Below are 288,358 nucleotides of genomic sequence, written 5' to 3' on the forward strand. Positions count from 1 at the left end.
CCTGTCCCTGGATCAAAACTTATCACATCTGCTTCAAGTAAAAAATGGTCACTCTGATAAAAAAAAAATGGACAGATTACCCCTATAAAACTGCTAGCCTTCGTGAAGCATAATTCAACCTATCCTGTTTTCATGACCTTACTTTCTGCTATCACATCCAGTTGCTAATGTATTTTCATTTCTATATACTATGCCAATGACCACTGATGAAAACACAGTGACAATGTATCAGGGATAGTTTAATGTAATTCTGAAGTGAATCAAACTTTTTTTTGAGCAACTTAAATACACACACACACACACATTCACACACACACACACACACACACACACACACACACACACACACACACACACACACCAGAATGGGAAAATTACCAAGTCCAAGTCATATGGCTCCTAATCTAGTATCTATTTCTGCACATGGAGAAATTTAAGTTGCTTCAGAGATAAGCAACATGAAAACAACAGAAGAAAAGCACAGAAAGCAACAAGTTCTGCTTTCTTTGGGGGATCTGCTTTATTGCCTATTTATAAATTGTAAAACAAACTTTAAAAAATCCAAGTCACTACACTTTGTCTATGTTTAAACACAGCGCCACCACAGGCTCTCTGTCACTGGTGTGCATGACAAGTTTGTAGATATCACCGCTGAATTGTAGAGCTTCATAGACATCATATAAAAATAGGAACTTTTTAATAATTGGAATCACTTTCTTGGTCTTAAAAATGCTGAAGATGTGCTTATTTAATTGTAGAGACTTGAAAATTAGCATGTTTCTCACTTCAGCTTCATTTTTCATATAACTTGACTTGCATTAAAGGGTATTTTTTGCACAGTTCTTATGCTTCCTCTTCAGAAACAAGGAATGAATCTATTTGGTTTTTCAATTTACATTAACCATTTCAAGTTGCTTCTAATATATGTTCCCCTCATACAATTTCCTTAATTGGCTTATTTATGGCATGAATTATCATGATAGCTTTTGTCTTAGTTTCAGCTCTAAAATGTGCATATTAGTTCATTTCAAGATAAGTTGAAGATAAGATTCTATTATCTATGTGTAGCAAAATTCAATCACAGGGTATTTTTAAATATTTATTTAATTATCTAAGTGTGTGTGTGTGTGTAAAATATGTGCATATGAGTGTACATGTCAATGGAGGACAGAAAAGGCTGTCAGAGGACCAAGAACTGGAGTTCAAGGTCATTGTGTGATTGTGAGCCACCAGACATGGATGCTCTGAAGCAAACTCAAGTGTTCTGCAAAAACAGCAAGTGCTCTTCACTGCTGAGCCATATCTCCAGTCCCTAAACATAGGCAATTTTAAACAAGGACTGTTTCATTCTTAGGTTTGTGAAAATTGAGGGGAACTGTTTGCTTTTTTTAAATACAGATGTCCTGAAAAACAACAACAACAACAACATTTTAAATGCCATATTCTGTATGTTTCTGACGTTTTTGAGGAACTTACCTTTATTTTACATTCTTAGGTTTGGAGATTGTGCTTGGAAAGAAAGAAGGGGGAATATAGAAATACACAGGAAAGATAGAACAAAAAGTAGATTAGTGAATCTACTCCTCAACTTTATGCCTCAATTGTTACTCACAAGGCTATTTTTAATTCACTGGTATACAATTTAGTATTTAGATACAAAATAATATTAATTTTAGGTACAGTGGTATATAATTCAAATGTAAGATTACTCTTTACAAACAGTATATATTTCTACTCTAATATGAGTTGTTGCTCCCATGTAACACAATACTTTGAAAGTGCAATGGCAGGCTGGTTTGGATAAATAAGCAATATAAGTTAATTGTTAGTTTATCAAATCATGGTCATATCAATTATGAGTCTATTTTTTATCCCAAGAATATACATCTTAGCTACAATAGACCGATATGATTCTATAGAAATTAAGTTAAAATAGATAGGTAAAGTCCTCAAATGATAAACTTTTTATATTAAAAATAATTAGTGTTAATGATGAGAATTTGGATGTTTTCAATGTGATGTTAGATTTCCTTCAACTGGTTTGAAGGAAGTGAAAATAACAGACAGTATTTTGACATAACAGACAGTGAATATTAATGTTAATGAGAGAACTATGTTTGAATCACAGTTTCTACATCACTCCTGGTACAACAGCTGGGCAATTTTTAAACTACCTGAGTGTTGATCAGAAAGACAGTTTCCATGCTCTGGCTTATGAGTTGATGAGATCAAAGTAAAATAAATGTAAATACTTAAAAAGAAGTATATATATTCAATAATCAAATGCTATTTTTTCTGCTCTAATCATTATCAACATTCTTATAATTTTTACTGAGTAAAAAACAAAAAGCTAACATTTTTGAAATTTAGAGATTTCACATAGCCTTAAAAGAAAACTATTTTAGTATTTTATATTTTTATAATTAATTTATTACTTCTATAACAGTAAACTTAATAGTTTTTCTTGTTTATGTAATCTTTTTGGGCCTTCACACATTTTAATACTGTCAACCAATAAATGTTTTTATAATATTGTCTAGTGTTCATAGCTCTTTCGTCAAGGCATCAAAATTTTAACATGTGAGGTAAGTATTTTAAGTTTAGGTAACTTTTTATCTAAGAAGTAAAATAAGCATAGGAAGTTTCAACCAATGTATAGTTACATGTAACACAGAAAATCATATGCTTAAGCTTTCACCCAGGAGTGGTGGTGCATGCCTGTAATCCCAGAACTCACAGAGGCAGAGGCAGATGAGTCTCTGTAAATTAAAGTTCAGCCTGGTCTACAATGCAAGCCCAGGACAGCCAAGGCCACACAGAAAGACCCTATCTCAAAAAAAAACAAACAAAAAACAAACAAACAAACAAATAAACACAAAATAAAACAAAAGTAAGAAATATGTCTTCAGAAATAGAAACAAACCAAAGTTTTGCTATTTCTCTTAAATTCTTTTATACAGAGTGCATTCTGAGAGCTTATATGAAATACAAGCGATATATGATGTGTTTGATGAACATTCGTCAACATTACAAGATCAAACCTTTTTTTTTTTTTTCGGTTTTTTCAAGACTGGGTTTCTCTGTGTAACTTGGTTGTTCTGGACCAGGCTGGCCTCGAACTCATGGAGATCTGCCTGCCTCTGCCTCCCAAGTGACCAGCTACATTTTAAAATCTATAGTAATACCTACAGTTTTCTGCATCAGAGTGCCTATTTTTGGCATCCTGGACCTCTCAGAAATCCATATACAAGCATGTCAGTTGGCTTCGGCACAAGAACACATGAAATTGCTAAAGTCACCTATACTAGGGACAGAATCCTGCCCTTCAAGGCAAAGTTTCACATCCCCAAGTCAAGTTCTTTTTACTTGGAATCAATACAATAAAAAACACAAGACTACATCTGGCTCATCAAACAGAACTGTTCTTTGCCTAATAACCAGATTGAGTGCCAGATGTTTAAAATGAATTTCTAAATGTCAAATGAAAATTTTCCAATTGAATTAAGTCCTCGAACAGCTTCTGTTAGTTCCATTGTTTTTGTTTTGATTTGACAAGATTTCAGTAACAATAGATGAGTAAGATTTACTAGGCAACCTCTTACCTATCCTGCAAGTGTTGATGATTATTAGTTCCAAATTCATAATTACTTAGATAGCCCTGATTAACTCCATTGGACACTAAACAAAACCAAAACCAGAAATAATGGAAAGATATTTTCTAGGGAATAAAGAAGGACTAAGGGAAATGAGAGCATGGGGAAGACAGGGTAAAAATACATAATATACGTATATGAAAATGTAGGAATAGCAGCAGTTCTTACTCTACCATTAATATTAATACAAATGTTTGACTTCAGGAAGATGAGCATTATAAAATTAGAATACAAATACAATATTTAAGATCAATGGGAAGAGTGGGAATACATGTTTAAAAACACACAAAATTTTGTCATCTATTACCACACATTCTAAGGATCATTATACGAATTTAACTTTTTATGTTTAATTTTAAGTGAGTTTCATTACCAGTATTATTGATATAATACCATGTTATAAGTTGTGTTAAAACAACAAAAATTTAAAACTTTGACAGATATAAAGTAAATTCAATATTCCAAGGAATATATGAAAATTCTTACATAAATGTATGTGTCTGAAAACATGTTCATAGAGTGAAAGTTTATCAGAGAAAGTCTTTGTTCGCTGGTATTTGGATTTTTAAAACTATCATATAGTTAATTTGTGAATATCCATTTTCTTAACTTATACAATTTTAAATATAAACTCAGTGAAATAAAAAAAAAATAGGGAGAGCTGGGTGTGGTAGTGCTTGCCTTTAATCCCAGCACTTGGGAAGCAGAGGCAGGCAGGATCTTTTGTGTGTTCAAGGCCAGTCTGGTCTACAAAAAGAGTCCAGGACAGCCAGGACTACAAGAGAAACCTTGTCTCAAAAACAAAACAAAACAAAAACAAACATAAGTAGAATTTTGTTATTTATGAATATATATAAACATACATACTTATGTGTTCCATATCCCATTGCAGTTTGGACTAGTACTTGAAATCTTGCCTGGTTGCATCGCTTGGCTGTTCATTGCTCCACTTTGAAATGCTCCTAGGGAGAAATGCTCTGGAGAAGACTTTGAAGAGGCTCTATGTTTGCTATTGCTCCTGCTGCTGCTTATTCACATTGCTGTGTTTGTTTTGGGGGTCCTGACTAGGAAGGGTGGAGTTTCGCCCCAGACAAAGGAGTCTGAAAGATCTACTTCCACTGTCACTATTCTGTTTTTTTTCCTTTGTCTCCTATCTAGGGTAAGTGGGTAGGCAGAGGCATTAGAGGACCCCAAATAAAGCAAGTTTGAAAATATCCAAGCCTACAGCAAGTGTTTAGATGAGAAAATGGTACTCAGTCATGTCATAAGATTTTCTATAGGCACCTAAAGAATGTAGTAAGCATGATAAATATTCTTCCAGAGTGAAGAGCACACTACATGGTCATGCCTAAAAGCAACATACAAATAACATTGTATTCACAGAGCATGCTGTCTCGATGTACTTAGGTATATGAAATATATGTATATATGTACCTATATATTAACAATTAATAAAAAGCCAATTTTACTAAAAATATTGTATTTGCATACAATATCTATTACAGTACAGTTTTTAATCCTGCTACTCCTCCTAGTTCCTCCATATCTCCCCTCCCTTCTAGATCCATTCCTTTTCTGTTTCTCAGTAAAAGTAAAATGGACTTCTTTTTAATTTTTTTTTACTTATACTTTATTTAATATACTACATCTCCATTTCAGTTCCCACTTCATCCTTCTTTCTCAGTCCTTGTCCCCAGCCCCAACTCCATCCATTTTCACCTCTCTTTCTCTTTATAGGAAGACAGGCCTCCCTGACAATATCAACCAAACATGGCATATCAAGTTTAAATAAAAGTAGGCATCTCCCCTCATATTAAGGCAACCCTGTAGAATGTAAATGTTTCTAAAATCAGACAAAAGAGTCAGCTACATAAACATAACATACACAGAAGGCCTAGGTCAGGCTCCCTGATTGTCAAGTGTTTGTGCTCCCTGTGAGCCCAGATTAGTGATTCCATGGGATTTACATGGTGGAGTTTTGGATTATATGTAAAGAGGTTTTGTTTTTGTCCCAGGTATGGGATATGTGGCTGCTCCAATAGTCTATAGCTGGTAGTTGCCTCTTGAAAGGGCACTTGATCTTTTTCAGCTGTGAGCTACCTTGTGAGGGGGCATAGTCTTTGTCAGTGTGGATAAAAGCCAATTAGAGAGAGAGAGGCAGAGAGGGAGAGGGAGAGAGAGAGAGAGAGAAGAGACTGGAAGCTCTGAGAAAGAAGAAGACTATTGGGCTTGCTGGTGATGCAGTTTGACAAAAAGAAGTTGGAGATCCAGAAATGAAGCTTGGACTTGCCCCCAAGGACCTGACAACCCTAAACAACAGGAAGAAAGACCACCCTTTTCTTCCCACCAACCTTTCTCTCCTACTTATTTTGTGGTGTTGGAAGGAATTGGGGTGGAATAGGAAGAAAGAGATATAAGGAACCCAAAATGAAAAGTTTTAAAAGTATGCATTCAGTTTTCCTGTTGTGTCCTTGGTCCTGAGCTACACCTAGTCTTTGATTCTGAGTCTATGCATCTGTTTCAAACAGTTGCTAGATGGAGCTACTCTGATGGTAATTACGTTAGACCCTTGTCTGTGAGTATGTAGAATATCATTAGGAACAATTTCATTGAATTTGTTTGTTTGTTTGTTTGTTTGTTTGTTTATTAGGCTAGTCATGTTTGGTTCTACCTTATATCTCTGAGCTATCCAAACTCTGGTTCTTTGCCTTCTAGGAAGTGTTAGGTGTGGTCCTTTCTCTTCATATGGGTCTCACACTAGACCAGTCACTCTTGTGATTTTTATGTCACCTTTACCCAGCACATGTTGCAGTTAGGACAAATTGTAGATAAAAAGTATTGTGGCTGTGTAGGTGTCCCAGTCCTTCAACTGGAAGACTTGTCTGGTTACAGGATGTGGCCACTTCAGGCTCCATACCCTGCATTACTAGAAGTCTTAATTAGTTTCACCCTCATAGATTCCCGGCAGTTTCCATTGCCCTAGGTTTCTAGCTTGTATCTGAGATGCTCCCCAGTTCCACTTGTCTCTCCCAGGACTTTCTCCCTCCATCGCTGTCCTACCTCAGTCCTCCCGTTCCCATCTCCACCCACCTCCAGTCCACTCAAGACATCTGTACTATTTCCCCTTCCAAGGGAAATCCATACCTTTCTTCTTCTTTTTTTTTTTTTTTAACTGAGTGGATCAAGATTACCTTTTATTGCACACTTGCTTACACGTCTGCTGCTTGTAGGTGGAACTGACCTGAAACACTGAGTTAGCTTCAGCCAATTTCCCATCAACTGCACTCGAGCAGCAAACGGCTTTCATATACCCCGGGACTCTTCGCCAGAAGCTCAGCATTACCTTTCTCATTTTGTCTACATATCGAAGCATGCATTTTAACATTGTTTTTCTTTTAAACACAGAAAACCAAACCAAACATCGTACTATAAAGAAAATAATCAAAATGTACAGGCACACCTATAATCCAGGCTCACAGAACTTCTGGTTACGCAGTACTAAACAGTAACTATGAGCAACCATTCCGGCCAACTACTCAGTAATCCTATGCTTGTTTTAGAAAATTTTAACACCTTAAGAAACTGATTCTTATACCATTTAGCTCTTTTTGCTTCTGTGTGAACTCACTCATTATGACAATTTCTAGTTCAATCCATTTGTCCACAAATTTTGGAAATTCCTTGTTTTTAATAGCTGAGTAGTATTCCATAGTGTAAATGTACCACAGTTTCTTTATCCATTCTTCTATAGAGGGACACGTAGGTTGTTTCCAAGTTCTGGCTATTATGAATAAGGCAGCTATGAACATGGTTGAGCATATGTCCCTGTTGTGTAGTAGTACATCCTCTGGGTATATTCCAAGGAGTGGAATAGCTGGGTCTTGAGGAAGCCCTATTCCCATTTTTCTGAGAAAGCACCAGATAGCTTTCCAAAGTGGTTGTACTAGTTTGCATTCCCACCAGCAATGCAGGAGTGTTCCACTTTCTCCACACCCTCGCCAGCATGAGGTGTCAGTTGAGTTATTGATCTTAGCCATTCTGATGGGTGTAAGATGGAATCTCAGTGTCGTTTTGATTTGCATTTCTCTGATGACTAAGGAGGTCGAGACACTAGTCCAAGGTGTACGTCCCCATGAAAAACTGTACCTACCAGAATAGTGGGTAAGAGGGGAGGACATCCTATTGAAACTTTAGGTGTGAGAAGCCTGGGAGAAGGAGGAAATGGAAGGACCCAGTGGGTCCTGGAAAACTACAGGCGAGTCTGGGCCCTGGGGCCCTCCGCAAACTGTGGCAACAGCCAAGGAAAAAATAGGCAGTAAAAACCTTGAACCCCTACCCGGACTAGCCGATGGACATTCTCCACTGTTGAGTGGAGAAGGAGATCTAACTTTCACACAAACTCTGGTGCCCCATATTTGAACATGTCCCTTGAACGGAGATGCCTGGTGGCACTCAGAGGAAAGATAATAGGTCACCAAGGAGAGACTTGATACTGTATGAGCATATTCAGGGGGAGGAGGTCCCCCTCAGACACAGACTTAGGGGAGGGGAGGGGAGTAGGGGGGAAGTGGGAGGAAGGGAGGAGTGGGAGGATACATGGGATGGGCTAACAACTGAGATGTAATATGTATAAATTAATAAAAATGTATATAAAAAAAGAAATAAAATTATGGATTTAATTAAAAAAAAAAAAAAAGAAACTGATTCTTTCACAATACCTTTCTTCTTACACCCTCCTTGATATTTAGTCTCTGAGTCTGTGGATTGTAGCATGATTATTCCTTGTTTACAGCTAATATCAACTTATAAGTGGATGCATACCATGTTTCTTTTTCTGGATCTGGGTCACTTTATTCAGGAAGAATTTTTTTCTAGATTCATCCATTTGCCTGAAAATTTCACAATGTCCATTGTATAAATGTACCACATTTTCTTTATCCATTCTTTGGTGAGACATATCTCAGTTACCAGTTTCTGGCTACTATGAATAAAGCTGCTATGAACATAGATGAGCAAGCTCTACTACAGAGCTATAGTGATAGAAACCACAGGGTATTGGCATAAAAAAGAGACGTTGATCAATGGAGTCCAATCAAAGACCCAGACATAAATACATATGGCTATAAACACCTAATTTTTCATAAAGGTGCCAGAAATATACAGTGAAAAAAGAAAGCATCTTCAGAAATATTAGCAGTCTAACTGGATGTCTGCATGAAGAAGAATATAAGTAAATCCTTATCTGTCACCCTGCATAAAAACTCAGGTCCAACCTGAACAAAGACCTCAACATAAAACCAGTTACACTGAACCTGATAGAACAGAAAATTGGGGAGCACATTGAGCACATTGGCTCTGGATACCACTTCCTGAGCAGAACACCAATAGGGCAGGCACTAAGAATTGAAAATTTGTACATGCTACCCCATGAAACTGAAAATTTTCTGTAAGACACAGAACACCATTAATAGGACAAAACAGCAGCCTACTGAATGGGAAATGATTTTCTCCAACTTCAAGTCTGACAAAATGCTAATATCCAAAATTTATGTAGTGTTCAGGAAATGAGACATCAAAATTCAAAAAATCTAATTAAAAATGAGGTACAGATTGAAACAGAGAATCCTCAATCAGGGAATCTCAAATGCCTGAGAAACTCTTAAATATTCAATATCCTCAGCCATCAGAGAATGCAAAACAAAACATACCTGTCAGAACAGCTGAGATCAAAACAAAAAGTGAAAGCTCACATTGGCAAGGATGTGGAGCAAGGAAGAACATTCCTTCATGCTGGTAGGCATTCAAACTTTACAGTTATTTTGGAAATAAATATTTCAATTTATCAGAAAATTTCAAAGTGATCTACCTCAGGACTCAGTTATACCACTCTTGGCTATATACCCAAAGGAGGTATACCACAAGAACAAGTTTCTAAGAGATAACAACCAGACATGACAAATTAAATTATAATAAGATGAAGCAAAAACATTGATATCAAAGTTGGACAAGGCAACCCAATAAAAGGAAAGTTGTCCCAAGAATGGGCACAAGAGTCAGAAACCAACCCTTTATCATATCAAAGTCCCATCAAACTACTAAGCTAATACATATAGCACAGGACCTGGTGCTGAACCATTAGGCCCTGTGCTTACTGTGTCACTTACTTAATTGATTCAGAGGGCCATATTCTCCTGGTAGCCTCCATTGCATCATATTTTTCCAGTCTTTCATGTATAAGGATTGAAAGTTTTGCTCAGTACAGTAGTCTGAGTGGGTACCTGTGTTCTTTTAGAATCTACATCACATCTGTGTAGGCCTTTCTGGAGTTTAGAGTCTCCATTGAGAAGTCATGTATAGTTCTAATAGGTCTGCTTTCATATGTTACTTGGTCTTTTTCCATTTCAGCTTTAACACTCTTTGTTTGTTCTGTGTGCTTATTGTATGTATTACTGTGAGTCAGCCTACCTGGTTTTATGGTGGCCAATGTCTGTGGTTGATCAGGAGGTATCTGTTTGGGATGGGGTCTGATATAAAGCAACAAGTTGAGGGAGGTAGGTTAGCAGGTCATGTTCTGTGAGACTGACAGAAGATGTAGGCAAAGGGAGAAGGGAGGCTGCAGCTGTTAATTTATTGTAGTGCTAGGGACAGGACTCAAAGCCATGAATTTATAATACACCAGGGAGGATAATTGGGAAAGTTTCAAGAGAATAAAGGTAATGGATATATTATTTAATTATATTGTAGTTGCAAAAAATAAAATAATTTTAATACTTGAAAGAATTATGATACACACTTTGTTGCAATATGAATATATGCTTAGTTGTATAAATGCTACAATAACATTTTAAAATTGTTTGTAAATATTTTATTAATAGAGACATATCAACTGATTTAATTATAAGCATTATATATACACACTGTGATAGCCCATTTGGTCACAGAAAAAAACTACGTACCAATGCAAATTCTATTCATCAGGTTTAATTTGGGAAAGTGTCAATGTGTAATTATTTTAATTAATATTACTGTATATTTAAACCACTATGGTCAACATCATTTCTGGGGCAGATATTCAGGCTATATTGCCCAGCTGAGCATGAGAGTAAGTGAGCCTCCAGGCAGTGCTCTTCCATGGTTCCTGCTTCTAAATCCTTGCCATGACATCCTTAAATGATAGAGTGTCAGAAGGAAAGTATAAGCCAATTAATCTTCCTCTCCTCTGCATGGCTTTCAGTTATGGTATTTGTCACAGCAACAGAACACAGTTTAAACAACTATAGGCATAAAGAGAGTAGGATGTTGAAATTATGGTCTTAACTATCTTTATTTATGGGATGAATGTAAAATGGTTTGCAATTTTGCACTGGAATAGCCATTCATACTCTGACCTTAAAGGTCTACTCTGGTGGATGGTTGGAAGATAATACTGAGATAAATGTGGAGTTTGGATGCTGTCTCATGAGGTGTCAGTGAGGATAAGAATTTTTAAAATGATGGTTAGGTGTCATTTACATGATACTTTGGATTAAGAATTTGATGTTGCTGCTCAATATGGAGATAAAAGTATGCTATAATTAATAGCAGATCAGTGCCAGTTAAATGAACTCTTCCTTGCTTCAGTGCAGCTATAGGGAATATTCACCTCAGAGTTACTACACAGAAGTTATGACATATTGGAGGGGAGGGTGGGGGAAAGGCTTCCTTCAAAATGGAAGCTTAATTTGATAAAATGTAAGAATTTTCCACATGAAACTTGAAGGCCTGAAATCTACCGAACTCAGTAATTCATGGAGAAGAGCTGTGATTTGGCACCATGCGACCATGTTAGACTCTCTTCAAAGAGTCCATAGAGGTCACTGGTAAATGTGAAAGCTCAGCTGCAGCAGAGGCCCCACCATTCTGTAGATGCCCAGCCTGTGGTATATCACCAAGGAGAGTGGCAGCTATGGAGTGGAGCTAGCCTGAGTCTACAAGACAAGTTGTGTGTGCTAAAGATTCAAGAAAGAGAAACGGGACAGATCAAGTTCTTTGTAGGCAAAGCTAATGGATGAGTCCAAGGTATTGGACAATGGACTGTGGTACATAGGTTTATGTTGACAGAAGCTAATTTTTCCTTGACCTGATTATTCCTATGCCAAGAATTTTTTTAATTAATAAATTATTATTTTTGTGGTTCACAGTTAAAACATTTTGAATTGGAATAAGAGCCTGAACCTTAAAACTGTGGAAATTTTTAATGACTATGAGACTTTTAAAGGTGTTCCATAATATATTAAGGCCAAACAATAAATGATTATGACTTTAAATGATGAGTTAGTCTCTTTGACAAGAGATGAAGTGTCCTTGTTAATATGAACAGTCAACTTGACAGGACCTACAATCACCTGAAAATAATCTCAATTGAATAATCATTTGTATCAGATTGTCTGTGATCACTTCTGTGGTGGGTTGTCTTAATTGATTTAATTGATGTACTTCCTGGGTGGATGGTCCTAGAGAGCAAGTGGAGTATCCAACTGCAGGTTAGTCAACAAGAAATGTTTCATGGTTCCTGCTTCAAATTCTTCCCTGCATTTCTACCCTAACTTCCCTCAATGATGGGTTGAGACTTACAAATGTATGCTAAATAAACTCTTTCCTCCCTCTGTTTACAGTGTGTTGTCACAGCAACAGAGACCAAACTTGATCAACAATTAATTCCACCTATGTTAATAAAGGCATGTAGGCCTCTTTTCTGATCCTAGATTATGATAAATGTGGGTTGATTTCTACGATTTGAGAGATTTCATGAAGACATATTTTATATAGGAGGGATTTATATATGAGAGATTTCATAAAAGCATAGTTTTAGTTTAGTCATTTTTTTTTCATGGCAATTGAATTCCCATAAGATTAGTCTGAGTTAAAAATGAAATCTACTGATTACTATACTAGGTCTATAGTTACCTATTTATGTATCTATCCATCTATCTGTCTGTCTGTTTGTATATGGGCTTTCCTCTTTACCATACAAATGTTTATGACACTTAGATATCTGTGTGCCAAAATATTTAGATATATCAAATTTTTCAGTTTTCCATTCTTAGGTTTAGATGGAAGCAAAGAATTGCCAGACATTTGCTAAGACTTTAAAAGTCAAAATATCACACATGAGGAATATAGAGTCTAGAAATAAATCATGGAGACCATCTGGTTTACTCTAAAAGAGCCACTATGGTGCTCACTTCAGGGCACATGTACTAAAATCGGAATTATACATAAAATTCCACTCTAGAAAGGCTGATTTTAAAAAAATAATGATGTAGTATTTAAATACATGTGTGGAATAAATACATGATCCTCAGCTTTTGTGATAAATTACTACAAAATTCATTTGTAGTCATGCAAATAATATAATACGTAAAACAATGATTCTTCAACTTAAAACAGCATGAAAAGGATATTTATGATATTTGACTACACAAATATTTTTTAATGACACAAAGGAAATCACTGACCAGCAAAGTAAATATTAATAACTGGTTCAAACAAACGAATACAAACGTTCTTTTTTTTTAATAACTTAGAGAATCAGAACAAATGATTTACAAACCACAGAAAGCAATAATAACCTTTAAACACAATGTACTGTGCAAAATTAATAAAGGAGTAAACTACTTCAAGGAATACAAGTAAAAATTTCATGTGATCAAGACTAGAAGTAGTGGTACTGAGGAATAAAAACCATGGACATACACATTTAAATGACCACAAGTTATTGGAACACACACACACATACACACACACACACACACACACACACACACACACACACACACGACACACCGAGAAAAAGGAAGGTTAAAGGTAGAGAGTGAAAATGGTCACCAGTGACAAGGAACCACTGGAATATGAGTAAAGTTATTAGATGAATCCAGGTGGGATAGTTTGCTATAGTCCACCAAAATTGCACTGTGCCCACAAAAAAAAAATGAGTGCATTTGCTCAATTAATTTTATATTCAAGTTTGCACATATAGCTGTATTAGAAGAATAGAACATATCCTTTAAAATTCAGACAATGTGGCATGATGCTGATACTACTGCACTACTTAGTGACTAGCATGAGTCCTCCAAAGATGAGTCTATGTTACCAGGTTGTGATGCTTTAAAATTCAAAACAAGTAAGCTCTTTGTAATGTGAGAATGGAAATTCTGCCTGGGAAGATTTTTTGTTTGTTCGTTTAATAATCAAAGAGGAAGGAAATGAAAATACTGATGTCTTCATCCTGGTTTTGGTCATTTGGGTGATTCATATAAAACCATTGATGTTTACATTTTTATTTTTAGAAGTGTTTTTCTTAGATCAAAAATAAAACTATTTTAGTGAAAACTGCATAATTTAAGAAAAACAAATATGTCATTATAAATGTTCTTATTATATTTGATTATGGTCTTTGCTGTAAATTGTTTCTAACAACAATTTAAGAAACTCAATACCATGTTAAAAAACAGCTCTCTCTTTAAAATACATTTAAAACAACTATAATAAATTGTACTTACTATTTGTTCTAAGTAGTATAGGTGAAAATAACTGGAAAATTAATATATGTATAAATACATATTAATCCATTTAACACGAAAAACAAAAACACTTGTTTCTAACATACTGGTTTTATTTTTACAAAACTACCTACACCTTCCTAAAACCTAATTAATAAAAAAGTGAATTTATTTTTTTTCTTTCAAAAATCTCCTCAATATTCAAGTTGATAAACAGTAGTAACTGGATGCTTGTATTTGTTTTCACATTTTTTCCATCATCAAAATCCTGGATCTGTTAACTGTTAGCCCTGCAAAACAAAACAAAACAAACAAACAAACTGAAGCTTCTGTGATGAGAGCTAATCACTGTGGTCACTATGCCTAGAATAACTGTCTGTATGTACTCATCCCTAAACGAACCATCTGCATCAAGCCCTCTGTCCCCAAAGCTTAAGGAATCCTGTGGGAATGAAGATAAAATACTTCTAAGAGCAAACACTTCAGGGAAAATGCTGTCAAACAGTGTCCTCTGGACATCAAAGCATTGTTGCAGTAAGGAACTCATAGCAACTGTGATTGTCTAGGCATAAATTTCACAGCATCAAGCCAGTCAATCTTCAAGTACTAGTGGGAGGGTCTCAGAAGATACATACTACTGAGGAGTTTTTGTTAGTTGCTGGCTGCTATGGAGAGGTGTGGTTTCTTTCAGGAGCATAGATCTTGACCATTAACCATACTCCAGTTGGTTATTCACACTGAAGTGCATTTGGGGAGCATTAACCTTGTCATTAATGGCTTGTAAAAAGAAAAAAAGAAAGATATGACGTTGATAGAGGGTCATGGGGCATGTAACAGAAATGGAGTAGAAGATATGGAATGGAGCTCAGATAACTTTTAAACACATTATACATGTGTTATGAAGTAAAAGTGCAAATTTGTTTTCATATTTTCTTCACAAAATTAATGACTGCCTTCAGGTGATACTTTGTTCACGAGAAATGCACTTGACAGTCATCTCTGAGTTATTTACCACTACATGCAATAGCAGATAAGTTCTCAACCAGGACTCTCAGAGCAAGTGCACCAAGTGTTCTGGAAATAACAGTTATTTTTAGAACTTTTCAAATTGTCAAAGAAATAGGAATCAATATTTTAAACCCGATTTATAATAATAATTCCATCTCTGGTCATCTGATGAGAAGATAATAGGAGGCGGAGAATTGAGAAAAGGTGGGACACTATGCTCAAGAACCTATAAACCCACTGCTGTATTTCTTTCCATAGGCTTGGAAACCACGTTACGGTCTCTAAGGTTCATCGTGGTATAAGTGGCATTTTACTCCTGACAATGATGGTTCAGAAGGTAAGCAAAATAACATCAACATTTTTAAACATACTTGGCATTTTTCTTGTGAAAATGTAAACTCTAATTTTTAGATCACACCAGACACATGCACAATATTGCACGCATATACAAAAGATGTTTAGCTGAGAAAGGTTTTTTTGAAGGACTTGATGCAAAAATTTAGTTGCCCAAAATAACTGCGCTCCCAGCACAACGAGAAAAGCATGATGTGGCAGTTCAGAAAGAGAAGGACAAGACTAATCCTTATGAAGGGCATTGACTTATATTAAAAACATGCCTTGGGACATTTTCTTGCAATGCATTAAGGAAAGCAATGTTCAAAAATAGAAAGAGACGTTCTGGGAGAGAGGAGACAATAACAATAATAATAACAACAGGAGATGACTGTTCTTTGAATTATTCAACTGTGATATATCCACAAGGACAACAACAAAACAAGACCACGATGGCAAAGCACTGGCTTCAATTTTCAGACTTTCAACGTACAGTCAACTGATCAGCAATGAGTTTTGACTTAAATACGAAGTGTGTTAGCCCTTCCCAACTATATGTAACAAACTCAGTAAATACGGAACAGTTGTTAACCGATGTTTGAAACACACTTTGTAAAACAAGTTTGTGCATTTTCTACTCTGAAAGGAAGGCAATGAAGACAGCTTTTCATCCTTTTCTTTATGTTATGTTGTTGTTCAGGGTACCTAATTCTAACTACTACAACATAGGCTTACTTATAAGCTAACACTACAGAACAATTATGTATTAATATATTAATAAAATGTAAAATTAGAAGTAAACACATAACCATTTACATGCAGTGACAACCATGTTTCCATAATGGAATGGGTTTATGTTTCCATCAGGCTTAGACTTAATTCTTTGGCACTTCTCATGAGTTTGTTTTAAGTCTACATTCTTTCTTTTTAATTTTATACTAGAAACATTTATTTTTAAATGTAAAAGCTTTAATAAAGTCTGCTTCTGAAATGCATATTGCTTTTTTCTATTGTCGAGATATCTCAGTGTTTTAGCAGTTAATGTTTGTATATGGTGATAAATACAGTACATCCATTTCTGATAATTAGTTGATTCAATTGTACAAACATATAGTGATTTATTGCTCCATCATATCAATCTTTCACAGCTGAATATCTTTTCCTTTGCTGTTTCTCTTACAAAAAGCTTCTATTTGAATTATCGTGCTGCACATGCACAGAACATACAATCAGAAACTGATCCATTTACATTTATCATACTTAGCTGATGATGCCTTTCTAGGTTTTTTAAGTGAAGTAATAAAAGTTTGAGGTCCCTATGTCTCTGACTTTGACAATTTATAGCTTCATCAGTTGTAGTATTTTATTTTGCCAAACTCTTTGAGGCATAAAAAAGGACCACATTCTTACTTTAACATTTCACTTTTCCAATTTTTATTAACTTTCATATCGTCTCATTTATGACATCACCATTCAGTTTTTTACCTTTCGGAAGTAATTGTTAACTTCTTGCTTTTGTGTTTTGATCATTTTGAGACTGTCCATGTGGTGATTCAAATTTTCATGTTTGACAAACACTGGCACATATTCTGAGGCTCTAGGAAATAAATAAAAGGCTCCCTAGCTTAAGCAGGCCCCCCAGGGTTGTTTTTAACTAGCCTCATTTACTGAGTTTCCAGAAAACTTCCTTAGTCACTTAAGTGAGGGTTTTATCTAAGTGTTTGTGCTACTGGGAGGAAGTGTAAGCACACACCAAGTTTCCTTCATGCTACCTCTGTCCACATGCTTCAGCAAATGTTTTTAAAATATTTTGTTTTCTCAACTTCTCTCCAATGGCAATTCTCATTTGTGAAGCAAATGTGTGTATGTATGGCCTCGTTTGAGAGCTTCCATCATCTATCTCTATAGAAACATTGGTATGTCCCAATGTGTACAGCTTCGTAACAAGTGCTGACATCTGTACATGTCTTCTGTCCATATTCTTCCTCTTCAGCAGTCTTTTCATAATGGCTGGTATTGTGTTTGATTACTTAGGTGATTTGAATAAGAATGTCCTTCATAGGCTCACATACATGAGTTTGCTTTTGTTTTAAATTATTTTTAAATTTACTACAATATATTCACAGTACATCCCAATTGTTATCTCCAAGCTCTTTTTTAAAAGATTTATTTTATTTTTATTATGTGTACAGTGCTCTGCTTTCATGTACAGCTACACACCAGAAGAGAGCATTAGATCACAATATAGATGGTTGTGAACCACCATGTGGTTGCTGGGAATTGAACTCAGGACCTTTGGAAGAACAAGTGGCGCTCTTAACCACTGAGCTATCTCTCTAGTCCTATCTCCAGGCTCTTATCTTCCTTTTCCTACCCTACTCCCCCAGACCTCCAATGGAAGGGAGGAGCTCTTCATCTTCCTTCTCAACACAGCCCACTAGCTATCAGGATAGCCTGCATCTCCTTCCTCTGTGTGCCCACAAGTCTACCCTGCCAAGGGGCAGTGATCATATCGTGGGCACCAGAGTGTGTGTCAGAAGTTTCGGCAGCAGCAGTACCCCCAACCTCCACAGGGTAAATCAGCTGTCCATCAGCTACAGCTGAACAGAGGGTCTAGTTTCTTTGCATGCATTGTTGTTGGTTGGTGCATCAGTTTGTGCAGTCCTCCCCTTCTCACCACTCGCCCCGACCAATCCAGATCCTCTACCCTTGGTGGTCTTCCCTATGGGACTCCTGGCTCCTCTGGGTCCTTCCATTCCCCTGACTCTTCCATACAACTGTCAGTGCTCTGCCCAGCATCCAGCTTCGAGCCACAGTATCCATTCAGATACCCCAGCTGGGTGAAGTCTCTCAGGGGACATCTGTGCTAAGCTAGTATCCACTTACAAGTGAGTATACACCATGCATGTCTTTCTGAGTCTGGGTTACCTCACTCAGAATGATAGTTTCCAGTTCCATCCTTTTGCCTGCAAATTTCTGGGTTTCCTTGTTTTTAATAGCTGAGTAGCATTCCGTTGTGTCAATGTAACATTGCTTCTTTACCCATTTTTCACTGAGTGATACCCAGGTTGTTTGCAGATTCTGGCTATTACAAACAAAGCTCCTATGAATATAGTTCATCAAATGTCCTGGTGATGTGGTAGAACATCCTTCGGGTATGTGCACAAGAGTGGTGTAGCTGTGTCTCAAGGCTCATATATCTGAACACTTGGTCCCAAGTAGGGGGTGCTTTGTGTTTAACAGTTAAGCCTTGTTGGTGGAGCTTGTCACTGGAGGCAGTCTTTGACAGTTCAAAGACTCTAGGCATCCCCAGCTGCTCTTTCTGCTTCGGGTTAATTGTTCAAGAAGTGAGTTCTCTGCTTCCTGTTCCTGCTGTTTCTACTGGTTGCTGCATGTTCCCCTCCATGATGGACACTTATCCTGGTGGCAGATAAGTCCGAACAATATTTTCTTTCTTAAGTTTCCTTGGTCATGTTGATTTATTCCAGCAACATAAAAGTATTAGCACAACTGCAAATAAAGTTGAGAATCATCTTTCTCCGTGTGTGTTGTGTGTGTGTGTGTGTGTGTGTGTGTGTGTGTGTGTGTGTGTGTGTGTGATAATTGGGTTAGGGTTATGTGAAAAGTATGGGTCAACTTGAAATAATTTATTTATTTTAATATTCTTTCTATCAATAAGTGAAATACCTGTAAATTCTATGATTCAATTCTCTGACAAATACCTTGGAACTTTAGTCATTGACCATAGGTCTTGATCATAATACTTTATTTTATTTTCATGATAAGTTTAGTAGGTAATCTTTATTGTCAACTTCAATAATTTAAAACCACCACCAAACCAAACATTCCAAGTGTTTGAGGAGGAGAAATTTGACTATGGAAAGAAGCCCCACACTGAGTATGGACAGCACTACTTCATAGGATAGTCTAGGACTAAATTAAAAGGAGAATGAGAGCAGAACAACAGAATTGCTAACCCTCTGCTACCTGACTGTAGACGGATGGTGTCCAGCTGCCTCCAGCTCCTTCTGTTGTGTCATATCACAATGATGGACTGCACACCTTCTTAAACCAACAGCACAAATATGTATTTGTCAGGCATTTAGACTCAGCAATAATAATAATAATATTAAATACAAGATCTATATATTTTTATTGTGAACACACCTTTTTTACTTGTATAACCAACATTCGCTACTCATTACAATAAATTTCTGGATCCTGTACATCCTTTTGATATGTAATTTCTTTGGTTTTTAAAAAAATATTTTAGTTGAATTTGCATCACTTTCCCCTCTCACTATTTCCCTCTAGCTCCTGTGAGGAAGGCTCCTTCTAATTCCTCACATTTTGCTTTCCCACTCTCAATTTAATAATTACTTTTTCATTATTGTTACATACATATATATGTAAGAGAAGATATAAAATACAACCTTCTTAGTTCCTCTTGTAGTGTGTATATACATATATCAGAGGATTTTGGCATTATGAAAGTAATGTTTTTTCTACTAATAGTGAGTCCCAGGTCATATACAAGGTGTATAAATAATATTATATTTGTATGTGTGTTCTACTGTGCTTGCTTTTGAGTTGTTTTGAGAGTTTATTTATAAATTTATAGTATTTTAATTACAAGTTTCAAAACTATTTATAAGTAAACCTTACTTTTCACAATTGTTGATTTACAAGGTGTTCTCCATATGCTAACAGCTTATGTCCTTAAGAGACTATGTCGTTTATTAGTACATGAGAACTACATACCTCAGAAATATCCTACAAATCAGAGAGGAAAATTAAAACACATAAGAAAACTTAAGCCAGGAAACAGAAGAAATGTTTCTGAAATGATAACGTTTCCTTTCCACATTGTTGCAAGTCTCAGGTGTTGAATCTCTGAGGCATATTTATGTCATCTGTGTTCATACAATAAAGAGAGGTTCTGTGTACAGATTATGCCTACAGCTACAGTCTAGCACAAGGTGGGCCAATGATTCGCTAAAAAAGTAAGCAAGAATCCCAATTGATAAAATTCATAAAACTATGTTCTTATATGCTTTTTATGTATGTGTGAGTGTGTGTCCATGTGTGTGAGTGGGTGATGTATCCAGTTGAATGGGTTAATAGATAGGTGACTGTGCATACATGCGGAGGCCATAACAATCTAAAGTAGCATGTCTTCCTACTATCATTATCAACCTGCTGTGACACAGGGCCTCTCACTGAACTAGAAATTTTCCATTTACCCTAAGCCTGACAACTGAGCTCACAAGATATCTCTCCCCATCTCTCCAATGCTGGAGTTATGAGCATGAACATTCAGATCTGTTCATTTTCTTATATAAGTTCTGAGGATTTAAACTATTTTTTATTCTTGCAGCACACCTATAGTACAAGAGTCTGAGGGCATCTCGCTTGACGTGGTTCTACTGCTTTCAAATCTATGACTCAGGTAAGTTTTATATATTAAATACTACAAAAGCACACACATTAGGAATGTTTTTAGTCAATCTAGAACACTTAGCACAGATATTGGTACGACTCCTTTGTGTTAAATACCCAACAGTGGAATCAGGTCTCTGATTTGTTGTTCCAAGAAGCATGATTTTCTTTTCTCAGTACCACAATTTATTTATCACAGGGAAATTCAAACTGAACAGGAACCTGAAAATAGTGAGACTATCTACAATGTCAAGATTCCCTTCACACATAAAGATTATGTATTAAATAAATGGAGTTACCATTGGATAAGGAACACTTTGTCTCAGAAGCCTGATACATTCAGCATGCACTGGGAAGAAGCAAAGGCACCAGGGAAGCTATTGCATACACAAAACTAACATCATAATCCCCAGGGGACTCTTATGTGATTCCAAATCCCAAGCAAGTGAGTCTCTCTGTTTCAAATTTGTTTAATCTGAAGTGTTGTGATGAAATATTCCATGATAATTGCTTTTTGGAGCATCATAAACCTCCTTTTAAAAATCACCTACAGCCTTAATTTTCTTGACAAAATGAAAGATGTCCAATCTTTTCCCAGATTGTGTCACAATAACAGCTGTTTTTCAAGGTCTCAGCTGGGATTGTAGTTAAAAGTCCTTGAAAAATAAATGGTGTACATTCAATTAAGCTAAAGATACAGCCAAAACAAGTATTATTTAGTGGGGTTTAATTAGATAGATTCTATTATAGTAGGACTCTAACAGGGATCTCGGGAACTCCCGGGATTGTGCCAGTTACAAATGATGCTGTAAGCATTCCTCTTAATTCTACTTATGAGAGTGTGGCTATACTCAGGTTGGGTATTCTGTGGCAGCAATATCCAGATGCTGGCCTTGCACCATTAAGTCCCCACATGCTATTCCAGAGGTAAAACAAAGTAGATTAGCCACTAGTGATGAATTAAAATACACACTTTATGACTGCGGATCATGAGTTCTGACGTCATTGAAAATATCTAAGAGAAAAATGAGTATAATCCATGATTTCTCTGTAGACTTGACCAGTGCACCAATGAAAGATCTTTGTAAATTTGACTTCTGTCTTTCTGGTCTTAACTCTTCTCAGCACTCCTGCCTAATTCCAAAGTTGTACTGTTCATGCTTCCCAACTGCTTGCTGTTTTACGATTATTTTACATTCATTAATTAATTCATTTTTCTGTCATATGTGTGTGTGTGTGTGTGTGTGTGTGTTCCTAGGATTTAAACCCATAACCATGTGCATATAATAAAGTATGTGATGCATGATTGTCTCATGTGCCCTGCTCTCACCACTACTGTTTCTTGGCAATGATTTCCTGACCCTTGGATTGTCGTTTATGTGAATAAACTCTTTCCATTCTTTTAAATGTTGGTTTGGTATTATTTAGAAAAAAACTGAGTGACCTGAAGTCAGTTCCACTTGTGATCCCAACTGTTGTGTCTGCTCAGTGCTAGAACCCACAGACACTGATGTTTCAAACTCGACAGCTTCGCATTATATATATGTGTGTGTGTGTGTGTGTGTGTGTGCATACATATATATATATATATATATATATATATACATGTATATCAGTTTTGAGCAATACATAATATAATTAATTATATATATAATTAATTAATATATAAATAAATGAACACACTATATATGTATGCATACACATAAATATGTATATTATAGTCTATGCTCTCTTAGCAATCATTGTTTCTAATAACAGACAATGAATGATATCTTATGTAATGTTCTAATATCATCTAAATAATTATCCTATTACATATATTAGATACTCAATTAGTGTTGGTTGAACTGAAATAAATTAGTTTTTTGTTTCCCTCCTTTGTCTTTCCCTTAATAAGTGTTGCTGAAGATTAACTGGATGTAACAGGGTCTTCTCACAAACACGGACACGAAGACACAGACACACATGTAACACATTCATACATACATAAATTCACAGTAAAGTAGAAAAACATGCATTAATGATTTTCTCATAAGTCAATGCTTTGTTCTTTTCAAACAGAAATGAGAAACTAACTTCATTCTCCTTTCTGTAAATTGGGAGACGAGTTGTATTTGCTTTAAAGAATTATCTTAACAAGCAACCAACTGAACAGCATTAAAGGCACGTAAAGATGATATGAAACACATAATCAAATGGCTAAACATTTTTTCTACAGCAAGGGAGAACACATTACAGGTATTGCCTTTTTGGATCTCCAGTACAAACTGATAAGTGTAGGCTTTGATTTTTTTTTTTTATTAATGATTCACTTTACATCCTAGTCATAGCCCTCCCAGGCCCACTCTCCCTCCCTGTTTCCCTCATCCCCCTCCTGTATTCCCCAGAGAAGGAGAACACTCGTTCACCCACCCCAGCATATCAACTTGTTTCAGTACTGAGGGCATCCGCATCCCCTGTTGGGGGAAGGATGGAGGACTCAGACAGGAGAGGAACTCCACCAGAGGATTGACAGAGTCAATTAACTAAGATCCAGGTGGTCCTGTGGAGACCGAGGCTCCAGCCAGGAGCCAAGCTGAACTTGGGCAGCTTGCACAGATGTAGCCAGTGGGCAGCTAGGTCATCATGTGGATGACCTAGTGAGGAAAATGGGGGCTGGCTTGAAATGGACTCTGCTGCCTGCTTTCTAAGTTTTGATTTTTAAAAATCCTACTTTATTTGGAGTCCCTTAATTCCTCTACCTCCCTTCCAACCCACAGAGCCTAGACAGAAGAGAAAAAAAAAAACCTAGAGAGAGGTGCACAAGGCAATTTTCAGCTGACCAAGATCACGTGCTCCTTCAGGAGGCTGTTATCAGCTGTAAACAAACTAAAGACAATTTCACATCCCACACTAGGGATCAAAACAAAAACATGTTTACATAACATATCCAAACTTCAGATACAAATAATACAGTTTAGTACTTTCCTCATAATTTTATAGGCCAAATAATATTTACTCAATGGCTCATAAACTGTCTAAGTTCAAAAATTACATTTTAACCATGATAATGTAGGGAAAGGAAATATTGAGATACATTTGTTTATTTGTTTGATTGTTTTGGGTGTTGTTATTGTTGCTGCCGCTGCTGCTGCTGCTGTTGCTGCTGCTGCTGCTGCTGTTGCTGCTGCTGCTGCTGTTGCTTTTAACTCAAAAAGCAACTAACCTGGACCCAGAGAGGTTTGCAGAGACTGAAGCACCAAGCAAAGACCATGCATGGGCTGGACCTAGGCCCCCTACACATATATAGCTGGTGGGAAGCTCAGTATCCATGTGGGTCTCCTAGTAAGGGCAGCAGGGGTTGTCTCTGACATGGACTCTGTTGCACACTTTTTGATTATTACCTCTGGCGACGCTGCCTTGCCAGGCCACCATGAAAGAAAATGTGCTCAGTCCTGATGAGACTTGATGTGCTGAGGTGGGTTAGTCAGAGGGATGGGGGTACTCCTCTATTCTGGGGTATAAAGGAGGGGTATAGGGGGAAGAAGAAGGGAAGGGACTATAATTGGGATGTTAAGTGAATAACTAAATAAATAAATTAAAAAGAAAATAAATCAAAAGGCTAGCAGACTGCCGGCCTGTGTGACAGAGTGCCTTACATTCAGTAACTCAGAGTAGTAGGAACAAAATGAGCGGCTGTTCCTTCCTTACGAATCTAGCATAAGTAATAAATTTCGTTCTCTTTTCACACATCCAGGAAAGGAAAAAAATCAGTGAAATAATATGATAAATTATTAAGATCTAGAGGGAAATTTAATAGAGCTATGAACTAAAGATCGTCGTTCAATTTTTCAGCTTTCCGAAAAGCAACTTGGCATTTGAAGCAGAGAGCCGACTTTGCTGGTATATTAAACACAAAGCACATGTATCTCCATGGTGCTGGGTGTTCAGATGAGTCAGCGATAATTACCAGGTTACAAAGTCTCCATCCATGTCTTTCTCCGCTGTTGTTCATCTTGCCTTGTTCTTTCTAATATATGTTCTTTCCCCACTGCTCTTCCCTATCCCTGCTCTCTCTCTCTCCCTCTCCCTCTCCCTCCCCCGCCCCCTTCCCCTCCCCCTCCCCCTCTCTCTCTGTATGCATGCTCCTACCGCAAGTGTCTTCATCAGTGACACTCCTATGTATTTGTTTGCTGGAAACTGATCGTTCTTTCATATGATACAACATGATACAATCCTTCCACTCTTCTCTGCTCCCCCTACCTCCCCTTTCCCCAGGATCTACTGCCGCTTTGTTCCCCTTCAGAAAGGAGCATGACTTTAAGAAAGAGTAACCAAACAGGACAAAGCAAGATGCATGAAGCAAGGGGAAAATCCCTCAATCTTAAAGTTGAGCGAGGCAACTCTGTAACAGAGAAAGAGTCCCAAGAACGGGCAAAAGAGTCAGAGATACACCTGCTTCCACTGCTAAGAGTCAATAAGAAACACCATGCTGACAGCCATAACATATACACAGAGGGCCTGGTTCAGACTCTCACAGTCTCTGTGATTGCCTCTTCAGGTACTGTGAACCCACGTGGATCCTTCTTTAGTTGATCCCATGGGCCACGTCTCCTGGTGTCCTCCAACTCTTCTGACTCCTACTGTCTTCTTTCCCCCTCTTCCTTGGGGTTCCACAAACTCAAAGGGGAGGAGCACAATGGAGACTTCCGATGTAGACTGTTTTCCCACCTAATGTCCAACTGTGGGTGTCTGCAACCATTTCCATCTGCTGCCAAAGAAAGCTTTCACAATGATGACTGAATAAGATACTGATATCTCTTTATAGCAGAATAGCATTGGGAATAATTTCATTCATTTATTTATTTTATTCTATCATCCCTCTACCTACCTACCTACTTATCTATCTATTGTGACCAGACATGTTTGGTTCTACCCTCGGTTTCTGGGCTATCCTGTCTCCTGTTTCCTGGCCATCCAGGCAGGGTAAGGCATGGGCTCCCTCTTATGGCCTAGACCTTAGGTTAAATTAGAGATTGGTTGACCACTGCTACAAGTTCGGTGCCAACATTACTCCATCACATCTGGCAGGCAGGACAGATTTTAGGTTGAAGGTTTGGTGTCCAGATTTCTCTTTTGGTAGCATACTGAGTATCTTCCTATACAAAAGAGACTAGAATGCAGGGGTGAATACATCATACAAGCACCAGTTCAAACTCTCTATGTTCATGATGTGTGTGGATGTTATCCTCAGAGGCCACATTTACAGTTTTCTACTGATATTTAAGAACTCACAAGTCAGCAAGTATGCTACCAGTAAGAGTTACCATTTCATGTTTACTTCACATGCCAGGACTATTGTAAACATTAGAAGTCTGTTTTATTTCATTGCCCTTCAATTCTAGAATAGGTTGCCAAAGATGCTGTTTTAAATGTGTACATTAAAGCTAAAATTTTCTAATGTCAGACTAGTCAAAAACTCAGGGCTGATGAAAGAGTTTTAAACTTTCTCACAAGAAAAAGGAATTGTTTCCTTTTTCTGACTCTCTGAATAGCCCACACATATTCAACATGCATCTCTACAAGGCAAAAGCAACATGTTCTAGCAAGGTACAAAGAAAGTGAAACAACACTTTAGGGAAAACTCTTATGACTTAATGTGAGAGAGCAGAGGGACGTCCTGAAGACAATTCTGAAATCTTGAACTAAAATGTATAACTTTATCCACAGAGCATTTCAAAATATCTTCTATTCGAGAAGAGACTGACCTAATAGCTAATATCCCTTTTGGCATTGGTAGTGTCACAATGAGTTAACTCAACAAGACTGTGTTAAACCAAAGAGATTTATAATGATTATTAAGCTCTATCCACTCTAGATTCTAATGAAGCTATTTTCTTTCACAAGAAATTTCAATTCTGACATGTTGGTATAGTTTATCCTGATTGCTACAAACATGTAGAAACACTTATCTCTAAAACTCTCCTCAGGATGCATCTATTTTCACTTTCATAACTTTTTTGGAACAATGTGAGCTTATGGCACTATGAACATTCTATTATCTCTGAAGTAACCACCCCAGTAAAGTTCATTTTAAATTTGTATTGTGAGAGAATCCTCACATATGTGTTGAGATTCACCTTATCTGGATTTTCACATTTCAAAATAGTAATTGAGTATATTTAAATGTAGCACAGTATATACAATTACTTACATGATGACACAATTAGTAATTATGGTTTTATTAGTTCCTGTAGTGATATACACATATTACCTTCAATAGAAATAAATTTTTACAGCATTATTATCTATCTTGTCCAGTAAAGACTTTAGGGTTGAAAATATAATGTAAATATTTTCAGAGTATTTATTGAGAGTCTGTGATTTACTAAAGCCTACGGCAAGAGCCACAAGAACCAAGGAATGTTATTATCTTTTATGGAGTGAGCAGAAATAACAGAAGAGCAAATATTTATTCAAGCAGTTTTAAGAATATTCTATGATGTGTTATAAAACAAAATAAATAGTATCATGAAAAATCCAATGAACTAAACACAATTCCAGAGACTAAGGGTATATAACTGGGAACATAATAACTGAGAAGAAATTCTAAATAGAAAACGTTGAAGAGATAAGCTATGTTAGTATAAAAATGTAAAAGGAGAAGCGTGTTCATTTTAAACTTTAATGTGAAAGCTTTTTCTTGAAAGAAAAGATCTGGGAACAACATTCTAGTGACTAATGGGAAGCCAGCATGGAGTAGAACCGAAGGAAGAAGATGCTTCATGCAGGCTCAAGAGGTTACAGTGGGGATTACTGATTCTATTCTGAAGATAAAGGAAAAGAATTAAAATATTAGGAGACAATAAGACAGGATGATATTTGCATTTTCACAATACTATTGAAGATGCTCCATGGGAAATAATCCAGTGAAAGGATTTGAGACTAGTCTTATCTTCTTCTAAAGCTGAATTCTTCTGACTACACCTGAGTGCTTCCGACATCTATTACTGTATTTGCTTTGCAAAGAAACCCCATAGCATGGGGGAAAAGGAAACAGGAATTATTATTCACATACTATACAAGTTGAAACTGAGATAAAACGGCACTATATGACGCCAAGGTCTTTATACTGCACTGTCAAATGTCATGGATAGTGAGCTGATGAATGATGGCTAAGAATGATGCCAGGTCGGCCCTGTGCCAGACTCTATGACAAATGTCACGTGTCTGCTAGCTCCTGGAATATTCAACAAATATTTTGAAGGCTTATTTTCTAATTACCTGAATAAGAGACTATGAAGATGGAGCGGTAGGGGAAGAAAAGCAGTTTTCCATTGCTACAAGTTTTCTGTGCTTACAAGGAACCTTTTTGATCAATCACCTTTCTTGAGTTAGGCACAATTTATTTGGCCATTTCTCAGCTATATAACCTTCACACCGCCTCTTCCTTTCTACATAAAGAGTCGTTTCAATTGTTAATCATCTTGGTTCAATAATGTACTATGAAAGGCATGGTCAGTTTTTACTCATATGAACATTAGATGAAAAATGCTTTGATGTTTGGATGCTTGCTGGCTATTTTCCCTTAGAGATTCCTGTTGTCATTCAAACAATAGATGCATATTTGTAGGAAAAATAAAGTGACATAATACTATGCCTGAGTATAAGACTCCCTGAAAACATGTGGTAGATAAAATTTAATGTAGTGTCACTAACACCTTTATACTCCTAGAGATAAAATTAAAGACATTGTATAACTTTACTTATCTAATTTGAAGTTTATATAAACTACTATATTTATATCATTTTCTTTTTTCTCCTCTCTCTCCGAGTCCTCCCATGCCTCCACAATTCCATGTCAAATTTATGCCCTCATATTATTATTTGCACATATAAATACAAATATAAAAAGATTTAAGTATAACTTGGTAAGTCCCCTTATTATTGCCAGTTATTTTTTGTCTCTTTGGAACACATATCACCTTATTTTTGTCTTAAGTGTGCACCGTAATTTGACATATCCTAATTTTTAAATTTCAGGTTGCATGTACTGCACAGTTTCACAGAAACATAACATGTTCTTCTGATATAAGAATGCTTTCTTTAATGCTAATCAGATTCTCTAAAATCAAAAATAATAATGTAGACACTTGAAATATTTTTGGTTCTGCATAAAATGTATTGTTATCAAATGTACAGATTGGTATATTTTGATAATTGTAATATATACAGATTTACATAGCACACTTTGATTTAAAGTGGGTTTTTAGGTAGGTAGTAGACATTAAATGCTGAGATAGATATCATGAAAAGAGGTGTCATTCTGATATGTAACAGTGCTGTCCATTGGTAGTCAGAGGATAAAAATTCTAAAAAGAATCAATAGGTGGATTAAAATGGGAGAAAATCATAATTGATGATGTCACTGATTTCATGAACTATTTATAAAACAATCTTCATATGAATTATTACTGTATCTAATTAAAAGTGAATATGTATTTAATGTTATCAGGTTTTCTCTTATTTATTGGTGTTTATTTTTGTTTTTTTAAGATTTTATTTAGAGTATGTCCTGTTACTAGATAATTTTCATTTACTCATAGTATTATTTTATCATTGTAATATGCTTCTGAAATGTTATGTTAATTATAGAGGGGAAATAAGTGACATCCCTTTGATTCCTTTCTATTTTCATTAGTGTATATTACCTGTGTATCTTTTACTTTAACTGTGGTAGACTTAATATAAGAAGACTCTAGCCAATATTTCTGTCTAGAAGTGTATCTGCAAGGCATCTGTGCAGATTCTATGTAGGGATTTTGACATATACATACAAGCAACACTAAATTCATGGAACAGGTTATATTTATATGTTGAAAATATATAAATATATATATATATATCAACAATACCATAAAAACAAACAGTAGAAACAATACATGGCAATAAGAGGGTTTGTCCATAGAAGAGTAGGATATAATAATAGGGTATTAAAGGTTATCTAAGTATATTTATATACATTTTAAAAATATTTTAATATATCTACTATTTTTAATTAATAAATGCTAATAAAAATAAAAAGTCCAAACGTACAGAAGTTAGTCACTGTTTCCCTTTCAGACCTAAATATTATTCCTCCTCTTGAGTTTTGCATTTTTTATGTATGAGTTTTCCATTTTAATAAGGAAAATACTAAAGAAAGAACAGAAAATGTTCCGGAATGTTACTGTCTTCCATCCAGAGCTTCCATAGTTACAGCAATACTGTAACTATGAACATTCCTGAAGTTCATGTAAATGAATCAAACATTAAGAAGAATGACACCTAAAAATGTCTTACCCCAGATTGTTCACTATTCTTCCTCTCCAGATCAGTATGTCATATTTTTAAACTTTATTTTAAATATGACATCTGGAATTCCATACAACGGCGGGAGTGGAGAAGACTCAGATACCAGTGAACAACCTCCATGAGTGATTTCTGCTCTCGGGCACAGGACTCAGCACCGCTTTGCCATCTCTATCATGCGTCTTCTTGTTACCGACTACATTATACATCTTGGCACCAACTACAAAAATTGGCATCATTCCTGGCTTCACAAATAATGCACCAACTGGAGTATGATGTATACTTTCATTAACAAAATTGGAGCACAGTATTCAGTAAATTTGCCCATCCAGTAGTCCATTATCTGTCAATTTTAATTTGGTCAGAGATATTTTTACATAGGAAGAAAATTGTTTTATATTGGCAGCACGCATTGTGTCAGCCATGCCAAAAGTGTTAATTAAGCATCAAATAACATTATTATTTATGTAAGCTTTAAAAAATGTTCCTCAGGCTTCAGGCAAGTATCACTATGAATTTTCTCAAAGATCTTAAAATTTACTGCCAAAAAAAAAAAAAAAAAAAAAACCCAAAAACCAAAAAACCAAAAACCAAAAAACAAAAAACAAAAACAAAGAAGCAAACTAACAGCAACAGCAAAAACACTCGATCTGTCACCTTAAAAAAATACCTTTCTCTGTTTTGTCCTTAATTTGTATTTTATACATGGCAGTATTATGATATATACTTTATTATACTCTATTATTTTACTTTATTACCTTTTATTATTTCATAGAAATATCCAAAGATAAAACCTCAGTTCAGATGTTCTATTGAACATAGAAGAATTGAGCTGGTGCCTACATAGGACCTCTACTCCAGTGACTAGTGTCTTAGGCATAGGAAAGCACTCTAAACCTCCCAAAGGGGAAATGTGAAATTGAACCCATCTACAATGCTGTGCTGCTCACACAGTACGCTAGTGCAATGGTGGACCCAACCTTAACAGACACTGCATGGATGACCTAGAATCCAATAATAAATTGCCGGGGACCTAGAATAAACCAAATACTAGTATACAAAAAAGGCAATAAAAATGACTTCTACTGACATTCTGCTATATTCATAGATCAAAGCCCTGATAAGCAAAGCTTCCTCCTGAAGCCAATTAAAACAAATACAGAGACCCGCAGCTAGAAATTATGCAGAAAATGATAGACCTTGGGACACTCTGCCCTTAAATGGGATGTCTCCACAAAATTCCTCCCCTCAAGGAAGAGGATGATTTTTGAATATATATTATAGCTTCCAGTTTAGTATGTTTATGTAGTTCCCGAGTGTGCGATTGAGTGGGCCTCTCTTGTGCCTTCTCATGGACTCTTCCTTTTGTTTCTTTTGTTGAATTTCTATGTGTTTGTATTTTATCTTATTGTGTTATAAATTTTATTATATTATTATAAAAATAACCATATTATCATACTTTTAAATATGAAGTCAGTATAAGACAAAACTCTAGAGGAAGATTTTTCAATGCCTTTAATTGTTATATCTTTTTTGTCACTGATAAAATGCTTCCCCTGAGATAAATAAATCTCTTCTTTGTCTTCTACCACATAGAAGTAACTTAACCAGACCAGTTAGACTAAAATGAAGGCCAAGTGAAAGAATTACACATTAAGATATTTTCTGCATTCAATAAAATTCTTGTAAGTAAATTTTTCTTTTATATAAACATATAATGTTAAATATTCATCATTAAATATGAAATTACATGAACATAATTGTTTAATTATGATCAAAATACAAAAATGTATTCATTGATCACTTACAATATAAGATTTAAACATTTATATATTTTATTATATTTATTGTTACAAATGTCATTGATTAGACATGGTATTTTTATTTTTATTAGAATATTAAATTGATTCCCTATGTATTATTTTCATTATGCCTTAGAAAACTCATGACCCATTGTTTTAATTAGCTATTCCACTTAAAAGTTTTACCTATTCTATTTTATTGTCCTTTCTTCCATTTCTTTGAAAAAATATATATCCATACTCTTTTACTAACAGAACAACAACAAAAAGGCAGTTAAAATGGAATTATGGGGCTATATGCATGCATATCATTGTATGTACTACTTAACCTTCTTGGCACAAGCTTCATATTTCATTGCCTGTGAAATGCTAATGAGATGAAAGGTGGCTGATTAAAAGGAACTAAATAGTAATAATTTATTAGTTTTAATGTAATTAGTGTTCAAGTGGTTTTCAGGGATTCCAAGAGACTCTCAAAGCAATATGAGATTTTCCTATTATGGTAAATTGCTCCCCAAAATTTGAAGGTTAAGTGATATTGTTGGTGATACCATGTGTTTGAGATATAGGTCTTAGAAGATTTGAGCTGGAACTGACCCAAAAGCCTCTTCCGCAATGGCTACCTTTCATTGTATGGAAAGGTGGCAGTCAAGCTTCCAAGGCAGGAAAACAAGCAATGCTTTTTACCCAACTGGTATGCTAATGAACCAAACCAATAACTAGGGTGGCAAAATATCCCAAAAGGCACACTAGTGGCTCTTACATCAAACAGTAACCAACCGCTGTCTAATATGAATTAAAGCATGCTTAACAGGAAGGGAATCATGTTTGGTACTGTAGTCCTAGCCAACTAGCTAATGACCTCATGTATCTTAGAGGAGAAACTACTTCTACCACTCTCCCTAAACCAGTTTAATTCTCTGCTGAATTATAAGTAAGTGTCTTTACATTCATAGATGATAGTAACTATCATCGCCGTTAAGAATCTTCTTCAGGCAGCAGATGGAGACCACTGCAATAAAGTGAAACTGGTCAAAATGCAGAGAACTGACCATCCAATGTCCGCCCAGGACAAATTGAAAGCTTTACAACACAACTCCTGTGCCTAATGGTCAGGGAACACCTAGAATATGAGACAGAAAGATTGTAAGAGATAAAGAACCAGGAAGCCACAGTGATTGTGTCTTGTAACTATGACAGGAAAGTTACTGTCATGAAATCTCAACAAAAAAGTCATGTAAACAAGACCTGAACAATGAGAACACCAATTAATATGAAAAAGTAAGTTGGGAAAATCTCATGGATTTTATACTTCAAGATGAATGGGTATAAGAAATTAGATACTGCTGAGAGCAAGATGGTTAGCCCCCCAGGGATAAGCCTCCCAAGTGACTTAAATAGCCCTAGAAACATATGGATGTACACATACATATATGTGTCTGTCTGTCTGTCTGTATGTATATGTATACATATATATCACTAAATATACTCCGTGGGTTGTTTTTATATACTTATTTATTAACATGTATAACAATTAATAATAACAACAACAACAACAACAACAATAATAATAATAATAATAATAGCAAAACTGTCATGAATTTGAGAGTGAGCTAAAAAAATGGGATGATTTAGAAGGGGAAATAATGTGCTGTTTTACTTAAAAAATATCAAAACTTAAAAAAAAAAAAAGAAATCATTGCTTAGGGACTTTATTGAGAAGTTGTCAGGACCTTGTTAATATTGTTCTGTTTCTGACTCAAGTGACTCTTGCATGAACAAATACTCTTGAGACTGTGTGAATTCTCTGATACTGAATGCAAAAGTTTAGCTGTAGAATCATATCATTATTTGATACTAATGCTCTTTTCTCTAATAGTAACTACAAATTAATAGGGTAGGCTGCGATCATCTGAGATACCATACATATCTCTGTGATATTAGTGAATGCAATAAAACTTTGTAAATACATTTTAAAAGTTTGAGTTGTGATGAGATATATTCTTAGAAACCTCTACCTTTATGTGCCCACATGAACTTTTTCAGATATTTGCTGTTGCATTTAGTTCTATGAGCTCATAAATGGTAATCATGATCACACTGATGATTTCTGCAATTTCACTATCTTTACATACTAATCATACAGGGCCATTGCTCATGGAAAGCTGTGTATGGAATGAAAGTTTACTTCAGATCAGTCTGTAGGTTAAGAAGATCATGAAAGCATGACTAGCAAAATAACCATATAATCAAGTGATTATTTCACAATATTACCTACAAACCTGGAGAATAGAGAATAAACATTCAGGGGTAACTAGTTTGGAAGGTATAATGTTAGTACTTTTGGGAGAATATGAGGACTCAGATTTTAAAAAGCATCAAGGACAATAATGGAGGAAATTGTGTGGAAATTTTTATAAATAGAACTCAGTACATTCATGCTTCAGGTGAGAAAAGAAAAAATTTGAGATATATATATTTTAATTAATTCTTTCTTCATAAAATATATCCAGAGAGCAGCCATCTTTATATTTTGATATTATTTTCCCTCCACCAACTACTCAAGGATCTCATCCTTATCCACCCATTTCCATGTTTTCTCTCTTCCAAAAGAAGTAAAACAGAAAGAAAGAGAGAGAGAGAAAGAGAGCTAACAATACTAAAAAAAAAAGTACACAAACAGTTAAAGTAAAACAAAAAGTACACACAAAAACAAGAAACGTGGAGTCAGTCCATTTTGTGTTGGCCAACTATTCCTTGGCATAGGATCTGCCCTGGACTATGTTTAATATATTCAATGATACTTTACTGGCAAAAATAAATTTTTCTTTCCCCATCACATACCAATTGTAAATATCTTCTTGGTTACGAGTTGTATTTGATATCCACTTCTCCTTCTGGTTGCTGAGGTTTAGCATCTATACATTAAATTAAGTAATCTAGTGCAGTACATTAAAAAATGAAGCTTGTGAATTCTTACTAAACAAACAGGGAAATTAGGAATGCGTGATTCAGAAGTATAGAGACGGCAGAGGTGGCTATATGCTCCTCTGAGTCTCAGTGCTTGAACAGATAGAATATCATTCCCAGACTTCACTGAGAGTAGCATTCAAAGCAGAAGGTTGAGTGAGTGGTGGAAAGAATGCACAGTATACTCATGAGTGTAAATGCATTTTTATGCAATGTTTGGTTAAATGCTAGACAAAAGAAGCTTAATGCCTTGACAAAAAAGTGAGTCAGTAATTCTAATAACATGTGGCGATAGGTAGTATTTTAACTTTGCAGGAATATACAAATATAATTCTTTACGAAGAGAACTACTGAAACTGTTAAGAAAGGGAATGGTGCATTTCTATTTGAGATGCTATTTAGCCACTGAATGAAAGATTGTCCGGCAAAGAACATATAAGTGGAAATGTAAACCAATAGTCCATCTTCCTAAAAATTGAGCCAATTGAAACAATCTAAAGTAGTAGAATTGTAATGAAAAGAATAGTGTAATAGGCTGGGTAGCTGCCCTAATTTCATTTCTGTTACTATGGAGAAAGAAGGTTTATTTTGCTAACCATTCTCCGTATTGCATATCAACGAAGGGAAGTCAACCCAGTAACTAAGCAGGTAGTCACTTCACATCCACTGTCGCATGGTTTTCTTGTTTCCTTACTTGCTAGCTTTCTTTACTCCTCTACAATTCGAAATCCAGCTTAAAGAATAATGCCATCCAAATTGGTCTGGGTCTTTCTACTTCAGTTGACAATAACAGCTCCTTACATCAACATGCCCTACATAATTCCCCATTAAGATTCACCTCTCAGAAGATTATAGTTGTATCATGTTTATAATAGAAGCTACACATCATACCAATTACAGCATCACAAAGAAACTGGTTTTCAGGGTGGGGGGGGGTCTGCTCAAACAACTGTACCAACCAAGGACAATGCAGGCTGTAAACCTTGGACCCCTATCCAGATCTAACCAATAGACAGCACACTGTCTGCAGCTGTGTAGAGAGCAGGGACTGACTCTGACATGAACTCTGGTGGCCCCCTATTTGACCACTTCCCCTTGGTGGGAAGATATGGTGGCACTCAGAGGAAGAGTAAGCAGGCTACTTTGATAAGACCTGATAGGCTGTGATCATATGGTGGGGAAAGAGGTCCCCTTCTGTCACAGACCTAGGGGAGGGGAATAGGAAGAAAGAGGGAGGGAGGGAGGAAACAGGAAGATGGGAAGATACAAGTGAGGGGATAATGACTGAACTGTAATCTGAATAAAATACTTAAATTTAAAATGTTAAAATGGAATTTGTATCATAAATATCTATGTTAAGTTTATGATCTTTTATGATCACAATTTCTATGACTTCTATAGTATATTTTTCCTCATTCTGAGCTAAACAAAGACATATCCATGGGAGAAAAGAACAGGAAAATGGTGTCACCATGTAAAAGAATAAAATAATGGCATGTTTTCTAGTCTACATAATGAAGACTAAGGGAAGAAGACAACTCAAAGACTTAATATAGAATAGAAAGGAATGAGTAGGTAATTCCACATTTTGACATTTGGTTATCGGATTATAGGGTAGAGTCTGAAAATGAAGGTTACATTGAGGCTGGGTTGCACTCTGTGGTTATGTATATGCTTGGCATGCATAAGGGAAAGGAAAAGTCCCAGTGATTAGAAACACAAGAAGTCTGAAGAATGAAATTTTAATTACACCAACTAATGATCCTGAAGGCTTGAAACAGAAAAAAAAAATGAACCTCCAGAAGAAAATAACCTGGAGCCTGGAACCAAATGCTCAAAGAAAGAGAGATCAGAAACTGATACTATCAAAGACACATGATGCTACCTGAATTTTCCAAAGATGAAGGTGCTACAGTTAGGGCAGAAGTGAAAATACCTTAGGGAGAAAATTAGAAACTGAGGAAATTATGTCAGATGACGGGCTGAGAGTACGAATGAAGCCTGCTTCGGCCCTCATTGGTTTGTTTGTCATTTTCAGGAGAGGAAAACATTGGGCTCCTCCCAAGGAGAGGGAAAAGGGCAGCAATACAGCTTTCACAGAAAAAAATAACAGAAAATGGGGTATCAGTGGAGTTAGAAAACGTTGGGTTATCAGGGTTTTAGCTACAAGGTTCATTTTCTAGCTGTACAAAAGAGAGCAAATGAGAGAGATGAGAAGGAAAGATTTCCACAAGAAGCCTAATATTATTGAAGTTTTATGTAACTATCTTTTCAATAGTTCCCCAAAAGCATCAGGAATCTTGTAATGTTCACATTAGTCAAGAGAAAGAACTTTGCTTTCAATGACATTTGGAAATGTTGTTAGATTAATTGTAGCCAAGGAAGTGAGAAATCGGTTCAGAGTAATATTGGTTGGTGCTACAAACACACTGACTTTTGCATTCCTTTTATTTGCTTTGTATACTCTCAAAAGTACTATTTATGTGTTCTGTAATCTGTTTTTATCTAGAATTTTAACATCTAATAATGTAGCCGAAGCACATTTGTCTTGCTCAAGTGTGCTAAGAGTTCCCTTACTTCATAAGTGCATGGTACAACACATTGCTGGTTGGAATAATCTTGAGACCTATATATAATGTACAGCATTTCAGCAAAATTCTTTATTTACTGAAATGGTTCTTGCAAACCAAACCACAGCAGTATAGTACAAGTTAAGAGATGTCAGATCTAATGAGAGACATTATTATTTCTATGTTTGTATCCATTGACATAAGAGCTGTCCATCATTTGTTTACTAATTCATTGTAATTGTGTGCTATGTTATAAAAACATAGAATGTAACAAGAAAATTCATATGCCACAAGAGGTAATTACAAATACCTTCCACCTACAATATTACTACCAATGGCATGTAAGTATAATCCCTTCTGAGTTCTGAGTTACTGTAGAGCAATACAAATTACTCATTAGACTGTCTTGCTACACTTTCTCCCTTTATTAACCAGTGAGACTTGGGGAAGAATCTTATGCTTTTTGTAGTGTTAGTTTTGTTTGCAATAATAAAAGAAAAGGGAGCCCTGGTTCCTTAAATTTCCTTATGACACATCTCTGATTTTTAATTGTAAATAAAACTTAAGGGTAGTAATACAAGCATTTAATAATCACTATGCATAATCAAAACACAATACTGTACTTCACAGATTTATAACCAATGAAGTTACTCACAATCAAGGTTAATTAAAAACTAAGAGAGCAAGTAAGATAAAAGGAGCTTTGTTTTTAAGAATTAGAGATAAAGAGGGGAATGATGAATTTTGATGACCCTGAAGATCCTGCAGCTACACTCTCTGACAGTTTATTTTGCACGTCTTTCAGTTCCTTCAAATCTTTTTGCATTTCAGCTCTTAGATGTGATCTCACGGCTAGCTGATGATACCAGTCTTGCCATTTACCACTCAGAAAAGTGGATAGGATCAATGGGATGATATTTATCAAGTGATTTGAGGTCCTGGAACAGTGAGACTATATAAATATCATATGGACGATACTCAAATATATAGAAGAGAATCACCTGGACTTCAAATTTTAAGGAAATAGAATCTGCCCCAGAAAATTGAAATTAATGAAAAATAAGTTCTGTAGGAAGTTTTAAGATGCCATTTTGGCACCCTATCTGCTCCAATAATATAAAATGTACAAACCCAATCTGTCCTTACGTTAAATGGAAAAGAAAGGGAGGGTTTGACAGACACAAAATCTTCAAATGGGGCACTTCCTTCACAATCTGGTATTAGGTGGTTACGAGTCAATTCAAGTGAGGCACCTCCTTATAGACAAGCAAATAAAATTTGATCACTATGCTCCAATCTCACAGACCCTAAGTAATACAGGCATTGATTAATTAAGTCATCATTAATTGGGGAAAGGTACTTGATATTTGGTACGTTTACAAAGCTGCACAAGAAATAGATGGTCTCATCTCACATTGAATTCCTCCATGATGCATGTAGTTGAGTTGGGAAGGAAAATGGTTTTTGTTTCCCTGTATTCTGATCACCACAGGGACATATGTACGAAGCAGCAAAGAGGTTTTCAAGACCTTGGATGGAAGAAGTAAAACTCTCAACCCTCGAAGGCCCAGGAAATAATAAAAGAAACAATAAATATGCAAAGTCTTACATTATAATCAGAATAGATTGTAAGGGATTTGGTCAAACTTGCAAAATTTCTCCTGTTAGAGTTTATACAGAAGAAGTCTGTCTTGAATGTTTCTGGAACACTGGTTCATTGACTATACACTAAAATCATGGCTGACTAGACGAGTAAGATTTTTCCATGACTGTGAGTACCAATAAAAGAGGGTTACTTTGTAATTTCACTACAAGTATCGAATGAGCTGCCCTTGGTCAATCCCAGTTTCCTAAATTAATGTGATTCCTTCACTAATCCATGTGTGTAGATTCTTTATTGTTTCCCAGAGATTCAGAGTAGAAACGTGGTAAGGAATTGCAGAAGAAAGACACATTTCTCATGAGGTAAAAATATCCTGAGGAATAAACCATACACCAGGGCAAGCTACGAATTGATGGTGTCATTCTTTAGAAATAACACTACTCTTTATTGAGAAGGGTGCTTGATGGAAATATAGACTATCCCTGCTGGAAGAAAAGAAAATCAAGCCCACAATAAGTCTTGCCAGTCATTTGCTATCCAGACACAAGACCAGTCAATCACTTCCTCATCAAATTTATACCTGGAATTTACAAGCAAGAACAAGCTGCAAACTTTAGAGGTAAAAACTGTTAAAAAATAGAATACAGAGTAGATCTAGACTCACGTATGTCTTTCTAATGACTTAAAAAGACACTAAACTAGAAAGCTAATCACCAGGGCTACCTCAGCTGCTTTTTGTGCTCTTTGAAGGAAATAAAGCGTATTATAATATTTAAATCTGTCTTATTTGGATTTTCAAGAAAAGCCCCTCCACAAGCTGACTGTAGCCAGAAGGAGGCATCCAAAAGAATGATTTGAGGAAAGAATCATTGGCCAAAAAGGAAAAAAATCATCCAATAAGTGAAAAGTAGAGACAACTCCGTTCTATCAAATTCCGTTAAAGCTTAATATGGCCAGACCCTTGTGGCCGTACTAGGGAAAGTGGGGAAAGTCATTCTGAAAGTCAAACTCAAAGTCCAGGGGCCAAGAAGTAGGAAGATATAGGTTTGAAATTACATGTACATTTGCTCATGTTTGCCATTGGTAAGAATTCCACAGGACACCATGTTCCTGGGTTCTGATCCATTCAACCAGTGGAAGGTATTGCTTTCTGTTCTCCCTGAGATTTAAGGTTGGTAATCTGTTGACCTTAAAATGGGAATGAGTTCATCATAAGAGGAAAGACCCTCAAACACAGAAGCAGAAGGGAAATGACGCAGTGTCACACTGAAGTAGCCTGGAAAAGGCTTGATGCCCAACTAACTCGATCATCAGGTTTGAAGATTAAAAATATTCAAGAGCCAAGGACAGCATCCATCTCATATAGGCCGGGAAGGGAGAATGTTTTCTGCCTTGCTACTCCAGGGAAAGTGGAACTCAGCTCACTCACAGGTTTTAGCTCAGTGAGATTCATTTTGGAATTGAAAAAAAAAAAGAAGAAGCCAAACGTATTAACCAACTACAATGTTGGAGGAATAGGAAGTAGTCCAATAAGTGTCCTAAACTCTGCTTAGGTTTCCACTGCCACATCATAACTCAGCTTTGGCATGGGGAGGAGCTATTAATCTGCTGAGAATGCACGCCCCATTGACACTATTGCACCTGGTATCAAAAGGGATTTTAGGTCAGATAGAGAGGAAGGCAATAAATGGCTATTAAGAGAACTAAAGACAGCCCAAGACAATTTTCACTCATGATTTGCAGTATTTCAACTCTGCATAGTAACAGGAATTTCTGAAAATGTCAGTTCCCACAATGATGAAAAAGAAGTCCCTCTTGTAGACAGATGATGCTCATGTTGGTCTATTTAAACTTTGTACTGATTATTTGAGGCCCACCTGCTTTTGGAAAAGAAGTCTGTTGTTTGTTCTTTCAATCTACCTATTTAAAGTGAATCATATGTTTGTTTGTTTTTTTAATTTTTTTCTCCTTTATTAATTTATTCTTGTTACATCTCAATGATTATCCCATCACATGTTTTAATACTGATACTCAGGGGGAAAAAAAAGGTATGAAAAATACCTAGTAGCACAGAGCCTTCAAAAGCCTTCACACAGAATGAACATGCACACATAGGGATACTGGAAAACAAACTGAGAGAGTGAAAATATGTAAAGAATGAAGGCTCAACAGGAAAGAACCATTTCACATATTTTTAGAGACACTAGGAGATGGCGTTGGGTACCCCTTGTTCATGCTTGTAGCTAACAGTCTAGATCCACATTTAATGGTGCAGGTTCTGGGACTAAAAAGATGTGATTTTTAAAAATGTGGCCAACACTGTATTAGCATGGCCTTGGCATGCATTAAATCACCCTAAACCATAGGGCCTATGTATACAAACGGGGAAAAATGGTAATCCCTGTCAGGCAGAGTTTTTTAAAATAAACATGAGAGTACAAACGTCGCACACTGATGCATAAATCTGAAAAACAATTTCATTATTTTGATGAGCGGATTGTATAGTGTAGAAAGGCCCAGATGGAAGAGAAACTTCTTTCGTCAAATGCTCTCCCATTGTTAGATTTATTTTTATTATGGGAGGATTTGTTCACTGTTTCTTTTCCTCACAGACATTGTACATTTATGTAGAAATCAATAGTACACAACAAGCAAGCTGTAAAAACACCACACACATGCTTGTGCAGCTCCCTTATCCTCCCGGCACTTAGTGTGTATCGACTGTGGGAGGCAAGCTATCCCCCCATCACACTGAAAATTAAAGGCGCTGCTTTAGTCTGGAGCCACTGGAGGTTTCACAATTCAAGGAGCTCATGAACTGCTCCTGATGGACCCTGGTCCCACAGGATGGGAGAGAATTAAAAGTACCATTTCCCGTGGCTTTCTCATGCTCGGCTAAGTGGTGGTTTTCACACATCATAGAGTATTCATTTCTTTGTCCTGACTGAGAAATTTAGCAGAAACAGAAAATGAATGGTTTTTAAAAATCAATTACCTGTGAATGATACCACACCAGGGTGAGGAAGCAAATGAAGTATGTTCCAAACCTGTATCCCTTGGAGTGTCCCTATGTAGATCTTTGGGCAGAAAAAAAGGCTGGTGGGTATAGTGATGCATTATCCAGTGGTGAACATAGCTTATAAGGCTTGGCAAGACAAGGGTGAGATCGTATTATGGAAGATAATGGCAGTGAACAAGCCTACCAGTGCAGAAACGTATGGAGCTGGGAGCCAGGGACCAGAGCCAGGTCACTGTGGGGTCTAATAGGGGAAATAGCATAAAACAGATATGTAGCAATTAGCTCGTTAGTTAACCACATGGGCAGTAAATTTTGCCATATGCTTGCTTAACCTATTTGACATAATTTGAAATAATTAGGTAGTAAATTGTTACTTTCAACCATTACTTATAATGCCCTTTTATAGAGTCAGTCATATCTAGGGGAGAACCAAAGTGCATATCTTCAGTTCTTAGAGAGTTTGGATTGTTCAGAATGTAACCACTCTATTTGTTTATTTGGGAAACTCTAGGCAACCATGTCAAATTCAGATTTATCTAATGAAAAGGATGAAGATATATATATATATATATAATTTGTCACAGTCCATATGAAGACAGAATATGAATGAAAAATAAGTACTATGATTTTGAACTCAGAATCATTTCAAAATATTTACAGAATCTCCTTTCCAGAATTGCCTTGGAGGTTCTTGGACATAGCATAGAGGAGAGTAATACAAACTAATAATTACTTGCATTAGTGCAGGCATAGAAGAAAGGTTTACCTTGGCTCTTTATTGAATTTCAGATAGAGGTGGGATATCAGCTGAGTCCTTGCTTCTTCTGAGGCACAGTAGAAAGATCTTTGATGACTAATTTCTCAAAATGTAGCCTTAACTACACAAAACGAAGATGTTAATATATCAGATTAAGAAACTACTTAATAGTAGCAAAGAGTAGGACTGTTAAATGGCAACAGTAAGGAATGTCAAATGGAGATCCACAGTGGCCTCACAGCATTTAGGATTTCTTACTGTGTGCTAACAATAGCCAAAGCAGAGCTGGGGCTGGGAAGGCACTGCCTCTGACATATCCTCTGGCCTCTTCATTAGACAAACCCATATCCTAAGTCTTACATCATTTTGAAGTCTTGTTTTCTTTGTTGGGAGAAAGTACTAGTACTTCCTCCTGCATCTTTCCATCTGTGATATTACATGTGTTCCACATATACCTAATGCCATCTGCCTGTGGATGGACTCTGAATATTACCTGATTGTCAAAAACTCATGATTCCTCATGTGCTCACCTAAAGTTGCTTTAAAGTCATCATGATGACCCAATTATAGCAAAGTAAGCTTTGTGTTCAAACAGGTTAAGCACTGACCTCAGGTCCTACTCTACCAACCTGGCACACTGACACTGTTTTACTGCTTTGGAATCCAGTTCTTCTTGAGAAATGAACTATCTTAACCTTAAATGAATAAAATCCGAATACACTTTCCAGAAATGGAGGTCACTTTATGTAGAGCAGATGAAGAGTCAACGTGTGTCTTACTGTAATAAATGCATTGGCATCAATTCTGAGGGTAATTTAATAATGCTGAACCCTATCTTGAAGTTCAAAACAGCAAGTGGGGTGCCAACAAAAGAGAAAGTAGCACAGATATAATTGACCTGGTGTTACATGAAGTGTGTAATGCAGACAAAATGAGACAGAGGTATTTATTACTCCTGATTCCTATACTCCAGTAACTGGGGAAAGGTTGAATGGACAGAGACACCCTAATCTGGATTGAGGTACTAATGAGACAGCGGACGGTGCTTAACTATAACTGGTTGATCTAAAATTTCATTGTCTGTCAATCTTAGGGTGACTGATGTTTATAAACAAATGTATGGGGAATCAAAGAGGCTGTGATAGCATTAGCAGAAGCCATGGTAATACCTACCTTTCTCTTTCAGTTGGGGTTTGTTCACAATCAGTAACAAGCAAAGTATGATTATTATAGTGATATAACAAAGCTTAGGCAGAGATGAGAGAATGGAGGTCTACATGTGGGAGAGGGAGAGGAAGTGGGGAACAGAAGAAAGAGGAGTGACCTAGCCAAGCTGAGAAACCAAAAACTTTCAGAGACAACAGTGGGACAGAGAAAGGAAGCTTGCGCAGAGGTCTGCCTCAGTGTAACAAGCTCAGTGCGCACAGTTGAGGTTCTGGTGACAAAGGCGACATTGCTGTTTGCTAGAAGATCCAAAGAGTGGAAGAAAAGCAGAGCCAGAGGCTGTGTGTAGGAGATAAGGGGGTCCTTGTGCTCACACATAGGCTAAGCGGGGTGCGACTGTAATGATAAACGCACAGGGCTGTGCTTTCAAAGTGGTTGCGTAACCTGATATCTGACCAGGTGTAAGGAAGCAGATATGATTTATACCCTGACGACCTTTGCCATATCTGTGCCCTAAACTGCTCAAGAACCCCTCAGACACTTAGCATGAGCCTGTCAATCTATAGGACAATCTTTATGGAGGACGACACATGCAGTCTATCTATGGAACCCATTTTATTGTATAATTCATATCTGCTTTACAAGGAGTTTAGATGTAGTAATTTCTTAATATTTATCATGTATATAGTATTGAGTTAGTTATCTTTATCTTACATATGAAAACAAATGCTTAAAATGTTAAGCATGTTTTACCAAATTTATCTGTAGTAAAATATGTCTAAGATAAACTATTCAGAGACAGGCTCCCAAAGTTTGAACCAGGACCTGCTAATGAGTCATGTGGAACTGAACTGCTTTTGGCCTCCATCAGATCTTTACTCTGCTTACAGTGATGCTCACAGAAACTCCCCCAACTGTGAGGACAAGAAGACAAAAGCTGAAAAGAGTTTGTTTCCTCCGCTTCTTTTTTCAGCTGTATCTGTTTGCATAAACAGCTTCCAAAATAAATTTTATTTACTTTTATATCCTAAACATTCAAGTGAATGAATTCTTTTGTATATGCCTTTAAAGTGACATTCAAACTGAAGACAATTTTAGTTCACGTGTTTCCAAAAATAACAATGATGATACAATATACCCCACCTCTCTACAAAAGACTGTTTCTTGGAATAAAAACATTCAAGATGTGGATATCTTCAGTTTCAGGTAAGGGAAATACTGGTTAGATAAATTTATAAAGTATCTGAAGTCATCAATATAGAGGTTGGCACCAAACTTTAGATACCCATTTAAAACATTACATATGAAGTGGTTTAGTTAGATACAAATCTTGCCTAATATGATGCTATTACTAAACACATGATGGGTAAAATACTCCCTAAAGACACACCCATATATGCACACACAGACAAACAGGCACATATCTAGACTCCTACAAAAACATAAAGAAAGGAGTGGAAAACAAAGAAGAAAAAGAAGAAAATGGAAACAGAAGAGAGTGAGATGTTTCAAGGGAGTAATAATACCCATTAAGACTGGATACTGAAGTTTTAAGTTAATTTGAACTCCCACAGGGCCTGATTTTGAAATTTTGACTTATTTCTCAGCATGGGCCTACACACTTTGGTTTCTTTGTATTTTCGTGTGTTAATGTTGGCTTCATTCTGTATATTCAGCACTCAGTATATTTATAGAAGCTAAAAGAACTTTTCTTTTGTAGTTTAGATTCCAGTAAGTACCAAAAAAATTACTTTTAAAAATATCTGATTACTTTGGAGAATTTCTATTGGCTTATATTTTTGTATACAAAACTGAAAGCAATTTCATCTTAAATATGAGTAAAATGCTGTGCTGTGTCCTGAGAGATTAAGAGCCACTTGGGAATACATTTGTCACAAATTTCTGCTAAAGAAATTATCAAAATGAACTTGTGCTAGACTGAAAACATCCCAGTCATACGTGTGTATGTGTGTGTGAGAGAGAGTGTGTGTGTGAGTGTGTGTGTGAGTGTGTGTGTGTGTGTATGTGTGTCGTTTCTATGGAAACTGAGAGAATACTACATGTGTGCAATAGATCATTAAAGAAACTCAAGGAGAGTCATTCACTTGATGTTTTACTTGGCATATCATAATTCTGAAAATCACACTAATATGAGTTCTACAAGAATAACATATATACACTCATGACAGAGGTGAAATAGAATATAATATTTTTCTAAATCAACAGTGTACCAAATTATGTCATGTATTATTTTTTATTTGATATACTTGTAGATCAATAAATGTTGAGATGTTAGTTTTTAAACAATCGATTCTACATAAATTGCTGCCATTCCTCCTCAAAAAAATAACAAAAGGAAACATAAGTTATACTATAAAATAAAAAAATATATTGATGTATTTCCCTAAAGAATGCTACCCAACTTACTAGATAAGATATATATATGAGAAATTTATATACAAAGCTGTAAGTAGCTGTGCTATTGATTTTAGTGGAGAAAAAATGAGAAAACAATTGGGTGGACATAAATTTAAGCCATCCTAGTACAGACACAACAATGTTCACTTGTGACTTAATCTTCATTAACCTGAGGCATCCCTGTTTTAAAAAAGTAAAGGTATTTGATTGCCCTCATCTTATTTTTTCTTTCTTTGCTTTTGTTTATATTGCTAGAATAAAAACCCTGACAGAAACACCACTTAAATGAGAAAGAATTAATTTTGGCTCACAGTTCCAAGGTCCAGTGCACCATTTCAGTGAACCTCTTATGATGAGACTTTGGCCAGGTTGGCACATTGAACCCATTGTCAAAGATAGTCAGAGGAGAGAACAATGCCAGTATGGGCCCAGTGAGCTTTCTCACTGTTTTGCTCAGCTCAGACCTCAAGCCCAAGTGACGGCAACCACTTTTAGTATGATTTTACCTACTTTTATTAACCCACTCAACCTAATTACTCATAGACAAGTCTAGGGGCCAAAGAATCATGACAACTATAATTACAGGAGTGTCTCTTTGGGGAATCCAGTGTCCTGTAAAACTGATGACAATTTTCATTTACCAGTCCAAATATATTCTTTGATTTGAAGGGTGATGTGTAGTTGCTCTTAAAAAAAAAAATCTCTCTTACCAACAGTATCAAGTTTGAACCACAGTTGAAACGCTAATGTGCTTACTCTTCATCTAAAGCATATCTTTCATTAGATTATTCACAACAATTTCACCAACAATAATTTATGACCCCATTACATGTCATCTTTTATATACTCTCAAGGCCAAACTTTGAGTTATTTATTAATATTATCTTTATCTTACATATGAAAACAAATGCTTAAAATGTTAAATAACTTACATATAGAGATAGTACAAAATAATTGTGTTCTAAACCTTTGAATTTTTCATTCTTAAATATAATTTCATTGTTTATACTTGCATGGTATTAATAAATAATGGTACTGAATTTTGAAACCAGAAACATATTTGCTACATGCACTACTACTCAGAATTTGTCTCGATATTTTGTCATTTTCTTTTGAAATAAGGACTTGCTGAATTCTTCAAACTGGCCTTGAACTCAAAAATTTTCTTGCCTTGGCCTCAGTGTTAGCTAGGATGGTAGTCATGTACCATGAGGCACTGCAATTATTTTATATCTAGTTCTTCACAAATTCTCTTCTTGCTGTGATATTTTTACATTAATCACTATGTGAATTTTTGTAATTATTATAGGAAAAAATCTCTGCATTGCTACTAACACTCCCTCTACAAAGGCTCATGTTATATTGAATTGGAATCTGATGGGATGGAGGAAAAGAGAGGAGGAGAGAGAGGCATGACGCGGGGGAGGGGGGGAGACAGAGACTGAGACACACTAAAATTAAAATTATGGTGATTAACACATCTTGAAAAATGATTTTCATAAATATCCCTAGAACTGAATCTCAAGATGGCTATTATATCTTATGTGATTTCTGGGTGCTAACCCTAAGTCCCTGCTAGAACAGGTAGTGTTCTTAGTCACTGAGCCATTTATCCATCCCTACAATCATTTTTATGTCATATTTGTTTTGTAGTCAGTTCATTTACTTTCATAACCTATTTCTGACACCGCAGAATGAAATCCCCCATAGGTAATACAAGTAGACACACTTGTGTCTCAAAAACCTAACCTACAGGTGACACAAAGTTAAGACATTTTGCCATGTCTTTGTGGTAGGACATCAGAATTATTAAACTGAAGCTAACATAACCATGGAAGACTTTCAGATAAAATAGGCACAAGAATTGGAACACATTGGGGATCAGCAATGATAAGAAACTGCAGCTGGGTTTCATTTAAATAATGTAAAGAGTTTGATAATCTATTCAAATAATAAGTTAGATCTCAAAGTTTGCTATACTGTAATATAGGATCAGAATGTTTATTTCTTACCACAATTAAAACCCCTAACCATCATGGTGGCTTATGTGTATATTTCCAGGTCTGAGAAGGCTGAGGCTAGAGAATTGCCATTAATTTGAGAATAATATAGGTGACCAACATAGTGAGCTCCAGAGCAACTTGAGATATGAAAAGAGATCCTGCACAAAAAGGAAAACTGGACCAGAAGTGTGCACATCAGTAATCTCAACATTTGTGTGTGTGTGTGTGTGTGTGTGTGTGTGTGTGTGTGTGTGTGTAATTTGTTTTTATGTGTGTGACCAGGTAGCTTAGTTTTACAATGAAGCTCAGTTGTTTAGGGGTTAAGATGTTTATAGGTCTAGATAGATATTTTAAGTTGATAATGACAAGATGTGATGAAGATTGATTTACATTCAGAATTTTAGATGCATCATGATAAGAAAGATGTTTTCTTCAAGACTGTTAAATACAAATAGCTAAGACACTAGGAATGTCACATTTATATAATTCCTGATTGTGTCATGGTTTTTCTTGGTATAGGTAATTTATTGTATATATGTGTAATACTATAAATGTATATGTAAAAATTTATCATTCTTCATCTGATGTTTCCATTTCTGGATTTTACAGGTAAAGCTGCAATGAACATAGTTGAGCTAGTGGTCCTTCTGGTATGGATGGACCATCTTCATTGAAGGATGTAGCTTCTTAATACCATCCTGCCAAAACTGGCTTTTTTTTCTAAGGTTTTGTTTGTTCTTTTTGTTTGATTGATTGTTTCTTATTTGAGAAGGAATACTGTAAAATGTTGCACTCCCACACTTATAACAACAGTGGTACCTGGACACCTGGATAAGACTTGTCAAAACCCAGTGCCATCAACCTTCCATCCTTGTTGGATTTTGTTTTGTTTTGTTTTTAGTTATTGGCACATCACAATGAGAGAGGGCATGATAGTTACACAAGCTCCACCCATGATAGCATGAGCTTTGTGGATGTATTTGTTCACATTTGACAGATGAAGAAAGAAATTCAGACCAAAAGGAGAGCTGGACCAATGCCATCTACATGCATGACATTTGCCAACTTTGACTAGAAAGGCAGCATGTCTCAGCTTAGCATGTCCCAACTTAGAGCATGCAGTGGTAGCAAATGCTCAAGAATAGTATTGTGTTCAGAATATTTTAGACTCAAAACACTAGAATGATTTTTAAATTTTATATATTTATTACTTGAAAAAATATATAATCTGATTATAGTTTCCCCTCACTTACCTACTCCCAGACCCACCCCCAACTTTCTACCCCTCCAACTCTGCTTTTTCTTTCTCTCTATAGAAAATAACCATGCAAATTAAAAACAATGGGGTATCTTCATCAAATTCCTCCCTTCAGACATCAGGAAACTATCTGGACAAGAAAGCAGAAAGATTGTCAGAGCCAGAATGGATGGATGACACCTGGACATGGTGTCCTCCAGACACAACAGGACTGAGGAACTTATGAACTCAAAAAAATGTTGCAGCATACTTAGAACCTGCAGAGGTCCAAGCTAAATGAGGTCTCAGCAGTAAGAGCAGAAGTGGACACATGAGCTGCCACCCCCAGCCAAGAACCTGTATTAAACCAACATCTGATTATAAAAAGAAAGAAATTGTTTTCAACCAATAGTTTCACTGGGGGTATAAACCACACTTAAGGGCATCTTCCATGCCTAGTAGTAGATGTCCAACACAAATTGTACTCAATGGTGTAATTGTTTTGTCTCATATAATTTTGGATTTGTATGGTTTTGGTGTGAGTGTGTGTGTGTGTGTGAGAGAGAGAGAGAGAGAGAGAGAGAGAGAGAGAGAGAGAGAGAGAGAGAGAGAGAGAGAGGGAGAGCAGGTGATTATTTCATTTTATAGAAGAGGTGTTGGGGAAGTGATTCCAGGGGAAATAGCTTTACTGTGTGAGCATGAGTGAATAACTGAATTCAAATTCTCATCATGCAAAAAAAATAAACAATAACCCTGGGTATCTGGATGAATAATAGGTGTGGAGATGAATATAAACTGGTGAATAATAAATAATAAATTGGTACCCAGTTAATACAAAAATGATGATTTTTGGTTCACAGAGAGACCCCTTATTTTGTGGCAATAACACAGAGAAAGGAGGAATAGGATATCCAACTTCCTGTTATGTTTCCACATGCCTGGATATATATGTACATGCATATCACCTTACTAGAACACACACAGACACACACATACACATAGACATACAAATACAAATACACACACATATACACATACATGTACACATACTTTTATACACACATACTCACCCATCCAAGGGATCTCTCCTAGAGCTGTAGGCTTAGAGGCTCATCTGAGCATGAGCCTGCACCCCTAGTCAAGAGCCACATGGCATGCACACAAACCTCCATCGTCTACTCTCTGATATTTCCCTCTCTTAGTTACCAGTTCAACATTCATTTGTCAGTTTCAACACTCAGGTAGTTACGGGACTCAATTCCTTCCCCCAAACAGCCATTTCTGCACTACTGCATGAGAAAGAAATTATTTCCTCACCTATTTTTTCCAGGTTAAGGAATTTAGGATTTAGCATACAAATCTGCTGCCCATTATACACTTGTGGTTGGATGCATGGAAGAGTTTAGATTCTGTGCATTTTTTTCTCCTTTATTAATTTATTCTTGTTACATCTCAATGGTTATCCCATCCCTTGTATCCTCCCATTCTTCCCTTCCTCCCATTTTCCCCTTATTCCCCTCCCCTATGACTGTTCCTGAGGGGCATTACCTCCCCCTGTATATGCTCATAGGGTATCAAGTCTCTTCTTGGTAACCTGCTGTCCTTCCTCTGAGTGCCACCAGGTCTCCTCCTCCAGGGGACATGGTCAAAGGTGAGGCACCAGAGTATGTGAGAAAGTAATATCCCACTCTCCACTCTACTGTGGAGAGTGTTCTGTCCATTTTCTAGCTCTGGGTTTATTTTTAGAGATGAGCTCTTAATATTTTCAGTTTGAATTATGTTGGAGGATAGGGTCTGAGAATCCTAGGCAATTACTTTGTTGTGCAGACCCTATTGTTTTCCTCCTATCTTAAACATGAACATTCATATTAGCCTTCAAATGTGTACTTGTGCTAACTGACATTTGGCATAATGTTATGAAAATAAGACATATGGGTAATATTCACAATTCAGCTACTCTCTGGTCAAACTTTATGCTCATTGCTCTGTTCCTGAAAAAAGTAATGCCTTGAAGGTTGATTACTAATCAGATTCTTGCCTAAGCAATAATTTTTCACTTTCTGCAAATGCACATGTGAATCATAGACTCTAACCTCAAAGTCCTTCTGTTTTTATGAATGCTATTCATTTCATCATCACCTTAATGATAGCGGTCTCCCTAAGCTGTTATCTCACACCGTGCATGGTCTTTTTAAAACTCCTGTGTCATATCATTATCGTCCTTATTGGCATTAGCAAGCATCCTTACTCCCTCCTAATTACTTGATCTGTATGTGGTGAGAGTATGGGTGAGATGCTCTTTCTTAGATTCACTCAGCGTCTTCTCTAGTTGCTAGGTGATAACAGCCAGGCCCAGGCAAGAATACTTAACAGTCTTCAGATGTAATTTTCTTGTTACTTTTTCTCTAAGCGGCCCAAGGCACCTGTGCCAGAGTGATTTAGACAGCATTATAAAACTGCTGGTATTTAAAAGAAACATTTTGATTGGCCTACAGATTAGTGTGAAGGGTAGATTAATTTTTGTGAACTACTAGCTTAGCCGAAGCAGCTGCTCACATTTGAAACTGCTAACACCATCACATTCAAACACACAGAAGTATGGTTTTCCTAAGAATGAAGATATCCAAAGGAGAGACTAATAAGGCATATCTAAGTAGGTGTTTGGTAATCACAAGATAACACTCTGGAGGGATTAGGAGCACGAGGCTGCATTTCTGTCACATCATTACCTCATGATAACCAGCTCCTTCTTGTCACACCTGACTGCATAATTCCTATCCAATTAAAAGTGACATTTTCTGGTGATGCTAGCAATTTGGGCACATACTTTTTTTCTTTACTTGAGAACCTTCTTCCTATATGGAGCACTGAGAATCCAATGGCTTTTTTCCTTGGATGCCCTGAGATTTTTACCTGAGGATAATGGCTTATACTATTTTTAATGGGGCTGGTTATAGAGAACGTGTACCTGTTTTCCTGGGAGATGTACATGAGCCTTAGTTGTTCTATCCAAGCTATAACCTGGCCTGTTCCATTTGTTCCACATCAGCACTTACTACTGAAATTAGTCCCTTCTGTCTCAGTTTCCTGGTAAGTGAAGGCTTTCGTGGGACATGCCCCTTGGGCTAATATGCAGATATAAGTGAGTATATACCATTTGAGTCTTTCTGCTTCTGGGTTAACTCACTCATTATGATCATTTCTAGCTCAATCCATTTATCCACAAATTTCGGGAATTCCTTGTTTTTAATAGCTGAATAGTATTCCATAGTGTATATGTACCACAGTTTCTTTATCCATTCTTCTACTGATGGACACTTAGGCTGTTTCCATGTTCTGGCTATTATGAATAAGGCTGCTATGAACATGGTTGAGCAAATTTTCTTGTTGTGTGCTGGAGCATCTTCTGGGTATATTCCAAGGAGTGGAATAGCTGGGTCTCGAGGAAGCCCTATTCCCAGTATTCTGAGATAGCACCAGATAGATTTCCTAGTGGGACTCTAGATGAGAGAATCATGGGAGAATGGCAAAGTAGAAGGATCCAGAGGGTCCTAGAAGCCTACAAGTAGAACATTATGATAGGCAGACTTGGGCACAGGGGTCCCGCTCAAACTAAGGCACCAGCCAAGGACAATACAGGCGGTAAACCTTAAACCCCTACCCAGATCTAGCCAATGGACAGAACACTCTCCACAGTAGAGTGGAGAGTGTGATATTACTTTCTCACATACTCTGGTGCCTCACCTTTGACCATGTCCCCTGGAGGGGGAGACCTGGTGGCACTCAGAGGAAAGACAGCAGGTTACCAAGAAGAGACTTGATACCCTATGAACATATACAGGGGGAGGTAATCCCCCTCAGGAACAGTCATAGGGGAGGGGAATAAGGGGAAAATGGGAGGGAGGGAAGAATGGGAGGATACAAGGGATGGGATAACCATTGAGATGTAACAAGAATAAATTAATAAAGGAGAAAAAAATTTAAAAAAATTAGTCACTGCTTAAAGATGGCATTGTAGCTTTGGCTATCCTAGACTCACTTTGTAGATCAGGCTGATCTCAAATTCACAGCAATCTGCCTGCTTCTGCTTCCTGAGTGCTGAAATTAAAGGCGTGTGCTATCATGGCCAGCCTTAAGGATGGCACTCTATTGCAATACTTAAGTCATGTTTTTACAGCATATAAGAAGTGTCAGAAATAAGGAATTCTGAAGACAAATTGTGTAAAAATATTGTCTTCTTCATCAATGTTTATACTGATAAGCATGTAATACTATATAAACAGTTGTATATATTTAAGTTTTTTGTATTGCAAATAACTCAATTTAAACAGTCATGCACACACACATACATGGATATTTGATGTGAGAGAAATTTATAACAATACTTCATAAAGTGTACCTGATATGGAAAAGATTGGCTTCTCCTGAAAAAATTTTACTTAGTATACTATCAATTCCAGAAATACATATATAAATAATATAATATATGTATATATTATATATTACTAATATATTACAAAATACCATGGATTGACCCTGCTACATAATACTATGTTCACACTATCCTTTAGTATCATGTAAAACATTTTTATTTGTGTATACAGCTGAAATGGTGATACTTTTTTTCCTTAAAATAGCCACTTATTGATGTTAAAAAATAAATGAAATGTATTCCTGAGTCTCACTTTTTCCTTTATTATTGGTTTTGATAAGAACATAATTCTAAACAAAGATTTGATTTTGTTACCTTAAATTATTTTCTTGAGATTGGAGGGAAAAGTTAGGATAATATTCTTAGACCTAAATAAGGTTCTACCCATGTGTGACCATATTGCTTTCTACCGTCACTCAGGCACCACCATTATCTTGATGTTACAGGCCCATTCGAGGATCCTGCTCTGGTCATGTTATGCCCACTTAACAACATCTATACTGCAAAGCCTGTACCAAAACCAGGGCATCATTTCTGACAAGTTTGTCTTTGTCACTGAAACAGACTTTCCAATCTTTGTCACCGTTAAAACAATTGTGTCTGTCTTCATAGTTTCTTGAGAAATAGTACTTCTATTCTACATTGGGTTGCCACTTATTTCCTATTTGTGTACTTTTATAGAATTAACATAAAAAAGGCTAACAAGAAAGGCTAACAATAAGGGCTTAAGGCAGGGATGGATGCAGGTAAGAACCGTGAGCTATGAAAGAAGATATAAATATAGTTACTTCTCTAGCTATAACTCTGTCATTTTTTTCTTTGGCGTGGGTGGTGAATAAGTACATAAGATAAATTCAGTACTTTGTGTATAAAAATTAATGTGATACTTCACAGTTTCCCTTCTGAAATCTGATGCTCACTGTGTAAAAGTTCAAGGAGCTCAATAGACTTTGAGTCTAGTTAATTTTGGTATGGGATATTTCATTTCTTTTCAAGTTCCTTTATGCTAAGTTTATAAAATTAAAAATTTTAAAGGAAAATATTACATAAAAATGAAATAAAATACACTGATTGCTTGTCTTTATTCTTATCTGATATTGACTATATTTTCAAAATGACAGATTCTTCCAAACTTTATTATGCTAAAATATGCATAAAGTTGGTACAAAAATGTTTGAAATGTGTAATTTGGCACTCTGAACCTTATTTTCGAAGTTACCTCTCCATTTTGCAGCATGTACCTGAATTTCCTTTCTTCCTAAAACTGAATCGGTGCTGAATATTACACACTGTTTATTCGCTCATCAGTTGCTGGGCTTTGGCTCTTGTCTCTGACACTGGGTAGCCTGACACCAGTCATATATACTCTGTTTCCGATAGGCAAATGAAAATGTGATCAGCGGCATTCTTCTTCCTGCTGCCATGACTTGTTTTCCTATTCCATGCCCCTACAGCCATGATGGATGATGCCCCTTCTGAACTGCAACCCAAAAGAAAACCTTTATTCCCTAAGTGGATTTATGTTATGGTACTAAGTTGTAGATGGAGAAATTGTAAGAGGATGCAACCAAAAATCATGAAAGGCTTGAATTATTTAATAGCAATATTTTGGTATAGAAAGGATTATTTTAAGTTTCATACCTAACCACCACTTTTATCTATCAGGTCCACGACAGATCCACTAAAAGCTCATTTTTGTCTTCATATATGATCCTTGGAAAATAAAACAATGATGAATTTCCAATGACTGCATAAACCTGGAGTACATAAGTGCTGTTCAGATAATCTGCCATTTACTTGTTTGCATTACATTTCTCCTAAATTAAATTGTTGGAATCATATCAAAGCTGGAAGAACTAGAAATCAAAATGGGCAGACTAAACAACATGTAATGTCAGATATTTTCCTAATTCTAAAACATTTCTGTGGTTCTTTAAAGAATTATTAGAGCGTATAAACACCAATTCAATTAATCAACTGATTGAGTTTTATACAATGTAAAAAAATTAAAATTGAATAAGGATGAGTAAAGAAAAATTAAAATCAGCTGCTAATTTGTGCTATAAATCAGGATGAAATGGCACAATTAAAGGTAGAAATGATTATATCCAACGTTAACAAGAGAAGTTCATGATAGATTCTTAAACAGGGTATGGCTGAGAGCCTTACCACTCACAGTGTTATTTGCTGAAAATTTCATTTAGGAAGAACCACTATGGACAAACTCCCCAAGGAAGATGGGTGTCAATATGAAAACTTAATTGATTTTATTTAAGCAGTCACAATATCTGGCTATTGTAATCTTATATGTGAAAATATTATTCTTTTTTTGAAAATATACTCTTTTATAGGTATATTTTATTGTAGGAATCACTGCGAGGTTATCTTAAAATAACTAAAGTGTAATCAATGTCTTCTTTGTTTCAAGGATTCTTCAATATTAAAAATTTATAATGGATATCCTAATTCAGAAGTCACACATATTCTTCCAACTGAGTAAATTGAGAATATCGCTTTCATCTTAAACCTTACAGCTTCCCATGACCGTCTTATCAAAGAGCTCCATCTTTTAGTACATTTCACCTTGCGGAATGGCATCACATTGCACTCACACTTGTTCAAAAAACAGTACAGAAAATCAGTACATACTAAACTCATTGAGAGACTGAGAACTAAATCTCAAATACATTTTCCGTTGGAAATCATAGCTTGCAAGTTGGAAACAGTGTTCTCCAGGCTTCTTTGAACCTGATAGTTGCTCAGGCATCCATGTTGTAAACATTGGTGCTGAGCTGAAGTGATTGTAAAACCTGCTGTAGTGATAATAATACGTGTAGCACATGCATAATTCTCACTTCCTTGAAGACTATTTTTACTAATTCAGTTCAGTTTGTATGAAGACTCAAAGCAACTCACCTTCAGCCACGCAGACGATTGTGACTGCACTCTAGAAAATAGTGTAACAACAGAATGGAAGTACGAAGTCTCTGGGATACTTCATGGAAAGGAACAGTACTCTCTGTCTGACCTAGGGTTGGCTGTAACATGACTGGAAAAATAACCAGACTGAAGTTGACGTATGAACATGGTCTATTCTAGTCTGTAGTTTGTCTGAAATGTGCTTATTATAACTTGCTAATGCTTTCCATACTCCACAATCTCAAAGTAACTTGCATAAATCAATCCAATAATCTTCTCATGATTAAGTATATCATCTTATAAGTGAAATATGTCTATAGATCACTATTTGAAATTTTCACATGCCATCATTACTATCACTCTTGCATTAACATTTCATGTATGTAATGATTCTATGTCATTATGGTTTCTATTCCTTATTGGTCTATAGCTAAAATGGCATATTATTTGTAAGACAGAATTTTGTTTTACTTGTTTTGTAGATCAGGTGTCTGCCTGTTACTCTACTGGTGTTTTAATTGTTTGAATTAATAAACACAGTCACTTAGATAATTAGCCAGAATGTTACATTTTGAATGTATCAAAGTCCATGTGCTAAAATCTTTATCTTCAACATGGAACTACTGGAATTTATGAATATTAAGATGTATTTAGGGCATAATGGTCTATGATCCCAAAAGTGAATTGATGCTTTAATACAGGAGAAGTTCCCCTTAAATGATGGGCTCCTCCTCCTCCTCCTCCTCCTCATCCTCCTTCTCCTCCTCCTCCTCCACAACTTCCTCCTGATCTTCTTCCTTGTCTTCCTCCACCTCCTCTTCCTCCATCTCCTCTCCTCCTCCTCCTCGTCTTCCTTCTCCTCCTCCACCACCTTCTCCTACTCTTCTTCTTTGTCTTCCTACACTTCCTCTTCCTCCATCATCTCTCCTCCTCCTCCTCCACCTCCTCCTTTTCCTGCTGCTCTTCCTCCTTCCTCTGGAAGACATCAGGTGGAGGATGACACCAGTACAGCTAGCAGGTACAGAGAATGTGGAGGCACAGGATTAGGAGCCCTTTGTGGCTCCAGAGGATTCAGCATAGGGTTTACGGATTTATATTGTTTGTTGTTAAGTCCCCTGGACTCATGAAGGTAAAGACAAAGACAAAGACAAAGACAAAGACAAAGACAAAGACAAAGACAAAGACAAAGAGTGGATCTCTGTCACTAAGATGAGCCGTCTAGTCAAGAACATGAATCCCAAGTTCCCGGAGGAGATCTATTTATTCTCCCTTCCCATTAAAGAATCAGAGATAATAATTTTTACCAGGGCACATTTTAAAAGGCTATCACACCAGCGCAGTAACAGACTTTGGTTGGACAATGGACAAGATTCCGGGCTTTTGTCACTTATGGGGACTACAATGGTCATGTTGGATATTATGTTAAATGCTCCAAGAAACACTACTATCTGAGGAGCCATCACCTTGGCTAAGTTTTCTACTTTCTTTGTGTGGAGAAGCCACTGGAAGAGCAAAAATTGGCATGTTCCATAAGGATTTTTATACAAGAAAAATAAAATGACTTAAAGGATAAGCTCCTCCATCACTTTCATATATTCCTTTATCACTCCTCCTCCAACATAATATGATGTCTTTCATCATATCATGTCATAGAAGGAAGAACATAGCCAGCTATACTTCCTTGAAATTATAATTCTTACCTTCTAAAACAAGCCAAAATTCACCAATTATATCTTATTAGTTCTCAAGTATTTTGTTGTAACAACCTGGTGGCACTCAGAGGAAGGACAGCAGGTTACCAAGAAGAGACTTGATACCCTATGAGCATATACAGGGGGAGGTAATCCCCCTCAGGAACAGTCATAGGGGAGGGGCATAAGGGGAAAATGGGAGGGAGGGAAGAATGGGAGGATACAAGGGATGGGATAACCATTGAGATGTAACAAGAATAAATTAATAAAGGAGAAAATAAAAAGTATATGACTACTCACAAAATTAAAATGAAGCCTGTAGTAAAATTTGGGTAAGTGAGGCTAATGGGCTGTCAGACATACAAATTAAAAGTAGGATATTTGAAAATATTGAGAAGGAAAATAAATAGAATTAGAGTTCACAGAAAAGACCTCTTAGATACATCACATTAAATGAGGATGTTTAATAACATAAAATGTATTGATAACACCTTAATACAAGAAACATTTTCATCTATTGGCTCAATATTCAGAGAGATTTTGGATATGCTGTGAAATGTGGAACTTAATTTTGTGTTTTATCTACCTCTGACTTATTAGCAAAAGTTAAACTCCAAGTTAATAACTATAATTTGAGGGCTCATGGCTTCTAAAGCTGTTAATACAACAGTAAATTAGTAAGTAAAAAACAAAAACAGAGGCATTACCAATGAATAACACTAAATTCATTTTCACAAGAAAAAGCACATTTGTTTATTGTTGTTTGATTTATGCTTCTTTTTTTCCCTTAGTTTTTCAAGACAGGGTTTCTCTGTGTAGCCTTGGCTGTCCTGGACTCGATTGGTGGAGCAGGCTGGCCTCAAATTCACAGTGATCCCCCTGCCTCTGCCTCCCTAGTGTTGGGATTACAGGTGTGTGCTATCACTCCTGGCTGATTTGCACTTCTTATAAAGAAAGAAGAGATACACCATAGATAACCCTAACCAGCTCAACTACTTTGGCTGTAATACTCATATTTTGGTCAACAAATATTCACTGTAGAAGAATGAAAATGAATTTTGTCCCATGACAAGGACCTGAAACAGATGAATTTAGTTTAGTGCATACAGTAATTGCTTGCCCACAGTGGCCTGGCTCTTTCTATCTTTGCATTCATTTTTTTTCACACTTCCCTAGATTGTAGCTCTGCTCCATCAGGGTGGAATATAATAGCCCCAGTTTCAGGCATCAAGAACAAAATCTCAGGAAAGTGATCATATCTCATCATTATCAACTTAAAACATCTACCTAGACCTAAAAACATCTTAACCCTTAAACAACAAAGCTTAATTGTAAAACTAAACTATCTGGTCTTCAACCACATTAGAGACTTGAAAAGGAATAAAATTAGTTACCTGAGTAGACAGAGAGTGCAGGTTAGCAGCTTCCCAAATGAGAAGATGACAGGGACAGTTTGTTACCTGAATAGTCACACACAACTCTCTACAATGTAGGAGCATCATCTTCAGCCTTCTGGCCCAATATATCTGAAAGACATGTTTGTGAGGCAGGAACTATTGAGGACTTGCTTACCCTGACTTGGCAGACTTTGACTGTTGACTCTGCCTGCATCCACACTTGCCTATTTTTAGGCAGAATTCTGTCTGTGGTAGAAACAAGAACATTTTCCCAGTGGCTTTTTTTTGCCACATTTGAATCTATCTCCATAATGAAGTGCTTTGATGTTCATTATCTTCTTTGAGGCAGGCTTGGTGTTGCCAAGAGTTAACCTGCTTCATTGTCAATTAATCTTTAAAATAATAAAAAACATCTTTAAATGCCATATTCTGTAAGTCTGAGGCTTTTGAAGACCTTATCTGAATATTTTACCTAATCTTTCTATAAAGTCATACCTATCTATTACAACTAGGCTTTATATTCTTGTGATAAAAATAGAGTAATACTTGGTATTACCATGAATGATCAACTAACAGTTAGCTTGTATAACTTACTTGTCCTAAGCAGCCTGCAATAGGACTTTCAAAGTAGTGGAAGTAAACCTTGTATAATAATTTAATTGTATGTGTACAATACCACATATTAGAGAAGAAATATATATAATTTGTGCAAATAATAATCTTATATTTGAATTCTATACCACTGTATCTAAATTAGACCTATTTTTCATCTATATATGAAATCTATACCAGTAAATTAAAATTAACCTTGTGAGTAACAATTAAGGCATTAAGTTGAGGAGTAGATTCACTAATCTAATTTTTGTTCTATCATCCTTATATATTGCTATATTCCCCTTCCTTTTTTTCAACCCCTTTCTCCAAACCAAAGATGAAAGATAAAGGAAAACAGAGACATCTCTGAGTTCAACATTGTTTTCTCTCTAAAGGCCTACACATTCTCTTAATTTTTTCCCAGCTGATTTAGGACAAATAATACCTTTCTAGGGACCCAAATAAGATTAATGGAAATGGTTAAACAAGCTAGGATTAACATTTGTGGTCAAGTTTCTAAATGCTGAGAAATTCCAGGCTGAATTAGGGTGTAGGAAAGTCTGAAATGCTGCACCAATTGGGACTGGAAGCTTTCATTTTTAAAAATATTTTATTAATTTAATCATATTACATCTCAACTCTTAGCCCATCCCTTGTATCCTCCCATTCCTCCCTCCCTTCTGCTTTACCCCTACTCCGCTCTCCTATGTCTGTGTCTGAGGGGGACCTCCTCTCCCTGTATAGGCTTATAGGGTATCAAGTATCTTCTTGGTAGCCTGCAATCCTTCCTCTGAGTGTCACCAAGCCTCCCCATCCAGGGGACATGGTCACATATGGGGCATCAGAGTTTATGTGAAAGTAGGGATTGGAAGCTTTCTTTGAACCTGTCCTGGAAGCTATCATATTCTGATAAGGAACATCAGCTGGAGAACTTGGTTCTTGGACATGAAGGATGCAGGATATCAGTGTCCTGCATGCTGAGAGAAATAAATCCTGCCAGGACTTGTACAGCATTAGTGTCTAGTTTTTTGTTGTTGTTGTTGTTGTTGTTGTTGTTGTTCTGAAAACATAATTTTTCACAAGCATTATACAGTCCTCAAGTTATAAATGTATAAAGTGTAGGTGATGCACAGAAAAATTGAGGCTGGTTGTCTGTTCTTTGTATGAGCAGAAGTAAGACATCTGCTAATCATTTATGTGATATGAAGAATGGCATCTAATAATAAATCACAGGGATTATGTAACCAACAAGAAGCATTGTCTATGCCTAGACTTTCATGTCTCAGCCATTCTCAGAGCTACTCCCATGTAGTGGGATTAGCAATATAAGTTACCTGCTGGTTGTACAGTTTAAATTCTTCACATGCAGATTGTAGCCCTTCCCTTGTTCCTTCCTGATCCTCCTCCATCTCTCCTCCTCTCTCACTCTCTCCCCTAGTGCTCAAAAAGGGGAGCCCTCCTCCCCTAACATCTGCCTCAGCCTATCAAGCCTCATCTCTGCTACCTGTATTCTTTTCCTCCTAGCCTAGCACATGTAACTCATCATATTGGAAACTTATAAAATCAATATCTCTCACATTATATGAAAATATATTTAATTTATTTATAGTCTTAAATGGAAATGTATGATGGCACAACTTTTAGTAACAGGCACTTTATGATTGCTCAGTAAAATTCATATTTGGTGTAGGAAACCAAGTATATATCCCTATTTACGGGTTTTTGAGAATTTGGTCATTTTTGTGATTTTACCTTGTGACTTGAGCTTACATTACTCATATTATAGAATTTACTGGCTACTGGAGCATTGTATGCATTGAATCATGTGTTTGACTCCACAAACCACATGCTGTTACTTAAGTGGCAATTTTCCAAGAGGTCATCCTGGAAACCAAGATCAAGAGGTATCCTAGATGGTTTCTAATCTGCTACTATGGCCAGTGGTAAAGCAGAGCCCACAAACTTTACAGAAAGTACGGAAGTAACATCAGTTTTGGAAGGAAGGGTTTCTAGGGTCACACAACTTTTTCACACAAAAGGTACAGTGAGAAACTCAAAAGAGAAAAATCACAGTTAAAAAAAAAAAGCAAATACATTTTGTCAGACCACTGTGTTTAATAACATGGATTCTGACAGACAGTAATGTAGGACACTTACCACATGGCAGATGTGGTAATTCATCTATACACACATGAGCATTTGACATAGGAGCAAAGGAATTCAAAAGAAACATTTTTCAACAAAACAGGGCCTAAAAAGCTTAGATATAAATATGGAAAAATAAACCAAGTACATTATGTATAACCAAGATTTAAAAAAAAAAATCAATACAAAACATCTCCAGACAGATGCATGAATCCAGGATAGATTTTTTTGAGGTATCTACCTGAAAGAGCTAACATAATTTACTGTAGAAAGCAGGAAAAATATACAGAATGATATGGGTTAATGTAGCAATGGCTTCCGGTCTTGAATGATTCAAGTAACTTAAAAGATACTAAAGACACAGAGACAACACCCAGTACAGCCAAACTGGTAGTTATATTAAATATGTACACTAAGCTTTATAACCTCAAATCTGAGTAGATATACTTGTTATGTTCAATATATTGATAATAGGAATGGACATTGTGAGGAGCATATGGGACATGCACCATAATGATTGAACTAAGAAGGAAGCTATGGCCAAGGGAGTCTTCATGAGAGCTAAGGAAGAGCTTGGAAGAAACCTATAGCACTGAATGCTTAATACATAAATTTGGGGACTAAGTAAAGCCCCCAAACATTGACAAAATAAGTCTGGAGAGAGGACTTAGCTGCTAACAGCACTGGCCGCTAAGCAGAAGTTCTAAATTTGACAGCTGGAGCCACATGGTGGAGGGGAGAACCTAATCCACCATACGTCAGCTCACACAGGTGCTATGGCACCTGAGCACATGCGCACAGATTCACGGTAAATAAATAACTGTAAGAAGAAAGGGAAATTTTATTTGAGGCAAACATTTGGTTAAAATTAAGGGATATAATTATGAGGAAATTTATTTTCCTAGATAAACTGAATTTCCGTGATTTGTTAAATAATTTTTAGAAGAAATAGAGATAATTTGAGGATAGATGTATGGGCATTAATACATATAAGGAAAAAAAGCTTGCAGATAATAAAGAAGAAACAGATGGCAAAAAGGAGAGAGAGAGAACAGACAGACAGACAGAAGGGACAGAAAAGAAAACAGTTGAACAGAAAATTTTCAGATGGAAAGGAAGAAATTTAAAAAGTAGGAAATTGGATTTTTAATTATATAAAATAGACTTGAGCTGGGAGATGGTGGTGCACGCCTTTAATCCTAACACTCAGGGCAGCAGAGGCAGGTGGATCTCTATGAGTTCCGTGACTGACTGCCAAGACTACACAGAGAAACCCTGTCTTGAGGGGGGGGGGAAGGAAAAGAAAAAGAAAAAGAATGATATTTGAAAATTTATGTGAATTAAAAGCAATTTTTAAAGAAATTAATATTTAATGCATACAGGTGTATGCTTAACAATGGGATGAAAGATTGAAATACTAAAATATATGTGAAAGAGTTAGACCTCATGATAGTGAGTAATAGGCCAAAGGACTAACATCAAATAGGGGTGCTTGCACTTTCAAAACATTAGAGCTTTCAGAGTGTAAAACATTTCTAACTTCACTCTTTGTGAAGGTTTAATAGGAAGCTTGACAAAAGTTTTCTGAAGTACCCTGCTTCAGTTCACAAGTGGCTGCAGATCACCGATGTTCAGTATCATATCTCACAATAAAACCAGCATCCTTGAGTTACCAGCATCACTAAACAGTGCAGTAAGGAAAGCAGAAATGTCACAGGCATTTCATTTCTGCCCGAGAGCTTTTATAAAGAGTTGCATCTAATGTTAGATGGGTTAATGTTTTTTTTTCAATATACATTGACTTTAAAATAACGCTCTGCTCTCCCCCATACTAAGCAAAGTCTCAAAAATGTTAAAAAGTAAAAAAATTAGAGTCAGCACCATCTGTTATTGTGAGTATGTGCACTGTTATTGAGGATTTATTTTTTGGTTAAAAGATTCTATGTGCTATGTGAATGGATTAAATTTAATATGCAATTGTCACATGATTGAGGTATTTTGTAGTTATGTAGAGGTTTATTGCTCAGTAAATCTTGAAAGGTTTTCATATGTAGTTATAGCCTTAATTCAGTAAGCTTTTGGCCCCATCTTTGCTTTACCACTGAGAAGCACTGCTGATCACAAAGATGATGTGTCTGTGGTGAGCTTTATTTTCCAGCTTCTGACTTCGGACAACTAAATATTAATAAAAAATGAACCCTACATTTTGTGAAAACAACCCTCAGAAAATCATAGTCTCATAAAAACCCTTTTGCTCCAAATGGTTCAGAACACTTTTCCTGTCTTGTGGCAGCAAGGGGCACAGAAAGGGAAGGGTACCTTTATTTGATCTTAAATCAGGTGGTTGTTTTTAATAGTTCATTAATAGAGCACTTTAACAAGATCTCCCATGTCTGCTCCATGTGCCTTCCCAACCATATCTCCACACTTTCTCTCTCTCATTAGAAAACGAACAGGAATGTAAACTGAAATAGGAAAAGTCAAATGGAACAAGAAAAAGGAACACACACACACACACACACACACACACACACACACACACACACACACACACACACACCGCCGAAGGCAGAAGAAACACATATAGATGCAAAGACACACATGTCGGCTAACACAGAAATCCCATAACACACAAATGGAAAACATAAAATATTCAAAGAACATGAAAATGCTTTGTTTGTTTATTGTTGTTTAAGCCCCAACAAAGCATTATGAGACAAAGAATCTCCCAAAATCCAAAAATGTTATTGAGTGGGAGGATATATTTTATTCAGAATACAGAGTATCTAAAAATGTTTCAATAAAAGAAAAATGCTAAAAATTATAACAAGAACTGAATTCCTAATTCCATCTCATTGTTTTTAAAATTGCGTTTTTAAAATTGTGTAGATATGAGGGGTTGTGGCATACCATGGTGCATACAATGAAGAGAAAGTTAGAGAATAACTTGTGGGACTTGATTTCTTCCTTTTACAATGAATATTCTGTGTGTTAGATTCAGGTTGCCAGACATGACTAGGTTCATTTCATTTACATAAAAGAAACTGTCATTATAATTGGTAGACTCAAAGTCTCAAGCAGGCACAGAGTTGCAGCTGGAAAAGAGCCATTGCATATTAAAAAATAAATATAAACCCAAAGACTGAAGTACACAGAAACAACAAAACTGTTTAGTAACTCAGTCCCCCGCTGTACATAGTGCAGCTACTGTGTCACATAGGTTAGTATCTGGAGTCATTTAATTTGAGTAGCAGGCGGATTTGAAGTAATTTCTATTATTCAGGCTTCCTCCAGCATGCTTCACCTGTTACATGGAGTCTTGCACACAATGTCCTGTATCACATGTCTCATCAGCATCATGCCCTCCCAGGGGTGTATATTGAAAATTACAGTGAGCCCCAGATAACCTTCAGACATTCCGAAGTTCCTCTGTGTAAGCCAGCGGCTGAATATGGTAGACTTACGATGGATGGGTAGGTAGTCCTCCAGCCGTTCTCTTAGCCAACTGATGTCTTCAACATGCTACGCTTACAGCCTTTGAACAAAGTCTCTGGGCCTCACTCTCTGCTCTATTCCCCTCCTTTATGTAATCCTATTTTACAATGGCAGAATTCCTGTAATGGGCTTAGTGCCTCCTATAGTAAACATAAAGTGATTCTTCCTGGGGAGTGAACTTCTCTATCCTACAGTTAATTAATTTTAAAATGGTCACATAAGTTTCAGCAAGTACCTATGGTCAATAATTGGAATGGTGAGTTAAAATATTTAAAATAATGGGCACGGATCCCAAAGGCAGTGAGCGTTATTGTGAAAGCATTCCAAAGTTCTGTCCTTGTATGGAAAGGGAAGCATCTGTGTGTTAGAGAACTGCTTATGGTTGTGAGGTTTTGTGGGGACCAAAATCCTTTCACAGACATGAACAAAGGCTAAAGTCTGATGGAAAAGGGGTGAAGATGAAAGATTACCAGGAACAACAGTCAGCTTACATTTTTTTTCTAAGATGGGTTACTGGTTAAGTGGAGACAGAAAATTCAGAGAAGCTGGTGTTACAGATCCAATTAGTATCTGCAGGGAAGGGAAGGGCTGATAATGTGGAGTAGTTAAATATCAATTAGGACCTTCAAATAGAAAGTTCTCTGTTATATGCTGAGATGAATGGCAGTAAGGTTTTGAAGGGGACAGTTGGGGGCAAGGAAGCTATATCAATGAAATAGAGATGAAGAATGTTACTCTTTTTTTAATACTTTATTAATTTTCTCATATTACATCTCAATGGTTTTCCCATCCCTTGTATCCTCCCATCCCTCCCTCCCTCCCACTTTCCCCTTACTCTTTTATTTAAAGGCTTGGGTTGGAGAGGAGGAAGAAGACATAGAAGAAAAGAGATTTCCACATATCACATATTAAAGGGAGTTAGATTTGCAGTTACCTGAAAATAAATACAACAAAAAGTAGGTAAAGAAGAAAAAGGTTGTCATTGACAAAGTGGTGAACTGCTCGAAAATCTATTGTTAGTATTTTGAGTGACAGCTGGTCCTTCATAGTCTTGTTTGAGTGCTCTTTAGGTAAGCTGTCTCTTTCTTATTGTCATCTTCTTCTGCAGGTTCTTGCAAAAGTCTTAAACTAATGTTTCCTGTTGGAAGTTCACCTCTCTCCCCCTATCTCTTTCTCCTCCTCCATCTCTCTCTCTCTCTCTCTCTCTCTCTCTCTCTCTCTCTCTCTCTCTCTCTCTCTCTCTTTCTCTCTCTCTCTTTCTGTCCCTTCCTCACACCCTCTTCTCTGTGCATGTTTAAAGTTGCAATCCTTACAGTTTTCACAAATCTATACACATACCAAGAAATCACAGTAAGAAATCCACTGTACTCGATTGGTATCAGAATCAATTTCCTATGTAAGGGTCATATAAAGTATATTGCATGTATGTTGGGAAAATATTTAGAAAAGATCAGCCAGCTTTTGGTTATCAATTCCAACAGGGCTATGGTTTAGTTACTCTAAGGAAAGAGATATGAGAAAGAGACTAGATGATTTGGCTCACATTTACTAGAAACATGGTAGTAATTCCACTGCTGTGAATGATGATTTCTCAGTAGACTGAGAAATTGATTGCTATGGTTACAAGAAAGAAGATCCATAGGTAGAAAGCTTCAGGATAAACTGAAATTTGCCCTCTTGTTTTCTTCAACAATTTCCTTCTAACTAAAGACAGCCAACCACAAACTTAGTTAGCTCAAGACCTTCTATAACTTCTAAACAACACTATTCACAAAACATGTGAAAGCAAAGTTTTATGTATAATGTTGGCATATTATAAAATTTGTTTGAACAAAAGTGGCCAGATATTTTGTCACTGTGGAACCACTTTCAATACATTACTCTCTTTATTTTCTTCTGTTCTGTGTTCATAATTTTATTCAGCTTTTCTGAGAATAATTAAATGGCATCAAGTTTTTCATATTTTTTATAATCATAATATTGAAGGTATATCTTTCTTAAAGAGGTTCCATTACCAGGCATAAACAATAGAGTGCTAAAAGTTTGACTTCCAAATAGTAGAAGAAGTAAATATGTTTGCCAAAAAGATAACAGTTGTCTTAATGCAGTCAGCTGGTGGCTTTTAACCACGACTTTCTCAAGTAATATAAAACTCATCCACGTCTCAAAAGCATCATAAAGTGACTGAAGAAATTCTCCCAAATCAATAGTTCATTTCAGCAACATGGAAAGGTGAACGTTTTAAGTGCCAGAATACTTTATTCGGGAATCACCTGCACTTATGTAGGATTTTAGTTGAAGATAGATGTCAAGGCTGTAAACAAAACATCAATGGAGCTTTCCTCTTTATGCATGGCATTGATCAGTAAACACAACGATTCTTGAGAAAGAGGAATAGTCCTGAAGCCTACCAGAGTGAACACTATTTTAACGTATTTTTATAATTCATACACACATACTGAGTGTGTGTCATTTCCACCTCGCTTTCTCTTTCCTGCCCCAAACTCTTCTTACATTCCCCTGTCAGTTAAATTTCTTAATTCTTCTATAGTTATTGCTACATACATACATACATGCATAGACAAACACACATATGATTTTTAAGTATATAGAGAGATGATTATAAAATAACTTCTTTTATAATGTTTTTTAAAACATTATTAGAATTGCTTCTCTCTCTTTGCCCGTCTCACTCTGTATATCCCTCCTGTCATCCTCCAGTATTAATGCATTTGCACATCCATTTTTCCACTTCTCCCCTTTTGAGTTGCCAAAATTTGAAATTAACAGAATATTATTAAATTTGTGGATCCTTAGAATACATGAAAAGGAAGATTTGTAATCGCAAGTATCAATTAGGAACAGAAAAATATTGATTAGGCAAAATGGGGAGTCTGATGGACTGGAAAGGGTGAAACAAACAAGTAGTGACCGCAAGTAATTTTCACCTTCTCTCATCTTTGACGGTAAGATTTCAGCTACCCATCATGCTCTGTTCACCCTCAATTCTTTCACTGATATGTCCTTAGTCCAAGTTTCTTCTGGTTCACTAAAATACTGAAAATTTCTCAGTGTCAACTGGTAGCCTAACTCCAAATAGGTTAGGATGTTCTTAATCATTCTTATTTGCTCAAGATGCACTACAATAACAACAGGAAAATCAATGAACAGTCAACTTTTTGCCAGCTCTATGTGTGTAACAGAAACCATCAGGAATATTTATGCTCAGTGTTGGAGAAAGATACATGGAGGAAGGTATGAATATTCTATCCTTTGAAAAAAGCATTTTACTTATATGTTCTATTGCATGCATAATATATTTAATATCATATACATAATCTATTATATAATACACAATACTATATAATACCTATAATCTTCTAGGTGTATTATGTGATTCTTTGACATATTATCAGTATTTTATATACATCATTACAATGTGACTGTTTTAGCATCACATTTCAGATCCCTGAAAGAATCATAGTGGGAAAATTGTGACTTCATTTGAGAAAAAAATAGGAAAGGCCCTATTTCACCATGCTTTACATTTAAATATGTAAGGTACTTATGTTGTTCATCTTTCCTTGTTATAAGAACATATCTGAAGAGGCAAAGATTATCTGGCTCACACTTAAAGTATCATTCCATTTTGCTTGGTATAATCACTGTGGGTCTCCAGCAAAGGTGGGGTATTAAAGTGGTGGACTACACATATCCATCTCATAGAAGCCAAGTGACAGAGTTTAAACAGCTTGGCACAAGACAAAGTACCCTATTATAAACTCCCAAGTGGCATGCTTCCTTCATCCAAATGTCAATATTTACAATATCTACCACCTCCCAGTAACCAATGCAGGTATGGCTTCAATAGTGGATGATTCCATCGATGACATATGAGCTTTCATGATACAATCATGTCTCAAACCCTCGTTAGCTTACAAATCAGCCTTTCGCAGGATAGCCTTGGAGAAAATGAACCATATAGTATGTATGTCTATTTATAAATTAAGACGAATTAATTTTATCTTGATTTATTTCTAGTAAGATATTTGAAGTATCTGTATATTATGGTTTTAATTACTAGTCGACCATCTAACTACTGTTACAAATAGAGAAGAATTAGCTCTATTGTGTTTTATGTCACCAGGAAAAAACAATTCTTTATATTTATGGCTACTGCTAAAATGAAAATAGAACACACTTCTAGCTGAGATAATCTCAGATTTAATATTTAATACTTTGTTTACTATTGTTTTACTGTTTAATTTCCCTAATCTAGTATTATCTGTCACCCCACCATTATTGTTGTTTTCTCTGCTTATTTAAATATTTACAAGAGGAGCACAATGGACCCTTGACATTTTTATAAGAAATAGGTAGAAGCAGAGAGGCAGAAGTCTCCATGACTGCAGTGTGGTGTGACTCTTAATTCCATCTGGCCAGCTGTGGTTTCTTAGATCCATGAAAGAACCAACCATGCTGTGCTGAGAAGAATGACATCCAAAGAAGCCGAATATATTTCTAAGTGAGAAGACCAATATGCTTAATTTCTTCAAAATTGAATTTGCTTAGAATAAAGTATGCTTTGTAATAAACCATGGATTTCAATCACTGAGAAAACACGAAAGAAGCTTCATAAAGTGTGTGTGATTTGGAAAAGGAAAAGAAAAAAGCTTAGGGAATTAGCACAGTGCCATATTAGCACAGGCATACTTAAAGGCAGAAATAATGAGTTTCTGTTATATAATTTCAATGATATTTGTATTCTTCAATAATGGATTTGATCTTTATAATTAAAAATAAAAAAATAAAGTTCATTGGGATTTAACTCTGTCTAAGTATTAATATAGCTTAATTTTCTCCTACCATATTTTTTCTTTCTGCTAATATTTGATGTTCTCTGGGTTAAATTTTTTTCTTTTCTTTTGTCTCTCTCTGATGTGAAGAAAGAGTTTCTTAAATTTATGACTCATACTGTTGGTAAAAATGTTTCCACCAAAGATATGATTGTGCTGCATAGACCCCTTTGATTTACCTCAAGTCTGCACTGTACAGTTGCTATTGGTTTCTTTCTAGGGAAGCTGTGGAAATGTGTTACAGAAGAGTTTAACAAAATTTTGTCTCTCAGCAGTGACCTCCCAGTGACCCATGTCACCCATGCACGCTAGGCATGTGCTGCACTACTGATCTGTCTCTCCATCCCACTAATAGTGATTTCAAAAGTGATTTGATGATAAAGAGAGGCCAGATATCTTTATATGGCTCATTAGCAAAAGGAAGCTAACTATTGGAACATAAATGCAATCTGAAAAAAAAAATCTTAAAGAGTGTTGTAAACATCCCAGATTCACGTCTGTGTATTAGTGCCCTGCTTGGCATGGTGTCAATGCTCTATTTTTTTAAGCATTATCATTTGCTCTGTTATGCTTACTGTTTGCTCATATTATTCTACTATTGAAAGAAATAAGAAGTAGATATGTAAGGACTTCCAGGAAGAGATGGATTATCACCCCTATATATTTCTATGATTCATTTAAGTTTGAATATCATTATATATTTAAAACTGTTATTTGTAAATATGTTCATGTATTTAAAATTTTCAAGTTGTTTTGACTAAATAAATGCATTATTTGATCTTTCATTACATCAAAAGATTAAGGACTTGAAATAGACTAATTTAAATGTCAACCTGATGTCTACTTGATGTTAATCAGTTCAAATAACTATAACAATATTAAATATCTAATATTGTGTAAACAAATAATGAAAAAGCCTCCTTATTTCCTGGATAGAAATCATTTTGGGGATCTTTTTTTTTTCTTTTGACACAAAGTTTCTCTGTGTATCCCTGGCTATCCTGGACTCACTTTGTAGACCAGACTGGCCTTGAACTCACAGCAATCTGCCTGCCTCTGCTTCCCCAAGATCTAGGATTACAGGTGTGCACCATGGTGCCCTGCTAAAAATCATTATTATAAATAAACTAATTTAAGAAGAAAAATGATTATAGAACATGGTCAACTACTTAATGTATTACTAACTACTGGAAAGTTTTGCAATAGAAAATAAGCTTTTTTCTTCTTTTTTATTTAATTAACTTATTCAGGTTACAACTCAATTGTTATCTCATCACATGTATCCTCCTGCTCCTCCCTCGCTCCTGCTTTCACCATATTCCCCTCCCCTAGGTCTATAACCCAGGGGGCCCTCCTCCCCCACCATATGCTCATAGCCATCAAGTCTCATCATGGTAACCTGCTTATTCATTCTCTGAGTGCCTCCCCACCAGAGAGAAGTGGTCAAATATGAGGCACCAGAGTTCATGTCAGAGTCAGTCCCCACTCTCCACATAACTGTGGAGAATGAGGCCCTCCTAATGGGACTCTAGGTAAGAGAAATATAGGAGATGGGGGAATAGAAGGACCCAGAGGGTCCTAGAAACCTACAAGAAGAACATCATGATGGGTGGATCGAAACCCAGAGGGGTCTGCTCAAACTATTGCACTAACCAAGGGCAATACAAGTAGTAAACATCGACCCCCTACTCTGATCTAGCCAATGGACAGAAAATAAACTTTAAACCTTAGTGAATTTGTGTGTGTGTGTGTGTGTGTGTGTGTGTGTGTGTGTGTGTGTGTGTATAAGAACACAGCACAGCTGCAAGTTCAGATGACAACTTGTCAAAAGTCTGCTCTCTTTCTCCCACATATTTGCACTAGGAAGTGATCACCAGGCCAAGTTAGAAATGCCTCTATCTATGACACTGTCTCTTTGCACTTTAAAAATATTTTTTTTTCCTAAGGACATTTATATAGCCTAGCATATAATTAGAAAGAGATTTGCTAAAAAATACTTGTCATATGATTTCTACATGTGTAAGTGCATTACAGCAGTGGTCTTTATATGTGCTTTACAGGTCAAATCATCTGAATAGATATTATACATTTATTTTTTTTAAATGTACCAAAGCCATTTAGAGGGCATCTCTAAAGATGATGTCCAAGGAACAACCTGCCTAAGACCTCCCTGAGTAACTCTAAAGCTTGGAAATCACTGGTCTACCAAATCAATTACCATCTAGGGAGGAAATAAGTTGATAGGATACAAAAATAGGTGTCTATTATCAGGTAATTCCTTCAAATAGAAAATGGAGTGTTGTCCCACCAAAGAGCCCAATAAATGCTCTCTAAAGTACAATAAGGAAGGAAGTATCCTCACAGACTTTTCTTGAGTGGCCTCTTTAGCAAGTACTTTATGAGAAGAAAGAGATGTTAGTTTAAAAATGAAAAAAAAAAAAGAAGAAAACAAAATATCTAAAGTAATTGGGGATATCAAGTGATATCAAATAGCTGAGTTTGAGAACAAATTGTGACCATAAGCAGAGAGAATTGGTTGTAGCACTCTGCTGTAGAACATACACATTGATTTTATTGCCCTACTTGCCTTCCTAATCCCCTTCCCCACAAAAACCAAACAGCATCCAGTCACAGTTGGAATCAATGAGTTATAGAACAAAAGTCAGAGTAGTTAATGTAAGATGATCAAGAGAGTATAGCAAACGATAACGTCTCTAGGGAGCTTAAAATCTATGTGAAAAGTTCTTGTGCTAACAAATGAACGAGAAAGCAGCACTTATAAAATGAGTCCTACTATCATTCAGTTATATAAATTATAAGTTATCAAAATATCATTGTATCATTTCTGTAGAAATTTAGTCAAATAGAAGAATCTTTAAGATTCAAAAGTATAATAGAAAATCAAATGTAGTTTTGACCAAATTAAAGAAATAGCATTGAAAATTTAATGGAATATAAAGGCAGATAGTTCTCAGTGATGGATGCCTGTGACTTGTGAATGTCTATGCTTTTTATGATCATAGTCTCACTATGTAACATAATCACACAGGTAAGAGGGAATTAACATGTACAAGGTTGTAAAATTCGGTAACCCCAAGCTCTACTGCTGATGCCATAAGATAGTGCACACATCCAATCTAGGAAACAACTGGGAAGCTATGTAAAATGACAACTGCAAAATTACTGTGAGACTCAGAAATTTCATTCATGAGAACAGAAGCATAAATGAACACTTATGACTATTTGAAAATGTGTTTATTTATTTCATGGTGGCAGAAGAGTGAGGAAAAATATGTGAAATTATCTCATTGTCCCTCAGATGATTAATAGACTAACAGTGTTCAAATGATACAATCTGTACAATGGAAAGTTAGCAATGAAAAGGAATGAAGCACTCATAAACGCAATATGAATAAATGTAGAAATTACTATTTTAGTCAGACATAAGTATTTTTCATAAATTTTAGTAAGTCAAAATGATATAATTGGCAAATCTATAGAAAAGGGGAGTGGATAAGTTGTGTACTGGGACAGGGTGCCTGGAACCCAGAAATGTGACTAAAATGATCTATAGAGTCCACTGTAAGATATATAACTGTTTTAACATCCTAGGGTAGCAATGAAACATCATTTAGATATTTTAAAATAATTTGATTGTATTATTCAAATGAAAGACAGATATTTTAATGAATGTGTTGCTAAAAAATATAATTAAGTATTGTCACAGTGCCTGTTAAATAGATTGTCTGCCCGTGCACACTCACGTGTGTGTGTGTGTGTGTGTGTGTGTGTGTGTGTGTGTGTGTGTGTATGTGTGTGTTTATGTTCCTTTGTATGTTTCATAGCTCAGAAACCATTCATGGGTTAATGTCCATGATACAAAGTAAACTATGCTTCAGAAAACTTCATTGCTAAGAAAATTAAGCTTGGACCTCCCCAAAAGTATTGTCTGGGATGTGACTTCCCTTCCTCTCACTAGCATCATCAACAGCTGTTCTAGAGCCCAGATACCTTCTCAGCACTCTCGGATAATGTGCTGCTCAGCTTCAGGACTTGAACATCCAAAATATGAGCTGAATAAGCTTCAGTTAGCTTCATGTGTTGTGATGAAATAGTTGACAGAAGCAATCGGAGGTAAAGAGGCTTGCTTTGGCTCATCATATGAGGTAGAGTTCAGATTAACAAGGAAGACATGATGGCATATGTATCCTGGACAGTGTGAGCTTGTATCACACTTCTATATAACATAGAAGGCTGGATGCAGAAAACTCAAGCCAGGATGAGGTGTCAGTACCAGTTTCCAGGCCCTAACCTTAACAAATCACTTCTGTAGCTAGGCCATAGCACCAAACCATCACAACTTCCTAGACGGTGCAGCATAGACATGAACTTGAGAATGTCTGATTAAAACTACAATGTCTGGAATCATATATTTTGTTAAAAAAAAAGCTCAAATTGCACAGTCTTGAATAGAAATGGAAGTAAGAAATCTAATTAGGGATGCACCATTTGTGTTTAGGATTTTGGCATAGGTGAGGGCCAATGTGCCAATCAAATACCAGAATGAGTAATTAACAATCAAGATAATGTTCATCAAGGAATTAAAAGCAGAAACGGACTGGTGCATATACTTTGTGAAAGTTTCAAACAACTGGAGTCAGAGAGAACTAAAAGTCTCCTGTAATAGTTGTCTTTTTATGAAATATAATTAATGCATTATCTGAGGATAGTTGAAGGCAGCCATTACTTGTAACTATTCCATTGCCTCCACTTCTACCTCAGACACTCATACATCTGTTGAGATGAATAGGCTAAATGTTCTACTTTAAAGATAAATACATATGCATAAATATTATATAGAACAATATATATATATATATATATATATATATATATATATATATTTAAAACAGCCAGAATAGTCTATTTTGGTTTTACTGAAAACTCTTCCAATTATTACCTGAATTTTTCATTCTGATACAAATTATTTCACCCTCCAAAGTTTAGTTTCTCAATCTGCAAAATGATCTTCTGCAAGGAGGGAGAGGATAATGACTCTCAAAAATCAACACTTGTATTTTTAAAGACCATAATTGAAAGTGTTCACATATCTGTATGAATTTTGAATATCCAGTGAGATCCTCTCCTTAGTGTAGAGTTCTAAAAAGGAATTAATGCCATTACTGTCAGGGAGAGTGCAGGTTGTGCTATGACATTCCTCTTCACATTATTCCTCCTTGGCAAACCCATCCAACTAAAGCTTTACCCTTATGTTGACTTTTTTAGTGCCACCTCCTTACTGTCTCTTATCATTTCAAGTGTGAGTATTAGCCTCTTGGTTTTAGCCTGTTGCACATACTTCAAACAAGTTAGGAGAATTATAAATCTCCCTGTAGTAAGATGGTCTTGAAGGACTAACAATTAGATATGATCATCATATTAATGTTTTCTAAAAGCTTGTTTATCTTTAAGTACTCCTGTACTTCCTGTAACTAACACACTATTGCTCGTCTCTGCTCTAGAGAATAGCATCCTAGCAGGGACCCTTGGTTGCTTTCATGGGAGAAGGGAATTAGACCAGGGACCTAGGTCCTGGATGTGGTTCCAAGTTTTACACTTTGCATTTGCAAATTTCATTTACATTTAAATCTATTGAGGGGAGATATAATAATATTGATATTAGTGTTGGATAAATCTAATCACTTCCTTCTACCCAAATTTATTTTGCTAAGTGCTAAGTGTTGTTTCATTATTATTCCACCCAGGATGGATTGTTTATTTCTGAAAATTGATCACTAACTTTAGTACTTTATTAGAAATTAAACTTTTTAAGAAAAATTGTTTTTATCTGCTAGTTACTGAAGGTCATGCCAACTTGACATCACCTGAAATTAAAATATACTTTAGTGGATTGTATGACAGTATAAATTTAAATATTTATTGCAAATGGATGCCTGTAGTTATGAGTTCTCTGTGAAAAGACAGCTTTTTTTCTCCTTTCTTCCTCCTGCTTCTCCTCCTCCTCCTGCAACTTTGGTGCCAACTTAGAGAAAAAAAGTTTTGCTAATAGACATAAACACTAAACTCAGAGTATAATTTCTTTCACGCTTGACCTGACAAAACTTTAAATACTAAAAAGATTTTTGGCAGTATTTGTCATAGGAAAGGATAGTTTCATCTTTTCTTTCATTCTAATATTTATGTCTGTTGGTGTGTTTTTATTGTTTTTACTTCACTTGTTGTGATAATAATTGAATTCTATTTCTCTCTCTTTTTTTCTTCCAAACTCTCCCATATATCCCTCCTCACTCTCTTTCAAATTCATAGCCTTTTTAATCATGAGATGTTATTGTTTACATTTCTTCATTATTAAAATTAATTAGTTTGTTCTCGATGTTTTTGCTTTTTCATAACTGTATATAATATATTTTATTCCTGTCGTTTCTATTTTTCCAAGAAATCCCAGATTTATCCAACCACCCTACCCATCAAATTCCATGTTCTTTCTTCCTCTGGGAAAAACAATGCCAAGTCCAGAATCAAACCAAACCAAAATACACATGCCCACACATAGGTATACACACACACACACACACACACACACACACACACACACACACACACAAAACTAAAAAAGGGAGTAGTCTGTTCGTGTTGCACTACTAATCCATGGTACACAATGTGCACTAGAGTGTTGGATTGACACAGTAAGTGTTATTGTATTGAAAAATTGATTTTCTAACTATTTTATCTTTTTTTTTTTGGTTCTGTATTTTCTTTTTTTTTCTTTATTAATTTATTCTTGTTACATCTCAATGGTTATCCCATCCCTTGTATCCTCCCATTCTTCCTTCCCTCCTCTTTTCCCCTTATTCCCCTCCCGTTCCTGAGGGGGATTACCTCCCCCTGTATATGTTCATAGGGTATCAAGTCTCTTCTTGGTAACCTGCTGTCCTTCCTCTGGGTGCCATCAGGTCTCCCCCTCCAGGGGACATGGTCAAAGGTGAGGCACCAGAGTATGTGAGAAAGTAATATCCCACTCTCCACTCTACTGTGAAGAATGTTCTGTCCATTGGCTAGATCTGGGTAGGGGTTTAAGGTTTACCGCCTATATTGTCCTTGGCTGGTGCCTTAGTTTGAGCGGGACCCCTGAGCCCAAATCTGCCTATCATAATGTTCTACTTGTAGGTTTCTAGGACCCTCTGGATCCTTCTAATTTGCCATTCTCCCATGCTTCTCTCATCTAGAGTCCCAATAGAATGTCCTCCCTTCTGTCTCTAGATAACTATTTTATCTTATCTATCTACAGGATCACATCTATCTGTTAAACTGAGGATGCATATTCTTGAGATAAAATAGGCTGGTATTTGACATGACCATGATTTGATCCACTAACAATTGGCTTTTATTACTTAATTATCATAAATAGCCTGCAATAGCACTTTAAAAGTATTGGAAGTAAGCTTTGTATTATAATTGAGTTCTTCTTGCTGTATATAATTTTTATTTATTCATAATACTATAAATATATATGCCAAAAAATATAATAAAATAATTTTATAAACCAAATATCTAATTTCAGGGTGGTCAAGCAACTTTGGGAGATAAATAACCGCCAGCATGTACATTCTGTACTTGGCTATTTACAGAGGTATTTATGAAAAGCATCTTCAGGAAACACTGATGAAGAGAGCATCAAAAAATGACATAAATTAAAATATTTAGGAGACAAAAAATGATTTCCCTCACCAAGTCTCCTTGTACCTACCAACTGCAAATAGTTTATTTGTTAGAGATGACACTTTATGTCCATTTCCTCTTTTTCCTGTGAAAATTGTGTCTAACTTGACCTTGTGTAGGTCCACTAGAGTCTCTGTAAGTTCATGTGTGATTCTACCCTGTTATGTCTGGAAATTGCTATCACTCTGGAGTTGTCCATCAGTTGTCACTCTTAGTACCTTTCTGTCTCTTCTAAAGTCCGTTGTTAATTATGAGTGTGTAATTTAATTACCATCTACTGTAGGAAGCATCTCTGATGACGTTTGAGTGGTGCATTTATCAGTAGGCATACCAATCTGTCATTAGAAATTGTTTTATTGTTATGTTCATTTACCAGAATTATCAAAGTTGGTTTTCTCATAGGACCCATGACCTCTCAGATGGCTGAGAAACACTTAAGAAATGCTCACATCCTTAGTTATCAGGCAAATGCAAATCAAAACAATTCTGAGATTACCTCTTACACCCATCAGAATGGTTAAGACCAAAAACTCAAGTAGCAGCACATGCTGGCAAGGATGTGGAGAAAGAGGGAACACTCCTTCATTGTTGGTGGGAACGCAAACTTGTACAACCACTTTGGAAATCAATCTGGCACTTTCTCAGCAAACTGGGACTAGGGCTACCTCAAGACCCAGCAATTCCACTCCTTGGCATATACCCATAAGATTCTCCACCACACACAAGGACGTTTGCTCAACTATTTTCGTAGCAGCCTTCTCTCAGTGGGGGATCAGGACAGATGCTGGGATTCCTTCCTGGATTCCAAGTGAGAGGGGTATGGAAAAAGGGTGAAATAGAAAGGCCCAGAGGGACCAGGTTCCCTACAAGAATACCATCAAGACTGGCATATCTGAACCCAGTGGAGCCTGCGCAAACTGCTGTACCAACCAACAATACACATAGTAAACCTAGACACCCTGTTCAGATCTAGCCAATGGGCAGTGCACTCTCCACGGTTGTGGAGGAAGTGGGGACTGCCTCTTACACAAATTTTGATGCCCACTATTTGACCACTTCCCCTTGGTGGGGAAGCCTGACAGCACTCAGAGAAAAGGGAAGCACTCTATCTTGATGAGACTTGATAGTCTGTGGTCATAGGGTGGGAGAGAAGGTCCCCTTCTGTCAGAGGTCTAGAGGAGAAGAGTACGGCAAAAGAGGGAGGGAGGAGAGAACAGGAAGACACAGGGAGGGAATAACTATCGGGATATAATCTGAATAAATTATTTAAAAAAAGAAAATAAAAAATTTAAAGGAAAGAAAAAAAGGGGTATTTTGCTTCATTAACAATTTTTGCTTCATTAACAAAATCCATCTCATAAAGCAAATCTTACATGCAAACAAAAAGTACCATTCCTCTCAGTGTTCCCCCAGTGTACGTATCTTACAAGCAGGTCTCTAAAACAGCTGGCTAAATTTTTCACGCAGTAGTATGTGTATATAGTGCTCCAGTGACGCAATCGGTTAGCGCATGGTACTTATAGAACAGTAGTATGTATATGCAGTAGAGGTGAAGCTTCTATTTGAACATCAACTCTCTTTTAATATTCTACACCATAAATACATTGTGTCTTCATCAATAAGCTCTTGCTGGAAGGTTGTGGTTGGTAAGCAATAGCATTTGCAAGATTATGTGTTAGTTATTGTTTGAGTATGTGTTCAATTTCACTATAATGCCAGTATAATTTATGTTAAAATAAAGTAGATCTCCACATGTTGGGGCGCCCCTTTAATGCAAGCACATGGGAGGCAGAGTCAAGTCTCCGTGAGTTCAAGACCAGACAGGTCTACAATAAGGAATTACAGAAGAGCCAGATCTTCAAAATGAGACCCTGTCTCAAATAAACAAATAAGATAATAAATAAATATCAGTAATATATGTTTTTGTTTCATCACTGAGGTGCACAAACTAGTTGTGAAGTTAAGATTTGTATTATTATTACAATTTAATGAAATATTTATTTTGTCAAAGAAGTGTCCCACTCTAAAATCATAAATTCCTCAGAGTGGTGTGTTTTCATGATTACTCATTTGTTTGTATAGGTAACAAAAACAATTAAAGAAGAGGAGGAGCTCATGAATTTGGGAGGAAATGGGGATTTGGAAAAGGTAAGAGAAAAGGCAGGGAGCAAGCAAACAGGTAATTATATTTCAATTTAATAAAAATTCTCATTTTCTAAGAAATATGATTTAAGCATGAGTAAAGTAATCGATTACTCACAACTGCTACAAAATATAACAATTACAATGTGTGTCCCATCGCTATATAGAAGAGAGTACAAATCAAAGACAAACTGGAAGCCTACTGTGGGTGTTTGCCTAGAGAGAAAGAGGCCAGTTTATTTAATAGAAAAGTTGAAGAACTTGATCTCTGTTTGATTTTTGTTATTTTGAGTTTTGTATTATGTTCGGTATTCACTGTCATATTCAGTGATCTCTCTCCCTTCACCCCCCAAAAGATGCAAATACACTGAAATATACCCTGTCAATCCTCTCATTTTATAGGTAAGATGGTATTTTAAATCACTTCCTACTCTCTTCAATAGGATAATAAGAAATTTTCATGAATTACAAGTATTTTCAATATGTGCCTTAACATTTTCTCCAATCCTAAATCTGTTACAAATAGGAACAAAACAGTTAAAATATATTTTTCTTATGACTTCTGAGTAATTACAATAAAAATATAAAAGAATTTCTGAACAAAAATATGCAATGCTTTTTAAAAATAAATTTGTAGCTGAGAAAGTAACAAATTATTGGAAGCATAAAACTACTTCCAGAGAACCAAGTTATAATAGCAATAAAAGTCAGTTTCAATAAGTTTGAATGCCTAGAAATTCACACTTACAAAATACTTTAATAAAACTTATTATAAGCCTTGTAATATTGTTGTTAAATATTTTATTTGCTTTTCTGTGAATTTCATTAACTGTGTATTCTGTACTTAACGTGAAACACAGAATCAATAAGTTAACCCATTTTGGGTGACAATGCTCTTCCTAAAAGCAATAGACCTTCCAACCAAACCCCAAATTCCGAGCATGGGAAAGCTCCTTACTATTGTTGGCCATTGAAGTCCAAGAGAATTCAAAAAAGAATGTGGGTTATCACTTTTGGATGCATTCCAGACGATGAAAGTAAGGCTCCATTACTGAAGATACCACAAAGCCCTGACAACGACCTGGAGGAATAGAGATAGAACTGACCTAAGAGCCTCCTTCCTGTGGGCTAGTTCTTACAGTACTGAAGGGATCTATACAACCTGGCAAGGGAGGGAAACAATCAAGAATACTAACCAATTGTAATGCATACTAGAAAAAAAAAAAGAATCACCAGGATGACAAGATACTGGCAATTATGTTCAGGGAACAGCTAACAGCCACCTACATGAATTTGAGGTATATTAAATAGGAAGGAACACGTGCCAGTCACTTTAACTTGCCAACAACAGGGACGTTGGGGAGCATGGAAACAAGAGAAGGACCTACCATTTACCACTTTCCTAAGGCAGTATAAATCCTAAATGAACTCTAAATGTTTATTCTTAATACAACAGATGATAAGTTTAGCTCTCCCCTCTTGACACAGATGCTTCGTTTTACAGGAGAGACTAAAGAAAGCAACAACTCATTACCTAAGACTCAGGAAACATGGAAATGGGACAGAAAGATTGAGAGAGCGAGAAAAGCAAGGTATTTACTGCAAGAAAGTGTCTTCTACATATGGCACGGAAGCAGACTCATGAATTCCCAACAGTATGGTTTCCTGAATAAAGTTGAAAAATGACATGAATTGGCATGCTGAGGTGGATGAGAGAAACACCAAAGTTTTATCTCTGTATGATAAACTATAAGCAATTAATGGCTGTTGAGGGAGACCAGCTTTCTCCAGGGATTAGCACCTTGATGAGTTCTCAAAACCCAAGAAGTCATTTCTAAGCACACATATATCTGAGGAACACTAAGCCTATTAGACTATCTTTGTAACTTTAGATGGATAGAATATATATTTGCATATACTTATATGTGATAGATAGATAATAGAAGATGATAGTACATAGATGATAGAAATGTTAGACAGGTAGACAGAAGATAGAAATTACAATAATTAAAGAAGAAATGGTTGAGTCACAGAAGACTTAAAAGGAGTTGAAGGGAAGAGCAGGAAGAGGAAATGATGTTAATGGAGTGTCCACATGTGAAATTCTCAGAATAGTTAAAAAAAACTGGGGATAAAGGAATGCTCACCGTACAGTCTAGCATTTCAGAATTTGTATCCTTGCAAATTGGTCTCATCCTGGCAGTGCTAATTTTCTCAACAATTGGTGACGAAGAGAACTCTTTTTATCTACAAAGGATAGTGCCTTAATTCTACTTTCCCTCCCCAGGTCTTTCTTTCCCTTACACCAAAGTTTTTTCTTCGATAACAGTGTAAATGATACCCAGCTAAGGCCCTGGCTATCAAGTGAGCTGCAATGGATGAAAATTTGAATGTCTTTCTATACAATTTTAGTCCCTGTCATAACAAGCCTTCCTGGAGGGCTCAAGGGGAAATCATTTATTTAGAATTATAGTATAAGAGGTTTCAGCGTGTTACAATAGAGAGGGCTTATCAGGCGTTCATCTCACTATGTCCAGAATAGTAAGGAATATGCCTGTTCTGGCTCATTTTTTCCATTTACTCCATATTTTCCTAACCTATATGTTCCTAACACACCTCTTCAGAATGGAGTTTCTCTCCTGACATTATATGTAAACACCCTCACAGACACACATAGAGTGGTGTTTTCCAATCTTCCCCATACTTTTCAGCATAATGAAACAAAGTGATCCAACACAGAACGCCTCTCCTGACAAGACATAGGTTGCTATCTGCCATTGACTGTAGTTACCCCTCCACTGAATGTACCACTGTTGTTTATTTGTATGTTTTTAGAGCCTCCTTTAAAATTCCTATTTTTTTCAGTTCACCACATCTCACTGGTTCCACACAGTTATTGAAACCAAATATATTATTTTTTCTTATTATGGTTCAAAAATAAATCTGGGAAAGATAAAAGATTTTTTTTTCATTCCATGAGTTTAAGACACAGCTTTTAACTCTAATATTTCAGGTATGAAATGGCAGAAAATATTGTTTAAATGAAATTTGGGAGCAATAATTTAAAATAATACTACAATTCTGTCTGAATATTTTCTCTAGCTGTTGTGCACTTTCCAGAAGTTTTGGGTATGCTGTCACATTTTAGAACCAGCTTATTTGAAATTCTCTAGAGTAACATATAACGAGATATATCTCAGTATATAATGAAAGTCAAAGAGAAAATCAATTTTAATACATGGGGCTTTGATTTGTAGTTAGCTCTTCAAAAATATATCCATTCAACAAAATAAGATACTCCTCTATGTTTTATAAACTTTTATCTGAAAAGAAAACTAAACACACACACACACACACACACACACACACACACACACACACAGAAAGAGAGAGAAGAGAGAGAGAGAGAGAGAGAGAGAGAGAGAGAGAGAGAGAGAGAGAGAAAGAGAGAGAGAATATATATATATATTCCTATCATCTAATTATCTTTCAGAATACCTTAACAAGGAAGCTAAATGAAGTTCATAATCAAAATTTAAACATAAGTATTTTGAAAATGTTAGTAATGTTAGGCAAGTAACAATTAACAATTACATTGTTAGATGTTCCAATTTACAATACCGACTACATATATTTATTAAAATATTTTATTCTAAAATATATAAATGATAACTTAGTCTACTGAAAACCAATTGTTCTGATTAATTTTCTCAGGCCATAGTGGCCAAAGATCCTAAATATGTAAAAATCACATATCTGCAAAGTACAAGAAAGTGAGACCAATGACCTGTAATTAAAAACAAAACTGTTCAGTGTATACTAATTAATTTTGTGGCACATAATATTAATGTGTACTAATAGTAAACAAGGGTTGGGGATTTTTTTACATCCAACCCAGATTCTTGCCAAGGCTAAGTCAGTGTTATGCCGCTGACATACATCCTTAGCCCTGGATGTGTTGAGCCAGGATCTTGAAATGCATCTCAATCTGCTTTTGAACTGACTGTGTGTACCTCTGAGTGGACTGAAAACTTGCAATCCTATGTCTGCTTCCAGAGTGTAGGAATATTGGTTATCACTGCCTCACCCAGGTAAACTGTTTTGTGTTAATATCTGATTCATTTATCAGCTATAAATTGAACTATCCAAGAGTAATATGTCAAAGAAATACAAAGGGGGTTAGAAGCTTGCATTTATTTCTTGTTAAAATGCCTTAAGCTTCTGCCTAAATTTTATAGCCTGTGTCCATGTGACACTGAGAAAGTAATGGAACATTTTGAGGCAAAACTGGTACATGAGCCAAAGAGAATAAAGGATATGATAAGCATTAATAAGATTATCTCTATGTAATTTGGCTGAAAATATCTCTAAATAACAACTTTTAATATCATAATATAAACTTAATGGTTGTAAAAAATATGTAAAGATTTATCAAGAGCATTTGATCCTTAATTCAGAGATTTGTAATTTTGATTGAGATCACCAGAACTTAATAAGTGTTATAACAGTTATGAGATTTCATGAAATATAAATCAATGAGGTTTATCATTTTGGATGTATATTTTCTGTGTTCATATGACTATAGATTAATAACTAGCTTTGGTTAACTTCAGGTTAGTACCAGGCCTCTGCTGTGCTAGTTTTCTGCCATGATAGCAAGTCCCTGAGATAACTCACCCATCTGTAAAGAGAAAAATAACCATTTGTGAATAACCTGAGTCACAGTTTTAGAAATTCTATACCATGGCTGATAGAGACCACTATATGATTGTAGGAGAACCTGGTGAAGTAAAGTTCATGGCTTGAGAACTAGGAGAATTCTTAGAAAAAGAGGTTTATGCTTTAGTTTTCCACATTTGAAGCCATCTCCATAAGGAGGTTCTTTGAAGCTTATATTCTTTGAGTTAGGCTGGTTGTTTCCAGGAGTTAACCTCTCTTGTTGTCAAAGAATCTTTAAAATTATTAAAAAAGAACATATTTAAATGTCATAAACTGTGGGTCTCTGAAGCTTTTTTTTTTACTTTATTAATTTATTCTTGTTACATCTCAATGGTTATCCCATCCCTTGTATCCTCCCATTCTTCCCTCACTCCCATTTTCCCCTTATTCCCCTCCCCTATGACTGTTCCTGAGGGGAATTACCTCCCCCTGTGTATGTTCATAGGGTATCAAGTCTCTTCTTGGTAACCTGCTGTCCTTTCTCTGAGTGCCACCAGGTCTCCCCCTCCAGGGGACATGGTCAAAGGTGAGGCACCAGAGTATGTGAGAAAGTCATATCCCACTCTCCACTCTACTGTGAAGAATGTTCTGTCCATTGGCTAGATCTGGGTAGGGGTTTAAGGTTTACCGCCTGTATTGTCCTTGGCTGGTGCCTTAGTTTGAGCGGAACCCCTGAGCCCAAATCTGCCTATCATAATGTTCTACTTGTAGGTTTCTAGGACCCTCTGGCTCCTTCTACTTTGCCATTCTCCCATGCTTCTCTCATCTAGAGTCCCACTAGAATGTCCTCCCCTCGGGTCTCTGAAGCTTTTAATGAGCTTATCTAACTATTTACCTTATGTATCTATAGAATCATATCTCTCTGTTAACCCTAGGATATATATTCTTACGATAAAAATAGACTACTAATTGACGTGACCAGGATTTGATCAACTAACAATTAGCTTGCAGTACTTAATTATCCTAAGGAGCCTGCAATACCACTTTTGAGGTATTGGAAGTAACCTTGTATTACATTTGAGCTGTGGGTAACTATTAAGGCAGCAAATCCTCTCTGTCACCTTCTCATCTGGGAAGCTGCTAACCTGCACTCGCTATATACTCAGGTAATTAATTTTATTACTTCTCAAGTCTCTGATAGGGTTGAAGACCAGAGAGTTTAGTTTTACGATTAAGCTTAGTTGTTCACAGGTTAAGATATTTTAGGTTTAGATAGATGTTTTAAGTTGATAATGACTAGATATGATAGATATTGATTTATATTCAGAATTTTAAATGCACTAAGATAGAAAAGATGTTTTCTTCAAGGCTACCAAATACAAATAACCAAAACACTATGGTTGTAACATTTATATAATTCCTGATTTTTTCCATGGTTCTTCTTGCTGAAGCTAGGTTATTGTATATATGTTTGATAATATAAATGTATATGTAAAAAATTAAAATAAAAAATAAGATACTAAAGATATAGTCACTGTGCCAGGTGTTGGGGAAGGGTGCAGGCACCATGAACGGGCAGGGAGGTGTTTTGGAGTAATAGCTGACCTCCTTGCCTTCACTTCTTGAACTTGCCTTGAGCACCAACAGCCCAGGCCTTAATGTCAACAATTAATAAATGGGACCTCAGGAGGCTGAGAAGCTTCTGTAAGGCATGAGACACTGTCAACAGAACAAAGCGACAGCCTACAGACTGGGAAAAGATCTTCACCAACCCTACATCTGACAAAGGTCCAAAATATATAAAGAACTCAAGACATTAAATGCCACCAAACCAAATAACCCAATAGAGAAATGGGCCTCAGAACTAAACAGAGAATTCTCAACAGAGGAATATCAAATGGCTGAGAAACACTTAAAGAAATGGTCGTCCTCGTTAGTCATCAGAGAAATGCAAATCAAAGTGACACTGAGATTCCATCTCACACCCATCAGAATGGCTAAGATCAAAAACTCAAGTAACACCACATGCTGGTGAGGATGTGGAAAGAGAGGAACACTCCTTCATTGCTGGTGGGAATGCAAACTAGCACACCCACTTTGGAAATCTGTCTGGCGCTTTCTCAGAAAAATGGGAATAGGGCTTCCTCAAGACCCAGATATTCCACTCCTTGAAATATACCCAGAAAATGCTCTACCATACAACAGGGACCTATGTTCAACCATGTTCATAGCTGCCTTATTCATAATAGCCAGAACATGGAAACAGCCTAAGTGTCCCTCAGTAGAAGAATGGATAAAGAAACTGTGGTACATTTACACTATGGAATACTACTCAGCTATTAAAAACAAGGAATTCCAGAAATTTGTGGACAAATAGATTGAACTAGAAATTATCATAGTGAGTGAGTTCACCCTAAAGCAAAAAGAGTTAAATGGTATATACTCACTTATATTGAGACACTAGTCCAAGGGGTACGTCCCAGGTAAAACTTTACATACCAGGAAAGTGGGTTAGAGGGGAGGACATCCTATTGAGACTTTAGGTGAGAGAAGCATGGGAGAATGGGGAAATAGAAAGATCCAGAGGGTCCTGGAAACCTACAAGAGGAACTTTATGACAGGCAAATCTGGGTCGTGGGGTCCTGCTCAAACTATGGCACCAGCCAAGGGAAATACAGGCAGTAAACTTCGAACCCCTACCCAGACTAGCCGATGGACAGGACATTCTCCACCGTTGAATGGAGAGTGAGGTCTGACTTTCACACAAACTCTGGTGCCCCATATTTGACCATGTCCCCTTGATGGGGAGGCCTGGTGGCACTCAGAGGAAGGATAGCGAGTTACCAAGAAGAGACTCGATACCCTAAGAGCATATATAGAGGGAGGAGGTCCCCTCAGTCACAGACTGGAGGAGGGGAGAAGGGGGGAAGCGGGAGGGAAGGAGGAATGGGAGGATACAGGGATGGGCTAACAATTTAGATGTAATATGAATAAACTAATAATAAAAATGTATTTTAAAAATTCTTCTCTTCATATATTGCAGTTTGCCCTCCCTCCATCCCTCTAAGTCCTTCTCCCACCCTCACTCCATTTCCCAGAGATCCACTCCCCCTCCCATTCCATTCAAAAGATAGAGTAGATCTCCCACGGATATCAACCGAACATGGCATAAAATTTTAGAACAAGACCAGACGCAAACACTTGATTTTTAAACAGCGCAGTAAACCTTTTGTACCCATGACATTTCTATACATATCAGGAGTGTCTTCAACTTCAACAGATCAAAAACATTTTTTATTAATTTTCTTTTTTACACATGGAGTTATATTCTTACATATATATATATATATATATATATATATATATATATATATATACAATAAACTACCTACAGCAAGAAGAATCATGAAACAATCAGGAATTATATAAATGTTACATTCCTAGTGTTTTGCCTATTTGTATTTGGCAGCCTTGAAGAAAACATCTTTCTTATCTTGGTGCATCTAAAATTTTGAATGTAAATCAATATCTATCATATCTCATCTTTATGACCTTAAAACATCTATCTAGACCTAAAAACATCACAACCCATAACCAATTAAGCTTAATTGTAAAACTAAACTGTCTGGTCTGGTCTCTGAACCCCATCAGAGAATTGAAAAGTAATAAAGTTAATTACTTGAGTATACAGGGATACAGGGAGTGCAGATTAGCAGCTTCCCAAACGAGAAGATGACAGAGACAGTTTACTTCCTGAACAGTCACTCAATACTCACTATAACATTGGAGCACCATATTCAAACTTCTGGCCCAATATATCTGACAGACATATCTGTGAGGCAGAAACTATTAAGAAATTCCTTACCCTGTCTTGGCAGAGTTTGGCCATCAACTCTGCCTACATCCAAGCATACCCATTTTCAGGCAGAATTCTATCTGTGGTAGAAACAGATCATTTTGTCTAGTGGCCTGTTTGCCACATTTGAAGCTATGTCCATAAAGAGGTTCTTTGATGCTCATTATCTTCTTTGAGGTAGGCTTGGTATTAACTTGTCTCATTGTCAATGAATCTTTAAAAATAATAAAATTATCTTTAAATGATATATTCTGTAAGTAGCCTAGGTTTGTGAATACTTTAACTATTTTACCTTATTTTCTATAGAATCATGTATATCTGTTGCACCTAGAATTTATATTTGTGTGATAAAAATAGACTAGTAATTGTTATGACCATGATTTCATCAACTAAATATTAACTTGTATAATCCTACTTACTTTTCCTAAAAAGCCTTAAATAACACTTTCACAGTACCGGAAGTAAACCTCATATAATAACTGAGTTGTATGGGTACAAAACTGCATATTAGAGTAGAAATGTATACAATGTGTTTGAAGAATAATCTTAAATTTGGATTCTATACAAATATATCTAAAATTAAACTTATTTTGCATCTATATACAAAATTATATACCAATGAATTAAAAATAACCTTGTGAGTAACAATTAAGGTATTAAGTTGAAGATTAGATTCACTAATTTACTTTATGTCCTATTATTCCTTTATATTTTTATATTCCCCCTTCTTTATTTTTTTTAAATTTTTTTATTTTTTTAGTTTGTCAATTGTTTTGTCCTAGGACTTTCCTTTAATACTGAAGGGTAGGAAAACACAATTTTATACACATATGTTTATTTATTTATTGTATGTATGTTTTCTCGGTGTTCTTTTTTTATTAATTTATTCATATTACATCTCAATTGTTAGCCCATCCCTTGTAACTTCCCACTCCTCCCTCCCTCCTATGTCTGTGACTGAGGGGGACCCCCTCCCCCTGTATGAGGAAATAGAAGGATCCAGAGGGTCCTGGAAAACTACAGGCAGGTCAGAGCCCTGGGGTCCTCCTCAAACTATGGCACCAGCCAAGGAAAATATATGCAGTAAACTTCAAACCCCTACCCAGTCTAGCTGATGGACAGGACATTCTCCACCATTAAGTGGAGAAGGAGATCTGACTTTCACCCAAACTCTGGTGCCCCATATTGGACCATGTCCCTTGGATAAGGAGGCCTGGTGGCACTCAGAAGAAGGATATTAGGTCACCAAGAAGAGACTCGATATCTCTTCTTTATTTTCAACCCCCATCTCCAAGCCTAAGAATGAAAGATAAAGGAAAGGCAATATATTCCTATGTCTAACCCTTTTTTTCTCTCTAAATAAGACTAATAATAATTTATAATCAAATCCCAATGAATAAACATCTATCTCGCAAGAAAGGAACCAAAACACTACCTAACCCCACTTAAGGGAAATGGAACTTTGTTCTCTTAAGGCTTATCCTGACTGATTTTGGATAAATAGTACCTTTGTAGGGCCCAAATAAAATTGGGGGAAATGGTCAAATAAGCTAAGAATAGCATTTAAGGTCCAGTTTCTAAATTTTGAGAAATTTCAGGCTTAATTAGAGTCCTGTGTAAGACAGTCTGAAATGCTGGACCAATTGGGATTGGAAGGTTCCTTTGAATCTGTCCTGAGAGCTACCCTGTTCTGATGAGGGACAGCAGCTGATGCCCTTGTTGTTGGAACATGAAGGATTCAGGATGTCAGTGTTCAGCGTGCTGAGAGGTATGAACCCTGTCAGGGCTGATCCAGCACCAGTGTCTGATACTTTTGTTCTGAAAACATATAATTTCTCACAAGAATTATACTTTCCTAAAACTATAAATGTATAAGGTGTATGTGATGCACAGAACAATTAAGGCTGGTTCTCTGCTCTTTGTATGAACAGAAAAAAAGACATCTGTATATCCTCATTCACACCATATGAAGAATAGCATCTAATTAGATACCAGTGACTTACTGAGTAGGAATTTAATAGTTAATTTTATAAAGGACTTACATGCTGACTTAAATCAGGCACAATATGAAATATGGTATCAGCTGTAATATCACTAGGTGCCATACCATCACCATAACAACCATAATCTACTCACTAGAGTTAATATATTTGAGGAAATTAATGTGCTAGGTGTTGAAAAAGTAACATGACCAAAATATCATAGGTATATTTACACATAAGTGCACGGATAAAGTAGAATTGGATCAAAGATAGCTTGTTTTATGGAGAAGATTAAGAAGGTGAATGTGAAGATGCTGCCATAGCATCCCTGTAAGTTTTGAAGATGTTTGCTGACTGTGATGAGACTCCCAAGTACAAAGATGTGTCCACTTTGTTTGCTTCTTCCAAGGGCAAAACCTTGGTTTGTCTATGTGTATTTTTTTTCTGTCTATACTAGTTGAAAATTATAAAAGATAATACAAGATGGAGCAAAGAAGAGTATCTCATAGTTGTCAATGTGTATTAGAAAGCTTCTTATAAATAATCTTATCCCTATGTATTACATGAAACAAGATGGATCAGTGAACCCACATAAAATAAGAGAAAGCTAATTTGTTATCCATTCCCAGACTACATAATACTTTGTAATTCCAACCTTGCTTGTGAGTTAAATGGATAAGCTAGTTTAATTTTTGTAACTGGCTGGTACTTAAGTGGCTAAAGTTTTGCTTATGGTACCTTGACCATCTCAAATGTGGATTATGATATCAAACTGAAATAATCAGCATTAAGTTGAAACATGAAAATGTCCAGCTTTCTAACTAATATATGGGAGATGTTTACTACAGCTTGTTCAGGTGTTGATTAATTAGTTTCATTCTATCTTTCTCCCACAAGGTCAGTTGGGGCTGACACTGAATCGCACTAATGTTTAGTGGACTTCGATAGGGATATTGGAAGAAATTCAATAAACCTTAACTGCATCACCTAATGCTGCTCACCTTGCTCACTGATCCACCTGCATCACTTGTTTTCTATGTGAACCAAAAAGAAACACTATCAAAAAACTGAGAGGTGTACAAAGATAGTCTAATACCAGATACTCAAAATTATAGCAATGACTACCTTCAAAAGCTCTGACAATGCAGAGTGCTCATATACATGAGCGACCAAGCCACTCTGTACAGAGGAAGAGTGGATAATCTTCTTTCGTTGTTCTGACAGTCGCTAATCATCTAAAGTATCTCAATCTTTTGGTTTCTTCTGACCAAACAGAGTGAGATAACAGAATCTTAATAGTCAAACAAGGACACTGCTAGAAAGCAAGCAGCTGTTCACGTTACTGAATCACTTTCAATGATGTGTTCCGCTTCCTGATAGAATTTCTCTCTCGTTCAACACAGGGTTTTTCTAGGCAACACAAAAGCCACACTTTCTGAAACTTTCCCCCATGCCCCCCTCTTCTTCGGATTTCTTTTTCTTCTAGAGTAGGGTTATCTGACTGCATTTAACAATGTGAGGTTAGGTGAAGAATTTCAAGTTGGTGTTCAGACAGAAGGCCATGCACACGGAAGCATTTTGCTGGGAAAACAGGTGACATAAACTCACATGGCAGGAATGTGAATGGCTTGTACCAGGCAGCCATCAGGGGCCACCTAATCAATGACAGCTATTTTTGGTACGGTCTTTGTGTAAACAATCCTTCATTTGTGTCCCTTTCACCTAACGGTCCTTTATCTTATAGAAACACAGGCAATATTCAACTCAGAAGTAGAATTACAACAAATGGGGGAGTGTAACTTAAAGGATGGGATGAAATATTTAACATATGAGTTCTTCAATGTCCGAACTTAAATTTTTGTATGGGAAGTTTCTAAAATATTGCCTTAACATTTTACCTAATGAATTAACAATAGTTCTTTTAAAAGTGTAATGGTTCATCGAATGTGTTGTTAAAATAAGAAAACTGGAAAAATGAGCCAGTCATCAAACCATCAGTTCTTCCCTATAACAATCAGTATAGTATTTAAATTTAACACTATCAGCCTCTAACTCTGTGTCTGCCATGCATTTCTACTGTAATAGTATATAAACACCACAAATTTCAGGGGCACACAATGCATCCTTGTATTTTCCCAGAAGTCCATTAACCATCTGCACAGTCATGACAGTACAAGCTGGCCTGGATAATCTGGGTTTGGCTCCTTCCTACAGCTATAATCAGTTGGGAAGCTGGTAGCAGATAACAAACATAGATGGTCTCGGTTGGCTTGGCTGTTCTCTGCCCACTGTGACTTTTTTCCCAGTCAGAGCTGTTTCTGAAGCCAGGCTAGTTAATTCAGTGTTCTATAGGTTCGGTGAGAGTCCTGGTCTCAAAAAAAAAAAAAAAAAAAAAAAAGTGAACTGATGAAGCCACCCAAATTACCTTCTTACCTCCATGCACAGAAGCACATACATGTATCCAACCACACATGAACACATATTTGTGAACATACAACATGAACATTTGTGTGTATGTGTCAAATTAATTTTGGTTACTTTTAATATCTTTTCCATTTTAATAGTCAAGTTATTACATATAGCGGTGTGTTGGATAAGATATGGACTGTGCAACTAAGAATTCATAATATTGTGAAGAAATTGAATCTTTATATAAGTACTAAAAACATCAAGAGTGAATATATGCTATTAGAGGAATAAATTTACTGAGAAAACCAAGTGATATTTCTATATATTAAGGTATGCTTCGTGGAAGTCAACTACACTAATGACGAACCTAGAGATTTTCAGTTCAGGAAAAGCAAGTATGTGGTAAGAAGAAAAGAAGTAAAGTGGAATTCAAGCCTCTCCAGAGCAGTGGGAACTAAGCATGTCCATTTTTACATCATAAATATAGATAACATAGAAAACATGTAGATACAAACATTAATAAAAATATTGGTTCTAGGCCCAATATAGGTTTTCTTTAAAGACACCTAATACACACACACACACACACACACACACACACACACACACACACACACACACACATGTGCTGCCATATCTGGAAACCTTTCCATACTTTCTCCCAATGAAGACAGGGATCCAATGCATCAGTCCTTTCATATGGGTAACAGGTGCAGACAGATGATTCAGGAAAATTCAGGACTCTGCAAGCAACAGTTTGGAAGCATTGGCAAAGATATTCCTCATGCACAGAACACAAAGGAATTTCATGGTTAAGCTGAGATCTCATCAGTAAGCAGTGTTTAATGCTTTCATGCTTTCTTGTTCTTACCAAAAGAGTCTTAAACAGGTTTGCTCACATTCTCGTTATATTTGGAATCACAAGCTTGTAAGTAGCCATGAGGTATGTTTCAACCTGAAACCCTGAACAGAACCTGAGAGTATCAAAAAGAAAAAAAAGTTAAAAATATATTATCAAATATAGGTAAGTAAAATATATTAAGGAGAAAACAGCAAAACAACATGAAAAATTCAGAAGGAATGCCCAGTAGCTAGTTACCTTTCACCTGTAACATGGCCCTTTGAACTAGCTTTTTTAAGGCTAAACAGGCCACTTTAAAGCAAGATATAGAAGTAAAGAAAATGCTTACTCCTAATAATGCCACTGTCAGTTGGATTATTCAGAACATTCCAGATGAAAAGGTTTTCTACCCCTGCCACAGATTGTTATGTTCTCTTCTCTCTGAATATTACATGGGGAATGGAGTAGAACATTCCCCTTTCAAATTTTGATTGACTGATTTACTAAACTATATACTTTAGTTGTGTTTCATCTTGTCTTCAAGAATGTCCTTTTTCTCTTCTAGGATCCAATTCAAGATCCCATGTTGTATTAACTTGCCATGTCATTTTAATCTCAGTCTATAGAAAACTCTCGGTCTCTCTTTCTTAGGGACTTCAATGCTTTCAGAGAATGCCAGTTGGATATTTTAAAAATTAATATATTTGAATTAACATTTGTGTGTGGCCTGCTTATATTGAAGTTATGGTCTTGGGAGAAGAATAACACATAAATGATGCTCTGTCTCTCTCAATATATCACCTCAGGATGCATATGATGTTGGTTTATTCTATTGCTGTGATTGGCTTGATCACAAGATAAACTTCAACATTTCGCTTATGTAAAATTCAATCACCTCTTCCAGAACTAGTAAATACTTTCAGTACAGACATGTGAAAGAGCATGCTAATACTTAGTTCCCTTAAAAAATTTCCCATACATTAAAATGTGTACAAGAAAGTGTCCTGAGGCCATTGCACTTGGTGTTTGTAATGGTTGTCTTCTATTACCAGAGTCTGATATATTTTAAAATCAAATTTTTTTCAGTTAAAAAGCTTTTTTCTCTTCTTTTATCAAAAAAGTCAATGGATTATATTAGTGTAAGTTTATGTACATTTATTTAAGTTTATGTAAGTTTATTTCATATATTGTAAATTAATGATAATGATTTCTCTCTTCTCTTTCACATAGTTTCACTCTAGTGAGTGGAGGTGGAGGTAATTTAGTTCTGTCTCCTTTCAGCAAGTGTGTAGCCCTTACACAGCCATACAACTATTTATCTGAGTGCTTATTTAATTTATGACATCATTACAAACTGCAAATTTATTTTTACTGTCCTAAGCTCTGTATGCGAACAGCTAATTATGAACAAATACCTGATTCATTTCAAGAAGAAAAATAATTCTGCATGCCAAATTCTGTCTTCTTGGTCAGCTCAATTTACAGCAATATCATTGTTCCTAGGTCCTTTGAGCCATCCTTTGAAAGGACAAATTAATTCAGATACATACGCACATTCTGTCTTGTATGTTTCCTGAAGCCTGAACTTCTCTAATGACTCATATTTAGTTGTATCACAGGATAACATACTATTTCCCACTCTTGTCCCTTTGCACAATTTTTCTCTAAAAGTGAAAAATTTGGTTGTCAATATACTTTAGAGAAGACAGTAACATAAGCCATTTAAAAGCATGGGAATCCTCTTTTCTGAAGACTGGGAGACAAGGACAGGAGGAAGAGGGAGGGAGGGTAGCACTGGGAGGAGACAAGGCTGTGCGCTACAATAGTGATGTAAAGTGAATAAATTAATTTACACAAATGGGAAGGGAAAAAGACATTTGCCTTGGAGCTGAAGAGATGGCTCAGAGGTAAAGGCATTTGCTGCCCTTACAGAGGACAGTGTTCTGTTCGCAGAGTCCACATATCACCTCACAATCATCTGTAATTACGATTCTAGGGAGTGCAATGGTCCCACCTAGCCTACAAGTGGACAGGCTCAGGTGTGGCTCACAGAGATACAGGCAGGCAAAACACCCACAAGCATAAAATAAATTTAATATGAAAATAAAATATACACTTATATTCTCACTATTCAGAAATTTAGGAATAGAAAACTGAATTTGTGTCTAGCTTTTATGAGTTTTAGATTTATAATATCCAATCCAACCCTTGTTTTCAAAAATTGCTTATAAATATCTTTCCTGCCTAAAAGAAGAGTCGTGCCTCACTGGAGTCTCTATGGTGCCCTGCAGTCATAACCTCTCCACAAACCAAGCACTGGCATAACAACTGGTTCCAATCCCATATTTTATTTTGTTTTGACTTTGAGATTCTTTTTTTTTTTGAGATTCTAATTTAATTTCAATAATTCTCCCTTTTCTTTTTCCCCTCCAAAACTTCTCATATATTCTTTCTCACTTTTCTTTAACTGCACGATCTCTTTTTTCACTAACTTATTACATGCATGTATATATGTAGATACAGATTATTAAATGTGAACTGTTTTGTCCATATAAAGTTACCTGTGTGTATGTTTTCACAGCTGACCACTTGTCACTGAAAAATCAGTGGCTGTGTTCTTCCCTGGGGAATACCACCTCTCCCATTCCTAGCTTTCTTCTTTTCCCCGTAGGTTTTTGTATGGAATTGAGAGCTTATGGCCCCATCCACTTTGGCAATGTCCGTTGGTGTCATGCTTTCTCTGTTCATATTTTGGCATCAAGTTGGTGAGACTTTATGGACTTTATGGAGCCTATTAGGTCTCATCAGGATAGCCTGCATCCCCTTCCCCTGTGTGCCAGCAAGGCTGTCTTGCCAAGAGATAGTGACCAAATAATTGCCACCAGAATTCATGTCAGAGGTTGAGCAGAAATCTTGATCCACCACCATTCCCTTGGGGAGAATCATCTGTCCACCGGCTATATCTGAACAGAGGTTGCGGTACTCTGCATGCATTGCCCTTAGTGGGTGCATCAGTTTGTGCAGCCCCCTTGTATCCAGATCAACAGGCCTTGATGGTCTCCCTGAGGATCTCCAGCTCCCTCTTGGACTTTCCATCCACCCACTCTTTCCTACAACTCTCAGCACTCTGCCCAGAGTCCAGCTTTGTGTCCCAGTATCTGTCCCAATCCCCCACTGGGTAGAGTCTCTCAGCGGGCATCTATTTTGGCCTAATATCCACTTATGAGTGAGTATATCCAATGCCTGTCTTTCTGTGCCTGGGTTACCTCACTCAGGATGATCATTTTTAGTTCCACTCCTTTGCCTGCAAATTTCAAGATTTCCTTGTCTTTAACAGCTGAAGAGTGTTCCATTGTGTAAATGTACCACAGTTTCTTTATCCATTTTTAAGTTAGGGGACATCAAGGTTGTTTCCAGATTCTAGCTATCATAAATAATTCTGCTGTGATTTTTAAGATATCTTTATATTTAAGTATTTGTGTCTCTCTGTGTGGGTATAGAGGCCCATGGCACTAGATCACCTAGGAGATGTAAGTTGCCTGACAGGTTCTAACAACTACACTAATGTCTCCTGAAAGAACAACAGCACTCTCAATTACAGAACCATCTCTTTAGGCCCTTATTTATTTTTAAACTTGATAATCTAGTTAAATCTGTGATGAATGATCCATATTTTTCATTTTTATGCAACAAATAGCTAGGAAAATTCTACAGGTTTTATACACAAGTATTATTTCACTTGGCTAAATACATGAGACTTGAATTGTTAAATAAAATGTTAGGTATGCATTTAACTTTCAAGAAAACAGGAAACAATTTTCCAAAGTCAATGAACCATTTTATATTCTTACCAGCAACACAACAGCATTTCCTTCATTGTATGCAGTTACTATAATGATCAAATAAGAGTGAGAAAGTCAGTAGTAATATTACCTTTCAACCTGAGAATGTGGCCTATCCTTCTATTTAAGTATTATTTGCATTTTACCATTTTTATTAAAAAATTATCAGCCATTTTAATTTTTCAAAGCAATTAGGTATAGATCCTGTGGATGTAGTGGTATATAATTACCAACTAAGTTACTGAAAATACCAAAAAGTTCTATCTAAATTAAATACAATTATATCATTTATCCCCTGCTTTCCCCCTGTCCCTTTCTTCCAAATTTGTGGTCTACCTTTCTTTAACCATTTATATACACAGAAATGAAAATATGCATCAATACAATCTCCTGAGTGTGTTTAGTATTGCTTGCATGTAGGATTCTAACCAGTTGATATTGGATAACCAGTCAGGAGGCTCATCAGTGAATTGCCCCTCTTCAGTAGCAGTTATTTGCATGTAACTCATTCAGGGATGGTGAGTTGTGAGATGCCCTCATCTACACTTGGGACATAAGAATTCTAACAAGCTCTATTTCCAGATTTTTATTTTCATTTGCAGCTTTTTAAGGATACTCAGCACTGATTTTTCATGGTGGCTGCAGAATTTTATATACTCACCAGAAGTGAATATGTATTATCTTTTCTCATATATACTATAGATTTTTTTTAATCTTAGCCATTGTGACTTGAGTAAGATGAAATCTGAACATAGTTTTAATTTGCATTTCCCTGATGGCTAGAGATATTGAAAAGATTTAAAAATACTTCTTTTTACTTTAATTTTTAAAGTTTATATTTTATATATATATATATATATATATATATATATATATATATCATTACACACATATACAATAAACTACATACAGTAAGAAGAACCACAGTCAGGAATTTTTAAAATGTTACATTCATAGTGTTTTGCCTATTGATATTTGGCGATCTTGAGGAAAACATCTTTTCTATCTTGGTGAGTCTAAACTCTGAATGTAAATCAATATCTATCATATCTCATCTTTATCAACAAAACATCTTAGACCTAAAACCTTCTTACCCCTTAAACAATTTAGCTTAATTGTAAAAACTAAACTATCTGGTCTTCAACCTTATCAAATAGTTAAGAATGAATAAAATTAATTATCTGAGTAGACAGGAACTGCAGGTCATCAGCTTTCAAATGTGAAAATGACAGGGAAAATTTGATACCTGAACAGTCACCCAAATCTCTCTAACATTGGAACATCATCTTCAGTCTTCTGAATATGACAGACATATTCATGAGGCAGGAGCTATTAAGGACTTGCTCAGAGGTTGAGCAGAGTTTGGTCATTAACTGTGCTAGCATCTAAGCTTGCCCATTTTTAGGCAAAATTTTGTTTGTGGCAGAAATGATAACATTTTTCCCAGTGGCTGGTTTGCCATATGTGAAGCATTCTCCATAAGGAGGGTCATTGATGCTCATCATCTTCTTTGAGGTAGGCTGGGTGCTGCGAGGACTGTGTTGTTGTAAAAGAATCTTTGAACAAATGAACCAGACACTGATGCTGGATAAGGCCTAACAGGATTACTTCCTCTCAGCATGCTGGACACAGACATCCTGCATCCTTCATGTTCCAGCACCAAGTGCTTCAGTTGTGGTTCCTCATCAGAACAGGACAGCTTCAGAGAAAACTTCCGATCCCAATTACTCTAACAACTCAGACTGTCCTATACAGGACTCTAATTAAGCCTGGAACATTTAGAAACAGGACCACAGATACTATTCCTAGCTTGTTTAACCATTTTCCCCAATTATATTTGGGCCCTTACACAGGTATTATTTGGCCCAAATCAGCCAGAAGAAACCTTAAGAGAATGATGCTATTTTCCCTTAAGGGGGGTTGGGTAGCTTTTTGGTTGCTTTCTTGGGCTATAGAGGTTTATTTTCATTGGGAGTTGGTTATAAGTTATTATTGGTCTTATTCAGATAGAAATCAAGTTTGGACTAAGGGATGTATCTCTTTTCCCTTATCCCTTTCCTATATTTGGAGATAGCATTAAAAAGAAAGAAGGGGGAATTTAGAAATATATTGAGATGATAGGACAAAAGTAGATTATTAAACCCACTCCTCAAATTAATGCTTTAATTGTTACTCACAAGGTTATTTTTAATTAACTGGCATAGAACTTTGTATATTGATGCAAATAAGTTTAATTTTGATACATTGATATAGAATTTGAATTTAAGATTATACTTCACACAATATGTATATATATATATATATATATATATATATATATATATATATACTCTAATATTTGGTATTGTACCCATACAATTCAAATATAATACAAGGCTTACACCTAATACTTTGAAAGTGCTATTGCAGGCTGCTTAGGAGAATCAAGCAATCCAAGTGAATTGTTAGTTGACCAAATCATGCTTATGTCAATTACTAGTCTATTACAATATACATCCTAATATAAACACATAAATAGGATTCTATAGATGATAGGTAAGGTAAACTAGTTAGATAAGGTCTTCAAAAACCTCACAGACCTATAGAATATGGCATTTAAAGATGTCTTTATTAGTTTAAAAATACATCTTAGCCTTTTGTATTTCATCTTTCAAAAACTGTTTAGTTCCATACTCCAGTTTTTAATTGGGCTCTCTGTTTTTAAATTCCAGCAAACTATTTTCATAGATAAATAACCTATGTCACTTGTGGGAGAATCCCCACTTTCCAATTGTTTATTGTATTTGTCACAATCCCTGTCTTCTCTTTCCTTGTGCAGCCATCCTCCATTTTTGTGCCAAAGGGTTATTTAACCCATGCCTTGATGTGCATTTTCTTTTAATACCATCATCAAAGTTGTATTAAGGACCATTTCTTTCCCATATTATCTAATAATGTATATTGAAGTTAATCCGTACTTAAAACACCCGATTTCCAAATATTTTCTGAGCTATTGTGTTAGGATTTCAACATTTATTTTTAGAGGAAAAAACTAATACATAATATATAATAAAAACCATGACTGTTCAGGCAGCAAATTTTCCTGTCATTATTTTTCTTTTTTTTCTCATTTTGGAATCTGCTAACCTGCACTTCTAGTTCACTCAAGTAATTAAGTTTCATTCCTTCTCAAGACTCTAATGGGGTTGAAAACCAGATAGGTTAGTCTTAGAATTAACCTTAGCTATTTAGAGGTTAAAATGTTTTTAGATCTAGATACAGGTTTTAGTTTGACAGAGAAGAGATATGATGGATATTGATTCTCATTCCTATAATCCCTGATTGTTTCACTGTTCTTCTTGCTATATGTATTTTTTATTTACATGTAGTAATATAAATGTATATGCCAAAAAATGTAAAATAAAATCTTTTGAAAAAAAAACTATCTTAGTAAAATCTTCTAGGCTTCTGCTTCTCTTTCAGTGGAGAACTCCCTTAGCCAGTAGGACCATTCCTTCCACAAGATGCAGGTACATAATCTATTTACTCCACAAGGATAGATTTCCAATCCTAGCCATTATGTACAACTACTCAACACAGTCATCTCACCCTTCCAAAGAAACCAGGGTCCATTCCATGCATTTGTTACTCTATAGTTTGAGTAATGGGCCTCATGTGTAGTCTACACACAATGATGCTCTCCGGGGGGGGGCATATAGTGTCCTCTCTGAGATATAAATTTGTAAGTCTTGTGTCTGCTTTCCTATCACCCTGCCTTCGTTTAATTAGAAGAGTGATTCTTTCACACACCAACAGTGTTGAGTTAGCAAAGGCTAATCAATAACTTTTCATGCTGACCATCACAGGATGAAAATTATGACACATGAAACTCTAAAATGACTCCCAAATAACCAACTTCCAGGCCATTCAGTCCTGGTTACTCCATACTTTGTTTGAAGGAGGCTACATATATGAAGAGATGTCCTTTCCTAGAATGCATTATAATGCAGAAGAGATGACCTTTTGAACATGATATCTTTAAAACAAAGATTAGGGTTTCTGGATTTAACCATCTGCCAGGTCACTGTTACATGTGAAGGTGCTTGAGAGATCTTCCTGCTGGACAGGCAAAACCGAGATCCTGAGACCTGCCTATAAAAGAGTCAAACATTGATATACTATATAAGAATGTTTTGATTTTAGTGAGTTGAATTCTGGCAATTACTATTGAATGTAGGAGAGAATATGGAGGTACAGAAAAATTCAATTATTGACCATGAGATGTGGGGCAAGAAACACCATGGTCAGAATTCTAAGGTATCTAGATTGGAGAAACTCCATGCCACTAAGGCTGTGAAAATTCACTATGTACCCAAAGAAAGATGATTTAAATGTTTGAGTTATGGCTCTTGTTTTATATAACCTTTTATTAAGTATTTTATTGTTTTTCTTACATCTAAAAGTAATGCTAAATTGTTTCTCTAATATTTATTTTATATCATATCTGAGTATTTTCCAGTTCGAATCCACCTATACTGTTTGATCATCTCTGAGCTAAACATAACAAACAAATTGACTCCTAGTGGCTAGATGTTTACAGCCTGGTAAAAGATTGGGTGTGAATTTTCTTTATAATGGTGGGGGTCTTTTGTTTTGCTTTGTTTTGCTTTGCTTTGCTTTGCTTGTTTTGTTTTATTTTGATTGGGGGGGGTGTTTGTTTGTTCGTTTGCTTTGCCTGATTGACTCTCTCTTCTGACTTAATTCTAAGTTACTTATTATTTAAGATGTGATGTCAACATTCCCACCCTCCCTGTCTCATATGTTTCTGATACTACTCTAGGAATAGAGGGAGTTCATTTTATTTGATTCTTTCTCTAATCTGGCAGTAAGTTTTTTCTAGTGACCCTCTCCATAGGAATCTTAATATCTTTAGACCTTAGCCAGTTCCTTTCCCTGCTATTTCATCTTTCTCAGAGGTAAGGAAAAATGATAAAGGCTTTTGACATCTAGCTTTTATATTAAAAGCGTCATAGCAATGCTTTTTTTCTTGTTACCTTAGTCATTTATTTCCTTTTAAAGTAATTAAAATGGTCCATGGTATAAGAATACAAGGACAGCTTAAAGAAAATAGTAAAGAATAAGGCAGGAAATATTCTTATTCTTACTTCTGAGTCACTTTTCATTTTTTAAAATTCTACGAAGAAATTCCTATTAGCCGAATATTTTGTAACATGATGTTGACTCTTCTGCAATATAATTCAAAGTCCTGCCTTGATAATAAACAGTAAGTTCATTATCAAGTACCACTGTGAGGGCTGTGGCTGACGTACCTCTACAATATCGCTCACATTTAATCTTGATGAGCATGGAGCTGTGTTTCAAAGAAGCGCAATTTCCTCCAGCTGCCTATCCTGGGATACTGATTTTTGTGCGATCCAGTTGCTTGTAACATTGAATCCTTTATCATCTGTTCAATATTCACCTCATGTGGCCCCTTTCACAAAAACAGTCAAACAGCACAGCTGGAGTTAATAAGCTGAAGGAGGATGCCCATTACCAGTTACAGATATTTCTGTTGTTGGAGGTTTTCAGTATTTCATTATCTCTGCATCAGCACCAGTGGTCTCACAGCTGAGAAGCCATCAAAGCAACTCAGCTTGAAATGATAAATGAAAGGAGTGTAACAACCACAGCACTGAACATTGGATTCTTTGGACTTTTTTTTTTTGCAAGGACATGTTTGTTTATTTGTACAGATTCATTGTTGGCAGTCACATTCCACCACTCGAAAAATCCATCTGAATATGACGGAGAGAATGTGTCTCATCAGTCCTTCCCATTAACAGCAAGATGTGTGATTATTTTGATGAGTAAATCAGTGGACAATTGGAATTTTTCAAGTAAGAAATATAAGAGAAAAGGGTGCTACATACTTAAGTGTGTGTGTGTGTGTGTGTGTGTGTGTGTGTGTGTGTGTGTGTGTCTTTTTCTATATATGTCTGCAGTTTTATAGAAGTTGTTTTATTTGGGCCATCTTAGTATTTCAATGCTGCATGCAATTTACTCTCTACTCCTTAGACTTAGCATACCACCATACCAGATTCTACATCATCAATATTATCTGCATTTTCATCAGGAGATCTGATTATTTACATAACTTTTTATAATCACCCATTCTCATAGATGTCCACCCCTTTCTTTCTCTCTTGGATGATTGTGCTCGTTGAACAAAAACTCTATACCAGCATAGTCTACTTGTTTATCTACCTGAAGACTACTTCCTCACAGCTAAAAACTGCTTATCTCCACTGCATACCTGAACTAAAGTGGTCCTTCCTTGCTGCTCAAAAATATGATTCTATATCCTGAGCCACTTTAACTTCTTTTCACCCTAAACTAGTGAGTCTTATGTTTATCACTTTCCTCTAAATTCTAAACAGCTACTCTAATTGCAGCTTGCTTTCTACTTCCCTGAAGTGATGAAAACCATTCTGAAATTTCACTTCAGAAGCTTTCACCACCTACTTGGCTCTCTTCAGAGACCACGAGCCAGACAGTATGTGGACAGAGAGTCTACACTGAAGTTTCCTCCACTTGGAAGCTGGCGGAACCCCATGGAAGAGAGAGAGAAATGATTGTAGGAGTCAGAGGGGGTGGAATACAGCAGGAGAACATGGCCCATCAATCACTAAGCAGCCCTACATGGACTCACAGAGGTTAAAGCAGCAAGCACTGGGCCTGTATGCATCGGCACCACTTCTTTTGCATTTATGTTACAGTTCTTTAGTTGGGTGCTTTTGCAGGAGTCCTAACTGTGGAAACAATTGTGTCCCTGACTCTTTCGCCTGATCTTGAGACTCTTTTCCACTTACTCTTCCTACCTTGATAATGAGGTCCTTTGTTTTGTACTATTGTATCCTGATTCATTGTTGTTTGGTTGTCTCTTGGGTCCTGATCTTTTCTGAGTAGAAATGGAAGGGAAGTGGATCTGAAAGAGAGGAAAAGTGGAGATACTAGGTGAAGGGGAAGCGGACAGACAGACAGACAGACAGACAGACAGACAGACAGACAGAGTGTGCTTTGGGGACTTATGGGGAAGCAGAACTTCTACCACACTGAATCATTTTCTTTATTCTCATTGTTCTATAAAATTTCTGTAACATTATAATAATAACAACATATTTTCTGTCCATGAATAAATAAACTTGTCTCATTGCCTTTTAAAAAAAATAGTGTTAAAACAATTTTTGTGGGCATACTTTGTATTCATTTTCTGCTGGAGACATTGTAAAGTTGCTCCCTTTATCTTGTCCTCTCTCAATAAAGACGTCATACTGGGAAATATGAATGCATTCAAAGTTATCTCTTTCCAATGTGGACCAAATGTGTTCCAATGTTAAGTAAAATATTTTTGAAGTAAATCTGTAAGAATACTAGCACAATACTAAATTCAAAGTAGGTCACTTTCTTTTTGAAATTTCAACTGAATGCCTCTCTTGGGTAGAACAGAGGCAAAGCATTCAAACTTAGTCCTACTAAAGCACATATGGAGTCATATGTCATGTTTCTTACCAGAGAATCTATTCATCATGTGGCAGTAAATTATTATACTTTAATAAAGATAATTTGTTTTATTCCATTCTTAAGTAAAAATTGCCAGATGCATCCAATTACGTGATTAGAAAAATAAGTAAATTGTCTTATTCATGGCAGCATTGCAACAATTATTAACGGCAGCATTTGCAACTTCACTTGATAGTTTGAAATTATTACAGAGTATTGAGAATAGAGGGAAAACATCATGCAACATAAAATTTTTTTTCCCTCAAATAAAATTAGTCTAGGAGCAACTGACATGTCTCCATACCACAAATATTGATTTCAGCAATATGCTGAAAATTTCTGTCACGTTTCTATTTTCTGTTTCCCTTGCATTTGCCTGGTTATGAATTTTCATCATGTGCAAGATTAGCAATTTCTAATCACAATTTTTGTCAAATGATTTTTGCTGATGTCCTATCACCCATAATTCTGGAGTAACAGTCACTCCTTAGAAAGTTAGTGTCAATTTAGGGGAGAGAAAAACTCTTTGATTAATGGAGGTTACCCTTTTCATCTTATAGTAGACATCTGTCACCTGTCTCTTTATTTGTAAATAATTCAAATGTCTATCATCTTTTATCTTAAAGGGAAAATCATATTTTCAGGCATTTTTTCTCTTGAATGAAATCAATCAAGTTAAACACCATCAATTCCCAAAGTAAAAAGTGTTTTTATTCAAGTAGTTGCTGCCACGCAGTGTTTTATAGAGGTTAGTCAAACCAGGCTATTTGCGGTAAAGAGGTAAGTGGCTTTAGATTCTGAAATATTTTGAAAATTGAATTTGTAGCATATTTTGGTGAATTGGCAAAGATTGTGAAGAAAATCAAGGATCCAAGTATGTCTTGATTTAAAGGTTTTGGTCTGAGAAACTGGAAAAAGAGAAGAAAGACTTGTTTGGGTCAAAAGCATAGAAGAAAATTATTTCATAAGAAACTGAAAATTTGATGTGTTGATTTTCAATGTTCTAGGATACTAAATGGAGTTATGTATGAGGCTTCTGTGTAAAGAGTTGAGAATTTGGAGTAGAAATCTCAGGTATAAATATGGATCACAGGGCCTAGGGACATTTTTTTCATTATGGGAAGCGATATTACCTATAACATGTAAGAACACTGAACGATGTACGAAGAAGTACAAATTAAAATCTGACTCCTACATTGCTAAGATTTCAGGTAGTTGTTGAAGAGAAGAGGCCCACATGTTCTGACCTATCATGAGAAACTAAAGCAAATATACTTTCCAGAATTAGAAACTAAGAACAGCTGCTAGGGGCAGAAAGTAATCAATTATATCTAGTCTGTATATAAATAATGTAATATGAGGATGACATATTGATCTGTTGAATTTGCAATGTGAAGATTTTCGATGAACTTCAGAATGTTTGAGGAACATCAAAAGATTATTTGTGTTCCAGTGTTAAGTCAAAATATTTTTGGTGCAAATTTACGAGAGAGTAGTAAGAAATGACAGACAATCAATGAAAGAGAATACATTTAAAAATTTTTCCAGGACAGCCAAGGCTACACAGAGAAACCCTGTCTTGAAAAACCACCACCACCACCACCACCACCACCGAGAGAGAGAGAGAGAGAGAGAGAGAGAGAGAGAGAGAGAGAGAGAGAGAGAGAGAGAGAGAGAGAGAAGAAAAAACATTTCCTTAGACAATGAAGAAGAAATTCATCAAACTATGTTTGTTTCTTCAGCAGCAGCAGCAGCCGCAGCAGCAGCAGTGTGTATGTCTGAGTTTATGATGTGGGGAGTATGTGCACTTTACAGTACACACTGTGAAGTCAGTTCTCTTCTTCTACCTGTTCATGGGGTCCAAGGGTTAAACTCAGTCCACCATATTGTTCAGGCAAACATCATTACTTGCTGAGCCATCTAATCAGCACTAGTTTTATTATTTTTAAATGATGAAATAAAACAAAATTTATTATACTTATAGAATAACAAAGAAGAGAGCTTTAGCCAAACATAGAAAAGAATGTATGGAATTATAAGAATTGCCAGGTGTGGTGGCGCACGCCTTTAATCCCAGGGCTCAGGAGGCAGAGGCAGGTGGATCTCTGTGAGTTCAAGACCAGCCTGGTCTACATAGTGAGTTCCAGAACAGAGAGAACTATATATAGAGATCCTGTCTCAAAAAAATAAAAAAATAAAAAACAAATCCAACAAGAATAATTAAATTAAACAAACAAATTTAGAGTCTGTAGAGATGCCTCAGTAGTTAAGAGTACTGGCTGTTCTCCCAGAATCCTGAGTTCAATTCCCAGCAACCATTTAGTGGTTCACAACCACTATGGAATCTGATGCCCTCTTCTAGTGTGCAGATGTTACAACCATATACATAAAGTATATAAACCAATGAATTTTGATAATCAGGGAAATATTCTCACAGCTTACGTCCTATATGCACAGAATCACTTTTTAGAGTTACTTGTACTTTGTATGGATACTCCAGACACCTGGCAACAGACGTTGCCATGGACATCTAAGAGGGATTTTCCTTTCTCAACATCCACTCAGGTAGAATTCCTCAGATACTTGAATCCACATTTACTCAGAAAAGAATGGTGACATGTAGGACATACAGAGTTCATTACTCTTTGGAGAATCATGGGCTGTTACAAGGCATGGCCATCAGGGTCTTTGACTAATGCCAAAGACTGCTTTGCACTCTCAAGGGATAAACCCCAAGGGCCTTGTGTTATTTTCAGTGACTAGCTTCCTAGAATCCCTGATCCTTCTAGAGATTATGTGAGCTTCCCTGTTTCTTTTGCTCTTCTGCTCAAATGTGTATCCCTCCTTTTCCTTTGAATTAAAAATATTTATTTAAAACATAGGACAGTTTGAACAAGAATGTCCTGCTCAGGCTCGGATGAAGGAAGTCTTGGTTTCTCAGCGGGTGTCACTGTTTTAGAATGTTTATGAGGTGTCACTTTATAGGAGGAAGTATGTCAACTGAGGTGCGCTTTAAGATTTTAAAGTCATAAGTCATATATATCATTTGTTCCATTCTCTATTCACTCTCTATACTCAGTGCTTGTGGGTCAAGGTATAATCCATCAGCTCCCTGCTCCTGCTACTATACCAGGAGAGTTGCTATCCTATTTCATTGCCACAACAAACACCTCAAGCCTAAATAAAATCTCTCATTTGTGAGTTGTCTGGAACATAGACTTTTATTGTAGCAATAGAAAACTTATAAGCCTAATGACTGTGCTACAATTTCATACACATATTGAGTAAAATACAGAACATTTTTATTAATTTCAATAAAATTAATCTCATATGACAAAAAAAGAGAAAGAAAACATGTTAGTGCCATGTCTAAAATTAGTATCTGTCTACCAACTGAGTATCAGAGTATCCTGCAGAGAAGATGTGATGTACCTCGCCCCAGGCAAAGACATCAAGACAGTTTTTATGTTATAGATACTGATTTTCACTGAAAAATATTATAACAGGAATACTAAAACATTCATCAAGCTTCAAAGAGATGCTTCTCTTTTTGACACCCATTAAAGCTTGATTCATGAGTATTCAAACCAATGTGACTACAGACACTTTATACTGACTCTTTAAATTAAGAAAGAACCAGGAGCAAGAAAGAAAACTGCAACTTTGAATTAAGCAAATTTTATGTCAATAAACTATATAAAATAGAAATACCTAAGCATAAAATTCTGTTGAGAATTATTTAACCTCTTTCACATTACATTAAGTCATTTTGAAATGTTATTATTTTAGAAGCACCATATTTTGAATGAACCTGATCAATTTTCAACCCAGTAAATGCATGATGCTACACTCTTCTGTTCCTTGTGTTCCATATTCCCTTATCCATATCCTCATCTGAGCACCACTTAATCTATTTAGTCAGAGAAAGGACAGAGCAGATTTTGGGAAGAAAGAATATGTGCAGTAGGAGAAGACAGACAGATTCTCTCACATAATAAAGATATTGGATAAATGAAAATTCTGCAAATAAGAAAGGTCTTGTAAATTTTCACTGCTTGGGTTTTAGTAGAGTTTTGTAGCTCTGGAAAAGTCTAGATGCTTCAGTAAATGGGCAACTTGAAATCATGAAGAATGAAAAAAGAATGTGATGACTTAAAGGAGTTAGATTTTAAAATTCCTCAATTATCAATGTGTAGACTCAGTCATTGTTTAATGAAAGATATGAATATTGAAGTTTATTTATATTTAGTTTACCCTAAAATTCTATACATTTCTGGTCTTTCAATTATAGCAAGAATTTGTTTGTAGGATCCATGATTAGGACTTGACTATATACCTACATACGGAACTAGAAAATGTATTTCATATTTCATCTACTGATTATCAATCATTGAAATTATAACTCATGTACTTAGAAATATTTAAGTATTCAGTATTTACATAGAAAGCTATCTGTATGCAATATAATACTGGAAGATTCTTTGGTTTGTTTTATTTTATTTTATTTTATTTTATTTTATTTTATTTTATTTAGTTTTTGGTTTTTTGAGACAGGATTTTTCTGTGTAGCCCTGGCTGTCCTGGACTCACTTTGTAAACCAGGCTGGCCTCGAACTCAGAGATCCATCTGCCTCTGCCTCCCAAGTGCTGGTATTAAAGGCGTGCACCACCACACCCGCTACTGGAAGATTCTTTAAAGAATCATTTGTATTGACACGGAGTAACATTAATACTTTGACTTTGGTACATTCATAAAATTGTTCATTAAACCTCTGTAGTTGTTAAATCCTTTGAAAATGACAGTGCTTCTATTGCCTTTAGAATCTCATCAGATCATACGTAAACCCATGACCTCTAATTTTAAGCAAAAATTCAGTAATTTTTAAAAATTAAATACAATCTATATGTATTTTTATTTTTCCATAATTGTGAAAAAAGAACATATTTTTTATATGAAGACACCACTTTAAAGGGGTCCAACTACACTATTAGTTAACCAGGATTAAGTGGCATAAAATGAAGTAATATAAAGCAAATAGTGTGGGGAAAACAATTTCACCCATCTTTCTTATGAATCTGGATTCTATAACTTCTCTGTATCTAAATATATTGTATACAGAAAAGTACATGAAAATATTTTTCTTTTACTTAAAAATTAGTTATTTTAAAAAGACAAAATAAAAAATAACCATAATTGACTTACGTGATGATATTCTCCAAACATTAGTGATAAATAACCTATTAATTGGGAATGTGAATATCTATTACAACTGACCTGTTTTGTTTAATATTTATATTGTATATCTACTTTTGTGGTTATTTGTGTATTTCTTGATTTTTTTCAAAAATCTCATGTTTTGAGATTTTTCTTAATTCAAAATTATACTCTTTGAAAAATGTGAGGTTATCAAAATGGATGATGTACATCAAAGAACTCCTTATGGAGATTGCTACAAATGTGGCAAAAAAGCCACTGGGTAAAATATGCTCATTTCTACCACAGACAGAATTTTTCCTAAAAAAGAGCTTGGATGCAGGTAGAGTCGATGGCCAAACTCTGCCAAGACAGGGTAAGCAAGTCCTCAAGAGTTCCTGCCTCACAAATATGTCTGTCAGATATATTGGGTCAGAAGGCTGAAAATGATGCTCCAACATTATAGAGTTTTGGGTGACTGCTCAGGTAGCAAACTGTCTCTGTCATCTTCTCATTTGGGAAGCTACTAATCTACACTCCTGGTATACTCAGTTAATCAATTTTATTCCTTCTCAAGTCTCTGATGAGGTTGAACACAAGATAGTTTAGTCTTACAATTAAGCTTAATTGTTTAGGAGTTAAGATGTTTTTAGGTCTAGATAGATGTTTTAAGTCAATAATGATGAGATATGATAGATATTGATTTACATTCAGAATTTTAGATGCACCAAGATAGAAAAGATGTTTTCTTCAAGATGCCAAATACAAATAGCCAAAACACGAAGAATGTAGCATTTATATAATTTCTGATTGTTTAATGGTTCTTTTGCTGTAGGTAGTTTATTGTATATATGTATAATAATATAAATGTATAAATAAATTAAATTTAATTTAATTTAAAAATATTTAATAAATAAAGATTACAAAGGAAAAATGTGGGGTTAAATATAGAATAAAGTTAAAACATACACATTTTATGCGTTATATGTTACTATAAAATGCAATGTACTGCACTTAATGTAAAAATGAGTCTTAACTATAAAAATGGAAAGAATCATGGTATACATATATAAATATACTAATGGCTATTGAAGTTTTAGTTGGAAGTCACAAATACCTAAACTCAAACTTTACTAAATTGGTATATATTTTTAACTTATTATTAGAGTCTATTTACTGAATGATGCCTTCAAGCATAACAAGAAAGGTTTTTAAGTGGTGTGCTCAGCACTCTTGGCTATGTTTTCTACCCTAAAGCCAGCTCTTCTTCACAGTGAAAACACGGCCAGGGATTCCAAGATGGCAGCACCTATCACGCACAGTATATGATTTACTGCACAGAGACCAGGGACCTGACTGGGTGCCACAGAGCACAAGATCTGGAGAACACTAGGTGAGTGGGGTCCCACGAAGTGAAGACCATAGGTGGGCATAGTCTTAGGTCAACACCCCACTTTCACCAAAGACCAACATTCCTAAATCTGTGGGACACATTGAAAGTGGTGCTAAGAGGAAAATTAATAGCACTAAGTGCCTTTATAAAGGAATTGGAAATATCCCATTTAAGCAACTTAATGACACATCTGGAAGCTGTGGGGGAAAAAAAAAAGAAGCTTACAACCAAACACATGATAAAGGTGTATTCTAGAAATATTCCTGGAACATTAAAAAAATACTTGGATGTCTTCCTACAGACATACCCATATGTGTCCAAGTATCTCTGCCTCTAGGCAATGATTTAGACTGGTTGTTTCTGCTTTTTTAGAACCTGAAACTCTGCAAACATTATGTTGCTTAGTCACAGCATCTGTGACACAAACCAGATAAGCCTTGCCAGCCTTGCCGATAACTTCACATCCTGAACACCAAAAACCAAAAACAAAACAAAGAAATGCATCAGGAGCAATAAAAAGAAGGCAAATTGGCAAGCAAAAGAAAAGGTATTTGAATGGAAAACAAGTCAGGCCTCAAGAGTGATTCTAAGACTTTTTGCCTTACACTGATCCAAAGCTGAAACGCCCATTCTGGAAGCCCTGCAGTCTCTATGTATAATGAGAAAGTAGGTGATTGCTGCTTTGCCACTACTTTGTATTAGATAATCACTAAGTTTCACAACTTCATGTAAACACACACACACACATACACACATACATACACACACACAGACACACACACAGACACACACACACATACATACACATACACATACATACACACAAACACACACAGACACACAAACACACACAGACACACACAGACACATACACAGACACACACACATACATACACACAGACACACACACATACATACACATACACACACATACACACAAACACACACAGACACACACACAGACACACACAGACACACATACAGACACACACACAGACACACACACACAGACACACACACACATACATACACACACATACACACACATACACACATACAGACACACACATACACACACACATACACACACACATACACACACATACACACACATACACACACACATACACATACACACACATACACACACATACACACACACATACACACACACATACACACATACATACACACACACACACACACACACACACACACACACACACTGGCAGATGATATTCTCTTAACCTTTCCTTTCCCACTAGTACTTTTCTTCTTCCCATAAATTCCTCCATCTTCTGTCATGTCTTGTTTGTTTGGATCTAATTAGGAAAGGTCCAGTGCAAAATGTGCCAAACTTTGCAAAAGCGAAACAATTAAAAAATAAATAGATGCAAATGGCAGCAGCTAGCCTCACACTTTCAGTTTGGTGATGTGAAGGTAGCATTTGGGGAAGAGTACAGTGGGCCACATGGACATGGATAAGTTGGGCCATCACTAAGAACTAAGAATTTAGCTTAGTATAGAACAATTAGAAGTTAACAAAGATAAGTGTTACAGATATGTGCAAACACAAGATAGAATACTAAGTAAATACCATGTTTACCTTCCAGATCTTTATTTTTAATCCCATCTGCAATCCAAAAATATAAGACTGTTTACAGAAGTAGCTTACTCTGCTAAAAAAATTCAAAAGACAGGTTTGAGCTAGGAAATCACACCTGTGGGCTTTTCAAATGGGGCATACAACCCAACTGAAGGATGCTTCATCTACCACAAATAAAGAGGAAAAAGAAAATAATTAATAAATAATACTAAGATTATAACTAAAATATCCATTAATCCACCATGATATTCCTGAATAAGAAAATATTTATGGTAGTGGAAACACAAACCTCTGGTGAGGAAGTCCAACTAGTCTCCATGATCATAGCTTCCTAGTAAAGACTACAAAAAAGAGCTCTCCACAGAGATAATTGAATTCCAAAGAGGAGCCAATGATGGCTTTATAGTGGGAATGCCTGGCAACAACGACAGTCAGATATTAAGTATCAGCAGCAGCAATCAATTATGTTAAAGCACTCCTGAAGTGACATGATACAAGTAACAACTTTTGTGATTTTGTTCAAGTCTCCTTGTGAGAAAAATATCAGACATGGGTGAACATAGAGATATAAAATAGGTCATCCTCTACCTAACAAATGACCCCCCCAAATGTTAAAATGTTCAATGATAAAAATATCCAAGGGGAGCATCATAGCAAAGAGAAGATTACAAAGACATGCAAATTAAATAGAATAAGACATCCTAAATAGAGTATTCCAAAAGAAGAGGGATATTTCTTTAAAAACTGGAAGTTTGAGTGAACTAGGAGTTGAACAAAAGCGCGTCGACACAGGTTCGTTAGTTGTCATAGATCTACTATAGCAAATTAAATTAATGATTGAAAAATGTGGTGGAGAAGGCAGCATATATGCAATCAATACTTCTTTTGTGTTGTTTGCGTTTTTCTTTCTTCTTCTTTAATTTTTTTATTAATTCATTCATTTTACATCTCAATAATTATCCCATCCCTTGTATCCTCCCATTCCTCCCTCCCTCCTGCTTTCCCCCTCCTCCATTTCCCTATGACTGTGACTGAGGGGGGCCTCCTCCCCCTGTATATGCTCATAGGGTATCAAGTCTCTTCTTGGTAGCCTGCTATGCTTTCTCTGAGTGTCACCAGGCCTCCCTATCCATGGCACATGGTCAAATACTGCTTTTATCATTGTTTTTTTTTTTTTAAGATAGAAAAGCCTAAGGGAGGAAGAATTGAGTTTGTCTCTTTGTTTGACAGAGTGTTCAGCCCATCAGGATAGGGAACATATGATACTTAGTACATCATATCATGCCATCCAGGAGGCAGTGGGAGAGCAATAGGAAGAGGCCAAGGTGAGGTACCAAAAAGGTTTCCAATGAAAGAAAGGCTCACTTCATAAAGTTAATCACCTCACAATAAAAACCTCATATTATGAGTCTGTCAGTAGATTAATTCATTCATTATGTCAGAGACAATGATCTAATAGTCTCCAAACCATCCATCCCTTAGAACAACCCCCCAAAAAAGGCTTCTCTAATTTCCTAAGAATTTTTCTATCCAATGAAATTGATAATTATGATTAGCCACCACACTTTCCAGTTGTTATGTAATTCTAAAATTGTTATAAGAATAAAATCTTTCATAATGTTCTTTTTGTAGGTTTCTAGGACCTTCTAGGATCTTTCTATTTCCCCATTCTCCCATACTTCTCTCACCTAGAGTCCCAATACTATGCCCTCACATCTATCCTAATTTTCTTGTAAGTCAAGACTTCCATGGGACTTGCCTCTTGGGCTAGTGTCCAATTATGAGTGAATATATACCGTTTGAGCCTTTCTGCTTCTGAATGGAGAGCAGGGACTGACTTTCACACAGACTCTGATGCCCAATATTTAACCACGTCTCCTTGATGGGGAAGCCAGGTGGCACTCAGAGGAAGGATAACAGGATATCAACAAGAGACTTGACACCCTATGATCATATACAGGGGAAGGAGGTCCCCCTCAGTCACAGACAATGGGAGGGGAATAAGGTAAAAGCAAGAGGGAGTGAGGAATGGGAGGAAACAAGGGATGTAATATGACTAAATTAATAAAAAAGAAAAAAGAATAAAATCTTTATTTTGAAAAGGATGAGGAATAAGAACATTATTTTATTTTAACAAAACAGTATGATTGTATATGAAAGATATAGTGAATGAATAACTTCAAGAAGAGATTATTTCAGCTTTTAAATTGAGGCTGTTAGAGTTATTAGTACTCTTTTATTAATATATGCCTCTGTATTTAACTTTAACAGCTTTCAAGTTTGTGAATTTTATATTTGAATTATATAAATGTATCTTTTCATATATTGTAATATAGGACATATAATCACTAAATATAAAACATACCAAACAGCTATTATTTATAATAAACATACATTTTTATAGATAGATATTATTTATTTGAAATTCAAGATTTTAGTCATACTATTGTCAATATACAATCTAGTCAAATGCTCAGAAATAAACCTACACACGTATGGACTCCTGATTTTTTATAAAGAAGCCAAAATCATACAATGGAAAAAAGAAACCATCCTCAACAAATGGTGCTGTTCTAGCTGGATGTCTCATGCACAAGAATGCAAATAAATCCATATTTATCTCCCTGAACAATACTCATGTCCAAGTGGATCAAAGACCTCAAAATAAACCGACTACACTAGATCTAATAAAGAAAGTGGAGCAAGCTGGCCAGCTAGACAAACCGAGTTGGTCAGCCTGGCTTCATGTGAGGAACTGCCACAAAATGAAATTTGGAGAGCCATTGAAGAAGATAGCCAAAATAAACCTCTGGCCTCCATATAATGTACAGAACACATACACAGATATATGTACAGATAAAAATTAATTATCGTCTCCCTCTGCTAGAAAGTATATGGTCAGAAACATTACCACTTCAGTTTTATGCTTTTAGCACTGTTTTTAAACTGAAAATATGACAATATTGTACATAAGCATAGCATTACTGGAAAACTAAGGATTGGTTTTAAGACTTAAAAAGTAAAATACTACAGTAAATGGATGCAATAGACTCAGAATGATGAGGGTGAGCATGTTCTTAAGATTGAAAGTATATCAATTAAAATCAAATGTGATTTTTTAAACTTCAGAATCACCTTACACTATCTTTACAAATAAATAACTGAACACCCAAAATAATCTTTACAATTCAAAGTTTAAAGAATAATTTTAGAGTTTCAGTATTTTTATAGAACTGTGGTGAATTTATTGAAGGATATTAATTCTGGATTTGGGAAAGATTATTAAATCTTATAGGTCTGGAAGTCTTGTCTTCTAAGTTTATGACTAAAGAAATTGAATGTGGGAGGCTTGGAACAGCTAAGGGTGGACATGACTGCTGGGACTTCTGATACACTATCAGAGCATAGAAGTATTACAATTCTTCAGGATGTCAAACTTGAACACATCGCAGGACTTACATAAAAGTCTGTCTCACAAGGAAGAACTGGTCCCTAATTAAAAGAACTTATCAGTAGGATGTTTCCCAGGAGACACTGTTGAACAGAGGATATTTCCAGCTAAAGCTATCTGACCCACAAGCAAGGATTTTATTGGGAAAAAAGTATACACCCAATGCATAAAATATTGGGTTCTGGTAATCATAGGAGTTTTCTCAGCCAAACTACTATAATTAAAGAATGTTAGAGATATCCTAAGATCATACACTTTTACACTTTTCACTTAAAAATAAGAAGACAGAAGCCGGGTGGTGGTGGCACACACCTTTAATCCCAGCACATGAGAAGCAGAAGCTGGTAAATCGCTGTGAGTTCAAGGCCAGCCTGGTATACAAAGCAAGCCCAGGATAATCAAGGCTACTCAGAGAAATCCTGTCTCATAAAAAAAAATTAAATAAATAAAATAAAAAGAAAAGAAAAAAGAAAAAGAAAAAGAAAGAAAAGTAAATAAATAAAATAAGATAGAACATTATAAGTCAACACATTTGCTTGAAGTAATAACACAGGTCCTTTGTTATCACCATAAATAAACCATCAAATGGAAATAACAAGTACAGAATCTTCAGGGTAATGGAATCCAAACTCAAAGCTTGATAGCATTCAGAAAAACAATAATTTCATTGTAATTCCCTTTCCCAGTGTTGTAAGGTTTTTACTGAGAAATTTATGTGACTAAGAAGCAATTGTCTCAATTTATACTATCTCCTTGGTAAAGATTTATTTGTATTTGCTGCGGTTCATTTAGTTTACTCTGTAACATTCACCAAACTTAAGAGTAAAGAACAGGTCTGCCAGCATGACTTAGAATCCAATAAACCCAAGAAACATAACTGCAGCCATGCGGAAGCCAGCTCATCAGTTTTTACACACTTCATTGTAGAAAAGACCCAGGAGACAATGGTAAAAAGGAGGGAATAAGTACATTCAGGCATCCAGCCTGTCATTGCGTGACTCATACAATGTTCAGTTATCTGCACTGTGTGCAACAATCAGCCTTTGTTGTTATTTTTTGCGTACTTACACTAATTTAGGATAGTCGAAACACTTATTTACTACTAACCATCATTATTTCAAAGGAAATATAGAAAATAATGCATATAAATGACTCTAAAATTTTGCTTCTGTGTAGTGAAAAAAAAAGTACCCAATGGTACAGAAAACCAACTTATACTTTATATTTGAGCATGCTAGGCAATCAGGTAGCTATCCCCAACATAGAATAGTCTGGACTTAGATTTTGTTTCTTTTTACCTCTCCAGACAGAATCTATGAACTTCCAAGTTCAGGGTAGATTAGTGAAACTACACCTCAACTTAATGCCTTGTAACTCACAATGATATTTTTAATTCACTGATATAGAATTTTATATATAGATGCTAAATAAGTTTAATTGTAGATACAGTGCTATAGAATTGAAATGTAAGATTATTCTTCACATACATTTTATATAGTTCTACTCTAATTTGTGGTAACGTACCCATATAACTCAATTATAATATGAGGTTTACTTCTAATACTTTGAAAGTACTATTGCAGGCTGTTCAGGATAAATAAGTTATACAAGTTAAATGTTATTTAATCAAATAATGGTCATATTAATTACTAGTCTATTTTTCTCACAAGAATATACATCTAGCTGCAACATATAGATATGATTATATAGAAAGATAAGGTAAAATAGTTATATAAGGTCTTCAGAAACCTCAGAGATATATAGAATATGACATTTTAAAATATTTTTATTTTTAATTTTAAATATTCACTGACAATGAGACAGGTTGACTCCTGACAACACCCAGCTTACCTCACAGAGGATGATGACCATCATAGAACCTCCTTATGTGGCAAACAAGCCACTGGGCAAAATATCATCATTTCTACCACAGACAGAATTCTGACTAAAAAGGGGGCAAGCTGGGATGCAGACAGAGTGGATGGCTAAACTCTGCAAAGATAGGGTAAATAAGTCCTCAATAGCTTCTGCCTCAAAAAATGTGTCTGTCACATACACTGGGCCAGAAGGATGAAAATGATGCTCTAACATGATAGAGATTTGGGTGACTATTCAAGTAGCAAACTGTTCCTGTCATCTTCTCATTTGGGAAGATACTAGCCTAAACTTCTTGGTTACTCAGGTAATCAATTTTATTCCTTCTCGAGTCTTTGATGGAGTTGAACACCAGATAATTTAGTTTTCCAATTAAGCTTAGGGGTTAAGATGGTTTTAGATCTACATAGATGTTTTAAGTTGATAATGACAAGGTATGATAGATATGGATTTACATTCAGAATTTTAGATGCAACAAGATAGAAAAGATGTTTTCTTCAAAGCTGCCAAATCAATAGCCAAAACACTAAGAATGTAACATTTATATAATTTCTGATTGTGTCATGGCTCTTCTTGCTATAGGTAGTTTATTGTATACATGTATAATATTATAAATGTATCTGTAAAAATATTTAATCAAAAATTTTCAAGAAAAAAGTAAATAAAATCCATATAACTTGAAGGCAAAGTCAAATGACATACTAACCTTCCTTATTGCTACACTCTGTACAGCACTGTGCTGGAAAATCACACACACGACATTGCATGCAGTTATGAAATTGTATTGGAAGAACTATTTTACAGATAAGAAAGTTAATCCTTGGGATGATTACATGATTGATAAGTACTGTAGTTCAATGTATCTTCCACCAGCAAGTCAGTCTTTCTTCATCCATGGAAAGCATTTCCTGGAAAATAAGAATTTTGATTCACCAGAAAGGGTGACACATAAACTATCCAATTAAAACTATCTAAATATTCCACTGCAGCTGATACTTTTGTACTCACCAACTCATTTTACCTACCAGTCCACTAAATAACTGTGTTTTTATTTAAATAAAAGAATAAAAACAAGTTAAAGAAAACTTTGTATTTTGCTATGTTTTGTTGGTATTTCTTATAAGCCTGTTCTTTTTAAATCAGAGTCTGAGAGTTGATCCGGATGGGAAGGGAGGTGGAGAGGAACTGGAAGGAGAAGGAGAGAGAAAACTATAATCAGGATATATTGTATGAGAAAAAAATCTATTCTCAATAAAAAGAGGCAAAACCCCCAAAATATTAAAAAATATAACTGAAGGGGAGAAGGTGATACTGGAATTTTTAGTAGAGTGATAACAATCCAATTCCACATGGCTTCCAGCCTCAAGCTGAGTTCATCCTGACAGCTACTGCTTTCCCAAAATTTTTATTTGCCTCCAGGTATAACAGGACTTTCTTGGACTTCCAGATCCCAAATAATGATACGGAACCCTTTTTAATTATTTTTGAAAGGTTGGCCTGTTCCCAAGTAGTTCCGATAACTTAATCTGTTTCTGTTACTCCATTCTGCCAAGGGGCTCATTAGCTTTCCTCAGTAACGGCAGCTGTTTCTTCCCCTGTATCTGACTGGTGACTCCACCAGAGTTTCTATGCCGGAAGTCCTGCCTATCCTCTCCTGCATCAGCTATTGGCCGTTCAGTTATTTATTAAACCAATCAGAAGGAGAGGGAAATGTATGTTACCGAAATACGATGTACGTGCTGGGCAATTAGTAGAACAAAAACCAAGTCCAGAAAGTATTCAACAATCTGTCAGTACACAATTAACAATTGACTATAAGAAGACAGCCTTCACACAGTATATGAAGAGGTTACCCCAACCTGCAGGATTTTTTTTCCTGGTTCAGATTTCCAGAAGACACAATGTTTCCTACACGTCTAGACTCACAAAAATGTTTTTCTTCGGCTATACAACTTCAGAGTTTTAACAGGCACTGGCTCATTCAAGTTTTTCAAATATCACTGGAGCTTTCTCTGTCTGTTTTTGTATTCTAACTAAGAGATATACAAATCAAGTCCTTGAGTACCTTTTCCTGAATACACTCAAAAGGGAGTGTATCTGTTGTGTCTTTGCCTCTTTGTGTGCTCCTATATGTAGGCACGTAGAATGCAGTTGATTATTGTGTCACTTTTATTATGAACCACAAATAAGAATCAACTCTCAGAGCTATCTATAGAAGTGATAAATTCGTCTGAGACATCAAAAAGCCTAAATTATGAAAACAAAAACAAAACAAAACAAAATCCAAAAAACAAGTGTAGACTGTCCACTCATATCATTTGTTAGAATAGGAGCAACAATTTATGTTCACTGTTCATTTTTTCTTTGAAACATGCAGTTAGCCTTCTTAAAATCGTACTGCACGTTGATACACTGAAGAGTAACTTGAGTCTGCATCCATTTCAAGCCAACACACATTTAGTAGTGGCACTGTGGTTAACCTTAATGCAACAACAACCAAAATCAGAACCTCACAGAAAGGAACAGTTCTATAGAAGACAAGAGAAGTAATAGATTCCAAAAATTAAAGACAGCAGATAGCAAGCAAAAAGGGTCATGAATACCTTTCTGCAGAATCAATGAAATTCATAGAGAACAATTATTTTAGGTTTTTAAATATATGTATGTATATATTATATATATATGCATTGAAAATAGTGATTAAAGCAATGTTAATATATTTGATAGGTGGCTTTCAGGGAACCATTACGAATGGCTGGCTCTTTTGACTAAGTGGAGAATTGGGGCAAATGGAATCACTCCCTTGGGCAACCCATGAAGAAATCATTCAGAAAACCATCCTGTAAATCTGGCACTAGTTCACGTTAACATTCTCTTAGTGAGGAATGCCAGATCAATCCCTTGACTTCCTTTATCTCTAGATATGTTAAATGTTAATTGGCACTCCAATGGTAAAGCCATAGAGTCAAAGTGATAGAAAGATTTAAGACACTTCTGTTGTGTTCCTGACTTCCTGACATAGAAATCCATGTGTGTGTGTGTGTGTACGTGGGTACTATCACTGTATTTGTAAGTGTGTGCATGTACATGTGTGTGCATGGATTATCTATATCTGAAATGGAAAATGAGTCATGGGTCTCTTAAATTTTTTGCTTTTAATACCTCATAACTTTATTGAAGTATGATATAGAACATATAATTATGCTTTCAAGTTCCTGCAATCAGGACATTCTTAGTGGTATGCAAAACTTTTTAAATTTTTCATAGTTCCAGTTCTTGAGTCAATTATTTTTGGTAAAATAATCATTCTCATTATATTGATTTTGCCAATTGAGGAGTATACAAGGTCTTTCCATTATGTTCCTTAATTTGCTTTTGAAGTCTTGAAGCTTCTGTTGTTGAGATCTCTCAGATCCTTGGTTAGCTTTATTACTTAGTACATTATTATTATTATTATTATTATTATTATTATTATTATTATTATTATTATTATCATCATCATCATCATCATTATTATATTACATTTAGTGTTATATGAATAACAGAATTTTAGTTTCTGATCATCAAAAAAATCTGCAGAGTAAAAATATAGAGCTTATAGAAGGTGAGAAATCTTGATCAGCTACACTTAAGATATGAGCCATTGTTTGAAATAAATATAAAAATAATGACTGTAAAAGTTGAAAAAAACTTGCTGGTCTGAAAATATGCTAATTAAATGCACAATTTAAAAAACACAAATAGCAAGTATGTATTTTTAAAGAGCTCAACATCCTTAGTCATCACAGAAATGCAAATTAAAACTCTGTTGAGATAAAATATACCACCTCACTTCATGCAGAATGACCATCATTAAGAAAATCTGGCAACAGGTCTGGAACAGTGGCACACTTCTTTAATTACAGCACTTAACAAGTAAAGTAAGGAGAATATTTTAGTTCAAGGTCATCCTGTTCTACATATCAGGACACTCTGTCTCAAAATTTTTAAATTAAAACCACTCTGACAACAAATGCTGGCAAGGTTATGGAAAAAAGGAATACCCAATTCACTAATAGTGAGTGGGTAATTCATACAACTATTACTAGCTAATTCTCTAAAGAAAGAGTGAAAAAAGAAATAAGAAGGAAAGAAAGAAAGAAAGAAAGAAAAGGTAAAGAAAGAAAGAAAAAAAAAAAAGAACTACATACCTACCACAGATAGAGTTGCACATTCACATTTGTTGCTGCTTCATTCATTATTGTCAGGAAATTGGAAGCAGCCTATATGTTCATCAAGAAGTAAATGGATAATGAAAATATTATATGTGTGTATGTAATTTTATTCAGACACAAAGAAAAATTAGGAACTATGAAGGAAAATGGAGCAATCTAGAAAGATAGATGAGCCAACCACAAACAAACAAAATATTTTGTCTCTCATATGTAGATCCTAGCCTATTGTGTGTGTGTGTGTGTGTGTGTGTGTGTGTGTGTGTGTGTGTATTTGTGTGTGGGGGGGGTATAAAACAAAAAATCTAGAAGGTCACCAGTAGTCTGTAAAAATGTTCAATGAGGACAGATAGAGGGTTTGGGGAAAAGGACACAGTACATGGACAAAGAATGTGAGTGGGAGAAGACTATAGAGGGACAACAGAAAGATGGAGAGATGTGGCAAAGGAGACTCTACTAAGGCACATCGTTCATTCAAAATATGATGCCTTGTAGTCTCTTTGTTTAAATTTAAAAGCATGCTTATGGGATTTTGACAAACTTGTACAGAAATTGTTATTGTTAACAGATATCCATGCATTCATCAACTTTGCAGCATGCTCATACATTTCTGCATCTTGAGTTTTAAAAACAAGAGGTTAAGGGGGAAATGACACTATTCTCATACATTAAAACACACTAAAATGTCTCACATAAACCTCCAGATACCTTTTCTCTTGCTGTGATCAGAGAAACAGCATGGATCCAAAATAAAGCACCATTTTTTTTTCCAGCACAGACTATGATATGAATAAGAAATAAACCTTTGTTATGTAAATGTGTTAAGATTTAAGGCTTTGCTTATGCAGTACCAAATACTCTTTCACTGTTGAGTCCTGAAATTGGTCTTCCAAACAAGATACTAAAACTAAGACAGGAAGAACTGACATATTGACCAGGCACTGGGAGAGAGATAACTAATAGTAAACCCGACGATGGTCACCTGTAGAAGCATACCTTCAGATATTTGGAAAACCTATTACCTGTTTGAAATGAGAAAATAAGCCATGTGCTTTCTGAGGTATCAGATCAAAGAAAAGAGGTCAAAATCCAAACATGTTCTGGGAGCCTTTGACAGGTGTTGAAGATAACACAATCAGAATTTCTTTTTCTTTCTTTTTTACAAAAGTTCAGGAAAGATCATCTTGAATGTCAGCATAAATTAAAAACATACAGAAATTCTTGAAAGTACAGCTCCAGGACATTTAAAGAAAGAGAACTCTCAAACATTTGTAGAAAGAAATAAAGTTTTTTCTTAAGTTCAAAGTTCAAATTATATATAATAATATAAATTATAGTTATACATGTGTGTCTATGTGTATATAAGTTGGTATTTCATTTACATTTGGCACTATGCAATATATTGACTAAGTACTCTGTAAAGAAACTTTATGACAGTCAAAAAAATTTTAAATCCATCAATTAACTTACAATGAATGTATATGTTATAGAGTACTCACAAAATGATATAGAGTGACTAACCAGATTCTATGTATAAAATTTACCTTAACTTAAAAAACATAATATTGAACGAAAGAATATATATATATGTACATAAACCATAGAACTACATTTGTATAAAATTAAAATTCAGCTTCCAATAATACTAACATACACATCCAAGTCAGCCAAATAGTTGTCCTTGGAGGTGAAGATAGGTTACTATTAAGAAAATGGTAAAAACAGGGTTTGTTGAGAAGTGCATGTTCTGACAAGTGTGCTAGCTCATAGGTATAACAAATTTGTGACCAAAAATCTGGTTTTACAAGCATTATCTGTGAAATTTTCTTTTTTAATTATTAGTCTCTGCACCTTGGCTAGCTATGGATTTACTATAAATGAGTTAAAGCAAAGCCAAATTAAATAAATACTACATGATAGATGGGTAGGTAAACAGATTTGGAAGCATAATTTCTCCTAGACATAATGATTAATTCTTTGAGTAAAAAGACACCACAATATACATTTTTACACACACATAAGAGGAGGTAAAATGGAGTTTCCCCCTAGCGTGGCAACAACTCTCCTACCAGACACTAGACCACTGGCAATGTTCCTTCTTTCAGAGTCATTGGTTAATGAAGTCCCAAACAACACCCCCAATAATATAGGCTATTATCACTGTTTCTGATTATAAGACCAAACCATGACAACGAGACTGCTTCTGAAGCTATAACATACTTGCATCATAGAACTTGGAAAGAAATCAAAGTGGTACATATCTGGAGACATTATTCTTCATAGCCAGCTATCATAGATCTGAAAAACACTATGCAGTCTCTAGGAGAAAAAAAGTCTGCATCAGTCACACCTAGCTGTGAACCCTGTGCACTATAATAATAACTGGCAAGTCACGCCTACTGGAGCAAGAGTGATACAAACAGCACAATTGTAACCAACTACTTTCTGGTTAGGTTCACTCCACCATATGAAATGCACATCTGGCACCATTGTGATGTTAGACACATTCAAGACCCAAGAGAAGAGCACACTACAACTATTTTTTTCTAAATTAATATATTAAACTGATTTCTAATGACTTAGCGTTATAGCTATAGATTAATTGTTCTCTCAACCCTCATCAGAAGCTTATGTTTGCAGTATGTGCTGATACATACCACAATCCACAACTGGTCACAGTTCAGAGAAGAGGAAAGTGAATAAAGTTCAACCTTAAAAGAAACATATATATCATACCCTCTCCTCAAAATTCTTAAATATGATTTTTAAAGGAACAACAGAAAAAGTCAAAGACCCAAAGGTAGTAGATGACTACAAGGAAGCAGTAATTTTGGACACCACAGGACACCATATTATGAACTCACAGTACCTATGAGAGTGTGAACAAGACTGAACTGAACAAACCCAAGACAGAAAAACCCCAGCATAGAAAAAAAAAAGGGGGGGGGGTTGATTGCCATGAAGTTCCAACCCTAATCAGGGAGCTATTAACAAATTTTAACTGATGAGAAAGAAAAGTTTGATTTGACCAAGTATGACAAGTAAACCACAGTCCAATAGTAGGCCATGTATAGCAAGAAAATTTGGTCAGAACAAGTTGGCCTAGATGAGGAAAGGAGAAGGGCAAAGCTGGACGGGCAGGAAAGGATGGTAGATCTGAGAATACTGGGAAGGTGACATGATCAGAACACAGAGTACGAAACTCACAGTGATCTAATAAGATTTTTTAAAGGTCTCATTTGTTTAGAGTACATGATGGAAAAAATTAAGACTTGAGATGTGTGCTTTCTGTGATTTCTGATTTTGTATTTTATGGTATTTCTCTTTGTGTAAATATATATGTGTCTCTGTATCTATATGAGTTTTTGAGCTATTGCTTTGGCTATTTTTCTCCTGTTGGTTGCTTAGTTTTATCCTGTTCTGGTTTTTTTCTTGTATCTGCAATAATCTATTACATTCATTGTTGTTGTTGTTGTTCTTGTTCTTGTTGTTGTTGTTACCGGTTTTTATCCTAATGAAAGAAAGGGTTTGAATTTAAGTGGGTGATGTGGGGAGAATCTGGGAGTACTTGGAAGATGAAAAACCATAATTAGAATACGTTGTATTGAAAAATCTCTTTTCAAGCCAAGCCTGGTGGCACATGACTATAATCCCATGAGTTGGGGAAACAGAAGCAGGTAGATCTCTATGAATGTGAGGGCAGCCTGGTCTGGAAAGTCCAGGCTAGTGAGGGCTACATAAAGAAACCCTGTATCAAAAAAAACAAAACAAAACAAAACAAAACAAAAAGAACAAAAAACAGAGAGAGCTAGTTTCAAATAAATAAATAAATAAATAAAATGTAAATAGAAATCATTACAGAAAAGAGGAGGACAGCATCAAAAGGACCTTACTTATGGTGAAAGGGGTGCCTGAAACCCTGAGCTCTATCCTCAATCCTACCTAAGCTGCTATGCTAGTCCATGCCTGTAATCCACCAGCCACACCCCACCCCACTCAGAAGCTGGAAAGAATAGGATCAGAAGACCATCCTTAGCAACATCAATTAAAAGCCAGCCTGGGGAAAAAAAAAAGATCCTCTCAAAGTCAAGTAAAATAAATAAAAACAAAGAAGGAATGAATAGTAAAACCAGGCAGGAGCCCATGTAAGCTCAAGTGTGTGTGTGTGTGTGTGTGTGTGTGTGTGTGTGTGTGTGTGTATGCCTGTGTGTGTCTGTGTCTCTGTGTTTGTGTGGGTCTGTGGGTCTGTGTCTATGTCTATGTGTGTGTATATTTCTATGTGTGTGTATGTCTGTGTCTGTGTCTATGTCTATGTGTTTGTTTGTGTGTCTGTGTGTGTGTCTTTGTCTATGTGTATGTGTGTGTGTGTGTGTGTGTGTGTGTCTATGCCTGTGTGTGTCTGTGTCTCTGTGTTTGTGTGGGTCTGTGTGTCTGTGTCTATGTCTATGTGTGTGTATATTTCTATGTGTGTGTATGTCTGTGTCTGTGTCTATGTCTATGTGTTTGTTTGTGTGTCTGCGTGTGTGTCTTTGTCTATGTGTATGTGTGTGTGTGTGTGGTGTCTGTGTCTATGTTTGTGTGTGTCTGTGCGTGTGTCTATGTGCCTGTGTCTGCGGGTCTGTCTGTCTGTCTGTGTCTGTGGGTGTGTATGTGTGAGAAAGAGAGATCATGAAGGGTTAGATCTTCTGGCTCTGTATCTGGAATCACACAGACAGTTTGGCAGCTGCCTATGGTAGGTGCTGGGAAGTGAACCCAGGAACCCTGGAAATTTAGCAAGCATCCTTAACTGCTTCTCCATCTTTCCAGGCAGCCCCCATCTCATCTCTCTCTCTTTTATAATATGTAGTGTTATTTTCCATACACAGGTTTGTTATGTTTTTTGACTTTTTAAAAAAATCTCTATGAAAAAATATTCCTGGAAATAAATGGGATATTTTTAAATAAATAGAACATAGAATCATAAATCAATGTTAATCCAATGAATTAATATGAAGCTAATAATAGCAATATAAATATCATGTGAACATTTGCCTGTGTGCTTGTCCATATATTAACTGCCTTATTGCTTACTGGAGACATATTACCTTTTATCTTTTCATTAAGTCTCTCACTGTCATAAAGGTATATTTTTCAAACCTAAATGCATATTGAGATTTACTGCCTCTATATAAGGATACTGAGAAATATCTAACATACCAGATCTAGTTGCACATGATTAAGTCAGGAATGACACTTTTGAATGGAATTAGTTTCCATAGGATTGGAATTATTTACATGTGATCGGGTTGTTATGAAGGATGGCCACCCAAGCAATTAGCCTCTCTATTTTGTGGTTCCCAGTTCTTCAGCTTTCTGTGATATATTCATGAGGATTTCAGTAACATTGTATAATATACTGTTTTATTTCCTAGCAGGAATATTCAAGAACCAACGACATTTATTTTATAATTACAATCACACAACACTGACCAAAGCCTCTATAAAATAGTTAATGAAGTCATTTAAATATTTTAAAGACAAAAACATATATTTCATGGCATGAAGCTGGCCATAGAAGATATATGGTGTGATTAAAAATGACAAGACCTTCTTGAATGTCAGATTCTATAAAGATAGACATTATTTTAACACTTCCAGAAATAATAGCAAAAATTAATGTTCCAAAGTTTATTATTTATTAGGTATTAGTTTGAGTTTCCTCCAATGTTGCACTATATTTAATTATTGTAAAAACCTTAGACATCTACACTTAAAAGAAGATAGTAGTTTGGAAGTATTTTTGAGACTTGCCCAAGATCCTGGTCAATGAGGGAATGCTAGCACTTGAGCTTGTCAATCACTTGACTACGTCTGATGAAATCTTGGTTTATGAGGAAAAGCAGAGCATGTTTTCAGGCATTACAATGGACAAGAGAATTGCCTTCCAAGAGCAACTGAAATGAGAGCTGGAACTTAATGAAAGTATTGAAGCTTGAGGAAGCCATCTGACAGAGGGAATACCTATATGTGTCCTACTGCAGCAGACTGTTGGTATACTTGTCTTTACTAGCCTTACGTTGGCTGCCAAATAGTCTCTTTATATCTTTGTTTTCAAAGATTTCCATTACCGATAGTGAATTGAGGTCAGAATATTCTAAGTGATATATATTTTTTTCTTTTGTTTTTGCTTATTTTCTTTTTTTTAATTTTTATTTTTTCCTTTATTAATTTATTCTTGTTACCTCTCAATGGTTATCCCATCCCTTGTATCCTCCCATTCTTATTTGACAAATAAGAAAATCATGTTTTAATGTCATTTAATATAGTACATTACTACAATTGTTATTGATCTTTTATTGTGCCTAATTTATAAATCAAATATTCTGAAAGGTATTTATATAGAATAAATTTTGATATATGTGGAATTCTACAGTATCCATTACTTAAGGCATCAATGAGGGTCTTGAAAACATCCTTTATGGTGAGGTGGAGGATAACTATATATGTGTGTGTTACATGCATAAATTTATATTATGATTTTTAGTACATATTAAATATAAAAATATGAAAAATATATTTACTAAATCCATGATGTTTAAAAACAGAAAGATGTCTCAAAAATTAGAAATAGAGGCAAGTAAGGAAGAAAGAAGAAAGAATCATTTAAGTTGAGATTGAAAATGTTGAATCATTAAGTTAAAATACAAAGAAGGCTTACGAAGTGTGTTCTAAAAACTTTGATTATAGCTACTAAGTCATAAAGCTCAATTGGAAGCAAGTATGCAGTACCCTCTGAGTCACCAAAATGACAGACTGAAAGAAAAAATTCAGCCACATAAGAATGAGTGTCTTTGGTTTCCAAATATCACTCCCAACCAGTAGACTAAAAGATTTTTGGCAGGGGAGGAGAAATATATCATTGCCATAGAAGTACAGAGACTAAAATCATACAAAAAAGTCTTTGGCCATAAACTCACATTTCTGTTCTGGCTTTTTGTAAAAATGAACAGTAGCAAAGAATACTGAGTGACTACATACAGATACCATGACATAAACAGAAAAAAACACCTTCTTGACAACCAAAGTATGGATCTCTCTTGTGTGTCCAGAGTACTGCCTTTTCCACCTGGAAGACTTGCTGTGGTGGCAAGCCTTGCTCCTCCATTTATTAAGCACACATTTTCTGTGTATACTGAATGTGAGATGAGAGAGAGATACCTTTCTTTCTTTTTTTTTTTTTACTATGTCACAAGGATTTTTATTTTATCATAAATGACATTATTGGGATAGATTTTAGAAGATGAATAGGTCTTGTGGTATATACAATCACTTAGTTCCTGATTTTTTTGGGTGGGGGGGTAATGTAACTAATTTTTATTTGTTTTCTTTTATTATAACTTATTTATATTACATCTTTATTGTAATCCCCTCCCCCTTATCTCCCTGTTTCCCCCTTCCTTCCCTCTTCCATCCTATTGTCCTCCCCTAGACCTCTGAGCAGTGGGGCCCTCCTCCCCCACCTTCTGACCATACCCTATCAGGTCTCATCTGGATAGCCTGCATCCCCTCCTTCTGTGTGCCCACAGGGCCTCTATACCAAGGGCCAGCTATCAAATCTCGGTCACCAGAGTTCATGTCAGAGGCAGTCCCCTGCTCTCACCCTGCCCCCTCTATGTGGAGAATGAGCTGTCTATTGGCTACATCTGAACAGGGTGTCTAGGTAATCTGCTTGCAATGTCTTTGGTTGGTGCAGGCCCTCTAGGTCCAGACCTGCCAGCCTTGAGAGTCTCCTTATGGAGTTTCTGAAACACACACACCCCTCCCTAGCCTTCCATCACCCTTCTCTTCCATACAACTTGCTGCTCTTATCTAAGAGTCTGGCTTTGAGTCTCAATATCTGTTTCAATTCCCCACTGGATGGAGCCTCTCAGAGGATATCAATGAAGGGCTAATATCCACTTGTAAGCGAGAATATGTCATGCATGTATTTCTGGGTCTCGCAGGATGATTGTCTCTAGTTCCTTCCATTTGCTTGCGAATTTCAAGAGTTTTTTTTGTCTTTGATAGTTGAATAGTATTCCATTGTATAAATGTACCATAGTTTCTTTATCCATTCTTTGGTTGAGGGGCATCTAAGGTTTTTTCCAGATTCTGGCTACTATGAATAAGTCTGCTATGAATATAGTTGAGCAAATATCCTTGTTGTATGGTGGAGCATCTTTTGGGTATATACCTGGGAGTGGTACAGCTGGGTCTTAAGGTAGCACTATTTGCAATTTCCTAAGAAAGTGCCAGATTGATTTCCAAAGTGGTTGTACAAGTTTGTACTCTCAACAGCAATGGAGTAAGGTTCTCTTTTCTCCACATCCTCACCAACATGTGCTGTCACTTAAGTTTTTGAACTTAGCCATTCCGACAAGTGTAATGTTGTAAGAGTTCACAGATCAACGTCTGGAGAGAAAGAATGTATTTTCAAAAGATACAAATAAGGAGGTATTAAACAAAATTACATAGGAAGAGAAAAATAATCTTATAGATACATGAACCATAAAGAACTATAAAAAAAAAGTTAAAACTTTTGTTTCCCCAAATTCCCCAACTTTTTTTTTTTTACTTACAGGTAATGATGTCAGCCACATCTATGTATCTCACAAACCACCAGGTCCAACTCTACTTTTCTCTGCTCACTGCTATCGTTCTCTGAATTGAGCTGGCCTATGTGTTTGACTTTTTTGGAGGAATCCTACAAAGAGATGTTCATTCACTTATGTTGATACAATGTAGCATAGATGAAAAGGCCACTTATGTAATGTTAGGCCAATGAAATATAGAGTTCAATGTGCTAAATATTAACATTTATTGTACTAATATTCCCACTGAGGTGATGCCAACCTGAATCAGATATATCATATCCAAAGATAACTTGTCTTCTGTTATTGTGTGACATCTTGAAAGACATAAAAAACATTCCAGTTCATCCCTTGTAGAATATTGATGACACACAGAAGGGGCAACTCCTTCCATAACTAGCTTTCCAGATTATTGGAGTTGTCCCAAAAGCAGTCCACCACCAAAACACTCTTCTTAGCATCCATGATGAGTCATAAAAATTACTTCTCTGAGGCAGGAGGTTTGATCAGAGACTCATCTCTCTCTGACAACTGTTTGCTGATTTGAATTGGACATTTCAGGAGCTTACCACTGTTTTATGTTTGCTCTACTTCCTGACCCTTATTTTACTTCTTGAATCCTGTAAACATCATTTACTTATTGAGGCATCTCAATCTCTTCCCTAGAGGAGGACATGTTTTGATTAAAAGGAAACACATAAACATCTGGCGAAAACTAGGAATCTGCTAGGGTACCAGAAGGATAGCTAAAGGCTATCAATCTAATTCCCCTTTGCCTTAATCTTGGCTAGACTTTTCCATCTTCCTTCACAATAGAATATTGAAGAAGTCATCTCCAATTCCCAGTCATTGGAAAGCTTCTAGCTAAATTTAGCTTTCTGGATGGATGCCTCTGCTGAATCCTGTGGCAGCTTTGGAAGAACTCCTGTTTTCTTAAAGCAGTCACACCACACAAGAAAGTCCATGCAGCCTGCATTTCTCAGCTCCTAGGCCCTTAGCCAACTCAGTGTTATCAACAGAATAGAATAGATATTGGAAGCAGTTGGAGAGGGAACAAAAGGGAGTCTACCATAGAAGTTCTCTGAAAGACTCTACCCAGCAGGGGATCAAAGCAGATGCTGAGACACTCAGCTAAACTCCAGGGTGGAGCACAGGCAGTCTTACAGAAGAGTTGGAGAATAGAGGAACCTGGATGGTCAGGAGCTCCACAAGGAGACCCATGAAGCTAACAATTCCGGGCAGAGGAGGCAGATGCTGCAGAAACTGATGTACCAACCAAGGATCATGCATGGTGTGGACCTAGACCCTCTGCTCATATATAGTAGACAGGCAGCATAGTCTCCTTCTGGTCCCATAATATGGGGAGTAGAGACTACTTCTGACATGGACTCTGGTCTCCACAAGTTGATCACTTTCTCCTGGCAGGGCAGCCTTGCCATGCTACAGAGGAAGAGGATACAGGAAGTCCAGATGACACTTGATTGGCTGAGGTCATATGTTAGTGGAGGAGGGCTCCCCTTTCTGAGGATTATGGGATGGAGGGAGAGGGTATGGTGGAGGGAGGGTGGGATTGGGTGACGATGGGGGAGGGTGCTACAATCGGGATGTAAAGTGAACAAATTAACAATGAAAAATATTTTAATGAAAGGAAAAAAACCAAACACTACTTAAGAAAAGAGACAAGACTGGTAGGCCATAATGAAACCTTCATTAAATATGAAGATGAAAAAAAATGCTGTCTTTTAAAACAAATTAATATGTAGATTCATTTTATACAGAGAAATATTAAATGAAAGTACAAAAAACGCAACACAAATATAAACTTACAATAAATGTACGCAAATGTCCTCATGTGGGTATCAAACACAGACATGAGGCTGAGAGCAAAACATGTTTAAATAGAAAGAATTATCATAAAAGTAGAAATAAAATGATAGGTGTATAAGGAGGTATAAAAAATGGTCACTTTCTGTGGCAGAGAGCTAGGAGCCAAATGTGCAAGCCCGTAAGCACCACGAGAGCAAGAGCTAAGTCCTTCATGCTACCTGTTTTGGCAGGCAGCATGTCTATTTGCTGTCAGTTAAACCAGCAGAACAAATAATAAAAAGTGTTACCATTTATAACCCTAAAGGAAAGACTGGAATAAAAGTAGAACACATCAGAAATTTCTAGACGAGGGGAAAGGTGTGGCCATCATACAAATCACAAGTAAAGACACCTGGGATACGAAGGGTAATCTTAGAAGCATCAGAAGATTTATTCTTGTTACATCTCTATGGTTATCCCTTCCCTTGTATCCTCCCGTTCTTCCCTCCCTCCCATTTTCCCCTTATTCCCCTCCCCTATGACTGTTCCTGAGGGGGATTACCTCCCCCTGTATATGTTCATAGGGTATCAAGTCTCTTCTTGGTAACCTGCTGTCCTTCCTCTGAGTGCCACCAGGTCTCCCCCTCCAGGGGACATGGTCAAAGGTGAGGCACCAGAGTATGTGAGAAAGTAATATCCCACTCTCCACTCTACTGTGGAGAGTGTTCCATCCATTGGCTAGATCTGGGTAGGGGTTTAAGGTTTACCGCCTGTATTGTCCTTGGCTGGTGCCTTAGTTTGAGCGGGACCCCTATGCCCAAATCTGCCTATCATAGTGTTCTACTTGTAGGCTTCTAGGACCCTCTGGGTCCTTCTACTTTGCCTTTCTCCCATGATTCTCTCATCTAGAATCCCACTAGAATGTCCTCTCCTCTGTCTCAGTTTCCTGGTAAGTGAAGGCTTTCGTGGGACATGCCCCTTGGGCTAATATGCAGATATAAGTGAGTATATACCATTTGAGTCTTTCTGCTTCTGGGTTAACTCACTCATTATGATCATTTCTAGCTCAATCCATTTAACCATAGAGATGTAACAAGAATAAATTAATAAAAAAAAAAGATAAAAAAAAAAAAGAAAGAAAGAAAAAAATAGTTGTTTTGATTTTCAATTCAATATAATCATTTCTATAGAAAGTGCTTTATTGCTATCACATTGAAGACTTATCAATTCAAAATCCAGAAGGTAAGAAAATTCCATACAAAAAAAGTAAGTCAGATGCATTCTGTTTTAAAAATCTCAGCTCTTAAGATTGGGAATTCCTACAATTTTTTTTTTTGCTAACTTACCTACATTTACAGACATTTTTCTTATTTTTACACATACATTTATATTATTACACATAACTACAATAAACTACATACAGCAGGAAGAACCACAAAACAACGAGGACATATAAATGTTACATCATAGTGTTTGGCTATTTGTATTTGGCAACCTTGAAAAAACATCTTTCCTATCTTGGTGAGTTATTAAGAGTCAAATGGTCCTACATGGTTTACTGTGCATGTAGGTACTCAGTTTCCAAAGCATCCATCTGAGAATATTGAATGTTGACTGTGTTGCACTGTGTCTAAATTGAATAATTTAACATTTCCTGATTATTACAGAAGATAAAAAATCAAAGACATGATGAATTGTAATTGAAAGAAAAATGGTACCTACAAAAAGAAATAAACATAATTATTATTCAAAAAAAAAAAAAGAAGCATCAGAAGAGAAGGAGAAGGAAGGGGACAGGACGAGGAAGATGGAGGACAGTGAAAGCACAGTCATCTGTGTCCTGAAAGAAGATCTCAAGGATTTCCAAGTTCTTGGATACATTAAAAACTATGATTTTTTTATATAGTATCATAGAAATAAAATTATCTGGCACATGACTACTGGAGACACCCAGTGAAATACTTGCCAATCATTTTCAAACAATACAATTCTAGGATAAATTTTAAGCTGCCACCCTGTAGTGCCGGTTCAAACCAGAGAAGGTGATGAGCATTGAAATTAGTTATTGAGTGGATATTCACAGTTTATATAACAAAGCAGAAATGGGAAAGATTCACATATTCTTTGCCAATACACAAGTCCAGGCTATGGGCTAATTCATAGGAACATAACATAGGTACACTCCGACTTTCACTATGAAACAGTTAACATGTCACTGAAAAGCTTAGGCCCCCCCATCAGTGTGCCACATGCTAAAAATGCTGGCAGTAAGGTATCTGAGTACAACTATCTCCTTCCAGAGAAGTGTGAGCATTGCTGTAGAGACAATGAATTGAGAGCTTTATTTATGAGTGGGAGTATGCTGTAGATTTCAGCGAGAGCATGTTATCCACAATGGCATCTCTGCAGTTGTGCTTTCTATATTAAGCCACATGTGTAATGAGGAATGGAGCAGTAATTAAATCACGGAAATGTCACTCTTCTCTCTCTGCAGCATTGCTCCTGGGGCAGCCTAGGAAGAAAGGTCTGTACTGAAGCTACAGACTGTTTAATGGTATTTTTTTCCTGCCGGCATCATCATTTGACGCATCTAAGCAATTATTTAAGTCACTTCCTATTTTTGTAAATAAATGAAACATATTATAGCTATTATCACATTGAAAACTAGAGTACATAGCAAGTGAACCAACCTAGCACTCTGGTATTTAAAATGATGTCAGAAACAGGCAGCCTAATGTTCATCACCAGAGACACTGTCACTGTGAGTTGATGAGAGATAGACAGGTTGGCAATTTTAAATTAAGTATATTGATATGAGTGTGTCGTTTTTAAACCAGATCTAGGAGGTATACAAAAATCCCAACTGACAATTCAACAGTTCCTTTTAAGTGAGGAGCAATCATCTATAAGGGAACTACAGCAATATGACTGATTCTATAAAAATAAATACAACAGTAATCAGATTAAGTTACTTTCAAAGAGAAAATGGCTATGGGAAAAATCCACGATTAATCACATTCACTTTAAAATTCACACACACACACACACACACACACACACACACACAGAGAGAGAGAGAGAGAGAGAGAGAGAGAGAGAGAGAGAGAGAGAGAGAGAGGAGAGGACAACATTTATTTGGGGGAAAGATACTATAATTCATTAAAGTACATGAAAACAGTTGATTATTTTCAGGGAATCTTTAGGAAGGCTTATTTCTTATTACTGTTTCTTTTATTCTAGCTCAATGACACAATGAGCATTCTCATCTTACAAATCTGTTTTGGACTTGGAAATCCTGTGTTTGACAATTCATAACATCCAAGCAACTCAGAGTAATTAAACCTGTATGTTTATAATCTGTTTTACAGCCAACATACATTTTTACACAGATACATAATTTATACATGGATACACGCACAAATACCTCCACATATACAATATATGAAAAGTTTTTAAGCATGTAAATTATGTTTCCTTTCACTTTTTTAACTCCAGGATCTTGACCTGTTATGTCATTTTGTCATTTGTCTCTTTCCCAGGCCTTTTTTGCTTTGTTTTTCTCATTTCTTTTCCTTTTTATTAGAAGGAAAGAGAACAGCACACAGCTGTCCTCTAGGCACTTTTTATTGTTGTTTTGAAAAATCTCTCTTTCCTGCAGTGAAGGCTGCACTTATTAATCTTTCCCCCTTCTTGGTCTCAGTGGTTTTCTTTCTCTTTTGCTCTTCCCATTGGAAACCTGTAGGTGGTAAAAATTATTTCTTTCTTCCAGGTGTCTGTGTTCCACTGGGAATTAGTGAAAGTACAGGGCTTTATGCTGATTTCCCCTGTAGAAAGGGGGAAAAATACATCAGTGAAACTGAGTTTGCTATGAAGAGCCAATATATGTGGAAGGATCTTTCAAATTCTAGGTCAGCGGTGAGGCACCCAGAAAACCTTTTCTAAAAAGAAGCCTTGTGTTTTGCCTAATTATTCTGAGTCTCAAGGAAAAGCAACTGTCAGACTCCTTGTATGAAAAATAAAGAGTTGAGTTTAATGAGTTTCATTCCTCTGGTTCTATCTGGATTTTTTTAGTTTCCCTGGCCTACTTCTGTTGTCTAGGCAGTTTTTTTTTTTTAACGCTGCAAGTTTGGTAAAAAGCAGAGCACAAAGAAGTAGTTATGTACCACTAAGACAACTCTGCCACCGGTGCGAAAGTAAAATGGCCATGCCTGATGCCATCAGTGTGGACCTCTTCATTTTCTGGCGTGAATTTTGAAAGATGATGCCTATTAAAAGAAAAAGAAAGAATTAAAGAAAGAAGAAAAGAAAAGAAAGGAAAAGAAAATGTTTTGAGCAGTTCTGTGCACGTTATTGAGGAAGCAGAGGGAGTAGGAATGAAGTGAACGGTGCGGAGGATGGCTGTAATCTCCAGCTCTTGTTAAATCATTAATGCTCTTTCCAACTCAGTTTTGCCATATGAAACATGAGAAAACTAACAATTCTTATATCCCATGAAGTGTCACCACAGCCCTGACACTCCAAACGTGGATCATTGTTTCATAATCATCATTATAGTTTCCGGAATGTTAGGATTCGGCTTGAAACACCAGAAAGATATCACCCTTTTCTCAGGGGTTGATGTGTGAATGTTGACAAGTCTGGGAGGCATAATAGACATAAAACTGGACCAAGATCAGAGTGTAGACTTTTGACTACATTTTTGTATCTCTCCTTTCCATTCTCAAGTGACTTTTTAACGTGGGATTTAAATAGAATAATAGCTCACACACAATTTTACACTTATGTCAATCAACCAGTAAACATTAACTATTACATTGATTTATCAACTGTTTCAACCTTACAAAATAACTATGCCGTAATGATTTTGTTATAATATTAAAATCAACTAATTATTAGGAAGTGAAAGACAATACAAATAGCAGATTATTCACATAGACAACTAAGGAGTTTGACTAGGAATGTTGCACTCCATTTTATACCAACATGTATGCCAGTGTACTTATATGGGCAAAGACTTTGAAGCTAAGCAATTAAAATCAAACAATTGGTTAGCCATCAGTTAGCAACTAATTGATTGCTAAGTAGCCTTTTCATTCATGACCTTACTAATTATCTTCTCTTAATTCATTATTATGTATGATCTTTTATCCAAATGTATTATTTATTTGTTGGATCTTTTTTAAATTTTTAATTTAATTACTTTATTCAGATTACAACTCAGTTGTTATCCCATCACTTGTATCCTCCTGTTCCTCCCTCCCTCACACTTTCACCCTATTCCCCTCCCCTAGGTCTAAGACCAAGAGGGACCTCCTCCCCCACTATATGTCATAAGCTATTATAATGTGTGAGTAAATGTATGTGTACAGAAATAGATATGGTCTCTAGAACCCTGACAAGTATATGAAACAATGCCTTCTAAGAATCAAAAAAGTAATTTTACCTGACATACTAAGGAGATTACATTGTTTTGTGTCAAAGTTCACATAGTCACTATCATTTGTTGTGCTTCTGTTTATGAAAATCTCTTAATAATTAACACTATAGGTGAATACCAATGCTTTGCTTACTATAGTTCATTCTTTTTCAAACAGAAAAAGAATTTTTTTTGAAGAAAAAAATCATGTTTTAGTACATAATTAGACATGTTGTAAAATCAAAACAAAATATTGTGCTTTGTTCAAAATACATCTCGTGATCCACCTCTCATAGACAGTACATGTGTGCCTGCCATTGAGTAACTCCGCAGCCCATGTGCTTTGTCCTGCGTGAAACATTATCATGATTTTGTGGCCATTTGGGATTAAATGTTCACTAGAGATAATTGGGTAAACGAACTCACACTCCAAGGATTTCAAGTCAGGTCCAACCTGCATATATACAGTGGCAATAAGGTGATAGAAATACTGAAAGGTAGACCAGGTTCCATATCAGTCACTCAGAACTCAGCCGAGTGGTAGCCTTTTATGCACTCTGAGCATATTTACTGATTGTCCTGAGACATTTAATAAGTGTTACTACAATTCAAGGTTCTTATAAAGAAAATTTACAGCATATTTCGTCCAAGTCCTGAGTTCAAAGTGTGTGGTGTCTTCAGCAATAAGGACATCAAAAGATTTTTTTGAACCACTATCACAGTCATAACTGATTCCATTGAACAGATGGTTTTTAATTTATTAATGTTAGTGTTTCCAACCACCCACAGTCCATCCCCAATTCAAAGAAACAATATGGAAAGGAAGAGGAGATGAAGAGAAAGAGAAACAAAGGTGTCACAAGAGGATTGTCAGTCTGGAAATATCCTTGAAACTCAAGGTTAAAATGAGAAGATTTTCATAGGACATGCCCCTTGGGGTAGTGTCTCAATATAAGTGAGTGTATACCATTTGACTCTTTTTGCTTTTGGGTGAACTCTCTCATTATGATATTTTCTAGTTCAATCCATTTATCCACAAATTTTGGGAATTCCTTGTTTTTTAATAGCTGAGTAGTATTCCATAGTGTAACTTCCCCTGGATGGGGAGGCCTGGTGGCACTCAGAAGAAGGATAGCAGGCTACCAAGAAGAGACTTGATACCCTATGAGCATATACAGGGGGAGGAGGTCCCCCTCAGTCACAGTCATGGGGGGGGGGGAGTAAGGGAAAATGGGAGGGAGGGTGGAATGGTAGAAAACAAGAGATGGGCTAACAATTGAGATGTAATATGAATAAATTAATAAAATATTTTAAAAAGCAGTATTTCACAAGGAAAAATAAAATAAATTAAAATTAGAAGATTGTTTCTTCTTGGTGCTAGGAAGATTTCAGCTGCTGAAAATTGCTTATTTCATTTTCATTGTTCAGTCAAGGGAGTGTATTATTTGCTCCTAATAAGTCCCCTTGGGAAATTTTCTTTTAAAATTTAACTCCAGCAACCACTGACTATATATTGCTTGGAATCGGGTGAACATCATGGACTTTGCAGTGCAGCAAGCTCTTTTTTCCATATTTAGCTCCATCACTTCATTCTAGTGAATGGCTGTTCGTCTGGTTAGGTGTCCTCATCTGTGCATTTACTGATAAGGAGCTACGTACACAGGCTTGTTTATTTGTTTATTTCACCAACTGCATTTAACAACTCACTATTTTACACGTCCTTTAGAAATAAGAGGTAGATAGAGGGGCATTTTCTGCCCACAAACTCACACTACAGAGGTCATATAACATAGGGTTAAATGAATGCATGTATAATGCTGATGGCCAATACCTGCCACACAGCAGGCACTGGCTAGGAGATATTATAATTGCTTGTCTGAGGTTCTACTTCTGAGTCAGACAATTCGCTACACTTCCATATCCTGTGCTCAGCAAACGAATGAGTCTACAGAAGTAGAATGCCTTGATAATTCTAGCAACGTTTTGAGGCAGCAATACATGTATACCATCTGTGTCACTGAGGGAAAATGAAATTAAGAAGAGTTAAATAATTTACTCATATGTATTCAGACACCCAGCAGAGGACCCTGCCTGGAGTCCAGGTTGACTCACATTTGAGATGCCCCTCAGACCTGCAGCACCTCAAAGAGTCTCCTTCGCAGTATGTTCAACCTGATCCAGGAGATGAGTGCTTGCAAATAACTAAGACCCTCCACTTTGCTATGTGGAAAATAAATAGAAACAAAGAGAGACAGAACTCATGTCAAAGAGACCTAGGGGAGGGGAATAGGGTGAAAGCAGGAGGGAGAAAGGAATGGAAGGATAGAAGTGATGGGATAACAATTGAGTTGTAATCTGAATAAATTAATAAAATTAAATTTAAAAATTAAGAAAAAAAGAGAGACAGAAAACATAAGAAGGCTTGTTCTTGAATCAAGCAGTCAGAATGACTCATTCTTTATGCCTGGGTCAGAAAGAAGCATTATTATTTTTATGACGTGGCCCAGATAGATCTAAAGTAGATGATGACAAGAGTGTCCTTTGACTAACATGACATTTTCGGATTTGGGAGCAGACAGGTTTCATTATGCTAAATCTCTCCCTCTTCGAATTACTTTGACTACAATGGTGTTGGAAGGAGTTCTTGGTTTCACTGGCCCATATGCTTTCTCATGCACTCTCGTGTTTTAATGACTAACTCTATGCCAATGTCTCCCAATTCTCTGTTTAGACCATTCTTCCAAACCTTAAACTTCTACATTTAAACACCTGCAAAGCAATCCGCACTGGTAGTTTACCAGCCCCACAAGCTCAGTTCTTTATTGTGTTTCCAGTCTCCATAGAGGCTACACTCTCTCTAATGTGTGTGTGCTGTGGGGAGTCCAAGCAGCTCTTCCCTCTGCTGTTAAGCACCTTCACCTCTTAGAACCCAACTCCTATGTCCTCCCTTCCTGGCTTTGTTCAAATTTGCCTTTTTTCCATTTCTTTATCATTGTCTAACTTAGACTTCAGACATTTGGCCACTGAGTAACTTTGAAATATTTTTGAATTGTTCCCTTTAAACCCAAACCCCTCATCTCAGAGCAAATGCTCCTGGAAATAGCCAGGGAGCCCACTACACATTCAAATACTCCCTTCTCTCATATAAACTCCTCTAAAGCTTGCCAGTGTACTTCAGCTACAGCTAAAAACCCCAATAGGGGACGGGTAGCCTCACTCCTTCTCCCTTACCACTAGAGGCTTCCCAAGGTGTCTTCCCTCAGCCTAGATTAGCTCATCCTCTTTGCTGTCCATTTAAAATCTGTCTTTTATTTCATGTCTCTGCTCCTTCACATTTCAAGTTTAACATCAACTCTGAAGGATTATCCAGTTTGTTTTGTTTTGTAATTTGACACAAATCTAAGTTCAATCTGCTAACTTTCTCCTGCCTTCATGTTTACACACAGCCCTTGTACTCCCAAAATAGGTCACAATAGAAGTAGAATAAGAGTCTTTTCTTTATTATCTGTATCAAGAAACACAATTTAATTATACTAACTGTACACATCTTTAACATTTAATACACAACCTCATCACTATGAAATGCAGAAATAACTGTGTCTCTATTCTCAGTTCATTGTGGCAATTTGTGATGCAAGGGATACCATTCCAGTTTGGTGCTTTTCAGACCTGGGTACCCAATAAGTTGTTGCTATTATGATATTATTATTGTCATTTGTCAAAGGTCTTCACCTTGCATTCTGCATCTTCAACACTCTTGACTAAGGCATCTATTCTCTCTCCTTCTTTCCTTTTACTTCTATCTTCACATACCATCTTGTCTCACTTTGTTTCCTTGTCTCTTGTCTCTTTTCTCTCATCCCTGTCTCTCTTTCCCTGATCTCTTGTTCTCTCTTCTATGTTCTATTTATCCTCCATCTGTCATGAATCTTCACCTCCCTCTCTCCATTCCTTATTCAACTCTCTCTTCCCATATTTAGCTATGGCATTGACTAAAAAGTGCTTAGTATCATTTTTAATTTGCTAAAATGATTAATACATTTAAATTTAATCCAACTGAATTATTATGGATTTAAGGTGAAAATATATCAACTCTTTGGTATGGATAATTGAAGAATTTCATGGGTAGATTTTTAGTAAACTCAAATTTTTGGTGATGTAATCAAAACAAATCATACTGATACCCACATGATTATGGTACATTTCAAGTTTACATTTTTTGCCTTTAGAAAAGATTATATTTTATTTATAGAGAGATAAATAGATAGATAGATAGATATGCATACACACACACACACACACACACACACACACACACATATATATATATATTATGCTATACTGATGAGATAGATCTGGACATATAGCAAAAACTATAAAAACATTTCATCTGAGGAACTATTCTAAAACAAAACCCAATAAACAATAGATTTTACATCAGCACTGAATCTCAGATTATTGCTGCTATGCCATTCCACAACCATTGCCTCAATTCTATCATTACTATTCAAATGCATTCAATATTCTTTTCTCACAACTCAGGTTTAGTGGTATACCTAGCTGTGAAGAATATGCTGCATAGATTTCCAGTTGCTTATAGCTAAGTCTGTTCAATGATTGTCATGTATGTGCTATGAATACAAACTTCCCACAGAACAAAAACACAATATAAAGAAATTCCTAGCTTGTAATTCATACATTGATATAAAAAACTACAACTTATAAATTTCTATCAATGTTGTAGAATAATAATCCAGCTATAATGAATATCTATAGTATTCCTAAAACTCCCAGTTTATTACTTATATCCTCAACACAAGAAAGAGGAACTTCAGATTTATTTTCTTCATCACCATTCTCAAAAAACACCATTGATGGTCTCTGTCTGTAAAAACCAGATTCCAGAAAAATAACCATCTTATTTGGGGGTTTCTATTGCTGTGACAAAACATCATGGCCAAATGCAAGTTGAGGAGGAAAGGGTTTATTCAACTTACACTTTCATATTGCTCTTCATAATTGAAGGAAATCAGGACAAGAATTAAACAGGGAAGGATCCTGGAGGAAGGGCCTCAGAGGCTGCTTACTGGCTTGCTTCTCATGGTACTCTCGGCCTCGCTATTTATAGAACCTAAGGCCATCAGCCCAGGAACAATGACACCACCCACAGTGGGCTGGGCCCTCTCCCATTGATCTCTCATAGAGAAAATGACTTATAGCTGAATCTCATGTGGGAATTTCCTCAACTGCTGCTTCTTTGTCTCCAATGACTCTAGCTTGTGCCAAGATGGTTGACACACAAAACCAGCCAGTTTGATAACCAAAAGAAAAAATAAACAATCTCTTTTATTTTTTTCCAAAAAAAAAAAGAAAGAAAGAAAGAAAAGAAAGAAAGAAAGATAAGAAAGAAACTTGCCCAGTCTTTCAAATGCTGTTGCTATTGAGTAGAGTGTATGACAGACAGGAATCTTCTCTATAAAGTAGATTCCCATCCCCCCATAAGAACAAATATGACTTTGTTACTATATCATGAACATCTAGAACTGAATCCCAACATGGTTGTTTGCCTAACCCTGTCTGCTGAAAATCACTGAAATGTAGTGGGTGATCCTATGTGGTCATCCTGTTAGCAGCCACTGACTAAGCTCTTAGTACACCTTTATTACCCTTGAAATAGAAATTTTCACCATAGAAATCTTTGAGAACATATTAAACATCTCCTTGTCATATAGATGTTACAGAAAATTTTGCTGCAGGATCATGAGCACACTGTAATGCATGCTAAAAATAATCATTAGAAAAAGGACAAAGACACAGTCAATAGCTAAGAAAATTACAGGCTAGAGTTAGATGATTATCTTCAGAAATGTATTTTAGGGCCTCTTAGATAACTGGGAAAAGGCGTTTGTTACCAAGCTGACTACCTGGCTTTAATTTTCTGGACCCACAGGCTGGACAAAGAGAGCAAGCAGAAGGTTGCTGTCTCATATCCACAAATGTAAAACTAATAAATGCAGTTCCAATATTTTATCCAAATTATGTTGATGCAGTGAAGCAGATTTAAACCTCCAGTGTAACAAGCTGTGCAATATCAAGTGTCTTAATTCACTGTATGTTTCCAATTTTCCATAGCTAAAATGCAATATCAAAGGCCAGAGAGCTTTTAAAGAAGACACACTTATTTAGTTTATGGATTTGAGGCTAAAAATCCAAAATACGACAGTCTCGACCAAAGATATGATTATGGTAGAAATATGGGTAAGAGGCAAATGGCAGCAAAAGAATCCATAACCAGGAAGAATCATAGAAACTTAGTCCTGCAACAAATGTCTAGAGAAACACAAGAACAGCACTAGTTCTCAGAAGAGGATATTCCTATAGATCCAGTAGCCACACTGTCCCTCATCTCTTAAAAGTCCTAACACCTCCCAGAAAATACCACAGTGAAGACAAGGCCAGCAACATGGCATCTGCAGAAAGGGGACCCAGCTGTGATTCACACCACTCAAGCTTATTTAGCATATGTTGGAGGCAAAGTTACTTGCTTTTATAATGAGCTCAATTAAGTCCGCTGATACACTTTATACATCAGTGACTTCTCATCCCAAAGTTCACTTTGGTCATGTTTTGAATGGCTGGAAATATACCCAGTGTCTCACACAAAGTAGCAATTATATGCTGAGATGGTGAAGATTCCATTTACTGAAATAATTTTAGACCTTAACTTTGAGTAATTTTAGAGTTCCTTTTCTTAAAGCACTGTTGCATACTTTAAAAGGAAAGGAAAATTACAGGTTCTAATGGCTGGTCAATGACAAGGTCAAGGCTTGTTCAACTTGGTCCATGGAGGTTTAGAACAATTTCTTTGAGTTTATGATGTATTTAAAGTAATTTCTGAAGATTTTTGTTTTTAGTTTTTATTTTAATGTGGATCTATCAGAACCTGTATATTCTAATGTGTATATATAGTAATATATATTTCATATTCTTTATCTCATGTTATAAGTAACTATTTGAAATAACTTTCATACACAAATAACTTTTTATATTTAATCAGATTTTCCAAAAGTGGTTTCATACTGATTCTTCATGAAATCAAAACTTCGCCTATGTTTTTTATAGCTAGTGGAAAATTTTGTTGACTCTTCTTGAACAACATGGAACAGGGTGGAAATGTTTTAATAAACTAAAAGCATTAGTCTTCTGGTATAATGTCAAACATCAAGTGCGGATTACTAATATATGGACTTGTCATAGCACCCTGTCCTCTTTTCACTTTAATGATTTGTTATTTAAAGAAAAATGTCACTAATTATTTGCTTCTCATTTTAGGAAAGCTACAAGGTGACAGCCTTCAGTTCCTGAAATTTTTTTCTTACACAAAATACTTCCAATTTTTGTTGCCTATGAAAATAACTATCAAGTCTTCCATCACTGTAAGGTCCTTCTATAGCATAGCACATTTTTAAAGGAAGAAAAGGTAGTCTCCTCTATCACATGTGGCTTCTTACTCTTACTACAGATACATGCGTATGTAAACTTTTGTCTTTAAACATGGAATTAATATATTTTTGTAAAATTCAGAAAGAAAGCTTGTAGATTTAGAAATACTTATTTTACAGTACTATTTACACAACATCACTGTTGGTATATTACACTACTTTTTTGGTGGGGGGAGAAGGAATTTTTTCTTCCATGTCAATAGCTATCACAAATTGGCTAAAAACAGTGGAAACTTCAACTGAGAATAAAAGAATACCATTTTAAACTACTGAATGGGGATTTAAGATTGGCTGAACTCTCAGCATAAATATCATATAGGAATTGTACAATTTTATTTAACAGTAATGAACAGGAGTTCCTAGATAAACACAGAGCAAAGGCGATAAAATGGAGTATTGAAAGTAATTCTCAAATATGCATTGATTTCTTTGCCAAGATTGTTATGCGATGGAGAGAGCTTCTTATATAATAAATGTCCCACCATCCCAAAAAAATATACTGTGCTCTGTGACTGGCCTCTAAGTCATTTGTAAGGTACAATATATAGGGAGTCAGAGACTGATGGCCTAGAAACTAAAATTCTTCCCAGCAACTGATAGAACAAAATGAAACCCAGAAATTGATATGCTACCTCTTTAATAATGAAAAAACTTTGACTCTGGCTTCCACTGAAACTAAAATCTATGGACCTCATTTAGCTATGAATTATGTTCCATTTAACTATAGACTATGCCCTTTGGGATGTATTGAACGTACTTTAAATATCAGTGGAATGTTATGTGGATCTATTGCTTCAATTTTCATGAAAGCTTTGCTGATTTTGCCAAGGAGTTCATTTCAATTTATAGGTGGGATAACTATAAATGTAACAGAAAGTATGATGTCTTTATTAATTTTAGTATGGCTGCTATTAGCTTGTCATATTATGTACCAAAAATGTGTTTATATATAACACCCACTTTTAATGTTAGAACCCCAAAATCTTCTAAATACCTTGAGGAGTTAGAAAGAGTCAAGAATTAATACTACAGTTTTTCAGATAATAAAGAAGTGAAGTATTAACTATTTGAAAATAATTTTGAGGCAGGATCTCACTCTAGCCCAGGCTAACATGAAACTAACTCATTCTATAGGAACGTGTAGCCTAGAATCACTAAAATCTGGTAATCTTCCTACCTCACCCTCTTATTTATGAGATTAAAGGTTTGATTACCATGCAAGGTTCTATATTTCTTTTAAATATTTTTATTACCTGGTTTTAAAGATCAAATGTTTTCACTGTGTGATCTTGAAATGTACACAAAATCAATGTTTCAGATACATTTCTCCACCTTGTGAATGACAAGTATAAATTCCTTGTCCATTTTCCCCTTTCTCTGTAGCTCCTAGGATTTTTTTTTTCAGTGTTTTTTTTTCCTATTCCTGAGATTGCTAATGATGAACCTTTGTATTCTTTCTGCTCTGCTTGCTTTAACTTACTTTCTTTGTTGTATTACAGCTTAAAAATAAATTTATGACTTATAAGTATTAATGATCTTTCAGAATTAATGATGAATATACGATCACCTTCGCACCTTTAATTTTTGATGCCGTGGAATTAATGATGTGCAATTGTTTGTTAATCCTTTGTGCAGAGAGGTGTCACTGTCCTTCTATAGAGATATTTTGAACCACCTTTCATCTTTTAACATTTAGATGATCTAAGTCTTTCCACATCTTTTTTGTGTTCTTCTTTATTCATTCTTCCTCCCACGTGAATGTCATTTGTTGATGTCTCTGTTTTGTTAAAACTCCTGTTTTAAAATTTTCAAGTCAAGCATAAACTTCTTTATAGTTCCCAAACCTTAACTATTGTTTCCTTTCCTACATGATAAGCTATAATGATATGATTAAAGCTAGCTTCCAAACTTTTAGAATTATAAAAATACATATTAAAATAGTATAGGTTCAAATAGAATTTAGGGGAAAATCTATTTTGAGCATATATTTACAACATATTAAATGTATGGGTAAGAAAATTGAATCTCAAAGACTTCATTTGCCACACTCAAGTCACAGCATCTACAGGAAGGGAAGAATGTCTAACTTCTGCGTTCAAGGCTGACAGTATTATCTATCCCCATACCCTACTATCATACCTGCTCACTGGATGCACTCTCTTAGAATATGGATGCATTCTTATACTGTGTAATGAAAATAAAAATAGTACTTCAATCCAGCAAGGTACTCTACAGTACATTGCATGCATGTGTGAGTATGCATACAAGCATATACAGGTGTAATAGATGCACACATAGTGATATGTATTATACCTACAATTTGGATAAAATGTTTTCTATTTACCAGCATCATCGACTTTCTTGTCAAATATAATTTAAAAGCAACACAAGACATTTTTATTAATAAGAAATAACCGAGCAAATAAATGAATTGGCAATGGTCTTTTGGAGGTTATTTTTTAATATCTTATTGAGTTTGTTCTTTGAGATGTGGAACTGCTTCCATATTTCTTTCCTCATTCCTTCACTCCTGCCTTAATTAATCCTGATTACTCTCATGCCTCAGATGCTCTTTTATCACCTTACAACCTTCTGTTGATTACTCCACAGGCTTTGAGCTGCCATTGTGCTAGTGTATCTTGCATGCAGAGCACTACTGTAGACCAAAGAGTTTGTGGCTGGGTTGGTATTTAAATTTATCCTTTGCTAGCTCACAGTGGTGAGGGCTCTATGTAGGCACCAGGACAGCTTCTCCATGCTCAATGACTTGTGTAGTTGTTGTCTTCAGCAATGAGGCCTTGATATCAGTTTCAGAAAAGCCACCTAAAGTGTTGGCAACAGCCTCAATTGTTTTGAGGCTTCCATTGGACCATTTTGCCAAAAAATTCAATTAGATGTAACCCAGTTCCAACATTGGAAGCCTCATTTGGTGACGAGAGATAGACAGTTGGGGCTCTGTATCCCCATTATTTGGCAAACTTACTTAGATCTCCTTTATATATGTATACATTTTAGGAAGCCTATACTGTATTAGGTTTCCATACTATCATTTAAATGACCCTAATTTTAGCGCTCTCTCTCTCTCTCTCTCTCTCTCTCTCTCTCTCTCTCTCTCTCTCTCTCTCTCCCCTCTCTCCTCTTTTCTTCTCTCTCATTCCCCTTTTCCCTCCCCCTATCCACTTCATGCTCCCAGAAATGCACACTGAAAAAAAAAAACACTGCACCTTCAACAGCTAGAACTGGCCATACTGTCTAGGTGCAGGTAGAAAAATCCAGACAGATCTGTACTTTTAACCCTGAACAAAATTCAGCTCAAGTGAATCAAAACCTTCAACACTGGGTCTCTAGGTGGTAGAAGCACGGGGGAATGGGGAAATAGAAGGATCCAGAGGGTCCTAGAAACCTATAAGAAGAACATTATGATGGATAGATCTGGGCCCAGGTGTCTGGCGCAAACTATGGCACCAGGCAAGGACAATACATGCAGTAAACTTCGAAACCCTACCCAGATCCAGCCAATGGATAGGACATTCTCCACAGTTGAGTGGAGAGTGGGATCTGACTTTCACACAAACTCTGGTGCCCCATAATTGACCACGTCACCTGGATGGGGAGGCCTGGTGGCACTCAGAGGAAGGATACCAGGCTACCAAGAAGAGACTTGATACCCTATGAGCATATAGAAGGGGAGGAGGTCCCCCTCAGTCACAGTCTTAGGTGACAGGGGTAAGGGGAAAATGGGAAGGAGGGAGGGAGGAATGGGATATAAATTGAGATGTAATATGAATAAATTAATAAAATATAAAAAAATTAAAAATTTAAAAATTTTTAAAAAAGAAATGAAATAACCTGATTTACAAATGGGATGCAGATCTAAGCAGAGAAGTCTCATATGAGGAAACTCAAATGAGATTTAAACATTTGAAATGTTCAACATCCTTAGACATCAGGCAAACACAAATCAATATGACTTTAAGGTTTCATCTGACACCAGTCAGAATGGTTACGGCTAATAAATTAGCTAAGGTCAGTAAACCAAGTGATAACTCAGAATGGTGAGAATAGAGTGCGGGCAATGCCCACCATTGTTGATGAGTGCATTCTCATACAGCTACTATGGTAATCAGTAGGGTGGTTTCTCAAGAAGATACCTCAAAATCCATCTATACCATACATACACACACAAGTGGCATGGCATGAAAAAAAAATTAAGTCATTCCAAATAGCCGGCTATGGTCAGCAGTATAGTCATGCACACATTCAATCCTAGCACTTGAGAGACTGAGGCACAAAAACGCTGAAGTGTTTAACATAGAAAATTATCTTAGCGTCCTTGAAAACCAAAAAGGTGGTTGAAACATAAAGGCTAACCGGGTAGGCTGCCTGAGATCTTCTCTTCACTCTCTGTTGCCTCACATCTAATGCCCCAGTCTCATCCTCAACTCTAGAGAAGAGCACCAGAGACAATTTCCCCTTCCCCCTTGCCCTGTTTCCATCTCTTGTGGACCCCACAGATCTTCCCTTTCTAATCTACCCCAGACCAAAAGCCAAGCAGGCACCTTCTGCTAGCGCAAGGGGAACCCCTCTCAGGGCAACAAGTAGGCTGAGGTCAAACCCACACCTCCTACTGCTCCTGAGACCCCTACTTTACCCCCATAGTCTGATACCCAGTTCTTCAGAAGGAAATCCACTTCAGTCTCCCTTTCCTCTCTGACCCCAGCCCCAGTAGCCACAAAGATCTTCCTCAAATTTCCTTCACCCAACTCATCCCATTATCTCAACCTTCAACACTGGGAACACATAAGCTAAGGATAACAGAGAAGTGGGTAAGCAAACTGAAGACCCTTAACAATATCCAAGAAAACAAAAACAAGCTTAGAGAATTGTAGAAATGAAAATTTTTGGAATTCAAACAGGAGCTACAGAGGAAAATTTCACCAACAGAATACAAGAGATGGAAGACAGAATCTCATTCATTGATGATATGATAGAGGCCCATACATTGATTAAGAAGATGCTAAATCTAAAAAATTGCTGCTATGAGCATGGATGAGCAAATGTCTTTGTTGTGTGGTGGAGCATGTTTCATGTATGTGTCCAGGAGTGATATAGCAAGGTCCTGAGGTAGAACTAGTTCCAACTTTCTGAGAAAGCACCAGATTGATTTTCAAAGTGCTTATTCAACTTTGCACACACACCAGCAATGAAGGAGTTGTTTCCCTTTTTCCACATCCTTGCCAAAATGTGCTGTCATTTTAGTTTTTTGATTCTAGCCATTCTGATGAGTGAAAGATGGAATCTCAAAGTGGTTTTGATTTGCATTTCCCTGATAACTAAGGACATTGCTCAACTATGTTCAGAGTAGCCTTATTCGCAATAGTCAAAATCTGGAAACAACCTAGATGTCCCTCCATCGAAGAATGGATAAAGAAACTGTGGTACATTTACACAATGGAATACTCCTCAGCTATTAAAAACAAGGAAATCTTGACATTTGCAGGCTAATTGATGGAAGTAGAAATGATCGTCCTGAAGGAGATAACATAGACCCAGAAAGACATGCATGGTATATATTGACTTATAAATGTATATTAGACCAACATATATGTACTCTGGGAGTCTCCACTTAGCAGGGGATCAGAAAAGATGTTGGGACTTGCTGCTGGCATCCAGATGAGAGTATGGAAGAATGGGGTGCGGGTGAAAAAAGACTCCGAGGGTCCAGGAGAAAGAAAAGAAGGCCATCAAGACCGGTGGACTGGACCAAGGGGGGTCTGCAAGGACAACGCATGCAGTAAACCTAGACCACCTGTTCAGATCTAGCCAATAGAGAGCTCATTCTCTGCTGTGGGAGAACAGGGACTGTCTCTGACATTAACTCAATTTAACCACTTCCCCATGGTGGGGAGGGCCAGCGGTGCTCAGAGGAAGGGGAAGCAGGCCATCTGGATGAGCCCTGATAGGCTGTGGATATATAGTGACCTGTCAAAGGTGTAGGAGATTGGAATAGGGAGAAAAAGGGAGGAGAGGGGGAACCAGGAGATACAAGTGAGGGGATAACAAATGGGATGTAATCTGAATAAACTATAATAAAAATAAAATTTTTTAAAAGTAAAAAATTACACAAAACATCCAGTAAGTCTTGGACACCATGAACAGAACAAATGTAAAAATAATAGGGGTCAAGTCTGCAATGTAAATTTCCAAGAGCCTATTCAACTGCATAATATGCTGGTTCCTTCCACTGAGTAAGAACAGCATTTATCAACCATGTGTCTTCGCTACTTCAACATATTGCACATTCTCAACACAATAAATCTTTTGTTGCTACAAAAGGAATAAAGGAATTAATTCTGAGGTCAGGAACTATTGGTGAAGACTAAGAAGATTTATCTGGTCTATCAAATGATAGTCTTTTTGGAAATTAAAATCAGTAAGAATCTGAATAGTGTGAGAAATTCCAGAGAACAATGCATAAGTAGTAATTCAGATGAAATTCTATTTCTGCAAAATTTGTCTGCATTGGATCTTAGTCTTATCCATCCTGAGATAAAAAATAAATGGAGACATGCAAGAGGAGTTTTGTAATAATTTCAAGAGATTCCTAGTTTATTGCAAATTTAACTATGTACACTCCATGATTAACAACAAGGAAATTAGGAGCTGAATAATATTTCAAAAATTATTAGGCAACCAGTTTAAGACAGACTTCAGTGGAAGTGTATAACATGATAACACAATTTAATAATTTAAATTATCATTTTGTTGCTTATAATGCAATTTACTGTATCTGAGCTTGTGGAGTATTAATTATCTTTTGTCTGACAGAATCTATGATATTGATGACATGACAATTTTTCCACTTATAATTTGGTTCCTTTATTTTTATATATTTTAATTGAAAAATAATTACATAATTTTCACTCTTGTTTTTCCTGCCTCTAGGTACCACTAACCCATTCATGCCCCCTCCCTCAAGTTGATAGCCTAGCCTCTTTGTTTATCTCATTGTTGTACATACACATACACACACACACACACACACACACACACACACATCTTGCTGAGCACGTCTGCTGAAAGTCAGTCTTTGTTTGGGACAGACTAACCATTCCAAAGGAAAGACCATGTGATTTAGGATACAGTCCTTATGTCAGATGAGAAACTTGAACTAATATAGACAACCAATTAATAAGTGATGTGCATGTGACAGACTCCAAATAAAACCATCCAGCTGAACCTCGTATTATCTCGTTTGAATAGTATTCCAACCACAGTCCCTGGGACTCCATTCTTCCAGTCTTCAAGTGATCATCTTTCCAGGTCCAAACTTCACACTTATTTTTTGACCCATGTATGGATCATTACAAACTCAAGACGATATTTTGAAATAGATGCTATTAGCTACAATTGTTGAAAGAATAAAAATCAAAGAATTGAACTATTCTTAATTCACAGAAAACGAAGTGGATGGAGCAGATGATTTCACTTGAGGAGTTTCTGGAACAAAGTTTACATACCTATTGCCATGAAAGAAAGACTCTTCAAACTCCCTGTCTAAGATCCTGAATGCCTAAGAATTTCTCCAATTTGCTTTGACCAAGCAAAGTCTTGTAGGTAGTGCATCTGATAGATGCACCTGATAGATGTTCAAGTGTGTGGGACACAACTGGCAGAGAACACACTGTCTCTAATAGAATACTACAAAAAGAAATTGGAGACAGTGAGGGTTCTGCATTAACCTTCTATTATTGTACAGCCTATTACCACACATAAATCCATTAAAACACAATAATTTATTGACTAAATATCTATACATCAAAATACTAGAAAAGCTCTAGAAGATGAGAAGTTTTAGCAGGTCACATGTGAAAGAGACTTAACTGGGGCATCTAGGAAGTATCCACTGCTAACCTGTGGTGATTAATGTTGGCTCTCAAGTAACCAGCTCTAGAATTACTGAAGATTACCAAGATTAGGTTCATTCACATAGGAAGAAGCACAAGAAATGTTGAAGGCACCAGCACATGGGCTCCCATACTATATAAAAAAGAGAGAGCCAGATGAACATGTGCAGTCATCACTCTTAGCCTCCTGAATTCAGATGCAAAGTCACCAGCTGCCCCAAGCTCCTGAATCCATAACATCCCTATCATATACACTTCATCGTCACAGTATAAACACAAATACACCTGTTCTTCCTTAAACTGCCTTGTTAGGTATGTTATTGCAGTACCAATGCCAGTACTAATACTCAAACCCATGCCAGTTGATTACAAAATCCAATTCTTGTAACTGTAGGACAGAAGTCTCAGATTAATTGTTGGTTGTCAAGTGGGGTTGTCAGTTGAGCTTAGAAGTTCTCTCCATTGCTAATACATGTGGCTATCCCTATATCTCAAACCATAAGGGTACTAACTAACATCTTCAATTCACCTACAAATTTCTTCTCTCCTATGTAATGTGACACAATCTCAAGGACGATATCATAGAAGGATCAAGGTCTCTTGTGTTAATTATAGTGACAAAACCACATTCCTATTTATTGAGATCATGATATAAGCTCATAAATATGCAATCATATTCAGTGTGTGTGTGTGTGTGTGTGTGTGTGTGTGTGTGTGTGTGTTAACTGCATATGTTTCTACTGTAGTCTCAGTGCATAAAGAAAATAGTCTGAGCTTTCTCCTGTACATCCTCCCATAAGGAAAAGGTCAGAATCTTGAATCCTGTGGTGCCTGAACCCTAGCACTTTGTTAGGTTCTTATAAAAGTTTTAGGTTTTTATTAAAAGTGTGTGTTTATGGAAAAAATTCAAACTTAACCTGGAAGAGTAAGGGGTTGGGACAAGTTGATCCTAATACACTCAATACCATAAATTGTAATCAATGTACATGTGTTAAATATATTGTCTTTGCATAATTCACGTATCTTGTTAGTGTGTAAATTTTGACATTTTCTCAAAATATATTTTAAAGCATACCTTGTATAGTGAAGATAAGATTTGAATGGAAATTGCTATACTCAAGATATGTTTTTTAAAAGTTAGGCAAAATTATTGACATCTTTCTTGTACAGAGAAACAGAGCTTTGGACTTTACTGAGTTTCCAGAGATTTCACAGCAGCTAAGTTTTCAGTTTATATTTAATGGGAAAGTTTGAGATAGACATATGTAACACCCCCTCATGCTACCATTTTTATTCTAAAAGTAGTAAGGGCTATTAGATAACATTTCTGAAAAGATAATTTTTTCCTTGGGTTTTTTTTTTTTTTTTTGGTCTTTTTGTTATTTTGTCTTTTTTTTTTCCAGACTGAGGACCAAACCCAGGGCCTTGTGCTTGCTAGGCAAGCGCTCTACCACTGAGCTAAATCCCCAAGCCTGAAAAGATAATTTAAGGCCACTTTAGCATTTGGTAATTCAATATCTGTTAAATAAATATATAGAAATGACCACTGTAAACTTGCTTTTGAGTGAAAATTGCAACTGCAATTGAAACTTTACCCAGTCAAATATTATAACTGATTGAATACTGTCTTGTGTCTCACACAAGGAAGAGAAAGCTCTTTCTTCTGGATAGGTTGCATAGATTAATTGTAGAGGTTTGAACACAGGAAGGTATTAGAGTGCTGAGCATTCAGTCCCATAGAAAATATTACACGTGGACATGACATTGTGATTGATCCCAATATTAAAATCTACAATAAAGCTGAACCCATACAGAATTGAAAGAATTCACACACTGGTGAGCTTTGAGTCATCAAGTCATCACTTTGAGAAGACGTTTGTATATTTCCACAATTTTAAAATTTAGAAAAATGATGAGACTTTGTAATTAAATGTACATATTTTAACAATGAAGAAATGTTGCTGTGGTGGTTAATTTTTGCAAAGTTCAGCAACATATCTGAGGTCAGAAATAACTAAAATGGTCCAATTTCTTCACCACATCACAGTATTTCTCTTCATTTTACAACATTCCTATCTTCACCCTCAAATTAACTAACTAGACATACTTCTCAAATCTTATTTTGAAAGCTGTATAAATAAGGAACACTTCAACCTGCTTGCTAACTAACATTGCAAAATACTATAACTGTGACATTCTGAGCCATATATTCTGAAATTGATATCAAACTAAGCATTTTTATAATTAGTTTAGGTAAAATGTGAAGACTGATTTTTTTTCCATTAAAACTGTAGGTGTTTTTTTTATTTATACTTCTTTCACATATTACATCCCAACTGCCTTTTCTCCTCTCTCCTCCCCTCCTGGTCCCTGCCCCAAACCTGCCCTCTTCATACCACATCTACTCCTCCATTTCCCTTCAAAAGATCCAGGCCTCCCAGGAATATCAACCAAACATAGCATATCGAGTTGCAATTAGATTAGGCTCCTCCCCTTACATTAATGTTTGACAAGAAACCCTACAGGAGAAAAGGGATTCAAAAAGTAAGCAAAGGAGACAGAGATTGTGCATTCCCCACCCTGCTCCCACTATAAAGGGTCCCAACCAGAGGATATGTGCAATGGCCTTAGGTCAGATACATGCAGGTTCCCTACTTCTCTGTTCAGTGTATGTGAGTTCCTGTGAGCCCAGGTTAATTGATTCTACGACTTTTCTTGTAAGATTCTTGACCTTTGTGGTTCTTACATTCCTTCCTCCCCCTGTTCTGCAGGGTTCTCCATACTCCACTAAGGTTTGAGTGTGCATCCTTGCATCTGTTTCCATTAGTTGCTGGGTAATACCTCTCTTACGACAATTAATCTGGGCACCAATATGTGACTATAACAGAATATTACTAGGAATCATCTCATTGACTTGTTTGCCAATCATGTTTGATTGGATCTCAGGGTCTCTGTGTTATTCAGCCTCTGGTTCCTGGCCTCCCTGTCAGTGTCAGGGGCAGGCTCTCTCTCCTGGCATATGCCTCAAGCAAGAGCACACTAGATGGCAACTCCAACAAATTCTGTGACATCTTTACCGCAGAACATTTTTTCACGTATGACAAATTATAGGTTGATATTTTTTGCGGCTGGGCTGGTATCTCAATCACTCCACTGGAAGTCTTGCCTAGTTACAGGTGATGGCCAGTTCAGGATCCATATCTCCATAGGAGTTTAAGCTAGGGTCACCATTGTATGTTCATAGGAATTTCTTTTTTTTTCTGTTTTTTTCTCCTTTATTAATTTATTCTTGTTACATCTCAATGGCTATCCCATCCCTTGTATCCTCCCATTCTTCCCTCCCTCCCAATTTCCCCTTATTCCCCTCCCCTATGACTGTTCCTGAGGGGGATTACCTCCCCCTCTATATGATCATAGGGTATCAAGTCTCTTCTTGGTAACCTGCTGACCTTCCTCTGATTGCCACCAGGTCTCCCCGTCCAGGGGACATGGTCAAAGGTGAGGCACCAGAGTATGTGAGAAAGTAATATCCCACTCTCCACTCTACTGTGGAGAGTGTTCTGTCCATTGGCTAGATCTGGGTAGGGGCTTAAGGTTTACCGCCTGTATTGTCCTTGGCTGGTGCCTTAGTTTGAGCGGGACCCCTGTGCCCAAATCTGCCTATCATAATGTTCTACTTGTAGGCTTCTAGGACCCTCTGGGTCCTTCTACTTTGCCATTCTCCCATGATTCTCTCATCTAGAGTCCCAATAGAATGTCCTCTCCTCTGTCACATTTTCCTGGTAAGTGAAGGCTTTCGTGGGACATGCCCGTTGGGCTAATATGCAGACTCAGTTCCTATCTTTTCCCTGAGACTTCTCAATTCCAATAGTCTCTCCCAGTACTCAATCCCTCCATCCTCTCATAACCTGATCCCTCCTATCCCCATCCATCCTCATGCCATCCCAGACCACCTGAAATATCTATTCTATTTCCCCTTCCAAGGAGATTCATGTGCCCCAATGAGGCGTCTTTGTTAGTTAGCTTCCCTAAGTCTGTGGACCGCAGCAAGATTGTTCTTTACTTCCCAGTTTCTGGCTATTATAAATAAAGCTGCCATGAATATAGTTGAACAAGTGTACTTGTGAATAGTAGGGTGAGGCTTCTTCCGGGTATCACCCCAGGAGTGATGGAGAGGTAGATTCCAAATTTTCTGAGAAATGGCCATATTGACTTCCAAAGTGATTGTACAAGTTTGCACTTGTACCAGCAACTGAGGAATATTACCCTTGCTCCACATCCTCACCAGCATGAGTTGTCACTTGAGTTTTTTATCTTAACCGTTCTGACAGGTTTATGATGGAATCTCATTTGTATGTTCATTTGTATTTTCTTGGTGGCTAAGAGTGTTTAACGTTTCCTTAGGCACTTCTCTGCCACTTGAGGTTGCTCTGTTGTGGATTATCTGTTTAGATCTGCATTTCATTTTTTAATTAACTATTAAGTTAGTTGATGCTTTGTTTTTCGAGTTCTTTATATATTTTGGATATTATGCCTCTGTCAGTTGTGAAGTTGGTGGAAATATTTTCCCATTCTAAGGACTGTCACATTGTCTTACTCACAGTATCTTATGCCTTACAGACTCTTTTTGTGAACTGCTTTTTAAAATAAAGGTAGATTATTTACTCATCTTTTCATTTAAGAGATTTCTAGTTTTAGATCTTTGTTTACACCATGACAATAAGTGGTGACAGTCTCTTCAGTCTTTCACAGTTTATCATATTCAATAGATACTTGGACTTCTGGTACCTCAATTCATTTTCATTCACCCTCTCACAGTTGCCCTGAGATGTCTTAGCTCAATGAACTCCTAACATCTTCCTTTTAGGTCATAAACATATCCACCATTAATAGTCACTAGAGACTGAATATTTATTCCCTCATCAAATTCAGCTGTTGAGACTCAATGCCCAAAATGATGCTCCTTGGTTTGAGTAGATCTGTCAGCCGCAAGGATTTTTCCCATAGAAATTAGATGGGTATTCCAGAGAGCCCATGTTACTTTGCTATGTGGGAGTACAGCTAGAAGAGGCATGCTTATGTACCAAGAAGTAGACCTTCATTAAACTTTCAATCTAACAATATCTCCACCTTCTACTTCTAGTCTTCAGACATGTCAAAATAAGTTTCTCTTGCTTTTTCCTCTGTTATAAGAGACTGAGTCACCCATAGCAGTAATAATGAGAATAAATTATTTAGTTACGGGCCTGTAAAACAGTTACGAGTCACATAGATTATATCTAATATACAGAGCAAATATAGAGCTCAAGTCACTAAATACTTAATTAAAATTAATTTTACCATAAACCTATTGCTGATAACTCAGCATGGACCTTTTGCAAATAATACCTAGCAGAAAATGTAAAGGACTAAGGCATTGTCTTGTTTGTGAGCTGAGCTAGTCAATTCAGTTTTCTTTTTTTATATATGTTTTATTAATTTATTCATATTACATCTCAATTGTTATCCCATCCTTTGTATCCTCCCTTTACTTCCCTCCCCTATGACTGAGACTGAGGAGAACCTCCTCCCCCTGTATATGCTCATAGGGTATCAAGTCTCTTCTTGGTAGCCTGCTATCCTTCCTCTGAGTGCCACCAGGCCTCCCCATCCAGGGGATGTGGTCAAATATGGGGCACCAGAGTTCGTGTGAAAGTCAGACCCCACTCTCCAATCAGTTGTGGAGAATGTCCTGTTTATTGGCTACATCTGGGTAGAGGTTCAAAGTTTACTACATGTATTGTTGTTGGCTAGTGCCATAGTTTGAGCAGGACCCCTGCGTCCAGATCTGCCCATCATAATGTTCTTCTTGTAGGTTTCTAGGATCCTCTGGATCCTTCTATTTCCCCATTCTCCCATATTCTCTCACCTAGAGTCCCAATAGGATGTCTTCCCCTCTATCCCACTTTCCTGATAAGTGAAGACCTTCATGGGATATGCCCCTTGGGCTAGTGTCCTGATATTAGTGTGTGTATACCATTTGACTCTTTCTACTTCTGGGTTAACTCACTCATTATGATCATTTCTAGTTCAATCCATTTGTCCACAAATTTCCTATGTAAAAGATCTACTTTCAGCTAGCTGAAACTGTGGCTTTGTTTGTAATACCTTTAGTAAATTATTAGATAAACTGAAGGATTATGGTGGGTCTGAAGCCATTATGACCAACAATAAGTAAGAGGAGAAAAGAATACAAACACAAGGGAAGCCAAATGTGAAGACACATGAAGACAGCTGGCCATCTGTTACCCATGTAAAGAAGCTTCACATGGCATTGACTCTAGAAACCCTTCCTCCTAAACCTGGATAATCAGGGTTTTTTGATGTCACTAAACCTGAGGAATTTTGTTATTCCAGTGCAAGGAAGCAAGACTGTTAGAGGCCAAAGGTAGAAAAACTAGAAACTGATGCCTTCCCTTTAAACTGCTTAAGAACTGAACTTTTAACACAAGCTAAACCATGACATGTACAGAGACTGAGAAATCCTAGCTAATATCTGCTCACATGAAACAGAGCCAATGGAGGACCTAAGGTAGAAGAAACACTGCCTGTCTAACTGTGACAACACTCTTAAAGCTAAGTGTGAACTAAGAGGGCAATGAGGAACTGCTGCGGGCCACTACTCTGGTCCTGTGTTAACACCTGTGTTACTACCACATGTACTATTCTATCCAGGAGAGACCAGGTGTTTCTGGGTAGCACATAGTAGCTTCTATCCACAAAGAAGGATGTGAAGGAAAGGACCACATCTGGAGCTGTAATGCTCATATGTACAACAGAAGCAAGGTGACTGACACCCACCTCACTGAGTCACCAACAGCGTGCAACTTTGGTATGTTGTAGTAAAAATGGACTTTTATTTCTCTGGATTTCTCCCCAAAATGGATAAGCTGAACCTAAATATCTAATGAAAACAAAATCAAACAACTACATCCAAATTGATTATAGTATATAAAATACCCCATCAGCAAACTCAACACTATCAAAGCTATCAAATAGATTCAATGATACCGTATATCCAATGAAAGGCCATGTGATAAGTAATTAAATATACTATGTTGATTCTGTTATAGGAGATAATAGGAAAAGATGAAAGAAATAAAGTAAAAGATAGAAATTCCACCTACATTTTTTCAGTACCTAATCCTAAGAACAGCAATATTTTTCTTGCTTTTCAGCATTTTCAAAACACACACACACATATGTATTATGTATGTATATGTATATATACATATACATATATAAAACTTTCAAAATAGGTCAGATTGTATGATACATTGAAACTTTAATTACTTAAACTCATTCAGTATTTAGAGTTTCAGAAACGTAACTCAAAATAATTCTGACATGCAGTAAGCAGTAAATAAACATTTATTGAATGGAAAATGAGTACTTTGCATTTCTCAAAGTATTATCTATCCACTGTTCTTTTAAATGAGTCCTTGAAAAACGTCAACATATTTGTGGAGTTAAAAACTATAAGTAAGAATTTTTCAAATTAGGGGAACACCTATGGAAAATGATGAGTCTTTTCTTTACATTTATAATGTTCTAAGTGTTTAATACCTCAATCATGAAATTGAGACAAATTAACAACAGACAAAATGAGAACTCTGAGCCGAATTGCTCATATTTTTCCATTTTCATTGTACTCTTGGGAAAGCATTTTAGACAACACATAGAAAACTACATGCAGAGAAGGAACTATGAATTTTTAATGGCATTCAGGTAGAACACAATACATTTTGAAATTTCTCAACAGAAAATAACTACAATTTTTCAGTCTTCGGAAATTAAAAATATTTGTTCTCGCTCTGCAACATTTCTCCAATTTCTCAAAACATGGTTTTCTATTATTTCTTAGTGTAAGTATTCTTAGCGTGTTACATAAATTACATTTGGATGTGAAATAACCCTATTTAAATTCACAAAACATCAGCACTTATGTTCTATGCATCCTAGAAGAACATGGGAGAATTTATAGAAAACTCAAATAGCACAAAGAGGTGGGTTCACTGTGTATCCAGAAAATGTCTTAATACGGGAATGAGAATCATGATACTCAAAGTATCTTTTTGAATTTCTTTTACTATATTCAGCAGAATAGTGACGGCTCACAGACTTGTGTTACCCGTTTTACAATTCTCAATCTTGTTTTTACAGAATTAAAGGTTGCATACATTGAGCAATACACACCTGCCTCGAAAAAGTGGTGCCTGTAATGTCTGTCCCTCAAAAAGTCTCTACCATTGCATCCCTTGAATTCCTATCACCAAACCAGTAACCTACCAAGATGCTACTAGGATGCTGAAGAATTTCCTAGCTAAGTGGAACAATGTCAATTGGTAAAAACAATGCCATCATAAGAATGTCCCCTTTAAATAATTGTTTAATGTTATTCTTAGAAAACACCATAGTGTGAAGGGAATTGTCTTAAGTGTATTCAAGTTATGTAAATATTCTCTAACTGCATCTTGTTCTTTTCATTGAGGCACAACTATGAATGGACATTTTATTTTAAATGTGAAACAATAAACGGAGAAATGCATTAAGAGGCAGAAATGTAATGAATTGCTTTGTTAGTCACTAAACTCCAAAAATTATTTTCTTTTCTGGAAAGAGTTACTAAACTTTATGAAGTTTTTCAAGGGGTTTTACTTTGAAAAAAAAGAAGGGTTCGATGATTAAAAATGTTTTGGGTATTTTTTTTTCATTCTTAAGAGGACATAATTCAAAGGCCCAATTTTGCTTTTCTGCTTATACTCTGGAAGTTCTCCTCATTAACCCAATGTGCTACAAACTACTGCAAAAACAACCATGCTTTATAAGTAAGATCTCCATGCTGCAAAACACATCAAAACTGAAGACGATGACGATGTGGTGTAGTTGACTTTCATCTGACTCTACTTGAAAACTCTGGAAGTTTGGAAAGCATTTATGATGTAATCATTTAACCTACAGAGAGTCACCCCAATGAGTATCAGGAAACTAGCATTAGCCAATAGATAGAACAGATACCAACAGTGGAAGACGAGGCACAATTCTGGCATGAGATAATATTAGAAGGAAGGCACATGAAAATGGTGGGCAGATAACAGCACATTTGAGGGAGAAAAGAAAGAAAACTGGAATTAAGAAGTGAGTCCTGGCTGTGAGGAGCATAATGGAATTCAGAGGGTTGTAAATACCTTGGTTATCATCTTACACGAAACACAAAACACCTTTAACAGAGCTTACAGTTTGATTTGATCCATAAATACTTGTACTTAGAGAGGAAACAAATAAATAATCTTTGTTTGATTTTGCAGGGCCGTAGCTTGAATTCGGGGCTCTCCACGTGTTACAAAAGCACGCCACCACTAAGCCACATCCCCAGCAGAAAAAGCAACTAAAACAGCACTTTTTTGTAAGCTGCTAAGACAAATTTTATTTTAATAAGTGGCCATAAAAAGTTGAGTCCCCTTCAAGAACAGCAGCTCTAACTGATATTTCTCAAGGGATTCTGAATTGCACTCAATTCAGTTCTAACAATTCAGGTTCTAACAATCTGTTCTTTGACCAAGGTTTAACTCCAAAGCCCTAACCACAAGATCTACCAGCATCAGTGCTCCGTGGCTCGGATCACAAAGACAAGCAGAACCTCCACAACTTTAATTGGCTTTCTGATGACAGCTTTACCTTTTCTTTGTGTTATTTGCTGGGCATAAGACTGGGTTTGATTAATGAAAAGGAAATGCCTTCCTGCATTTAATGTAAAATCAAAAGTTAAATTTCAAACTCTGAACATTCAGTGTCAAGAGATTTACTTGCTAGCATTTAGTGACATTTAATGCTCATCACCGGTGTCAATATTTTATGCCAAATGTTGCATTTAGTCTTTCCTGGCTTTCCAATTGATATATAATTAGTATTTTTGTATTCTTCAGAAATAGCTGTAAATAACATCAAATACATATAGAGAAACAACACAACTTTGTATATGTATAAATCCCAATATTCTTATTTTGACTTTTTCAAGACTTGCCCAAAACTTAAAGTGCCCGTGTTTTCTTTCTGGTTTTACAATCCAGACCTAGCAAACAAAGTTTAAATACTGGCACAGCCATCTCTATTCGGAACAGTGAAAGTCATAAAGCCAGCACAGTTGTTTAACAGAGCTCCAGAGAAGCTGAGCCTAGTGACGCAATTGCTGTGGTATACTCCTTCATTCTTTGGACTTGATCTCTACATGCCTCATTCTTTGGGTGGTTTTTATTATTTTTACAACCTGGAGATGTTAGATTGATGGAAATATTCTTATGAATCATTTATGCCCTCTCCCAGGGGTACAGTTTTTAAGCTTCCCAAGGAATGTCCTGACTATACTACTACTCCTGATTTTAGGGAGTTTTCCTTATCTGGCCTTATTTGAAGGTCTTTCTTATGCCCTAGAGGTTGTGACTGAAATAATTATGCCAGAGATCTCCTTATGAGGCTCTGACTCAAAGATACTCTTGGCACATCTGCCCTCAGATGTCTCTTACTCAGGAACAATATAAACAAAACAAAATAAATTTCAAAGGTAAACAATATTCAGTAGGCTAGAGAAGTTGGCAACAGATCAAATCAAAAGCCTCTTCCTTATATTAATGGACAGAGTGGAGTGGATAGATGATAAAAGAATAAAATATGAAGACCTCCTTTTCCTAGAAAAAGTGAACTCATACAGAGCCACTTGGGTGTTGTATGACTAAAAAGCAGAAAATAAGATTAAACATATATATAAATTCTACAAATACATAATATATAAACATTGTATTGTGGCAGACATTGAATAGTCACCGCAGCAGCACTGGCCTGAAGATTTTTCTTGGGCCTAATGACAATTTACACTCTGACTCTTAAAAGTTGATAATATACTATTTGCGACATGACTATCTTCACAGGCTGGTTTGGAGATTTACTTTCCGTCTAGTGCTCTTGAACTTGCAAGAGTTCCTAACCTGAGATCAGGCTGTCATGCTTTGGAAAACTACACCCTTAAAACTGCAATGTTGTTAAAAGTTATGGGGTTGATGGATAAAAATGACTGACTGTAAACGATGATTCTGTTCGGTCATGGTTTATCAATGATGCCTACACTTAGGACCAAGCAGAAGTTAAAGCAAGTGTCCAGGGACAAAAAAGATATGATCTTTGATTTGGAACAACATGCATCCATCCCTGCCTACTGAGTTCTGTATAAATAAAGAAACACTATGACTGCCAGTCATTCAGGCGGCCATCTCCTCCCAATCCCTGGTGCCTGACTCATTCCTCCCTTGCTGCACTTGCATCCATCTCTCTTCCGGCCCTGACCTCACCCAGAGTTGAACCCCCCGGCAAAATCCATCTAGTTTTGACTTACTATAGTTGTTATTGTGGCCATTTTTGCCTACTTTTGCATTCATGGTCATAAAATTATATAACTTTTCTGTGGGTGAGTAAATACAAGCATCTATTTTCAAGGGAAAAGAGAAAAGTCATCCTGGTGAATGTACACGTATAATTATTTATTTATGTATTTATTTATTTATTCAATGTATTTAAATGTGAAAAGATAAAGCCTGACAATGCAGATCAGGCTGAAGAGAGGTGTAAGTACATTTGTAATTAGTATAATAAGAGCTTCAGTCTCCAATTGTTTTCTGATTAGTATTCATGCCAGCCAAAGTGACGTATTTCAAAATACTAAGTTTGTGTTTAACTTCAACTCTTTAATAAAATTACAGGTAAAAGAGGAAAAAAATCCAACTTTAGCTCCATTTATTAATTGTTCATAGCATAAGAATAGCTATGAAAGGATTATGTTAACATACACTAGCTTTGTTGGATATCACATAATCCTGATGAAAATCTGTAGAATTAAAATCAGGAGATCTGCACTGAAATCCGTGTTTTGCAATTAATTACCTGTGTGACCTTGAAAATTAATCTTAACTCCAAATCGAAGGTCTCTGCTTATAAAGTCATCCACAAGCGCAATATGTTGAAGGTTTTTTATGTATATGAACATCAGGGATAACGTAATAATTGAGTCAAATTATTATTCTACACTGTTGAAACATTAAGAGTAATCAAGGAGAAAGAGAGTATGAGAGAATGCTTGATTTTCTAAAGATAGTCAATTAACTTCTAATACTTTAATTCTACAAGGGAGGTTTGGAAAAAAGACTCTAGTAATCCACATACTATTTGGTAATACAAAAATTGTACAGGTTTTCCATTGTAAAACCATGACTGACCTCTAAGATAAAATGTGAAAATAGCATACAGACTTAATTAAATTTAGCTTGAGGATTTAATTTCCAATTCTGTCATAGGCATGTCATAAATTCTTGGGTGGGTACTCAAACACTTTGCTTTTGAAAAACGAGATTAACAAACAATCTAACTATGAATCAGTACCCTTACAGAAATTGCATAGAAAGTGTTTATCCATCTATACAAGAATTGGTTAGAGATATACACACACACTTATTCTTCTTCCCATAAAGTTGGAAATCCCAGAGTTACCTTAAAATCATGACATGTGGAGAGTCTTATCTACTTTTCTGTCACATGATATTTTGAGTAACAGATGTATCTAGGATTTATTATAAGAGTTTATCAAATAAATAACTTCAGAATAGTTGAAGCAGCAACAATGTGTAACATGTTACTTTAGTCTCAGGTGTTTGGCTCCCTAAGCTATAAGTATGGCTTCTCTCCTCACAAACAGTGAGATCATAGGATGCTGTACACAGCTGTTCTGTGCCTCCATTTCTATGTCAGTTAAATTGAAGTAATATTATCAAGGAAGTAATATAAACACCCAGCACTCGTGAATAGCTTTGTAGAAAGCACTGGTGAAGTAAATATCTGTATTGTCATTATTAAGCTCCCTGGACATGCCTAGCAAATATAGTCAATAACTGACATTTCCAGTAAATACACTCATCATTCGCAGGTCACATAGCAACCCTGAGCACCTGCTAAAGGAGCTAGAACAGAGATAATTTGGCATGAGGATTTAATTTCCAATCCTGCCATAGGCATATCATAGATTCTTGGGTTGATGAGTACCAATTTGTATGTTTATGTAGCTAGAAGTCATCCCTAAAGGCACAGTTATTTATGCATTTTCTCCTGATGTTCATAGCATTTTAACTATCAGACAAATGATCGTGAGATTACTGAAACCACTGTCCTTTGCCACATGTATAAAGATGGGCATAGAAAACCTCAGGCTTCTAACTTCATGTGAGTTAATTAAATTTGTCAACAAATTAAAAGGAACTCACCTCCTCCTGGAGACAGGAATTTGAATCAGAAGAGAGTCTCCATTGATGGCATGAGTTGCAGGCCTGAAAATGACAGGAAGGAGTTGGGAATGAGTTTTTTTTTTTAATTTTTTATTAATTTATTCTTGTTACATCTCAATGGTTATCCCATCCCTTGTATCCTCCCCCTGTATATGCTCATAGAGTATCAAGTCTCATCTTGGTAACCTGCTATTCTTCCTCTGAGTGCCACCAGGTCTCCCCCTCCAGGGGAAATGGTCAAATATGAGGCACCAGAGATCATGTGAAAGTCATACCTAACTCTCCACTCAACTGTGGAAAATGTTCTGTCCATTGGCTAGATCTGGGTAGGGGTTTAAAATTTACCACCTGTATTGTCCTTGGCTGGTGCCTTATTTTGAGCAGGACCCCTGGGCCCAAATCTGCCTATCATAATGTTCTACTTGTAGGTTTCTAGGACCCTCTGGATCCTTCTATTTTGCTATTCTCCCATGCTTCTCTCATCTAGAGTTCCAATAGGATGTCCTCCCCTCTGTTCCAGTTTCTTGGTAAGTGAAGGCTTTCGTGGGACATGCCCCTTGGGCTAGTATGCAGATATAAGTGAGTATATACCATTTGAGTCTTTCTGGGAACTAAACAGGGAATGAGTTCTGGGACTGGAGGATGACCCTGGACACTCATTCATACACAAGACAATAAACACTTCAATCTTACAGTCACTGAAGTCTTCTGAAAGCCATGGAGGTTGGGTGGAGGGGACCAAAGAAGGTGTAGATGGATGGTCACTAACTTTTAGTTGTATAGAACTCTAATGTCTCAGCTATGCAGTTTCTACTCTACACATCTCCAGAAAAGAGATGGGTGTTATTTTTTGCTTCTAGATACATAGTTATTTCCTACACAGAAACATAAAACTAGTTTATATTCATATGGTATCAGGATCCTTGTGCTTGAATCAAGTTTTCAAATACTGCAAAGCTCAATTTACATGAAGTCTGTAACAAGAGTGGCTCCCTACAGGAACTGAACAACGTTGTGGTGCAAAATCCTAGCTTGAAGAACTAAGCTTAATTGTAAAACTAAACTATCTGGTCTTAAACCTATCAGAGACTTGAAAAGGAATCAAATTAATTACCTGAGTGAACTGGAAGTGCAGGTTAGCAGCTTCCCAAATGAGAAGATGACAGAGACAATTTGCTGCTTGAATGATGTTTTCTAGCTCTAGATAGATGTTTTTAAGTTGATAAAAATGAGGTATGAGAGATATTGATTCACATTCATAATTTTAGACATACCAAGATAGGAAAGTTGTTTTCTTCAAGGATGCGGAATAAAAATAGTCAAAGCACTAGGAAGGTAACATTAATAAAACTCCTGAGTGTTTTGTGGTTCTTCTTGATGTCGGTAGTTTATTGTATTTATGTGTAATAACATAAATGTTTATGTAAATAATAGTTAATAAAAATGATATAATAAAGGTCATCTTCAGCTGAAAACAAAAACACAAACAACAACAAAACCCTAGGCTGAGTCACATAAAGTCTCAGGCCTGAGGCTGAGGAAATGCAGCACATTTCATGCTCCAACTGCACAAACGTCAGTGTGTGAAAAGGTCAAAAATATGTTTTCATACCGTATTATGAAAATAATGCCCATCTTCCAACAACCTAAAATGACCACTGGACCCTCCAGGGGCGTGTAAAGTATCGCTAAGCATGGTTATTTTAGGGGATGTGCCTGTAATCCCCATCTCCTGTGCTTTGAGTCAGGAGAATTTCAGAGTTTGAGGCAAGGCCGAGCTACAGAGAAAAACTTTATCACACACACACACACACACACACACACACACACACACACACACACACACACATTCTTGGTGTTAGGTTTGAACAAAGATGTACTTGCATGAAGCTAAACAACATAATTCACACTTTTCTTAACAAAATGTACAATCTTTCCATTGGTTTCTCTCTCTGTGTCTTCAAATTTTTACCCTATGTAATGACTGTGATACATCAAATACTTAGCACTTGATGAGGTTCACCCTTCTAGGCTGTGTTCAGCATAAATTCATATTTGCACACCCAAGCACCTCTGAGGTTTATTTATTCATTCTAGCTACCACTCAAGTCTTAAACATCTCAAAGAGAATATACCCTATATTGAAACATTAATCAAGTCTCTACATTTTATATTACCATTACATGTAACATTTCCTACCTCACTTAACGGAAATTTTATATTTCTAATTCCTATGGAAAGGAACAAATCTTTAAATAATCTTTTATGTTCCTTTCCTCTTTCATCTTACATGTCCAGTTAATCTGCTACCTACGCATTCACAATGTTTTTGGAACTTGACCGATTCCCACTGTCCTTACCACAGCTATGCTGAAACGGGCCATTATCATGACTCATTAACCAACTAAATGGCCTCTGCTTTGTCTTATGGTCATCAACAAACTATAAAGCTTCCTGAATGAACCCACTATAATGTTTTTAACACGTCCTTCTACTGTCCAGATTCTTTAACACCTTCCTGTCCAGCCGAAGTAAACTGCAACATTTGTACAGTCCATTTGTTTTTATCACGAAAGCAAGCATGTTTTATATATTAAATCAGTTTCCACTAATTTCACACTAATATTTGACTGTTTTGTTGGGATAACTCCACAAAAAAAGGTACTAAAATTCTTACTTTTCAGTTAATTTTTAATCATCGAATTTTAAATAAGTCATCCCCAGCACACATAGTTAATCCAGTAATTGTTCTTATTTTGCCAAATTTTCTACAACTGCCTTAACTATTATATGTTCTGTCACATTCTTATCAGGTGAATTCAGTGATTTAATCAGTTTTTTTTTTTTTTTTTACCTCTACATTCCCAGTGCCCAAAGTAGTTCCTGGTAGATTATGAGCATTTTCAAACAAAGGAATAGTTAGTTACTTGAGTTGGATTTACAAAGGAAATAAATTCCAAATGTGCAAAGAAGCACATTTTTAGCATTCCAGTTATTTTTCTAAGAGATTATGCTGGTATTTGTTAAAACATATTAATCATAGCAATGTGATGAAGAAGCAACAAAATTTCATGAACAACTTACGGGAGAAAGCAGTAACTTTGAGGAATATTTTTCCTAGAGTTAGGCTTTATCAAAAAATAGATATGTTCATTATTGATTAGATAATATGGGACACATAATTTAATATGGGTAACTGTTTTTCTTGATTAAATTATAAAACTACGGTCTTATTAAATATGACTACAAAAGGTGGTTTTGTTTTTTTGTTTTGTTTTGTTTTTTTTCTTTATTAATTTATTCTTGTTACATCTCAATGGTTATCCCATCCCTTGTATCCCCCATTCTTCCCTCCCTCCCATTTTCCCCTTATTCCCCTCCCCTGTGACTGTTCCTGAGGGGGATTATCTCCCCTTGTATATGCTCATAGGGTATCAAGTCTCTTCTTGGTAACCTGCTGTCCTTCGTCTGAGTGCCACCAGGTCTCCCCCTCCAGGGGACATAGTCAAATATGAGGCACCAGAGTACATATGACTGTCACATGTACTTTTTAGTGTTTTGGAAGAAACACAATTTCTCACAAATGAATGCCAGGCAAATATATGACTCCCATAACAATGTGAACTCTTTTGTAGATACATACTTCTTAAAGAAATACATTTCTAAGAAAGTTCTGCAGTACTAAAATATTCCTTGCAAATTACCTGAGATTGTTATAAAAGAGTTATGGGACTATCAAGGTAGTATCATGGAGTGCTCCTCAGAACTCACAATCTACAATGATTGTTTTCAAGAGCTATGGAAGACTTTGGAAGTTTAATATTCTCTATTCAGTGGGGTCTTTATCTTATTTCTCCAACATAACTTAGCTATATCTCATTTATTGGAATAATTACTCTCTTTTTAGTTTATTAAAGGTATGACACCTGGGCTGGAGAGATGGCTCAGTTGTTAAGAGTGCCATCTGTTCTTCCAGAGGTCTCTTCCAGAGGTCCTGAGTTCAATTCCCAGCAACCACATGGTGGCATACAACCACCTATAATATACCTGATACCCTCTTCTGCAGATAAAGCACTCATATGCAATTAATAAAATAAATAAATCTTTATAAAAGTATGACACCTTCCCTTTGTTAGATTTTATTTACATGCTTTCTATAAGCTGAACTGTTTCTACATCATCTGTTAAAGTTACTTTTATAAAATTGTCTTTTTTCTCTCTTAAACCAGCTATCACACAAATAAATTGGACTCTTTTGTATTTGTTTAATAGTAATTTTTACAACACAGTAACTGAGCAGTTATTACTCTATTCTAAATTCTCTAAGCTAATTTGACTTCCTCCCAGAGTACATCTAAGAGAAACTTGCACTTTGTAGTTTTCCTACTCCAGCTCCTTCTCCTGATGTCTCTTGGACCTCGCCCATGGCTGAATTCCCTACTTCCTCCTTTACCTCCTCCTCCCTTGGTTACCAGGAAGTCCAGCCCTACCCTCTCCCTTGCTCAGTGATTGGCTGTAAGCTGCTTTATTGGCATATTGACAATTGGGGAGCAGTGCTTACGCAACATTGAGACAAGAGATTCTCAGAACAAGGATGAGTGTAGTGCAAAGAATTAAAAACATGGCTGTGTGGGGACACAAAGTCAAATAATAATATCAAAAGTCAACAATTTCACTGAAGAACATAAAATAACAAAGACTATGCAATGATTAGCCTGGAGACTCTCAAATTTTTTTCGTTTTCAATTCATCGCTAAAATCTTTCTCAGAACAAAAAAAAAAAAAAAAAGAAATGTATAGTTCCAAAAGATATTTAGTATCCACTTGTGTGCAATATACAGCATTCTGAGATAGGTTCTTACTCTGTAGTCTTAGTTGGCTAGCTTGGAAATCTCTATGTATATCAGACTGGTCAGGAAATCAAAGTGATCCACCAGACTATGCCTTCAAAATGCTTAAATTGACATTCTGGTAATAAGGATGTATACCACAAAACTGGTTGATAGCTCAGTGGTTCAGAGCACTGACTGCTCTTCCAGAGGACCCAGGTTCAATTACCAGCACCCAGATGGTAGTCCATAACTGTCTGTAACTCCAGTTCCAGGGGATCCAACACCCTCATACAGACAAAACTCCAATACAGATAAAAAATACATTATTTTAAAAAAAGATGTGTACCACTAGACCTGACTTCGTATACAATACTCAAATAATTATTTAATTGATACGATATATATATATATATATGTGTGTGTGTGTGTGTGTGTGTGTGTGTGTATGTATGTGCAATATATATAAAATCTGGTGATCTTTTAAGGAGAGAAGATGGCATTTGATTGGGGGACACATAAGAATGATATATTAAAAATGAGTAGTTAAAAGAACTAGAATTATATCCTTTGGAAATCAAGACATGAAAAACAATGCTATATTATAAATTTTATCTACCAATACAGAAAAGAATGAGATATCTGGACAAACTAACTAATTCCGGAGGATTAAGCACTATTGTAATATTTTAAAAATCAATAAATATGAGTCACCACTCTATTGGCATTGAAAATAAACTTGATAATTCCAGAGGAGGTAGGGAAAGCACTTGAGCAATCTTAATATCTGCTCACAATCCTTTGTAAATCTCAGGGTCATAAAATAGAGCAAACCTCTCTAACGGATGCAAGAAAAGTAATAAAGATAATCTGTTAGAAACTTTATGATAACATAGTTCTTTATATAGAAATTATATAGAATCCCTTATTGACTTACAAGATGGCAATATCAAAAATAATGCCAAAAGTAGTATCTTCTTCCTATTACTAAAATTAGAAATGTTCAAAAATTGTGTTAGCTTAAAACAAAATACTGTGCTTTCTTATAATACTTATTAAGTGAATTATTACTTAAATAAAAATATTCTAGTATTTAGGAGAAAACATGATGTAAAATATATGGAATGACCTATTAAACATAAAACCAAAACTAAAATTTATAATAGATCACCTGACACTCTAAATATTATTTTGAACACCTCATTCATTTAAAACATAAACCATTTGCTCCTTGAAAGATGTTGACAGCAAAAACCTGCCATGCACTGGAAGCAACTATTTACAAAACACACATATGGCAATGATCTGTGTCTAAAACATAAGGATCAACTATAAAACCTGTAATAAAAACCGCACACCCATGCCAATGAAAGACAAAAGACTTCAACAGATTTAAAATATGTATAAAAACCATTACATAAGCATCTGGAACAATTAAACGATATGTGTAAGGAAATGAGCATGTAAAACCATTTCACATTATTAACCATTATGCAAAAAAATGCACAACAAGATGCCTTACTCTCTTTTTAAATTATAAAATAAACAATAAATGTGAAGCACTAAGGAATGTGAAGATTATTTCAAGCTCTCATACCTTGCAAGTGGCAATATTAAATATTACACAGACCGTGCACAAGGGATGGACCCCTCCTAAGCTCCTATGCTCATATAGTCAATATAGTCACTAATATTTCTGGTCACTTAGCAAAAGCAAAAAACCAACAAACCAAAAACAAATAAGGACAAGTCACAGAAAAGATGGACTTTTCTTTCTCCTTTCTTCCTCTTTATCTGCTTCCTCCTCCTCCTCCTTTTTCTTGTTTTCTTTCTATTTTAAAAAAAAGCAATCAATTCATTTCATTTTCTATAAATTCTTTTGTCATAACCCTCCCAATGAAAACGGAAGTGGGAAAACTGTAAGTACATTGCATGTCTACTCCTCATGAGACTTTTTAACTCTTGAGGAGCCAGACAAAAATATGATCAATTGGAGTGAACATTAGAGCACAATTCCGTAGTCCATTACTTTAAGAACCAGAGACTTTAGAATTGACATACAGAATATTCATAAATGGAATTCCATAAATGTTTTCCTTGTTTGTAAATGTTTATGGTGTATGTGTACATTTAAGTGCCTTCATATAATTATGTTCACTATATGCTGCCTCTAGCCACAGAAGTCAGAAATGGGCAGAGAAACTCCAGTTCTCTGAAAAATGGAGTTACAACTGAGAGCTGCCCTGTACATGCTTAGGACAAAACCCGTGTTCTCTGAAGCAGCAGCAGATACGGGGGACTGGAGAGATGGCTCAGTGCTTAATAGCACTGACTGCACTTCCAAAGGACCTGGGTTCAATTCCCAGCACCCACATGGCAGCTCGCAACTGTCTGTAACTCTAGTTCCAAGGGATCTGACGCCCTCACATCAATGTACATAAAATTTTTTAAGAAATTTAAAAAAGAGCAGTAGATGGTCTTAAGCACTGATCATCTTTCCGTCCCTGAGAAACATCTTTTGTATTATAAATTGAAATGTGGACTATGTACCATCCCAAGCCTACCTCCTGAAAACCCACAGGGCTTGGAGCTAAAAACCAGACTGTGGTGTGGAGGTAATACAGAAATGACTGACTAAAGAAATGACAGACACAGGGACACAGAAAATCTTGATCAGTGGCATTTGCAAGCTCTGATGGAGCCATACCAACTAAGTAGTAACCCGGAACCTCAGCCTGTTTATTATATACTGTACAGAGGGAAGAAGCTGATATTTGTAGGAAAGCTGTAGACACCTAGGTCTCAAGCAATTAACAACTGTAAGGAGAAAGCTGCAATTTCTAGTTTCTGCATAGGTTGCTAATAGTTACACTGGGACCAAAGGAAGGCTTTGCCAGCTCTGAGCCTGACCCACATGGGGAAGGTTCTACGATATCCCATGTCTGAGGCTTCCATCCTTGACTACACATTTCCTCAGGATTTCACCTGCTTTCTACGTGTTCCCTCCAGGCATTCTACACTCATCACAAAATCCAATCTCCAGGGTGTCGTAGGATGAGCTTCCAGTTTGTGGTGTTATTAGGAGTAGGAAAGTTTAAGAGGTTGGACTCAATGAAACTTTAGCTGTCTACTAAGGGCATGCATTTTGGGCGTTCTTAAGACCTCAAACTCTTTGTCTTTTTGATACCTAACTAAAATGAAAAACAGAGATCTTCCTCGGCCATGTTCTGTGCCCTATGATAAGGCTAAAAGCCATTAAGCTAAAATAAACCTTCCCTCAGTGTAAGCTGACTGCCTAAGAGATATCTTTATAAGTGGAATGTTAACTAATGCAGTCATCTGAGCCTTTACCCGCCCCCCAAAGTAGACAGAGATCAGTGGAGAAATCAGCAACATTCATGCTCTGGGGAACTTGGCTAACACAAACTGAGCTCCATGATTTTTAGTGGCCTTTTACTTTTGCTTTTGTTTTTCTTTTAAGAGAAATAAAGTGCATTAAGTTGAAGGGAGGTGGGTAGGGAGAGGATCTGAAAGGAGTGGAGAAAAAGAAAACAATATGACAGAAATATACTGTACAGAGCCCTCAAACTTTCAAAAAGAAAGAAAGCTCTCAGTAAAATCATACATGTAAATTTACATATCCATACACCCATACCCTAGAAAAACAATAATTTGAAAATTTTCCTCAGGAAAATTATGCAGAGTAACCATACAGTGAGCACTTAGACTTATGATCTTAAATAATATTTTTACATTAATTTATTTATTTATTCACTTTACATCTTGATAGAAAACCCCCTCCTCTCCTCCTAGTCACCGCTACACATCCCTCACCCATTCTTAGCTCCCCTTCTACTCAGAGAAGGCAGGCATCCCCAAGAGTACCAACCTGCCCTGCTCATCAATTCTCTGCAGGATAAGGCACATCCTCGCCTACTGAGACCAGACATAGCAGCCCAGTTAAGGGAATGGGATCCAAAGACAAGCATCAGTGTCAGAAAGGACTGCTTTTCCAGTTCTTGGGGGACCGAAATGAAGACTGAGCTGTGTATCTGCAGCATGCAGGGGCTTTAGGACCAGTACATGAACGCTCTTTGGTTGTTGGTTCAGTGTCTGTGAGCCCCCATGAGCTCAGATTGACTGTCAGTCTTCTTGTGGAGTCCTTGAACCATCTGTCTCCCTCAATCACTCCTCTAACTCTTCCATGCCACTGCCCAAGCTCTGTCTAATGTTTGGCTGTGGGTCTCTGCATCTGCTTCCATCAGCTGCTGGGCTAAGCCACGCAAAGAATTTATGCTAGGTTCCTATCTACAAGAATAGCTGAGTAAGATTAACAGTGTCAGGCATTGGCTCTATCCCATGAGATGGGTCTCAAGTACGGCCAGTCTTTGGTGGGCCATTCCATTCCCTCAACCTTTGCTTCATCTTTGTTCCTGAACATCTTATAGACAGAACAATTTTGGGGTCAAAGATTTTATGGGTGGGTTGGTGTTCTTATCCCTCCACTGTGAGTTCTGCCTGGCTGCAGGAAGTGGCCATTTCATGTTCCATAGGACCTTTCTTCTTAAGTACCTATACTCTATAATCAGTCACTTACATTTCTAGGGTTAGCCAAAAAATATGAGCATAAACATCCATACAAAGATACTTGAAAGCGTACATTCAAAATTCTAAAACAGAGAACAAATGTCTTTATGGACCACACAAATGAGAAGTTAATTGCCAATTATGAGAAATGAAAAGCTGAATCTTTTAGGCATAAAGGTATATTAAATGTAGACTCAGTACATGGATGTACACATGAAAACTTACTTTTCTTAGTTACTCTCCTACATATTTCTTATTTTTTTTATGCCAGGGCAGAACACCACAACTAATGTAACTTATAAAAGAAGGCATTTAATTGGTGCTCATGGTTCCAGAGAGTTAGAATCATGATCGTGATGGTACTGAGTATGGCTGCAGGCAGGCAGCATGGCACAGAAACAGGAACTAAATGGCTATATCTTGATTCAAAAATTGGGATAAGGGGAAAATGGGAGGGAGGGAAGAATGGGAGGATACAAGGGATGGGATAACCATTGAGATGTAACAAGAATAAATTAATAAAGGAGAAAAAAATTGGGATTAAAAGGGGGGAAGATAATAGGGAACGGTTTAGACTTTTAAAACATCCAAGTATGCTCCCAGTGACACAACCTCCTTCAATAATGAAAACAGCTCTACAAACTTGGGAATCAAACGTTCAAATGCATGAGTCTATCAGAGCCCTTTTCTTTCAATCCACCACAAAACTATCATGTTCACCAATATTGCAGTGCTCTCTATGAGGCCTGAACCTGGTCACATTCTTATGGTTTCTCATTGACTTCCCTCTGTTGTGAAATGAAATACAGAGGGAACGAATCTTCTACAGTTTGGTATAGGCTTATATAAAGAGAAAACTGTGTATACAGGTAATCATTATATATAAACATGAATGCTACATACATACTCTTTCACTATGGTTAGGAAAAACTCATCTTCCACAAAAACATGCTATTAAAACTGACCCAAATAGTATGGATAGGCTGGGTAAATTGCATGCCTAATAAAAGATTCTCTTAGACAACCTCATCAGAGCCTATTTCCCAATGTTTGATATTTATTAATCATTTATTTTCTGTTACAGTACTTTTATAATGAAATTTTGCTTTAATGAACAGTGAAATTTAATTAAATGATGAGTTTAATATTACTCTGCTCATGGGAGCATAAGTACATTAAATAGATTTACATATTAGCTTTTATTCATGGAGTTTTATTTTTTTTATCCTAGTCCTGGGAGAAAAATGAGATAAAAAGAAGGATAAGGTTGCTTACATTGAATATCTAAGTGATATATTAAATATAACTTGTATATATGTCACTCATGGTAATAAAATTATTATAAGTTGTGCTAAATGAATGCTGGTATTATAAATTTTTGGAGTCATCTTGGGTATGGTTCTTAAGATAAATACCAACCAGAACAGTTCACAATGCAAAAATATAACTAAGCCTGATCTAATAAGATTTAACAGTTAATTGGAAACTAGTATATAGGTATCTGCATAAACACAGGAAAATGAACAAAGTAACAAAATCCAACAAACAGCAACCATAGAAAGTCACTAAAAATCCATGTAAGAATAAAGATTTCTTTTTTAAAGAAAACCACCAAATGCCAGAAATCTAGTTGAATCCATAAAAAAAAAATTCTTGAATTTAAAAATGAAATGTAATGGTCATTGGATGGATCACTGGTAAACAGGATATTTCCAAAATTGTTTGAGCAGCCATAATGCAATGGAATTTAGGGGATGATATCCCCATTTAGCATGAGGTGACAACAAAGCCAATGTTCTTGAAAGTAGCATCCCTTCAAGGCCAGATGGCCAAAAGATTTGCAAAGTAAAAGAGTCAAGTTTCTTTTCTCTGTTGAGGCTTGCTAGAGAAGCATCGGAGAGTGGGAAATAGAAGGATGAAGGGCCTAGAAACTTACAAGAACAGCATTATGACAGACGGATCTGGGCCCAGGGGCCTGCTCAAACTACGGCACCAGCCAAGGACAATACATGCAGTAAACTTCGAACCTCTACCTAAATCTAGCCAATGGACAGGACATTCTTTCACACGAACTCTGGTGCCCCATATTTGACCATGTCCCCTGGATGGGGAGGCCTGGTGGCACTCAGAGGAAGGATAGCAGGTTACCAAGAAAAGACTTGATACCCTATGAGCATATACAGGGGGAGGAGGTCCCCCTCAGTCACAGACATAGGGGAAGGGAGTAGGAAGAAAGTGGGAGGGAGTGAAGAATGGGAGGATACTAGGGATGGGATAACAATTGAGATGTAATATGAGTAAATTAATAAGATATATATTTTTAAAAATTTAAAAAGAGTCAAGTTTCTAAGTGGAGCTCCCAAAACTCCATCCCATCAAGTTTCCCTACCCACAATCACTACCCTGAACTCTTCTGGTACTTTCAACAAGTGGCTATATTTGGGTATATAGTATCAACAAAATTGTCCAGTTTATAGTATGAAGGGCATTTTAAAATCCATGCATACTTTGCTTGAAATTTTTAAGGGAACTAGCTTTGTGTTTTGTGATTTTTTTTCTTAAGGTGTGAATGCTTTTTATATTCAACCACAGTAAAGCTACCTCTCCTTAACACGGGTTGAATTGAAAGTACCAATTACTTTGCATTGTAGAAGTCCTTAAGTAGCCATTCTGCAAATTTCAGATCAACAATCATTGTGGTCTGGTGCCATTTGCAGAATGGCCATTGGCCTTGATTAAATCCAATCAGAAGTTATTATTGTCAAAGGACTGGGAACATAATAAGTTCTCACGAAATGCATGAATGGTAAATGTTTTATTTGTTTCAGTCTTCCTTGAAATTGAATTGGCTGCTCAGATTACAATATTGCCTTCACAGTGGAAAATACATTTCAAAGGGGTATACAAGACATCATTTTTCTTTAAAATTTTTACTTTATACCCATGAGGCTACATCAAAGCTGAGTAGACATACCAAGGATATCGTGTTCCTTGAAATCATGAATTCCAATTTAAATCTTGCTAAGTTATTATTTAAAAGAACAAAAGCTAGCCAACAATGTACTGTAAAACCAGTGAAAAGAAACCCACACCTAGGGCTCTCTCCTGACACAGCTCAAGATGTTTATTTTGGGGAGTAAGCAAGGGCAGGAAGAGACAAGTTGGGCTGCCAAGCTCCAGCTGACACTGGAGATTAAAAACCAACCAGAAGAGTCTAAATATAACTCCCAAACTGATAGTGCGTCTAGTAATGATTGTGCATGCAATATTTCAAGGAGAAAACAAACATTTAATGTTTTACCAAGCTGAAGAGAAGGTTGCAATTACTAATGTTAAAAAAGAAGAGCCACATATTTCTCAAAGGCTTTTCATTCAGATTGAGGTGAGCTACATAATAGGATCAAAGTAAATAAAAGCCCTGTCACTGCCTGTTGCCTGTGACATGTGGCAGTTGTGGTGAGGGACAAGCGCTGCGTCCAGAAACCTTCTCTTTCAGTAATTGAGGACACCTGGTGCGAATGAACGATGGCCAATCTTGTTGATGTGTGCACTATTTCATTTTGTTTGTTCCTCAATATCTGGTGAACCAACTAAATTAAATATGATTATACCTGCCAGTTGCATGCTCCAGAAAGGTAAAATTGCCTTTACTTCTAGAATAGCTTAGCAACATTTGGGATTCTCATCACTTGTATCATTATGGATAATTCATATCTAGCATAATATTATTAAAATAATTGGCCCTTTATTTAGAAAGTGAGTTGATATAGAAGAAAATAGAGGAAGCGAGCTTCTGTGGATTTTAGAGCACAATCTATAAAATAAAAATATAGACAAGTGGGGTTGCACTAAAATTAAAAAACAAATTTCCACATATCAAAGAAAGCTGGAGAATGAAGTGGGAATGGAAGAGGTATGTGCCAACCCTATCGATAATACAAGCTACACATGCAGAATATACTAGAAATTAAAACAACTCAATAGTGAGAAAACAAATAATCAGACTTTTAAAAATTATCCTAAGAGGCATATGAAACGTCCCCAGCATTTAAAAATATTTTTAAAAATTAACATCATTCTTGGCTTAAAAATATAGATTAAAATCCCGATGAGAGCCCCTCATCTGTGAGAAACCCCAGAAGATAATATGGAATAATTTAGGGATGATAATTTGGAAATAGCATGCCGCATTTTAAAAACATGTCATTACGCTGGGTACAGTGGTGCATGCCTGCAATCCCAGAATATTGAGAAACAGAGGCAAGGGGATTGCTGTGAGTTTGAGACCAGCCTAGTCTATAAAGTGGGTCCAAAGAGAAGCCTATCTGAAAAAAAAATGCTTTTAAGGTGTTTTTGTTGCTTATTTTAATTAAGTTTAATTAAGTGAGTGTGTGTGTGTGTGTATAGTATGCATGATACATTCATGTATTTGTATGTGTGTATGTGTACAGTATGTATGATACATTAATGTGTGTGTGTGTTTGCAAGGGTATGTCAAAATATATGTAAGAGTATATTTGTGCACACATGTATATGAAAGCTTTAAATCCTGATGTAGGTATATTCCTACATCTCTCTTTGTGTTACTATTTTATGGCTGAACCCAGGTTTCTGGATAACTGTAGTCTGGCCAGTGAGCTTTCCTTGGGTAGCCCATCTCTGGTTCCTAATTGCTAGGATTACAGGAAGCTCCCTGCCAGACCAGGCTTACCTTAGTTTTCTGGGCATTTGAGCTTCGGTCCACATGATTAGGGAGAAAGCACTTAATGTACCTCCCCAGCCTCTCTTTTATCTGAGCATGTTTCAGAGCTTTGTCTGCCAAGGAAACAAAAAGCTGAAGAATTTTTGTAGCCATAATTATATGGGTCAAATCAATTTCCATCTGAAAACTAGTGGGTCCATAACACCATTAGCTGTAAGGTAGGCAGATCCTGGTAGATGTTATATTTCATTTGTAGAAAACAATAGTCTTTTGTAATAGAACCCTACAATGTGTATTATTAAGTTTTCAAAGTTTTTCAGGGTTCTCCTTCCACACTTCAGAGTGTGTTTTGTCCAGATCAGAATGCTGTTATGTTGGCTATCTAGTCTGTCCCGAACAGCCCCCTAGTAAGAATGTGGATACCCTTGAGGCATAAACGAAGTGTCTGTTTCTGTTCCATGGGAACATTATCTCTGATATTTTTTGAGTCTAATATCAATATATTAACAATATTACCATCACCTTCTCTCTCTTATATTTTATTAAGCTTCTGTGGCAAACATAACATAGAAAGCAAGCAGACAAGGTTGGATGCTCCCCTGTGTTATATTAGCAGAGCACAACCCTTTAGTACTCATATAATTTGTAGACCTGTGTGAGCGATCAAGCTGAGAAGCTACATACAGGTAACCTTAATTAATGCTATTTTGGGCCCTTTGAGGGACTGTGGTCCTTCAAAGGACTGTCTCCCTTACATATTCCTATCCATAAGATAGTATTTTAAATATATATATTTTATATATACATAGATATATACATATATTTTAAATACTATCTTATAGTATTTTCATGATATATTTAGGTATCATATGTATATCTATGATACCTATTTGTTTATTTTAGATACTCTTTGAAAATCACAACCAAAGTATTTTGATCATATAAATTCCTTATGCTACCAAGTCTCCTCAGAAATCTCCATTACAAGTCCCTCTTATCTTTATGTTCTTCATTTCCCCGTGGAAACCTTACACACTTATACGTAGCCAGCAATAACTGGACTCAGTGGGTTATAAGTAAATAAATGAAAAAAGAAAACAGATAAGTAAGCATGAGTCATTGTTCCTCTCTTGGCCAAAAAATATACCATAGTGTCTTGTATTTTTCTTTATCTAACATGGTATTGTTCATCTCACGGATGAAGGATGTTACATAGAGTTACTCATAAAAGCAAATAGAGCCATTTAAATTACATCTTCACATAGCCAGAAAGTGGCCAGGAAATGGAGCACTCACATGGAGTGGATTATCCAATGTGTGTTGTATCTAGTTCATCTCCTGGTCCTCATGTGGCTGCGTATGAACCGTGACATTTCAGAATGATGGTGTCAATGGCAACGCAAACACCGTGTCTTACAATCCTCAAAACATTTCTTCATTCCCATCTTCCCAATGCTCACTTGCCTGAGGAAGTGTCTGAAAATAGAGCTTAATAGGCAGAATAACAGAATAGAGCCCAATAAAATAGAGCAAAACAAAAAATGCTGGCTTGTTTATTAGAATGAGGATTTTTGTCTTTCTACCACAGTCTCAGCTGCTAGTTGTGTACTTTGTAAAATATTTAATATGCTTAGATAAGGCAAAGGGGCATTCATCACATAAACGGTGACCTTCTCTCTTGACCTTTCCTACCTCCTGCCCAAGCATCAAACTTCAAAAAAAAGAGGCAGTTGGGAAGGAGCAATTACTAAGAGAGTTTTGAAATGAACTAACTCTGGGAAGAATGGAAGCTGAGGAGACAGAGTTTACAGGAAGCAAGGCCATATGGAAACCAGAGCTGGAAATCCCTGACAGATGCTCACTAGCTCCCTTGGACTTCTGTCTTCCAAAACAGATTAAAAGATAAAATTATTAAGACTTTCAAGAAGGTGGCCACAGAGCAATAAACCAAATTATCTGCCATTTGCTATACACAGGGTTCTCCCTGTTCACCACACTCATTTTTCTTCCTTGGAAACATCTGTGGATACAAGTGGCTTTGGGGAAGGACTCCAGCAATCATTTTGGTAAGTATTTTCCTCTGAGTTGGACAGTTCTTCCTCCTCAAAATCCAGGTTTCCCACTACTCAGAAATACTGAGTTCTAAACTAGCTTAGCTCTGATTTTGAATAGGCACACCTGTTTGTACATAATTGTATGACAATTCATCTGTCCCTCCAGAGGTGATGTCCCATTTATCTTCTCCTAAATTCTTCAAGGTCTGGGCCTATTGGCTGAAACTATAATTCTAAACTTTGTTAATGCTCCAGGTTATAAATAGGATCAACTAGAGTCTATTATTTCAGGAATTTCTTATAAATAAGTGTTATCAGGGTTAATATCTCATAATCTCTACTTAAATAATAACCTCTTCTGATTTTGAGGCAAAGCCCTGTCTAGGGATTTAGGGGGGGGGCTTGTTTCTTTTAGAGATTAAATTATCTTTTGTTTTCAGGCATCAAAGTAGATCTGAGTATTGTGTGTGGGAATTTATGGTAAAAGTTTTAAGTGGAATTTTCTTACATTTTGTTTGACCATCCTGAGTGGCAAATCTCCACAGCTCCCTGTATAACAAAATCCCTCACAATCTTCCTGTCTTATATGGTCTCCCCTACAACCTTTATATTTTTGTCTTTTGTCCAATCTAAGATAGAAGTTTTTGAATTTGATGACATTTAATCTGGGCTATCACTTTTTCCTTCTTCTAAGGAACTATGCTAAGAGTTCATTTGAAGCACAGCATAGTTCCTAGGTACAATGAAGATGAACACTTCCTAATCAGCTAGCCCTTTCCTAACTAATCTCATAGCCCAGTCCTTTCGACTAACCAACACAAGAATCACTTCCACCTGTATTCGCTAGGATCCTGACAGTGTGTTCTGACTGTCTTGTAGTTCCTTGGGGTTTAGTTCCATTTTTCCATTATGGGATCCAACTTATATCCACTTGGATATCTAGTGTCCTAACAAGAAAGGAGAGAAGAGCAGAGAACAGCTCTTGCTGAGCACATACAAATTCCTATGCAAAGAAGCAGTTTTTGTCTGTGGGATACACCAGAGCTGTAAGTTCAGAAGTTTCTGGGATACTACGCCATCAGCACTGCCTCATGTGACCCTATTTTTCAAGGAAGACACAGCATACTTTTCCTAGCATATATCTTTGTTTGCAGTGCAGCACATTGTACTCTAGAAAACAGCCATGGGATGGTATCGTGGCCTGGTTTTTACCTTCTTCATCAGAAAAGAAATTCTCTTTTGTTGCTTCCATTGGTTTGTTTTGGGTTTTGTGAGCCAGCCAGCCGTACTCTGTTGCCACAGCTGGTTTGGAACTCATTGTTTATCTGGCCTAAACTTGTAGCAACCTCGGGGACTCAGCCTCTCAAGTGCTAGAAGAACAGGCATCCACCATGCTCAGAAAGAATGTCTTGTAAGCTACCAGAGAAGCCTCTGTCTTTCACTTTTAGTCTTTAGTTATTCCTTGGTCTCCAGGGAACATTTATAGCTTGCACTTGCCAATGGCTTTCCCAGCCCATTGTCTTCATAATTTACAGCTTTCTCAAATTCCATGACAAATCAACCAGCAAATCGAACAAGTTAATGCATTTCTTTCTACAGTACAGAGTTTCTCATGAGGTTAGTAATTGAGCTACCAATTTGAGTGAGAGCGGGGAGGCTGCATCCTATGTGTTTTGCCTACTGCTTTGTTAAAGGTGACTCAGCATTATAACATAGTTTTTCTACCCATTTTCTTGGACTACTCTTACAGCAGTTGTTAGAATTCACCCTCCTTGGAGGCAGAGATAAAATATTATACATAAGATATTTTGGGGAGTCAACATTTGCATGATAGAGGTAGAGAAAAGTAACACCAGGCAGAAAAGGAAGTCTAATTGTTACTGGAGTTTTAAGACAAAGGCCCCAGGTCAGTCTTACAGACCTGAGGGTGCTGACATGCACTTGGGTTTAAATAGAAAAATTTGAGCTGAGGCAAGAAGCATGTATAATTAAGCATTCTTGGTCAAATTGTGGTCTGGCTGATCATTACCTCAGGTAAGGTTCTGCAAGGTGGCTCTAGAAGCACCATTGCCTGAGGGAACAAGCTGGCTCCCAGGAGATAATTGCTGCTGCTTGAGGAAATCTCATGATGTAGTCATCTGCCTGAAACACTGGAAAGGCCCTCAAACCCAAGGTGATTGCAAGTCTAAAGCAGTGAGTGGAAAGAAACTTAGGTGCCTAGCAAAGACTCTGAAGCAGAACACAGAAGCAACTCTTATTTTTGCACCTTCAGTCTTAAATAGGCTTGGTATCTTCAGGTTTTTTACTAACAGTCCTTAAGGTGGTTAGCTCTCCTGTATACAGAGGTAAGCAAATGACTGACCCAAAGAGATATGAAGTGAAAACCAATGACAGGCTTTTATCCTGCTTTTAGCTCCCTTGTAAACCAAGACAAGAGCAATAATTAATAGTGACCCTGGCTGCCTGACATAGAGACTCTAACTCCTGTCATCCTTATGTTCTGAGTCTAGCTCCATTTTTTCCATTTTAACAGTTTGCCATATTTTCCCCCCAATGGATTACTGTACTTACTATCCAGAAGGCTCAAGGAATTCTCGGTTTGTCTGTTTTTGAAGTTTAGTTTCAATGAAGTTCCTCATTGTGAATGCTTATGAGGGCACTCATTTCTGCTCACCTGATTCTGTAATTATAATCTCATGATTTATATTTGTTTATCTTTCTGTGTTATCTGAATAGACTGGTCAAAACAAAACAAAAACAAAAACAAAAAACAAACAAACAAAATACACAAGCAGAAAGGCTATGAGGTTCATTCACCCAAAAGGAGCACTAAAAAGCCCCAAGGGATTGCCCATAACGTCTCTTTCCCATTGATGTAGTTGAGGATGGGATGTTTCAAGTGATGAAGCCCCCATCAATCATCTCAGAGTCACTGGACCACTCAACTTCTCCAATACAGTAAATGAAATATCAGTAAGAAAGTTTTGCTCCACCAAGCCACTGAGACATTTTAAGGTTTTTAGTTTAGACTTAATATGCAATATTATAAGGACACCACGAGCAGAATGGAAGCAATCAATGTCAAACCTCTCCGAACTCATACTATTCTGAAAATGCCTCAGTTGCATAGAGGTGATGGGTTGTTTCAGGAATTAAGCAGTTCACAAGCCATTTCCCTCTGAATGAAGAGTAAGGGAGATGCCTGCCTTCACGCCTTCCTTTGAAGTATCTTATGTTCACCACAAAGTCCTGCCTCTGCCCTGCAGATCAGAAAGCTTATGTTAAAATGCTTTGAACAATGCCTGGTATAGAGATAATCAGGGTTTTAAATGTTCACCCTTATTATTCTCTAGGGCCACACTTTATGAGAAGAGAAATGTTTGCTCATTTTATTTGGAATTTAAACATTAGTACCTTGAGTCCTGCCTAAAACAAAGCAGACATTCAATCAATATGTATTAAAAGAACTACTGAATGTAAATATTTGATGTTTCCCTCCTTGTTCTCTGGGTCTCTATTCTTGTTCCTTGTTAACATTTTAATTGCCCATGATCAGAATAAAGTAGATGTTCTCCTTGACTTCATGGTTTTTGCTAGCATTGCCTTTCTTGCTCTTTATTTCTATCCACTGAGGCCTTCATTATCTTGTTCAAAAAATTTTCCTTCCATCATTAAAAAATAAGTAAGCCATCCTAGTTTAGTCTTAAACTTTGCATAGATTTTAAAGTAACAAGAACAAAGATAGGTTAAATTTGTGATACAATACTGGTGGGCAAAACTTCCCAGTTACATGCAGTTTTACATAGACCTCATTACATTGCTAATGTTTGCCTTCTGCTTTCTGCCTCACAATGGAAAACATGCAAATAATTTTTATATTAACATATTTTTATTAAGACATTTAATGCAGATTCAATTATTTTGTATTTACTTTCCCAAACTACTCTGAGATTTAAATGCAGTGTGGATCTTTTACTTTCATTTAATTTAGATTATAAAAATGATGGATTCTTTCTACTTCCCACACACAGGCCGTGACATTTGTGTCTCTTCTGTCCCTCACTTACTTCACTTGAAGGTGGCCTTCACACTTGCTTTCCTAAGATCTCACATCTTCAGTCTCCTATTATTGCTAGATAATTTTATAAATCCCCTTTTCTTTCTTGATTTCTTACCACCTGATTTATTGGAGACTCTCTAATGAACTCACAGGAAAAAGAACATGAAAAGATAAAATTGCATACTAATAGATATGTACCCCAATGAAGGGAGCACAGTGTGTTAAAACCACTTTTTACTGGCAATTTTCAATCTGGCTTACATCTCACTTTGGTAAGACATTTACATTTCATGGGTGACATTTACTATTAATTTTTTGAATGTTTTAATAGTTTATTATGAAATTTTAAATCATGATTAAATTTTTTTTCACTTCTCCCAGCGGCCATTGTTTTTCTCTTTATTTTTCTTACATCTATTTCTCCTTCAGGCTACAGCCTATTCTCAAATAGCTAGAGGGCCTCTGTGGTTTGAAATTCTTACAAATAAAGCAAAAAGCACAAGGAGCTTGGAGTCCTACAGATATGGGGATATACTAAGCAGCAGGCACAATTTCCTAGATTATAGCTATTGGAAAAAATTCATTGTACTATCTATGATACTTTGGTAATTCATGTTTAATTACTTGTGAGGATCTAATTTATAATGTAGTATTCATAGTAAAAATTACATTGCACATAACAAGAAGGGAGCGCTCCTATGCCAAGGCTACATTGATTTAATAATAGAATTCTAAATTCTTTGAAGTTCCCAGTATGACTTGAATAATGGCATCTTGATGCTTTCTAGAGTTCAGCAAGAGTATAATAGGATTAGCAGTGCATCACTTTGCTTTGCTACCTTGGGTAGCCTATATATTCTTGTGTGACTTATTTTTCATATAATTTTTCCTTGACTTACTGATATTGATACATGTAATAGTGGTTTGTTCATTTCACTATTTTTGCCACTCATCAGTGAATACATGAACCATTAATCAATGTCCACTACACTTTTTCCTTCACAATCTCAGGCTACATCAACACATCGGGGAAGAATACATTGTGATTTTGTGTTTAGGTGTTTCTCAACCAACCAAAGTAAGACTGTGAAGACACCTCTTTCAGTCTGGCATAGCAGGTAAATTACGTATTTTCCTTAACTTACTCAGTGGTAGTGTTGTAGTTTTGTCCAAAATGCCTCTAAAACTTCCTGTCTTAAAATGTTAGTTGTTCGCCTGTCATAGCATCAGAAAGTAGTGGGAATATTAGAAAGTAAGGCTTTGTATAGGTGTATCTGAGAACCCAGAGCCTTATACTTTTTCTCTCCCACCTCTTGCCTAGTATGCTGAGAGGATCTTTCATCCATCCTACACTCACTGCCAAGTTGACTTCAATGTAGACTCAAAGTGACAAAGCCATGCCGTATTAGATTGCTACCTTGGGAACCATAAAATGAAATAAATATTCCTTTTTAAGTTGTTTGTCTCAAGGTTTTTGTCCTGGTGACTGGAAGCTGACTAGCACATATGGCACATGGTCTTAGATTTCTTGGTGGCATGTACGATCTTTATTGTTGCTTCATACATCATGAGCATGCCAAGAGTGGACTAGTGAGCAGCCAGTGACCTAAATCAGATGACTAAAAGCTGCTTTCTTCTCTGCTAAAGCCAGAATCACATATCTCCTTCCCTATATCAGCTCTTCACATGAAGTATCTGTAAAAGTGTTTAGTTTGAGAGAATATAATATAATATAATATAATATAATATAATATAATATAATATAATATATGTACACCAGAATAGTAGATCTCAGCTAGTAAACCTCAGTATAATAGTTATTTTAAATGTGTTTAATATGGATATTGTGAGGGCTGTGAGTGGAGTTATTAAACTGTTTATCTACAAATTTTCTATTAATCCCTCATGTTCAGACCAATGACTTAATTCTTGTCTTACTAGAGTCTTCATCTAGCACCTTTACAATCTTGTAAACAACTACCCCTTAGGTAAAGGCAGTCTCATATATATTTCATTATTATTTTCATTATTCTTTACTTTTTTAAAGTAATTTTTAACTGGCTTTTCTTTTAAAATGTCCAACTCTTGTTCTTTTTAGTCATGTAAGACTTCTACTTTTAATGAGAATATTAAAATATTATCCTCTATTATGTCACCATACTGGATCCTTTATTTATGTGAATAATTTGACATCATCAATTTACATTATATCATAGATAAACATAACATTATAGACACTGTGTTAAATACCACCAACCCTAATCTAAATTAGAATTATATAGTTAACTAGGAACTGACTCCTAATGTTTGCTTCCTGTCTATCAAAAAGGTGAAGAAAATTCATGTTTACTTCTCAATGAAAATGGTGCTTACAGAAAAATCTGTATGAAAAAGAAGCACCTAGGGGGCTTTTTATACTTATTGATAAACCAGAACTGAGTAATCCCAAATTTAAGAACAATATCATGTGGTTCAGAGAACACGTTACTCTGTATAAATCTTGGGCCATGATGAACATCAGGGCAGAAGAAATGCAGATTCCCTAATTCATGAGGTGAATAATAACGTCATCTCAAATGTAAACACCACTCTGGAAATACTACACGAAACATCAGTAAATCAGGATGTATTGCCTGACCCTGGTAGTTGATTGAAATGACTACTTTTCTCTTTCCTCTCTTCCCATTCCTTAATTACTCATCCTTCTGTAGAATACTGTCTGCTACAAAGCAGAGACTAACTGCAGCCTTGGCTGACTTCACTGCCAGTATAAACTAATGTCTAACTCTCCAGTTCGCACTCTTTCCTTCTTATGAAGACATGTAACTTTGAAAATCATCATTGGTCCCTAACACAGCAAGTGCTCAGGGGCAGAGGTTAAAAGCTGAATTGGTATATTAGGTTCAGCATAAACCATTTCATTTATTCAAATGTGTCATATCTTAACTTGATACATTGTTTAAGTCACCAAAAAAATTCTGATGTTAAATACTATTGTAAATCTCAGATGACATTTACATTTTAAAAAATCATTTAACAGAAATTTATTCATCCAACTTGCTAATACCCATTGGATTTCCCTTTCTGAATAAGCATATGTTTTAAAGGTGGTATATGAAGGCAGTCTACTCCTTGTATATTGGGAAAGGTCTTTCAAAAGCAGATGGAGATTCTGTGCAACCGTCATACTACTTAATGTCTAGGATCCTCACAAAAACCTGTCTTCCACATTTCTCATATTTACAACAATAACATAAGTGTGATTTCTCCCCGCTTCAAGGTATTAACAATTGACAATTCAGGCCTCCTCACCTTAGAAACTGACACATTCACTGAAATAACACTAGGAAAACAAGTGTACTGTCCAGGAAACAACACCCATGGCCACGCTGATGTTTGATTTGGGCTTATTTTACTATCAGAGCAGAGACAATAAATAAGTCTATAGACTCTTATTTCTCCTTAAATCCAAATCTGTTAGTTACATTCATGTTTAAAACATGCTGTTAGCTCCAAGCACTAGATTATTCGTAGTATCTTTGACATAGTCTTGCATTCAAATATATAGTGCAGAGATGTGTGCTATAAAACTAAATATAATGCTTTAGATTCTGTGACTGGTGAGTTAGAGCTCAACTTTAAACAAGATATAGGTTTTAAGTGATAGGACAAATTTTCACAAGCAGAAATATGAAGAAATAAGCATTCCCACTACAGGGGAAAATAACGTGGGGTGCATATTGTGTCTATCAGAGTACATGTGCATGAGGAGTTTGAAGCCCCTTGTTATTTAGATGCAAAAACACTGGGGCTGATACAACCATTAGATATTGATGATACCATTAGCTCATGCTCAGAAACACTGAACTCAAGTGCCTGAATACTAAGATCCTAGCTATTCCTCACATCTGTATTTCTTTCCAAATATCTCCATTTTAAGTTGTGTGGTAGTGGAGGTCCCTTTTGTCCTGTCTGTATGGCTTCCCATGGCTCTAGGGTTTTGGGTTTTTTTTTTTCACATATTGCATTTTAGTTATTTTGTCTTTGAGCATGAATGTGAGCATGCATACCACTGTGCAACCTCTCTCATCCACTGTGTGGGTCTCGGGGATCAAACTCTGATCTTCCAGTTTACCTAATGATTGACTTTACCAAGTATGAAAGTTTGAGTAAAAATGGCCTCCAACAGACTCACATGTTTGAATACTTGGCTCCCAGTTGTGGGAACAGTTTGGGAAAGATTAGGAAGTGCAGTTTTGATGGAGAAGGTGTGTGGGACCCTGCCATTAAGGTCAAAATCTGTCATTACCAAATAGGCCCAGATAGCCAGATAGCTTGGTGCAAAAATGAAAGACTCCCTTTGTTAGCAGGGCTCCTTCTTTGCTGCCTTCTCTGCTGAATCCGCACATTCTCTGCCTGAGGAATGCCACTTAGTCCTTAGGGGAAAAATAGATTCAATTCCCTGTCTTCTAGTAGAATCTGTTCATCCAGCACCTGGAGATTTTTGGAAATGGCCCAACATATGCTAATGAGACTTTAACGGTCAACAAATGACCGTTATCTGTGCCTAGAATTCTTGCCCCACCCATAGGATAATTAAGTTCTCTGATCACCCTCTTATGATAGGACTGTGTTATTACATGTAAATGATGTATCCTGGGCACTACTAGGCCCCAACAAATCAAACACATTCACCGGAAACCCCTCTCACTGCTCAAGGTTTATAATGTTTCTGATTAATGAAATAAACGCTCACTAGGCAGTCACTCCATTAGTCCCGCATGACCACTTGAGACTCAAAGTTCATGCTGAGGAAAGACAGACTCCTGTCATCCCTGAAAAATTTGCTGTAGATATTCTCGGCTTGGCTACCAGACAGGTAGCTGTAGCTGCTTCGGTCACTGCTGAAGAGGAGGCAAGCTACTGACGGCCAACAAAGGAATGGCCAAGCCTGCATTCTAGTGATGAACAAGTGAACTCACATTACACAGGTGTCCACCACATCCTCTGTCATTAACGTGACAGCTTAACAGAAGGGCTGTAACACTGTGGTGTCATCACTGGCTTTGGGATATCTGAGTTTTCCACTGGGGTCTGGTATGACCATCCTCATTAAAAAGAGCTAACTGTAACATCCTGTAGAAAATTCGTTTCCACAACCCCAGTGAGATTGGGAGCCTTGCACACAAACCTCACAAACCTCACTCTGAATGTTCTAGCTGTTGCCGAGAAAAGCAGACACTGAGACACTGAGACTCCATTCATGCTCACCTTGAAGCTGACGGCACCAAGACTGGCGCTAGAGAGGAGAGTGAATGGTGAACGTATGTCACTGTGGATGGGTTTTGTGGCTTCAAAAAACTAGTATCTTTTTGAAGACCTCTCTCAGTCTCCTGCTTTGAGATATAAACTCTCAGCTGTTGACACTACCATGCCCTCTGCCATCATGGCCTTTAACCCTCTGGAACAAAAGCCCAAATTAAAGATCTTCTTTTATGAATTGCCTTAGCAGTGGTGTTTTATCACAGAAATAAAAAACTAACCAATATATCATGCCTCAAGGGTTTATTTCTCTTTGCTCAAACACCTGTCATCTCTTTGTCATTGGCTAGTGAAGTTTTTCTTAAGGTGCCATCTCTTTTCCTAGCAATTTTTCTAAAAGATAAAATCAGTATGAGGGAAATGGCTTCTTTTAGTGTCATTTGGCCACCAATGAGGATGGAAGGGGAAAAAATGAAGACTTCAATTCTTTTATGGTTTGAATACTTATTGCTCCTCATATGTTTATGTATTTGATCATTTGGTCCTCAAGCTGATGTTTTTATTTTAGGAGGCTATGGAACCTTTAGGAGATGGAGCTTCACAGAAAGACATGGGTCCTTAAGGAGCAAGTTTTTGGGGCTACAGTTCAACCTCATTTCCAATGGACCTTTCTCATTCTCCAGTATCAAAAATACCTCTTCTGTATCAGCAAGTCGTGAGCTACTATGCTCTCCCCTTACAATGGATCATACCAAATTCTGAGTCAAAATAAACCTCTCCACTAACCCTTTAAGCCAGCTATGTTAGGGGTCTGCTACAGAAAGAAGAAAATGAATTAATTGGAATTTCTTTCAGAAAGTAGGCTATCCTCACTCTGTGCTGATTTGAGCAGTAAATGTTGACTCTCTTATGAGATATAACAAAATAAGTATGAACAAGGATATATTCAAGGGTGGTACCACCTCAAAGAGTTACTTGAGGTTATATCAGAAGAACCTTAAATAAAATACCAAGAAATTCAAATTTTTATTCTTTACATAAGGAGGAGTCACTGAAGTAATGAATACAAGACAATCATTAACTTCTCTAGGTAACTTTGTATGGAGGTAAAAGACTCAGGGACTAGGTCAAAATAGAACGTAATGCTCAAATGAGAAATGAAATTCCAGAGCCACTGCACTGAGATTAGGACAGGGTTGCCGTTGTGAATTTGTCAGCTGGTCTTAGAGGATGATTTTCCATATAAGAAAGAGAGAGATGGATGAGAGATATTAAGCAATAATTTTTCAAGGCTAGCTTTACTATACTTCAGCTGGATTAAAAAGACTTGGAGTGATGGAAATAAATTGCTACTATCATCTTCTCTCACAGTTACAGGCTTGTGACTTTGCATGCCAAAGTAATTAGAAACTGGCATGAGTTCTTTTCTTAGAAAGCTACCCTACATAAAAGGCTGTCTCCTACAATCAATAGACCTAAAAGGAAAGGGACATTATAGAGACAAACTCGTTTCTGAAATGCTGACCTTGAAATTTTTAGAGAATAAAACAAAAACAAGAAAGGAAGGAAAGAGGGAGAAGGAGGGAAGGAAGGAAGGAAGGAAGGAAAGAAGGAAAGAAAAAAGAGAAAACATGGGTTTGGGACAGGGGCCTGTTGGAAGGATGTGGAGAGTGAGATGGCTGGACGGAGAAGAGAGCAAAAAGAATGAAAAATGTACATGTATGAAATTGTTAACGAGCAATTTTAATCAATAAAACAACAAAAGAAATAAGCTGTACTTGACCCTTCTCAAATCAGCTCTACACTTTTTACTTACCTCTCCTCCAAAAATATCCTTTAAGGCGATAGAGAGATGCTCAGTTGTTCACAGAGCTGCTGCTCTCCCAGAAGACCTGAGCCTGGTTCCAAGCACCCACATTGGTGACTCAGAATTGAACTCCAGGTTCAGAGCATCTGGTGCCCTCTTGTGGCCTCTGCAGGCACCATTATATGCCTAACTAATACAAATAACTAAATCCAACTTTTTATTTAAAAGTAAATATCTTACATCTCTCAAAGTGATATTGTAGTCTTCAAAGTCTGCCATAGATATAAATTTTTAGAAAGAAACTCATGGGAAAGTATTGCTTGGCCCTAAGTATGAATTCCTGCTAAATCTGCAATTTTCTTAAAATTGAAAATACTATCCCCATGAGATAATTCATCATAGAGTAATAAACAACAATTATATACTTCATTTTTTGTTTGTTTTCCAGAAAGAGTCTGGCTGTCCTAGAACTCACTATGGAGACCAGGCTGGCATCAAACTCAATAGAGATCTACCTTGCTGGGAATAAAGGTGTATTTGTTATTGCTAAGGTTTGTATGACATTATTGTGCATGTTTGTGTTTGCTCATAGGCATCATAGCTCCAGAAAACTATCAGATTTCCTCTATTGGAAGCTCCCATGATGCCTTCTGGTACCATGAGAGTTATTCATCAGGGAGGTGGGTTTCAGGTCAGTTCTTCTTTAAGGGCCTCTGGGCCCAGAGTTTGAAGTACATGCTGTCATAAGCAATGGAGACTTAACTTCCACCTCTGAGGATGGAGTGAAACAAAGGAAAATAGAGATAGGATGTAACATTTTATGAATATCTTGATCAGCCCTGACCAGGAACTCAAAATATGGCTTCTACTGACTGGCGTAGGTGTATTTGTACACAAAGAGCTATAGATACTAGGTAATAATGACAGAAGGGGGGAAACAGTCTTCCCTAGACAAGAGTGTACCAATTGATTATCAAATTCCAAATGGTTATAGCTAAATATATATGATATATATGATATATATGTGTAATATTGCACAGAGAGAACATGTTGTATTTAGGAGTGTGTGTGTGTTTGTGTGTGTGTGTGTGTTTGTGTGTGTGTGTGTGTGCGTGGGTGGGTGTGTATGTGTGTGTGTATGTGTGTGTGACAACAATTAATGAAAAAGAGAAGCCATGAATTTGAAAGAGACCAAACAATATTTGGGAGATGATTTTGTAAGAAGAAAGGGAAAATTATGCAATTATATTATAATTTTATGGGTAAAATAAATAATTAACTGTGTATGTAATTCAAATAATAGTACATATATTTTAAAGAGAAACAGGCATGCATAACATGCCTACAGAAAATACAATTTTTCTATATACTCAGGTGACACTGTTTTCATTATCACATAATAATATATCCAAGCATTTCACATTATTCTTTATGTAAATGCATATATTGAACTAGCTGCGTTAAAATTACCCAGGGGTCCCACTAGAAACTTCCCAAGTCAGCATTTCTGAATACATGATAAGAGAATCTCTGATTAACTAAATACCCAAGTGATCTTACGCACATGGCATTTTGAGAAACACTCTATCAGTATTTGCTTAGCTTAAAAAGGTATAATTGCTATGTTCCTTAAAAAGTCCAGGACAACTTATGGGTATGTATTTCAGTAGTTCTTGTTTGTCATGGTTTCAAAGATGTATAAAATGTCATTTATTCTCCCCAAGTCCATAAAATACTTTTCTGGTTTTTAAAATAATAAACCAATAAATAAGAAGAATATCCTTCATACAGGAAGAAATGTTCAGAAATATTGCTTGGCATTTTTAGACTTTCATTTCAACAAGCAATTTTTAAAAACCCACTTAGTTCTCAAAAGTGGTTGACAATTAGTTTATCCACTGTGGCAGTGGATATAGATGATAAGAGTTTCATATACAAAGTATTTTAATATGTAATTCCTCCCAAGTCTTTGGAAGAGGTGTCTATCACAAGAAATGGTGGATGCACTTTAAACACTTAGCTCCAAAAAGAAGGTGACATTTTTTTTATTAACTGAAGATTTATACACTGAAGTATCTGTCACAATAATAATAAAATCTGACAGTGCAGATCATCTGGGTTTCCACAAGAGCAGGTAATATGTTCTTTGGAAGATATGATAATTTGTTCAAACCAGAAATGTAAAAAAAAAAATGTAGACCAGCATGGGCACTGAATAACTTCATATTCCATCATCTCAGGACATGTATTTAATGATGCTTATGCCATGGCAACCATTATGACTAATATTTTGTACATAAGAACGAATGTGTTATTATTTCATCATAGACTGTTTTGCCTATTAAGATTCCACAAAGGGCTGGCACCACTCGCCTTGAATACGTGTACAAGAACAGATTGCCTGAGGTATAAACGTGAGCATAATCACTGCTGAGCAGAGCTGCATCTTCTGTGCTTTGGGGCTTTACTGATTGTAATGAAATGAAACTCCAAAAGCACGGAAACCTGAGCACACACTTCAACGCTAAGCAAAAAGAAATCAATTCCCCCTCAAAAAAGAAAACAAACAAACAAACAAACTGGGCTTATTAATGTACCACAGGCACCAGCTCCCTGCAGCACACAGAGTCCCCAGCCTTTGCCAGGGTGCCTCCCACCAGCCTGTATCCCTCAAAGGAATGGCCAGATTTTATTCCCTTGCCTTCTGTGATCTCAGTTTTCCAAGTTGGAACTCCGCAGAGTTAAATAAATGAAGAAAAATAAAAAGGGAAAGTGGAATAATATTGCAACAACTGCATAGCATTAAGACAAAAACACGCCATAAGTGAATTATGAAAGTATTACTAAAACTTTAAATACAAATTCTTCAGCGCCTACTCTCAGAAGATAAAAGTCAGTGGTAGAAAAACCACATTCTAGGTAGCATTTGCATCCACAGCCTCAACTATTCCAACAAAGTTACATTGATCTGAAGTAAAAAGAAAATAACTGTACTCTCTTGAGGAATTAATTAATATTAAGTGGTCATAAATTTTCTTGAATGAATGAACCGGACGTCTAGCATAGCATGCCATATATAATTCTAAGAAATATTGAGGTTATGAGAGTCTAGTTGTCTAAAACTCAATTTTTATGCATGACAACTGTGTCAGTAGGCATGGAATGCCTATCCCAATCTCTGTTCCTGAGGAGACCTTTAAAATAGTCATCATTGCTGTCCCCTGAGCTACGTGTTGTTGTCAAGTTGTATTTTACATAAATACTACAGAAATGCCCAGCCACATCCTGAGGGCTTTAAAGACACTCACCAACTGCAGCTCAGGAAGGATTAATCATTGGTAGCATAATGTGAAACTATAGCATTTCATAACATCACTAAAACACTTTTACATAAACGGTGTCAAGAACTTCCAGAAAAAAAGAGAGAGAAAATCTCTTCTGTGGAAAGGCACATTAGACATAAAAGCATCTTCCGTAGAGAAATTCCCTCAGGACGTTTTATTTGAGAATACAGAACCAATCATCTTCTATAAACTCTAAATGTCTAGAGAAAGCTGGCACACTTGCTCTCAATTGTTTCAGATCAGTTTGTCTTTAATATTTCAATTCATCCCTTTATCATCTTTATAAGATTGTAATTATATAATTCTATTAACATGTGACCCTTAAAATTAGTTTTATATATATATATATATAAATTCCCAAATCTTGAAAGAGTCTTGTTTTAAGACACTTAGGACATCATGTTCTCCAACTACTAAAGAACTCACAATTTCATAATTTAGCATGTGATCAATGCTATATTAATTGAACAGAAAATAAAGTTAAACACTCCATGTGCTTGAAAGTATAAATGCATAGGAACATATGCATTATCTTGAAAGTCTATTCAGGCCATCTCCACATCGCTAATAATGGCAATTAAGTAAAAGGCAATTATAGGGACAGAGATAAGAGGCAAGCACTTCATATTCCCTTTGCTTTTTCACATCCAAGTCATGTGCATACACAAATACAAGAGTACATAAACCACTTCGTTTCACTCATAATTAACTTATCTATTATAGAAATATATAACACAATCTTCCAGTGACCATGAAGATCACTAGGAGTTCTCCACTTCTTACTACTTCCTAGAAGCATATTAAATATTGCTGGTTGCTTTGCCAGAGAAAATTAGAGATTTGTTCCATCACCTAGAATTACTTACTGTAGTACATGATATAGGTCTATTCATAGTTCATCAACTGAGATTGCTGAGTTTATCTCAGCTACACCAAAGGAGCCACAAGTACAATCCCAATAGGAAACTGAGTGGGCAGAAGAGCAAGATACTACATTTATTTAGCCCTGGTGTCTCCCTCCGAGGTGTATTTCAACTTCATAAACAAATTTCCCCAAGTCATAAAAAAATTAGGTCTTCATGAATGTCATTCCTGATTAGCCAAAGTGTATGGCTGGCACTTTTTTGTGAAGAGAACAGCCAATTCATTTCATACTTTTGTCCATTGCTGTTGTCCAATTCTCATTATTCTAAGTCACTTTATTGTGTAGCCTGAAAATTTACCGGGCCCTTCCCTGAGATTACATGCTCTCTGAGAAAATTCACCATTTTTCTTCCCTTTCAACACAGGGCATGACATATTGTAGGTACTCAATAAATTTAATAAGTAAATGAATTGCTCTTGGGGTACCTGGAAACTTTTAGTCAAAAGCCTATGTGAGATTTATACCATACTCTATTCTGATTATTTCTCACAGTAAAACTTAACTTTAAGTCTTTATAGAATTAATGTACTCACTTTACATTAGTTGTTTTCATAGATGGTTAGATCATTATTTTTAGATGACTGGGTTCTGTTTTCCTCTCGCATGATGTCATAGTTAGAGACACTTTTAGAAATGAAATATTTTAGAAGCCAATATTTAGAAATGGACTAGTTTAAAGCCAAAATTCATTTTCAAGGATTTACTTCAAATAATGAAAGCTAGAAAATGAGAGGTTTCCAAAGACCATTCTAATCTGTCTTATGAAATATATAAATCAACATTATAATATAGTCACAAATTCTGTTCTCTTTTCTGCCCACTCCCTTTACTTATTATCTGTAACAATGGTTGAACTGACTCATTATATTTATGAAATATTACTCTCTGATTTCAGATACAAAATGATGATTTCCATTTATGAAATAAAAAGCTAAATGTGCTTACAGTGTGGTAAACAACCAACTGAAAAGAGATGTGCAAAGACCTAAATGTGCCAGATCCCTTAATCACCACATAGGAACTGGCCTGGTTTGAAATGCAAGCTGAAAAACCTGCTACTGACAGAGGCAGCCAGATCTCAGGTAAGATAACCATTTCTAAATGAAAAACGGGCATTCTATGATGAGGCCTGGAAGAAACCCAAGGCAAAGCTGACATGGGTGAATGAGCAAAACTCAACCCCAGTGAAAATGTATTTGAAATGCACCGGGCCATTGCATAGCTACACATCTGGTTTCCCAGGTCTGAACTAGACACTCAGTCTGCTACATGGAGACATCAACTCAAACCCCAGCAAGAAATGCATACTGCTGGGTTGGTTCTCTTCTTTTTATTCACTCTATCTCTTATTTTATTTTTAAATCTTCACTCATATAAATATTGCTTAATAGTCATGCTTTAGATTTTCTGCTTCTTCATCGAGATTTGTGATAATTCTGTTTCTGCATTCATCCTATTGTAAGTCTCTAATACTCAGCCTAAGGAAAATCTGTATGTTTTTGTTTGTATCCACGACGCCTCCTCTATTACTTCTTAACTATATCTTCCTATAGCTTCAATGGTCTTTATACTCTTCGTTATGACAAGATCCCAATTTCTTCTTCCATCTACTTTGTCTACTTTCATTTAGAAACTTTTATTGGTTCGATGTGAACTTCACATCATGCACCCCAATCCCACTCGTCTGCCTCTTCCCTCACACCTGCCCTCCACCCTCACAACAATCCCCAACAGAGAAAAACATTCCATCGTGGAAGCTGTAGTGTGTCACAGTGTACCTTACAGTATGCCCTTTTATATACACATCTTTGCTTGCAAATGTTCATTGCAATGACTCCTTGGACTGGTACGATGAGGTCTCTGGTTTCTTCTGCTCTGTCAATACCGGAACCTTACTGGGACTCCTCTTGGATATCTTATTGTGGCCCTCTGTCATGGAGATCCTGTAGTTTTGGATCTGTAGGATCCAGTGTGGATTCCTTCATGCACTTAAGCAGTTCATCAATGGGTAGATGTTGGGATGGGCCAAATCAAAGTCCCAGATCTGGGTTTAAGTGGTATCTGAGCTGGTCATCCTTCTGGCTCTCCTACTCTCATGCCATCTGGGCAACTCGCCTGCAGCCCCTGCTACCAGGGCCAGCTCTACCCTGCTGCCCTGGTGAGAAGCAAAGCTCACTCTCCTGAGGGTTGCAGTGCGTGATGGACTTAGCCAGTTCTCCCATCCTCATGATCTGGGGACCAGCTTTTCTGCCTGCCATAGATGATAAGCAACAAGGGAGGGTGTGGGGATTTCTCCCTTGTCTGTGCCACTGCCAAGCAAACAAGAGAAAGGGATATCTATCCCACACTAATGCCCTTGGGCCCATTCACCTGAAACCCCATATCTAGGGCCAACTGTACTCTGTTGCCCAGATGAGGTGCAGGACCTGCTCTCCAGAGTGCTGCAGCTGGTGAAGAGCGTGTCCAACCTCTCCTACTCTCATGACCCTGTAGGGACCAGCCCTCCTGCCTCTGGTGGTAGTGAAGTCAAAAAGGATGGGGAGGAAACCTCTCCCTTGAAAATGTCACCACAAATCAGGCAAGAGGCAGGTGTGGCTCTTCCACACTCATGCCCTAGGGGCCAGTTTGACCTCAACCCCCACATCCAGAGCCAACTCTACTATGCTGCCCACATGAGGTATAGGGCCTACTCTCAGGCTTGTGGCAGGGACATCTTGAAGAGAAGTGATGGTCACTGTTTTTTCACTTAGCATGTAGAGTTCATAGCAAATGAACTTCACTGCCAGTTCACAAAAGATGAATGCAGCTCAACCTTATTACAATCTAATCTTACTTGAACATTGCAAATACTCCAACTGGCAGAATATAGCTGTTAAAAAAGTACCCAACCAATGAAATATACACAGGTACACAAGTCCAGTGCAGAAGCACAATACCTAAGTATAATAAATCAAGGCATTATGACCACACTAAAAAATATCAACTTCACAGCAATGAACTGCAAGGACAGTGTATAGGATGAACTATTAGTGAAAGAATTTAGAAGAGTAATTATCACAAGGACGTACTCCTACAGAAGGAAATATAAGGAATCAACAACTGTGAAGAGACACAGAATTATCCTTCCCTAGAAATGAGCCCCTTATTGATAACTAATATTAAATGATCAGACATAAAAACAAGTAATACAAGATTGTCTCAAAATTTTGTATATATATATATATATACATACATATTCATACATACCCATGCATTTACATATGTTCATTTTACATGTATATAACAACAATAATGAAAGAGAATATAGTAGGGAATAGGACGTATACGCTTGGCATTGGCAGAAGAAGAAGGACGGAAGAAATGATGTGCTGTTTTGATTAAAAATAAAATTTTTTAAAATGTTCAAAACACTAAAAGAAATGGTCAGCATCTTTAGTCACCAGGGAAATGCAAATCAAAATGACTCTGAGATTCCATCTTACACGTATCAGAACTACTAAGATCAAAATCACAAGCCACAGCACATTCTAAAGAGGAGGTGGAGAAGGGAACACTCTTCCACTGCTGGTGAGAGTGTAGACTTATACAACCACTTTGAAAATCATCCTGGCACTTTCTCAGAAAATTGACACTAATGCTACCTCAAGACCCAGCTATACCACTCCTGGGCATATACCCAAAGGATGTTCCACCATAGAACAAGGACATTTGCTCTTTTGTGTTCATAGCAGCTTATTCATAATAGCCAGAATTCTGGAAGCAACCTAGTTGTCACTCAATGGAAGAATGGATAAAGAAACCGGTACATTTACACAACTGAATATTACTCAATATTAAAAAAAAACAACAACAAAGAAATCTTGAAATCTGCAGGCAATTTGAAGGAACTAGAAAAGATCATCCTGAGTGAGGTCACCCAGATCCAGAAAGACATGCATGGTATATACACGTAAATGGCTATTAGCCAAAAATAGATCTCCTTTGAGAGACTCCACCCAATGGGGAATTGAGACAGATATTGGGACTCAAAGCTGGACTCGGGGCAAAGTGCTGAGAGTTGAGGGTAGAGTGGGGGCATGGAAGAGCAAAAGCAAGAGCTCCACAGGGAGACCAGTAAGGCCTGCGGATCTGGATACAAAGGGGCCTGAGCAAACTGATGCACCACCCAAGGACAACGCATGCAGAGAACCAAGACCTTATGTGCAGATGCAGATGATAGACAGCTGATTCTCCATGTGTGGGGGAGGGGCGGGCATCTGCTGATCCTCTGACATGCACTCTGGTGTCCACAATTTGGTCACTGCCCCTTGGCAAGAGAGCCCTTCAGTCACACAGAGGAAGGAAATGTACAAAATCCTGATGAGACCTAATAGGCTGTGGCCAGACAGTCGGGTAGGAAAGCGCCCATCAGAAGTCTAGAGGAGGAGAACAGGGCAGAAGAGGAAAGGAGGGTGGGGACGGGAAGGTAAGAACAAGGGGATAATAATAGAGATGTAATATGAATAAATTATGATAAGTAAAATATACATTAAAATTAATGGGAGGTCATAGTTATATGTTAAATATGGGGGTTTTTTGGTGGTGGTGATTATCATTACGATTATGTGTGTTACGATACACTGCTATTCTGTGTACTCTCTATTACATTATGTTCCCGAACAAGAAAAAAAATAGACAAAAACAGCCTCAGGAATGAATGATGAAAAATAGATTCCAAAGCAAGCACATGTTGATCTATTAAAAACAAATATACACTTCGGAGCAAATTTAGTGTTCCAGAGCAAATTTGGTCAGAAGAGATAAAATGAATAAGGAAACAGTCCGGCAAGAAGTTATAGCAGTTTAAATCACACATGCCCTTCATATCAGCACACTCAATTTCATAAAATAAGAACTACTGTATAAAAAGTCACAGATTAACATCAACACTATGGTAGTATTTGATTTCTACTCTCCACTTTCACCAAAATATATATCCAGATAAAAACAGAGAATTGTCTGCTTTAAATGATGTTTAGGTAAGATGAACATAACTCTGTCTACAGAACATTCCTTCTAAATAGCAAACATTCTTCTCAGTAGACCATGAAACTTCCTAAACATACATCATATAATGAGACACGTTACACAAACTATGTCTTAGCAAATACAGGAAAATTGAAATAATTTTTTGCATTTACTCAATTTTTAATAGAATAACACTAAGAATTGGGGGGGGAATGACAAAATAGCTACAAAATTATAAAGACTGAGCAGCACAGTACTCAGTGATATTTGGTTAAGAAATCAAGAGAAAGAAAAAATGTAAAAGCTATAAAAACAATGGCAATGGTGTTGTCATGTCTGATTTCAAATATTAAAATAGAGGTATGATAACAAAACAGACATGTTGTTCCATGGAACCAAATTAGGGACCTTGAGACAACCCCACACAGGTGCAATCATCTGATCTTTCCACAGATGCCACAGGCTTACAAAGGGTGCTGGCAAATCTAGATGTTCACATCCAACAAAATGGAAATGGATCTCTATCTCTCATCCTGAACAAAGATCAATTCCAATGGATCAAAAACCTTAATGTAAGATCTGAAACTCTGAAATTGTTTGAAGAAGAAAATAGAAAAAGCACTTTAAGATACAGGTATAGGCAAAGATTTTCTGAAAAGGACATCAAATGCTCAGGAAATGAAAAAAAGAAAAATTTGTTTTGCACCTAGGAAACGCTCTTATTTTATTAAAATGCATCAAGTCCTTACTCATATGTGATAAGTTATAAGTCACATAAAGTCTAATTTATAAGTGAATAATGGGAAGATATTACTAAATCTATTAGTGTTTCTCACTATTTTGGGTGATGTTTAGCATTCAATGACTTTGGTTTCTATCTTTTAGTTGGTGAATAGACCTAGACAAGATGCTATCACTTCTGCATCAACAACCAACCCCTCACAGTATAGTGAATAGGGTAACTTACTTATTGAAACTTAAAGAAGTAGAATTAATTTAGGCTATTCTCTCTCATCTCCTAAAAACGAAATAACCAAAAAATCTTAAACAAAATGAACAAAAACAACGAGAGCAAAGATATTGACAGGGGAGAGGATGTGCTCCTAGAAATGCTGAGTCTAGGAGTGAGGCCAAGTTCACGTAAAGCTTGATTTAACAACTCACACGATGATGCCAAGAGTCCACTTTTCTTTTTTGGTCTTTCTGTGGAGCATGTCTCCTGCCTTACTAATCCCCCTAGCCATGATGACTGTATCAATTAATCACAAAGCTTTAATAAACCACCTCAAAACTAAGTGGCTTTACAGGCGCTGATTAGTTATTTCTCAGAATAATGCTTGTTGGCTATGATTTCTCTCCGATCCTCCCTGTGTAGCTTGATAAAGTATGGAGTCTCCTGAGCTGGAAAGGACAAGGTAGTCTGAGTCCTCAGTCTGATATTTGAAGCTGACTGTTGTCTTCAGCATTACTGAGTTCTTCCATATAATGTGTTATCCTGTCCCGAATAACTTTCCCCCATCATAGTTTTAAGGCAGAATTCCAAAAGCGCAAAAATAAAAGCTGCAAAGACTCAGCCTCCGTGATGTAGAGTGCCATTTCTAAACTCTTCAATTTCTCAAAAAATGCATAAAAACCCAGATTTGAATCAAAATGTGCAAAAGATCTTCCATAACTTAAAGAAACCACATTGCACAATGTCCAATATTTTATTTCCAATGTTTACATTTTCACACAACTCCATACAATCTAAAACAAAATGTATATTTTGGTAGTTTCCTGAACAAAAATTAAAGGAAGAGGTTACTTTCCCAGATGCTCTGGCAACCATCTGGTCCATCTGTGAACACAAGCCAGTGCAGACCTAATCTCCAGATAGAGTTTCAATTAATAGAACAAAATCTGGGCCAGGGAGATTGCTCAGTAGTTAAATGACTGGCTATCTATATGTGAGAAGCAGAGTTCAGAGGCCCAGACACTCATGCGTATGCCAGGTGGTAGTGACACCCTTACTGGAATTCTAGCCAAGGAAGCTAGAGCCTGGGGCTCCTCAGAGAAACCTAGCTAGTAAGACTAGCCTCATCAACAAGATCTGGGTCTGACTAAGAGATCTTGCCTTAAGGAATAAAGTGGAAAAGCAATCAATGATTATACCTGACATCCTAATCTTGGACTGCCATGCCCAAGCTCATGTAAGTCATAAAGCAAGACACTTTCAAACACAGTAGTGAAGTATCAGGCAGGCAGTTTATGGTAAAGCAGGGTAATCAACGCTCTAGGCTTCAACTGCTGTGGGATATCAGTGGATTGGGAGTAATTTAAGGGATATGTTCATACATTACAGATTTTTTTTTCATAATCACAATGATGTTAGGCTATGCAGAAGCTGGCAATAAAAGAGTGTTAGGAAGACTAAAGGTGACCCAAAATAATTTGGCTCTAAACCTACAACATTCCAAAGTATTACATGATTGAAATTCTAGTGTGTCAATCAGACTTCTTAGGCACAGAATTTTTCCAAGATCTTTCATAAACAAATAACAAGGAAAATATCTTTCACCTAGGAAATACCTCCCAAATGATACATAGTGTCATCTGTATCAACCTCATTGTCACTGGAAGAGCCTTTAAAAGCAAAAACAGGCTATGATGACCATCTTTATGTTATAGAGAACCAATTCTTATGACTGGAAATCTAGAAAAAAAAACATGATACTCCCCAGCATCTAAGAAATCTTTATAGGCACAATATGAGCCCCACTTTAAGAGTTACCTATTGTAGATATATGTATTTGCATAAAATGATATACGAAGAAGAACCAGGGTCTGCTGCCGAAAAAAGCTAAAAGATTACCTAGATTTATAGAGCAAAATTATTTCAAAAGGGGCTATAATGGACTGGAACAGTGCTCTAACATTAGACCCATAATATATGCAGGCATGACATACTTCAGTAACAGGAACTACAAATCCTTATACAGAATTTAATAAACTACAAGAACAAGAAGAAAATAATAATAAACTGATACAGGAAAAGTTGGCAGCCCACTTAACTATACTGAGGAGCTTATTTGTTTTCTCATTCTCCAATGTCCGACATTTACTTCCTTCTGCTTGCTGACTCTGTGCCCCGCTGGATTTGATTACTGAGCTTGGAAATCTGCTTTTAAAGTAGCTGAAGGGCTGAAAGGCTTTCCTTTTTTGATCACATTTACTTGGGAGATAGAGATATGCCTTGGTAGTTTATCCTCAGGCTCTTTTCTTCCCAGTAGTGTGTACCACTCAAGATTTTGAGAGCAGCTTGCATTAGCACAAGCATGCAAGTCCTCTCATTGCCTCAGAGACACTCAGGCAATTTATGATCATTTGTTGCAAAGAAGCTCTGCCATTTCTCTTAGACAGAAGAAAATAGCATCACCTACTCCATCGCATCTCAAGGACTCAGCTAATGCAGTCTTGATGATCTTCGCTGGGTAGAAATATCTACAAAGGCTTTAGGAGCTCAGATCAAGTATTTTCACTGTCAGCCACCAAAGGTTTCCCGTTTCTTGCCTGCCACAGTATTGGGACTTTTTTGCCAGCAGAAATGGGCAGCTTAAAATGTCTTCTAATGCTACTGTCAATATTGAACTAGAGATTGTCTTGAATAATAATCCCTTTCTTGTAGAAGTGCCAGAGCATCACAAAAGGCCTATAACCCTACGCCAATCTGGTATATAAGGTAAGTAGTTATTCTATACATTTTCCTTAATGGGCCCTTACCATGCAGAATCTCTGCCTCAGTGTTAAGAAAAGAGAAGGGCACTTGTTCCAACATGTCAGTCTCTTTCAGAGAACGAGAACCCACCAAAGTAGCCAAGAAGAAAAAAATGGGTCAAAGTTGATAGTAAAGCATGAATGATTCCTAAAAAATGAAGTTTTGAAAACAAAAAAAAGTGTTCCTTCAGGCTTCTTGGTAAGTGGCACTAATGAAACTACCAGGTTTGTCCTTTAAATAACTTTTTATTCTTTTATATGATGCTATCTGTAGATTTGCTGAATATTTTTAAACTTTCAAGTTGAAAAAGAAGTACATGACAACCCCCATAAGTATTTCTTCATAGCATTTCTGTTTTTTAAATTATTTTACTTTTGTACATATAAATTTATATTATTACACATATATACAGTAGATTACCTATGGCAAGAAGAGCCGTGACACAATTAGGAATTACATAATTGTTACATTCTTAGTGTTTTGCCTATTTGTATTTGACAGTCTTGAAAAGGACATCTTTCCTATATTGGTGCATCTAAATTTCTGAATGTAAATCAATCTCCATTACACATGGTCATTATCAACTTAGAACATCTATCTAGACCTAAAAACATCTTAACCCCTAAACATAATCTACCTGGTCTTCAATTCCCTTAGAGACTTGAAAAGGAGTAAACTTGATTATTCCGAGAGTGCAGATTAGTAGCTTTCTAAATGAAAAGATGACAGAGACAGTTTTCTACCTGAATAGTCACCCAAAACTCTGCATAATGTTGGTGCATCCTCCTCAGCATTTCTTATCCAAAACAACAACAGTTAAAACTACTTTGTCACTCTTTACAACCTAGAAGCTAAAGGCTTTCATAGACAGACTGGGGAGCTAGCGTTGTAAAGATAGTGTGGTTTATTCCTTCAGGGTATAGTTAAATTGCAGGCAATAATTAAGAAGTGTGTAGAACCATCTAGGAAGAGACTGACTCTGCTGTGGATCATTAGTTATATAGGATTTCCAATCCCTGTAACATTGAGACCTGCTAAGTGGTGCTGTTCACCTTAAATGTTTGTTCAGTAGCTGCCACTTACTCTGTTATCAATAGGTAATACACTTCAGAGAAGTTGTTCTCTCTATACAATATCAAAAATAGAGCAGACATGATAGGCACACCTTCAATCCCAGCACTCAGGAGGCAGAGGCAGGTAAATCTCAGCGAATTATAGGCAAGCCTGGTCTGTATAACAAATTCCAGGCCAGCCAGGGCTACTCAATGAGAACTTGTCTCAATAAATATGTAAATAAATAAATATAAAAAATTAAAGGTCAAAATAATATTATTAACAATTTCTTTTGATCAGCCTCCTTATCTTTCAAAATGACGCAAATATAGATAATGTTAAAATTAAGGAGCTAAAGTAATGGAGCAAGGGTAGCATCTTTACATCAATTGAAATGCAATGTAACACCCATTTCCAAGCAGAGAAAATTATAAGCTTTATCTGTGTCTTACAGTGAAAAATAAGGAACTCAAATATTTCCTGAGGGTGTAAGGGTTTAGGACAAGGAGTGGAATATAGTGGTTTGAATTAGATGAAGTCCCCTATAACCTCCATCCTTTCAGCACTTAATCCTCACTTGGTAGTGCTGTTTGGGGAGGGTGAGGAGGTGTGGAATTGCTGGAGCAAGTACATCACTTGACAGTGGGCTTTGAGAAGCCAAAGTCCCCTACAATTCCTAGGTGTGCCTCCCTTCCCCCATCTCTGCCTCATCCCCTCTCTCTTCCTCTGTTGGTGTTTCTGGCTTACAGTTGTAGACGTGGTGCCTCGACTTGCCCTCCAGGGACAGTCCTGCTTTCATGATTGCTGCTTTTCTCATCATGATGGACTCTATTCTCACGGAACCATAAGCTCAAACAGTTCTTTTTTTTTTTCTATTAATTGCCTTGGTCTTAATTTTATTATAGCAATGGGAAAGCAACTGATAGAGCAAACAAGAAGAAAATAATCAAGAAAGAGAAGGGGAGGACATGGACAAAATATCCACTCCTAAGAAACACCTCCAGAGACACACTCCCTCCAAGTATCCACAACCTCCCAAAGTTTGCCCCACCCCTATTAGCCCATTAAGCTACACATCTGTAGCTCATGTTCCTCATTCCTGCTAAAGCTAAAGCTACTTTTCTCACTGATGAAAGCAGAGCCAGGGCAGGAGTATTTCATTTGATTCATGGCTGGAAAGGGATGTGGTGATCATTCTAGGGAAGGTGTGGCAGTCTGAGATGGCTGGTCACATGGAATCCATAGTCCGTAAACAGGAAGAAGTGACTATTGGTGTTCAGTTCGCTTTCTCCTTTCTGTTAGGTCTGAGACCCAGTGCATAAAATAATAGTGACCGTATCTTGCAGTAAATATATCTTTACTAAAACCCCTCTGGAAACTCCCTTTCAACACAGCAAGAAGTTTGTTTCCATGGTAATGCTAAAATCTATGCCGGTTTATAATGAAGATTCAGGGTCATAGAATCCATGGATGAATTGTTAAAGTTAGAACTGCTGTGTTACAATTTCCTTCCAGGATCCTGCCCCCAGCATTTGGGCACGGCTGTAATAGGGACTAATCCTCAATATAATAGCCTGAAGGGGCATTGCACATTCATACCAGAACTACCACAGGCATTGCATTGCAAGTCCACTCATAGAACTGTGATGAGGAGAAAGAAGTCTCTACTGTGTATAAGGAGGGTATGGTTAGACTCTACCTCTTAGAGGGAGGGCATCTCTGAGACAAGCTGGATATCTGCAATTGGGTAGGCTCCTAGGAGGATATAGGGGTGACTCTAGCTGAGACTCTTTGCTGGGAATGGAAGTATGGAGAAATGAGGCCACTTTCTAGTCAGGGAATATTTCCAGTGGAGGAAGGAGGACACCAATCCTCCCACAAAGCCTTTGACTTGAAATTTACTCTGCCTACAAGATATGCAGGCATAAAGATGGAGCAGAGATTGAGGAAATGGTTGACCAATGACTGGCCTAACCTGAGCCTCACCCTATAGGAGAGACCCTGACCCTATTAATGATACTCTGCTATGCTTGCAGAGCAGCCTAGCATAATTGTCCTCTGAGAGGCTCCACCCTGCAGTGAATTGAAGCAAGTGCTGAGACTCATACACAAACATTAGCAGGAGCTTGGAGAGTCTTGTAGAAGAATGGGGGAAAGGAAAGAAGGTCCCCAAGGGGACAAAAACTCCTCAAGAAGGCAAACAGAATAAATGAACCTAGGCCCGTAGGGGTTTACAGAAACTGAAGTACCAGCCAAAGATCATGCATGGGCTGGGCTTAAGGCCCCAACACATATGTCACTGATGGGCTGCTTGGTCTTCATGTGGGTCCCCTAGCCAGTGGAGCAGGGGTTGTCTCTGACATGGACTCTGTGGCTTTAGGTGGGTTTGTATAGGTACAAGGGCATATAGAAAAAGGGGAAGAATGTGGCAGGGTGAGACCAGGTGAAAAAGAAGGGGGGTTGGGATCAGGATGTAAAATGAATAAATAAATAAATTTAAGAATAAAAAAAATTACCCACAAGGAGAAAAGGAAATCTTGCTATGAGGTCCTTGATTGGTAGCTATTTAGATATTTCAGATACAGTCCATTTTTATGTAAATGTATTGATACCATAAACTGTATCAATTTTGTTCACTTTTAAATGTTCAGTTGCGTACATAGAGTATATTTACATTGTGCAACATTCACTACCACTCATCTCTAGACTTATTTTGTTTTCCCAAGCTGAAACTCTGGTTTCATTAATCACTATCTCATCTTGCTGTTTTTCCTTTCTATCCCTTGTAACCAGTATTTTGTTTTCTGGCCTTAGAAATTTGAATATTCTAACCATTACGCATACATGTAATCATGTATGCTCTTCTGTGTATGTCTCATTTCATTCCAGTTGTGTCTTCAAGGCTTATACATGTTGAAATATGTCAGAAATTTGCTTTTTTTCTTTAATACTGACTGGTTTTTATTGTGCATGTGACTCTGTGAATGTATATGTGTATATATCACATTTTGTTTATTTATTTAGCCAACAACAATTCAAACACTCCGATCTTTTAGTTATAATGACAGTGCTGCTATGAATATAGATATACTAACGTAGTTGAGTATATAATTTTATTTTTTAGGGTATGTGACCAAAATTGTTGGCATTGATGTTTTAAATTCGTGGTGGAACAATAGTGTGTATTCAGTGTCTAGACAATAAATTTCCTTTAAAAGTCAGCTATTTGTTCATATTTTCCCAACATTAATATTTCCTGTTTGTCTTATTTTGTGTCATAGGCATCTGATAGGTGTGGACCATTTTGATACATCATTTTCATATGAACAGAACAAAAAGTAACATTATATCTGTTTTTGAAGATACAGAGGAATCAAGCTCAGTGTAGCAGATATAATAAATCAATTTTTATCTATAAAATGTAAAGGGGTGAAGAGATTTTCTGAGGCACTCAAGGACAGTCAAGTGTGTCAACTTGATTGGGTAATGGGTGCTCATATATTTGGTTAGTGATTATTTCAGAAAGGCTGTGAGAATTATTTTGGATGAGATTGTCATTTTTTTGTCTTGACATAAAAGTTTAAAACATTGTCTTCTACAATATAAATGGGGCCCATCCAGTCAGATGGGGCCTGAATAAAAAAAAAAAGCTGACCTTTCTGCAAGTAGATGACTTTTCAGTTGAGATAAAATGATAAAATTTTCTGGATCTTGAGCTTATCAGTTTTCTGACCATTAATTGTATTATAAAACTATTTCTTCCTTTAATTCACTGACTTAGATCTTAAGAGTTTTCATTCTTCAAAATTGCGTAAAACAACCTTTTACAATAAGTCATTCTAATGATAAATTGATAAAGAGATGAATAGATAATAGATAAACCAGAGAGTAGATAGATAGATAGATGATAGACAGATAATATATAGATTGATTGATGACAACTAGCACAATATTATATATTTTTATAATAGATACAATAGTTATATGCATGTACACACATGTACTACTGATTTTATATATCTAAAGAAGCATGGTTGACATTATTTTAATAATAAAAGATTCTTGATATCACACAGTGAGGAGTAGGCTGAGGACCGAAAACAAAAGATTAGATTAAACAAACTACAGCTTTACCAAAGCAAGGAAGGTGACACTTTATAGAACTTAAATCATAATAGTAAAAAAAATTACATCATGAAACAGAACTCAAATAATCATTGACTGTTTATTAATTATTATTGAAAATACCTTTAGTGCTTTAGTACTTGACAAATTAGATTGATAATTGAGTCATAGATGATAAACATAGGCAAATGAATCATCCACAGACCAGAGAATGCAGGGAGCAATGTCAAAGAGAAATTGAAAGAGAGAAATGCTAGATCACTCTGATTATGGTTCCAATGAGAACTGGACACGTGGGAACAATGGTGAGAGAAAGACATGCAATAGGAATCGTAACACAACAGTAGAAAGCTCAAAAGCACGGAAGTGTGAGGTGTTGTGACTATAAGGAAAACATGAAAAAGAATGGGAACTTTTTGTAGAAAAATTCTTTGCAAAAATAATGAGAGAAACCTTTTTAAAAGTCTCCTACAATTTTCATTTTATCAATGTTATAACTTCATAAAAATCAAGAAATTGGATATTAGTAAAAAGGTTGCAATAATACTAAACTAAAGTAAAAACAAATCATTGTTATATTAAAGAATTTTCAGAGTCACAGGACATTACCAGCTGTGGCGCCTGCGCCACCACGGTACTGAGTCAAGGGCGAGGAACTGCGGATTTAACTCATGCACACACACGCACACACACACACACACACACACACACACACACACACACACACACTAACACAGCTGGTCCTTTGTGCTAAGAGAGCAGCAGCTGCAGCAACAGCCGTGGCAGCGGTTTATTCTTCTCCTCGTTTGTTCCCCACCCCACCCCAGAATTCCAAAGAGCCTTCTTATAGGCAGCAAAACAGGAATCCTCCTCCCAGGTGAAATCCCTCAAGAGGTGATTGCACACAGAAGGAAAAGTCTTGAGGAGGGGAGGGGTGCGTTCTCAGAACAGTAAACATGACTAGCTAACCGAGATAAACACAGACATGGAAGCTGCTAGAAACAGGACATGACACAGCAAGACAGGCAGGTAGCCCAGTCGGGCCTGGTTCCTACAACCAGCCAACAGTGACTCCTCATAATACTAAGGAAAGCCCTGTGACACATAGGAATATAAACTAATGTGACCATTTTAAATACAAGGATACAACAGTGCAGTACAAGATGAACAGTCTGCCTGATTGGCAAAGTGGGAATATAAACACTTGTTTATGTAATTTGAAAAATAATGTTCCCTCCCATAAAGCTATAATGTTCTAGTAATAAGTGTATCGAACATAAATACAATAGAGCTACTGGAAACCAGTGACTAATAAATCAATAAATATTGTTTAGTTGTTACTACATACAAGAGTGTGAAAGTGGGAGTTGGCACATGAGAGACAAGATTAAAGAGAAGTTGATGACTGGGGTAAAAAATGTTCTTGTACTTTCATTATTTGTAGATCTAAAGAATCACCCTTTCATGTCTTAAATATTAACCACTCATTTTCACATAATATGTATTGCACCTCCTGTCACAGTCTTTCTTCCTAGTTGTTATATTAATATCACCTTCTTTCCTAATATACAAACTTTATTTTAAAACATAACTCATTCTAACAACTATTGCATTTCTGGGTGGGGCTTATTGCTAACATGGTTGACTGGAATTTTAACTGATGGGGAAAAAGTTCTCAGTGAAGGTCACAGTGAGCATCCATTTATAAACGAATGAATGAGAAAGCCACTGATTTGAACTGATTACAGATCTTTGTATCTAGAAAATTTCAGGTAAATTTGCTTAAGTTTATCCATTAAATTGCTCTAAACTCATAGATTAACAAATAAAAAAAATAACAAATAACAACGAGACCCTTTGCAAACAAAACAGTCATTGAAGAAAAAGGTAAGTTCAAATCTGCCAAAAGATTATCAGCATTTCAGGATGAGAAATTTAACAATAGGGAAATCAGCAAGTTTCTGGTAACACTGAGGTACAGATGACAAATGATCCAACAAAGAATAATTAGAATCTGGCAGTAGCCGAGAAAGGAGGCTGGGTATTTTCATAAGCTTCACCTTAAGTAGTAAGCCTCACTGCTCTCTTGTATCAAAGCAATTTATCATCCGTGAACAACTGCCAACAAGAACATCACCAGGGACAAGCTGAGGTTGTGTTTGCACCAGGCCTGGGCTCTCATAAAAAGGTATTGAATTTATCTGGACTGTGGAGACTTACTACATTCAGCGTCAAGGGAGAAACCTCATCTTCTTAATGGTGATATTATCTCAGCTACTGGACTCTGTCATGTATGGAGGAGTGAAAAGGACCAATACACAGAAGCACAGGTACAGAATTAGAATTTGTTTTTACTGGCCTCTTGAAGTTTCCTCATAGATGGCTTCATAAAGACTAGACACTTGTGAAAGCCCCAAGATCATATCTTGAATCTTCAACAACTAATATATTTGTGATTGGAAAATGCAAACATATTGCGCTCTCTCTCCTCTCTCTCTCTCTCTCTCTCTCTCTCTCTCTCTCTCTCTCTCTCTCTCTCTCTCTCTCTCCCTCGTGTGTGTGTGTATGTATGTGTGTGTATCACAGCTATATTTCTTTTAAAAATCAGATTACAATTCAAATCTACTGACTACATATACAGAGAGTCCATCATAAATATCCAATAAAGACCTGTAAATTTGTGGAATAGCTAGCATATTTCTACCAGAGGAAAAAATGATCAGAATTTGAACAACTAGCTTGACATGCTCTGAAGTGATGATGTGTTTCAGCATTTTTCAAAGGCCATATCCAAATGTACCATGGGATGTGCTAAAGGAAAGGACCAGCATCCTTCAGGAGATGATAATGGGCTCTTCACAGGCTCCCTTAGAGCCTAATGTGACAAATGGATGAGCTTGCACGCAAGCATCAAAGATGCTGGGTTGAATAAAGTGGCAAGGTTTCTGTTGCTGATAGACAATGGCTTTCTGTGTCCTCTGCTCAGACAGACTCTCTTGGAGGTTAATAGCAATCAAGTTTGATGTGGTATCCTTTACTCTGCATTTGGCTTTGGAATCTGTTTTGAGATTTAGCTATCATAGGAATGTATGTTGGACTCCTTAAAATAAGATCTTGACCATTCACATCAATCTAAAACACATCCACTTACTATCACACACACACACACACACACACACACACACACACACACACACACACCATTGCAGATAAGCAGACATAACAGCACTAAGAGTCTAAGAGTTCAGTACTAGTTCAGTCCAATCAGATGCCCTTACACTGCAATGAAACAGAAATAATAATTTACCTATTTTCTATGACATGTTACTGTCATAAATTTGGACATCAGAAAGTGAGTTTGGGAGAGAAGGTGAGCCTTAGACTAAGTAAAGATAAATTATTACTCAATTTGTGACTCATAATGTATCCAGTCTCAGAGAAAACTATGCCACTATTGGAGAAGAAAAACAGTTCCTTTGATTATTAACTCTTTTAAACTAAAATGATGACAATAATGGATAATTTTATATTGTATTGTCACATGAGCCACTTTATCAGAGGTACAGATTAACTTCAAACCTCATATTGCTCATCAATGAGAATAAAACTAGCCCAAGTTTCATGATTCTTGTATGATAATATAGTTTCATAATATGTGTTTAGTAAGATTGATATCATCTTACATTATCATATGCTTAAGACAAGGGCATATTTATGTGTTCTATTTCTAGAAAACTTTCTAGAAATATCAGAGAATATGCTCAATAATCCTCTGTGTATTTACTGTGCATAGGCTAGCTCATAGAAATCCCTATGTCTATAAGGATGGAGTTGACACAGATCTTTCTTTTGGGGGAGATTTCTAAGGAAGAAAAGAAGAAAATCCTAACTACCATTTGAAGTGGTCATTATAAGAAAAGATGAAAAGATCATTTAAGAAGGCACCCCATTAATAGGGAGGAGCAGTCAACAAGATTCCAAGGGTGGTGGTCCTGCAAGAGAAAGAAGTGAACCCATATTTGGTGAAATAAGAAAAGGGAAATACACATAGTACAGTGGTCAGAGAAATCCCAATTTGGCTTCAGAAGCCGGACAAAGAGAGCTGAGATAACAGACTACACAGAGATCCACACTGGCTTGAACTTCTGGAGTTAAATTTGGACAGTGTTTAATGAATTCCATTGACTTCTATCTGCTATAGATTTCAAGTCCCATAAATATAAACTGAAATAAGACTAATTTGGTGATATAGTTTTGTATAACCTTAAACAAATTATGGACAAAAAATACTCTTTAATATCATTGTGTGTAAAGGTAGTGAAGAATTAGCCAACTTACTCTAATGTGTTAGAGTAAAATAATTAAATATAAGAAGTTCATAAAGTTTTGGCACTTGTGTGTGTAAAACAATGTAAATTAATGTAATTTCCTTTCTTTCTACCTTTTATTTTCTCTAATGTCATAAGTGTTTGGAAGAAATACATGCTGATATAATTTTAACACCACAGTGGATAAGATTAAAAATCAATACATATCTACAAAGTGGGCTATTTTTGTTGGTAAAGACAAAAATTATCCTTAAAAACATACAAAGAGACAGTGAAAGCATGTTAAGACCCTAACCATTAGACTGAAGATTGTTTTAGGAACAGCAGCCTGGAACAGAAAGCATATACACCTCTCAGGACAAATTAAGACAAAGAACACAAACATATGAAAGAATGCAGTAGGGTTAATATTCTTCTCTCTCTCTCTCTCTCTCTCTCTCTCTCTCTCTCTCTCTCTCTCTCTCTCTCTCTCTCTCTCTCTCTCTCTCTGAGTTAGCTAATGGACCCATATCTCTAAGAGAGATCACTACATGTTAGAACAAAATGTATATGGAAATAAAATTTGCATCCTAGGGTGGGTTGATATTCTCCCTCCACTAAGAGTCTCTTCCAGGTAGAAGGTGTCCTCCTAAGTCTCTACGGCCCCTGCTACTACGAGTCTCAGCTATAGCTCTTCTTATATCTTCCCAGAGGCCTATTGGGACTTAGGTCTCCAACTAGTGACAGAGATGCCCCAACACACAGTTTGGCCCTACAGCTTCCTGTTTACAATACTGTTCCCCAGCTCATGATGCTGCTTTGGAAACTTTGAACTGGCAGTTGTGTGTCTCAAAGGGCTTTCTTTGAAGATTGTAACCTGCCTGTTTGTCCAGTGCTCCTACTCTGGGCTTATTAACTTTTCTACATAATCCCTTCAACACGGAAGAACCATAGATGATCTGTACCCGCTCCATTGCAATGGACTGAAACCCTCGGAAATCGTGAACATAAATGAGTAAGTCTTTCTTCCTTTAGTTGTCTCCATCAGGTAAACGGGACACAGTGCAGCAAAAGCAGCTACCATACCCAGGGTGTTGATTTCTGACCATTCCCAGCTTCCCCAGGCTGCTTGACTCCCTAAGCTCTGGCTTAATAGAGATCCGAAGACTCTCACACCACACTCGGAGTCTCGCTGTCCTCTGCCCCCCTTTTCCCAATCTAAGGCCCTCCCAACTGCTCTGTGACTATGCAATGTAACATAATACTCTACTGCAAGATTAGAGAATTTTCAAACTCACTTCCACCTGCAATGTTAAGTTATGGCAAAAGCTGTAGGTTAGGATTTTCACAAATTCCTTCCATTCTAGTGTGGATATTTGAGGGGTTAATTTTTAAGACACAGCATTTAAAAAATAGAATGAGAAAATAGACTGTAATATAACATTGCCTATTGTAAAATTAAATTATTGTACTAAAATAGTTTAGATGAAATATTTGTATAGTCTTGCAAGCATGGCATCTTCTTCCTAGCTGAACTAATCCACGTCACTATCCACTCAGCATCCACACTTATGGTAGATTCATTGAGGGACACAAAAAGCCAAACTCTCAAGGCTGGAGAGATTGCTTAGATGTTAAGAGTACTCACTGCTCTTCCAGAAGACCCTAGTTCAATTTGCAGCACACACATGGCAGCTCAGATCTATCTGTAACTCCTGTTTCAGGGGACCCAACACCCTCATACAGATTAATGCACACAAAACACCAAAGTACATAAAATAAAAACAAACTATTTTTTTAAACTCAAACTCTTCACTTTCATGACTAACCTGCAGTTAGAAGTTGACAAACCTTCCTGTAAGTGCAATGCTGCCATTAAAATTGTGGTTTTTTAATAAGGTAAATGTAAGACATCAGGGATATTAGATAGATACACATATTTATGCTTGGTATGTATGATTGATTTTTCTGAATAAATATGGGTTTTTCAGTTAGGAAAAGTGTTGCAATGCTTTTCAGGTAAGAAACCGATTTCTTCCATCAAATCTTCTCTTTATTCTTATAATGACAGTTGATGGCTTGCCACTTATCAGATTTAGAAGATGAGCCATTCTTTCCGAGATGCACCTGCTTACATCTGGAAAAAACAGTTAAGGTGAGCTGTTCTCACATCTTCTATCATAATAGGCTGCACACAGGAAACTAAATGAAGTAACATTTCATTATATGATAAAGCTGATCTTTTATTTTTGACAATAGCAATGTGCTTCCCACTTTCAACCTAAAAGTTGCAGAGTTCCATACAGCACAGGTCCTGGAACCATGACTGGGGAGGGGCGGGTGGCAGGTGAGGGAATGAAGAAAGGACAGACATGCAGACAGACACACATTCTGTGAATCTAGGATCATAGGATGTTCTGCTAATGCTACCACAGCAACCCCAAACCTCAGTGTGTTTACAAGGTACAGTACAGCCTAGTGTTGGTAGAAAGTCTCTGTATGTGAGCAACCTCCAGCAATTACTATCAAAGTTGATCATCTTTGTCCTCACTCACCAACTAACTGTTCCTAAGCGCTTGAGGACAACTTTGCCATTCTTCATGAGCCTACCGCATATAGTCAATTGGCTTTAGAATCCTTTTTTTTTTCAAATTTTATTAATTTATTCAGAATACTACTCAATTGCCATCCGATCACTTCTGTTCACCCATTCCTCCCTCCCTCCCGCTTTCACCCTATTCCCCTCCCCTAGGTCTATGAGCAAGGGGGACTTCCTCTCCGACTATATGGTCATAGGCTATCAAGTCTCATCTTGGTATCCTGCTTATTCTTTCTTTGAATGCCACCAGGCCTCCTCACCAAGGGGAAGTGGTCAAATATGGAGCACCAGGGTTCATGTCAAAGTCAGTCTCTGCTCTCCACATAACTGAGGAGAATGTCCTGTCCATTTGGTAGATCAGAGTAGGGGTTCGATGCTTACTACTGTATTGCCCTTGGTTAGTGCAATAGTTTGAGCAGACACCCCTGGGCCCGATCCACCCATCATGATGTTCTTCTTGTAGGTTTCTAGGACCCTCTGGGTCCTTCTATATCCCTATCTCCTATATTTCTCTTACCTAGAGTCTCACTAGGATGTCCTCACATCTATTTCAATTTCCTGGTAAGTGAAGACTTTTGTGGGACATACCCTTTGGGCTAGTGCCCAATTATAAGTGATTATATACCATGTGAGTCTTTCTGTTTCCAGGGTAACTCACTCATTATGACCATCTCTAGTCCCATCCATTTGTCCACAAATTTCAGGATTTCCTTGCTTTTAAAAGCTGAGTAGTATTCCATAGTGTAAATATACCATAATTTCTCTATCCATTCTTCAACTGAGTGGCATTTAGGCTGTTCCCAGGTTCTGGCTATTATGAATAAGGCTGCTATGAACATGGTTGAGCATATGTCCTTGTTGTGTGGTGGAGCATTTTCTGGTGTATTCCAAGGAGTGGAATAGCTGGGTCTTGAGGAAGCCCTAGTCACAGTTTTCTGAGAAAGTGCCAGATACATTTCCAAAATGGTTTCATTCCCACCAGCAATGAAGGAGTGTTCCTCTTTCTCCACATCCTTGCCAGCATGTGGTGGCTCTTGAATTTTTGATCTTAGCCATTCTAATGGGTATAAAATGCAATTGGATCCATATTTGTCACCATGCACAAAACTCAATTCCAAGTGGATTAAAGACCTTAACATAAAACCAGAGACACTAAATCGATTAGAAGAAAAAGTGGAGAAGAGCTTGGAACACATTGGCACAGGAGACAACTTCCTAGGCCAGGTAGGTTCAGACCAAGTGCAAGCACACAGAGACCAGGAAAAGGATCAGCAAACAGGCCGGATCAGCATGCAGACCAGACACACCTAGGGACACGTCCCGTGGAATGGATACCGGAAGGTTCACTCTTGTTTCCCTTTAACCTTTTTTCCTTGTTGTGTAAGATAGTTGAGTTGTATAATAATGTTTAATTCTTAAGAAACAGAGCCAACAAGACTTAGAAACAACAAGTAGAGTGATTTTTTTCCAGACAACTGGAGAAGACAGAATGAGGGAGATGATCATCAAAGAATGAAGGCTTCAGGAATATAATTAATGAGCTCTGGGTGTCAGAGGTCAGCGTATGAATAATGCATTCTATACTTGAAACTGCATTGTAAATATAACAACTATGTGAGTTGGTAAGTGTATAAATTAGCTTTTTGTAGTAATCATGTCACAAAGCATAAATATATGAAAAGATCATGTTTTACATCATAAACATATATTCATACTTTTATTTGTGAATTGTATCTTGAGAGAGAAATAGAAAAGCATAACAAATGATATCTTAAAGCTGAACAAATATTTTCCTAGAAATAGTTGTAGTCATAGAAGTTTAATTTTACAACACAATGAGACTCTTCATGCTACCAGGGTATGATGCATAGGAGGCTGAGTCTTTATGTCCTTTATCTTCTTTGATCTGTGTAATAATACTGAGAGGAGTGTAGCATTAGCATCTTTGTTTATCATGAAAATAGGCTTGTAAGTGACAATAATCATTTTTCATGGTGCTCACCAACAGCAAAAGTAATCTGTATTGAAATGAGGAGAGACGTGTCTCTGCCTGCCAAAACAGAAGGTACCTTCTTCTCAACCTAGGCCTGCCACAGGTCCCTGAGATGTGATGAGACTGTTCGAGGAGCACATCCTGGACCATTACTGTCCTAATCATTTAAAGGCGGTTTGAAAATTTACAGATGTTGAAATATTTGTTGTGATTCATTGCTGTTCATGTTGTATTTTCTCTCAATTGGCTTTATACAAATGGCATTCAAAGGTAGTACACACCCGTTAGACATCTTTGTCTTCAGGTTTTGTTATCATTTTTATTTTCTAAAAGAACGATATTTTAATTTCTTTAACTTTCAAGCCCTGGCTTTCATTGTTGTGTCATTTTTATATATGTATGTGTGTGTGTGTTGTGTGTGGGGTGTATGTATGTGTGTGGTGTGTGCGTGTATGCATGTGGTGTGTATGTGTGTATGTGTATGTGTGTATGTATGTGTGTGTGGTGTGTGTGACTATATTTTGTTGTAATCTGTCCTCCTACCCCATTGCCCTCTTCATGCCCATTTACTTCCCTTTTGCTAGTTTCCTTCTTTCTTTCATTCAAAAAGTAGTCTGTGCTACTAGCATTTCACATGTCCTATATTAGTCTTCATTCTCCTTCTGCATCCCCTTAAGATATCTCTCTCTCTCTGTCCCTTTCACAATGCCCTTATAGCTTCCTGATGTCCCCCCCCTCTCTCTCTCTCTCTATCTCACACACACACACACACACACACACACACACACACACACACACACACATATGGAAAGAACATGATACTTGTTTTTCTGAATCCACTTATTTCACTTAACATTATGAGGACAAAGAAGGGAGCATCACACTAGGCAATAAGACTTTGGAAGCAAACTTCAGAAGAAAACGTCCTCCCCTTTTGGCTCTCTGGAGCTGAAAGTTTATGAGAAAGGAAAGTAGTGGTTCAAAAACCCAAAATGCTCTGTGAAGTCCCTGGAGAATTAACAGAAGCAAGTCTACCCGTGACAGAGCACTAGCCATCCAACAAAGCAAACAGGAAATAAGAAATGTGTTAGAACTGAATTTGGGAGCAAGCTACTTTTCACTCAAGAGGCATTTGAAAGCTTCCCCCAGGCAGTCTTGATGACCACTGACATGTAAGGTGAATTTGCCTTTGTGGCCAATACCACCTGTTTCTAAGTGCAAGAGAACGCAACACAAGGCAGCGAGTACTCACAGAAACCTGTAGAGACCGTGCTGAGAAAAACTCCAGAGAGCTTGGTTTTACAGAGGCAAGGATTAAGGTGCATGCAGTCAGGGTGGTCTGTTAACTCAGAGATAAAGAGAACCATGTTTTCAGAACCGAGGCAGAAAACTCACAGCCTAGAATCCCTAGGGTGTCCTATAGAACCTCATCTTGTAGGCCATGCGGCATAGTTTGTTTGCTTAATATAAAGTGTTTTGTATTTGTGCAGCTGCAGAATTAATATTACGGAATAAATTATGCCTGCTGCTGTAATACACATGCATGCTTAATTAAAAGAACAATGATAAACTGTAAAATATCACTTAGGATCTGTAAAAACAGAATCAGCAAAGTCAGATGAATATAATGAGCTCAAATTCACCAGAAAAAGGAGCATTGGGGGAAATCCAAATGCAATACATTTTATGTAATTATTTTTATAATTTTACATTTAATAGTATGCAATGAAGCTTTTTTGTTTTTATTTGACATAGGACTCTGAAGTATCTGTCTCACGAAGAAGAATTACAATGAAATCAAAGGGAGATAAAATAATAAAAAGTATCCTTTTGTTTTTCTCCGATTGCAAGTGAATCTGTCCTCTGAACTCACTGCTACCTCATTTAAAATGTTTTCTGTGCTCCCAGAAGCCTCACTTTAAGCTTTCCATCATGCCTGAAAACATGGAGATGCTGCTTAATTCAGCTTGCTTTCCAGGGAGTAAAGGAAATGAAAATTGAAAGTGGATGCATCACCTGTAAAGAATGCCAGAACGCAGAGTTCTTAATGGCAATATTACAGAGGAATAGTGTATTCGGCATTTGCTGTTCATCTTTTTAAAACAACCCTTCTCCTCTACTTCAGATACCAATGTTATAAACACAGATATAGCTGAGCTGTATGGCCTGCATTTGTGGTAACCCAGCAGTGGTAATGCATTCAGAAAAAAATAGCTAAAAAGCAGGGGGGGGGGGGAAAGTACCGAGACCAAGTATAAAATAGAAATGTAGGAAGTCCTTAAAAAGGTCTTATTTTTGCTGTGACTCTCAGCTGCCCAACTAATGAAAATTCCTTGCTCTTACCTGTATGGGTAGTAGACTACCTGGCATATAATGATTGTTTGCTAAATATCTGATTAATTAATGGCTACATTTTGAAATCTCATGTGAAATGATTACCACCTGGACCAATAGACTGTATCCTAAGCCTCTGGTCAGGATTCTGAGAGATAGATGAACATGAACAGTCAGGGAGAAGCAGAGAGTGGAGGCTGTGATAAAGATGGCAACCAAAGGCATGTGTTGGGTGCTGGATTGCTCAGTATCAGCCTTGCATCCATAGGTACTTTTGTCACTCACACAGTTCCCTAATGCTGTAAGTTGCTTAATGCCTATAAATGACAACTTGTCCTAGGGGAAAAAACAGCTGATATTAAATCAGCTTCCCATAATTATAGGTGCTCATTCTCTGACCAGCTCAGCAGACTTATCACAACAATTATTATTAGTATTGTTGGACATTATCAAATTCTTATGGCTGTTGTAATAAATCATCAAAAATTGAGGCATAAAATGAGGTCTAAATTGAGTGTTGAGGTGTTAAATCAGGGTGCTAGCTAAGATTAATCATTGAGAGCGGAGGGTGGGGGGGAGACGCCTTTTTTTTTTGAATTTCTAGAGCCTATTGCATTCCTGGACTTTAGTGCACATCATTTGAATCTCTGCTTCAATCAGCATGTCCTCATTTGGCCTTTTTGATGTGTCTTCTTTCTCTCTCTCTTTCTTTCTTTCTTTCTTTTTTTTCTTTCTTCCTTTCTAAATATATTTATTTACCATATACCAGGATTTGTTCACATACTAAAATATTTCATTGTACTGAACTGAGCATGAAAAAGTGTATCACACTAACAGTTTAATTGGAAATGGTGCAAATCTTGTAAATGGCATTATCCAACTAAGAGCAAGGTGGAATAGAGTGAATTCTAGGTGAACCAGTACAGATATGAAAGCTATTGCAAGTTCTGCCTAATTTCTGGTGTGCCAGTTATTCCCGGATTACTAAAACATAACAAACAGAGGCAACGGCAGGTAGCTTGATGTTCCATGTTCCATTCCACACCATATATCTCGATATATATTTTTAATTTTTTGATTTTTAATTTGTTCACTTTGCATCCTGATTATAGCCCCCTCTCTTCTCTCCTCCCAGTCCCACCCTCCCTCATTCATCCCCCCTCCACACCTTCAATAGTCCTCAGTAATGGAAAGCCCTCCTCCCCTATCATCTGCCCTCAGCCTATCAAGTCCCATATGGACTGCCTGTAACTCCTTCCTCATCCTCTGTGGCCTGACAAAGCCACCATGCCAGGGAGAAGAAAACTCTCCACAAGTTTATTATGAAGTAATCCATGAGTGGGCACCAGAGTCAATGTTAGAGATAGACCCTACTCCTTATATTATGGTATCTACCAGGAGGCTGTGCTGCCCATTGACTACATCTGAGCAGGGGCTAAAGGTCCTCACCATTCATCGTCCTTGGTTGGTCCATAAGTCTCTTTGGCACAACCACCCTCCCCGTCCCCACTTGCATTTGTAGGCTTCATTGGTCTCCTTGTCGAGCTCCTAACTCCTCTAGGTCCTTCTATCCTCAAACTTTTCCGTAAGACTTCCTGTGTGCCCCACTTCAAATTTCCCTGAATCTCAGCATCTGCTTCAATCACGCACTAAGTGGCGTCTCTCAGAGGACCTCTATGGTAGGCTCCATCCTTTTCCTTCTCCTCAGCCATTTCCAGTGTCTATTCTAATTGCCCTTCTAAATGAGAATTAAGCCTTCTCCCTAGGGTCCTCCTTCTTATTTAGCTTCTTTAGATCTGTGTATTGTTTGTAGTTCTCCTGTATTATGTGACTAATATCCACTTATAAGTGAGTATATACTATGTCTTCCTAAGTCTGGGTTACCTCACTCAGCATGACCATTTCTGGTTCCACGCATTTGCCTGCAAATTTCAATAGTTCTTTGTTTTTAAGAGCTGAGTAACATTCTGTTGTATAAATGTAGCATAGTTTCCTTATCCATTCTTCAGCTGAGGAACAACTAGGTTGTTTCCAGATTCAGCCATCTTTGTCTTTTCAAAGGACACGTAAGTCTGGACAGTCTGAGATTGTACCAGCATTTCAGCACCCCATTGTCACACCTGCAAGCTGTCATTTCTTAGGCAAGATAACTTATCCAGAGGTGACAGGAATTCAAACACTAATGACTTCATGAATCTTTATCAGCCACACAATATAATGATGAACCCTTAAAGTCAGAATGTGCTGTGTTTTCACAATCTTCAAATTCCAGAATAGTGCTCTCATCAAAGAATTGGAGAGGTCTTTGCTTATTTGGGGCATTTGTTTATCCATTTACCCATATTTTGTAAAACAAACAAAAAACAAAAGCTAGTAAATTTGGCCATATTGGAAAGAGAAGACTGCCATGGGAGTGGGTTCTTGGACTTGGTATTTTTCCATGGAAAATGATGGCTGGGGTGTAGCTCATTTGGTAGAATGCTTGGCTACCATGCACAAAGGCCAGGACTTCATCCCCAGAGCCACACAAATCAGGTGTGGTGATCCACATCTCTGATTCAGCATTAGGGAGGAAGAGGGCAGAGGGATCAAAATCTCAAGGTCATCCTTGACTAACTTATGTGTTCAAGGGTAGAGTATGCTGCATCATGCCCTGTCTGGAGATAAAAAAAGAAAAAAGAAAGTCAAATGAGTTGTTTTTAATATTTTAGATTTTTATTTCGTGAAAAAAACTGTTAATATTCTGGGAGCTGAAGAATTTTTGATACCTAACTATTTTCTATGGAGAAACTTAATAACAAATTTTAAAGAAGCAAAAAAAATATTTCCTTCTTAAACATAGAAAACTCTCCATGAGGTTATTATGAAGGAGACCAAACTGGGTATGGGATGGAGAAGAAATATTGTGAACACAACTTATTAGCAATGGAGAGACTATTAGCCCAAGTTTAGAACTGTTAGTCTTGACCATCTCGTAGCTGGCACAGTTAAAAGCACTCTCTCCTCTTACTGCCTTTAGTGGTTAGTCTGATTTGTCATCTTGATCAGAGCATTCTCTGTTTAAATTAATAGGCTCACTCATTTCTGCTTAGTGAGGCAGAAGGGAGGAGAATACTCTGACCACATTTATAGCAATATCACTTGAAAAGATAGCAATATGGCAAGAGGATGTAAAGATTTGGGGACACTCTCTTCTATTCTCACTTTTACCAATAAATCACAACCCAGGTTATCCATTTGGTCTACTAGAGAACAAAGTTTAGTTGGCGTTGTTGCCATTGCTGTGTTTTTAGAATTAGGAATCAAACCCAGGTCTTTGTGCATGGGCGGCAAGCACTCTACCACTCAGCTATATGCCAGCTTGCAATTTTTCTGTTTAATAAGGAAGGTGACTAGAACACACAGAGACAACCATGAAAGGTCCATATACCAATGCAAATTAGCCATTCATAAGCTCTAAGATTCCTGAAACATATACACACCCTCTCAGTAATCCACTATATTCAAATACGGAATGCAAGCATGTCTTCTGTTGTGACTCATCACTCACATCCGATAAGTTGTCAGGTGGCAGCTTGATCTTAAGTCAAAGTCCAGGCTCCCTATCAACAAGTACACTGATGGTAAACAGTGGAGTACATTGTACTCGGCAGTATTCAGAGTGCTTCATACCATGATGTATTTTAATCTCACAAAAAACCCATAAGTATGCTATTATCTTCATTTCATGGATGAGAAGATTCAGGCGCAGAAATTTATATAGCATACCCCTGGCCACAGAGCTGGGACTTAAGCACTGGAAATGTGTCTCTCCAAAGCTGTTGGTCTCTTTTATATCATATTTGAGAGTTTATAAAACCTCAACTCACACACAGATACTAAGTGAATGCCACAAAAAATGCATTTAATGTAATTCAAATGTAATTTCATCTTTAACAATACAGACACCAGGGAAACAGGCTATTTTCAAGGGTAGGCTGCATGCCCAACAGTACATGGTCAACAGGAAACAAGCTCAATAGTATCTTTGGAGGTTCCTAACCTCATAATGTTGTGTCAGGCCATTTTCTTTTTCTTTAATTTTTAAATCTTCTTTACTTCTGTATTTATATTTTTATTTTTATTTATCTTTTTACCCAACAGGTCATCTGCATATATATTATAGCTTCTGGTGTTGTGCTTTGATGGGATTTTGGAGTGTGCTGATGGGTTTTGGTGTCTATGTCTGTTTCTTATGCCTCTTTGTAGGTGTTTTTCCTTCTGTTTGCTTTTTGTTTTGTCCTATTTAGATTTGTTTGCTTTTATTTATATCTTGCTATATTAAAATATTACTTTGTTATATTATATTCCCTTAAAAACCTGTTCATTTTCTAACACAAAGACCAAAGGATGGTAGATCAAGGTGAGAGATGATGTGGGAAGAATTAGGCAGAGTAGAGGGAGTGGAAAATGTAATTGGGTATATTATATGAAAAAAATCCATTTTTAATAAAAGGAAATAATAGTGCACAAACCTGTGTTAGTTTTTTCTGCTGGGTTTTATTGTCAATCAATTATCTTTTTAAAGTTAAAACTTTTAAAGTTAAAAATAATGTTTTAAAACCAAGTGAAATTAAGGTGAACATCAGCATTGTCTCATGAAAAGTAAGAAACCAAGGGCGCACCATGTTTGGATATGCTTAGCATTGGGATACATTTAGAAAAAAGTAAAGCCAGAATCTGAGCTTCCTAATTCTTATTCCTTTAAACTGTGTTTCTCACACAATTCTGTGTCTGTCCACCAAAAGAACCAAAGTGACACATTTGTCACGCAATAAAGAAGCAACACAAACATGGTCAGTTTTAAACAAGGTGAGGGACTGTCCTTCTTTCTGGATGCAGTGTAAATGAATGTTGTTCAATCTCTCTATTAACTATAATCTCCTCAAGTTCTGCTGATTACAGCTTTTCTTTGTCTGTGTACAAATAATGACTGCACGGTTCTTATCAGTAGTGATGCTCTTTCTGTACCTACTTGAGAAGATTTTCTGACATCATCAGCGTAGCCCTGAAAACCCACTTTTGTCATTCAGTTATTTTGTTATCTACTAATTTTTTTTCATTTTCATTTCTATTTCCATATGTTTGTTCATATAAGCCATCTCTCTGGCCACTCCTCTTTAACCCTTCTCTCATAGTTTTAATGTTTTTCCATATATTGTATTACTTTAATTAATGACACAACATAATTGCTTCCTTTGTTTAATAAAATCTGTCTTTAACCATCTTTCAATAACATTTTATCTTCTCAGACAAAAGCCTTTCTTTCTCACAGGTGCTTTAGTTTTATGTAGACTCCTTTTAAGTTTCTAATACCTGTTTCCCACAATAAACTTTAATTACACAGTGAATATTAGCTGTCTTAATTTTGTTAATTAATAGAGACTCATTTACAAAACCAAAAAGGAGGGTCGGAATGTACATTGACCTAGTTTCACAATCTCACTTACCAGGTTTGGTTATGATTACACTTTGGTTGTATCGCACATCCCATTTTAGGCTGCCATATCACAGTCATATTGATATCCTCAACTCCATCCATATGTGGTATATTGCTAAGGCAATGTCTCTCCTTAGCTGGGAAGCTTTTGTCATTTTATATAGGTAAGTTCAATTAACAAACTAATACAAGAAGGAAACACCTAAATTCTCTCCTGCCACCTGTCCTTCTTCTTTCAGTAATAAAAATGCCAATTTGGCAGTCATCTGAGAAATTGTGCATGTACTTGCTCAGCTGTGTTCACAAGACTGAAGTAAAAGATAACGTGCTAGTACCAGCAAGATGACTCGGGGTAGAGAAGCACTTCCTGCAAAGCCTGTTGACTTAGGTTGATGCCTCAGGACAGTATGATAGAAGAGTTGGTCTATGATATTCACAGGGAAACCATAGCAAGCATACACCCAAGTGCACACAGATAGATGATAGATGATAGACAGACAGACAGACAGACAGACAGATGGATAGATGATAGATAGCACTTATATAAACAATTTTAAATATAAAAAGACAGACATATTAATTATTGCTTGCTATCCAAAAAACTGTCAAGTGCTGCTACCCTGGCAAAACTGTTGAAAGGTCAGCAGCAATCAGGTGACATATAAAACACATTATTATTTGGATGCATTGTTTCAGATATGACTTCTGCTCTTTCCCACTTAGGCCCACAGAAGCTTGTCACATAAACTTATTGTACTAGACATCTAGGCTGTTTAGCAGCTTTTTTTTATAAGCAGTTGACAGCTTTGTAAGCACATCCTTCGTGGACTTTTGTAGCTGACCTTGACTGATACAGGTGCAGCTTTGACCTAAGCAAGCATGAATGAGATAGGGATTAGATTAGCAAGGGGAAGGGAGTCTTTTCTTTTCAGTTAAGGCTCACTTCATACAGGCCTTCCAGCCAGTGAGGAGTGAAATGACTTCGGTTTCTGGTAGTGTTTTTTTGTCATCAACTAGCTGAGGCTTCCATCCACGGAGGGAGTTAATATCTATGTGGGCTCTAAAGCAAGTGGGAGTAGCTTTAGCCTTTGTGTTGTTAGCGTTTGACATTAACAGAAGCCATTAGTTTACCTGCTTGAAATTCCTTCCTTTTTCCACACTTGAAAGGGCATCCAACTCCAAAAAGAATGCCATGTGAGACCTGCCAAGACCTAATAGCTGAGACTTACAAGACTTGGTCTCACCTTCAGACACCCCCGACATTACAGCTTCAAACCAACTCCGACTTGGTTATTGAATGAAATCAAAGTAAGGACTGCCGTTCAGAATGATCCTGAATTGATTCATGAAAGGGGTGGTACTTGATTGGAGTAATCAATAACTGATCAGACACAGGGATGGGAGGCATCATACATTGGAAATAGCTTTTACTTGAACTGTTTTTGAGGAACTATGATGAATGAAATTAGCATAAATCTAAAACCCCAAATTTAATAAAGATATATCACTTTCCTTCCTTCTATGGCAGATAATTTGAAAAAGAAAATAAAAACAGGTTAGGGTATTTAAAATGCCATAAAATAATATGGTCTACACTTGAAAACAGCAAAGAATCAAGAAATTGAGAGACTTTAGAGTCATTGGCGCGCACCATGCCAGAACTATATGAAAAGGAAGATGAGCCTCATCTACAGCAAATGTTCTTCCTCTGGCAATGGAGAAATTTCTCAGCAGTAGCTTGAGTGACTTCCCTAGAACTCATATTCAAGAAAGGTTTAAAAGGCATCATCCTGTAACTGCAGATGGGAAGCCTGTAGCCATAGCAGTTAGGAAAGCATCGCATGAAGACAGGGAAAGCCACATGACACCATTATGGATTATTTGCACATTTCAGAAAGAAAACCAGACAGATTACAAAGCACTCTGTGCACTGCCAGGGTCACTTCACTGTTGTCATACTGTTCCCTGCCTACTAAGAGTTCCTTCAGGTGAGCACTTGAACATTCTTTGTTTGTCAGGCACTGCTCTAGATTTAGCCATAGAAAAGGAAGATCAAGCACAAATTCATAGGGACTTGATGTCTAAGAGGGTGAGATGGAAAAAAAAATAGGATCAGTAATTGATCAATAGATGGCCTGAAGGAGACTAAGAATAATGGAAAAAGGACAAGAAGTTACTGTACAGAGAACGATTGGAGATCCAGCTTTAGTGAACAAGCTTATTCCTTACATACGGGAGTAGAAGTGTGCATTTAATTTTAGGTATTGAGATGATGTAAGCAGGATTATCTAAATAGTTGTGAAGAGGTGCTTCTAGAGGAGACTGGCACATGAGTTACTGGACTCTACATGGAAGGTCCACTCTTTTTTCTTCTTTTTTTTTTTTTTTCTGAGATAAGGTTTCTCTGTGTAGCCTTGGCTGTCCTGGACTCCCTTTGTAGACCAGGCTGGCCCCGAACTCACAGCAATTCACCTGCCTCTGCCCCCCGAGTGCTGGGATTAAAGGCATGTGCCACCATGCCTGGTGGAAGGTCCACTCTTAATACAGGCAGATATGATCCAATATGCTAGGAACCTGGGTAAAGCAACAAGACAGTCAAAAGGCTCACTTGCTCTATCCTTCATAGAGCAGACACTCCGTTTTTTTGGCCCCTGCCCTTGGGCATCAACACTCCAGGTTCTGTTGATGACTTTTCACCCCAGGACTTTCAGCTCCTGGTATTTCTAGCTTTCAGCCTCAAACTAGAAGTTAAACAATTGACTTTCCAGATTCTGAAGCTTTTGGGTTTGGAACAAAACATCCCAGAGTCCAGTTGGCCTTTCAGGGGATTATTCAGTCCCCATGGTCACTTGAGTCAATACCCCAACCCATCTTGTCATTGACTCTCTGGGTTCTATTATTATAGAGAAACCTGACTAATGCAGAGACTCAAAGGGAAGGCAAAGAAGAAGAAATTAAAAATCTACTGGGCTAATAGTAGAATGGAACCAGGACCAGGCAATATGTCCTGGCCCAATATTACTCAGGATCTTCATCATACAGACTCTACAAGACAATGCAAAGGAAGGATGAAAACGAGACAGGAAGCAAAGTTAAAATAAAGTTAAAACTGGAGGCAGTCAAACATTCAAAATGATGCTGACTTCTATCACATGAGGAAGAACAGCAGTCAGTTTGGGAGCAAATGGAGTAGCCAAAGCTTGTCAGGGCTTCTTAGAAAAAAAAACAAGAGTTGATCAACGCTTTGGAGCAGCAGACCAGAATGAAAGAATGGAAAAGGGGTATTTGCAATCAAACCCCTAGGAATTGTTTCAATTCTGGAAAACTCAAAAGCAAAGCAGAGGTAAGGTTAATTTGAGGATCAAGTACCGGGGGAAGTCTAAGTGTGCACTGTAGCTCCTTCCAACGTTTTAACAACAGCCGACACAAGGAGTGTGAGGTTGTGATTTCCATGGATTAAAAAAAAAAATTAGCATAAGGAGTCTTCCTAGGCTGCAAGGAGAAATTTTAAAGGTTTAAAAATATGGACAAAAGAAAGAAAATAGTGCTGGCACCAGTCTGGAAATTTTGTCAAGACTTCAATGGACTCAAATACATCAAAGGTCATAATGTGGAACAGAACCTGTGACAAACTGGCGGGTCTTCCCTTGCCATATGGTATGTCTGGCACTAAAAGTGACTAATATAAAATTGGTAAAATACCTTAAGTTCCTAAGTCTCAGACATTAGACAATTGGGAAAGATTGATCAAGGTTACCATAAGAAGCCAGACAAACAATTTTCTATTCTCTGTTGTTTTTTTTTTATGTTGTTTTCTTCTTGTTGTTGTTGTCTGTTCACTAATAGTAATTAGAGTCCAGCTGAACATGTAATGTACTGCAAATATTTTAGTCTCTTGTAATAACATTGACGACTAAAGTCACCTGTGTCGAGGGAACGTTGTTAGTGCCATGAAAATCTATGCACTATTCATGTGCTTTTTTTTTCTTTTTTTAATTTAAGGGACATAAGTCAAATTATTTTAAATCTTTTCAGCTAGGGTGTGACTCAGGTCCCCTTGGATCTTGACTAGCACTGAACAGAGAAGAAAATAAAATAAAAGGTTAGGAAATGCTTCATGTTTTCTTTCATTTTAAATGAAAACACTATGGGAATTTAAAGATTGGACTTGAATCTTTTCTAATAAATTTAAAGCTGGCTAAGTCATTGTTAGGACTTAAAATTACCACAATTTCAGGATTTTCTTACCGGGAATAATTGTTTGCTACCATTTGTGAGCATCGCCATCTCTCTATCATACTGCTTTATAACATTCCGAAATTTCACAGTGAAGCCATGATTTTGTTGTATTTCCCTACCTTCAAAGCCCAAGGAAACACTCTTCAAAATTAAGCAACGTCTTTTTTGAAACTACACAGTCACTGTAAGAAACAGTGCAAAGCTCACTATGTCTCACACAGAACCATGTGCTATTCCCACATTGTGTTCTCTACGCTTTGTTCCAGATGCCCAACGTTATAACCTTTGTCATCATCTTTCTACTTATGTCACACTAACTAATGCTCAACAGGCACCACAGGATTTTAGCCTCTTAAGCCATTCCCTATATGTCTGTCTTTTAGCGTGAAATTATTTTAACCTTTCGTCAAGCTGCTTATGTGCCCTGGTCTTGTTTTTATCATACAGGCCCTGTACCATCCTTCCAGATGCCCTATCTGCAGCACTGCTCTCAACATTCTTTGTGCAGGACCTTTCATAGCGGCACGCTGTAACGTGCAGGTTCTGTACTTACCTAGCATCTTATGTAGCTTCTTAAACCTCCCTGTACTGCACAGTTGTAGGTGGCATTGCTTGAGTTTTTAGAAGAGATTTCTTTTCAGGTTTCAGCACTCTAATGAGTACTCAAACGTTCCCTCTCAGTGGATACCGTCCTTGAAATTATTCAAGAGCCTGGAATTACCTGCAGACATGTGGGCACACTGGAACTTCCTTCTGCTCCTAGCTACTCTGAACAAAGAGCGTCAACACTGATGCCTGAGGGATTGATTGTTCCTTTCAGGCTTTACTTATCAATTCATTTATACAGAGATGGAGGCCTGAGATGTGTGACAAACATTTCTTTCTTTCCAGAAGCTGCCTCAAAAGGCAGCACCCTTATTTAAAGACCTACCCAGCTCATCAAGTTTCTAATAGGTATTGTCATATTCATTGGTCATTTAAATTAACCTATGTGTTTTGGGTTTACGTTTATAATATTTAATTGCATATCTTTCTGAGGTGGCCTGTGGTTATTCAATGAATTGTGAATGCATAATGATTAGCTATCCAAAATTAGAAACTAAGATGCACTGTAACAACAAGTGATTACAAGAAAATAGAGCCAAATTATGTCAATAGATATATACCCAAAGAAATGCAAATGCCCAAAAACATTATGAAGAAGGCGTTGTGTCTTAGCACAGAGCCTAATGTGGCTTTCCTCCAAGGCACAGGGTCATTTTCACCTGCTTGTTCTCTTTAACTTCCCAGGTCAACACTCCACTTGGAATGGAGTAATTAGTTTGGTATTTCCTGCATTCATCAGTGGACACATCTGAGCCTAGAAAGCATCCCAGAGAGCACAGTTTCTACAGCGCAGTAGAGGGGAAATCCTGCTGCCCTGAAAGAGTTAATGCTTTTTCTCTGAGCTGCCACTGTTTCTAGCATGACTGGAGCACTGAGGAAGTCTTGAGGGTGCTGCAAGAGAGATCATCTTTTCACACCTTTCTGAAGTGCAGGACACAGCACGAAACACCAGTTTGTCAAATTGTGTTCATTTGTGAGAAAGCAGTCCTGAAGTTAAAACTCCCTCCCAAAGTTCCTCTTCTGTCATTTCTGAGACTTTTAGACAGTCTCAAGACCAAATGCTGTCACTTATGTGTGACGCTGTACCAGCCACTGGCGATAAATCAAACTTGTAACTAAATGCTTGCGGTGCATTTACTCACAGATGATACACATTTTACAATTCATGGCAAGCTTTACAGCTTTTCTGATTTGAACTAGGTCACAAAGAACTCTTAGAATTTCAAACCTCTGTGTTTTTCTCCCCTATCAGGAAGACTGGTTATTTTTAGCACTGGAGGAAACTTTGGAGGTGATGTCATGTTGTCCCTTCATTTTATAGATTAGTGTCTGAGGCCTGGGAAGGTTAATTGATTTTCCCTAAGTCCCACAGCTAGTTAATGGAAGCACCAATACCAAACACTTCCTTGTCCTGTCTGTAAGACTTCTTTCTCCTCTACCCGAATATGCAAACCAGACGTCTGAAGTGCGCTATAAAAAGATCATCTGCCCTACCCTTACTGGCTGGGTCAGCAATAAGATTGTTAATTTTTTATCACAGTGAGAGCGTCTCTACACTAGGAAATTCATCTGTCAGACTTAGTCTGGGATAACTACACAAGAGGAAGCAATAGGCTGATGGCAGGCACAGACTCATACACTGAAAGGTGTTGGGGGGACGGTCTTTGCTCCAATAGACAACCCAAATCTTCTGAGATTAAAAAAAAATGCACCTTTTCACTTAAGTTCCCATGAAGCCAGAACAGGGACAATCTGGTCAGAGTCCACATAGCTCACTCCAGGCGGTAGACACCTACACTCTGACATCTGCGTAACTGCCAAATGAATTTGCCATATAATAATGAATACAAAATGAATTAATAATGATATGTGAATGAGGAATACAATTTACAGTTCCTCAGACAAAACAGCGTTGTGTAAGCGTGCACCTGGACAAGCTACCTCCTCTAGGCCTCCGACTACAAGCTCCGGCTTCTCTTCTGGCACACCACCGCCATCTACTGTCCTTCACTAGGATGGCGCCTCTGTCAAAGCCTGCGTCTCCTGCTTCATAGGTTTATGGCTGCACTTTGTTATTGGGTCATCAAATACATATGCATGATTTGTTTGGTTCAGAAGTTGTTTTTCCACTCCAGAGTGAGAATCCTCTTTCCTTCCAGTTAATTTTGTTGAGAATAACTAAAATTCCTCCAGGGCGAAAATACTTGACAGACTATTCAATCACACCAGACAATCCAAACACTATATAATCCCATCTTTAATTCAAAGCAGTTTCCCTTTGTTAAAAAAAAAAAAAAAATATATATATATATATATATATATATATATATATATATATATATATATATATATATATATATATACAAGAACAATACATTTCTCTCTTGCCACTTTTAACGATAAGGGTTTTTTTTTTTTAATCTACCAGCTCATCAAACATTCTGAAGCTTTCTATAGATTCCCTCACACTGAATTCCACATTTCTAAACTCCCAAACAACCCTAGACTCCTACTACTTCTGTCCACTCTGCGGTGGGTATTTGCTGTTTGTTATGCACTGCCTTGCCTTAGCTACCAGTATCCAGTCTTTACTTCAGTGTGCCTGCATTGCTCTTATTTGGAGCTAGTGAATGCTAAGAGAGAATTGGATTTTTGAGATCAGGCTGCTCTCTCGGTGGAGGAAAAAAAAAAAATAAAACATAAGGAGAGTGAATTAGGAGAGGAGGCAGGAAGCAAGGGTTGTGGAAATTCAGGTCAGTCCTAACTGCAGCTTCCCCTAGCTCAGACATGGAGAAGACGATGAGGAATCTGGGTTTGGGAGTTTAAGAAAAAGGCTAATGAGCAGTTCTGAGGAACGGCACATGAGGCAACGGAAAGAGAGAGGATGCAGAGATGACATTTGGATTTCATCCTGAACAGCTGATTTAGACGGGAAGTCGGGAGGTGTGTTTTAGGCATTTGGGGTTTCAAATTTTCTACTTGGTAATCAAATAGAACTCTTCAGTGGCGAGGGTCCTGCCAACACAGTGATTTCCCTTTCCTGCTATAAACTGTGGTGCTCGCCTCTAGTGTCCAAAGGACTGGAACTATAAATAAATGTCTATCTGAGATCAAGCTAAAGAAAAGCCTAAATAAAAGGCCAATTGAATGAATGAAGCATTGGAAAAGCTATGAGACTGTTTGCTCAGTGCTCGATTTTATCTGAAAGAAAACATAAGCACTTTGAGAAGCAAGTTCTTCTGATGTGTCTGGACCCTGTTTGTACTTCATAGGCTCTGGTTGTGATTAAAATCCTCAAATGAAAGGGAGGTGACTGTACTTTTCTTTTAGGGCTCCTGTGCACTATAAGCCCCTGATTATCACATCTCTAAGCCCGTCTCACCCACTCTAGCTCCCAAATTCAGTGACGTACCCAACTACAACTGGTTGTATATTTCATCGTGACTCAGTCGACTACCCCTGTCTAGTGGACTGTGTGGTGGATTATAACTACAGTGGGCCTTGTATTTCTTTATAACCAGCCATGTTATGAAAACTTGCTTCATTTCTTTTCTGATTACGGTTCGCACAATCATGTCATCTTTAAAAGGATTTGCTAAGATTTAGGAATAAAGAGTGTTTGTTGCCAAGTAACCAGCCTCATCCAAAGAAATGAGTTAGGCAGTATCTAGCAGAAAAGGAAAATAAAATTTCCGAAAGAAACTCTTCAAAAGCAACATTAAGCACAGGTTGTGCGTGTCCAAGCCTGATTCCTTCTCATCAGATACATCTCTGTTTGCATTTTCAAACCTGATGTTGAGTTGAAAACAGAGAAGTGTGGGTAAGAGTCACCATCTTACCTCGAATCACCACATATTAATCAAATATGTTCACAGCAATATATCCCAAAACTCCTGATGATGCCTTTCATCTGTTCATTTAACAATTTTTTACAGAGTGGATGCTCTTTGCAAGAAATGTTGTGATCTGGTTAAACAGAAGCAAGTAAGTTCAGGAATAATTGATTATGAATGGAAAATGTTTTTAATTTCAGTATATCATCTATTAATGGTGTTGACTAAGTTATCTATAAACTTAATACCTTCTCTGTAGCCTTCACACTCTTACCTTGTCCACGGTTACTTCACGGAACCATTGTTCATGCTTGTTTCTAAGCTCCATGGCACCTGGCTGTCATTTTTGATTCTTCAACTTATGCTGTAATTTTCTTGTTTTTCTCTTCTCCTAGACAAAGGCAACTGTTCAACACATCTTTTTCATGGAAATGGAGGAAAAAGTGCTTATGAACTTCAATAAAATCTTTAATATGTCAAAGTCATCCAGTTCAAGCACTGAACATTTCACAGTACCGATAAAATTTCATCCTGTGTACAGGATATACTCTGTGTGCTTTCATATGACTCAGCATTTTTCTAATGTTTTAATTTATTATGAGTGTGTGTGTGTGTGTGTGTATGTGTGTGTGTGTGTGTTTCTGTTTGTTGAAGTGCACATGTAGATGTTCAAGGAGAATTTAATGGAGTTGTTTCTCTTCCTCTACATATGTGGTCCCAAGAAATGTACTCAGGTCACTATGTTCATGAAACAAACACCTTTACCTGAAAGAGCATCTCATGAGCCAGCCTTTAGGCATTTTTACTCTTAATGAATATAGCTAAGTTAGTTTAGTTAGAGTAGATATAGGTTTAAAAATGAAGTCTAGCCATCTAGAACTTTTGGCAAACTATATCATCCCTCAAAATGCCAGAATTTTATATATAAAAGAGAAAGCATGGATAGCCCTTAGCAATGTCCATCTGAGGAGATAACTAATAAACTAAAGTAGAAGAGTGTGTGTACCATGGAAATCTGTTGGGTTTCATTTGTTTTTTTTTTTTATTTGTTTGTTTGTAACTATTCCTATCTATTTGGAGATACTAGAAAATGTTTTATGAAAGAGACACATTTTTATTATATATGGACTGTTGGGAAGATTTTCCAGAGGCAGGTATGAGGAAGCAAGATAAACTGGAACCAGGCAGGAGAGCACAGCACAGTATCAGCAGATATGCAGTGGACCAGGCTTCATATTGTTTTGTAATTACAAGAGACGTGAGACACAGATGATGAAGGCAATGAAGATTATGAATAAGACAAGAGGAACTGACAGCAGCAGTGAGTATTTTGTCACCTTTATCAGTACCAGGCCAGGAGAAGCAAACCGAAGAGGCTCTTAGCCAGGTTAAAGAGAAATCCAGCCACCAACTTCCCAGAGCATCATTTGAAAAGTGATGGACAACCATCAGAGAAATAAATACTAATGAGAAAATGGCTTGAATTTCCACCACTACCACTATACAGTGGTTTTGTAGTTTTGTGTATGTGAAGTAGAATGTGTTCATTGGCAAAATCATGTTGTTATTAACCACAACAATTTCAGTAGAATAAATGGCAAACTTTATCCTGCAGCCACCCCAGGTTGGCTTCCAGTCTTTCATAAAATCAGCTTTTTTATCCCACTGAAAATAGTCACCAGTAATCCAAAATCATGAAAAGAAACGATATGTAACGTAGTGGTGCCACTTTGAGAACTTTAAGATTTCTTCATTGCCTGCACTCTGTGCTTCGTAGGTCCTCCAAGACCTTGTGTGGTCATCGAAGATTAACCATAGAAGAAAAAAAAATAGAGTTGGAAAAGCTAGTCATCATGGAAAAGAGGAGATGGTGACTCTCAAATAACTTCACTGGCTTCTATCAATGCAAACTTCCTTCATTTTCACTAAGCACAAGGACTATCATAGCTAAGTCTCAACAAATAAGTTCTAAATAAGGAACTCAGATTATAATGGGAAAATGTGACAGATTCTTTTTTCCTGTTTTAATTAATTAAACATTTTTATTTTTACATATACATTTATATTATTGCACATATATACAATAAACTACCTGTAGCAAGAAGAACCATGACACGATTAGGAATTATATACATGTCACATTCTTAGTGTTTTGGCTATTTGTATTTGACAGCCTTAAAGAAGACATCTTTCCTATCTTGGTGCATCTAAACTTCTGAATGTAAATCAATCTCCATCACATCTTGTCATTATCAACTTAAAACATCTATCTAAATTCTTAATACTGTGTTCCAACTGACGTGTGTGTCATCCTTCCTAAGTGTTGGAGAAGATGAACAGAAAACTAAACAAAATGGTGTAAATGGAAGATTGTAGAAGAGCTTGAGTCGAAAAAGACACAAAGCAGAGCTGGGAGCATTGAAATTGAGAAAGGAAGATGTCTTAGGAACTGTGCCTTTCTAAGGCTCCACATGGACTGATGAGGGGAAATACGGAAATTTTAAAAATCATCAAAAGGGAAATTCAGGAGAAGTGCTTTCAGCCCTGTGAGGCTGGATTGTTGGATAATCCTGAGTATAGTAATCTGACATAGTGGATGTAAATTAGGTCACAGTCAACCTGAAAACGCCTTCACAAGGAGGTGTAATCATGGCCCCACATGCTTCTAATGGCGCGTATGAGTCATTGCAGTTTTATATGCACCTGTCACCCTCTCCACTAACTAAATAATACCATTTTGAACAAAGAAGCTGCCTTTGTTGAATTACCATGTAGATGTGAATGTTAGCCACTAAATTGAAAAATACATTTAAATAATCTCACCAAGTTCTTTAGTAGTCTTTGAATCATGCAATAGTCTTACAAGGTGGAGACTTTTTATTCCCCTTTGTAAGATCAGAGGCTGAATTTTCACTCAGTTAAATTAGCTAGACAGAAGAGGAAGCAGGGGAGGAATAAATATAGAATCTACGAGATTCATTGACTGACCCTTGAAACTTGTCTGCCTAAATTCATTGTTTATTTGATGTGTCTAAGATGGGATATATAAACTCATGCAATATTATTAAGAGCATCTAATTCTGACTCGACACTCAAAGGGAGGATGGTTTTATTTGCACACAGAGAATGCAGTTATACAAATATTTCAGTAAATGTCACATGCTGACAATTCACCTTTCCCTCACAGTTCCAAGACTGCCAGTCAGACATACTGCTTTTATTTACACCTGAATACCATTCTCTAAATAATATTCATGGAGTTTTTCTATTTTAATTGATCAAGCATGTGTAGTAGTCTCAAATATCTCAAGAACATACTAGAGTATATCTTAGTCCTGAAGTCTAATTTATGTTATTTTCACTTTAAAATATATATTTGTTTTTATTTTATATGTAGGTGTGGTTTACCTACATAGATGTCTCTATACTTAGTAGCTGTGTGCAAGGTATCTGCAAATGCAAAAAAGATAGCACTAAATCTCCCAGAACCGGCCCGCCGGTGGTGGCGCATGCCTTTAATCGCAGCAACTCAGGAGGCAGAGCCAGGTGGATCTCCGTTAGTTCGAGACCAGCCTGGACTACAAAGTGAGTCCAGGACAGCCAAGTCTACACAGAGAAACCCTGTCTTGAAAAGTCAAAAGTAAAAGATAAATAAAATAAAATAAATCTCTCAGAACAGTAGTTATAGACACTTCAAGAGTGCTGAGAATCAAACCCATGTCCTCCACAAAAGCAGCAGTCTTCTTAACTGCTGATCCGTATATCACCAGGCCATATTTTCACTAAATATACACACATTTTGTGAATCTAATATGTAAAATCCTTCCTAGGACATACTAAATGGTATTTTGAACCTTAATTCTTATATTATAAGGCCTAGTTGTGTGCTGCTGACCTACTCTATGATAATAAAAGGCTGTTTATCTATACTCTCTATATAGTAACATACTACTAAATATACTCAGTTGTCATTACACCCTCTGTTCTACTTTTTCTAAGATCTTTAAATGTATTTTTATAATCAACAAGTGTTAGATTTTGGCCATGTTGACTCTGGAATAATCCATTTGATCATATAATTTTTTCTTCTTTGGCTTAAGATACAGTGCCTTAACTAAGAATCTTTGTATGTATATGTAAGAAGGACATTGGTCTACAGACTACTCAATACTTCACATTTTCATGTTTGCATGGTCTTCATCTGGTTTGACTATCAGGCAAAACCTTAATAAAATAAACTAAAATGTTTTTTAAAAAGAATGTCAGCCTTACCTTGGTATTTGCACCCCTCTTTCTTCAGCATTATTCCTGACAATTCCTGACAATTGAGAGTCCCCCAGTACACTGGGATCTAAGGGAACCCTCCCAAGTACAATGCATCCACAAAGCTTCAGTCTAGTGAAAGTCATGAACACCACCCCCTTATAATTTTTGGTGCATTGTAAAAAGTATGGTGCCTCGGATCTGGGTGAAATATTTTCCACTCAGTAACAGAATCTCCTTCAGAAATAAATACTCAGGATCTGTAGAATATTTGCTCCTGAGCTAGTTAAAGTGGTTCCACTTGTACCTGAGCCTTTCATAATTCAGCATTTTGAGCTGGACTCTCATGTTTGTGGGTTCTTTTTGCACACTCAACATACACACATTCTCTCTCCCTTTCTCTTCAAACCTATTTTATTTTATGTAAATATATTTACTTCCCTACAGTGTAGTATAATTTAATCTTTAACTTCCAAATATTGAGGAAAAACCAAGTAGGCATGAGCATCTCACATGCATATTTATTCAGAAGATGATAAGAATATTTTCTCTTGAAATAGGTAAGGAAGTCAGCTAGTAACTAATTTGACAATGACATGATTTGAGTCACTACAGGCCCCCAAATGGCTATGTAAGATAAGTAGATTATTTTAAGCAAATCAAATATTCCCGGCTACTAACATTGGTGGTGTGACAAAGTTAAGTCTTTAAGGAAATGTTAATGTTTTCCATGTTAATGAGCCCAAGTGCCTACTTTGGTTCCCATTCAAAGACTGTATCAATAAGCATCAATATAATTATAGATACCAACTCCCCCAATATGTTTTCTTATTTACCCTGATCAAATTAATATGCTCTCAAAGCCACTTTGTAAAAATTCAGATACATTCCATGATCCAAGACCATGAAGGATTTCATGTGTGGATATTTGAAAGCACTGTACAAACAGACCAGGACCCAAATAATATGAGAACACACATCAGGGATTCTTTAACCAGCAAAAGTATTAAAGAATCAGAAGTCATTTAGAGAAGGCCAATATTCAACACAATCTAAAATGGCTCTTTCCCAAGCAATCGAGAGAGGCACAGTCTAGTGGTTCCTGAGAACAGAGACACCAAAATGAGCCAGTTCCCTTAACTTGCAGTTTATTCGCCTCCACAAGTCAGCACTCACTGCATCATGACAAATATATGTAAACAATAAATGGGTAGGACTATTTACATTGGGAAACTCTGGCTTTTAAGCAAGCTACAAAAACATTGCAAAAGATTATGGAAGAACATTCCCCCAGACTGTGTAAGTCAGGGCTTCTCAACTTTTTCGTATATTAGATACTCAGAGAGGAGTTAAATCTCCTCTCTCTCAATCCAGCAGTCTGTAAAATTACTGTTCTGATTATCAGACATTTCTAAAGCCTTCCCTTGTCCTGGTCACTGAATATTGCATGTACAAGGACATTGTTTGTACCCTCCAGGAGCATAATGAAGCTTACCACCTACTTCTAGAAACACTATTTGAAAGTGCCCAAAGCTTTTCAGAAGAAATGTGCTGTATAATTGCAAATATCATCGACACTGATGTGCATGTTCCATTAGACACTGGGGCTGGCTATCAAGGGTGTTAGTGGACTCATCTTCCCCAGAGAACTTAAGACACACAGAGCAACTAGACAGTGTCCATGTGCCTAGAAAGGTTTGAGTGAAATCCAAATGGAAAAATTTAAGACAATGAAGCTCAATTTATTACACAGATGAAGACTGCAAAGGCATTAACCAAATCACCAAACTGGAAAACAGGAAGAATATATGCTCTGAATTGAGAATAATCTAAACACTGTGTACCTACTGAATTACTAGATATTTGACATTTGTGTTTCTGAAACAACAGGATGTCTTTAAATAATAATAATAATAATAATAATAATAATAATAATTATTATTATTATTATTATTATTATTATTATTATTATTATTACATTTGCATCACAGAGCAAATGATAAAGTGAGAGGACAGCTTTGTGGAGCCAGTTTGCTTTCCTCACCTTTACATAGATTTGGGTGCTACAGAGATCTGCTCAACCATATCCTTGAGTCTTACCATGAAATTTTTTAAGGCAAAATTTTCTGTATTCAAAAAAGAAGCTAAATTCCTCAGAAATAAATACAAATGGGTTAGTCAAATAAGAAAAGTAACAAATAAATGCAGCTAAAAGACTCTTTAAAATATAACTCTGAATTGATATTATTAAGAGATAATAATTAGTTCCTAGAAATGCTTAGTGAGCTATTTTCCCAATTAAAACCACCCAGATGGAAATATGACTATTGTCTATTGCCGCTTATCCATATTGAATAAACTCAGTAAAATATGTTTTATCAAAACAGGTCATTGTTAAATTGATATTAACAAATAATGATCGAGAATTCCCAATATTAAATGTTTCAGTAGACCCAGAAGCAGGCACAGTGGGAAATAGTGTTGTGCAAATGCTAGGTATTATCAGAAAACCCTCGATGTGAGCTGATTCAGGGGTCATTTGTTTCCTTTTCATAAAATCTTAATAAAAGATGAGCAACGACATGACCTTCAGAGAAGAATAACAAGACTACCCGTTGGCAGAATTAATTATTGACTCGAAGGCTGTGAAATCACCTTCAACAGAGCTATTTTCACAATCTGCAGAAATTCTTCTTCTCTGGCATTATCACTGTGGAAATTGGCAGAAGTGTTTAAAACATTATCCATTATTTGTGCATCACAAGCCCAGTGGACTGGGTCAATTGCCTTGTCAGTTCCAGACCTCTACAGTCTGACTTTATAAAGAGGCAGGCTGAGCTGGGTGAAAGCTGTTCTGGGAAGCAAGAAACATAGATTGTCAGGCTTTTCTCTGCTGTGTTAATAGCATGTCTAAGGTAAAAGCATGGGTAAGACATGCATGCGTTTTCTGCTCTTTTTCATTATAAAAATTTGTTATAAAAAATAAAAATAATGGTGCCCTATTTATTTGTGCAACATTAAAGGAAAACAAAGTCATTCACTATGATTGCTTTGTCTTAGAAATTCCCATAGCACTTTGGAGGTATCACTGTTGAAGCCTGTATCATAACTCAACAGATACAAATGAATATAGATCAGAGATGATTTATATATAAATTCAGACACAACAGTGTCATGGCAATGTTTTTTCAGTAGGAAAGCTCCTTTTTAGTGAGGGAGGGACACATGTGAGCTAGCATTTACAAATCAGAATGTGCTTATGATTTGACAGAGGACAAATGTAAACACAGTGTTATTTAAAGTACAGACTGCACATCACAGTGAAGGACAGCAACTGCATGGCCCTGACACGTTGTTCAGTTGAGATGAGGGTTTCATGTACTCAGCTTTTTGCTTTTTGTGGTAGAAATCCAAATCCAAGACTCCTGTTAGCCCTCCAAGTTTTCTTTAAACATACAAACTATATTATTTGTAATGTAGGGGATAAACAAATAAGGGCAAAAAAACCCTCAATTTTCTTTAGTGCACCATTTCTTTTACGACATAACTTTCTAAGCTTCTCACTGTCAAAAAATTGAAACATGAGAGATTGTCCCCAGGACTATCTCAAACATGTCATGTAAATGACATACAAATCCATATTGTTTTGTGGCAAACAAAGAAATTGGTTTTTGTTGTCCCATTAATTAATTAATTTTTCTTTCACTGCACATCCTCTTCCTCTTCTCCTCCATTTCCACCCTCATAACCTTTCCTCTTGTTCCACCCTCCATCCTCTGCCCATCTTCTCAGAGTACAAGAGGACCCCTGGTACTAACACTCCCTGGCATACCAAGTCAAAGCAGGACTAAGAGCTTCCTTTCCTGCTGACCCAGACAAGCAGCCGCTAGGGAAAAGGGATCCAAAGACAGGCAACAGAATCAAAGACATCCCCCACTCCCAGTCCAATTGTTAAGGCACTCATATGACAACCAAGCTGCACATCTGCTACATAAGTGTAAAGGACCTAGGTCCAGCACATGCCTGCTTTTTGGTTGGCAGTTCTGTCTCTGTGAGCCCACATGGGCCCAGGTTAGTTTACTCTGTAGGTCTTCTAGTGGTGTCTTTCATCCTTCTGGCTCCCTTAATCCTTCATCCTCCCACTCTTCCACAAAACTCACCTACTTGGATGTGGGTCTCTGCATCTGTTTCCATCATTAGCTTTATGAAGCCTCTCAGAAGACAGTTATGTTAAGTTCCTGTCTGCAAGCACAGCAGAGTATCAGGGTTGGCTCTCTCTCCCATGGGGTGGGTCTCAATTTGGCCCAGTTATTGGTTGGCCATTTCCTCAATCTCTCTTCCATCTTTGTCCTTGCACATCTTATAGGCAAGACAAATTTGGGGTCAAAGGTTTTGCAGGTAGGTTGATGTCATCCTCTTTCTACTGAGAGTCTTGCCTGGCTACAAAAGGTGGCCACTTCAGGCTCCATACCTCCTGCTGCTAGGAATCTCAGCTAGGGTCACCCCCATAGACTCTCAGCTTGATGACAAGCTGGAGATGCCTGTTAATGATCTCCATTAGCTTTCCTTTCCTCTCCGTGGCCCCTGTTCTCCCTACATCTGATCTCCGTCTCTTTATCCCCCATCAATTTGTGCCACCCAGTTCACTCCCTCAATCTGCTCCTGATGTCTATTTTATTTCCCCTTCTGAGTGAGATTCCAGCATCCTCCCTTGGACCTTCCTTGTTATTACCCTCTTCATGTCTGTGGATTGAGGAATGGCTATCCTGTATTATATGACTAATAAACAATGTCTGAGTTACCTCACTAATGATGATATTTTCTAGATTCATCCATTTGCCTGGAAATTTCTTGATGTCCTTGTTTTTAATAGGTTAGTAGTATTCCATTGTGTAAATGTGATACATTTTCTTTACTCACTTTTTTTGGTGGACAGGCATCTTATTTGTAAGTTGTGATATGGTGGTCCATCTTTTGGGTATAACCCAGGAATGGTTTATCTGGGTCCTTAGGAAGAACTACTTCCAATTTTCTGAGATACTGCAGATTAATTTTCAAAATGATTGTGCAAGTTTGTACTTTCCACAGCAATGGAGAAGTGTTCCCTTTCCTACACATCCTTGTCAGCATTTGCTGTCACTTGAGTTTTTGACCTTAGCCATTCTGAAGGTTGTAAGATGGAATCTCAGGGTCATTTTGATTTGCATTTCCTTGATGACTAAGGAGATTGGGCATTTATTTAAGTGTGTCTTGGCAATTAGAGACTCCTTTGTTGAGAATTCTCTATTGGCCTGGCATGGTGGCACAGGCCTATCATCCCAGCACTCCATAGGCAGAGTCAGGGGGATCTCTGTGAGTTTGAGGCCAGCCTGGTCTACAAAGCAAGTCCAGGACAGCCAGGACTACAAGAGAAACCCTGTCTGAGAAACACACACACCTACACACACACACACACACACACACACACACACACACACACACACACACACATACACTAAATAACAGAGAGATAGAGAGACAGAAAGAGAGAGAAATCTGTTCACCTCTGTGCTGCTGCCTATCCCCCCCCCTTTTTTTTTTTTCAGAGACAAGGTTTCTCTGTATAGCTTTGGCTGTTCTAGACTCACTTTGTAGACCAGGTTGGCCTCAGATTCACAGAGATCCACCTGCCTTTGCCCACTCCCCCCACCCCAAGAGTGCTGGGATTACAGGAGTGCACCATTGTGGCTAGCCTATGGCCCATTATTTAATTGATATTTAATTTATTGGTGTTTAATTTTTTGAGTGCTTTATATATTGTGGATATTAGTACTCTGTTGGATGTAGGGCTGGTGATCATCTTTTCTTGTTCTATGAATTACTATTTTGTCCTCTTGACTGTGTCTTTGCCTTACAGAAGTTTTTAGTTTCAAGGGATCACATTTATTAATTGATGATCTTAGATCCTAAGCTGTTGGTGTTATACAGAAAGCTGTTTCCTGTTCCAATATGTTCAGTGCCATTCCCTACTTTCTCTTCTATTAGACTTAGTATATCTGGTTTTATGTTGAAGTTTTGATCCACTTGGATTTGAGTTTTGTGTGGGATGATAAATATGCATCTATTTGCACTCTTCTACATGCAGACATCCAACTAGACTTCAACTATTTGTTGAAGATGCTTTTTTTTTTCCCATTTCTTGGTTTTGGCTCCTTTATCAAAAAGCAAGTGACCATAGGTATGTGGGTTTATTTCTGGGTCTTCCTTTCAATTCCATTGATCGACCTGTCTATTTTTTTTTTACTTATTTATTTATTAATTTATTTATTGTTTTTTGAGACAGGGATTCTCTATGTAGCCTTGGCTGTCCTGGAATCACAGTATACACCAGGATGGCCTCGAACTAATAAAGATTCGCCTGCCTTTGTCTCCCAAGTGTGAGGACTAAAGGCATTAGCCGCCACGCACAGCTTGACCTATGTTTATGCCAATTCCATGCAGTTTTATTACTATTGTTCTACAGTACAGCATGAAATCACAGATAGTGATACATCCAGAAGTTTTTTATTGTACAGGATTATTTTAGTTATCCTGGGGTTTTTTAATTTTCCATATGAAGTTGAAAATTGCTCTTTCCAGGTCTGTAAAGGATTGTGTTGGTATTTTGATGGGAATTGCATTGAATGTGTAGATTGTTTTTAGTAAAATGACCATTTTTGTTGTATTAATCTTACTGATCCATGGGCATCAGAGGTCTTTCCATCTTCTATTTTCTTCAATTTCTTTCTTCAGAGACTTGAAGATTTTGTCATACAGGTCTTTCACTCATTTAGTTAGAGTTAAACTAAAATATTTTATTTTATTTATGCCTATTGTGAAGGGTATTCCTCAGTCCATTTATCACTTAAACAAAAAGGAACTGCTGGCTTTTTAGTTAATTTTCTATCCATCCACTCTGTTGAAGTTTATCAGCTATGGTTCTCCGATAGAATTTTGGAGGTCATTTATTTTTGCTATCATATCATCTGTAAATAGCTATTACTTTGACTTTTTTTCCAATTTGTATCCTCATGATCTCCTTCAGATGTCTTATTAAACTAGCTAGGACTTCAAGTACTATGTTGAATAGGTATAGAGAGAGTGGACAACCTTATCTTGGTCCTGATTTCAGTGGAAGTGTTTTAAGTTTCTTCCCATTTAATTTGATGTTTAGGTATTTGCCTTTCATCCCTGATCTCTCCAAGACCTTTATCATGAAGGTGTGTTAGATTTTGTCAAAAGATTTTTCAGCATCTAATGAGATGAGCATGTGTTTTTTTCTTTCAGTTTGAAAGAAACTGATTTATATGGTGAATTACATTGATGGGTTTTAATATACCAAACCATTCTTTGGTCCCTGGGATGCAGCTTACTTGATCATGATGGGTTATGGCTTTGGTGTGTCTCAAGAACTTTTTCAAGTCATCCAAAACTGTGGTATTTAGTGAGTAGCTGAAATTCTCATTGTAGTTGTTCTGGGTGAGAAATACCTGGCAATAGATGAATTCACTAAGAAGCAGAAGCCAGGTATCTCCTAATCAAAATCTTCTCATCTGAAATTTCCTCATCTAAAATCATTTCAATTCAGGCTTTTTTAAAAATTCAGGTTATTTGTTCCTTAGATATTTTGTAGATGTTTCTTTATATATTTTAAATGCAAATAATTTGTCCAGTTAATCATTCTTTTCTTTAGGTCTCTAGGTAGCCTACATTTTCTGTCCCCATTGTTGCTATGGTAATTCTAACTATCCTAATGTGATTTGTAATATTTTATTTTTTTCATTATTTGAAGCCCACTTTCTGATAGGTTTCTTGAATTTGGAAACGAGCTACTTTAATTTGTCTGTCTTGTCTTCTTCCCGTAATTGCATATATAGTGTGCTGAATTTGTCCCTCGGTCAGAGGTTTCTTTAGTTTCATTGGTTCTTTTAGGATAGCTTTCTCTTTTTTGCAGGCTACCCTTCTTGCTTAGGAACAGGTTGTTCCTTTTTTGAGAAACTACACTCCACTGGTAGAACGTGTTCCAGTACGGGTTAATCTGACCAGCAGTAAGTACATTGTGGGTATGCTATGATACATTTAGAAATGTTCAATGACTAGAATATCTAGGTCAAAATCTAAGCTCCACATTACTCTGTAAATTTTTAAACACCTGCAAGAAAAAAAAAGTTCAGCATGTTTTTAAAGGCTGAGTACTTTGTGCACAGCCCCACTGTTTGTTCTGGGGAAACCTATTAACCATGCCATTGTCCTCTTAGAATGACGTACACTGCTGCTAAGTGACAGAGTTCAGACACTCAGTGTGTTTTCCAGTATATGTCGCCTTGCAGATGTGTGTAGTTTCATGAGTCAACATAAAGATGTCTACATATTAATTTGCATGATTTTGTGAGAATTTCTGGATCAAGAGAATATAAAATGATATTTACAAGTCAATTTAGATATTTGACAACCACTCACATTCCCTCTCATGGGCTTGCAAGGCAGGAGGAATCAAAAAAATAGTCTTTGATGAGTGCATATATTAATGAACTGTTAATATTTTATCTTTACCATCAATACAAATACTATATGCTGTAACTGATCCATACTCAGAATTCAATATGTTAATATATGTAGAATTCACTGGTTCCAAATTTGTAAACGTGGTTATCTATTCTCTATTAGGCTTATTAAGGTGGTGGGGTCTCTGCAGGTGTGAGTCAGGGAAGGGAGCCATGAAGAGGTGAGAATGAAAACTTACTTCAGATTGACTTCTCCAACCTGGATAAAGACTTCTGAAGAGTCTGATGCCAGGGAATTCATTGTCAGCATATTTAAAACACACTACAATTTAAAAAAAAATCCTTCCTGGTGTAAAACAATCCCCAGTGCAAGGGAAGCATAATTGGATTGAAACTCGACTCAGGGTATGTGACATTTTTTCAAGGAGGTGGATTCTAGAGATAGGCTGTCCATACTGGCTTAATGGTCTAAGGAAGGGCCTGGCCTAGTCTTGGTCCTACAGAGAGCATAGAGGTCACTTGGGCTCTAAGCCACCTCTGGCTCTAGTTGTGAGAGCTTAGGGGAGCATCTAGCTACACAGATAATGCAGCAGTCCTTTAGACTATTAGGTATCTCTAGTCTTGGTTGTGGGAACTTCAGGAACCTCAAGATATACGAATTATTTAGATTTATAGCCACCTCCAGTCCTGGTTGTAGAAGCTTGATATCCCTGGCCCAACAGATATCTCACATCATCAAGCTATTAACTTCTTCCAATTCCTCACCTTCTGGATGGAAAAACTGGTCTTTTTGTCTTTCCCATTGGAAAGATAATCATGTATGCTTAACACTCCTAGTTTCTCTAAAGATCTGTGGACACAAGGATCTTTGTGCCATGCTCTCAACAGCTTATGGTCCTATAAATCTATTTTAAAGTATCCTGTGTCTCTTTCCCTCTTATTTTTTGACTGCTACTACTTTTTTCCTTATATTTAAATAGAAGCCTTATATTCATCCTAGTTTGGAGAACTCATGACTGCATGGATCAATGTTTACATTGGGGGAGATTCAAGACTGTAAAAGCCTAATTTGCCATGTACTAAAATTAAAGTGTAGCTCTCAGGTAAAAACAGGCTATTGATTACTGTTGTGTTTACTGTGACATAGCTCATAGCAGTACCATATACCTTTAGAGAGCCTAGAATAATGGATCTCAGCTTGCTGTTTCACAAATTGCCCTTTCAGGCTACAGTGTTTTTATGCACACACAGAATTACTTTAGATGTTGGTATGAAAATTTACCTACTCTCCAGACACTGTATATTTTCTACTATACTATGTTTTGCTCTTTTTATTCTGTTATATTCCATTTCTATAATTTTTATAATTTTGCTTTATTATTTTTCAACATTTTCAATGGCTTCTGATATCTACTGTATTGTGTGTCTGTAAACTTTTCTAGGTAAGTAGATACATGATAGTTCTATTATAGACAGACAGATGATAGACAGATAAAGATAGATGATTGATTGGTAGGTAAGCAGATATACAGACAGACAGCTGCATAGACAAACAGACAGGGTTACATTTTAACCTGAATCTTTTTTTTTTTTTAGGATTTGTTTTATAGTAATTAGTAGCAAAAAATATTTAATTTCCCCTAGAGCTATTAGTATATTTTAACTAAAAAATAGTATTAGCAAGCAAACACAGTGTCTTCGATTCCAGCTAGAGGGCCTCCTTCTTGCTAAGCCTGAGTTACTGAATAACAAATATCTTAATGTACAAAATGAGAATATGTGCAAGAAACATTTTCAAGATTCTTCTTCTCAACTATGAATAAATGACTCTGCAGAAGGTGTGGAGTTAACAATTTTTGATTCCCCAAAGTGTTTCCATTAATTATCCTGATGCCTAAGACAGACATTAATTAATGGTAGACCACGAATAGTGAATTGTAACTCATTTGACTTTTCCATGTGGAAACTATCTGTAGCATATTTTCTTTGTCTTTACTAATACATTGTTTTAAGCAGAGTTAGAGCGAACTTCAGAAAATCAGGAAACAATTAAACTTTGAATAACTACCTTGTTCAATGTATTCCTTGAGTTGAAATTTCTAGTAATTTTATACGTTATAAGCATTACTAAAAATTGTCTGAATAACACCAAATGTTCATGAGATAATTAATCATGTCAATAACCTTATATTAATATCTTTAGTTGGGTGAAGGAAAATATTGGCAAAAAAAATGTTGCCTTTTCCCTGATTCACTTAGTAAATGCTACATGAGTTGATCTCATGCTTCTAGGATTTAGCAGAATGACATGTTGGAAGAGCATGGAAAAGTGTGAATGTGAATGGAGATTCAAGGACCCTAGGTTGAGGTGGTCACTTTCCCTCTCTTTTGCAAATGTAAAATATTCATACTTAGATAGTAAATATAGACAATAAGAAAAAATTTGAACTAAACATACCTTCTTCCAATTTATTGGTCCAGGTATTTAAGAACTACAACCTTTAAGGTATTATAGATGCTATAGTGAAAATTATGTTAGCAATAAGTATATGTCTTATAACACCTAGGCACATATTGACTTATTGATTTAAATACGTCTCACCACAAATGGAAGTCTTGTGTGTATGAGACTTTAATTTCTTTCTGAAAGAAAGAAAAAGAAAAACAAGTGATAGAAGAACAATAGATGATATACAGAAACTGTGATGGCGTACAGTAGTGCTATCTACCTGGAACACGTTAGACTGGTAAGTTCTAACGTAATATGATTTATATTCTTGTACTAGAACTTAGAACATAAACACACACACACATACACAAACTGATCTGATGACCCAGCATTATGGTGACTACCAAAGCTGGCAACACATTGATTTTTATCTTCTATATCTTTAACTTTGAAGCTATAAGAAAGAAAAATTATAATGTGTAAGCAAACCAGCCTGTGATATGCTGCCACAAAATCCCTGTGAAACCAGTACAATGGCAGGAACACATTTAGGAATTAAGAAAATAATGTTACTTAGGTTACTAGCCTGCTTGCATTGGGAAAGCTGTAACAGTGGCTTAAAACATATTCTTGACGCATCATTAGTCACAGCCACTAGCTACCCAGAGGATATAATGAGAAACAAATACTCGGTATTAATTAAATGTTAAATATCATTTAACACAGTAAATATATTTGAAGGTGCATTGTCAACATGGATCACTTCACTAATGAGTCAAGTAATTCTTATGGTAAAACATTAAACCAGAAATAGCACTCAACAAATTCAAGAGAAATACACATCCTGTTACCAGGCATTTTGGCAAGGAAAAAATTGCCTGAAGTAATCCAGTAGAGTCAAAGACTAAAATTGGACAATTTTGTAAAACTCCAAATGATAGCAAGCAAGGCTTATTAACAGGGTCACATGATCTTCCACCAGTTTAATTTATTAATTTTTTTCGAAATTATTTTTAAATGCAAAGGGGTTTAAATGTATAGATGCCTATTTGTTTTCTATTTTGCAGAGTTAAATTTGAGAAAATGCTTTTTCTGAATAAAAGTCCTTTTGGAAACAAATTAAAATAGGCATTTATTATTCCCAATGTAAAATGTGAAATAATTCAATCAGTAAAACATCAGAAAAATAAATCTTATGCTAGAACTGATAGTTTCAGGTGTTTCAGTGGACAGCTCCACACCTTTGTACATATGGGTATCACTAAGTGCATTTGGTAGGTCATTAAAAATAAACGTTAAAAGAAGAGGGCATGACTTTGGAAGGAGGTGTGTTGGGGGAGCCTGGGAACCTTCGAGGGAAGAGTTGAGGATGAGCAGATTAGATCATATTTCATTGTATACGTAAACAAAGCTATAAAAGAATAAGCATATTTTTTAGAGGAGAAATACTAGGTTTTGAGTTTTAACTTGGTAGTAAAATATGTATTTAACATGTACAAGCCAATGTTTCATTCCTAAAATCAACAAACCAAACATGAAATAGTAATCTTTACAGTCTAGCATTTTCCTCATGGAGTAATAAATAGTGAAAAACTGGTCAGTGAATATATGACAAAGTAGAGGAGAATTGGATACAGGTGCCTAGGTCAGAAGAGCCAATAGCTTTAAATCGTTGGGTTTTCTTTTCTTTAATAGTTTATGTATAATGTGAGCAAGCATGTACCCCGTTTTCTTTAACTTATTGTTTCTCTTTCGTGCATATATAAGATGTGTTTGATTTGATAAAATGTACCTTCCACTGCCCCTCCCAATTCTTTCCATAGCCCTTCCACTCCACCCCCAATTTCATGTGTTGTTTCTTTTAAACCTATTATAGCTTCTTATTGCTTCCTGCATGTGTATGTGTATAGAATTATATACTGTCTCGTGATTAGTGCGTCTATCAGCTCTCATCTGAGATGATTAATTTTGCAGTACATAGAAGATAACATAAAGACCCACTACTGGCTAACATGCGGAGAACTGGATATGTGAAGTGCTCAGCTCTAATTGGGTCATTTATATCACACCAGCTCCCAACAAGGCTCAAGGGGATTCACAAAAGAGGGAATAGAAAGATAAGTGCCAGAGGTACTGGAACACACACACACACACACACACACACACACACACACACATGCACACATACACACACATGCACTCACACACGCACACATGCACACACACAGGGAAACAGTATATTCAGGATGTGAAAGTGTCATTGCACACATGAACTCACATGGGCTGTGACAGCACGTACAAAACCCAGACAAGATTAAGCCAGCTAAAAGCACAGAATGAATGGCACAAGGGGACCAGGAAGACTGACTTTTCTTCAGAGATGGGGCCCCAGAGAGGCTACTCAGTACTGGTGCTATTAGAAAAAGCAAATGTTCAGACAGGTTAAGATTAAGCCAGGAAAAATCCAAAAGGAATGAGGAGCTAAGCGGAACCAGAAACACATTTTCTTGACTTCAACTGAAGTTGAAGTCAAAGTGACAGGCTCAGTCTGCCTTTTTAACATGTATGAATTCTGATTTTATTTATGGCTTACCTGCAAAAATATATCATTTATGAACAATGGATATTGAAAATAGTACAGATCCTCCCAAAACATAATGTACCCTAAATAGAACATTATCATCATTAAGTAAAGTTTACCCGATATTTGAATTTAAAATAGCCTTTACTTGCAGAAAATAACACAAGGTCAGTTCATTTAGTTAGTGCAATATTGCTGCTTCTGAGATATTTGATGGTCTGGGCCTCGTCGTATTGCTTTACTTATAAGGACTACAGAAGAAAACAAGGATAATTAGGATAATCCTTTGAAAGGCTGGCACATCTGCTGTTGCCTTATCCTTTTAAAGATTTATTTTAAGTGTGCAAGTACTTTCATGTATGCATGTGTGTATGTGTGTGTATGTGACTGTGTATGGGTAGGGGTGTATGAATGTGTGTATGTATGTGTGCATGTGTATGTATGTGTGTGCCTGCATGGGTGTGCATGCACGTGTGTGTGTGTTTGTGTGTATATGTACAAGTGAGTTCAGTTTCCAAAGAGGGATGAGATTGTCAGATGTCCATGGAGATGGAACTGTAGGCCCTTGTGAGCTCACAGGTGCTGAGATATGATAGTGGGGTCTCTGGAAGAATAGTAAGTGCTTTTAAGCACAGAGTGACCTTTCCAGAATACAGCTTCGATTCTTAAGAAATCCTAGAGTAGTGTGTAGATGCTGGGTTAATTAAAATGCTTTGTAAGAGAATAAGGAATAATATAAGCAGTGAAATGAAGACTTGTAATGTGTGAATTAATTGACTTAATGTTTCGCCTTGTGGCAGGTTCTGTAAAGGAAGAATACTTTTTTTTGAAACATAGATGTAATATTGGGTTACATGTGTTTACCACGTGGGCCTTGCTGGGGGAATATTATATACATATATAATATGCACTCAAGTTATAAGTGCATAATGGCTGGCTCCACCAAGGATTTTCTAAGTCAGAATCTGGCCAGATATTCCAAAAACAGGTATGTACACTGAAACCAGCGAAATGTTAGGATAAAGGAAATTAAGGATTTCAATCAACATTGCTAAATATTTTCTAATAAAATGCATTTTTGTCAATCACTTTTAAATCAGTATCCTCAGTAAATACCCAAACTATACTCTTCCTTGTTTCTTGAAATGTTCATAGTTTCATACAAATGCTGTTTTCCACAGGTCTTTCTAAACTTAAAAAGTCCTACTGTCCTTGTCATGGTCCCTCTTGAATAATACTATTAGCAGTAGTAGTAATGATGTCATTTAACTTTGGTTGAGCACATACTATGTGTCAAGGGCTCTTTTAAAAGCTGTATGCTTATCAGCTCATTTAACAGCCAGGACATTGAGGATGATGCTATTAGTGTTCTCGTTCTGCAGAGGAGGCACTGAGGCTCGGAGATGTTAAGTAACAACCATTCCATTATAAAGCCCATGCCTAGTCCCTTGCTGGGACGCCATCCATTCTTTCTCTAACTACTTTCAGGGCTTTTGTTGCGCCTTGTCTAGAAAAACTCGGCCCTCCTCCCCAATGGCTGTTTCTCTAACGAAGCCTCTGCTACAAATTAATCTCATTTAGGTCTTTAAGATTTAGTACTTACTGAACAAGTTTCCGTACAATTAGAATATCATGTGGGTTCAAATATACTTTAACACTGATTTATTTTTAACATCTTGTTCTATTTGGTTTGAGTCTTCAAATAGTCTTTTTATATTTGTTGGGCCTCAGACCTGGGACAAACAACTAAGGTGCCTTTTTTTTTTAATTAAAGTTATTTTTTAATTAAACATTTTTTTTTATTTTCTACATATACATTTATAGGCAGCATACCCTGCCCTCTAGCCTGAAATCTCCAGCCCAGGAGCAAAGCTTTCCAGAGTCTCTTCACAAAGTAATCCAGACATTTTGGCTTCCTCTTCTCACTCTTGTCTTTGCCCCACCCCCACCCATCCCCACCCCCTTGCCTCCATTTTCCTGCATTTCCTCCCCTCCTCCTCCCTCTCTCTCCTCTCTGTGTAGTTTCCTATCTACTCCTGCATGGCGTCTTGTCTGGCCCAGTTCTTCCAGACCAGGGAACCTATCTAGAACTGCTCCCAATAAACATGTATTTATATACTTCACCTTGTTTTAAATCTAGCTCATTTCACCCGTGGAAAGAATGATAGCATGCCAATATCTCAGTCAATGTAAATTTAGCCTGGCTTATTGAAATTTTCAAATGACCCACTTGACAGGCCCATTTACTTTTAGTAGAAATCACTGAAAGTTAGTAGGGAAATAGGTATATCCCTCTTCTTCATGTTCTGGGTTTAAGGCCAGGGGATATAACTGTATATTTGGTATTGTACATGTTAGATTCATCTACTTCTCATTAAAGTACAAGAACAGAACCCGAAACTCTGCTTTCCCGGGAAACTCCACAGGACATCTTGGTCTGTGTTTTTAGAGTGCTGAGCTCTGGAAGGCTTCCCATGCAAGGAGGCCATCTCCTTCACAACTCCTGGACCGCTTCTAAGAGAAACAGGCACATTACAGACAAAGAGAAAAACCTAGATTTAGTCTGTAACAAAGAGAGGAAGAATAGGGTAGGCAAGAATACGAGAACCGTCCTCTACTCCAGCGCTTTGTAACCTTCCTAATGCTGTGAGCCCTGAATTCAATTTCGCAAGCTGTGATGATACCCAACCATAAAATTATTTTCATTGCTACTTCATTGCTGTAGTTTTGCTATTGTTATGAACTGTAGTGTAAATATTTTTGTTTTCCCATGGTCTTTTGGGGGTGACAACCCCCAGGCTCTAATAAAAGATTCTGCCTACATTAATCAAAGAAATATGCAAGCTTTCAGTAAGCAGACAGCAAATATTTCTCTATGCTCTGCAGGCTTGGGCATTCTAATGATGTGTGCAAATTAACGGATCTTCATTCTCTCTCTCTCTCTCTCTCTCTCTCTCTCTCTCTCTCTCTCTCTCATGAATACACATACACACACACACACACACACACACACACACACACACACACACAGAGAGAGATTTTTATCTATACAGTAAACATCTTGATAGAGGCCAAGGTGACTAATGAAATGAACGGGTGGAAGAAAAAATTGATTCTCACCACGTACAATAAAATTACAATATTTTTTTGGAACTGTTAGGTGCAACCTCTGCTAGTCCAGATTCTAGTGTTAGCAGAAGGGATGCCAAAGTAGGGCAAAGCAGATTGAAGAAGTGAGAGAGGTCTTGAGTTTAAATTTAGATACTGCTCAGATTCCAAAGCTCCAGGAGAGCTCTGCCAAGTGGAGTTGTGTGACTACAGAATGAACTCAGCACATTCTTGGAAATGTGTTAGAGCTGTTAAGAACACAGGTGCTGGGGCCTCGACTGCCTGAGCTGAAATTACAGTTCTGCTGATCAGCTGCAGGATCCTTACACTTGCTCAAGCTCTTTTTCTTTTTTGGTCATTTCAGGACAAAGTGGAGTTCTGGATAATAAAATGAAGTTGTAGTAAAACCCTCTGAATGCATCTGGTGCCCATGAGGTGCTAAGCAAGTGTCTGAAGTTATTAATAACAGCCTTCTTATGTTGTTAACTCTAAGAGTATCAGCCACTTCGTAAGAGTTTGTGGTGAAGTGGTAAGCATTCCACCCATTCCCCACTATAACTAAAGTTAGGTAAAGTAAATAAATAAATAAATAAATAAATAAATAAATAAATGTGTTTTTCTAAATATTTTAGTACAAACAATTTGGGGAAAATCATACCTATTATGATTAAAAATTACTACTCTGCTCATGTACTTGTGTCATCATTATTATTTCAAGTATTTACAAACAGTTCCTTTAGTGGTTTATATGTTTATGAATATGGAATGTTATTTGTCCTTTTCTGTTTTCAGAAGATAATGAGAGTAATGAAAGGTGACAGAGAACAACAAAGGAAAGAATGAGAGAGGAAGGTGTAGCAGGAGACAGACAGAGACAGAGAGAGAGAGAAAGAGAGAGAGAGAGAGAGGAAGAGAGAGAGAGAGAGAGAGAAAGAGAGAGAGAGAGAGAGAGAGAGAGAGAGAGAGAGAAGAAAAGTTATGTGATTGAGAACAGAGGTTGTATTGTACTTCAACAGTCAGAGTTGGACTCTTTCTCTACCCTCACTGTCAAGCACTGTGATTTTCTAACAACTACTCTGTAGCAAATGCACACATAATACACAGATCTGACAGTTGCATTAAGGACAGCTCTTTATGTGTTATCTGTACAAACTGCAGATTTTGTCATTCTAATATTGTTATGCCCAAATTTTGGGAGACCCCCGAACAGACCACCCAAGAGCCAAGCCCAAATGCAACCAAAAGGAAGTCTTTATTGCAGGCTTGAGCCTGGTCCACACCTATGCACTGACACAGGAGATACAGGGAAGTGGCCTTGAGTCTCAATTGAGAGGGGTTTTTATAGGTTTTGGACAAAGAAATGGGTTTTTACAGTATAGGATTGGGTGACATTTGGGCAGAAAAGCTGCAGGGAGTTACAAGCCTTGGCAGTTTGTAGTTGGGTAATAGGAACAGGGCAAGTTGACCTATAGAGAAGATGGGTTGAAGCAGTCATGTTGGCGTTAGGAACTTGGTCCTGGCTTCTCCTAATTGGTTGTTGCTATGTGACAGAACACCTGCTGGTCAGCTTGACCAGCAGAAAGTATATTTGTACTTTCCCAAGGTGAGCTGATTGTGTTGTTAGGGAATATTTTTCTGTTCAGACTACTTTGTGGTTTTTCCTGGAATCTGGGTTCAGCCCTTGGCCAGGTTTAACATAAAATGAAGTTTCTTTTTCAAAATGGAGTTTGCCTGGTCCTTACAATATAACGTAAGTAATTGTGACTTAATGGAACTTATTTATAAGAAATAATGTATTAATTTCCATAAATATCTTAAATTTTTACCTCTGTATATCATCTATATAGCTTCAGACACATATGACATAGGAAATAATAGTCTCATCATAATTATGAGAAGTAACAGTAGCACAGCTAATAATAAAGTGACAAGAATTTTAAAGTGTGTTTAAAATCATAAAATCATAGCTTATAAATATGCATCAAAAATAGTATAACAGCTTTTTCCCAGGTTGTTAAAAAACTGATGAGCTCTTGCTTTACCAATGATAGAGTATTAGACTAAGAAATCTACATAATCACAAATCTCATTTTTTTTTTTTTTGCAACTGGCTGTCATCCAGCTTTACTGACTTCCTATACCCTTTTATGATTATTTTGGAAAATGATGGAAAGGACCTGTGTTCTAGGATGATGTGTTTCTATCTGTTATTAGCTTTTTTAAAAAGGGTTAATTGAAGCCTTTATTTTGCATGTAGAACCACACGGGGTTCTTGCCTGTGGCCACCCTAGAGACTGCACTGGAATCACAAGGGCTCCAGACACTAGCTGGGAAGTGAGGTTGCAGAAACAATGATTCTGACCAATCACATGACTACAAAGCTGGGGTTTCCAGCAGTGCTCCAGGTGGTCTAAGGAAGCAGTGACATGGAAAGAGAAAGCACTGGACTAGCCTAGAACTGCCTTGATGACATCAGCGACAGGATCTAAGCAGTTGGTGGTTGGTTCCAGGTGCTCCAGGTTGGGGCAGCATGGTGTCCCATCCTGTGGGCCCTTGTCTGCAGGCTGAGAAGATGCTCCTTGCCAGGTAAGCTTAGTGCTAGAACATAGGTAATAATAACCCACCAGGTCCCAAATGTGTTAAAAGGATAGTTCCTTACAGGGACATTTCAAAGAAAACCCTAAGCCAAAAGGTGTCAAAAAGCTGACTTTTTGAAGAAAAACATATCAAAGGTGCCCTGAAGACAAACCCTGAAAGTGTCCTGGGAGTGTCTCCTGCTATACAGGAACCCTTGGTTTAAAAAACCCAGAGGTTGGAGGGTTGGCAAGTGTACTCCCCGTTTCTCCCTCTGTAGCTCCCTGTCCTAGGCTTTCTTTCTTTCTTTTTTTGTTTTTTGTTTTTTGTTTTTTGGTTTTTTGTTTGTTTGTTTGTTTATTTTCAAGACAGGGTTTCTTTGTGTAGCCTTGGCTATTCTAAACTCATTTTGTAGATCAGGCTGGCCTCGAACTCACAGAGATCTGCTGCCTCTGCCTCCTGAGTGTTGGGATTAAAGGTGTGCGCCACCACTCCTGGCCTTTGTCTTTCTTTTACCATTAATTTAGTGAATTAAAATCTAGCTCTTTGACTCTTGATTGTCTTTATTTTAATCAAGTGCAGTGGGTTATCTACCCTTTCACAAGTCAGAGGCTTCCTTTCCCTGCTGGAAGGGAGTTGGATTCCCATTGTCTCAATCCCAGCTGGCTGCCCTGCACTCCCTCTAGCTGGGGAATCTGGCCAGAAAGATCCCTCCCTGCCCAGAAGCTCTTCTTCCTGACCAGTTCTCAGGACAGAGCCTTCTTCAGCTAGCCTCCAGAAGGCTGACGAAAGCTCTGACCAGATTCTCAGCCCAGCCTCCCAGAGAAAGAAACCCACACCATCGCTCTCAGGGGGCCTGAAGACACTTTCATCACTGGTCTGGTGGTGGGACTCTGCACTGGGCAGATCAAGACTGCTGCTCCTTGCCGATCTGAGCACCTGGCCAAGTACAATCAGATCCTTAGAACTGAGGAAGAGCTGGGCAGCAAGGCCAAGATTGCTGGCAGGTCCTTCAGGAAGCCCCTGGTAAAGCAAAGTGAGACCTGGAGACCCTGGAGCAACAACCAGCTGCTTAGGGCCTGTCATTATCCTTTATTTAAGTCCTCAGGAGATTTGTACTGTGTCACTAATATTCACCATGGAATGAACAACCTTCCAGGTCTGGAGCCAAAGCATGAGTCGGAAGTTGTCTGACTGGGGGTTTAACCTCAGAAAGGAACTAGTGAGCATGCAAGTGAAAGGAAACCAAGTCACAGCTCCCGTCACCTCCCCTAATATATAGTCCCATAGGAATCTTTCCTTTATTTAATATGTATAATAAAAATCAAGGAGATTTCATAATTTAAATATAGTTTTGCAAATATCAGTTATTTAAAGAAATAGTGATTCTTCCTTCAGTCTACATTTTGGATGACCAAGAAGCCCAAGCAGGGGAAAGGACACAGATACCCAAATTGTAAAGAATAGTCACTGAGTCTATCTATTTATCCAATTCTGCATAACACACCCACAGCCTATATGTGAGTGAATGCTTTTAGTATATGCCTCACTCTGCTGAGATGAACCTCAAAGTGGGAAATGCACATCAGCAATTGGAGAAGTTATATGAGGTCAGGAGACTTGGTTTATAGTCATTTGCAATTCTAATCAGGAGAGTTTTATATATTTCACTGAATCATTCGAATCCTCTAAAAGTAACACATTAATATCACACCTGTTGATCAGAAGCCATGCCATTGGTGCTCTAGTTTACCTGTCCTTCGGTCCTGAGAAACTGGCTTAGCCCCCAGGGACAGAATAACAGTAAGGCCTTCAATTCTCATCCCTTTGTCTTTGCCTTTGTCTGTTGGATGTCATCTCATAGTAAATATACACAATCACAGCTCCCGTACCTCAGTGGAGAAACCCACCTAGTTTATATGTGCAAATTTAGAAGAAAAATCACTTGAATCTGTCTCTACTGTGATGTATTTTTCTCTTATTCTTAACCCTAGGTGCAGTATAATTTTACAGTTTGTTCATTTTTAACCATTGAAATTACTGGCATGAATCAAAACATAGTCACATCTTTTGTCTGTTCTTATTTGAATATATATATGACAGGAAGTGCTTACTTCATAACACTTGCTCTGCAGAACCTATTTCCTTTCCATGTTCAAATGTCATGAATATTTATGAGCCCGTGGATGGGAGCAGTAAAACAAAATGAATTGGCTTGAGCCAAACACTATTCTCCGATCTTTTCCAGTTCATTCAACTGACTGCCACTTGACCAAGACCTCAGTCAAATGAACTTAAACATTAAACTACTCACTGAAAAAATTGATTTCCCAAATGTTTTCCAATTACAAGATCACGTGGTGTTTTGCACAAGCATTCTGCAAAGCAATCAGTATTGGTAAAATTAAGATTCGGTGCAACATTTTAAAATCCAATGTTGTTTTTGTCTGCCTGTCCCCAGGCTCTCAAGTCCTTTCTTACAACGCACTTTTATAACAGGCAGTACATTTGCTCTAAAATGTTTATGCCTCCTTTTTAATCAAAAACATCCTCTTGCCCATGTGGCTTCTGGAGACTTCTCATGGTAGTAATTTCATGAATCCATTTGGCTTTCTTTGGTCATCAAAATGTGGGGCAGGTATGGGGCAAGTGGATCTATATAGAAGTCTAATTCACTTTTTTGTAATCTTGCCAACTCTTGCCCTGACCTGTTTCTAAGAAAACAGCATGGTTTGAACACAGGCAGTCTTTCAAACTGAGTTCCTGAATAGAGGGTACATGCAAATAAGACACAAGAAATTCATAGCTAATGACATCTAGTATGAGTGAGAAATAAACAAATGTATGTATCAACCATTTATATTTCAGGCTATGAAGCAAAATCTAATAAAATTGTCACTTGAGATGAGATTCTTTTGTGAGATCAGCCTTAAACATGTGGCAGTTGCTTCTGGGATTATAGGGTTGATTGGGGGGAGGGCGAGGAAGGGAAGGCCAAAAATTGTCAGAGAATGTTTGAAACACAGCCACATTATGTGTAAAAGATGCAAAGTAGTTTGTAAAGTACTTCCTGGTGGCGATTTGTAAGGAGGGTGATATGGTGTGCTGAGTTCTGGCTTTTGTAAAAGATGCCGGAATAAGACTATGTAAGACTATGAAAGACACCTGGTGAGGTTTGGTGATGGAGAAGGCTGGCTCCCTGAGCATCTCCATTTGGATGCACTTTGAGGAGGGTTCTTGCTGACCGCTTGCCCTTCCCTGTCCTTTAAAGCAATTATTTCAGAAAACCTGCAATGGTAAATTTGTTCTCTACGTCTTTAAATTGTAAATCACTTACAGTCGAGGGATGTCTTTCCCAAGGAGAGAAAACACACCTTTGAAATGTTATCATCAGCAAAGGCAGGGCTCCCATTTCTCAGTCTCTAGAGGAGAGCTGGTGTCTAACTTTTTGATGAAGCATGCTTTAGCAAATATGGAGGGTCTAATCTTATTGACTCACCTCTCCCCAGCGTCTTCCAGTAATTTTCCATTCTTAAACTCAGCATTTAAAAATCTCTAATTTCTTTTTCTTCACAGAGGAGTTAAATATAATCCTTCCCCCACTGCAGTAGTCTTGACCCATAGCAAAGCATTTTCTGTGTTTGTTTAACTCCATCTGGTGATTCTGGTTTGGTTTGGTTTGGTTTGTTTGAAATTAGCAACACTTTCCAAGCTACTATAGGAAATAGATTAGCTAGCAAAATGTTCAGCTGGATTTCAAGAAAAGGAAAAGAGCCTCTAGAAATTTAGAGGCTTACAAGGAGAGATAATGGATAGGTGAAGTCACTAGTGATTTGTTTAAAAAGTTGAGCACCCTTAATTAGTTTTCAAAATCCTTATAGATGGACACAGTGTATCAAAAAAAATTATATCAGTGTGACACTTTCATGAAATCAAGTGACTATTTTGAAGACTTAAGAGCTGGATGGGGAAAGAAAACTCAAAGTTGCCTGGGTAGGGAGGTTGGAGTGCGGTGACTTGATATGGAGGGGTTGCAAGTGAATATGGTCAAAGTACACAGTATGGAATTTATTAACTCACAGAAACTAACATTATTTTAAAGATGCATGGGTCAGGCTATTGGTGTTATTGCCCTTACAGGAGTCTAGTGAATATTATACAAAGTTCTTGAGTGAGTTGTACGGTCACAAAATGCTGCCTGCCTAGGTGTAAACTAATTTCAGAGGTACCCAGCTTTTAAGGTGGAGTAAAGGTGGAACATAAATCATATCGTTAAGTGTCTTTGTTGTTCTTGGTGAAGGAAAGAAATGAGAAAGGAAAACTTTTCAGAGACAGAAGGAGGAACTAGGAGCCACAAAGACATCTCACAATATAGAACTAAGATCACATGGGAAAACCTCACTACTCCCAGGCAGATCTAGAAACATCAAAAGCAAATTCTATAACATCTATAGATAATATTTATAACTCCTGTGTGCCATTAGTTTTTCCTACTTCTGAAGTGGAAGACATCATTGGTACTATTTTATCCATTTTGATTATGTAACCTAGGTACTTGGGAGAGAGTTTTATTTCTCTCAATTAAAATTTTAATTTCCTGACCAAATATTTCTGAGATAGAGATATGAAAAGATCTTTTATCCAAGATGAGATTGAGTACAAGTTTTCTTCTCTTTCCTATGGAAAATGTTTCTATTTATTATGTATGAAGAGGTAGAACTGGTTGAATATTTGTTAATAAGAAACTAGCCTGTCATATTTGGCATGATTATTTCCAAATATGTTTTTGCTCAAAGACCCAGTTCCTGCATTCTCAAAAGACTAAGCAAGTCACTTATCTCAATGTGTCAATCAATGAGATAAACAGCAGACAAGGGGGAAAAAGAGACTTAATCACCTCGGTTGATTGGGAAAGAAATAGGAGTTTCATGGCCTCAAGTCAATCCTAGAGTAATTAACAGGAGCATTGGAATTTTTTGGAAAATGGCAACAAAGATTGAAGTTAGCCTGCACATGATGGACAACCAGGAAATTCTGATCATTACATCAGTTCTGGCTCTGCAGGGGTATCTGGTGTCACTGTCATCTCTTTTATCACCTGAGGACTTAGCTATGATTGTACCATTTGCATCTTCTTGACAAATTCATAGTAAACAAAAGGGAGGCTAATATTAATCCTCCTATAGTAGGACCATAGGATATGAGTAGAAATGTTGGAAACCAATAAAGGCAGAAATTAATTTAAAACTCACTATGTATGTGTTTTCAACAGCTTACTTTTTCCTTCTGTACTAAGACTTTGGAACACCAAATATATGTACTTTTTAAAACTTGAAAATGACTTATAGACCAGAACTTCAGCCACATTAGAACAATCAACATCCAACAGAGATAGAAACAGATTACCACCTTACAACCTCTCTCACTCTGAGACTACTTGATGGTATACTATGGTCTTCAAAAGCAACAAGCCAAATACTATGCTACTCTAAGAGAGACTTTCTGAAAACGGCATTGTACCTAATCACTTCACAGATTTTGTCTTATGTAAATGGCATCAGCAGTTGTGGCTATAGCCCTCTTTTCCTAGAATACAACTGCACCTCATCCACATCATATCCCAGAGGCAACAGCAGCTTCCTCAGCTGAGAGGTCCACAGACATTAATGCTTTTCCTTATTTATCCCCGTGTGTCCAGGGCACAGTTCAAGGCTTCTTGCCATGACTGCACTCTGTTGAACACTTCTTTTCTTTATAATTACTTTTGTTCTCCAAGAATTTCTAATTCCTAACATTTCCATAACGTAATTCTAGTATTAAATTTCATTCAGATCAGTTTTCTAGACAGTATTTAATAAATACAGACACAATATCAAAGAAAAAAATTGATTCGCCTCCTACATGTTAGGTTTTAAAAAATTCCTTGGAGTGAATTAAATCATGGTGAGTATAAAGGATAACAACAAATAGAGAAGCAAGACCGGAGGATGTTACTACAGTGAGACAGAGGTGATGTTGTGCTTTTAACTAACCACAGGGAACAGACACCATACTCTAAATCTGTTCTAGAAGGGCACTCAGGTTAAGAGATAGTAGTGAACACCCACAAATTAAACAACATTTATGTCAGTGTAACATTAATGTCAGTTTTTAATTTTTTTCAGTGTGTATGTGTGTGTGTGTGTGTGTGTGTGTGTGTGTGTGTGCACTAGCACACATGATTGTGTGTGAGGGGGTTCCCCTAGACCTGGAATTATAGGACTGTTCCAAGCTCCTGGACCTGGGTGCTATAACTTCAATTCTGATCCACTACAGGGCAACAAAAATCCTAACCACTGAACCATCTTTTCAGCCCTAAATTCTGCTTTTAAATAGTCCCAAACTATTTTGAGTGAATAAAAATGAGACAATACAGGCGTTGGATAATTTCATTCTATATTGTTATATGGATGTAGTGAAAGAGATAATATGTAAAGCCTTAAATATTTGTTCATGATTTTAAACATCTAAGATTAAGGGTTGTAAAGATGACTCAGTGGTTAAGAGAATTTGCTGATCATGCACAGGATACAGGTTCAGATGCCAGCACCCACAAATCAGGTTACAACCATCTCTATGTCTGGATTCAAGGAATATAGACCACTCTTTCTGGCCTCTGCTGTACCTAGCATTCATGCATTAAACTTACAAAATACATGCAAACAAAACAATTATTAAAGAAAATAAAATAACCATCTAAAGATCTTTTTTATATCTCAGAAACATTTTAAATCATTTAAATAATATTATAATTTGAATGTATTTGTTCTCATTTGTTACTCAATATTACTAAACATAAGTCTTAAGATGCATAATATAAAGTACTATGCATTAACTATTTATTTGTAATACAATGCAAAATATAAAATGAGATAAGTTAAAGACATATATTTCCCTAGGTAAATATGATAGAAATAGAAAGAAGGGGTTTTTTTTAAACGAGATGGAATTTGCATTGTATGGTAATAAATGGGTTATTATATCCAATAAAAGACAGGATAAACTATGGAAGAGAAAGGAAATACACACAAGAATAAGAAAGAATTAAATATAAATTACTAGAGGTACAGTGAAGTTACTGGCTTGCATTATCTGTCATTAGACTTTTGAGTATGAATTAAAAATAATGCAGAAACATGTTGTATAAACAATTAAATCTGGGATATAAATTCAACTACAGCATGGAAATAATGAGATTCTGGTGTTTCTTAAACACATTAGTTACCTTAATTGCATACAGAGAATTGATTGGATCAGAAGAAACTCCAATAGCTCATTAGTTACCATGACATTTAATCATGAACACCAACTTGATCAGACAGAAAGATGCTTAGCAATTGAGAAAGGACACCTAAGGCTTTTCTAGAGATGAATAGATGATGTGGGCTATACCCTAGCCAATGATTTAATTCAATGATAAATCTAAAATTTGAATAGATTATTGGTATGTGGGAGAAGTTGGGGCCTTTGTAGACTAATGGTGTGGTTTTGAAAATATACATCAATGACCAAGCTGCATATCTAATACATATATGTCAGGAGTCTAAGTCCAGCCTGTGCTTTTTGCTTGATGGTCCAATCTCTGCGGGTACTTAACAATGGTAGTAAAGACTGTCTATTGCCTCCTTTTGGATCCCTTTCCCCTATCTGAGCTGCCTTGTCTGGCTTCAGGGACTGCATTTAGTCTTGATGCCACCTGAAGAAACAGGGTAGGTTGGTACCCCTGGGGGGCCTCCCTTTCTCTGAGAAAAAGGAAGAGGGGGAGGAGAAAGTGGAACTGAGATGACAGGGGGAAGGGGGTAGGGATCAGGCTGTAAAGTGATTGATTGATTGATTGATTTTAATAGAAAAAAATTTTGTTCTCTACTCAGCTTCCTGGCTACCATGTTATGGTCAGCCTCTGACATGAACTGCTATTTCCATGACACTGTCTTCAGTCTCAAAGTGATGGAGCAAGCCTACCAGGAGCCAACATTTCTGAAGTTTTTACCAGAATAAATCTTTCCTCCTTTATAAATGTTTCTCATAAATATTTGTCTCAAACAAGCTAAATATCAGAATATTCTAAAAATAGAATTTTAAGAGAATACAGTATAGTAAGTAAGATAACTACCTGTGTTTGATCTCAGCTTTATAACTTACTTGTAGGGGAATTTGGATGAGTCATATAACTCATGTTGTGGCTCAAATTCATCATATTTAAATTTAATTAAGAATGTTTATACTATGAGGATGCTAGGAGTATTAAGTGTAGTGTTTCTCTATAGAGATTCTCTACATACATATAAGTGAGTATACACCATGTGTGTCTTTCTGGGTCTGGGTTATGTAGTAGATTGGTGACCCAGTCTTCTTGTGGGTCCCATAATATGGGGAGTAGGGGCTACTTCTGACATGGACTCTGGTACCCACTCCTGTATCACTTCCCCTTGTGGGCCAGCCTTGTCAGGCCACAGAGGAAGAGGATACAGACACTCCAGATGAGATTTGATAGGCTGAGGTCAGATGTTAGGGGAAGAGGGCTCCCCATTTCTGAGGACTAGGAAAGGGGAGAGGAGGATGAGGGAAGGAGCTGCAATGGAGATGTAAAGTTAACAAACTTAAAAAAAAAGATTCTCTAAGTATGTGGTTCAGAGTATAATCTATCATATTGGTTAAATAACTAAGTGTGCTTTGTTATAATCAATTTTATTAATCAAATTTTTCTTTCCTTTCCTCATTAAGTTTTGTCCCATGCAAACATTTCTCTCTCACTTTTGTCTGAGGGAAGTATATCAACATGAAAATAAAGTGCAGAGTTTAAAGTAAAGGCACTGATATGATTTTAAAGTTGTTAAACTTACTTTAGAGCTTTGTTTCAATTAAATAATTGAAAATTTATGACAATGTAGAAAAACCAATATGTAAATTTCTCCGCATATTGCAGACTTGCATCGCTGTTTTGACTTCATTTAGAATTGGAAAAAAAAAAACCAAGCAAACAAACAAGGCACATGGAGTTCTTCAATTTTATTTCCTTGGCAATTTCAACATGGAAAAGTGAATGAAGCTGACCACATGGGCGATTACGGCAGCATGAGAACGGGGGGTACCCATCTATCCTCAGCCCTTACTTTGGTCTTCTGATCAGTTTGGGGTGATTCTTCTCACCACTCATCAGTTCTCCTCCTGTGGTGAAAACCCGTACACAAACAAATGAAGTGTGTCCCTATCTTTTTTGTTTTTGTTTTTAATATATTTTATTAATTTATTCATATTACATCTCAATTGTTATCCCATCCCTTGTATCCTCTCATTCCTCCCTCCCTCCCGCTTTCCCCTTACTCCCCTCTCCTGTGACTGTGACTGAGGGGGACCTCCTCCCCCTGTATATGCTCATAGGGTATCAAGTGTGTGTCCCTGTCTTATCCTTTGCAAACCTTTAAGAGTCCATAAAAAGAGAATTCCATTTTGGTTTATCAAAGAATTACTAGTCCAAGGGAAACTTGAGTTCTAAGGGAATGACTTCTCACTGAAGGGACTACAAGATCCTGGAATTCCCAAGGGAAAATAACCTACAGCAATTGCCTTGTTAGCATTCAATTTACTCTTTTCAGCCTACTGTAGGCTCTCTTGTTAAAAGTCTCCACGAAAAATTGCTTTTGTTGATGCAAAGGATCCATAATGTATACTTATATGTTGGTGTATAATAAGGGAGTTGGAAATACATACATACATACATACATACATACATACATACATACATACACTATTGCATGTAGTTGGGTGCATAAAAAAATTCAGCGTACTGGTTTCTATCTTGTCCTAATTTTAAAAAGAAACTAATACATTAAAACAGCCCGAGCCCATCCAATTTTTTATCCCACTTTCATTATAAATGCAAAGGTACTGCATTAAAACAGATTGGTTAATAATGCAGCTTCCATTACATTTATACAAACTAAGCTCAATCCTATCGAATGTAAAGTAAAAGAGTTAAGAACTTGGAGATTTTTACCTTACAATAATTTAAAAATATCCCCACATAATTAAAAAGTACAAAAATTTTGCACATCTCTTTGACGTAAAGCTTATGACCTTGAAAGGCACATTATTCCAGCTAATGAGCGTTCCGGGCACTATCTTCCATATTAAGCAGAACACGATTGCCCTCTCCATGCAGTTCACTGGTCCTAGATCTGTACTCTAGAGTCAGGCAGGAAATATTAAGTCCACTCTTTTACAGAAAAGACCTTTAAGCACCCTTAATTGCACTTCTCCAGAAGGAATGTCGGGCCTCAGTTAAAGCACACACACAGGCTTTCCTTAATGAGAAAAAATCAGAAGTGTCAATTTGATGAGCGATCTTAGCCCAATTTAGATCTTTAGGGGAGATTTCTACTCTGAGCCACCATGATTTAATTAAAATATTCTGAAAATCTACCTAAGGAAGCCCCCATTTAAGTCCTTCAGTACAGTTTTTTAAAAATCAGTTCAAGCCCTTTAAAGATATTTTTCACGCTTACCTCCTGGCACCTATCCTAATGTTGCTATAACCTCTTTCGTCCCTCACAGTGTTCCGTGTAAGCTGATGGGGGCAGTATATATACTACGCCAAGAAACGGTCACGCTCATGTTTGGCCTGCTGACCAACCACTTCCTTCCCACCAAACATGCTACTTACATTTTTTTATGGGTTTACTTTGCACTTTGGCCTGGGAAGTGGAATTCTGGGAAGTTCCAGGGATCTTTGCAATTTATCAGGGGCAGTAAGTATTTGTGAACCAGGAGTGAGGGAGCACATTTTTGAAGTTTAGCACTTCAGATTAGACAAGTAAGAAACTACTAAAAATGGAGAGTGTGTGGGCATCATAAATTCAGCGAAGTTCTGAAAGTGAAACTGCTAGGATGTGGCTAAAATTAAGATTCATAGTCATCAACACAGCACTATGTCCTCCCTCAGTTTCTGCACTGATTCTGTGTCACATGTAATTGTATGAGCACCGTGACTCTACATAATGACAATCACCTTCATTCTTTTATTCTATTATCAAGATGACATAGAATGGAGCATTTCTCAGCTACTTTTCAACTGTTATAACTTAAACAACTTTTTAAAAAACTGTGTTGATTTGGTATTTTTTTCCTTTATTAATTTATTCTTGTTACATCTCAATGGTTATCCCATCCCTTATATCCTCCCATTCTTTCCTCCCTCCTCTTTTCCCCTTATTCCCCTCCCCTATGACTGTTCCTGAGGGGGATTACCTCCCCCTGTATATGCTCATCAAGTCTCTTCTTGGTAACCTGCTGTTTTTCCTCTGAGTGCCACCAGGTCTCCCCCTCCAGGGGACATGGTCAAAGGTGAGGCACCAGAGTACATGAAAAAGTCATATCCCACTCTCCACTCTACTGTGGAGAATGTTCTGTCCATTGGCTAGATCTGGGTAGGGGTTTAAGTAATGCCTGTGAATAAAATATTTTGGCTGTGGCAGTGATGGTGGTAGTTATTTCTGATTGTCTTCTGAGCATCTGTCTTCACCCAGAAGAGCCTGAATGGGTGACTTTTCTTCCATGGTAGCTTACATACCATCTGCCTATACCATGAAAGCTAAACAACAAGGATGAGGCCAGTACTAGCTTGATTCTGCTAAGTCCTGTGTCTGAAATGTGTGGTGTCTTCAGCAATAAGGGTCCTATCATAAAGTTCTGTAAGGCCACCAATGGCAACAGCCTATATTATTTTGGGGGAGTGGTTTCTTGTACTTTTCAACAGACAATTCAGAGGAAGGTGTCTCTGGTTTGGCACTGAATTTTTTGTGGTATAGTCTGTTTCCTGAAGGGGACATCATTTCCTCATGTGGGGTAATAATATGTGTCTGTGCATGTGTGTTTGAGTAACACACTTCCTAATTAAAAATACTTATCAAGCAGACATGGTGGTGCATGTTTTTAATTCCAGCATTTGAAAGGCAGAGACAGGCAGATTTCTGTGAGTTCGAGGACAGCCAAGTCTACAAAGCAAGTCCAGGAGAGCCAGAACTACAATAGAAACCATGTCTTGAACAAAACAAAACAAATCATTTATCACTATTATCTACATAGAAGAAAGATTAGATAAATAGATGATAGATAGATAGATAGACACATAGATTAATAGATACATAGATAGATACATAGATACATAGATTAATAGATAGATAGATAGATAGATAGATAGATAGATAGATAGATAGATAGATAAGTGGAATGTCTTTTCCGTAATCCTAGAATGGTTTCTCTGTGTATCTTTTATGTTGTTTATTTCTTCTTACTCCTCCTCACTTTGTATTCTCCTTCCTCTTCCCAACCCAGTTAAGTCTCCTCTTCTCCTCTTGCCCCTCTTCTTTGTGTCCAACTAACCATGTTTCCAGAGCTTGTTCCCCATACTTTCCACCATGGCTTGATGAAGAGAACATGAATTCCAGAGGGCTGTGGAAGACGTAAGAGTAACTGGAAGAAGCCAAGAGCAGAGTGGAAATGATATACACGCAGTGTACTCTTGTTTAAAATTCTTAAACTGGTTTTCAAAGTAAAAGATTCCTAAGAGTAGTAACATAGAACCTGCTCACCCCCTACCTCCCAATCCCCCACCCCCAAGCCTTTTCTCTTTTCTCCTAGCCCGTCGATACACCTAATCTTTGGTAATCACTCTTTGCTCAGTTGCCATGAGTATTGTACCCACATTCTTCAAACTAGCAAGGCCTCCATTACTTCTATTGGCATCATGTGTTCCAGGTTCTCCCACAAGATCCTGTGTTCCCTTGAACAGTCAGATGACAATGGTGATGTGCTTTCTATTTCACAGTATCAGGGTCTGGAAAGAGGGCCCAGTGGGTAAAATGCTTGGTAAGTATAAGAACATGGCTTTAAATCCTCAGCACATATGTAAAACCATGGATGCTACAGTGTACTGTAATCACAACACTGGAATGGGAGAGGAAAGGGGAGACAAATAGATGCCAGAGGCTTGAATAATTCTCCAGAACCTCCAAACCAGCAAGTTCCATATTCACTAAGAGACCCTGTTTCAGCAAATCATAGAGACTTATAGAGGAAGGTTGAGTGGTCAGCTCTGAAGCCATATACAAACAAACAACAAAAATGGGCTCAGGAAGTTTTATACACAGAAACACACACACACACACACACACACACACACACACACACACACACACACACACACGATGGAGAGAATAAGACAGGTTGGACAGAGAGTACCTGATATGCCCTGAAGGAAAAAAAGAAAGAAAGGAAAGCAATGCAATTCTATTTAAATAAATATTAATTAAAAAAGAAATGAACATATACAGGGGGAGGTAATCCCCCTCAGGAACAGTCATAGGGGAGGGGAATATGGGGAAAATGGGAGGGAGGGAAGAATGGGAGGATACAAGGGATGGGATAACCATTGAGATGTAACAAGAATAAATTAATAAAGTAAAAATAAATAAATAAATAAAAAATAAAAAATAAAAAAGAAATTATAAAATATTTATCTGAAATTTTAAATTTAACTAGACATTCTGTATCTTACATGGCAGGAGCTGCTGAATATAAGGGAACTGTGTAATGATTGCACACATCAAGGCTTCTAGGCACTGTAAAAATTAAAACTGGAAACTAAACGCTTGTTTATTGCCTCTTTCAGAAACAAGAGCAATGTTATAATACATTTGTTGAAAACCTATTATTCCATGTTGCTTACTGTATGAACTATTCTGTGTGCTTGATAAGAAAAGCCTAAATTTTGTATGTGAATCTTAGGTTCAAGGGTTCCTGGCAACCACAAGCTTTATGTTTTCTGCATTTGAAGATAAAACTCACCTACCAGGCAGTAAATAAAAGTAGAGAAAGCATTCAAAAGCAATAGATAGATAAATGAATAAATCACACGGCACTCTGTACCTGAGAGTGGAAAATGTGAGTGTACAACTATTAATCTATTTGATTTCAGTAGATCTAATTAAAATAAAATATTTATAACACAGCAAGTAATTTATATTCAAAAAATAATTAAAATGTCTCTGCTATTTATCTGACTCTGGTAAACTGTTTGGTGTTTGCAAATTGTCAATTTTCTCCATGTTGGATTAGGCAATGAAGAAATAGTGTACCAAATTGCTGAATATAATTTCCCAATAAAGAACCAATTAAGCCTTTAAGTCTGCTATTTTCTTCCAAATATTCAAAATCCTTTTCTAACTGGATTTATATCTTCACTAGAAGAATAAATTATATAATTATGGGAAACTCTGAGACTCTTCTAACGTTATTTTTCTATAATGCATGAATGAAAGCTATATGAATCTTTGCAGAGCAAGCTTAGAGGGTTTGGGCAGACAGACTGCAGCTGCTATTCTTCCACACTGTGAGTGCTTTGGAATCTTAGACATTGCTCGGGACTTCCTGTCTATGGCATCTCATGCTCAAAAAAGGTCTTGATCCCCCTCTCCCAGCATGCATCAGTAGCCAATAGTTCAGCAGTAATGACTAAACACTTATGAGCCCTCTGTAACTAATTGGTGACAAGGCCAGCCTTGGACACGTCTAGTGCAAGTAATAGCATTGTTGTGAGTTTATCATAATAATAGTTGTAATTAAGTCTAGAGGTATTTTGAGTTCTTTTCTCTCTTTTTGTTCCTAGATGCCTCCCACTTTCTCTTCCTGTTAGTACAAATACCTTGGTCAGAGATGGGCCTTTGACTATTCATTATTTTATTCTATCAGCAGCCGCCAGTCTCTGGATTCACTGATATTCACTCTAAAGAAAGACTTCTAGGTATATTCCAAGGAGTGGAATAGCTGGGTCTTGAGGAAGCCCTATTCCCAGTTTTCTGAGATAGCACCATATAGCAGGTTACCAAGAAGAGACTTGATACCCTATGAGCATATACAGGAGGAGGTAATCCCCCTCAGGAACAGTCATAGGGGAGGGGAATAAGGGGAAAAGAGGAGGGAGGGAAGAATGGGAGAATACAAGGGATGGGATAACCATTGAGATGTAACAAGAATAAATTAATAAAGGAAAAAAATAAAAAAGAAAGACTTCTATGTTTGAGGCTAACAGTAGCTTTTGTCTATAATATGGACAAAGCATATAGACTCTATATGTTTAATCACAGCTATTTAGAAAGTGGTCTGATGATATGTCAGTTTAGTTAGACAATCGTAGTAAGCATCTTACTACCTCCTCAGATGTGGATTATTACCTAGTTTTCAGAGCCAAGTATAAATTTCTACCTGTGGATCAGACTTCAAATATATTTGGAAGGAGGTTTGCTACCTCCACAGTTCTTGTGCCATTGTTGCACGGATGACCCAGATCGTGTTGTAGGTTGTCCAACTTCATACCAACCTACACAGTCATATCCTGAGAATGCTGAGGATTCTTTTTTAAACTTATATTACTTTTATAGATACACTTAGAATAAAATATAATTACATCACTCCCCCTTCGCTTTTCCACTTTCACCCTCCGTTATTTTAGCTAACTCTTCCTCTGACTCCAGCTCCATTCTCTCATTTGTAACCCATTTTCCTTTCATTATTGTTTTCAATATATAATATACAGATTATGTAAATGCAACTTGATAAGTTTGTTTCTGCTGTTGGTATATTCTATGATTTTGTATTCAATACCCAATCAGGAGACTCACGTCTAAAAGATGCTAATTCTTTCAGTCTCTTAACTCACTAATTATGTGTAGTTGTTTCTCTAGAGTTGGGAACCATTGGAATTTCTCTCTCTCTCTCTCTCTCTCTCTCTCTCTCTCTCTCTCTCTCTCTCTCTCTCTCTCTCTCTTGTTAACCTCCTTGCTAATTTTGTCATTGATTAGGTTTCCTTATGCATTATTTTCTAAGAAAGGTAGTCTCATAGAATAATTCCTGACATTCTAGGTCATAGAATTTTTCTGCTCTCCCTGAAGGTTTTCTGAGCTATAGATGAAGGAACTGTGATCTAAGTGTATCCATTGAGCCAAGGCACTTATGACATTTTTTTATATTTACTTCATTGAAGTTATAATTGTGGGAAAGATACGCTAATAATAACAAGTGCAAAAAAAAAGACAAAATTTGTTGAAAATTGCATGTGACAATTGAATCAACGAAAGAGGTGAGTAGCTGACTGAAATGAAGGGAAGTCGTGTGTATGTATGTACGGGTTGTAGCCACACATTAAATGTTGGTCGATTTGTTACCACTCTGGATATGGCTGGGACAGATGAGCAGGGAGGGGCCTGGTTAGACTGCCTTCTGAAGAAGAAATAAGTAATGTCGTTGATGTTAATAATGTCTTCTGGATTACATAGATCTAGTAGCTTATATAATCAAAACCAAGTAAGGTATATGCCAAGTAGCTTATACTTGGTGAATGGAAACACAGTGAGGTAGTATAAAGCTGTATTTTTCACTCCAGACAATCTTTTTCAATTAGTTCAATCTGGTGAAGTTTAAGCAAATAAAAGGAATCCCCTCCTTTGCATGGCCGCCTTTTGAAAACTTGAAGCTCCTATCTCAGTGAAGGGTTCCTAGGGGCCTTATTTAAGAAAGAGATAAAGGGATACTTAACAGCATGTCACTTTCAACTCTGATGAATATGTCTATAATTGCTTCCCTGGCCTCAATATTTTCAAATAGCATTTAATGGAATTTTTAAGAATGCTAGATGATGGAGATGAAGGTCCCTATTGCAAATGAGCTTTTTCTGGGAAGGTAAGTGACTCATCTAAGACTACAGAACTGAAGAGCAGAACAGATTAATATTCATTCTTCATGTCAAATCCAGCACATTTTAAAAACACTTCTTTTGAAATAACTTCCACTCAGGTTGAAAACATTTTATAAAATTAGCTAAAGCATAATGTTGATATTTAAGTGTGTGACACATTTTTTAAATTCCATATATTACTGAGTAATTTACTGAGTAACACTTCATCGTTTTAGGAGAATAGTGTAGATTACACAGTTTAAACATTTCATATGCATACATATATATATATAATTATTCAAAAAATAGAATATTTTCACATTCTAACTAGATCCATTTCATCTCTTAGTACTCAATCTCCCCAAATTTCTTTGTTCTTGATCATCAATTATGATTTATTTTTTATAAATTTGTCTTTTCAGAATAAAATCTAATTGAAATAAAACAGATTCTGAATTCAGATCTAAAAAGTTAAAATGTTCTTCTGTCTTAATGAAAATACTATATCAATATTGTACAGCATTATGTGAAAACATAAGTATTTTATAGAATATATAAGTGTTATATTAAACAAACATATGTTTTAACTAAATATGTTTATTCACAGATTAAAATCAAACTAGCAGGCACATTAATTAAACACATTAGAAAATTAATCATTTTATAAAAGTTTTGATAGGCATAATAATAGTGAATAATAGGCAAAAATCTTACATGTTTATTAAAATAACCATGCAGAACAGGACTGTAAGAGAACATCTTAAATTCTGAATTTAGTAAATATTCCCAGCCTTTCCATATTTTACTGGAATGCCTCAGAAGTACAACAAGTCAGTGTGGATAATAAACAAAGTTTCTTTTGAAACAGAAGTAAGACTTTACTTATAAATAACAGGATTAGCTATATAGACCATAGCTTCTTCCCAAATAAAACCTAACTGCTAGGTAGTGCACAACAAAACATTGGTGCTGTGAGATCAATGTAAAATATTTGCATCTGCATAGAAGCAACAGCGGCTAATTTTGTGTGTCTGGGTATGTGTATGTGTATGTCAGAGAGAAAAAGAGATAATGTTTATATTAACATCAAAACTTAGTACAACTTAGTACCCATTTTGAAACCAAAAGACAGAAGCTAAAGATCTTGAATTAGTCCTGAACAGGTCAAGCAACACAGCATCGTAATGGAATCTAGACTCAGTGCTGTAAGGACCTCAGTATTCAAAGCAACCATACACGGCGGACATTCTACCCTCTGCTGCTGCCTATATTTCAGAATAGTTACAACCTATGAAAGCCGCCTATTCTTGTAGGTCATATGAATGGACTCCATTATGAAATATGTACTGAAATGTGGGAGAAATATTACTTAAACTTAGATCCATAAGGCCATTTCTGCAAGTGTGTATGATGACCTATTCTCTTCACATTAACAAAGAGATAAGGGAAAAAAATTAAACCACTTACCTGTATATCCCCAAACTGCAGGTGACACCAAATAAAAATCATTATTAATAAAGTCCTCACTGATGTATTTATATGCTCTTCCATCAATGTTGTTAAAAATCAAAATTAGGAAACAACTGATTTGAAAAAGGATTTTTTTTTCCACACAGAAGGCTGGATCATTATTTTTCAGCATCTACATCGATATTTTGAATTGGTCCTTTGGAACCTCTGAGACTTTTACATCCCAGAACAATCTACTACAATAAATCACAAGTAGATTAGAGCTTTTCCTTTGTTTTGTGAAGTATGAGAGAGGTTACTGTTGAAAGGAAAATGAAAAAGAAAATCTACATTGCAACACATGCTGTCATTGACAGATCTGTTCTAGGCAAACACATACCTTGAAAATGAGTGTTTGGGCATATACTCTGTCACAACTTATTGTATTTCTGAACTTTGTAGAGTAATTTTATGGCCAGCTGCAGGTAACATCTGGTTTTATGTCCACCTTACTAGGATAAAATAAATTTTCTTCAGCTTTCCATAGGTACCATGATTCACCTCACTAAGATACTGAGAGTCTTACAGTAGGCGTGGTACTCCTTTCCTTCAGTGCTTCACCCACCTGAGACATGAGCATAGTTTTGCCTCAGGACAACAGAGTGGGCACACTTAGGCTAAAATATCCTTTTCAGGTATAAAAATGCTAACGTGAAAGGCTGTTAAGATCAAAGCCAGTTCTCTATCCAATGAACCCGAGAACTTTCCTGAAGTTAAGGGATGGCACAGCTGCTGCATGCATATAGTCATAATTGCTATCAGAAACGTTGATAATCATGTATCTCAGTAGTTAGATGGTACAATGTGATCATCACCACAATAGGCAATATGTATATATGTGCCAGTTAGCTTCCAAATATATCTTCACATATCAATCACATAAGGGTTAAAACTATATGTGTGTATATATGTGTGTGTGTGTATGTGTATGTATGTGTTTACTAAACTATATATGTGTGTGTGTGTGTATATATATATATATATATACATATATAGTGTCTATCACTTCAAATTCACCAGTCAAACTAATTTCAGATCTAGTCAGCTATTCTTAATATTTTTAATAATGCTATAATAAAAACGTCTCTTACAAATTTAACAAGTCCCAGAGTCTACAACACAATGAGTGTGAAATTTAATGTGATGCTTCATAGCTTCCAACATGAATGCTTACATGCTAACTATACAGAAGTTGACTGAACTATACAAGTAATTCTTAAGTGCAGTGCTGCTTATATTAATTTGAGAACTTTTTTACAATCCATGTCACATTCCTTTACAACACAGAAATAATCATACTTAAAAATTATACTGAAATTTCTTGGGGAATGTTGTTTGCACTTGACATTGGCATGCTGACCTATTTCATCACTGAATTTCAGTTTGTTTAATTCATGTAGCGCATGTCAAGTAGTTTCCCCAATGAATGGATTACTCGTGTTTTAGATGTTCAGATGAATCCCTATAGATAGCGATAGATTTTGTTTCAGAATTCATAACACTATATTGGTGCTTTGTAAGTAAGGTTACTTTTTTCCTTTAGAGAACTAATTCACTAACTGTAGCTGTGCTAAGGGCTATGAGAGAAATTTAGCAAGATTTGGATTGAATGAGAGTGTTAATAACTGACAGCATTTCAATTGCTGTGAACTCGAGGCGTGTTTCTACATTTCAAGCTATTCCCTTGCCGTGGCCTTGACAAGCATGTACCTCTTCACATATGGTTGATCTTAAGTGGTATGGAGACTATTTCACAAGCAGAAAGTATCACTACTTTCCATTCAAATTGGGGTCTGAAAGGCTATTGGTAACAGTGTACTTGATAGTTGGTTCTATTGTGAAGCACTGTCAAGATGGATTTCCAAAGTACTACACAAAATGCTTAAAACTCCTTTGAATGACAAGGGTGTGGGGAGGCTGGGATCATCAGATTTTGGCAGAGAAAAAACCCTCAGATCTGATTTTAAATAGTAAATCCAACTGTATTTTCAGTAATCTAAATACTGATTAATCCTTCATGGTCATACCTATTGACGGTATTATGACACTCTTTTTGGAAAAGAAATATTCTTTTCTTTTCTTTCTTTCTTATATTTTGAAGAAGAGCTATGAAGCCATAGCTTGCCTGTGGACACCAGGCTGGCCTCAAACTAAGAAATTGTCTAAAAATAGATAGAGTTAAATATTTTTATGGAATTTCATTTTAAATGATTTTCTAATACATCAAACATTGTATCTAGCTCCTGAGTTAGTATTCTCAAACATTTCCATCTCTCAAACTCAGACTTAAAAAACAAATCTTACAAAATCTAATGAATCATAATTAATGAAATTCTAATTATCAGTTTTCTACCAACAACTAAAAATAAAAACTTAAATGGGATTTCGTAAGCCATTATTTATTATTTATGGATATTCAAAGTCAAAAGAATTGATTACTCTATCTAGTTTTATTATTGATAACATGTAGATACCATTCCATCTACCTCATGGGGTATTTAATAACTTTAGTGAAATCATACATGTAATAAATTTTACAACATTCTGGGTATGTGACAAATATTCAATAAATATTAACTATTGTCTGATGTCAAATATCCTGTACACTTGAATCCTATCAAAAGCAGGCATCTTTCATGTTCATTCACTTAATAATTCATTTTTCAGCGCTTGCAGTCTGTCTCCACTATTTGGTACTTTGACACAAAGATGAATGAAACCCAGACTCCACTTGTCTTGGCTATGGTCCTAGAAGCAGAGCCTGAGATGCGAATTTATGAAACTGATTTATTAAGCAATACTTGTAGGAGAAAATGGCATGAGGTGTGCGGCCTAAACCAATGACGGGAAGGAGCTAAGAAACAACAAAACAAGGAATGTCCGCCCTTCTAATGACTCTCATGGGGGTCTTTGAAGTACGAATGTAAATCGACCCCACCCAGTGGTTGAAGTGCTGTGACAATTTATGCTGCCTTGTGAAGCAGTCAGACTCCTCATTTGCTCATTAATTTTTTTTTCCTAAAGAAACTGAGAGCGCATGGTCTTAACTAAAAACAGGTGGAGGAATGTGGGGAAAGCACATTCACTTTCCAATGCAAACAGTGAAAGAGCCTCTGGGGAACAGGGTGAGGCAGCCAAGACCCTCCATGACACCATTCCTAGAAACAGTACTGAACAAGTGAAACAGACAGACACGGCAGTGTCATGATTTGCACTTATTGTGAAAATGTCCTAAGAGAATTCTGTCCCATGCCACGTGTTCATTTTCCCCATCAGGCTGCCTTATATCATTTAACGTTTTCTCTCAGGATCTTGCCCATCACCCACTCCTGTGCAAATAAACCACACTTTTCTTTCTAAAGTAAACCAAAGGCCTGGTGCCTCTCTAGGGAAACTGCTGTCTCTGCTCAAGATCACATCTGTTTCTTTTAATGCTACCTATGCACTCTTCCTACCAGCATTTACTACATTACACTAAAATTATCAGGAGATAATTACAAATGTCAGGAGATAATTTAGTTTCTCTGACTGCCTGAGTCCCCCAAACTGAAAGTAGCATCTTCTCATTCAACTTTTGTAGACTTAGAACTACATTTTAACAGAGTACACAATAGTTTGCTGAATAACTGAAATGATGGATTAATGAATAAATCCCCATATTCTGTGGGATTATGAATATCTATGTGTATGAAAACCTATTATTTCTTCTAAGTTATATGTAAAGTATATTTAGCTGCCATATGACTTTTTGTTAGATTTTTAAGGTCCGACATAAATGTTTTATACATATTTTTATTATAATATGTTTATACATATTTTATTATAATATATTTATGTTACATCTTTATTGTAATCCCATCTCTCTTATCTTCCTGTTCCCATCCTCTCTCCCCTTTCCACCCTATTCCCCTCCCCTAGACCTCTGACTGGTGGGGTCCTCCTCCACAACTGGCTGGCCACAGCCTATCAAGTCTCATCTGGACAGCCTGCATCCTCTCCTCCTTTGTGATCCCACAGGGTTCTCTGGCAAGGGGCAGTGATAAAATCCTAGGCACCAGAGTTCCTGTTAAAGGCAGTTCCCGTCCCTTCCCTCCACTTCTGCATGTGGAGAATGTGCTGTCCAAAGGCTACATCAGAACACAAGGTCCAGGTTCTCTGCTTGCAATGTCCTGGCTTGGTGCATCAGTTCCTCTTCTAGCTCCTCCCATGCTTGGTAAGATGTCCACTCCTATTCTCTGCCGTGCTCAGTGATTGGCTGTAAGCTGCTCTACTGGCATCAAGGAACAATTGGGGTGCAGTGTTTATACAACACTGAGAAAGGAGATTCTCAGACCAAGGATTGCAACCAGACATGGAAGAAGGGGCAAAGAAATCAGCATTTGAATTACACAATAACCTTATGCCTACATCAAGATGCATATATGGATCAAAGTGATGCTAAATTTTTGTATTTTGGTTATTTTACCTTCAGTTCATTCTCCTTCTAGCCTCAATACACAATGTGAAGATAGTATTACAGAATGGATTTTCTTAGAACATAAGCAAAGTAAAAATTAAAGACTCACATGGAAAGTTTGTGAATTTATCATAAAAGGTAGAATAAAAAACAGAATTGGCCAAAATTTTAGTGCCTTTTACTAATGCTGAGATTATATCATTATGGGTAATCAATGAAGATTGGCAAAGAGATTATTAAAAACTCTTTTAAAGAAATTAATAATAACTATGATAAAAGCAAGTTCTACAATTTATAAAAAGAGCTAATTGTATTTTCCGACATATTATAAAGGGGACACGAACCTCTCAAGCACATATTCTCTGTACTGATGCAAATAAGTTGGGAATAGCAGGAAAAATAAGCAAGGTGATCCACTACCCATAAATTTCAATTCAAAAATCAAAATCATATGCAATAATTATAGCATTATTAGATTTTCTCTGAATCTTCTACTATAATTACTGACTCTCAATATGTAGAAATAAGTATTTTGTATATATACACTGCTGAATTTATTCTTGATAATTAACTTTGTTATTTATGAAAATGTAGCAGCAATCAGAAATAGATACTTTCCATTATATATTATTTATATTCAGTCTCAAACAGGTTTGCCAGGTCTGTTGGTACAAAGAAATGAAGAAATTGATCAATTATTCATAGGAAATGTATTAAAAGTCCCCAAAAAAGTGAAAGTGCAAAAAAAAAATGTCCAAATCTTGGCAACAAGCCAAAAACTATATAATATAATGTTCTATTTGTTCTCTGTATAACCAAAATCTATTACCAACTGGAAGTAACACTGGGTGTAGTGGATGTAAACATGTTTTTGTTTTGATCCCAACTGTGGGGCGTGAAGCAGAGTTATGTGATGGCATGTGGTTGATGCTTGTCTGCTAGGAAGGGAACTCCCTTATGCAAGGGTGTGATCTTTGCCAGTTGAAAATAAAGAGAAAACTAAATAGAGAAATATATAGAGATAAAAATAAATAGAGATAAATAGAAGCCAAAAAACCAGAGGCTTGGCTTTTCGCTTTTCACTTTTGCATTGCTTCGTATCACTTGGCTGCTCATCACACTGACTTGAGACTCTCCTAGAGAGAGACAATCTCCAGAAGACTGCAAAGAGACTTCTGTGTTTGTTGTTGCTCCCTCTGCTGCTTGTTCCTGTTGCTGTAATTGCTGTTGAAATTCTGATGAAGAATAGAATAGATGCAAGGAAGTGAGTCTAAAAAGGTGTGGTGTCACTGTTCCTATTAACCTCCTTTCTCTCCTATATAGGGTAGTAGATTGGAAGGGGGGTAAAGGCATTAAAGAACCCCAAATAAAGTAAGCTTTAAGAAATCTGCCAGATTGATGTGTTTCATGTGAAAAACTAGAGTTAGCACCCCATACCACTGATACATATTTGGCATTCCTAAGGGTAACTGCATTGAATTCTGAAAAACCGTATTCTGTGATTACACATGTATTGGAAATTAAGACTGATAATGCCCTCACATATGTATCTAGCAAAATGAAGCATATATATGTATGGTATACCATGCAATCCTACAGAACAAGCAGAAAGATGTAATCATAAGTTAAAAGAGATGCTTATAAAACAAAAAGGAAGAGTAATGACCCCCCCCAGGGGTAGATAAAATAGTGTTTTGTTAACTTTAAATTCTCTTCATGTTAATAAAAAAAACAGATACTGAGAGTACTGAGAGACATTGGATTACTGATAAAACTGCAGAATTGAATAAACCTATATACTATAAGGAAATAGTATATATCCTAACAATATAATGGAAACCTACATTATTTTCACATTGGGAAGCAGTTTTGTTTATGGTTCTACAGGGAATGAAAAAATATGGTTACCATCAAAACTTATACAGATTAGGTTTGACCAGAGAAGACCTCCTGCTAACTGAAACATGAACGTTTCTGCATAGACAATGAATCACTTTGGATACCTAGTTCTCATGGCTTATTACGCATCATCCTTTCATGTTGTAGGTTGGTCTGGCGCTATTTATTTTTATGCTAATTACTGGCTCCCAAGATCTAGTTGCTGCCAAGATGAACACATTCTCATGTCCTCCTGTTCTTGTTGTACGAACCTTGCTAGAGAAATTGTTTTTGTTTGACCAATAAAAATCCAATACCTGGGCAGGGCTGGAGGAAGGTAGGAATGGCAAAGGTTCACAGGCTTCCATGATGAGAAGGATCTTGGGGGGGAAAAGCATACAGGTAGTAGAGGAAGAAAGATACAGGTATCAGAGAACGAAGGAAGAAAGTCACAATGAGTTAGCATGGATGAGACATGGCCCGATTGGTGAGGATGGAGAAAAGCTGCCAAAAATAAGCAAGTACTTATGGAATTGTGGATGAGAGGTAGCCTAGATAGAAGTTATCAAGCAACTGACATGAGATAGAGGTTGGCAGATAATGAAAGTAGTTTAGGAGGTAATATCTGCTA

Source organism: Acomys minous (assembly GCF_964271855.1).
Source record: "Acomys minous genome assembly, chromosome: 10".
NCBI classification, from domain to species: Eukaryota; Metazoa; Chordata; class Mammalia; order Rodentia; family Muridae; genus Acomys; species Acomys minous.